This window comes from Pantherophis guttatus, chromosome 1, assembly GCF_059756535.1.
Source record: "Pantherophis guttatus breed Tessera chromosome 1, ASM5975653v1, whole genome shotgun sequence".
In the NCBI taxonomy this organism is placed as follows: Eukaryota; Metazoa; Chordata; class Lepidosauria; order Squamata; family Colubridae; genus Pantherophis; species Pantherophis guttatus.
The window spans coordinates 298674739-298913192 of NC_142063.1; the positions used below are offsets into that span (position 1 = coordinate 298674739).

At 38.8% G+C, this 238454-nt stretch overlaps 3 protein-coding genes and 1 long non-coding RNA gene across 9 annotated transcripts; 2 read left to right on the forward strand and 2 right to left on the reverse strand.

Annotated features, from left to right (window-relative positions):
* Nucleotides 1-17904: 17904 nt before the first annotated feature.
* Nucleotides 17905-62873, forward strand: LOC117671705 (spermatogenesis-associated protein 7-like). Of its 2 annotated transcripts, none has more exons than XM_034427815.3 (11): nucleotides 17905-18062; nucleotides 27741-27818; nucleotides 36248-36340; nucleotides 41539-41586; nucleotides 46369-46490; nucleotides 47817-48244; nucleotides 48383-48443; nucleotides 52180-52226; nucleotides 54304-54381; nucleotides 56576-56630; nucleotides 60947-62873. In XM_034427815.3, exons 2-11 carry the CDS (start codon nucleotides 27755-27757, stop codon nucleotides 61046-61048), a joined length of 1098 nt encoding a protein of 365 aa, XP_034283706.3. In that variant the 5' UTR covers nucleotides 17905-18062; nucleotides 27741-27754; the 3' UTR covers nucleotides 61049-62873. The 2 variants fall into 2 exon arrangements, with proteins under 2 accessions (XP_034283706.3, XP_087739312.1); XM_087883186.1 differs by having other exon boundaries at nucleotides 17935-18062; nucleotides 47820-48244.
* A 2820-nt stretch (nucleotides 62874-65693) lies between these two features.
* On the reverse strand, nucleotides 65694-99003 carry CENPF (centromere protein F). Its single transcript, XM_034427814.3, has 16 exons — nucleotides 98845-99003; nucleotides 97002-97182; nucleotides 95387-95583; nucleotides 93275-93384; nucleotides 93036-93127; nucleotides 92054-92351; nucleotides 89952-90154; nucleotides 88033-88149; nucleotides 85158-85280; nucleotides 82110-82245; nucleotides 77863-80897; nucleotides 73848-75965; nucleotides 72572-72734; nucleotides 71859-72188; nucleotides 70184-70353; nucleotides 65694-68515 (listed from the first exon to the last, which is right to left on the reverse strand). The coding sequence occupies exons 2-16, from the start codon at nucleotides 97161-97163 to the stop codon at nucleotides 68342-68344; spliced, it is 7428 nt and encodes a 2475-aa protein (XP_034283705.2). The 5' UTR covers nucleotides 97164-97182; nucleotides 98845-99003; the 3' UTR covers nucleotides 65694-68341.
* A 156-nt stretch (nucleotides 99004-99159) lies between these two features.
* PTPN14 (protein tyrosine phosphatase non-receptor type 14) lies at nucleotides 99160-230999 on the forward strand. Of its 5 annotated transcripts, none has more exons than XM_034427811.3 (19): nucleotides 99160-99731; nucleotides 163796-164120; nucleotides 170617-170786; nucleotides 189742-189857; nucleotides 191915-191979; nucleotides 195390-195460; nucleotides 196324-196411; nucleotides 199178-199266; nucleotides 201737-201824; nucleotides 203682-203764; nucleotides 210957-211014; nucleotides 211988-212066; nucleotides 213759-215242; nucleotides 217589-217732; nucleotides 218549-218767; nucleotides 222004-222132; nucleotides 226431-226662; nucleotides 228251-228414; nucleotides 230012-230999. In XM_034427811.3, exons 2-19 carry the CDS (start codon nucleotides 163947-163949, stop codon nucleotides 230138-230140), a joined length of 3582 nt encoding a protein of 1193 aa, XP_034283702.2. In that variant the 5' UTR covers nucleotides 99160-99731; nucleotides 163796-163946; the 3' UTR covers nucleotides 230141-230999. The 5 variants fall into 5 exon arrangements, with proteins under 5 accessions (XP_034283702.2, XP_087739313.1, XP_034283701.2 ...); XM_087883187.1 differs by having other exon boundaries at nucleotides 99165-99731; nucleotides 196327-196411; XM_034427810.3 differs by lacking the exon at nucleotides 99160-99731 and adding an exon at nucleotides 114962-115923.
* On the reverse strand, nucleotides 219382-223745 carry LOC132712070 (uncharacterized). Its single transcript, XR_009622781.2, has 3 exons — nucleotides 223558-223745; nucleotides 221380-221531; nucleotides 219382-219950 (listed from the first exon to the last, which is right to left on the reverse strand). It is a non-coding gene; the product is annotated as an uncharacterized LOC132712070 (long non-coding RNA).
* Nucleotides 231000-238454: the final 7455 nt, after the last annotated feature.

The window sequence follows — 238454 nt, forward strand, 5'->3', positions numbered from 1 at the left end:
TAGCTCCATTTGAGCGAGCAGCGGGCACATGCACATGCACTCAGCTACTGCTCATGCAAGAAGGAATGCAAGTGCATGCTCCCCTGCTACTTCAGCAGCTAGGTTCCAATTGGCTCAAGGCCAGGAGTGAAATGCTCCTGGTTCAGACCGGATGGCCCGATCCCGTAGCGATGGTGGCGGGTGGTTTGGAGAACTGGTAGCAAAAATCCCTCCCCACTCTCATGCCCAGCTGAGCCGTGCAATCATCAGAGACTTTTTATTTTATTTTTAAAAGCATTTTTTCTACAACCTCTTCAGCTGAAAAAATGCTTTTAAAAGTAGAAACAAAGCCTCTGCTGATCAGGCAAGTCAGCTGGGATCGTCAGAGGCTTAAAAAAAAAGCCTCTGCCGATCAGGCAAGTCAGCTGGGATCGTCAGAGGCTTTTAAAAGCATTTTTTACAACCTCTTCAGCCGAAAATGGTTAAAATTTTAAAATGGTTTTAAAAATAAAAAAAAAAAGTTGGCCACGCCCACTCAGTCATAATACCCCCACCACCACCACCAAGCCATGCCCACAGAACCGGTAGTAACAAATTTTACATTTCACCTCTGCTCAAGGCCCACTAGTGGGCCATGGCCCAGGAGTTGGGGACTTCTGCTATAAACAATGTCACCCAAACATTTCGAGTGAACAAGGTTGTCTATTCCTATACTTGGAAATTAAAACTTAGAATGAACATTGTTGGTAGCCTTTAAACCTTTAATTTTTCTCAATTTTGATGGATGAGCTCTGAAAAACATGCCTTAGATTAACATGGATGCTACCTGTATGCACAGCATTTTCCACCCCAGTCAAATCCAAAGGAATATAGACTGCCTACCTGCAGGAACCTTTTCTTACAAACTATTGAAACATGCATGAGAAAATACTTATGTAACAGAACAATATCTAGATGGTGAAAAACTTCCCTCCATTCAGAGGGCACCTGGCATTTGCCACAGTTTCAGAACTGATTCCTTCATCTTCTTCTTCTTCTTTTATTTATGTAACACAGTGTATAGAGAAAATGGACTATTATAAGGACTATGAGTAAGAGAAGAACCTCAAATCTAGAAGCGAAATAGGGGAACTTCCCCTCTGGGCCAGGTTGCTTGTGAGGCTGCTTATTCCAATTGAATCTGCCTACCACCAGAGACTACATAAGATTAGCACATTCTAGATCCTTAGAGTGTCTTCACAAGAGGCATGTTTTCTCTGTCATAAGATCTAACTGGAAGATAAGCCCTAATCTGTCTTTTGGACCAAAACTTAATATTTATTTATTTAATTTATTTATTTTATTCAATTTGTATACCGCCCTTCTCCTAGTGGACTCAGGGCGGAGAACAGCCAAAACTAAAACACATAACAATACAAAATTTAAAATTATTAAAAGAATTATATACTTTGGCCCAATTATAAAACAATTCGAATTAAAACCCATTGACAGATTAAAAGCTAAACAACTAAAAAACTAAAAAAGGGGGGGGTTCACGCCAGCCCTGCTTGATGGAAAAGAAAAGTTTTCAGGGCACGGCGAAAGACCCGGAGATCCGATATCCTTCTTATCTCCGGGAGCAAATCGTTCCAGAGGGCGGGAGCTGCCACAGAGAAGGCCCTCCCCCGGGGGTCGCCAGCCGACATTGCCTGGCTGACGGCACCCTGAGGAGTCCCTCTCTGTGGGAGCGTACTGGTCGGTGGGAGGCTATTGGTGGCAGAAGGCGGTCCAAAAAATACCCAGGTCCTATGCCATGGAGCGCTTTAAAGGTGGTAACCAACACCTTGAAGCGCACCCGGAAGACCACTGGAAGCCAATGCAGCTCACACAGGAGAGGTGTCACATGGGAGCGACCCCTCGCTCCCATAATCCCCCACGCAGCCTCATTCTGCACCAGTTGGAGCCTCCGGTTACTCCTCAAGGGGAGCCCCATGTAGAGAGCATATAATATAATATAAGCTTATATTATAATATAATATAATATAAGACCTGGTCTTATTTTTGGGGAAGCACAGATAATTTACCCCTTCTTTCACCCTACCGAAGTTACAAACATTGGCTCTGGGGCCATTTCCCAAAATGTACCCTTTTAGTTAGATGGACCAAAAGTCTGAACAAAAAGAAATTACTGATAGTGTGTGTATGTGGGTGCGCGCGCACTTGTGTGCGTGCACACATGCTTATGTGTGTATTTAATTAGAGGATGAATGGACAAAATCAAAGATGTCAGAGTTTTCACAATAAAAACTATGTGTAAATAAATAGATCTTTGATTTGGGCAATCTTTTCCTAGTTCCATATGTATTTATGGATTTGCTAGCTGTGGGATTTTATTTACATGTCATCACTATTCTCCCTGCTGGATTTTCTTTGCGGCTTGAAGAACAAATAAACTAATAAAGACTGATGTTGAACTTAGATCCACCTTTTGATAAGCCATTCTTAAAGTGGCTTCTCAAGATGAATTTGCTGAGAGTCCAATTTGACAGAGGCTGGGTACAAAATGACTCTTTCATTTCCATTGTCATGTTGCAGCTTTGAAGATGTGGAACATTCAAAAACTGCATCTAAACCAAGACTAAGAATCAAGCTTCGTTTATTATTGCCCCATACTTTTTTTCCCCAAATCTCTTAATTTCTATATAATTACATACTTTGCTCATACAGTGCTGACAATTTTACCTTCTATAGGTGTGGATATACAGTATCTCTAAAAATATAAAGCACCAGGTTAAAAACAGGGCTTTTGTGTTGTTGCCAATGGTGATAGTAGGGGTGGAAAAAATAAATATTTACAGAAGGCCCAGTCATTGCAATTTGCTGTTTCAGTTGCAATCTGCTACCTCTTCCTATTTAAACATTTTTTGCAGTCAGCTTCCCTATCCACTAATGCAGAGGTGTCAAATTGGCGGCTGGTGGGCCAGATGTGTAACACGCAGCCCATGCCTACCCCAGCTCCGCAAAGAGAAAAAAACCATCGGGATACGTCATGTGACGGCAACGCACTGAGTTTGACACCCAGGTTCTAATGGAAGCATTCTCTGTCATTCCTTCAATGTGTGCCTCAGCTATTAGTCGTCACAATGCTCCTGAGGAAGGGAGGGAGGGAGGGAGGGAGGGAGGGAGGAAGGAAGGAAGGAAGGAAGGAAGGAAGGAAGGAAGGAAGGAAGGAAGGAAGGAAGGAAGGAAGGAGAGAAACTGTAAGGACATGACTTTGATATTGTTAGAGCAAAATCAGATGAGGCATTAACTGTGTGAGTGAAATTGGCTGCATTCTTTTCATGATAAAAATATCAAGAGGTATGTCATTAGAATTAGGGCTATGTAAACATTCAGTTTAGAGAGTCATTTTGTTGGTGATTTGATTGAACCTCCTAATTAAATTTCAGAATTAAATTGGGATTTCAATTCAATTTGTTGAACCACATGTGATGACTCACTTTCATGTGCATGAATATGTTTTTTTCCAAGTTGATTCAGAAATCTGAACTCAATCTGTTTCAATAATTCAGTCCAAGTAACTGTGCTTAATTGGATACTTTTCTGAATGGGTTTCAAACTGGATTTTGAACACATGACTAGAGATCAAGCTAGGGAGGATACATTATTTTATCTTCTTGCTTTAGTCCTGATAAGAAGTATTTTGTTGCATTCATGATTAGATACTAGTAGTGCCTGGAAGTAAAATTATACAAAGGGAGTTGTACAAAGGTTTACTACCCAACATCCTGAGGCTGCTCAGAATCCCCTTTATCTACTATTTACAACATACAAATATAGTTTATGTATTAGCTAGTTATGATCCCCTGTCTATTTAGTTCAGTGGATATTTGAATTTAAGTTCATGTTATAGAAATATAGACAGTATTGGAAAATTGATTCCAGGCACAGAGGGGCTTGCTTACTCTCTCTCTCTCTTTCTCTCTCTCTCTCTCTGTGTGTCAGTGGTGGGTTTCAATTTTTTTTACTACCGGTTCTGTGGGTGTGGCTTGGTGGGCGTGGCATGGCTTGGTGGGCATGGCAGGGGAAGGATACTGTAAAATCTCCATTCCCACCCCACTCCAGGGGAAGGTTACTGCAAAGTCCCCATTTCCTCCTGATCAGCTGGGACTTGGGAGGCAGAGAATAGATGGGGCGGGGCCAGTCAGAATTTTTACTACCGGTTCTCCGAATTATTCAAAATTTCCACTAACGGTTCTCCAGAACTGGTCAGAACCTGCTGAAACCCATCTCTGGTGTGTGTGTGTGTGTGTGTGTGTTAAAGTGGAGCAGAAACCATATTGATATTCAGCACCATACTGGAACATTGGCTGGACCAAATTTCACCTAAGCTTGTTCGTGTCCAATAGCAACTGCTTGCAACCAAGAAATATAACAGTCAGAATAACAGAATGACAGAGTTGGAAGGGATCTTGGAGATCTTCTAGTCCAACCCCCTGCTCAAGCAGGAAAATCTATAAAATTTCAGACAAATGGTTATCCGACCTGTTCTTTAAAATCTCCAGTGTTGGAGATTTTCTGGAAGCAAGTCATTCCACTAATTGTTCTAACTGTCCTTGCATTCAGATATTCTAATAGCAGCAAAGCACTACATCTACATGTTCCACTTCATAAAGTCTTCCTTGGCCTACAAAATAATTGGATGGCCAAGTCTCTTGTTCATTTTTAAGAATCTTATACTGCACTGACAGCAACTGCGTGTGAACAATGAATAATTCCACGTACAAGTGGAGGCATGACCTTAACGGTGTGGCCTGTTCACATTACTCCAGATATTAATTTGAAAAATATCGTTATTTGCTTTATTGGTTGGTATTAAAAAGTCAGATGGCTGACATTCTACCTTTTCAATATCCCTGGCATTTAATCCGCAGCTATGCACTTGATTAAGGAGCTATGGCATTAAATAAGAAAGGGTAATTAGCCCATTTACTATTGCAAATTGCCATTGGTATAGTTAGATTATCAGGACTATTTTGCTCCATGTCTTCCCTTCCATTTGAGGACATTGTTGAATGTGAAGGCCAACTTCTTCAGGAGAGATATCTCGGTGCCTAGATTGGACCGTTTTCATTTAGACTATAGGTAGGAATTCTTAATGATTTTGTTTAAAGTTCCATTAAGAGATAAACTTTTCTGAAGCTTGGAACTGAACTTGGTTTCAGGCATACAATTATCATTGGAATACAATTATCATTCCACTTCTGAACTTCTCTGAGTTTCGCAGTGTATTTTTTTTGCTCCTTCACATTCTTTCTGTTATGAGTGAAAAATGTCTAAAAAGCACATGTGGATCTATCTGATACAAACACAGTTCACACCTATATCGTTTTAGAATGCATCAATTTTAGTTAGAGTGCAGCTGTCATGTAAAAATTCAGACTCTAGATTACAAAGGAGATACAGGCAGTCCTTGACTTACAAGCTTTCATTTAACACCGGTTTTTCATTTTACAATGGATTCACTTAATGAATGCTGTAGCAGGAACGGTCACATGATGACTCGCTTTAAGACTGCACTGACTTATTATAGTAATTCGAGTCCCAAAGTCCCAAATATAGTCGTAAAGTTAAGGATTACACGTATTGCTAGTTGTTGCAATTATTCTGTCTTTGAATTCTAGTTAAATGTTGAAAGGATAATATCTTTTCTGTAAAAGGATAGTGAAGAATGTGGTCCAATTCTTGCAAAAGCTCAAAGGGAAAAAAAGACGCATTAATTGTACAACACTTACTTTTCTTTTGGTTAATAATGTACCTCACTAATTCCCATTTTCTAAAATATTTATATCTCTACATTCTATTATATGAACTGCACTTGAGGTACAAAACAGAATTATAATTCACTAATATGTACAATGTAACCCACAGTATAGAAATAATTACTACTGCTAAATTCAGTACTAACTGTATTTTGAATGTATGCAGGCAGTAAATTGGTTAGTTCTTGATTTCTTCAATTTGATGTCCTCCAGAGATTTTGGATTATAATTTCCATAATTCTCAGACAGTGTGGTCAATGCTGATTCCTTTAAAAAATATTGCCTAGGAGAAGATGGAAGGAATCAGAAATGCATTTAGTTCAAACCTTACAGCCTTGCGTAGATGTTGGATTTAGAAGAAGAAGAAAAAAGCCATGTAATCCAAATAATTGGTAAAGTAGAGCAGGTGGACCCAACCCTTGGTCCATGGTCCACTGCCAGGCCGCAATCTGTTCGGAACCAGGCTGCAGAAGTGGTGAGTGAGTGTAGTGAAAGCGGCGCGTTCACACGTGAAACCATCCCCTCTCCACCCCACGCCCCCTCCTGCCCTCTTCTCCACTGGTCCACCAGAGCTGGAAAGGTTGGGGAACTCTCAAGTAGAGTACTGAAGATTTCTACTGTTTGCATGGTTATTAACCTTCTTTAATATAATATTACAAAATATTTTATTGGCATACTGTGCAGTTAATTAACTAGGATAATTAAACACCTCCATGTACAGTTTTCCCTGTTTGGAATTCCACAAGCCAGATAAGGAGGTCATTGACACTTAATGCAGTGATCCTGACCTGATTGGAATAAAAGTGATCTAAGAAGATAATCACCCATATTGCTATATAAGCTCTAGATCAGTGATTCTTAATGTTCCCTTCACCATGGACCCTTCTAAATACCTTTTGTGGCCACTGACTATGGCCACGGACCCCCAAGACTTATCTCAATAACATTTCTTCAAGCCTTTGTGGACCTGCCGTGAGGACATTGCACTCCCCACCCAGTGGTGAAATGTAAAATTTGTTACTACCAGTTCTGTGGATGTGGTTTGGTGGGGGGGGTGGTAATGTGACTGGGTGGGCGTGGCCAACTTTTTTTTTTTACTTTTAAAAGCATTTTTTCTACAACCTCTTCGGCCAAAGAGGTTGTAGAAAAAATGCTTTTAAAAGGCTCTGACGATCCCAGCTGAGCTGCACAATCATCAGAGGCTTTTTTTTTTAATCTTTAAAAGCATTTGTAGAAAAAATGCTTTTAAAAGTTTTTAAAAAGCCTCTGATGATCACGCAGCTCAACTGGGCATGGGTGGGGACAGGGATTTCTGCTACCAGTTCTCTGAACCACCCACCGCCATCGCTACCGGATCGCGCAATCTGGTCCAAACTGGGAGCATTTCACCCCTGCCCCCACCCCACCTTGAGCTCTGTGGCTCACAGGTTGAGAACCACTGGCATAGATCATTCATTCTCAGTCTTGGATTTCCAGATGCCATTTGACTAAAATCCTAATATCTTGGTAGAGATGATGCAGTTGTACTCCTGTTTTGGATATTCAGTATTAGAAAAAGTTTTTTCTAGAGGAAATAATCATATAATAATAAATAATAATAAGTAATTCTCTGATCCTAGAGTAAATCTATTTTGATTTACAGTCACCCATGGCAACACTAGGGGCTAGAAAAATCCAATTCTATAAGTATTAGTTTGTAAAACTTTGGTATTTTGATTAAAAATATTCATATCTGCAGGCTATTGCCCTTTGTCCCAGTATATTAACCCTTTTATATGAGAGGGGTGGGGATGATGAGGAAAGTGATTCAAGATTGAGAAAAGATTGACAGAATGAGGGAGGACCCTGGAATAGCCTTTACAGACGGAGAGTAGACATATGGAATTTGCAGTTTAACACATATGTCAAATACCCTCACAGGAAAGACTAGCACGAACCACAACATTAGAGTTGATAAGCTTGATATATACACAGCTGAGCTTATAAACCACAATACTGCTTGTCTGTGTGCCTCTAATTCTTTTGATCATTTGTCTCTTTATTTGCCTGGCTAGGTTTTCTGAGAAGGAAATTATTTCCGATAATTATTTTATCTGGAATCTCAGGATATAATAATTGAATCAAATTATATCATCTTATTTAAGCATTTGTCATTTGCTCTCTGGGACTATCAAATTCAATATCCTTAGTCTATTAATAACTTAAAATAATAAGTTTAAATCAGACTGCTGGTTTGAGGGAGGGAGAGAAGGAGAAAGGAAGGAATCCATAAGTACCCATTATTTGTTTGTTTGTCAATCATTTATATATTTACTTATTTAAACATTTTTATACTATTTTCCATTAAAATATATCTCGAAACGTAGAGAGAGGGGGTGGGGTGGGGAGAGATCTTAAGCATACAGTAACCAAACAGAAAACTGAATGCAATTCTATTTGAGGCATTAAAAGGGGGGATTTAGCTTTTCTATGTTTCTTCAGGACAAGCTACTTCAGTTCTCTCTTGTACATGTTTGATTGGGTAACAGCATTTGGTATTGCATCTGGTATTCTCCACGTGACTATGATGAAAACACATGGGTGGAACAAGCTCTTATTTTTATAAGGTTTAGAACTTAGACTTAGGTTTATTGTCACTTTAAATGTACACTAATCGGCATACATTAAAATGAAATTTCATTGCATACAACTCTCAAAAGTTCACCACCTCCAATATCAACTTCAAAACATGACAAAAAAATATGCTTATACCCACATATATTATATGACACAGAAAAACAACACAGTCTAATTCAGATATATACATGTACACGGCAAGAAAAATAAATCTTGCGAGTTTACCAGATGGATGGCATAGGGAACAAAGCTGTTACAGAATCTTGTAGTCCTGCAAAAAGTACTTTGAAACCTCCTTCCAGAGGGGAGCAACAGAAACAGAGCATTAAATGGGTGTGTGGGGTATCTAACAATGCTTCCAGCTCTAAGCACATAGCGCTTATAAGCAGTATCCCGAATAATGGGAAGCGAGTTTCCCACAATCTTCTCAGCTGTTCTTACCACTCTCTGAATGGACCTTCTATCTGAGGCACTGCTATCACCAAATCTAACAGTAATACAGTTTTATAGAGATAGGGAGATAGAAGAAAGATAGAGAAGAAACCTACTCACATAACTTTGAACGCTGTCTTTCCTACTAGAACAAATTGACATGTACAACCAATGCCATTTCACTGTTCTGCTCTAGATTGAAGCCAGACTGTAAAAGGTCCAACTAATCCACTTCTTCCAGGGTTCTTTGTAGCTATATACTAGCCACACTCTCAATAACCTTCCCTGAAAAGGAAGATTGGAGACTGGACATAAGTTGTCTAATACTGTTGGGTACAAGGATAGTGTCAGGCATGAAAAACCAGGTCCAGATATAAAGATTCAACTTAACCGATTTATTGCTTAAAGTTTATGCACAGGAATCTTCTCAACTAATGGTCAGCATCTGATTAGAACCAGATTAGGGTCAATGGCATTCAAGGGGGGTTGAACTTGGTTTGAATTTGTGGCTACATAGGGATTCTAAGATGATCTCTGTTTTAACTCCTTCCCTGACTCTGCCAGCCTTCCTCCTACAAATGGCCTCTTGATAAGGGGGCTCACCACTTTCTCTCAGGACTGTCTTAACAGCATTACGGACCCCGGGCAAAGCAGTATACTGGGGCCCCTATGACACCTACTCACAGGAATAAAAATGTAAATAGTCGATAAAATTAAACATATATTTGCATGTTAGTATTAATTTTAAAAATGCAGTAAAATGTAATAATTATATTGCTGTATTTATATGATACAAGGTGCACTGAAGGGTTAACATACACAGATTAGTATGGGGCCCCTATGCTCATAGAGCCATCAGACCTATGCATTAAGACAGCCCTGCTATTTCCTTCAGAGCATGCTTTTCTGCACAGAAGCATTAATTAACACTTGGGCCTAACCACATACCGCATCCCAGGATGCTTTAAGCAATCACGAGGAGCAATGGTCCAGAACACAAGTAGCCAAACTCACAGCCCCAAAGACCTTATCCACTTCCAAAGGTATTGCCGAGCCAGACTTCAGCTCCTAGCAACCCAAGTGACTTTATGTGATGAAATTATTTTTTACAGTAACCCTGCAAGGACTGCCCCAGCTCCTCCTTACTCAGGAAGGACTGTGTACCTGAAACAGAGTTATTTGATTATTCACAGATACCATGAAGGTAGAGAAATAATTTCACCACAAAGTAAATCCTGATATAGACTATAAGTGTGCTTGGTAAACCTCACTCTTTGACTTCCCCCAGGTTGGAGATACCTTATCCTGAACATCAGATGGCCTTATCCAGCTGCTTTATGAACTTGTTAAACAGGAGAGGAAAGAGAGCATGGAGCCTTGAGACAAACCACCAGGCAGAGACTGTGGCATAGACCTCTCTTTCACCCACAACAAAACTGGCCCTGGAGGAAGGAGAAATATCAGCAGAACATAATACCACCCACCCTCAAACTCCAGGCCAGAGAGAAAAAATATTTTCAATTAATCTGACCTTGGAGTAGCTTTTGCTCAGAGCTCTTTGTGCAAACACTGTCCTACTTTACAAATGTAAGGTCATTATATCCTCACTAAATATCTAAATGTGCTGATCTCTTAGTTTTCACAGGGACACAATTTCAAAGCCTGACTCTCTATTTTGAGTCTTTGTTCCTAGATAGTTGATCCTCAGAAATATAAGAAGCATGTCATTTAAAAATAAATCAAGAACATGAGTCTCTGTCCAGAATACAGTTAGTCTATTGAAATTCCATATAGGTAAAATGTGCTGCAAATCCTTTCCATGACTTCAAAGGGCCAAACAGCCCTTATTACATGCCTATATTCCAAAATGGTACTTTCAATGACGGAAATATTAATTTGTGTAACTTATATGGAATCCGAAGTCATGGAAGCTGAAAGTGAGATTTCAAAGTTCTTACTGGTTGTCTCTGTGCTTCTTCTTTAGGGATGATAATGTTATTCAATAAGGCTCAAAATTACAGACTGACACAGAAACAAAAAATAAATTGGGACTGCTATTAAGTTTTGAATACAAATACAGTGATACTAGCTGCATTTGCTTATTGACCGTGATGGCAAACCTGTGGCACACAGAGCCCTCTCTACTGGCGTGCACGCTGTTGCCGCAGGTCAGATCTCTGTGGCGTTTCTTTCATGAGCTTCTGTTTCCCTGCAAACGACAAAACAGAAGCTCACGAAAGAAAAAGATCTTACCTCTTGCCGCACTGCTGGTGCCGCACCAGCTGGCCAGCACCTCCTGCTGGCCAGCTGGTCTTCGGGTCTCTGCTGTGCATGCACGTATGCATGCCTGTGCATGTGCTATATGTCTGCGCATGCATACATGCATATGTCTGTGAATGCATATCTGCGCATGTGCATGTTTGCACATGTGCATGTTTGCACATGCGCACATTCGCACTTTTCAGTTTGGGCATGCGCGTGCATGCAGTTTGGGCACTCAGTGTCTAAAAGGTTCACCATCACTGGTCTATGACATTAATGACCAAGCCAAAAGGACTTTCATAACAATACAATAGCAATAGCAATAACACTACTTCACAGTGCTTTATAGCCCTTTCTAAGCTGTTTACAGAGTCAAGCATATTGTCCCCAACAATCTGGGTCCTCATTTACCTACTTCAGAAAGGATAGAAGATTGAGTCAACCTTGAGCCAGTGAGGAGTTAACTCTTGGCAGTGAGCTGAATTAGCCTGCAATACTGCATTCTAACCACTGTGCCACCACAGTTGCTGCTCCACAATAATGAATTAGGGGCCTTCACATCAAAGCAGTAAAAACACTTGCAATTTTCTCTACTGTGGTATAATTATTTTACTATTTAAATGATAGTAATTGCTTGATGTACAGTACATGCATATAAACAAATGAGCATGTGAAACTTTAATGCAAATTGGTGCTTTGTTTCCTTTTTTCAAGACCCCTTTCCTTGTTTTTGGCAGTTTGTAAATCACCAGATTTTGGGAGGCAGGGATGCCTACAGAAAATGAAAGCAGGTGAACAATTGATGACAAATGATGATCATTTTCTTCATTTTTCTTCACATTCTGTCATGTTGATGGAGCATTAACCCAGAGTAGTTCTAGTGAGGAAATGGTAGATGCATCTGATCTCACATCTTTCAATTTTATTCATGTGGATGAAGTATTCAACATGTGGATGGACTTCTTCCTCTATTGCTAAAGACAGAAAAATGATAGGCTGTGGTTTCCCTGATATTCTCCTGAAGCAGAATTTATAGTTCACGGGTTAACACATAGTTTCCTGTAGAAGAGAGGATAGCAACCAGAGTTGTGAAAATTGAGCCAGTATGTATCCCTCAGGGATACAGCATCACGCAGTACAGGACGAGTTGTACAAAACGCTGATGGATATTGTTTTTGAAATGTGTATTAGATTTGTCAACAAGCTATTTAAAGGCCTCTCTTCATTCACATCCTTCCTGTTGGTCCAAGCTTCTGGATCATTACTTTTAAATTGATGATGAAGAAAAAAACCACATACAATAATTTAGACTTCCTGGCAAATTCTATTTTGAAAGCATGCTTTAAGAATTTGTTGCATGAAGAAATTAAGGGATTCCAAGAATCATGTGAAGTGTTTATGTCTGCTATATTTGAAGAAGGCTATTTCTGATCAAATGTCTATCATACTGGTAGCTTATACTGGTTGCTTAATCCTTTTCTTTGTTCCATACTGCATTCCTCATAAATTTCTCTTTCCTTATGTCTTAAGCAACTATTAGTTCGGTAGCAAAAATACAAAAACAAAAAAATCCATATACTAAATAGTATTTGCATTGTAAGGCATAGAAGGCAGGACTAGAAGTCAGAATCTCCCAATTTGTAGCTCGATGCCTTAACCACTACAGCAAAGTAGCTGTTTACATACTTTACAGCTGTCCTGAACATTTCTCTACTTCTTTTAACACCATTTATATTTTTAAAAAATCACTCAAACAATTTTCCATCTTTGCTCTTTCAGTCAAATCCTGGATTTAAAAAGCAAAAGGAGAGTTGGTAGATACCAATTCCAATAGTTAATACACATACATACATATGGTACATACATACACATATAGAATGTCATGCCTTCAACTGTCATATAAATAATGTGCAAAATAAAATAAAGCTGTTTGAACCAGGAGCAGTCAACTTTAGGGGGATTGTAGATATATATGAAATTTGAGATCATGTTGTAGATTATCCAAAATTGATGCTTGCCAATTCACAAAATGGCTGCTACAGCGAGTACACCCATTGACACTATACACATACACAATACACAGAGGACAAAATGCCAATTTTGCTGGGCCCTCAGGCTGATCATAATTTACATCTGTTTGCTTTCTGGACAGGCATCACACTTATAAACATTTCATGAGCTAATAAAGGTAACACATCCCACTGTAAAACACTGGACAATGTCTAGGAGACAGTGAAGAATTAGAGTTGTGGTCATCTGGATTTCTGCAATTCATCCACAATAGCTCAATTTTTACTCTCCCAACTACGATGCCTCTCTGCCTATCATTTAATTATTTTAAATAAATTTTGAACCACACCAAATTTCCTATTAAATTCAGATGAGACAGGAAGTCTGGCAACAACAAGAGGTTATGCCTTTTATCACCTTACTGCTTCTTCTGCTAACTAAAGGGAACTACTAATTGCAATTCTTATTTTAAAACTTTTGTCTCCTGAGGAGGGAAGAAATTATCTGATTATTGACTCTCATGAATGTGCTATGTCATCAAAGCACAGGTCAACAAGCACAGAAACCAAAACTAATAAATATAAGCTGTGTTCAAAGTTATGGCTTGCTATTCTTGTTCAAAAGCATTCTTTAGTGTTGATCATATTTGTGCTTTTTTAAGCACAAATGGGGGGAGGGAACAATACACTTATTAATTTGCTTTTATTTATGAGTCATTCCATGGAGAATTTGCATTAGCTTGTGTCCCACAGTTTGGTTATGTTTATACAATCAGAACACTTCGCAGGACATTCCCTAAAGCCACATTTTACTGTGCTTTGCTAAACCTCTCATTTTTGGCAGCCGACTAAAAAAATCCTTCTGTCATCCATATACCACTCTGAAACTACACAGAAAGTTAATAGTTAAGTCTGTATTTTTTGCCTAATAAATAGGATGGTTGCCTAGGAATCAAATCTATCGGGAATATAAAATAAGACCCTTGGTGTCTCCTTCCGCAGCAGCTCCAAGTTTTTCCGTTATTACCAGGTGAGAACAAGATATGTTCTCATAGCTCACAAATCAATGAGAATGACTAGGATTCAGTAAACAATATGGACCTAAACTTCTCTAAGTAGTCCAATTTCCTAAAATATGTTCTTATTCATGGTTATAAATCAATATTTTAAGTCTAAGGTTTTTCTCCTGGGCTCATCAGTATTAAAATTAAGCTTACCAGATCCACACTGTCAAAGTTTCAATGTTGTTTTTACTTTTGATTAGGAGCTACCCAGGGGTGCTATTCAGCAGGTTCTGGAGAACCGGTAGCGGAAATTTTGAGTAGTTTGGTGAACCGGCAAATACCACCTCTGGCTGGCCCCAGAGTGGGATGGGAATGGAGATTTTGCACTATCCTTACCCTGCCATGCCCACCAAGCCACTCCCACAAAACCGGTATTTAAAAAAATGAATTCCACCACTGGAGCTACCCATGTTGGTTATAAAATGGGCAACTATCTAAACGTTTTAAATAAATAACATGATAAAATCAGTAGATGGCAACAAATAGCTGGGCATCCTATGTTTCCTTCCTGCCCTCTAGTGGCTTTCTGGATTTCTGCTGACCAGAATATGGTAATTCTAACTTAAAAGTAACTAGATTTTTGCAATAATTTTATTAAGGTTTTTAAAAAGAACAATTAAAAATAGTACAAGATGGAAAGTGGGGGGAGAGAAAAGAAGAAAGAGAAGAATGTCCCTGTAAGAAACTGATTCCCCACCCCCTTGTCACAAGAAACATAAATCCCCATAGTTAAAAAATATAAAATTCTTGATCTCATAACCCATCTGTTAATATGTATGAAATAAGTAACTTCTTCTTATCCAATTTACAGCAAAGTTCGAATCTGAGTAAGGGTATGACTAGCTAATGAGAGCTAAATAGCTTGAAATAGATCTATACTCCCTTTATTTCTTTATCAACAAATATAAATTATATATCTGCCCCAGAAAGGAAGGTATCCTATTGTAATAAAATTCCATATCTCAACTCTAAAAATGAAGAAAGGGTTGTAAGCTCCATTCAATAAATTCACACCAATTCTGAAACTTTCATGCTCTTTTGTTATGTTGAAACCCAAATATCTTCTCTTCTCTTCTCTCTTCTCTTCTTCTCTTTTCTCTTCTCTTCTTTCCTCTTCTCTCTCCTCTTTTCTTCTCTTCTCTCTTCTCTTCTCTTGTGTATACACACAGAGAGAGATGTGTGTATTTGTGTACACACACACACTTCTTGTACAGGGTTTCTAGTGAGGTGGGGAGATAACTTATTAAATATGGCAACCCTAAATTAATGGTTGCATACACTTTGCTACAACCTTCCCTCCCCAGAGTGGAAGTTGGATAGTGGCATCCAAAGCATATCAGAACTCCAACAGCAACCTGCCCAGGAGACCGCTGAAAGACAGACTTCCACTCCAGAATGAAGATGAGTAGAAGGCTGAAACAAACTAAGTTTGGAATCACAATTTACCCTCCTCCTGCATCACTATTTAGGAGCACGGCATGAGTTCTCACATATATTCTCTATTAGTACTTGAGCGACTGTGATGTTATGGATTTCAAATCAAGTAGAGAGATGGTGATACACTACTAGCAGGTGTGCACGTTTCATCTCTCAAGGCGCATTAATAGCATATTCAGAAGGCTTTGTGCTTTCTCCAAGATTTGAAAAGCAGTACAAAGGATGATTGATTTCTTTGCAACTTGCTGCAGTGAGGCATACTTTTCTAACCTTTATTGTGTGGAGCTGAGAACTCGGGGACTAATTTTTTTTATTTAAAAAAAGCATTTCTCTAAATAGAGATAATTAGGGAAGCTTTTAAAACTCTCCAATAAACATGACTACTTTGAAATAAAAATGCATTATTTATGAAGAGCTCAGTGGGATTACTAAAATCACTTAGTTGGAAGAAAATGTTCCCTAAATCAGAGCAGATAGTGCAGAAGTGCAGCAGAAGCTAGACAGGGGCACCAATTCCATCTTCTCGCCTCCAACCTGTGTTTCTATTAGCACATAAACTAAAGGGGGGAGGAATTATCTTACATTTTGCTTCAGGTTCCAAAATCGCTACAGCCAGCATTGTTTCCCAGCATAAAAGCAGAAGAAAAAATAGAGGGCAGGTATTGAAAGCCAAGGTGGAGAAAGAGACTATCACAAGTACCAAAAGGTAATGTTTCTGTTTGGGCTTCTATACAGCAAATTATTTCCTACCGAAACTTGGAACAGCATACAAACCAACCATAGGATCTTGTCTACTTTCCATCTACTCAATCCTTTTCACTTAAAATCAAGGGGAGGGGGAAGGGGGACACGATGAAATTGAAAGCCAACCCCACAATCTCCCCAAAGTTAAACCCTTGCTAGAACCATATTTCCTTCCTCAGGGTTCATTCATTTGCCCATTACAGGTAGTCCTTGACTTACAACAGTTCACGTATCGACCACTGAAAAAAGTGACATATGACCATTTTTCAAACTTATGACCGTTGCTCCATCCCTATGTTCACATGATTTACATTTGGATCCTTGACAATTGACTCCCATTTATGATTGTTGCAGCATCCCAGGGTCACATGACCCCCTTTTGCAACCTTCTGAAAACCAAAGTCAATGGGTAGCGGGGGCGGGGGGGAGAGAGATTCCCTTAACAACCGTGTTGCTAATTTAACAACTACAGTGATTCACTTAACAAATGTGTCAAGAAAAGTGGTAAAGTGAGGCAAAGCTCACTTACCTACCAACATAAATTTCTCACCTAGCAACATAAATTTTGGGCTAGATTGTGGTCATAGGTTGAGGACCATCTGTAAATACCCTTGTGCTAAGGAGGCCTCCTTCTAAAACAAAGGTAAGGCTGTAAGCCTGCTCAGAGGCAGGTAGCCCAGGACCCTCGCTCTCTAATTGATATGAGCATCTGCCCCAGAGCTGGTCTCTTTTTTTAGAATAGAACAGAATTCTTTATTGGCCAAGTGTGATTGGACACACAAGGAATTTGTCTCAGGTCAGGGGTGGGCAACTATGGCCCTTTTATGACTTGTGGACTTCAACTCCCAGAATTCCTGAGCCAGCCATGTTAATAAAAGCCAGCCAAGTCATAAAAGGGCCATAGTTGCCCACCTCTGTCTTAGATGTATATGCTCTCAATGTACGTAAGAAGAATAAAATACATTCATCAAGAATAAAATGATACAACACTTAAGTGATAGTCAAGGTTGATAATAAGCTATCAAATGGTACTAAGAAACAAGTAAAAACAATATAAATTGAAAGATACAAGCACATGGTTATAGTAATAATTGGGAAGAGATAGATACTAGTAGTGGTGAAGTGGTGTAGGGTTTCCTGCCTGGGTAGGGGGTTGGATTAGATGACCTCCAAGATCCCTTCCAACTCTGTTATTCTATTTCTATTTCTAGTAAGGAAGAAAGGAATAATAGTAATACAGTCTTAGTAAATTATTTGACAGTGTTGTGGAAATTAGTTGTTAAGAAGAGCGGATGGCATTCGGGTGGGGTGGGGTGGAGGGGACTGTCCTTGTGTCTAGTTGTTCTTGCCTTCCTGCTATCTTATAATAGTCTCCTCTTCGATTCCCCCCCCCGTTTTTTTTAAAAAAATGCCCCCTCCCGTGCTCGAGAGATACCCACAACATCTCCAACTCGCCTCTCTTTCATGGGAGACTACAGTCTTGCCACCGAAGCCAACCTGCCCCCGGGGTGACCCCACGACAGGCGGTTTCCAAGCAATTTGTTTGCCCTGCCCGGTTTATGGTTGCTGTTGTTATGGGAATAATCGCACCACAGCGCGGACCAAGGCCTTTCCTTATAGCCTTTGCAGACTTCCTGAGAAAACACCGCGCGTCCCTCGCCTTCGCCGGCGCGGCCTGAGAACTCCCCCCAGCCCCGCCCGGTCAGGAGCCGCCGAAGGTAAAAGCTTCCTCTGTCTCTTCTCCCTTCCTCTCTTGGTTGTTCGTTCAGCAAAAAACAAAACAAACAAAAAAGAAAAACCTCTCCTCTCCGTTGTAGTCCCTGCGGTGGGTCACGGAGAAGGCAGGATGGTTGAGAAAGAACCGAGAAAAACTTCCTTCCTTCATAAATACTAACATTCCCGCGACCCCACCCCCTTCCCCTTCCTCTCTCAATTCAACACTGTCCTAGAATAACTTCGCATTATTCCGTCTGGCGCTAACTAGGTGTGCCGGTTTTTGCTTCCCTGCAAACTGCCCGAATTGTCATTCAATGTTCCTCTGGAAAACACAATCAGACTCAGGTAGCTCTCCAACAGCTGCCTGAGTTTTGCAAACCTTGTGGCTGCTTTATCAGCTCCTATACTTGGTGCTCTCTGAGCTTGCTTGTTTTCCTGCAGGTGTTTTTTGACCCTAACTAGGTGACATCACTAGCACTGATGATGATGTTATCGAGTTTGGGTAATGAAACACCTGCAAGAAAACAAGCAAGATCAGAGAGCACCAAGGACCCCTCATTTCAACTACAGCTACAAATATTCTCCTTCCGTAGATCCTACTGTCCTGTAGTTTGCCAAATACGGTAGCTCCTTGGAAATCTTTGCATAAACCTCCTTAGACATCTTCGTCTGTGAAATATTGACACTAAGGAGCTTGTAACATCTCACCTGATAGTGCATTTAAAAATCCCAAGAGGAATCAAGTAACAAAAATGCCCAAAGGGCTTCTGTGTGATTATATAAACGTCTTAACTTAAGGATATAATTTGTCATTTGAATAGAGACTTTCTTACTCCCAAGGCTGACTTTCTGTTTAACCTAGCTGGTTGACTGTATCAGTTTAGATTTCCTGAATCAAGCCCAGAGGTCGAATATATTTTACTCCAATATATTTTGGAATAATATATATTCTTTTCTGTTTTTGTTATCAGATCCTCTGTAATACCAGGAAAATGATTCCAGGCACCACAATCTTATTTTAAACAATTGAAGAGTGTAATCCAATGAACTAATAATTAACTAATTCAACAATCTTTTCATAGCCCAAATACCCATGCATCACAGAGTGTAATATTTTATTGTGGGCACCATATATAATATTTAATAGCTAAAAGAGAAAATTTTGCTTGCTGTTAGCGGATGGCATATTAAACTCTGGCTAATGTAGAACAGAATAAGCCAACCAGTTCATATGCTTATGTTAATGCACAATAGATCCAGAGAGATCATGTACATGCCGTATATCCATTGGTTATTTTTTAATTAAACTATGTGCTTTCAACAATTTGTAGCTTTTAGAGTTCATACAGTACATAATGTTAGAGGAATGTATAGTTTTGCTGTTTTTTTGCAAATTAAAGAACGGTATGTTTCTCCAGCAATAGAAAATCTAATTTCTTCCTTGATTCCCCTCAAATCAGCTACACGAAAACAGGTTTACTTTTCTCAATGATTGCTGGTGTTTAACGGGATAATGACTGTCAGTCAGAATAGCATAATAGCTTATGAAATTATTATACTATATCGCTAGTCCCAGCTCATAATGCTAATTGGCATGTTGAAGAGCAAAAAGTCCATCTGTTTGGAGGCAGTGACATCATCTGGGCCACCTTTTATACCCCATTTCATCACATTAAACCATAAACATTAAGACCTGGTCCCAGAGTTACTTTCTCTTTCCCATCTCTTTCGATGCTTTCATTTTTTTTAATTGTGTTTTGCTTCTTAAAACCTAAACCTAAGGATAGGGACAGTGTTACTTTTATTATTCTGCAATTTCTTCTTGAAATCTTTAAGACTGAAGACCAGACATTGCAAATGCTTTAAAGAAGCAATCTAATTAGTTGGCTACTGTTGAAATATCTGACTGATTAATATTCCTTTGAACTGAAACATTTGCAAGAGAGAATGGCTTGAAATGTCACACATCATAATAATAAGCGTGAAGCCAGCCCTTCTGGTTTGTGCATTGTGCTTCATATGTCTTAGAATTACATGTGAATTGGTTGCAATGGCTTGTTCAACGAACAGTAATTAAACTATACCAGATATGTTATCTCAATCTGAATCTGAATTAACAATTTATGGAACCCCTAGCAGTAAATCATTGCGATAGAACATTTCTGATTCCTCTGAACTGACATCAGAATAAAATTTTCTGTAACTATTTCTTTTATCATTTTCATCTATACTTGAAGCAAGGAAACATAGCCATACCATTTTTGACTTATATTTTTAAAGAACTTTTCTTATGGCAATCTTGAGGAAACAGCAGATCACAATTTATACTTCAGCTCTTGTTTTTTTTTTTTGCACAGCTTCTGCAAATTTATCTGCTTCCAAGAAAAGCCTTTTTTGGATATAAGACTTTATCACTAGTGGTGGCTAATAAGGAATAGGAGCTTTAATACTTCTTTTATTTCAGATCGGAGCTTTGCACAGCCAGGAATTAAGATGAGGGGTTATATCAGGAGTTTCCGATTTTTTTTTCAGGCTACATAACCTGTTAGTTAAAAATAACAAAGCCTTAGAATTCCTTATCAAGAGGCAAAGCTCTAATGACAATAAATTGGCATGCATGTATGTATGTCCTTTGTCTCTCACAGAACCTTAGGGTTTCTGAAAACATGGTTTGAAAACTCTGGTTTAGATGAACCAGACTTCATCCAATGCATACATACACAAAACTATTCATAAAAATGTTAACTATATTTCTGGCCTGTGGGCACAGAGAAGATTAGTAACAGTAATACAGTTGGAAGGGACCTTGGAGGTCATCTAGTCCAACCCCCTGCTTACACAGGAGACCCATACTAGGGATTCAAACAGCTGAACTGCTGACCTTTCTGATCGACAAGCTCAGTGTCTTAGCCACTGAGCCACCTAGTCGGATTAAAGGCTCCAGGTTAAAAAAACTACAAAATTAAGCTGCTGTAGCTGCACCATTCCCTCCCCCACCTTTTTTAAATTAACTTCCTTGCAGTTGTATGGATATCTTGAATGGACAGAAAGATCAGAGAGGTTAAACACTGAACCTCTGTTCATGGTGACTTTGATCTTGATCAGGCCATTTTAGCTTTTATTCTTACACACACACACACACACACACACACACACACACATGGAGTGGGGGGGGGAGTTGTCCACTAATGTCCTGGAAATAATAACCTCATAAATGGCTTGGGAGTAGAATATAAGCATTCTCTTCTTTCAGAGTATGCGGAACTATTTTCAGTTTCTTAATTTGTATCACCTGGTAGATAACTATGAAGTTAGGTCATACCCACAATTACTATCTAAGAGAATAATCTTTATTGAAATAATCTAACTCCTTGAATTCTGATTTAGATAAAACAAAATATATGACTTGTTCCAGGTAATGATCATGTGATAAATTTATTCAATATGGCTTTTAATAATCATGAAATTAAAAAAAATGATGAGATGGATAGAAAATAGATAGCAAAGAGTGAAGTTCAGATTCTTTTTTTTTTCCTTGTCACAGCAATATGGACTTTCTCAGCACATGGAACTGCAATCAGAATAAACATTTTTAAGATCTAAATCATCCTATCCATTTGTTTAACTGTACAATTTAATCGAGGGGGTAGTGAAGCCACGGCAGTTGCTATTGATTTTCTATGCTATAGTGGTAGCACAATAGCTACCTGCCTATGATTAACTCCTGTTCTATTTTTAAACTACAATAAATCCATTAATTGCATTTGGTTTAATCAATTCAACTCAGTTGACCAATAAATGTTTAGAACTTTTTAAAAAGCAATACATTCATTAAGGAGTCGTGCTTGAGTCACAAATGAGGTTTGATTTAGAATAAATGGAGATCTTTTCAGAAATGGAACAGATAATTGAAGGGAAGCCATTGTTTGCAGCAGCAGTAATTTCATTGTTAGATTCCAGAAAGGTCAAGAAACAGCAATAATACTCGGCATGTGAAATCTAGATGTACCGGATGCTTTCATAAAACTAATTCTGCTGGCAGATTAATACCTTAAGCAATATCTAAAAAGCAAAGAAGGATTTGTTTTAATTAGAGCTGGAATAAAGGTTCTTTTGGAGAGATTCATAGACAATGCAGAGTTGAAGTGTATTCCCTTAACTTAAATTTCAAGAAACTGGTGATCAAATTTGAGGAGGAAGGACAAAACTCATCCATCTTTCCCTTTATTTTGCTGTCTTGTATTTTGCTGAGTTCTGCTTGAGGAAGTCTCTGGGGGTTCTTTTTGTGATACCTTCAACTATGGTATCCTATGGTATCTGCATAGGTTGGAGACTGGAGGCACTGATTTGCAATGGTTAAGCAACTAAATTTTGGGATGCCATGGGAATCATTTTTTTTCTTTTAGACTTTTACATGAAATTGCAGGGAGAAGTTATCTATCAGTTAAGAGTGTGGCATCTCCAGCATGTTGATGATATTTAAATGTATATTACTAAATTAAGCCTGCCAAAGTCTTGTCCTGATGCCTGAAGGTTCTTTGGCTTCACAATTATTGCTGCATGCATGGGTGAAAGTCATAGCCAGGAGGGCCCCATCTGGAGCAGAAGAATCTTGCTACAGTGATTCACACCGTTGTTACTGCTGGATAGAATACTGTGTTACATAGGGCTGCCCTTGAAATTTACTGAGAAACTGCAATAGGTTCAAAATCCAGTGACCTACTTCTCCAGTGACTTCTTTTCTAGTGCTCAATGCCTTGACTATATTATATCTGCATTATCTTCTTTGCATTGCTTATTAGTAAGCTTTCTAGTACAATTCCGAGTGCTGCTTCTAGCCTATGTTGGAAGAAATGTCCATCTGGGTTCAGTTCCAAGTGGAGAGAAAGACACTGGAAATATGGAGGCTGCTTGGAAAGTTGGGTTAATGGAGAAGAACCATTAAGCACATGGTGCAGTTGAACACATGGAGTGGAGAGTGAGTGTTATTTATACCCTCTCTTGGGCTTTGAACTTGAGCTTCCTGTACCTGTGGCAAGGGTAGGTATTCTATTGGTTGCTGTAGGGGTCATGTGCAAATCCTAGGAGTTTGTCTGAAATAAGTCTGGTTGAACTGTGCTGGGTGATGTAACATCCCCAGGTGTCATATGGTGAGCTCTGCTGCTAGATGGGTAGAGGGTTAATCCTATTATGTCCTGAGGGTGAAGGTCTTTTGTCTTGTAGATAAGATGGCCCAGTCTTTTGTTTTGTAGATAAACTGGCATCAAAATATCTGCTGGGGGCAGGGAGCTGGGGCTGAGTTTCTGTCTCCAAGAGCATGTTTCTCAATTTCTCATCCAGGGAAATATAATATTCTGCCTTTTTAATATATCCTAAAATATTGCATTCTTCTAAGAGGGATGGGTGCTAATTTTCTTCACCTATAAGGCCCTTTCTGGCTTGGCACCTAGATACTTCAGGACAACCAGAATCTTAATGAATGAAGCAAGCACAACATTAAGATGAGCATCCACTCTAAAACTTTATTCCCTTGAACTTTTATTTTTAAATACGCAAACATGCTGTTTGCTGTGGGCTTAGATTATCTGCTCTTGCATTCTTTTTTAATTTAAAAAGTAGTCCAGTAATAACTCTGTCTTCATTGTTGACATTTTGAAAATGTAACTCAGAAACAGAAATTAACATTTAGGCTGTAGAGTAAGAATATTCAGTTTGGGAGAGAAGTGGCTAGTTGAAACACTGACCAGTAATCCTCCACTAGTAGGGAAGATAAGTAGCAGCATTCTTGGTGGGAGATATATGATCGAACTTCAGAAGAGGAATCTTGCAAGTAAGAGTAACGTGAAAGTCACTTGGATTAAGGTAAATGCTACCTTAACTTTTGTGGCTTTTGTGATTATGAAAATAAAATACTGAAATCTGATCGTCTGCATTGTCTTCAATGAGACCCACAGCACAGCATAATATTTGAGAGGCACTTTGGCTATGACAGAAGCAATCATTTCATCTGGTTCTGTCTTTAGGGGGAAGCTAAATGACAATGAATAGACTACCTGCTGTCTATCAGCCTACCTATGTTTGGATGTTACAGGAGGGAATGACAAGTGTTTATATTTTACTACTGTATATAAAAAAAGTTATAAAATTTAGATCACTATTTAGAGATAAGGGAAAGACCCAAGATGGAGTTAGAAGTGGCATGCACAACCCCATTTTACTGCAAAGACAAAGAAGCACAAGGTAATGACTAAACCATATACCTTATATTCAGAACATCAAAGTTCCGTTTCTTTATCTTTATATAAAGGATTTATGGCAAACAGACATAGGAAAGGCAAAACAGTCAGGAGGACAAAATGTTTTGGGCTACAGATTCTATTACTTCTTGGCATTGATAGTCCTGGCTAGGAATTATAGGGATTGAAGTTCAAAATAATTAGCTGATAGATTGCTTACTTTTAAGTGAAACAACATGGGATTGGATGGACAATTAGAAGCAGCATCACTTCTTAATATAGTCATTCAAGCATAGAAATTATAAGCTTTTGGATTCATGTGTTTGTATGCCTGTAATGTGTTATATGTCTATATATAACACATGTAGCATATGAATCCACCATCCAGTTGTAGGTTGTCAGTGAGAAACAAAAAAAAAACCTTAAAACCTAAAATATTTCTGTCCTTCTAAATTAATCTTTGCCAACTAATGTAGCAATCTTCCACTGAAATTAAACAAGCTTGGCTAAATATTGTCTTACACAATTGACTGCCATGCAAAATTTAGCCATAAATTTTAGCCTTTCTTCCTTCCTTCCTTCCTTCCTTCCTTCCTTCCTTCCTTCCTTCCTTCCTTCCTTCCTTCCTTCCTTCCTCTCAGTGTGACTTTTTTCCTTCATTTCAGTGTTGGTGACTGACTGGACAAGTGCCTACACTTTTTTGGGGTAAGATTTCAAAAATAGTTTGAATTGATTGAGAGAAATGATTGAGAGAAAGTTACTGGCTCAAGATAGCCCAGATGGATTTGTGCCTAACACAGGACTGGAACTCATAGTCCCCAGGTTTATAGTCTGATGCCTGAACTACTACATCGAACTGTCTCTCTATAAATAATTCATATTGCCCTATAAAGGGAGAAATATACTTTCTAGTGAGTTCTACATTTTTTCAAAAACTGAAGAAAAACAGCACTTGCATGACACAAGCCTCAGTGGCATATCCTAGTCATATCAATTATCATAATTCGTGTTAGAGGATAGCCCAATGCTGGACAAAAAGGCCTTTCTCACTTCCTTGCTAATGACTTCTTAACTATAATGTTTGTTTAGATCAGAAGTTAGCTATCCATATCTCATGTGGAATTGAACATTTACTTAAATCAGGGGGGTCAAACTCACATCGTCATGGCAGCGTCACATGACATTTCGGGACTTTTTTCCCTTTTGCTAAACCGGGCATGCATGTGACGCATCTGGCCTGCGGGCTGGAAGTTTGACAGCCCTGACTTAAATTGAAACCAGAGTGGCTATAATATTTCTATTTATGGTAGAAATGTTAGAAATTTGACATTTGGGATCCAAGATCTGTCCCATGATTCTTTTTATTTTTTTAAATCATTTGCTTTGCTATTGTTTAGAACGGGGGTACCCCATCTTGACAACTTTAAGACTTGTGGACTTCAACTTCAGAATTCCCAAGCCAGCATGGTTGCCTGAGGAATTCTGGGGATTAAAGTCTACAAGTCTTAAAGTTGCCAAGGATGGGTACCCCTGGTTTAGAACAAAGCAATACTTTATATGGATGCTTATGTTAATTTGATATCATAGTTATGCCTCATCAATCTCACATCTAAGCACAAACTATACTGTGTATTCTATCATTTTCCATTAGTGCTGCTGTCTTTTTTCATTTGAAGTGTTGCATTATTTATGGCTATTAGACTCCCATTCCAAGATAGCATTTTCCCATTTCAGTGCAAGAAGGATGGATTTCCAGCCCCAAACTGAATTGCTTCATTTAAACAAATCTAAAAAAAAGGAAGATGGTTTGTTTACCAAGTCTACTTATACTGAGAAGCAAAATACTGTAGGCAGGTTGCTATTCATCACTTTTTCTCTGAACAGGTAGACAAACGTACAAAGAAAACGCTGAATAAGTCACCCACAGTTCTTGTTTTCTAAGAATGCCTCTTGAGGATAAGTCAGGTTTAGAAATATTTTTGTGAATAAATATAGGACAGTAGTTTGCAGCATGCAAGTTTCTGTATTTTTAAAAAAAATTCAAAAAATCTAATTGAGTCAGGTGTGGCAGAGAGGTGTTCATGAGATTAAATCAATTATCGAGTGAAACAGTTTTTGTGACCCTAATTTGGAGCAATGACTACAGGAGACTAAGGATCAAGGAGCTCTGGTTTCTAATTTGTCTTCAGTCATGGAAGAGAGTAATCACTCTTTCTTAATTCATTCTAATTTACAGGATGTGGATGAAGGGAAAAGCATGGATGAGGAAGTGATTCCTAGAGAAAAGGCAGGATATAAATCTAATAAATAAATCAGTCCTTTGAGGTAGTCCAAACAAGATGTATTGTGAGTACTTTTAATGCTACCTGCATTGTAAGGTTACAGTAATAATAATAACTTTATTGTCATTGTATGTGTATGCACAGTATACCCATACAACGAAATTCACCAAAGATCAGGTCCAACACATATAACAATCCCCAAACGCACTCCCACCCCATAGAACAGAACCGTCCAAGTCAGAAAGTATCTCTACACACACACACACACACACCTTTATTCTCCTGAAAACTAGGGAGGGTCTCTTCTGTAGCATTTTTTATCCCCATTCCTCCTTCAGACTGTGTTTATCAGACTGTTACCTAGGCTGCAATTTTCCCTTCTGTCTTCTAACATCATATACTATTGCAGTCATATAGAATAGAATAGAATAGAATAGAATAGAATAGAATAGAATAGAATAGAATAGAATAGAATAGAATAGAATAGAATAGAATAGAATAGAATAGAAAACAGTTTGAAGGGACCTGGGAGGTCTTCTAGTCCAACCACCTGCTTAGGCTTGAAATCAGTGGTGGGTTTCAGAAATTTTTACTATCGGTTCTGTGGGTGTGGCTTGGTGGGCGTGGCAGGGGAAGGATATTGTAAAAACTCCATTCCCATCCCACTCCAGGGGAAGGTTACTGCAAAATCCCCATTTCCTCCATTTCCTCCATCCCATTTCAGCTGGAACTCGGGAGGCAGAGAATAGATGGGGGCGGGGCCAGTCAGAATTTTTACTACTGGTTCTCCAAATTACTCAAAATTTCCGCTACTGATTCTCCAGAACTGGTCAGAACCTGCTGAAACCCACCTCTGCTTGAAACCCTATACCATTTCAGAAAAATGGTTAGCCAATGTCTTCTTAAAAACTTCCAGTGTTGGAGCATTAACAACTTCTGGAGGCAAATTGTTCCACTGATTAATTGTTCTAACTGTCAGGAAATTTCTCCTTAGTTCTAGGTTGCCTCTCTCCTTGATTAGCTACCATATCTTATCTATAGTAAGTACATGCTTTATTAGCTATTAACACTGGCTAGTTGTTTCTGAGTGTCAACAAGGTTTACCTCACAGAAAATCAAAATTAATATTTTGATATATCCTATTTGCTTTTTTTCCATACAGTATCCTGGCTAGCTATGAGGATTCCAAACCATTCCTTGATGGGCCCTTTCAGAGGACATATGAGTATTAAAAGCAGTCGTAAGTATTTAACATTTTCAGCAAGAGAAATGTTATGTATTCCAATCTAATATTCTTAATAATGCAAATTGTCTTCAGAAATGACAAATATACTCCTATTTACTTCATGTATTTATGCTGTCCTTCAAAATGAAAGTAGGTAAAAATTCAAATATGTAAATATGGTACCATTTGATTAACATATTGGGATGGTTAAGGTGATTCAGAATAAATAATTTGTTACAGCGTTTCTCAACCTTGACAGCTTGAAGAGGTGCGGACTTCAACTTCCAGTTGAAGTCCACACCTCTCCAAGCTGCCAAGGTTGAGAAACACTGGTTTATTACAAGAAGATTACTTGAATGCCAATGGTTTTCATTCAGTGATTTTAAAAACAATTTCAAATAATTTCTTTAAAAACGTAGGACGTGATTTGTAACTGTTTAGCTTTTCAGGATCATTATTTCATCCATATTTGAAAGCCAGGTAAATAATTATAGTAAATAGAGTTTGGGGAAGTCAGTAAACTAAGTTTGGATTAAAATATCTGCAAGGCACTTGGAAATAGCAAATGTAGACCAATTGCTTCATTGCACAAAAGCATAATCAGTGCTGTCATCTGTAAGAATAATGCATAATGGATATAATGGAAAATTTTTGGTTTTGCAAATTTGATTGGGTTTCACAGCTTTGAACTGATACCTTGCTTTTGGCAAAATACTCATCATTTCAATGTTTATAAAACCAAAAGATTCTTGAATATGTAGCTGGAGAAAGTTCTAAAGGAATGAAATATTTCTACTCTACCTTTTTTTTCCTTAATTTACATCAACATTTTTAACAAATAATCTTTATCAGATCTACATATTTCATCCTGTATGGATTCCAAGGATTCCAAATGGATTCCAAATGGATTCCAAGGATAGCTCATAAGAAAATGTAAGATAATCATTAAATCAGAGCCAAAATGAAAACAATCAACTAAATCACAATTGAGTGATTTATCTAAAAAAAGAATATCTTAAAATCAGAATGCTAGCACTACAATGATTTTATCCACGTGTTCACTAAATTTGGAGAGTGGAAGCATTCAAAGAGCCTCAGATGAAGATGGTAGCAAACCGATATGAGGTGAAGGCAGGGCAGCAAATGTCTGGATGCTAGTTTATTGCACATTAAAAATTCAGAAACAAAATGAAGTGGCATGATTTCTCTGCATAGCCTTAGGGTTGGGAACCAATTTAGAACTTGTATTGTGTCTTAACTGAAATGTCTACCCTGTCTTTAGTAGCAGCCCCACATACAATACATTGAAATATGTAAGTCTTGGAATTACCAGAGCATAGATATGCAAAACGTTAAATGTTCTTGGTGCAGTTCATGAGCACTAGTAACTTTATGCATTTGCTTGAGGAGGATGACATTCAGGATGATTGATTCTCTTTTTCTAAGAAAAAAGAAAACCCAGGCCTGGATCTTTCCCAAATGTTGATGTTCTTATTTCTGCTTGTTTTCTTTTAATTCAGGAAGATAGGATTGGAATGATAAGTACATTGTCATTCAGTCTAAGTCCTTGCAAAGAGCTGCCAATAACTCAAATTAGTTAACTTAATTAAGTCATCTCTATCTTTTAAATGCAAAGGTTGTAATCTTGATACCAAAAACATAATCACACCCAGGATATTCATTTTCCATTCAACAGCATAATTTTTATGCCCATTTAGGAATGAATTTAAATACCACTGCTGGTGCTTTGCACAGGTGGTTATTTTATGACATTCCCATTAAATCTAGGCTAAGGCATATGACCAACCTTAAACTGACTGATACTTTTGTATGGATCCCACCCCTTATCCAAAAACTTTAACTGAACACTGGAGAGAAGAGCAGTTTTAATTGTGGTTGCAAGCATGACAGCAGACAAAATAGCCAATCCAATACATTTCAGTTCATACATTTTGGCTCATCAGCCAAATGGTAGAGGCATGTTTTATTGCCATTTGTGTTGCATCAATCAAGCCTGATTATTGCTGCTTTCAGATTTACAACAGGAAATTTATAACTTCAGATATGATTTATTCAAAATGTAATATGCCAAAGGAATCTATTTCAGTTTAGTCTGCAGATACAGAGTAAATTAGTAACTATAAAACGGCAGTTGTAATGTCATAGTGGGTTTGGAATAAGGAAAATATTCTTGCTGAGAAAACTATTGATACTTTTTTTTCCTGCTAATTTATCACTGTTTATTTATTTATTTTTGATTTGATTTGATTTGTATACCGCCCTTCTCCAACAGGACTCAGGGCGGTGAACAGCCAAGATAAAACAGAGCATACAAAATTTAAAAAACAGTTTAAAAGGTAATTAAATAATTTCGGGCCAGAATTTAAAACAACCCAATTAAAACCAATTTCAAATTAAAACTGAAACGGATGGGATCAAACCAGCCGGCTAGATGAAATAAATGAGTTTTCAGGGTCCAACGAAAAGTCCGGAGGTCTGGTATCGTGCATATCTCTAGGGGGAGGTCGTTCCAGAGGGCGGGTGCTGCCACAAAGAAGGCTCTCCCCCTGGGGGTCGCCAGCCGACATTGTCTGGTGGATGGCACTCTGAGGAGGCCCTCTCTGTGCGAGCGTACTGGCCGGTGGGAGGCTATTTGCGGCAGAAGGCGGTCTCGTAGATACCCCAGCCCTAAGCCATGGAGCGCTTTAAAGGTGGTCACCAACACCTTGAAGCACACTCAGAAGACCACTGGGAGCCAGTGCAGCTCGTGCAGGAGAGGTGTCACATGGGAGCACCCCATCGCTCCCATAATCCCCCATGCGGCCGCATTCTGGACCAGCTGGAGCCTCCGGGTGCACCCCAAGGGGAGCCCCATGTAGAGAGCATTGCAGTAGTCCAGGCGGGAAGTGATGAGTGCCTGGGTGACCGTGCGTAGGGAGTCCCGATCCAGAAAGGGACGCAACTGGCGTATCAATCGGACCTGATAAAAAGCTCCCCTGGCCACGGCCGTCATATGCTCTTCTAAAGACAGCCGTGCATCCAGGAGGATGCCCAAGTTGCGAGCCCTCTCGTGGGGGCCAGTGATTCGCCCCCAATAACCAGCGATGGCACCAACTGGCTATCTCGGGACACCGGAAGCCACAGCCACTCAGTCTTGGAAGGGTTGAGTCAGAGCCTGTTTCTCCCCATCCAGGCCCGCACGGCCTCCAGGCACTGGGACATCACTTCAAGGGCATCATTGGGGTGGCCTGGGGTGGAAATGTACAGCTGGGTGTCATCAGCGTACTGATGGAACTCCACCCCAAAGCCACGGATGATCTCACCCAGCGGCTTTACATAAATGTTGAACAGAAGGGGCGAGAGGACGGACCCTTGCAGTACCCCACAAACAAGGTGCCTCAGGGTCGACCGCTGCCCCCGTCAACACAGATTGTGACCGGTCAGAGAGGTAGGAGGAGAACCACCGCAAAACGGTGCCTTCCACCCCCAACCCCTCCAATCGGCACAACATGATACCATGGTCGATGGTATCAAAAGCCGTTGGGGATCTAATAGGACCAGGATAGAGGAGCATCCCCTATCCCGAGCCCTCCAGAGGTCATCCACCAACGCAACCAATGCCGTTTCCGTGCTGTGCCCAGGCATGAAGCCGAACTGGAGCGGATCTAGATAGACAGCTTCATACAGGTACTGTGGCAGCTGCCGCGCCACCACACTCTCAACAACCTTCGCAATAAAACGAAGGTTGGAGACTGTTCTCCCTAAAGGTAATTTTATAGATGTGGTTGATTTTAAAATGAAAGAGTTTTGTTTTTTTTTTAAAGCACATTTCAAATAATTTCTATTACAAATAAGGAAGGCACAGAAGGATCTCAAGGCTACATAAAGCATTACATGCATCTAAATCACAAAATGCAATTCTCAGTTTCAAGGTTTTCAGGAGCATGAGTATAGACAGACTTATTTCTGGAAACCTGGAAACTACTGCAGCATACAGAACATTGACTGATAATCATGAATTAGATTATCATCTATTTTCTTTGCTCTTAATATTCTGATAGTTTTCAGAGTAGTTGACATCCTACCTTTAACAGCAATCTATAAATGTAAAAGCCTTCTGCTAACATGGTGTTATTTATGCATGAACAATTATAGTGCCCCAGTCACATGACTTGGATGATTAACATAAAATCAGTATATAAACCGCCTCCCAAGTACACATTTTGACTTGCATTTAAAGTAGACAGAGACTGAGTGAAACTCATGGTGGAGATGTATGGCCAAAATAAATAAGTTCCCATCTTTGGCAGAGTTGATCTAAAATAGAGCACTAATTAAAACCGAAGCAATATATTCTGGTGGTCTCAGTTAGCATTCTGACAGATGTACAGTATATCACAGAAGTGAGCACATCCCCTCATATTTTGTGAATTTTTAAGTATATCTTTTCATGTGACAATACTGAAGAAATGATACTTGGCTACAATGTTAAGTAGTGTGTATACAGCTTGTATAACAGTGTAAATGTGCTGTCCCCTCAAAATAATGCAACACACAGCCATTAATGTCTAAACTGCTGGCAACAAAAGTGAATACATCGCTAGGTGATAATGTCCAAATGGGGCCCAAATCTGGTACCAATTTACAGCAGGTAAAAAAGAACCCTTGAATATAGCCAATACATGGAAATTTTAGGAGCAAAATTAGATCCTATTAAACGATGCACTGGAGTAATAAATTCATGCAGGGCAAGCTGAGTTCATTTACATGTTGATGGGTGTAGGTTAATTTTATCTACCATTTCTAACTCAATATTATCCTAAGACATCAATACAGCACTTCAAAAACCTTGGTGTGCAATGAAAAAGGGTAAAAGTTAGTTATCGTTATGTATGAGGGTGGCACTGTACTCCGAATATACAACTAGTTTCCAACAATGTTCTGAATATATATTAAAGACAGTAGAACTATCTGGACAACATGAGTCAGCAATGGGAAATTTATGAATCACATACAGCTCTCAGGCTCTCTTTGGGTAGCCTGGTGAAGATCTCAGCTTCTTGACATTCACCCATTATTTATCAGTTGTGCACTGGAAAAGCCTGCTGTGTCCTCAGCTGTGTTCTTAATCAAAATCAGTTATGGGAATGGGGAAAATTTCTGAGTTGGGAATATTGCATGTTGGACGGAGGCTTTCAGGCAAGCATTACCGTGTAATAATAGCAATAGCACTTAGACTTATACACCACTTCACAGTGCTTTACAGCCTGCTCTAAGTGGTTTACAGAGTCAGCATATTTCCCCCAACGATCTGGGTCCTCATTTTACCCACCTTGAAAGGATGAAAGGCTGAGTCAACCTCAAGCCTGTCAGGATCGAATTCCTGGAGTGAGCAGTGAGTTAGCCCTGCAGCACTGCATTCTAGTAGGGATGCCGTGGCTCAGTGGCTAAGACACTGAGCTTGTCAATGAAAAAGGTTGGCAATTCAGCGGTTCGAATCCCTAGTGTCACATAATGGGGTGAGCTCCTGTTACTTTTCCCAGCTTCGGCAAACCTAGCAGTTCGAAAGCACATAAAAAATGCAAGTAGAAAAATAGGAACCATCTTTGGTGGGAAGGTAACAGCGTTCCATGCGCCTTTGGTGTTTAGTCATGCCGTCCACATGACCACAGAGACATCTTCGGACAGCGCTGGCTCTTTGGCTTTGAAACATAGATGAGCACTGCCCCCTAGAGTCGGGAATGACTAGCACATATGTGCATGGGGAACCTTTACCTTCACTGCATTCTAATCACTGCATCCCCCTGGCTCAATAATGACTGCATCAAGAGAAACAAAATCTAAAACTTAATCTATCTGGATAATTTAGACAAAGCTCCCTTAGGTAGCTTATATACATGCCTGGAGTCAGGGATAAACCTTGGATTTCTGCCCTTACATAAAACATTTTATAACAGCTTATAAAACTGTTATTCTAGTACTAGATTTAATGAGGATCCAAGAGTTCCAGGATTCCAGATATGACATCTATTTCTGGTGTCCTGCGTTGGCTAATAGTATATTTTTCCTAGCAAGGACGTTTGCACACTTAAAATCCTTGTGTCACTGGCATGCACATGCATAGAAACTGCCTTCATAATATGATTAATATTTTGTCTTTAAGTTGCAAAACAGGCCAGCTTGACCCTGAATGCCTATCATTTATTAAACTTTCATTAAGATTGCTTTATCTTTCTCTATTGATGTTAATAAAATATAGAGATTAACATGATAATTAAAATTGCCTCTCATAGGATGCAATGGATTTACCAATCAATCACTTCTCTAGCTTTCAACTGCAAATCCAAGCTTCAATTGATATAAACAATGTAAATCAGGGAAGAGGAAAAACAACTTCAGATTTCTAACCTAATTTTTGTTTGAAATCAGTGTTATCTACCTGCAGAAAATCAGCCACGAAACCTCTGTGTCACAGCTGGAAAACAAACCTCAGTGGAAAATTGTTCTGCTTATAGAAAAGCTGTGAAGTAAACAGAGAGATATTTTACCAGATGTATTTTATAGAGTGTAAAAGAGGGGGTGGGAACCAATTTCATTGTTATTCTTGATAACAATTAGGCTCTCGTCTATTTGAAATAATTAAAATCGCTTATCTAGATTCTTAGCATGCTGTATAAGCATTGGGTAGATTTGGGAGAACAAAATGTTACTTGCTTCAGAGCTAAGTGCTTTCTAGGGAAGATTACAAATACATTTTTCAATGTATATTTTATTTGAAATAAATCTGTTATTAATATTGAAAACTGCCTCTTATGTTCAATTTCCCACATAGGAATTATTTTCTGAATATACCTATACATTTCAAGTGTGCATCTAACCTAAAAAGATTGCTGCAGTTGCTAAAAAAAAATCCAATACAGTTTACATTTTATCTGGAAAAAAATGCCTTCCTAAATATGATTGATTTCATCACTGGAAAAATCCAAAAGAAAATGTGCAAACTTAGTTTCCTGAGCAAATGTTCAATAGCTTAGGTGTAGCTATTGGAAAGCTTAGTCTTGCAAATAATTAAACAAACAAAAATGGCATGGACATAATTATTGGTATCCTAATCTAATTGGGGTTTTGTAACATATTCTTTTGAGGTAATAACAGCAATCAAGGACTTTCTGTAGCTCTAAATATAATTTTTATACTTTCCAACAGCAATTTGTCCCACTCTATAGCAGTTGACTTCTGGAGGCAATTTGTCACACTGATTAATTGTTCTAACGATCAGGAAATTTCGTTCCCGAATACCTTGATATTCTGATTTTATTGTGCCCTGCCTAGATTCAATGCATCTAGTATCGGAGACAACAAAACAGCATCATAACATTATGGAATCTTCTCAATTTTTCACAATAGGGCTGGTGTTTTTTTCTTTAAAATGATTTTTTTTTCTTCTGTGAACATTGCTGTGACTTACCAAAAAGCTGTACTTTTGTTTCATCTGCTCCAAGGACATTCTCCTAGAAGGACTTGTCAACATGCAGTTTAGCAAACTCCAGTCTAGCTTTTTTTTGTATCTGTCTTTCAGAAATGAGGTCTTCCATGCTCTACTATGGAAGCCACTTTCAGAGGGTCAGAGCTGGATGTTGAGACTTCATATTGTTGTACTTTGATCTTGGAGCTCAGCTGGAACAGATTTGAAAATCAAACTTCTCCATGCATGTAAAGTGGGAAGAAAATGAAACATTTCACCTTTCTCCTTGCTTTTCAGCAACTGGCCTTAAATTTTTTAATAAGTTTTGCAGCTTTCTTTTCTCTTGTTTTCAGTCATTTTGAGACTTAGTTTCCACCAGAATAATTTTTTATCAAATGATGATAGTTCATAAGATGAATATTTCACCAAGTGTTAAGTTTGGAAAGCAAGAACAGAAATATAAACAGTCATTTCAAATTCCTGAATGTTTTGCATTCATGTACTCTCCTTTATACCAACTAAAGTAACAGTTTGGAGGAGAGAGAGGAGAGACTAATACAAAAAATCCAGCTTGGCGTTTGTATACCTAGAAAAATGGACATCCCTAATTTTTTTCTATTTCTTAGCTCCTGAGGTTAAAAAATCATCAGCTTTTAAATCTTTTCAAATGGAGATTGTATTGGAAGATTAAACCTATAATATTCTTTAAGAGCTATATATATATAAGAGGTACCATACCAAGAAATGTAGATTTAATAAGTATACATACAAAGATTTCATTTATTATTTATTTCTATTCATTTATTTATTACTTCATGATAAAGTAGTACAAAAAGAAACCACATTGAAATACCACTTCCTTTACTTCAAGTATCACAATCAGAAAATGTATTTCTCTAGAAGTGTAAAAATTCCTCAGAAATCTATGTGCCAGATACTTAAACCCTTTAACTAGAGCCATTTTTTAAAATTTCCTCAGCCTTTTCTCCAAGTTCTTCCTGCAAGCTCTCAAGCCAGTACATTGTTCAAGATCACATGGCTATGCATTACAGAAAACTGCTCACCGCCAAAGGTATTTGCTACATAAAATATATTTTCTCCTCAATCATCTGACAATTGTAGTTAAGTGTGGATTCAGTTTAACTAAAAGTGTGCATCATAGATCTTTCTCAAACCCAAATGTCTTAATATTATTTTTTTAAAGATCACTTCCAAATGTTATATTATATAATTGTCAGTTTTGTCTAAAAAAATTTAAAACAAGTTCCATGTTATCTTGGATAAAATCTGTAATCTGTTCAATGCCCGCTTCCTAGGGAGTTCGTGAAAGGTTTAGCCTAAGATAATTTAAACGTTCTGTTCTTGTCCTTTAAGATACAAGTAGGCCTTGACTTATGACCACAATTGAGCCCAAGATTTCTGTTGCTAAGTGAGAGATTTGTTAAGTGAATTTTGACCTATTTTACAACCTTTCTTGCCACAGCTGCTAAGTAAATCATTGCCATTGTTATGTTAGTAACATGGTTGTTAAGTGAGTTTGACTTCTGCATTGACTTTGACAGAAAGTTACCGAAGGTGATCATGTGACCCTGGGACACTGCAACTGTTGGTTGCAAGTGTGAAAAACAATTGTAAGTCACATTTTTCAGTGCCTGTCAGCCCAACAACCCTTTCATTGGGGGTGTTACTTGGAACCCTGACTTGCCGTTATAACTTTGAACAGTCACTAAATGAACTGTTGTAAATTGAGGATTAAAAGGAGCATGATAGCCTTATATTTTTCCATTATTCTTCTGACATTTTTGTTCTTCAAATTCCCAGATCAGAATCCCAATGCTATGCTAGTCTGAAATCTTGGAGTTGTGTTTTTTTTTTTTTTTTGCTTTTTTTAAAATAAGTCTCAGATTTTATAAGTCTCCTGAATGCTATTAAAGCACCAGAAGGGATATGGAGCTTTTCCACTGCTTCAGCTTGGCAATAGCAAATCAAACAATTCCCCTTAAAGAAGAACCATACAGAAAGCTAAAATGCATTTTTTTATATTTTGGACCACTATTCTTTTTTTAAAAAAGTGCTGTCAGCCAATGACTTCCCTAATTTTGCTTTCTGTTTGAAGTAACCTTTAAAATTCATAGCAAAGAAACTTCCCCTCAGGTGGATTCATTAATGTATAAACAGATCTGAACTACCAGAAAGTATTTTAAAGTTGAATTTGTAATTCATACTTGTTACATTCTCTGCTACGTTGAGTAGCTTGCTCTCAGTATACCTGCATGAAGTAGAATAAAAGACGACAAGAAAATGGGGAAATTAATTCAAGAGTACTTTATAACCTTCAGCATGTCAGCATTATTATATTTATTTAAGTAGTTTATCTCCTGCCTCAATTGTACTTTTCTCTAGAAGGTAGGTATTAATAACATACAAAATAAATTCTAATTAATGGTACAACTGGTACAGAGAGCCAGTTTGGTCTAGTGGTTAAGGCACCAAGCTAAAAAGTAAGAGATGGTGAGTTCAAGTCCCTCCTTAGCCATGGAAGCCAGATGAATGACTTTGGGCCAGTCACTATCTCTAAGCCCAATCTACTCCCAGGGTTGTTGTAAGAAAACTAGGAAGAAGGTGTGTTGGATATGTTCTCATATTTATTCATGAGTTATTCATGAAAATAATAAAGGCAACATACATACATGATTTTAGTAGTCTATTAGTCTAGTTCTATATGTTCCTATGCCTCTGTAGTGATTCTCAAGGCATTCTACAAAAACCATTTCCCCCCCTCTAGAGGCCATAAGAATGGATGCTTCCCTTGCTTATGGGTGGGAGCAGGCTGTTCTATGGGAAAGGATTTGCCCCAGACAATGCATGTGGTCCCATTGCACTTACAGGGGCTTCTAGTAGATATTCCCTGGCAATCTGGATCAGTTAGAGAGAATCTAGCTGGTAAAGGTAGTCTCTTAGATAGCTAGACACCAAACCATATAGAGCAAGGTTGTCAAACTCTCATTGTCACGTGACGTATCACATTTCCCCCCCCTTCACTAAACTGGGCATGGGCATGGCCAGTGCATGACGCATCCGGCCCGCTGGTCACAAGTTTGACAGCCCTGTTATAAAGTTTAAAAGATAGCAAACAGAAACAGAAACACAGTGCCATCTATTATAGATCATGCAGAAGCAGTATAACGGGACAGGCCTGGTGGACATGGGCTGCTGCATTCTGTATGAGCTAAAGCCTTTGGGGTGGTTTCCATGGGCAGTCCCAAGTCCTTGCATTATTGCACTAGTCTAATCCAGAGATGACAAGGATCCCAGTATCTGTCCTCATACTTCCCATTGCAGATAAGAGATTCCAGGAGGTAAAATGTTTAGGGATTATTTCCTGACCCAGTGAGATTTCAAAGCTCATTTCTTCATCGCTCGTCTAATGAAACTGCTTTCAACTTAATTTTCAAACATTGCAATCCAGTTCTGAGTTCTACTGGAGAATCTAACATTGCATTCAAATATGTGAGGAGGGTCACTAAGCAAAATCTCTACAAGAAAAAGTTTAGGTAGCATGCGGAAACATGCTTTCTTTTTGATAATCCTGTAGGAAGAAATATCCTTCTGGGTTCAGCTCCAAGTGGGGAAAAAGACACTGGAAACATGGAGACTGCTTGGAAAGATGGTTTAATGGTGGACAGGATCACATAGTTTGAGTTCCTGAACAGAAGAGGGACGAGATACAGCGAGTCCCGGGTTTTATGCTTTCTCTGGCTTTGAACTTCCTGGGGCCCCGAAAGAGTATCCTGATTGGTTGCAGGCTCCCAGGGGGTGGGGGTCTTAGCTAGCCTTGCTGGCTGATGTAATCTTCCCAGGTGCCATGTGGTGAGTTTCTGTCCTAAATGGGTCCCATTGTGTTAGTTTCTGTTGCTATTGTGTTGCAGATGGGTCCTATTGTCAAAGATTGAGTTTCTGCCTCTGGCCCATTAACAAATGGGGGGGGCAGGAAGGTGGGAGTTGCTTTGTCTTTAAAACATGTTTCTCCATTTCTCAACCAGGGGAACATAATATTCTGCCTTTTTAATATTTCCTAAAATATTTCATTCTTCCAGGAAATGGGGGGTGCTAACTTCCTACAATCCTATGCAGATCTCTGAGGGATATGAATGCAACAGCATATTAATAATACATTATCTCCATGGGTGTTCTGTTTGTTTCATGCACTACAATCATACAGAAAAATATATATTTGCTGATGTATATATAGGCTTTTGTATTACGAAGACATTTTTCTTCTAGCTTGGTTGGGTTGATCATGATTTTAGAAACTATACACGTTCTTCTCCTGATCTGTATGAACTGCCCTATATTATAAGAGAGAAGAAATTATAGTGGTGTTATGTCCAAGAGAAGAAGAACACCCTGCAGTATAGGATTCTCTAAAACAAAGAGCCATAGAAGTTGCTTAGGGTTGGATGCCAACTCTGGGTGGAAGGGGGAAACTAATCTGGCTTCAGCAGTGATCGGGAGTTGTGATTCTTATGACCTGTATTTGACACCACTTCTGTTTTTCCTCTCCTATCAAAATTAAGCCTTGCCCTGTCAGGAGAATCCTGATTCTTATTTATTTATGTAATCAAGGTTCAAGGCCATCCAACACCTTGACAACTTCTGGCAGCTTACAAATAAAAGAAAACCATTTGCAAATAATTGAAAAGAATGCTCTCCACCCCCTTCCCCTCAGGGAACCTTCCAGGCTGTATAAAAGATGTGTGTTTAATAAAAGAAAGAAAAGGGGATTCTATACATTGCTGGCTTAAACCCTGCATACACTGATGACCATTTCTTTCTGAAGAAATGTAGATCTCATCAAAACTAAAAGAAGAAATTCCTAATATTATATGGAAGATGTTGACAGTCTGCTCTGGCATTCCCCTGCTCTATGATCCTGTGGTACAAAAGCAGGAAATGGACATCATCAGTAATTTATGGTAGCAGCTTTGGAGGGGACTCCAAGGACCCACTTTCTGGGAGGCTGCACATAACCTTGTTTTAATTAACTAATTAGAAGAAAGTATTCCCTCTGAGCCGCAAAGGCTTTCATCTCTTCACCTTCATACATCTTTCTGCATCTGCTAGCTAAATTGACACTAAAGATGATAGTTTGAAGTCTTCTCCTGAATGAACATGTTTATACATTTTAAATTTATTTTTTATATTTGATCAAATCTATTTTAATTTTTAGGTGAATTGAAAAATCACTATTTTCACTTTTTTTACTTAATGGTCTTATTATTGTTAGCCAGTATAGATATATATAGAAAAGAAAGGATAGAATAATCTTTAATATACTAAAGGAATGAATGAAAATATATTAACAGGGCAATAGCTTTGAATTAGTATTGTACAGACCTGCAGAATATGCATCTTGCCTAAAAAGAGGAGTGTCTCTATTCTATATCCATTATTACTAGACTAAAATTTGCTGAACTGTGGAAATTCCTCTTATTATTCAAGCTGCCTGCCTCCATTTTTAATTCCCATCAGGCTTTTTGTAAAGCCTTATTTTTTTTTTTTTACTAACAACCAAGATTCAAGCAGTAGTAAGCTCACCATGTGCAAAAGGATATGCATAATGTTTGTAGCAAGGTCAATTTGGAAGCGTATGCAACCACAGTTTAGAAACATTTGTTCCCACTCTGTATTGAGCTAAAACAGAAGCTCTTGCTTTTCAGCAGAAATCCAAACTATTTATACTATTTGTTTATAGGCCTGCATAATTTCTTCCCTTTCTGAAACAGTTTTAATGTGTATCATTTTTTTTAAAGTATACAAAGTGCCAAAGAAATAAGGGGAAAGTTGTGGAGGATACTTTGAAAACAAAAATGTATGCCGATAACGTCCCTGAAACATTGCAGCTAGATTGCTTGGCTTGGATAAGTTGAGAAACAGGGTTCGCTTCAAACAGAAAAGCAAAATCAAATCACACAGCTATTCCTTGATATGAATTATGATATGAGATATGAATTATATCTCACTATTACACTTTTTTTTTACAGTTGCACTAGTAGAAGTTTTCACTTCATATTGAATAAAGAAGCTATCATCAGTTAATTTATAAGCAAAACATCTAAATAAGACTCCTTACGATGTTAACTGAATCCAGGCTTCGATAACCTCTGTTTCCTATCGGTTGTAAGCAAGCTATTTATTTCTCTTTTCTGCATTTGAAAATGGAATACTGCATTGAGAAAATAAACATTTTTCTTGTTGTTGTTAATTCAGCTGCTGTTGATTCATCTGCTCCAAAGAGTTTGAACACAAGCATTAAATGTAGGTACAACTTGCTTTGTTTTCCAAATAATGTCTGGTTTCATTTTGTTTGGACTGGAAATGTTTGTTTTGGACTCTTTCTCTCTCTGTCCCCTAGCCCCAGCTCTCAAACTTAAGTGAGGGACGTGTGTACTTCATAGGCGGCTGATTGTATCATTAACAGAAGAAAAGGTTTAGTTACATGAACTCCCAAGTTTCTTACAGGATATCCCTGAGTAGCAATAAACTGATCACAGAGGAACAATTGCCACCTAAGGAGGCTTTTCAAACATGACTGTCGGGGAAGAATTTGGATAGGGATGTCAAACTCATGTCCATCACAGCGTCATCATGTGACGTATCGCGACTCCTCCCCTTTGCTAAATTGTGTATGGGCATTGTCAGTGCATGATGCATCCAGCCCGCAGTCCACAAGTTTGACAACCCTGAATTTGGAGGTATTAAGAGATGACATGAAACCAGTGGTGGGATTCAGTCAGTTCGCACCTCTTCGGGAGAACCGGTTGTTAACTTTCTGAGCAGTTTGGCAAACTGGTTGTTGGAAGAAATCATTAGGGCAGAGAACTGGTTGTTAAATTACTTGAATCCCAACACTGCATGAAACTCTGCTTCAAAATCAATAAATTCTCAAAATCTTCTAACAATTACACTTAACAGTCATGAAATATTCCAGTGGAGATTTCAGATGGTGGCTATGTTCTCCCTAACACTCAAAAGAGAATAAGAGCCAATAGCACTGCAGGGAGAGGAGAATGTAGAACAATTGGTAGGATGCACTATAAACTTTTCTCTGTTCCTTTGCTCTGATATCTTAATACTTAATACTGCATTATGATTTTTACTCATCCAGCTCCAATATCCTTAACTAAACCTTAGATGGCTTGTTTTCCAGTCCCTCTTTTCTCATTCTTACCCATCCCCATAGAATATATAGACCCGTGATGGCGAACCTATGGCACACGTGCCAGAAGTGGCATGCAGAGCCATCTCTCTGGACACTCCAGCTGTCTCCCATTGCTCTTCCAGGTTCTGGCCAGCTAGTCTTCATGCATGCGGGAGTGCTGGAAACCAGAACACCTCCCTGGCGTACATGCATGCACCAGGAAGCTGAGCTTCTGGTTTCTGGCATGCACATGCACATGCACGCTGGCCAGCTGCTCTTCATGCTGCATGCACGCCAGAAACCAAAAGACCAGGTGACTGGCATGCATCTGCATGCCGGAAACTGGAACTTCAGTTTCCCAGCACACATACGCACCGGGAAATTGCTCTTCCGGTTTCTGGTGCTCCACGTGTGTGCGCAGGGAGCTGCTCATCCGGTTTCTGGTGCTTCCCTGCAAGTGCACGTGTGCTCCTGTTTCAGCACTCGGTGCCGAAAAGGTTCGCCAACACTGATATAGACTAATAAGGTTTGTTTTTGTTTTTAACAAGTAACTATGCCTAAGAGGTTATAATTAAAATAACTTCAGAACGATAACCTCTTTCTTTTTTGTTTCTTTCTCTTTGTCTATTTTTAGATTGTAAATCCTTTGGGGGGCAATGTCCTATCAATTCTATTCTGAGTAAAATGCCTTGTACATGAATGGCATCAAATCTACACAAATTGTTTTTGCTGTTGCTATTAATAGATAATAAGCAATAAATGAAAAAAGGCTCAAAAGAATGTATGAAAAGATTCTCTGGAATCACTATCCTATTTTAAGGTAAAAGAATTATCTTAATAAGCCCTAATGGCTTTCTCTGCCAAATAACCTTGAAATGGTTTCTGAACAACAGATCTAAGAAACTGATTACTGTATATCAGACGTTTCTTCCAGTTCTCAGCTCCTCCGTTAATTCTTAGCTTAGTTTTTATTACAGAACAAAATATTTGCTGAGCATGCATTCTGCCTCTTCCTTAAAAACATCTTAAAATGATTCAAGAAATGCAGCTATGTTAACATGGGAGAAATAGCAGAATCTGCATAGCTTAGCATAAATGGCTGAGGAAGTGAAAAATGATAGCAAGAGTGATTCATGTTATAGGAACATCACTGCTTTGAAATATTAAGTAGATGTTTTCAGATGTAATTATTACTGACTTAACTGGGTACTGTACTTTCAGTAGAGCAATTTTTGGAAATAAAAAGTTAACAATTTCTGATTTTGCCACTAAACATTAGTTTTAATTTAAAGCAGAATCACTTTTGGATTATTTTTAAAATATGTGATGTCATTGATAAGCGGTTGAACTTGAAGTGAATTGTGAAAGGATGACTATTACATATGAATGTAAAGTGCAATGGGTATTCTCTGGATGAACTTGTATAGAAATGCACTGTAAATTGTGATATATTTAACGGGCCTTATGTACAAGGGGTTGTGGGGGTTGAAATTTTATTTATTTATTTATTTATTTTGGATATCAGAAATGTTCATAGCTCTCAAAATTGGTTCCTACTTAATCTTTGCTTAGCAACAGAAAAAATATATTTTATTAGGTAATTAGAGTGATTTTATGGTATTAGCAGCTTTCTGTCTGATGGGATTTTCAGTAACCTGTGTTCATTCAAGTAATGGATGAAATGTTTTCTTATTCATAACATGATTACTGCTGAGAAATACTCATCCATTAAAATGCTTTACAGGTTATTGCGTAAAACAGAAAGCATTATGATAAATACTGAGCCTTAATTTAATAATCCATTGTTCTTAATTTGTTAACATTTAATTTAATAATTCACTGTTCCTAACTTGTTAAAATTTAAATTCAATAATTCACTTCCTTAATTTATTAATATTTAGTCCATTGTAATTCAGAACTTGCAGCTCGGAAGCAGCCTTATGGAAGGTGGGAAAATGTAATTTAATTAATAGCAAAGCATAAATATAGAGGACTTTTTATGATAGTTGATGGCCTTCAGAAATTGAAACCAGTTAGAGAAAAAAATGGTGCAGGAGGAAATTGGCATTATATAATTAAAAGTATAGGCTTCTGCAGCATGATTGTTTAGATACACAGCCAGTGTGATTTAGCATGGCCTTTCATGGTGTATATTATTATCTGCTTGGAAGAAGTATCATATTACAGGGTAAATTAAGACCTTAAGGATACACTATCCATTACTTCTGAGCTGTTATAATTTACACATACATAGAATTTTTGTTAGAACAAGATAGGAGAGAAATGTTTACTATCTTCCAACCTCTTTTATCTTCATAGTTGTATGTTCCCAGATTATTTCACCTCCATTGGAATACGATCATTGAATCCATCTCTTATAATTTACTCATTTGCCCATTTAGCAATCCCACATTCTGGGTTTCAGACCATGTTATAAGACAGAATGCAGCAGTGAGGTCTATACAGTCAGGAATGAATGCCTTGCCTTCAGAAGTTGTGGTTGCTCCATCACTGAAAACTTTTAAGAAGAGACTGGGCAGCCACTTGTCTGGAATGGCATAGGGTCTTCTGCTTGAGTAGCGGGTTGGACTAGAAGACTTTCAAGGTCTATTATTCTGAATTGAGATGTTACAGGCAATATCTTTATGTTGTCCCCAACAATTCAAAGCAGTTAAGGAGGCAGAAATTGAATGGCCCAGTTTCTGAATTTCTGCAGTCATGTTACCCAATTTATTAGCTATCCCGTCTATACTTGCAGTATTTGGAACTACATTTCCTATACCAATTCCTTCTTACCGTGTTCCTGTTGTATCCCTTTTTTCCTGCAGGTAAATGCAGTACCAACACTGCTCCATAATGTTTACTCTGTACAAATTCTTTACATGATGGAATAAATTTGAACATATGAATCTAATGTTTCTACTTTTCAAGGAAAAAAAATAGATTCCCTCAAATAACTTTTCTCCTTGCTATCAGATTATTTAATCAAAGTCATCACCCTTAGATTCTTTTGCTTTCTTCAGTTCTAATAATTTAATAATATTGTTAGATTACCTAATAATCTTATATTATACAAACTTCAAGTACTTTCGGTATAGCGATAGCCATATAAGAAAGCCATATTAATTTATATTCCACCTTCATCAAGTCAAAAGCAACAAAGGTATGCCCCATAATTTTAATTCCACTTAACAACCTCTGAAATGTTTGGCCTAATTTTAACTATTTTCAATTGTTTATGTTTCTTTTTCTTCCCTTTCCTGGAAATTTTAAATCTCTTTTCTGTATTTTCTTCTCTGTCCCTGTCTTTATCTCTTTTATATATATTTTACTTTTTAAAATGGTAATGTTTGTAGGTCAACACATTAAATATCAATGAAAAAGAAAGGTTAGAGGGGAAAAATTATTTGGCCCAATATTGTTAATAATAACAACATCTTATCTATTACTAAAATTTGCTGAGAGATTGATTTTTTTTTTTTTGGAGGAAAAAACAAGACATCTTAATTTAGCTTTTTCTCCCAAACCTTTTAAATCAGGCATGTGGCCCTCAACGACTAGTAATGCAACCCGCAAGATCATAATGAATATATATGAAGTTTGTTATTTATTATATTATATATTTTATACATGGCCCAAGACAATTCCTCTTCACTCGGTGTGGCTCAGGCAAGCCAAGTGGTTGGACTAGCTTGGTTTAAAAATGTATAGTTAAACCATGCTAAAGAAAATGCTGAGGTGTAGGTAATCTTGCTAGGTAAAGAAGGATCTGCAAGTTGGCACCCAAGCTTAGTGAGCATCAAGAACTCTACAGTTCAACCTTGAGCCAGCTAGTCTCTTTTATTGGAAGATGATAAGGAAAGACGATAACTCTTTGTGTCAAAACTTTCATATTACAGACAGAGACCAACAGAAAAGAGAGAAGCTCATCAAAGCTGTTGAAAAATTCAAGAAAGAAGTAGCATTGATCCATTCTATGCCATCAGGTCATTCTAGAGGTGTTTCCACTAAGAATCATAACGTAAGATGATATACTATGTAGCCCAGTAATGGGTTCCACTTACCGTCGCTACCGGTTCGGAACTGTGAGCACATGCTCACACACACTCATTTTGCTCATGCACGGTGCTTCTGTACATGTGCAGAACCTGCGCATGCGCAGAGCATCCATGATGACATCCGGGTGGGTGGGTGGGGCGTCCTGCCGCCCCACTACCGGTTCGACCTAACCGGGGCGAACCGGTAGAAATGCACCACTGATGTAGCCTGTTTTGGAGGCAATGGATAGGAAGTGAATGTCTCTTCCAAGAGACTGTATTCCAGTGTCTGATGAGTGCATGAAAACCATTAGGGTTTTCATTAAGTTAGGGAAAGCTTAAAGCTATAATTGTCTACTATTTAAAAAAAAAACTTATTTTCCTAAGGTACTGAACACTTTTATTAGATGCTAGTTCAGCATCAGTAAGAATAATCTATTTTCAAACTAATAGAATAATCTATTTTCAAACTATTGTGTAGTTTTATCTTATTTCATTTGATTTGATTTTGCTCAGATTATATTACAATATTATTGCATTAATTAATCAGAATAATTAATTAATTAGGGATTGTGGTCAATGTTAAATTTCATTTGTCTTTTCCAACTCTATTTTATGACCCCTTCAGCAAAATGAGCCATGTGATTTGATCTGATCCTGTGAGTTAAAACTATTATGTATATCAGTAGGATGATGAATCAATGAAAGTGTTTCTTCCTACTCATATTTTCATAATTCGATCCACCATCCTCATTAGGTGTGAAATGATACAATTTGATTTCCCATCTACCTGTCCGTGGAAGACGAAAGCCTCTTTTATAATGTCAGTTCTAAAGATAAATTTCCACTGATTCCAAATCATATCCTGTTATCATTATTTTATAAAGTATGATTTACCTGTCACCAATTTTTGGCCCATAATTGAATGAAGTAGGAATGAGGATTCCAAGGAGCATTTTACACAAATTTTTATATGCTTGATTTTTTTCTCTCACAAGTAGAATGTATCTTTGCTTTTTTAAAAAATAAAATAAAATAAAATCTGCAGTGATAAAGTAGCCCAGCTAAACTTTTACTCTGCTATGTTGCAATTTTTATTGGAGATGTTTGATTTTAAACATGGGAAAGCTTCTAAACAGCAATTTCTTCCTGGAATGTGGAATGGTAGAATTTGATTTCCCACCTATGTTTTTTAACAACCAAATCCACTATATTTGTTCTCCTTTCTAAGATTTGAGGCATAAAACTCTAGGGTGCAGATGGACAATTACATTTTAAAAATGTTCTATCCATTTTTCCTAAATTCTCAGCAGTTACCAAATCACCTGAATTTGGCTCCAAGAGCAAGATCGTCTCCTTTAAGAAAAGAGGAGCAGAAACCTTCCAAACCGTCCAAGAAAACATATGCAAGTCTCCAGCCCTCGATTTTGAAGGAAGAAGATATTCAAGGTCCAGTCTTATCTCGTACATACAGAAATGCACTCCAGCCATGTGCATTATCTCTTTCCCTGTTTCCTGGGAAATTGTGTCAGAGCCCTAAGAAGAAATCTACTAGTGGAGATCTACTGGACACACATGCTGATTGGTTTACAGAAACAAAGCAGCCTTTTACCCCAAAGCTCTTAAAAACAGCAAGTAAATCATTTCTTTCAAAATATAGATATTATAACCATCCGTGCAGGAAGAAAAGCTTTTCTCCTCATACACAATCACACAAAAGATCAAGAAATGTTTACAGGTAAAGGGTTTGCCAGCTTATTATCAAAAGTTTACAAATAGTTGGTGAAGCTGAACCAATCTCAGCTTCAGACAAGTAAATTTTAAACTGCTGTCACTGTTGCTGATATGTTTTATTTTATTTTTTTTCATCTTCCAGGTCTATGGATAAGGAGCGGCTAAGAGCTTATACGGAAGACCCTCCATGCCATCCACTCAAGGTTTCTTATTGTTCAGTAATGGATTAAATTACGCAGGCAGTAACATTCATAAATATCGACAGTAGTATTAAAATGTATTGAGCATTGCTCAGTTTTTTATTTATCCATAATGAAGTTTGAATTCTCTACTCATATGCACTTGGCAAAGAAGTCTCATTAGATTCAGGGAGTCTAATTTCTGAGAACACACGAATTAGATTGTGTTGTGAATAATGTTATTTGATTCTTCGAAGTAAAACTACTTATGAAAGCAATTTAAAACTGTACTTCTATGGGAAATCTGGTATTTCAGAATGGATAATGACAGTGGTGTTTCGTGACGGTAGACCTAAAATTACCGAGCTGCTTTGAAAACACAATGTTTAAAAACATATAAAAGCCATAACTCAATCCAATGCAGACTTCTCCCTTCCTAAAAGAAAATGTAAAAACATAAATCAGGTGTTCACTAATGTAGTCAGAAATTATGTGGAAGAAACACACTATTATTTTGCTTTTCAGAAAAAAAGCTGCTTTCCTTTGAAAGCAGATTTTCCCAAAGACATCCAGAATTAAACTTCCATAATTTGCAGACAGTATCTGTGATTGTAGTCTAATAGCAGATGTGCAGAGTTGCTTTAAAAGAACAAGAGAGCACAAGTCTCAAATTAAAGTTTCCCTTTTTCAATTGCTTTTTGGTCATTGCAGCATATAAACATCAGAAAAAGAGAACAGTTTGAAAAGTGATAATACAAGTACTTCATTGGACTATTTCGTGTCAAATGTGTATTCATGTAACATTTAGCACAATAATTATTCTGTCTCTTTCCACTATATATTATCATTGCTTGTATCGTGTCTTTGGAAAACATCAGCCAAGTACCAAATGCCGGTTAGGAGGTTCATTTAGCAGAAGCCACAGCAAAAGAGATAGTTTATACCTACTACTTCTTTTAGGAGCCAGAGAGTTTTGCAATGTCACTGGGAAAAAATGATTAGGGATCTTCAGATTTTAAATCTTAAAATAAATACTTCATACCAAAGGTTTTTATAGGTATAAAAGACCATGCACATCCTGAATTAGAAACAGCTACCAGGGATCTACCCCAATTACTGGCATTTTTCATAATTTATTTATTTATTTATTATTGCGATTTATATGCCGCCATTCTCCTGAGGGACTCAGGGCGGCTTACAAAAACAATATCAATACAAATCACAATAAAATTAAAATCAACAACCCAATTAAAACAATTTAAAATTATAATAATGTACACCCATAACGGATCAGTTAAATTGACGAAAGAGCCATGTCTTCAACTCACAATGGAAGGAAAGGAGGTCAGGGGCTGTCCTGAGCTCGGTGGGCAAATCATTCCAGAGGGTTGGGGCTCCCACAGAGAACGCTCTCCTCCTGAGGGCCGTCAGCTGACATTGTTTGGCTGAAGGCACCCTGAGGAGGCCCACTCTGTGAGAGCGCACGGAACGGTGGGAGAGCAGCTGGAGATGGTCCTGCAAGTACCCCGGGCCTAAGCTATGAAGGGCTTTATAGGTAAGCACCAGCACCTTGAAACGAATCTGGAATGCCACCGGCAGCCAGTGCAGCTCTCGCAGGAGAGGTGTTACACGGGAGTATCGAGAAGCCCCCGTAATTACCCATGCAGCTACATTCTGGACTAGCTGGAGCCTCTGGATGCATCCCAAGGGCAGCCCCATGTAGAGGGTGTTACAGTAGTCCAATAATAATTGTTTTTTTTTAAAAGCAAAAGGTATTGATTATACAACATATACCGTACTTCATTCTGATATTGCAAAATATTTTGTTCTATCAACTTTTCAGTAAGTACAACTGGATTAGTTGGGTTTGTGGCCTAACCCGATAGCTTAAAACAAAGCAGAATATGGTCAGAATCTCTCTCTCTCTCTGTGTGTGTGTGTGTGTGCGTGTGTGTGTGTATGCTTTGTAGTGTTAAGCAACTCAAGGCAGCACACAGAACAAGCGAGGAACACAATATACCAGTTAAAAAAACAACAACAACCGAAAATTACAATCCAGGAAATAAAGAATGCAGCATATGAGTGGGTTCTTTTCAACCAGGGGCCTCCTGAAAGAACCATGCTTTTATGATGTTTGTGTTGGACAGCAGATTTTCCATGTGATCACAAGAAATCTTTATTTGTCTTCAATTTGAGATGGCATTCACATCTGAGAGTGTGAAGCCTTTGGACCAATCTGGTAAATAATCAGCTATTTGTGACATACAGTAGGATGTATTCAAAAGAAATATTTCCTTCAGTGCAGTAGCCAACATCCAGATAAGCAGGGATTAACGCTAGGCAAACAATCAAGGAGAAAACAATTCTGTAATTAAGGAACCACCAAGGAACAATCCACACCCTCATCAAAATTGTCAGGGAAAGCTATTGGATATAAAAAGTAAACCCCATATTCGTTCTCACTGATGATGTTACCTAGTTGGGTAAATATGTTTGCAAGCAAAGAAGTTCAGAGAGCACCAAGCATGAGACAGTTTTTTATGTTCATCAGAGGAAGGAGGTGGGGTTTTTGACTCCATATGTATGTGACCAAGAACATCTGTCCCTTATGGGAATGTGGGCTCTGTGTCTGGCAGGCAGACTGCTGTATTGTGGAAGCTTGTTTCCCATTGTTAGTTTCCTGTTGGCAGAATTTTTTCATCATTGCACCTTCCAGCTTCCTGCAAAGATTCAAACGTGGTGGCATCTTGGGGAATCACTGTTTTTTCACCGGTATTTAAAGGGAAGAAAGGCGAGTGCCTCAGTCACTTTGCAGAGTCTTCTTCTAACACCAACCATTCAGTTTTTTAGAGAAACCCCCAAATCACCAGTTGAGGTGCTGATCGTGTGTGTGTGTGTGTGTGTGTGTGTGTGTGTGTGTGTGTGTGAATTTGAGGATCAGCAGCAATAAAATTGATTTCAGATCAATATTAAACTACTTTTGTCAGACAGAGGGATAAAAATGGTGGTGTGGAAGTGTCCCTAAGTATATCCTGTCAGACAAAGGGTGTGTAAAAATACAGTATGCATGATCTATGCAGAAATCCAAACTGGATTTGATTCATTGTGGGTATACAAAAGGGATACATGCAGATACAGATAAAGTATATGCAATGTATATTGTATATTCTATATTTTAAGAGCTGATTTTGTTGACCTGCATGAATGTATTTTCCTTTTATCAATTATTAAGGCCTTTTCAGAGAGACATTTTGTGCCTTATGATCTTGCCCATTCAAACTGGGGATTTTTTTCCCCAGAAAAGCAAATAATAGTCAGCGTAGCACACATGCTCAAAATGTAATTACTGTGAAGCTAACTATTGTGATGCTACCTATGATTTTGCATTGCCTTGAAGGATTTTGCATTGCCTTGAAGCTTATTGTTATTTCCTACTTGTACTTTGCCAAAGGCAGAAGAGCATTGATCCTGACACTGCATCTAGGCAGATGCCTCCTTGGGCTTTGACAAGGGCAGCTAGAGAAGACAAAGCTATGTATTCTCTCGCCCACTTTGTCAACACTTGGGGTGAATGAGGAGTGACCTGTCCTCTGCAGCATTCATTAAAACTTTGCATTGCAAAGTGAAGCAACATGACTATTTTGGAACAAATGTTTGCCAAAGCAAATACATATTCAGTAATTTGCACAGCCTCAATATAAAGCAATGAATGAAATAAAGCAATTGCTTATGTCTTTTTCTTTGTGTTTAAAAATTATAGAACCATTCTGGGAATTCGACTACTATTCAAACACTTCTTCGTGCAAAGTGAGTTCTGTATTTATTTTTAATAAGGACACTGTTCCCTGTGCAACAAAATATTAAAATTGTGGCTTTTTCAATAAACCTGAAATATGGAGACAACTCCTTTGTAAGAACCTAACTAGGGTTCTGAATGACCCAGGCAAAGGCTATGTAGTCTGGCTTCTTCTTTTCCATGGGCAACCTGATGCTTCTGAGTCTGGAAGTAGGATAAATGATCTGTCTATGATAATATTATCATCTCAATGATGAGAGCAGGTGATATGCAAAGCCCACATCAGGGATGCAAAAAATATCAGGAAGGCATTCCATGCAGATTACCTACCCCTCTTTTGCAGCCCTCGGAATAAATTTTGCCATGCTTATTCTGTAGGGTGGTGGTTAGAGAGCAGAGCACTCTTTGCTTACAGAAGGTGCCATTTTCTTCCCTAGTTCTAGTATGGTTGAGAAAGTTATTTTAAATTTCTGGAGAACTGGAGTCTGGATGTTGATCTTAAAAGTCTTTTTCTACCACATTTGGGATCAGTGCTGGTTCACTATCACACTATACCCTAATGAAAGTTGTTAGGTTTTGCCTTAATGGATTTCTGACAACGGCTTGGGTAACCTTTTGATGGCCAGATGTTGCACTTGGCTTTGGGGAGGACTGAAGGCATAATAACACCAGATTGGCTGATCCTTTATAAACTGTCTCGAGAGATAGTTTACTTATTCCCTTTCATTTTTAACAAAATATTAAGCTTATTTTAGGGCTTATTGAACAGGTTTTGTATGTTTACATCTCACAATGATGTGGAGCTCTTTTTTTTTTTTTTTTGTTCATTGTGATTTTAAAAATCACTGCAGGAGGTATAAGAAAGACTTTGCCAAAACCAGAAGAGCATTGATCCTGACACTGCATCTAGGCAAATGCCTCCTTGGGCTTTGACAAGGGCAGATGGAGAAGACAGAGCTGTGTATTCTCCCACAAACTTTGTCAACACTTTTTATTTATTTATTTTATTTTGTCGAGTACATATTAGATAATATATATAAGTATAAGCATGAACTGAATACATAAAATGAATACAATTAAAGGGAACTTTAGGACAGGGATGCTGGTGCTCTTATGCACACCCTTTACAGACCTCTTAGGAATGGGGTGAGGTCAACAGTAGACAGTTTTAGGTTAAAGTTTTGGGGGTTTGGGGATGAGACCACAGAGTCTGGTTGTGCGTTCCAGGCATTAACAACTCTGTTACTGAAGTCATATTTTCTGCAATCGAGTCTGGAGCGGTTCACTTTAAGTTTGTATCTATTGTGTGCTCGTGTATTGTTGTGGTTGAAGCTGAAGTAGTCATTGACAAGTAGGACATTGTAGCAGATGATTTTATGAGCTATGCTTAGGTTATACTGAAGGCGCCGTAGTTCTAAATTTTCTAAACCCAGAATTTCAAGTCTGGTGGCATAGGGTATTTTGTTACGAGCAGAGGAGTGGAGGACTTGGGGCGAATGAAGAGTCACCTGTCCTCTGCAGCATTCAGACTTCAGGGGCTATAGCTGCAAACCTATAGCTTAGAGATATTTATGATATGATGCAACTATGACTCAAAAAATCCTTCGTTTAACACAGTGTGAATGCAGCTATGAATTTATAGCATCTTTGACAATCTCCAGACATGTGAATAAGCCTCTTGAGTAAAATGACAGATGAGATGGCTCCATATGTTGATGTTGTGACCCAAAATTCATTCTTTTGTTCTTGCATCCTGCTGTCTGACACAGGAACATATGTTGCAGGGTTTGTATAATGACATCATGATATGAGTTTTGCTATTTCCCTCCCATGGATAGTGGATAGGTGGACTCCAATTCCCAGAATTCCTAACCAGCATGATTGTTAAAATTCTGGAAGCTGAAGTCATCTGGAGGGCAGTAAAGTTGAGGAAACTGACATCATGTCTATATGATTAGACTGACTTTTAGGTAATTCATTTCAATAATATTTGCCACTTTTATTGTAAGTAAGTTATAGGAAGAAAAGAATTATTAAAACACGAGAGCTGCTTTTCTACAGATATTTTTTTTTTGTTTCTTTTTTAAGAAATGAAGAGTTGAAGTACCTGCAGTTGGTTCAAGAAGTTACGAATTATATTTTGCTTAGAAGTTGTTACTGGAAGAAGTGAGTCAGATATTTTTTCCAATAATTTATTTCTGTAAATAATATTTAAACATGTCCTCCTAGGATGAAATATTTTCTTCATGTTGGCCTAACTTCCACCTGTGTTGGGTCTAAATTGGAATAAACTGTTAAATATTTCAATATATACCTTTCTTTAATTAAAATCACAATATGTAAAACGACCCAACAGTAAATATAGGACAATCTAAACAAATTCTAACTAAGCACTGTTGTATCTTTGTCCTAACAGCAATAATACAACTTTTCTGTCAGCAAATTCAAATGCTTGACTGATTCTTCAAGATGCTGAATGCTTTAATTGCTCCTTTGTAAAATGCCTGTGCTCTAACAAAAGAGCAATAGTGACAATTTGCAGTTTAAATTCATAGCTCTGCAATGTAAAATTCTGGTGCCCTTGCTCCTTACAATCCAACTAACTGTTCAATTTATCTTATTCAAGGAATAAGAACCCACTGTTATTACTTAGCTTTCCGGTAATCAGTACCGGCTTTTCCAGTAGGGAAAGCCAAATTTTTCACACCCCTCTTTCCTTGAATGATGATGATTCTTTACAAGGCTAAACCAAGATGCCATGAAAGTTATACACGTAAGGCTAGACAACTCCATACATGTTTGACACTTCTTGCATCATTTCCAGCATATGTACATGTGATTAAACATAAGATGGAAAATGCAAACAGTGGAATGTGTTTCAAAGTTTTAAGTTGTTTTATTACATACTTAAAGAACTCATTTGACTGAAGATATCTAAAGTAGCATTGTATTAGTATCAGGGTGGCCAATATTACTGTACTAACTTTAGTGCATTAAGCATGTGGCAAAGTAAAATCTATTCCATTAAAAATATAGCTGTTGATCATAAATTTACTTGTTTAGTACAGATCCCAACTTTCTGTATGGAGGTACTTACAGTATATCACATAAGCAAACATAAGCAAAACCCAGGAGCAATGTTACCTCTAATTCAATGGTCTTAAAAATAGATGGTGATATTCCATGATGTGGGTGACATTGGAAATGAACCTTGCTCGCCAATATAGTTTAAAGAAATTATTTTATTCCCTATCATCCTTTGTAGCATATGGTAGGACAGTAGCTTCATTAGGCTAAAGGTTGTTCTGCATAGTGAAAATGCTTTTGGTATAGACCCCTTTGATGGGGGGGGTCCTTACAATGCAGTACTTCATATTTTTTAAACCATCACAATCACATTTACTATTTTCTGGAACTTTTTCAACTGTGATACCAAAAGTTCAGGAAACAATACTGACAATAATCAGAAGAACACAATGTTGGGGAAGATTGTTCCAGTTATCACAAAAGTAGTTATTCCATGGTGCAAATTAAATACATTATCAACATTTGAATTCTTGTGCTTTGTTGAGCAGAACAAATAGGGCTGTTTCAGGAAAATTCCTTCCAATGCTACACATTTTTAATTTTATGGTCAAACGTATAGAGAAAATAATAGCTCAAACACAACATTGATAAGTGTTTGAATGCTGTTTCATGTTATGCATTCATGTATAGAATGCTTGAATTAAAATGTGATATCTTAAAACATGATTGTATATGGGCCATGCCCTTAAAACTTTATTGTTTCAACAGGCTGGGCTGGCTTAGAAAATGAATTTTAATTGGGTGTTTGTAGTTTTTTAATATAAGGGCCAAATTTTTAATATATTTTAAAATGTTTTTAATGTTATGTGTATATGTTGTTTTAGTTTGGCTGTACATCGCCCTGAGTCCTTCGGGAGAAGGGCGGTATAAAAATTTAAATAAATAAATAAATATGTACTTTATATAGATGATGTGTTGCTGGGTGATGTTTGGCAAATATTAGACAATATTGCATCAAAATACATGGCTTATTCAGTGAGGCTTATCAGTGAGGCAAATATGAGTGGGTTGTAAGTCTATGCACATTTATCTTGGTGTAAATCCCATTGAATTGAAATTAAATTATCTCCCTTTAGACATATCACTTTAAATGATCTTGGATCTTGTTTTTCATGGGGACAGTTTTATCTTTGGATAACAAAAATATGGAGATTCTTAGGTGATTCTGAAGATCCAGCAGTTTGTATTTTTTAAGTGCCTTGAAAATAAAGTAATATCTGTATTATTATTCTATTGATGTAGTTTGTTTTCTTTTTCATTCTTTCTTTTTAAGGTCATTAGGTGATATAATTCGGATGCATATTATCAACAGGTGTGACCTTGATGAGGTGAGTAATACTCATAAACACTGCAATATATTCCAGGAAGATGTCTAGAAAAATTTATATTATTTAGGCTACTACACTTTTTAATTAGGAGAAGAAAATCAAGTGCCAACATGAAATGACAGCTACAAAATGAATTATATGGGTAATAAGCTCAAAAGAAAAAAAGGGAAATTTTCTTATATTTCCAAAGTACAACTGAACAAAACGATGTTTGATTGAATCGGTAGCAATCTGCATTCTGGAACAGCCAAATGAGGATCCTTCTTGCAACAAATATTTGGATTTTTCATTTCTGCTATTTGACATAACAGATAAGGTCAGAGAGAATGTTTAACTCTCTACTTAGGATCTCACCTTAAGAGGTGGATCCTTTCATACATTGTTAAATTATAAAGCCATGGGGAAAATGCTCAACTTCTCCAAGTTTCAAAGCATCTTCTTTAGCATGAAGCCTGTACTAATAGTACAAAGCACATATTGAACACATGTGAGAAAAGAGGATGTGTTAAATACACATGGAATAATTTTGCCAGAAAGATTTATGTTATCTGAAATACATACTTTTTGGAAGATGGACTCCTGTGTGCCACTAAAGGTAAACAGTTGTCCTCATCCTAAAAAACTGAAATATCTCAGACCTTAATTTTTAGAAAATCTTAACCTAAATTGGCCCAATGTTTACCAGTTCCAGAGTTTGGTTTCCAACTGTGGTCACAGAGGATTGAGTTAATTCTCTGTGACCACAGAGAATTAATTAATGGAATTTCCTAACAGTGAGCACAATTAGCCAGTGGAATAGCTTGCCTTCAAAAGTTGTGGGTGCTTCATCACTGGAGGTTCTTAAAGAAGAGACTGGACAGCCACTTGTCTGAAATGGCATAGGGCAGTGATGGCTAACCTTTTTGCCATTGTGTGCCAGGAGCAGGGAGACTGCAGGTGGGGGTTCACATGTGTGCGTGCCCACACCCATAATTTTATGCACCCTACCCCTGCACATGTGCACGTGACCCCTCCGGTCCTGCCACACGATGGTCCAGTGGGCCCAGTAGGCCCGTTTTTCTCTCTCTCCAGGCTCCAGAGGCTTTCTAGGAGCCTGGGGAGGGTGAAAACAGCTTCCCCCTCACCCAGGAGGCCCTGTTTCCCTACTTCCGGTGGGCCCAGAAGGCCCAAAAATCAGCTGGCCAGCATGTGCATGTGTACTGGACCTGCGCTCACGTGCCCACCGATATGGCTATGCATGCCACCTGTGGCACGCATGCCATAGGTTTACAATCACAGGCATAGGGTCTCCTGTTTGAGCAGGGGGTTGGACTAGAAGACCTCCAAGGTCCCTTCCAGCTCTATTCTGATTGATTGAGATGTTTCTAGGAGACACATCTGTTTGATCATTTGTCCCACCACTCTTTTCTTTCCTGGCAAGGAAAAAAAAAAGACCCTACATTTTTATTAGCTTGCTGAAACGCTAGCCTTTAGAAAGCAGGTTTTCTCAGGTAAGCCTTGAAGACTTAAAACTCAAAAACTGATTGGGAAAAAGAAACAGCTATAAAACTGTACTGGCATTCTTCATCAGCATTCTCCAAAATCAGAGGTTATGTGAGACTTAACCAGATTCTCTATAAAGACAATGGTGTGATAATCTAGGTAATTGCAGAATAATTGGATGGTAGAGTGGCTTTCTATGGGATCATTGTAATAGAATGGGCAATTTTAGCAACGGTAAGGTTCAGACAGTAGTGTAAATAGCATTCAGTAGGCTGTACAAAATCTGTTAAAGAACAATTGATTTCTGTAGATTATGGTACTTGGCAAAAATTACACATTAAAGGCAATTGATTTGTAATATGCCTCAACCAGGCACTCTAGAATTCATCTTTTTTAAGGTGACATCCCACAACTATAGACAGGTTTTAGCTATAGGGAGCTTTTAATATTGTTGTATAAACAAATTGATAACTGATAATAGCCCTGTAAATTTGTTACAGTAAGCGTCTACTTCAGTGGTGAAATCTAAAATTTGTTACTACCGGTTCTGTGGGCGTGGCTTGGTGGGGTGGTGATGATAATGTGACTGGGTGGGCGTGGCCAATTTTTTTTTTAACTTTTAAAACCATTTTTTCTACAACCTCTTCAGCAAAGAGGTTGTAAAAGAATGCTTTCAAAAGGCTCTGACAATCCCAGCTGAGCCGCACAATCATCAGAGGCTTTTTTTTTTTACTTTTAAAAGCATTTTTTTCAGCCGAAGAGGTTGTAAAAAAAATGCTTTTAAAAGTAAAAAAAAAGTCTCTGATGATTGTGCGGCTCAGCTGGGCATGGGGGCAGGGTGGTAACAGGGATTTTTGCTACCGGTTCTCCAAACCACCTGCCTCCATTGCTACCGGATCAGGTGATTCGGTCCGAACCAGGAGCATTTCACCCCTGTTCTACTCTGTTATGGAATAATAAGTATGGATCTGAAAATTAATCTATCAAAACTAAGTTGTGATTGACAGGAATGAATATTTGCAAATGATACATAAATAATGAAAATTATAGCAAAGTAGATAATTTTATATATTGGTAGAATATTACTGAAGATGAGGAAATGATTTATGGAGAAACTTTTAAGATGTACAAATGCTTTCATAAAGATAGGGTACTGATTTTTTGGGAAGCAGCATGAATGTTTCTTGCAAATGTAGCAAAAGTTATGTATAGTAGTACATAGCCCCAGAAGGCAGGACAACAAGCAATGGGTGCAAACTAATCAAGGAGAGAACCAACCTAGAACTAAAGAGAAATTTCTTAACAATGAGACCAATTAACCATTGGAACAACTTACCTTCATAAATTGAGGGTGCATCAACACTGGAGATTTTAAAGAAGAGATTGGACAGCCATTTGTCCAGAATGGTATATTGTCTCCTGCTTATGCAAGGGATTGGACTAGGAGAGCTTCCAACGCTATTATTCTAAATACCTTCTGCCCTTAGGGAAGTGAAGGTTGGGTACATCAGGAGAAATATAAAAGTGCTAATACTGGTTTCCTCCTGCAATTTCAAAAAAGTGTAAGATATATTCTACAGTGTTCAACAAGCACCCCAACAGGTAAATAGACAGTCCCTATCATCCAGTTTTCTTTGAAATTCTGTTGGTTGATGATAAAGTTCTGAAGTAGAATGTTCAAGAAATATCGTATTTTTCGGAGTATAAGACGCACTGGACTATAAGATGCACTTACCTTTTTTGGTGAGGAAAACAAGAAAAAGAAATCTGCCTCTGCCTCCCAGCAATTTTGCCTCGTTGCAGCAAACAGCAAACAGTCTGCTTTACTTTTATTTTTGTTTTCAGCATGGCTTGATTAGCACAAGGAAAAAAAATCTGCTCCAGCAATTTACCTCCTTGCAGCAAACAGCAGAGGCACGGCAAAACAGCTGAGAGCAAAACAGCTGTGAGTCGGGAAGCCGATCCAATCAACGTGTGCTAATTAGGTTGTGCTGAAGCTGAAACGAGCTGTTTCTTCTTGCTGCTTGCTGCAAGGAGGTAAACTGCTGGGAGGCAGAGGCCAAAGGGTTGGGGCCAGTGGGTGGGCAGGCATCCTATTCAGTGTATAAGACGCACCTAAATTTTCACTTCCTTTTAGTGGGGAAAAAGGTGTGTCTTATACTCCGAAAAATATGGTAGTTTTTTTTACTACAAGGGTTCCCTACTTTTATGGAGGGTGAGAGCCAAATTTGGCCTTGAACAGCATGCTGGGAGCCACATTCCAAAAAGCAGACAGGACATAAATAAAATAAAAGTTGACTTAATTGAAAGCTGATAATAAAACCAGCTTTCTGTGTTTAATCGGTTAATTGGTTCACATTAAAAATTATAAATTTGTTGGCAGCTTTAATGGAGCACCAGATCTCAAAACTTCTGGGATCTACAATCAAAGCTTTCCAGCTTGTATGTGGTTCCAATTAGTCATTCCTGCTCTGAATTACAGAGGTCCTATACAGTTCATGTACTTGACACTCATCTTTATTCATGTTATTGGGGTATAAAAATAATAGAAGTAAACAAACTGCAGCTTCATTAGAGAGAAGAGAAGTAGAGAAGAAAGTTAGATCGCGCATTTCTGGTTCATTATGAGCTACCACATTGCATGAGATATAATGACATGTTTGGACACTGGAAGCTCTTTAGGTTGAAATTATGCCGGTGCAGGAGATATTTCTAGGAAATTAGCCTGACCTAAACCCTTGGATATAGCTATAGTAATAATAAAGAGTCCTAAGAGTCCAATTTTTAAAACTCTCTTTCTTTTCTTCCCCATTTCCCTTCCCCACTTTTTAAAGGTAAAAATACAAAGAATTTTTCAAGCCCTGGAGGAAGATTTGAACATTTACACTCATCTGCCTGATCCGTCTGAGTTACACTGCCTTGAAACATGGGAATAGTGGCTTTAATATAAATTATATATAGGCCCTATCTATAGCCTTCTAAAGTATCGTATTCAAACAAGAGTAAAGATTTCATAATAAATATAGGAAAAAAAATTACTATGCTGAAAGCAATTTAGATAGTACAATAAACCTTAATTAATCTGCTAATACAAAGTGGATTTCTAAATTCCTGTAGGCACAAGTATTTTTGTAGACTATATTAATGAGGTTCTCAATTCTTATGAACACCAATCCTTCTATGGGCAAGTGTGGCAAGGTGTAAGTACATAATTGTACTTAAATAGCTCACACTACGATACTTACAAACCTACTTCCCCTGAGTAGAGAATTAGCACATGTTGACTATAAATATCTAGACAACAATTTGGAGACTTAGAATTTTCTGTGTCTCTTCGCTGCCATCTATTGCTCCTCCACATTTTTGCAGTTCTGGAATTGTAACTCATGCAATTTATCTCAAAAGAACAGGAAAGCTTATTTGCTATCTAATGGTCTGTCCAGACTTTTGAAGCCTAGCAATGTTAGCTCTACCAGAACAACCATCTCAGATGTTAGATTGTGAGGTCAAGCAATAATTTTATAATTTGGATCATCTTTATCTGGCAGCATTCATACATTGATCTTTATTATTTCATTGTTGTAATTATCTGGCTGAAAAGTAAGCTTTTATTTTAACCGGCATGAAGACTTTTTAAGTACGGTAGCTTTTCATCATGTGATATTTATCAATTTATATAAACAATTTACACTGTTTCCATTTACAGTGGGGCAAAAAAGTATTTAGTCAGCTACCAATTGTGCAAGTTCTCCCACTTAAAAAGATGAGAGAGGCCTGTAATTGTCATCATAGGTAGACCTCAACTATGAGAGACAAAATGAGAAAACAAATCCAGACAATCACATTGTATGTATCACTGCATTGTTACAGAAAGATGATATCAGCAAAGGGTCAGCAATGTGAATCTACCAGAACCCAATTGCTGATTTCTTGAATCATCAATATCTTCTGATATTATCAACTAACAAGACTTGATTATCTTGAGGGACTTTGATCATTAAAAAATTATGGGTTTTTTTGTTTTTGGACAAACAGGGCATGTTTCAAAAAGCACCTTTGGGACAATTTTTTTTATTCCCATCCAACAGCCTGTAGGGTGACTCCTATATGCCAATTATTATAATTTATTTGACATGGTTACCTGTGCCTTATATTTTACAGTAGAAAGATGGGCACAGAGAGATTAAATGCATATTAAGTTCTATTTAATGTTTCAGCTTAATAGTGAAATTTTTTATTTAGAAATTCTTCTGAATTAAACATACTGTACATCTAGGAAGCTAGAGAACCTTCCAGAATTCATTTAGATATGTATATAGGAAAAAGTACCATTGTTCAAGTAGATATTCCTCTTATGGTGACCACACTAGTCTGCTACCTCCCTTATATTAATTCAGTTCCAAAGAGACAGTGTCGGTTTTTATCAGAATGAAAGCAAACTGGGAAAAAGAAATTCATATCAGAAAAATCAAACTGGTTGATTTCAAAATTCTTTAACATTTGCATCCATTGCAGGCATTTCATTTTCTGATGAAAAATGCCAAAAAAATAATGCAGATTGCAGTCATGTGATGGTGGGAACATTGCAGCTGGTCATAAATGCAAGTTGGTTGCCAGTGCCTAAAATGTGATCACATGACTGTGATGCGTATATATGTGTGTGGGAGTTGTAACTTTGAGAATGGGTTGCAAATAGCTTTTTAAAAAATCCATTGTTAACTTCAAAGAGTTGTTAAATGAAGGCTTTATGTACTATTGTAATGTCAGATCTGTGATAAATGTTCTTTATGCATATGCGTGAAAACATATCAAGAAATGTTTCTCCTTTGCTCTACATTTTAAAGGTTAAGATGTTTCTCTCTCTCCTGCATTTCCCTCAGGAGCCAAGACTTGATCAGACAAAATATGTAATCTTTATCAATAGGTCAGACTCTCTGTTGTATTTAACTGTGCTTTTCTTTATATACAAATACCCACAACAAATTTAAAATCAATATAATGACAGCATGATTTAAAATGAATGCACCATATAAATTCCCTGTAGCTTTCTAGGGGATTATTTAATTTATATTAGTTACCTACTCCTGTTCTAAGCAAATTTAGAAAAACCATCCATCTAATTATCGGAAGAGTCTGTAGAGGTGTTCAAGATTTAAATTGAAAAGGTAAGGCTTTTCCTTTTATCTCAAAAAACCTTTTGGTACAAAATGTGCAAAGGTACCAGAACATTTATACTCTCACTCCTCCAAGTTTCAAACAGGTCTAGAAAGGAACCACAGCAGTGTAGAACAGGGGTCTCCAACCGTGGCCACTTTAAGCCTGGTGGACGTCAACTCCCATCCTGGGAGTTGATGTTCTCCAGGCTTAAAGTAACCAAAGTTGGAGACCCCTGGTGTAGAAAGAAGATCCAACCCCCTCCAAATAAGACCTAAGCCAGTGTCATTGTTGACACTCCTTCTTTCTAGACTCTTCAGCACTTAGCAATGATTTAATTCAATATAAGGTCACTTGATTAATTTCTGCATCATGATTCAACCATTATATTGACTTGTCCTTTCAGTTCAGGGTCAAATACCTTCAAGGCAATTTTGCAGATCTGGGCTGCAAAAATGTGGGGGTTCTGCTAGAGAACAAAGGATATGGAATTTCCTGCTGTGTATACTTTTTAATTAAAGATTTTGATTACAGTAGTAAAACTGAACACAAACTAAAACTTAAAGAAACTAAACAGAAAGAAAAACAATACTAAGAATAAAAAGCGCAAGAACAAAGAAAAGACAAGAACATAAAGAGCTGATTTCCAGCCTTCATTACAGCAAGACTAGACAGATTTAGTAACTCCTCTAAAGTTGTTATAAGGTTACAAATGGGTATCTCTTCATCCCATATCACCGTGATGGCGAACCTATGGCATGTGCGCCAGAGGTTGCACGCAGAGCCCCCTCTACTGGCACGCGTGCTGTCACCCCAGGTCAGATCTATGTGGCGTTTCTTTCGTGAGCTTTTGTTTCCCTGCAAAAAATGAAACAGAAGCTCATGAAAGAAAAAGAACTTACCTCTTGCTGCGCTGCCAGTATTGGGATGTCCCGCCTCCCTCTGGCCAGCTGGATCTCTGCTGCGCATGTGCACATTCGTGCATGTGCATGCACGCGAATGTGTGCATGTATGTCCATGCACGCATGCATTTGCACATGCACACACCTTTCAGTTTGGGCATGCATGAGCACGGTGTCTAAAAGGTTCGCCATCACTGCCATATAACATTCTTTATCCATAAAATATCAAGTTTTCAGTCCTGGTGTCAGGTAGAATTTCCTGAAAGCTTTCTGTAGCCAAATACCCCACATGGAAAAAAATCTGGATTTGATGTATACAAATTCTGTAGTAGGCTTTGTTTCCAAAATACAAATAGCTTTACAGAGTTTATTTCTCTTCCAAAGAGCTTAACTTGCTTCCAGCTTATTAGAAATGATATTTGATATTGCATGGGAGGAAGCTGGCTTGCACACCAGTTCTTTCCCTTTTTCTTCTTATTAGTGTTTCATTAATGCAAACTGTCACAGAAACAATTGTATTTGGGCTTTATTAAGGAGTGTTTCCCAGCTCGTGCAGGAAAGGCAAAAGAAGAGCAAGCTAATCTTAGCTATTTTTAAAAGGACTATATTTAAAACCTCAGGGTGCTGGGATATAATTGGTCACATAAATCAGTGCAACTGTTAAAATAAATGAAACCACCCTGATTAAAACCAAACAAGTTCTAGTTCCAAGTTGTAGGCAATTCATGGCCTTTTGCAACAGCTTATTTTCTTGCTTTCTAACTGTTCAAGCAGCTTCTTTTCACTAATGATAGTCCTCTTGGAGAAAATTCTGAGATATATTTATATACTGTGTGTGTACATACATATACCCCTTTCCCATTGACATTGACTATCCATTTTACAGTACTTTAAAGCTTCTACTTAGGTTGCGATATTAGATTTGATATAACAGAGTAATAAATATCTTTCTTCATCCATATTTTTCTTCTTACCATGTCTGCAAATTTCTAGCCAAGGCTAATAGTTAATAAGAACAAATAGAGAGCTTGCACGGAGTAGTATTTACCTTAACTGAAAATAAACTACAGCAGGAACATAGTGTAACGGCTTTCATCAGATTGCATCTAATATGTACATCATACAGGACTGCAAAAATAAAATCAATAGCTGTTCAGTCTAAGCACACCTGGAGATGTCTCTTCTCTTGTATTGGCACAGTCTCCAAGGAAGTTTAGATGCAGAGTTACCCTCCATAGAGATTTGTAAACACAGACTGAGCAGGCTAGCCCAAGGTCATGTATTAATAGCCTTATTGTGCAGATGCAGTGGCATCTGCAGCAGAATCAATGCATGTACTACAGGGACAGGCTTTCAACTCTGCACTGCTGCAACTGGAATTGTGACTCCCCCCCACCCAATCCTCTGCTGTTATAGGGATTGGATAGTGTGAGCAATTTAGAGAAAACATACCCTCTTCAGCTCCGCTCAATTTGCTGAGAAAGAGTAAAGTGTTTCATTAAAATCAAGGGAAAAGTATCATGGCTTAATGTTAGAAAGTATTATTTATTTATTGCAATATTTATTCACTTGTATACCTGTTCAGTCTAAAAAGATATTAAGCATCATACACAAACTCCAGAAACAATGCCAGAGCAGCATAAACAGTAATACATTTTACAATTATAAACATTTAACACAGGTTAAGAAAATCTTAAGTTTGGTACCGTAACATAATCAGGTTTGTCTCCCTGTTATAAAATGAACATTTTTACAGATGTCTCGGGTCTGGCCAAATTTAATCTTACTCCACTTTTCATATTCTTTAAATAGCCTCCAATCAAGAGGCACTTTTATGCTTGTGGAGCACCACCCCGCCATAGATTTCCCCAAAAGATTTTGAAAGTGCATAAAAATGGAAGAATTTCTTTTTGAGACCTAAGAGATTATAGAATATAATTCCATATTCCAGGTTATTAATTTGTCCCAACATTCAAATATAGGTACATTCATGGGTATATACTTGCACTAGGGCAGGGGGTTCAAACTCAAGGCCTGCGGGCCAGATCTGGCCCATGGGGTGTTTAGATCTGGCCTGTGGGGCCACCCTGGAAACAGTGAAGGACCAGTCTGTGGTGCCTCTGCCAGTGAAAATGGAGCTCGGGAGGGTTGGATGCGGCCCTCCCAGGCTCCGTTTTCAGCCATGACAGCCTCCTGCAGCTCTCTGCCAGTGAAAATGGAGCTCAGGGGGGAGTTACATGCTCCGTTTTCGCTGGTAGAGGGCTGCAGGAGGCCATTGTGGCTGAAACAAAAGCCCAGGGGGGCAGCGTGTGCCCCTGCAGAGCTCTGTTTGCGCTGGCAGAGGGCTAGCAAAACAAACTAAAAGCAAAACTGCCCCACCCCCCTGAGGTCAAACATAACCCTGATGCAACCCTCAATGAAATCGAGTTTGACACCCCTACACTAGAATAAATTCTTATAAAAAATTCAATATGCATGACAGAAGTTTCAGCAAGTGTAGAGAGGATGGTTAAGATGATAGAATTGGTCAACAGTTAAAACATTTGTAACATCTTGCATAAACATTATAAGAACAGGACAACAAACAATTCTGAAGTTTCCTACAAGTTTCTTGCTTCTCCTTGTTCAAATATCATCTGATCTGTGATTTATAAAATCTGCCAGAAGATGTCACTCTTGTGACATTTCCCTTACAGTATTTTACTTCCTTTATGCAGAAATCTATGCATAACTGAAAGCAAAATATTCAGCAACGTGTATATTTATTAATGTAGAAACTCCACTGGAGTTTTAGCCATTGAATGCAATTGTACTGCAAGGTACAAGGAGAAGCAAACAAACTGTGGATCTGAATTCTCAGCATCTTGTTACTGACAAGCCAGAAATAAGCTTCAGAAGTTACACTTGGATTTTTTTAAAAAAATCCCCTAGCGATTCCTAGCATTTGCTCACTGAAGCAATTTATTATGTTTTCTAATGACTTCTGCTACCAGTAGCAAATGTACTAGTTCAATAATATCTGCATATCTGCAAAGATAGGACTAGTTAGATCCAGGCAGCAAACATCCAGATATCAGATAGCAACCAGGAGTCAAGTTTCTGTTTTCTGCCAGTTAATGGTTATCTGGGTTTCTCCATCCCAGATCTAGAATCACTGTAAATTAATCCAAATAACCAAGCTTTACATTTAGAGCAATTAAAGATAAGATTTTATTTGATGTTGGGTCTGTAATATGGCAACCCCATGTGGCAATATCCTGAACTGCATAGAGTATATCACAGCTTGGTTATTGCCATGTTTCTAACTGGCTCATCTGGAATGGGATAAGATTCAAAGAAGGTGTTTGCAACTTTCTCATAGGATTTGTGTTTATTTTTCTTAAATGTCTACATTTGAATACTGCTTTGACTGATGGTGATGTGCTATCATACTGGTATTGACTTGTACCTCTATTTGGATTTTGGTTGATCTGTCTCAACTTGGTTTTTCCGACAGGTCCACTTTAGATGATAATAAAAAGATACATAAACTCCTGTTTCAAATATGATTTACTACATAGGCTTGGAGAGTGAGAACTGCTTGGTTTTAAAGGTTGTTTGCCTGGTGGGGAGTAGTGGGATGACATTTATTCGGGCTCTATAAGCAGCAAGCTATTATTTGTTTGTTCTCTTATCTCCCTAGTTATTTATAACCTTCTGTTAACACTTTTATTTTCTTGAATACAAACAGAAAAAACTAATCCTGCAAATACCATTCAAATAAAATGCCCCAAACTAAATAGTAAAACAATGCAAAGCCTAAAATAAAGAAACGGAATGAGAAAAAAAAACCCTACAATAATTGACATGTCTTTCTAAAGTACAAGAATGTGAGCTACAGGTTAAACCAGTTTTTAAGTGAGTCTGTTTAAACAGGTTTGATAATTTATTAGGGTTTTTATCCCACTTTGTATTTTTGGTCAACTCAAGGTGACATAATGCTCCTCATCTTCTTTTTTTCCCCACAACCCTGTGAGTTTGGTTACCACGATGTAAAACACATGTTGAGACATCAGTCATATAGGATTCTCCCATTGCATAGGATATGGATTTAAGCTTATGAGGACAATTTTTAGCATTCTGAATCATTCTTTGCTGCTGGGATTTCAAGTCTAAAATCAACCCAGTCCTGATTCATTGTACATGGCAGGCTTTGTCCAAATCATTTTCTTCTGTACTTGGAAAGTATCTTATATCAAGATGGTTGGCAGATCGTTCAGCAATCACTTGAGATGACAGGTTGGAGATGGAAAGGGGGGATCTGGGAATAAAACCCTCACCCGAACTATCAACTTGATCATGGTTCATCTGAAACATACACGAGAAACAAGTTATTTCAGCTATTCAAGGAAGATGTATATGAATTTTATTTCAAATGAAAGTAGCAGGAAAATTAATCCTATTGGCCTGTTGATTTTTCTGTTTATGTGAATCCTGTTACCTCTTAGATATCTCTTATGGTTATTAAGGAACATAAGCTCCTTCAGTTCTTAAGCAGATGTTTAGCAGAAGTCTACTTCCAGAGGAGGTGAATCAATGAAGTTATTTTTCTTTGATGTTAATATATTTTTAAACAGAATAGGCTCTAACAGATATTCGTAAATTTGGAAAAATTGGGATGGCAAAATTAACTGGAAAATGCCACATGTTGCAGGAGTCTCGATTTAGAACATGATCTTGCCTCCTGAGACACTGTTGATCCATTAACATTACTCTCAAAGTATGTATACAAATCTGTCCAAGATCTGGGTTCCATACATGAGTCCAGAGAGATGTTTAGGATTCCATCCTTGAGAGAAATCAGGGGAATATGGGCCCAAAGACAATCCATCTCTCTTATAGTTTCAATGTTAGGGAATACCTTGCTTTCATTGATTTGTTTGGCATCTTCCTTATTGCCTTTTTTCTGTCAAGAAGTTTCCAATTTATTGGACTTTGGGGAAATGAATTGTTTAGACTGAGTGTTGATTTCTGGTTTGAAATTTGGTCTGATGATGAAGCTGGACTGTTGTTTTTATTTTTTGTATATGAATTGTTGGGCATCATGTTTTCATATACTGTTGTGTTTGTTTACCCTAGTGGGATTTTACTGAACTTATTTTTAGACATTGTAAACATCCTGAAGTCATGGAAAATGGAAGATACAGAAATATATGTTGGTATGAAACCAGTAAGTTAATCAAACCCACTCAAGAATCATGCATTCAAAAACTGTTTGCACAGGGAGTTTCAAAACTAGCAAATAAGATTTTGTATAATTAATAACCAATTTTGTTGTATACATGATGGACAATGACAATAAAAGCTATACTACTATGCTACTAAGATGTGCTGAAAAACTGCTTTTATACATATGTTGCCTAACATTACTAGCATTTTTACTCTTTTTTTTTTAGAACAGTTCCATTTTTCCAGTTTCATATAGGATTTTAGTTTTCCTACTTAGATTTAAAAATTTTCCAAACCAGCAAGTTTAGAATCTATTCAAAATATAGTGCATTCCAGACCCACCCACCCACGGCTTTTGAAGTCCTATATATCTGGTCGGCGTCGTATTGGAAGTTTACATTTATTGAGTAGGCAGCAATTTGATAAGCAGTTGTGAAACAGATACCTACTTCAGGCACTCAGTTCATTATTGTTTATCCTTTAATTTGATAAATGAATTATAATTTTTCTGGGCATTGTGCATTCAAGAAGAAAAAGCAATATGAGAACATCCCATGTATGGCTTAAAGATGTGCCATCACAGGCATACATAGAAAGAGTATTTTTTAAGATTTTATCATGGAGTGGGATCAAGAAAATACTATGAAAGATCTCTGCTGCTTTTATTCACTTTTTTTTACTTCATCCTAAATAAGTTTACAGCTCGTTGATAAGACACTCTTAGGAGCACTTGGAAATATTAACTAATATTAATGTTGAATTTCTTTTATTTGACACATTCAAGATGATGTTTAATATGCTGCTTACCTTTTGTAGTCTGCTGCCCTCTGCTGTTGTTTTAAGATTCTCTGTCTTCATCATCTCTGTTATTTGTGAGTTATCAATAGATGTTGGTGATTTCAAGCTAGGACTGAAAAGACAGGGATCCATTCTTGGCTCTATGGATGCTTGATGAGAAATGCAAGGACAACCGTATTCTGGAAGGATATCAAAAACACTTGAGAAAATTCCTTACACATTTACGTTTAGTAGGCTTAGTAATAAAAGGAAAACAGAAAATCAGTGTCAGTAGATTGTCATGCCAATTCTGAGAGACCACAACATCCAGTGACCATGCATAACAATACGAGGGATTTCTATTTCTAGAATTTGATTGTTGCTTGAAAAACAAATTTCATTTCATTTCATTCTATCTTAACTTCTGTGGGTGTGCATAAGTGCACTGGTGTGCCTATTGTCCCTGTTACATTTTGATTTTCTTATTTTCTTTGTTTGAATTTGTAACTTTTGTTTGATGAATATAAATAAATAAATAAATAAATAAATAAATAAATAAATAAATAAATACATACATACATACATACATACATACTTCCCACATGAGTACAAGATACTTGAAAAAATTATTTCCTTTGATCATCCCCAAGCTGGAAGCTTCTGGACCTACCTGGGTACTACTAGAATGTAGAAGACTGCCCTAGGTATATCAAGGGTGCAGTCTCTCCATATTCATCTGAGTACACTCCAGTGAGTTAGTGGGTCTCAACATTTCAAGCATGTTGTCTTTTGAATTGTGTTTAACTTACATTTCCCTTCCTTGCTGAAGAAAGGGGGAAACTGTATCATGCAACTGAAGTTGTGTTAAGTGATGTAAATTATTATTTCTCAATTCTCTTTTTGTCCCTGGCTGTGGCTAAATACACTAATAAATAAATAACCCACCCTCAGTTTGCTACTTTACTTCTCCCAGGTGCACATCAATCCAGCCACTGTATGATCATCATTATAAAACAGATGACAAAATGGTTTAGTTCAGTGCTCAGGGAAAGAGCCAGGTTTTTAAGGGTTTGTGGAAGGTCAGGGCCATCTAAAACTATGTTCCACAGAGCAAATGCGGTAACAGAAAAGATGGCATTTTCATAGAAGAAATCCAAAGCATTCTCACTCTCCTAGAGCTCACAGACGGAAGAAAAACAACTGACCTCATAAGTAACCTGGCTCTTTATAAAGAGTAAGGAAGATGATCCTGATGGAGATATGTAAGATTCATCACTTAAGTGACCAGGAGTGAAGCATATTTTAATTCCACAACAGAGAGAAAATGTGCAGAAGAAGCTCACGCACACACTTCCCTAATTTACATGGGCATATGAAGAGAAGAGGAGGTATAGTATTATAGTCACTTTCAATAAAAATGTAGCCTTCCTGTGGACTTGGGTTTCCTGGTTTGGTCTACCTGGTGAGCCTGACAGCCTGTTTCATGAAGAGCTTTATAATGATAAGCAGCACCTTCAATTGCTTGATGAAGTACTAAGTGCTCAGACAGTGCTGTAAAGCACTATGAAGTGCTATATAAGTCTAAGTGCTGCACTATTTACATTAATTAAAAAACAATGAGAAAAAATTAGTGACATTCTAAATCATTAATAATTATAGAAGATAACTATTAAAAATACTTAAGTTTTTCCAAGTTGATTCTCACCATTGATTCTGTTTTCTTCACACCTTTCTCCCTTCTTAATGATCTTAGGCACATCTGCTCTTTCTGCAAGAAGCCTTTTGATTTCCGCTGGGTTTTGAGAACTTTGGAGAGAGGAACTGGTGTCATTTAATAACTGCTTGAGACGAGTGTTTAAAAGGGAGACCTGTGTCTTTAGCATCTCATTTTCTTCTTCTAACTTATCATGCTTGATTACCAGTACACAATATTTTTCCAAGTTGTGATTTGCCTCTTTGGTTTTCTCCTCAACTGATTCTTTCAATTCTTCCAGCTCCAACCTGATTTCTTCTGCACCAACATCCCCCTGAAAATCTATGTAAAACAAGAGGGGTCATTATTAGAAATTACTACATTTACTAAAATAAACCTCACACTCTTACAGTATATATGTGTTTTTAGAATAGTTGTTCAAATAGGACATGGAGGACAGCAAAAATGTAACTATGCATTTACACATGCTATTTTCCTGTTTACTCCCAAAGAAGTGTGAGAAGCCTTCCCTTTTGTTACCACCATGTAGTTTAGCAGAGACAGGAATAAAAGATACTTTGAACAGATATGTATAGACAAAAACTGTGCTGGCTCAATATAATCCATTTAAATTCCAGCACAACAAACATTTTTTCTTCGCCTTCTATTGACATCTGTAACTACTGATGGAAAAAGTCTGTTTTCTTTCAAAACATGGTACATACGTGGAGCTATCCTCTTCATCTGAGATTCAAGTTCATGAATTTGCTTCTCCATTACCGCTTTTTCCTGCTTTAGCATTTTATAGGCGTCCAAATACAATTGAATTGAATGACAGAAAGAATCATACTCTTCTTGGAGTTGAAGCATTTGTTTTAGGCTGTTTGTCTGCATAATTAAAACATATATGTAATTATTACAACAGAAACTTTATATAACTAAAACAAAGTGCATCAGATATTTATTCAGTTCTGAATTTAGTTGTTTCTAATATGTCTTCTTCTGATTCAAAATATCAGAATAACAGAGTTGGAAGGGACCTTGGAGGTCTTCTAGTCCAACCCCCTGCCTAGACACGAAACCCTACACTTCAGACAAACCTGATTAAACCTTAGTGGTCTTTGAACTTAAATTATCTCAAGCATTACCTGTTTCTACCCCGGCCAGCTGATTTTCCATTTGATTTTACTGCCAGCCCCTTCATTTCATTTGCAATTTCATCTCAGATGTAAAGCTTTCTCTGTGATAGCAAGAGATTTTTGAAATGCCCTCCAAAAAATAAGCCAGATGCTTACTTTGTTTTCTTTTTTACGCTGAATGAAAATGTTTTTATTTTTGTCAAGGTTTTACTTTGTATATTCATCTTGTAACTATAATCTGTTACCTTTAATCACATAAGGTAAATATCATCATCATTATCTAGGTTTATAAGGCTGCCACTTTAAAACAACTTAAGGTAGTGTACAAAACTAAAAAAAAATCATAAGAACCAAAATACATACAAGAATGTATCTTTTCTTTTATGTATACTGAGACCGTATGCACTAAGACAAATTCCTTGTGTGTCCAATCACACTTGGCCAATTAAGAATTCTATTCTATTCTATTCTATTCTATTCTATTCTATTCTATTCTATTCTATTCTATCCTATCCTATCCTATCCTATCCTATCCTATCCTATTCAGCACAATATAATTATATCCTCTAGATGGGTTGAATTCTGTTTTGAGAATTTCAAGCCACTGTAGCTCATCCAATTCATGCTGAGAGCATCAGGGTGGGAAACATCGCTGTATAACAAGTGGACCATATATTGACAGGTGCTACAATTTTTGGCAGTTATCTAGAATCAAGCCCCAATGAACACAGCAAGAACTGCGTTTCTAAACTGTGTTTAGTAACTGTTACAAAATTTCCCTCAGTACAGAGATCCTGATTTTATACAGACATTTTTACCCTCCAGGACATTCTACCCATGTTGTATACAAATTGTACAATACCTTTTCAAAGAAGATATTTTTTTCACATGGTGTGACTTCTAGACTTGCTTTGATATGTTTGAAAGACATCTGTAGGTCATCTTGGATAGCTTGCAAAGATTCATTTTTGACTAACGGCTCAAAAACAGAAACATTTTCATTCAGTGTTTGCTTAAAGCTTTGTAATTCCTGAATGAAAGCTCCCATCGACTGCTGTATTTTAGAGCTACTGGACTGTGCTTCTTCCAGATAACCAACCAACTGCATATTGTCATGTTTGAGGGAAGTAATTTCACAAATGAGACCCTGTTCTTTTGACTTTAAAGTTTCTTTCTCACTATAAAGGAGTTTATTTTCTTCACAGAACTTTTTTAGCTGTGATTCCATTAAACTTAGTGCATTTTCACATTCACCTCTAATTTGAGCCTTCTCTTTTTCATTCTCTTTCAGTTGATTTACTAATGTAAAATTAGTAACTTCTAAACTAGTTACTTTGTCTTGTTCTTCTTTCAAGTTTTTCTCTAGAGTCTCTTTCTCTGACCTAAAGACTTTGGCTTCATCTTCTAAATGTTGTTGGCTCACACACATCCTTTCTATCTTAGCCTTCATTATTTCAGTCTCTGCTTTAGCTGTCTCCATTCTAAGAATTACATCTTCCAAATTCTCCTCTGACATATATAATTCTCTTTCCAGATAGTCAATTTTGTCTGCGAGAGTGTCAGCTTTTCGATTGCTTTCTTTCAACTTTTCAGCCAGATGATGCCTGCTCCTTTCATCAGATTCTATTTTTATTTTCAGTTTCTCAATGCCCTGTCGCAAATGATTTGCTTCTTCCTGTGCAGAATTTAGCCGTGCTGCAAGTTCCCGTTTTTCTGCTAGCGAACCTTCCAAGGACTTGGATATCTTGGCATTTTTGGCTTCAGATATGTTTAGCTTGCTGTGTAAGATTTCATATTTTCTAAGGCTCACTTCTCTTGCCTCAGTCACATATTTGATTTGAATTTCTGCTGCCTTTTTTTCCAATATGAGATCCCTCATAACTCTGTCCAGATTCTGGAACTGCACCATAGAGTAAACATTTTCAAATGATAATTGATCCTCTGCAGCCTTAACAGCTGGAAGCAATTTTGCTTGGGTTTTATCTTCAGCTTCCAATACTTTGATAAATTCAATAGAATCCATTTGATTTGAGTCAAGCTTTTTTATATTCTTCATTTTGTTGCACACCTGATCCAATGCTTCTTTATACCTTAACAAAGTAGTCAGATCCTGACGGGACTGGTTTCTCTCTGCAGGGATAATCTTTAGCTGCTCCTGAAGGCCAAAAATATTTTTTATGTTTTGTTTTTCTTGCTCCAACCGCTTGCTTTTTGATAGAAGCTTTTCAGTATCTGTCTCCATGGACAAAGTGTAAGCTTCACAATTTGTTTTCTCAGATTTTACCCTGCTCAGTTCAGTTTCAGCTTCAAAAAGCTTTTCATTATTGTCTGCTTTGATCATTTGCAATTCTTTTAAAGTATGTGTTGTATCAGGAAATCTGCTTTTGTACATTTCTCGTTCAGATTTAACCTTATTAAGTTCTAGCTCAAAAATCATAAGATTAAAATATAATTGCGGTGTATCAAAAGTTACAGTTTGGAGCACCTCACTCAAGTTTTTCTTTTCTTGTTCAAGAACCACAGCTCCACAAGCTTCCTCCTTTTCAGTCAACTCTATATTCTTTGAATTCAAATCTGAATGCAGATACTGAACTGCCATGTTAATTATTTTATTGCTTTCCTCACGCGAAAGCTTAGAATTGTTATCATCATCAGCTTTCTTTATTGATAACCAATGCATTTCAATGGCCTTCTGGTTTTCCGTGGAGTTTACCAACCTTGTGTGTGTGCTGAGATTTGAAGGAAAACATGATGATTCAAGAGGATATCTTGGAAAATGTATGAATCGGTAATTTGCTTGGAGATGTGGAAGGTATTTTTCTCTAGTTGTTATATCTGCTACATATGCAGAACTTTTTTGTCTTCTGTTTGCTTCATAGGTTTTTACTGCTTGATCATTTATAGCTTTAAGTCCAAGGCTTTCCCCAAGAAAGCTATCCATTTTCAAATAGCATAAGGTTGGTGGATTAGCAGAAATTGGCTAAAGGGAAATTTAAAAAAAAAAAAGTTATTTTCATCAAATGAAAGCTAGTTGATAAATAAATAACAAACTATTGAACTTATGTCGACCTTGGGAATGTCCTTCCCATATTTTCATCATCACCATCTGCCCATCAGTCACTCATACCCTAATCACCTTGTGACTGGCTACTACAACACCCTTTACATGGGGCTGCCCTTCAAGATCAGAAGTTTCAACAGTTCAGCCCGCAGAGATCAATCATTGATGGGCATGTTTTGGTATTTCCATGAGGCTCCTCAGCTTTGTCAGCTGCACTGGTTACCAGTTTGCTTCCAGGAACAATTCAATGTGCTGGTTATGACCTATAAAGCCCAATGTGGTATAGGGCCTGGTTACTTAAGGGATTTTCTATCTTCCATAATATTTTACCGACCTTGGAAAGATGGAAGGCTAAGTCAACCATGAGCCGGTGAGACTCGAACTGCTGGCCTGCAGTACTGCATTCTAATTATTGTGCCACCGTTAACTACTATTAATATGATCAGTCATACATACAACCAAATGTTTACACTGGATTTGGCACTTTTATCCACTTAACAAGTCTTTCTCAAGGACCTGAGATAGGTAAATGACAACATCTACCTAATCAAGCTCCTTGGGAAGGACTTGATAGATTGATAAAAATGCCAAATCCAGTCTGAACATCTGGTTGGCTGTGCAACGAACCATCCTAAAGCAGGAATGCGAAACCTTTTCTTTACCCTAAGAAATAATTTCTTGGGCCCGATGTTGGTGGCATCACTTTTTCATTTCTGACCCTCTTTCTAGCGGTTTTTCTAGCAGGATTACTTTTGCCTGCAATTTAAATAGAACTTTGGAGAGGAAGAGGGGAGATATTAAAATTAGTTTGAGATACATGAGCATTTTCCATGCAATTCCCATGTTCTTCAGTGCTATTAATCCCTATCAGTTTTGGTTTAATGGTTTTAGTGATATCTCTACTAACATGTCATTGTTTTATTTTGTTCAAATGCTTTGTTTTTAATTATTGTATATTTATATTACATTTTATTGAATTCTATTCATGAAGATAGAGTACAAAACTGTAGAAATAAATATAAATAAATATTTAAGCTGGAAGAAAAATATAATCAAAGAAGGAAGAGTTGGGGTTCCCTTAACAGAATTGTTATCACAGTGGCATGTTCCAAGATGTGAAGAAAACATTTGCTGTTCTAATACTGTTATTCCTATTAATTGCCTAGGCATATTGATTTTTCTCATTTTTCTCAATGAGTAAGCACTGTGGATCTGCTTCCAAAGTGTATGTTCTATCCTCTTGTAGCTCACATTAACTACTAAAGTAGGTTCATTTTGTGAGCATATGTGTAATTCCATAAAGCCAGAATTGGGACTAAAATTAAGCATTATGGCAGTTTTCTTCAATCCACTGTTCTACAAGTGTTGCTAGGACTATATGAACCTACACCACAAGAACTAATATTTATTATCTTGGAATAGGCAGAGTAAGAAAAATAGCTTTTTTTTATGGCTGGAACCAGAGAAGGATTTAATTTAACTGTTGCAAACTCAAATTAGTATTTTAGCTGCTCTTTTAGAATTCATATATAAAAACAAATCTGTACTTTAATTCCAACTACTTTTGATCACAAGGCATCAGTTTTTAATGCTGTTGAAAAGTCTGTCTCCAAAGCAAAACAAAGTGTAATTAATTCCATGTTTGTGTTTTGGGAAAGGCCTATGTTAAGGCTTTCTAAGTTCTTGATTAGCTACCTCTGCCATCAAGCAATCTAACCCCCATTGCTCCACAGGAGGAAAGTAAGGAGCGGGACACTTCCTTGAATATGTCTAAAGAGATTCAGTCAAATTAAGCAGTCAAATTAGGTAAACTTACTTGGCCAGCATCAGCACAAATTATTGGATGAGAACTTAAATCAAGGTTTTGTAGCTCTCCTTGTTTCTGAGGGAACAGCTCAGGAAGTTTCTTCTCAGCTGGAAGTTCAGATGCCACTTGCAGGATCACTTTATGAACTTTTTGTCGCCAGGACTCATTGCCAGATATACTGCGTTTTTGTAGACCATCTACTTCCTTCTTTGCAGAAAGGAGCAGCTCTTGAATCTTTTCTATTTCCTTACTTTCCAGAATCTTATGAGATCTAAATGATTCCTTAAGCATCTTAAAGGAATTTTCACAATATTCACATTGAAAATATTTAGAGATAGTTATCGGTTTAGTGGGGAAGGTCCAGGCATCATTGCTATATAACTCATCAGCAATATTAAACTGTTCAGGAATACCTTCAAAATCAATTTGTCTGTTTTGATGTGGTTGTCCCATTTCAGTTGATGACACACCGTTGTCCAAATCAGACTCCATAAACATTCGTTTTGTACAGGGGAAGACTTCGCTATCATACAGAGTCTCCATACAAGAATGTCCATATGCTTTAAATTCTTTATTGTCTGTCATCTGGGCTGGAGAAGAAACCAGCTTGGCTTTACTGAGATTTATTGGCAATGCAATATTTTTATCTTTAAGCATCCCATTGTAGGATTCCAACTCTGACAATTCAAAGGCCATATTCAGGTTTTGAATATCTAAAATTTCATACTTGTTTTTCAAAGAAAAGATCTTTTCCTTGATTTCAGTCAACTGTGTTCTGATTTCTTTGTTAATTAATTTCAAATATTTGTAATCAAATTCCTCATAACCTTCTGGAGTTATTAAGGGGATTTCCTTCATATCAGATTCCATTTTACTCTTCTCTCTTAATTTATCAGAAACAGAAATGGTCTCTACTTTCAGCCTATCAATTTTTTCTATTAATTCTTTTCTCATAATATCTGTGTTTATGATGCATTCCAACTGTGAGTCTTTCAGCTGTGATGCTAATGTTGAGTCTTCTTTCTGCAGGTGTTCACACATTTTCTCCAACTCATTTAGCTTGCTCATTGTCATGTGTAGGGAGGATACTAATTGGAGATAATCATTTTGGCTGGGCATCAGATCATGAGGAACTGATGAACACTTGGCATCTTTCTGTAGGTTAAAATTGTCCTTGATAACAGCACTGAAACACATTGGTGATTCGTCATCTTCACTTCTCTCTGTCATCTTTAAGGCTGAATTTTGCAAATCTTTAAGTGCTTGTAATTTATGCAGCAAGTTCTCTTTTTCCATTTCACTTTCTTCCATTTTTATCTCCATAGTTCTCAATATCATCTCCAAGTCCTTTATCTGAGCAGTATAATTTTCTAAAATAAATTCTCTGTCCTCAAGGTCCATTTGAAGCAGTTCAAGCTTCACTTGATACTTCTTAAGTTCATTCTCTCTTTCTTCTACAAATACCCTCAGCTGTTCCAATGCTGGTTCATTTAAAACAAAGTCAAGGACTGCATGGTCACTTACTTTCATTTCTGAGACCAGTGTTTGCAGCAAGATATTTACAGAAGAGTGCCTGTTATTTTCTCCTGTTTCCTCCTGTCTTAAACTATTAGTTTCTTCAGATACTGAGTGTCTATTTTCAAGTTGCCAAAGTAAAGTATTCTTTTTCTTCTCCAAGGACATTGGCTTATTCTGCAATTGCTCACATTTGTTCATAAGCTGTTTCTCTTGTGTATCAAATATGGCTTTTTGTACCTTCAAATTGCAAGTCTGATTCCTTGCAACACTTTCTAAATAATCTTCGTTTGTACTTTTCCTTTCTACTTTTTCATCAGCTTCTGGCAGCAACAAGCTCTCCTCTTGCTTTCCTCGTGACAACTTCAAAAGGCTTTCCTTCTTTTCTTTGAAACTTTTGGAGACTCCTTGCTTCATGTTTAAGTTTTTTTCTTCCAAAATATTGACAGTATTCTCAAGCATGGAACTTTCATTCTGAAGTCCTTCGGTTTCACCTTGTTCTGAGGATATTTTGATAGGTACATTTGGCTCCTTTGAGCCCATAACTTTTAGTTGCTGGACCAAATCCTTAAGCAGTACATTACTCTCTTTTAAATCCAGAATCTCTGTTTGTTGCCTATTTGATTCCTCAATCAACTTTTGTAGATTCTTGTTTTTTCCTTCAAGAGCTTCTAATGCTTTGGAAAGCAGGCCTTCCTTTTGGAAAACCGTTTGTTGTAATTCACTGATCTTCTGCTGCATTTTCTGAATGAGGATTTGTTGCTTTAGGTCTTCTCTTTCAGCAAATCTTTCCATTTCATGTCTGGTTTGGACCAGTTCTTCAACCTGTTTCTGAAGGAATGCATTTACTTGCATGTAAGAAGCTAAGGATGCTTCAAGGGAGACAATACATTCCCCCCTTTTTAAGACTTCATTTGCTTCAGAGTTGAGTCTTTTCTGCAAGGTGTCCACTTCTCTGGTGAACTCAAATAATTTCAGTGAATTATTTTCTCTCTCTTTCTGTAGTTTTTCCTCAGAAATTGCTGTTTTTTGTTGGAGGTCACTATAGGCTTTTCTTTGTGCTTCTAGTTCAGTTGTTTTTTCTTTTACCACCTGCTCAAAAATGTTTAGCTGTTTACTAAATTGTTCATGTTCATCTTTGAGAGCAATTTCCTCTACCTGATGTTTAAGTTGCTCAGCATTTAAAGTATTTTCCAAACTGCGTATTTTGCTCATTAATTCTTCTTTTTCTAAATCTAGTTCATTCAAGAGTTGTTTGCTTTTTCCTTTCCACTGAGAAAGAATCATAATCTCTTTCTTAAGGTCTTCACATTCTAAAGTAGTTTTCTGCAGAGTTTCCGTGTTTTCCAGTTTCTTATTGAGCTCTTCAATTACATTTTCTTTGTCCTTCAGAATTTGCTGGAGAGAATCTCGTTCATGTTCAACATTAGAAACAGCAAGTCTCATTTTTTCTAAACTGACAGAATTATCTTGCTTATTCAGTTTTTCTTCAAGCAATTTTAATTCTTTTTCCAGTGAGCAATTTTTATCTGCAACAAGAGTCATTAAAGAGACGTAATACAAAATACTTAGTATACATTAAAGATTAAAATATAAACTGACAAAATACAGGCTTCAATTCTGTCTATGAAGCCTTAACACTCCATAAATAAAATCTGTGCTCCTGTGATAACTACTCCTATCTTTATGCTCCCAGGAAATATTAGACTACAGTTTACCATTGCATCTAAATCAGGCAACTTGCATTAGAAAAATAAAGGTTTACAAGCTTCATCTGGATACAGCATTGAACTGTTGATTGATCAAAGAAAGGAGATACTTATTAAATCTTGCCAAGGAGAATGTGGATCAAGTGTTTAGAGTGGCTTCAGGTTTTTCACATTTGTTTGAAATATCAAAGGTATAACATGTAAACCAATTTATTGAATATTGCAGTTATCTTTACAATGAAGCCATGATAATGAACTAGATTCTGAGGTCAAAACAGTTTGTGTCAAGATATACAAGATACTTTCTCCTTATAAGGGTACCCTTCCCAATTCATCCAGTTTGACCTCCCATCAACATCATTTAATGTTCCCCTATATAGGGGAAATGAAGGGGGATACATTCTCAAATATTTTTTTCTATTGCAGCCCACATGATATGATATTTGTACCTTGATGACCTACTGGAGATTATTAAAGATGAAAATTATTCTAAGTCTTTGGGGAATTAATGGTAACATTACATTTATTACTTTATCTTTATGTTTTTATTGCTTTTAAGTTATAACTTGCTAGGAGCCATTTTTTGTAGAATCTGACAGTTCATAACACAATAAAAATAAATAAGTTATGTCTAGTAGTTATACAGAAATACGCAAATTATATAAGCAATCACACATTTATGAAATTTGGATAGAACTATAGTTTCTTTTGTGTAGAAGAAAGAGTTCAAATAGTTTTCTTTAGATAAGTTTTGGAGGTGCAAGACAAAATGACATGATTGATACATAATTAAAGAAGGGAGAATAATTATGTCATAAATCTGATATCAGTTGTGAACTCTTGGCTTTTTGACTAGTTGGTAAGTTTCCATTGCAGGACATAATGCAAATTCAATTTCTGCTTTTGTTTTAAAAAAAACCTACAATGGTGCACCATAGCATTCAAATGAGATTTTACCAACTGTACATCACACCGGAATGTTGCATTGAAATAAGGTCTATTATTAAGCACAACAGAAATCCCACGGCTTACTTTTCAGGTCTTCAGCAAAATGCTGACTCTGCTGTAGGGATAGTTTAGTGCTACAGAGTTCTTCTTTCAGTTGAGAAATTTCTTGCCGTTGTTCAGCAGTCTGGCAGTTGAGAAAGCTATTTTGCTTCTTAGTTTCCTATGAAATTGGAAAAAGGTAGTATAACTGATGAATAAAAAAGAAAGATTTTCTTGAAAAGGAAATTACCTGCAATCCCAACCCAAATATCTTTATCCTTATCAGGTGTCAAATTCCAGTAGCCAAGTGTCCTATACTTTCAGTCTATTGTCACATGGCAATCTACATTAAAAGTCAATGTACTCTCCCAGCAATATTGCCAAGTGCAGCTGCTAACGAAGGAAACCTCTAGCCTGTAATAAATTGTGCCATGGTGAGGTTTCTACAGGGTAAAAAAAAAAATACTGGAGAGTCACAATCCAACTGCATCCCTTTCAGAGCTTAAAAAGAAGAGATAAATTAGACTACAGCCAGAGGTCTTGGAGTAGAACCAGCATCTAAGACAAGGTTCGATATCAGGGATAGCTTAGAGGCCAGCCTTTTGATACTCAGTTATCTTGAGAATTTCTAAATCAAATGCCAGACATCCTTTCCATTACAGAGCCTGGAAAGCATGACTTTTCGGTTGGTTTGTTTTTGCATCCTTTTTTTAAAAAAAAATGCTAACAGAGAATGTGAAAGATTTGAGGTCACTTTGCTGTCAACTTCAAAGCATTTTTTTTTAAAAAGCCCATTGGTCTATTCTTTATAACCTTGTCCTCTTGGGAATAAAATAAAGAATCTTTCCAAAAGAAAATGGCACATACATTCGTGCACCACCCACTCCTGAGTTGCTAAGATAACAGATGGCATTGGCAGAGCTTTGTTGGTCTCGAGCCCTCAATTATCCATTGAGTTGCTACCAACAGATGGGCACCAAGGCACCCAAGCCAAGTGTAAGGGAAGGGGCCACCAGGATGGGAAGCATAAGCTGGAAATTTGCTGGCAAAGCAGGTTTGTATTTCCAGCAATTGAAGCAAATCAGCATCAGAGCAAGGCTGAACTTCTTGGTGATTCTGTTGATCAATCTCTGCCTCGGTTCTCTCTAACAAACAAAATAGTTAGAAAATCAGGAGATTGTGCCAATGTTCTCTCCAGAGGCCCACCTTTGAAAGTATTTGAGCAATTTTTGACATACAAATCCATTATGCAATTTCCACTTAGGGTAAACAATATTATACAGAGAGTAGAAAAATAATAAAGAAGCCAAAGAAAATCAAGGAGATAAGGGAGGGAGGAAAGATAAATAGCTAAAATTAGTTTAGACCATCCATCTTTTCTTTTCATACCTTTCTATCTTTACAAAATATACTTGTTGATATTACATATATACTTCACTTCATACATTTCCTCTTGGTGTTTAACAGTTTTGAGAGTAAGCAAGTTCTTGAGTTGATGGTTATTTTAAAAAACTCTCAAGTACAGTGGTACCTCTGATCTTAGCTCTTAGCTAGCATTTGGCACTTGACACATTTTGAAGTGAAAATGTTGTCCTGGTACTAGTTGTTTATTTGGTATTCGATGCGTTGTGATAGGAAAAGGGGAAGGGCCACAAAGACGGGAAATTGACCATGCTGGAAAAGTTGCTGCAAAAAAAGAGGAGAGGAGCCGCAGAAGACAGACAGGAAGTTGGCCATGCTGGGAAGGTCGCTAACATAGGAAAAGGAAGTCGTTCCCAGCTGAAACAAAGGGTCATGTGGTAAATTACGCGGCTTGTTTGGCACTCATCATTTTTAGTACTCCTCGTGCCTCCCAGACCAATTAATGATGAGTACCAAGGTACCACTGTATGATCAAGTTTAGGTAGATGGAACGTATAATGGGATTTGCAACTTGTAACGGTTACCATTCAATACTCCCAGAATATAAATATGGCTAATTAAGTTTGCAGGATTTTAAAAAAATCAATACAAGTCCTTTAGCACAGGACTTTATACCAAGAAGCAATAAGGCACTATACTCTCCCCAAACTATCCCATTTATCTTGCACGTGTCATCAGCAAGCGTATAATTCTATAAGGTACTGATCCAAATTGCTCTGGACCCTTGTTTTCCAGTCTAGTGGAATTCAGATGTACTAGACAGCAACACTTATTTCTTGTAATCACATGTAATCTAACACGTGGAGAGCATCAAGTCACACAGGCAGCTGCTTGAAACTCTGCCACTGGATGTATCTATACTGCAATGAGATCGCATCATTCCCCATTAGCTTAAAATAGAATTCCCCAACTTTCTTGGTTCATGGTGTTCTCAGTGTCTCAATAATACTTTTTCCATAGTGCCTTAGGCCAAAGATTGCCCAAAACTCAATTTCACAAATGGATGTCACAACAAACTAAACTATCTTGCAGTGTTCCTGTGAGTTTGCTGCAGAGCTCCAGGGGTGCCATGGTGCACATTTTAGGAACTGTGGGCTTAAGCAATTGAGATCTGGGAAATGTCAACCTGTCTGAAAGGCGATGCTGAATGTCCCAAAAGGTTCTCCTGCATTTTGGTAGAGCTTGAACAGTAGCTAGTCTCCAGGCCAGAAACAAACAAAAATATTGGCATATTTATCAACACTAAGAAAAGAGAAAAGATACAGAGAGATCACAATTAACAAAGATTTTGCTAATGTATTTAATGTCTAGTTCTCAAATATATATCATTCCTTGACATTTCATTATCCTTTCCGTCCAGGTTGATAGCTTTATTAATATCAACTTTTCTACAATCTATTAGTTTTAACAGTTTTAGGACCTGTCATCTTTGTTGTTTAAAATCATGCCAGGAGGCCCTTACTATCCTCGTAGGAAATTTTGTTTAAACAGAGCCTTTATCTCTGATTTCTTTATTTTAACTGATTTCTACTCTAGGTCAAAATGCTCAAGAATTGTTTTAAAAACATTAGGACAGGAAGCTTGGTATCTAAGGATACACTGATGCTTAGATGTTCCATCTTGTTTCATCTCTGCTCTAGGTGTATAATTACTATTATAGTTTTAATTTACCTCATAATTTTCTTTCAATTCTTTTTCCTTCAACTGCATCATTTGTGTAGCCTGTTCAAGTTGACTTAATTTCTGTGCACAATCCCTGGCATTTTTTTCAAACTGTTGTTTTGTTGTGAAAATCTATAAAATAAAAGATGTAAAACTTTAATTTGTGGTCATACTGAACAGTAAATAGTAGAGAAATATTCTTGCTAAAACAGAAACTCATAGAAAAAGTCCATTTTAAAAAATATTAGAAAAATCCAGCTTTCAAGAAACATGAATCTTTCACCATCAAGCATCTATATTGCCCAAGGTATTATATAGGTGGTCCTTGACTTACAAGCATAATTGGAATCAGAAACTTTGTCACTGACCAAAGCATCATTAAGCAAGACATCATGTGACTGCCCACAAATTTGCTTCACTCAGCAGATGCAATCCTCACACTCCAGATTGTGACTGTTAAGCGATCACACGTGTTTTAACTGGACAAAGTCCAGGGTGCCTCAAGGGGATGGTGGAGATTCTGGAAGGCTCCATCAGGAGCTGAAAATCTTCCTTGCTGAAATCCAGGCAGGATTTTTAGTCCCTGAGAAGAAAGATACTTGTGCGTGGCCTTTGCTAGACCTTCCAGGGCCTCCCCCCACATCCGCTCTTGAGGCACCCCACTCCTTACCTTACTGTACTGACTCTCTGTTCTCTGTATGAATTTCAACCCTCTCTTGTCTTTGGCAGTGGATGAAATAGCTGCCTGCCAAAAGAATTCAATTCCTCTCCAGGGATAGAAGGATGCAGGAATGGAGCTAAAAGCTTCAATCCACTTCTGAACCCCTCCAACGGACTTTAGCTCCCCTCTGTGCAGAGAAAGGAACTCCTTTGATGAAGTGCAACAGAGAGAAATTTCTGCAACCTGATGAAGGAATTCAGTTCCTATCAGAAGGCAGCTCTTTAGGAAAAGCAGGTAGCAGCAGCTTGCAACCTTCATTGTCGGCTTCCAATGAATATCTGGGGAAGTCGGCAGAGAAGATTGCAAATGGCAATCACATGATCGCGGGGCACTTGGCAACTGGTTGTAAGTGCAAAATAGTTGCCAAGCTAGTTGCCCAGATTGAACTCAAGTGAATACAGTAATAATGGTGGTGCTACATTTTGCAAGGTCATCATAATTCTAGTTTGTTGTTAAATGAACAGTCGTAAGTCAAGGACTACCTGTAATTATACCTAGATCACATCTGAAAATATAAATGATAGAGAAACTGCAGGAATAAGAATTTTAGGGCTGAGAGTCATATGTTTGTCAGCCCAGGTTGGGTGTTCACTACTGGTTCAAAATTTAGAAATCATGGAACAGCCAGAGTCACATGACATAAGCTATTTCTGTCCTGAAACAACAGATAGCTCTAGATTCTTCAAAAATTAATTTGTAGCTATATTTTAAATTAAAATATTGCTGAAGTCATGGATATGTTCCTATATGTTACACTTGTTACAAATCAGTAAGATCTTATATGCACTGAGTATAAAATCTAGTGCTGTGTATAAAGTCATTTGAGCAAGGTTTCAAAATATTTCAATGCTCACAATTAAGGAAAAAACACTGCAAAACAATTCTAGTACTAGAGGAAAGAAAATGAAAAATAATCGTTCTAGCAAAAAATATTTTTCATTAGCTTAAGTCAATATCTAACGACAGATTTAGACTAAACTATCCATCTTGTGCCTGATATTCACCAAACTGTCTCAATGTTTGACATCACGTTCCAGTAAAAATAAAATAGATGTTTTCCAACATCTATTGTTGATCACTGTCAACAAATATATGGAATGTGCACATGCACAGAAATGTATTTTTGCCTGTGAAATCTAATGCAAAGATAATAAATGGGCTTAAAAATTGCCTAATAGAAAAAGCTGTATGAGCATATATATAGCAGTAGCAATAGCAATAACACTTAGACTTATATACTGCTTCAGTGCTTTACAGCCCTCTCTAAGCGGTTTACAAATGTCAACGTATTGCCCCCAACAATCTGGATCCTCATTTTACCGAACCTGGAAGACTGAGTCAACCTTGAGCTGGTAAGAATCGAACTGCTGGCAGTCAGCAGAATTATCCTGCAACACTGCATTCTAACCACTGCGCCCCCACGGCTCTTATAAGGCCATAAACTGTTTAACTTCTGAAACTGAGTAAATATTCCTGCTAATGGTACAGACCAATATCTAGCGGGAAATTTTTCTACATATGATAGGCAGAGGCTGACACAAAACTGAACATACTTAAAATTGCTAGTTAGTCTGTTATACTACCTGCACCAATAGTAGTTCTATGGACACCTGGGTTTCCAAACCACATTCTTTGTTGGGACAATTCTGTCTACTCATGTAAATGCAACAACTAGGACTCTGACATCAGGAAGGGAAGGATGCTGAACATCAGGAAGGGAAGGTTGATGAACATGGAATATTTTCTTATAAACATGAAATTTTAAAACCAGAAATTCTCAAAAGGTTGGATTTCCCAGGTTTCCCCTGTTAACTATTCAAATATTATTTTTCAGTTAAGAAAGCACATGCTTCCTTCAATGTCTTCTCTACTAAAGCTGCAACTAGTTGCTGAGGAAATCTACCTTCCCCAGTGAACATTTTTTCTGGAAATTGACAAAATAAGACAACAAATCGCAATCATATTACCACAGGATGTTGCAACCAGTTGAAGAGGGGACCTAGTTGCCAAGGGCCTGAATTGTGATCACAGGCCCATGGTGGTGGTGCAATAGTCATAAATAGAGGTTGTGATTCACCTTTTCCAAGGTCATCATAACTTTGAACCATCGTTAAACAAAAGGTTGTAAGAAGCACTACCTGTAACTATAATGCAGCACCTCACCTCTTGGTCCTTGTCCTTAATCTTCTGTTGTAAAACACACTGCGCACTTTCAAAATTTTGCTTCTGACAGTTTAGCTCATTTGAGAGTCCTCTGAACTTTTTCTCCTTTGCTGTAAGCTATAAAGAGAGAATGTAAAGGTAACATGGATGGGAAATGTTTCTGGTACTCATCTGGTAGTTAAGAAAGAATAGCCAGAGTGATGTGATGGCTAATGCAGAGAACTAGGATCTAATCTACAATCCATAATGGAAGCTCACTGGATGCTTTTGGCTAATTATGATGTCTCAGAGCACTGTTGCTATGGGGCAAAATTATAGGTAGAAATGCTACACAGTATACTGTAGTTTGAACTCCTGAAACTAAGGCAGAAAGACGAACAGTTAATAGCAATAGCATTTAAACTTATATCCACTTCACAGTGCTTTACAGCCCTCTCTAAGCAGTATACAGAGTCAGCATATTGCCCCCAACAATCTGGGTTCTCATTTTACCGATCTCGGAAGAATGGAAGGCTGAGTCAACCTTGAACCCGTGAGAGTTGAACTGCCAAACTGCTGGCAGTCAGCACTCAGCAGAATTAGCCTGCAGTACTGCCAGAGGTGGGCGGCACATGAATTAACAACCGGTTTGCCCAGCACTGAAAATGTGAGCGCATGCGCTTTGCTCGCACAGATGGCTTGCATGCATGCATGCGGCTTAAAAAACGCAGCTAAATAAGACGGCTTAGTGCCAGGGTGGGTGCGCAGGCCCACCCGCAGGTCATAACTACCAGTATGCCCGAACTGTTCTGAACTAGCAGGAGCCCACCACTGAGTACTGCCTTCTAACCACTGCTTCACCACGGCTCTATTGACATAAAACATGAATATATACTGGTAGTTCTCAATTTATAACAATTGAGCCCAAAATTTAGGCTGCTAAGCAAGGCAGCTGTTAAGTGAATTTTGCCCCATTTTGCAACCCTTCTGGCCACAGTTGTTAAATGAATCACTGCAGTTAAGTGAATCCTGTTTCCCCATTGACTTTGCTTGTCTGAAGGTTGCAAAAGGCGATCACATGACCCTGGGACACTGCAACCATCATAAATATGAGCTAGTTGCCAAGTGTCAGAATTTTGATTATGTGACCATGTAGATGCTGCAACAGTCGTGAGTGTGAAAAATGGTCATGGGTCACTTTTTCAGTGCCATTGTAATTCTGTCACTAAATGTTTTAAGTCGAGCATTGCCTGTATGTATGGCTGGAAAGGGAAAGGAAGGAAGCCAATACAATAAAAACTGAAGTTTACTTTTCCTGTCAATGTAAGAACACCTTGCGAAACAGCTGAGATTTGCACGTATTATTCAAAACAGCAATCTTCAATCATTCAGTGTAAGTGCAGTATAAAAATTGGTCCTCCCCCCACAAGCAATTAGGGTTAGGAAACCAAGGGGTGTAAACTCCATGGGTACAGTTTATGCAAATCCTTTCTAAGAGACACAGCTCATGCAGACAAATAATTATCATGTTATATTTAACTCAATTTTATTTATTTATTTATTGGTTCGATTTATATGCCGCCCTTCTCCGGAGACTCAGGGCGGCTTACCATGTGTTAAGCAATTAGCCTTCATACTTTTGTATATACCTGCTTAGTAGGGCTTTCGGCCCTCCCCAAGCAGTGTTCTTTTTTATACAAAGTCAGCTTATTGCCCCCACAAACCGGGTCCTCATTTTACCTACCTCGAAAGGATGGAAGGCTGAGTCAACCTTGAGCCTGGTGAGATTTGAATTTGCAGTAATTGCAGGCAGCTGGTGTTACTTAACAGCACTTTAGTCTGCTGCGTCACCAAGGCTCTTAGGCCAATTAGCGTTGGTCTGCCATACATACCAGTTTTTAGAATTTTAAAAGGTTCCAAGATTTTAAAAGGCACATTACCTGATCAGTCGTTTGATCCAGTTGTGTACTAATTTTAATTATTTCATTTCTAGCCTTGTTCAGAGTTTTCTCTTTTTCAGTTAATTCCATCTGCATCTTTTCCATTTGCAGCTGAGTATCCTGAAGCTTCATTACCTTGGCTTTCATGTCTTGTGTCTGAATTTGTATTTTATTTTCTAGTTCCTGAATTCTGCATCTTAGCTCTACGTATAAAAAATTATATATAAAATATATATACAGTATACCATGATACATGTTGGATTTGGATTTCTTCAGAGGCAGAATCTATACTGTTCCTGAGCAGTGGTACCCAATTTAAGGCCCTCAGAATATAGAAGACCTCTTAATATCCTTACCAAATTATATCATGATTTGACCACAATACATCAAAAAGGTGAAATCATTGAATCCCCAATTGGAAAGTGATCCTATTAACTATATTTAGTTCTAATTAAATGAAAATGCAAACAAAAATATTTTTTGTCCTAGCTTGTGCCAAGGGTTAGTGACATGTTATTTCAAAAGCCAAGTATAATCTCAGCCAAGAAGAACCACCCCGACTAAGGAAAACTCTGGATGTTATTTCTGTGAAAATGATACATCGGTTATTACATTTTCCATGACGAATTCTGGTTTGAAACCTTTCCTTTCCCCTAGACCCGTGATGGCGAACCTATGACACGCGTGCCAGAAGGGGCACATAGAGCCATCCATCGCCCTGGGCACGCCATCCATCGCCCGTTGCTTTTCCAGGTTCTGGCGCACACATGCCAGCTGGTCTTTGCACATACGCGCATCAGGAAGTTGAGCTTCTGGTTTCCGGCATGCACATGTGCGCAAAGACCAGCTGGTCTTCGCATACACATGCATGCCAGAAACTGGAAGACCAGGTGACGGTGTGCATGCGTGCACCAGAAACCGGAAGCTCAGTTTACCAATGCACACATGCACGCCAGGGAACTGCTTTTCCAGTTTCTGGCATTCCTGGCATGTACACCGGGGAGCTGCTCTTCTGGTTTCTGGTGCTCCACTGCGTGCATGCACGTGCTCCCGTTTCGGCACTTGGTGCCGAAAAGGTTCACCAACACTGCCCTAGACCAAGACTATTATTCTGATACTCAGTATAAATCATAACACTTTTTTGTAATGTTCATATCTTCTAGCAGCAAATTAGGCATGGATAATCAATTTCAGCTTGGAAGCCACATTTCTTCTTTCCATTGTGCAGCAACGGGTGATATTAGGACTTTACTGTGCTGACACTTTTGGATCCATTTATTTTGGTGCTGGGGAATTAAGGGACACAGGATTAAGGCCCCCATTCTGCCCCTTAGTCCCACTCAAAATGACAAAAAAAAAAATATTGTTTTGGGAAAAGATGGTTTTGAAAGAGGGTATTACAGGTCTCAGCAGCCCCTAAAATTCTGAAGCTTTATTTTCTACCATTTTAAATGTTCATACTCTCCCTTCAAAAAGTATGGTATTTAAGTCCTGCCCACTCTATGGAGCTCAAGAGATCGTGTACACTCTTCTGTTGTCTTATGAATGTGCAAAAGGAAGGGTTAGTTGGATAATATTATGGTGCCATTGCAGGAAATTTTTTCTTTCTTTCTAGCATTTTATTTCCACAAATATAGGGTCCTCTTATTTTTTCAGGTCAACCAAGTGTTCATCCATTAATTCAGTGGTGAAATCCTCCGCGGATTGTCACCAGTTCACTGCCTGTGCATGTGTGGTGCATGCCAAAAGCACGCTGCACGCACGCATAGTGCGCACCAAAATCACACTTTGCGTGGAAAAAGGAGGCTTAACAAGGTAAGTAGAACAGCGAGGAGAGGGAACAGCTGTGCCGCGCAATTTAGATTCGCTAGAAAGTAGGATTTCCTGCTTTCTAGCAAATTTAAATTGCGCGGCACAGCTGATCGTCGGAAATACCGGTTGGGACAGCCAGCTTTCATGATTAATGTACGATTACAAATCACAGTCTCCTAGTTCCAAGCCTAGTGCCTTAACTGCTAGCCAAAGTGGCTGTCTATTGCAGAAAAATGATTGCATTGTCAAATATATGTAGAATAAGTTGCTTATAATATTTTTAAAAATACCTTGGTTCTGAGTTTTCAGTTGCTCAGCGATTGAAGAGTCTTGGCTGCTGTTGGTGACATTGCAATTGATGAAATCTTTCTTGCTTAATTTTATAATATTAGGACTAGGAGTTCCTGCAGATTCCAAACAAAATTTTAATTCGGTTGACCCACCGCTATGGGGAGTTTCTCTATGGCTGGACAAAGGGTGGCTTGGAGTTTGCTCCTGTTGCCATGAGAATACAGATGAGGAAGCTTGGTGCCGAGCAATTTCTCTGCGAGTTATATTACCTTCTGAATGCAAGGCATTAGTTTTCTTCTAAAAGTAAGAGAGAAAGTGGACTTAATAGAGAAGATGCTTCAGCAAAGGATAATTAAACAGCCAACTGTAGACTTGATTTTAGTTTTTCACATATGAACGACCTGAAGTCACCTGCAGTCCCCCACTATCCTATTCCATTCCCCTTAGTAGGGTCAACATTTTCACCCAGACTTTGGATATGAGAGAGCAGTTAATATACAAAAGAGAGGTTTTGAATCATGCAGAAATCCTCAACCTTCCTTCACAAATTGAATTTATTTTCTGTTTAGGTAAGGATGTAATTGATGCGTGATAAAATTAGTATTTAGACCATTAAATTCTTCTCATAAATTTACAATTTATCAATTTAAGATTCTATTACTATAAATTACAAAAGTGTATAATTAGCCATGCATAGTCTCCTATGATTGATCACTAGCAAAGCAAAGATACATTATTCAATTATTACCTCTAATCTTGACTTTAAAATTATTTATTAATCATATGATTCTTATTTCAAATCAGTTACCCTGTTTCCCCCAAAATAAGACATCCCCTGATAATAAGCCCAATTGGGCTTTTGAGCACATGGCAATACGGCCAAGCGCTTATTTCAGGGTTCAAAAAAATATAAGACAGGGTCTTATTTTCGAGGAAACAAAGTAGTATGTATGGATACCATACAGGGTTTTAAAGTCTTACTTGACTTGTCACGCTCTTTGGTTCTGCCTTCAGGTCTTTTCTTTCTTCCATTTCATTGCAGGATTTTCTTTGACGTTCTTGGATTTTTGAATCTATTAATGTTGAACAAAAATGTCACAATAAACCTTTTACGGCAAAAAGGGCAAAGATATTGAATTGAGATGCTTTCAGTAAAGAAAGAATTATATTCGTAAGATCCCCAGGGGAAAAATATACAGATATACATGTATCTCTTATACCATTGTAGATTGTTGCTGGAGAACCAGTGTTGCTTCTCTGTGGTGTATTTTCAAAAGATGTATCTCCACTGCCAAACGTCTTTGGTTGTTTTTCCAGTTCAGATTTGTATCTATTTTTGTTAATGAAAGGGATAGAAATTCAGGATAGCAACAAAACAATTTAAGACTAAATTTAAGCTGACTGAATTTCAAGGAACACATTAGGAAATTACTTGTACCAATGAATTCAGTGTAAATTAATTTAAACTTAACTTACTGAGCAATTCTATGTATGGTTACTCAGAAATCAATCCTATTTCAAGGGAAGACTGTGGATACATTTCTTTAAAACATAAACAATGTAACCTTTTTATCAGAAAGTATTTAAAATCAAGGAAATGGTTAGATAATAATCTTGGTGGGAGCACTGGAAAATGACAATATTATTTTACCTCAAATATAGAATATTACAGGCTTGCAATTTAATACTGCCTTCCTTCATTGCATTATAATATGGATCCAAACCACTTTATCCTACTCTGCTAGAACAAAAAGTTATACACACACACACACACACACACACACACACACACACACAGATTATTAAAACTATTTTATCTATTAAAATGCTCAGTTTGGGATGCTAAGCTCCAATTTTCCAGTGCCAATTTTAGATAGACTGGATACTATAATTTCACAGGGAAATGTTCCTATTTGCAAAAATAAAACAAAGCTGAAAAAAGGGTATTGTTTTATGTAATTCATTAGTAACTAAAAAAACATCAAAAGAGTTTTTCTACATTAGAACAAAGGCCAATTTAATCAGTATTCCATTCAAAGTGGTAAACTACAAGCTTATGAAATGCCCATAAGTTGGACAGAATACCCTCCAGCTTTGGTTTCCCCAAAAATGATCTTGAGAGGCACATTGTCACTGCTACTAGAAGGAAAACACAGCCAACATAATCAGGATCCATTAATAGTTTTGTCTTCCATCAATTTATCCAACCACTTCTTAAAGCAGTAGAAATTGGTGGCCATCATTCCAACTTATTATAGCAATTTGAATAGATTAATGATGGACTCGGTGTCTCCTTTTGTCTTGATTCATTCTACAAGCAGTTATTATCAGAAAGACAGAAGTCTCTCTTCACTTTCCTCTTACCATGTATACTTTTAAATACTGCTATAATGTTCCTTTTTTGTATACCATATTTTTCAGACTATAAGATGCTCCGAAGTATAAGACGCATCTAGTTTTTGGGGAGGAAAACAAGAAAAAAAATCTGCCTCTGTCTCCCAGCAATTTGCCCCCTTGCTGCAAACAGCAAGGTCAGCTTCAACACAGCCTGATTTAGCACGAGCAGCTGATTAGCGGTTGGATCAGCCTCCCGGAATACCTCCTATCAGCTGTTCCAGGCTGCGGGGATCGCCGCTGCCCACCAGTGCTGTCACCTATCGCCGCCTCCGTGCGTCCCATTTTCAGCCTCCGTGCGTCCCATTTTCAGCCCATTCCAAGTGGTGGGGATCACCACCGCTTATCCCTGCTGCCTGGAACGGGCTGAAAATGGGGTGCATGGAGGCGGCGATAGGTGACAGTGGCAATGGGCGGTGATGGCGCTGATGGACGGCAGCAATCCCCGCAGCATGGAACAGCTGTTAGGTGGTATTCCAGGAGGCTGATCCAACCGCCAATCAGCTGCTCGTGCTAAATCATGCTGTGCGGAAGCTGACCAGGCTGTTTGCTGCAAGGAAGTAAATTGCTAGGAGGCAGAGGCCGAAGGTTGGGAGCCGGCAGGTGGGGCTTCGGCAACATTTGCTGTATAAGACGCACGGACATTTCCACCCACTTTTTTTGGGCGGGGAAAGTGCATCTTATACTCTGAAAGGTATGGTAGGTTCTAAATTAAAAGCTTCCAAGTATTTTAACTTTTTATGATGCATGAGTAGCTTTGCCCTCTAAATGAATACAATTCCAATCAAACTTAGTGCCCTTAATGGAATATGATTGGATTTGGAATTTCTTTTGTCACTATTGCTAAAGATACAATGACAATGGTTTCGGTGCTGGCTAGCTAATGCAACTGTACAACCCATTCCTACTTACTATCTTGCTTTAAAAAAGATGTTCACCTTTTAAGGTCTTGTTCTAGATTTTCAACCTGTTTCTTGCTTGAAATGAGCTGTCCTTCTTGAAAGTTAATTTGTGATTCTTTCATCTGAAGTTCATGAAAAAGTTTCTGCCTGTTTTTCTCTAGGTTATCACAAAGTTCCATCAAATTCTGATTTTCTCTCTTCAAGGTTGTACCTTCATTTTTTTCCTTATCAACCTTAATAAAAGAATAATAAAGAATCCATAAACATGTAACCACAGGGTCTGGCTTTAAGATCCTATTTCATAGGGCTACCAATCTCAGCTGCAGCAATGTGGCTATTGGAGACCTGGAGTTGCCTACATCTCTTTGTTGCCAACTAGTAGCTGTCCAGTTTTGGTAGACTTATATTTTATGGAAATGTAACAGTAGGCTTCAGTTTTTTTAATAATATGTGATTCACATGGTTACAGAGAATAGATAGCTATCTAATTTTCCTATTTCATGGCATAGATAACCATCTTTGGGCACAAAAACAGCCTACTGGAGTCCCCAAGAGCTAAACCAGGTATGAAACAGCTCTATTTCTCTTTCTGAAAATTAAAATAAGAAAAAGAGAAAGAAATCTTAACCTAACAGTTTAGAGAAAAAGAGACATTCCTTCACATCCCTCCAGGTACCAAGCTGCCTTTCCCATCACATAAAACCCCTGTATTTCTCCCCCCCCCCAAGATAAAACAGTATAGGGGCAAGCAATAGGATTGAATAATGCTGAAAGGAAATTTAAGCAGGTCTACTACCCTTCCATAATATTCGAGTCTGACTCAGTCTTCTTAGGCATTTTGGTTTTAAAAATCAGATGAAAGTAGAAAACTATGTTATTCTTATCTCAGCTCCTAGATATTTAGCCATAGTCTCAAGCTCCATAAACCTTTTGCTCTGGCCCTTAAGCCTTCCAAATGTTGCATATAATTTTTAATGCATGTGAATTCATTTCCATTGCTATATCCAAGGAAATTGAACAAATAAGTTTTCATCCTTGTCTCGCCCATATGACTTATGAGCCAAGGGTTGTCTTTGACCAGTTTAAACATTGTGTGTTCATTTTTTTCAACACCTAGTTAACTTTTAACTGGAGCTACACAAAACATGATCAAAAAGGAACATCCCTTTTAATGTAAAACAGGGCTGTCAAACTCTCAGCCCACAGGCCAGATGCGTCATGTCCGTTTTAGCGAAGGAGGGAAAAGTCCTGATATGTCACGTGACGCTGCCGAGACAATGCGAGTTTGACACCCCTGATGTAAATACCAATAGAAAGTATTTTTTTTCCAAACAGAAATACTGGAAAACATGGTTGAGGAATTGTAATTATGTTCTGTTGTTTCCCTACATGAAGACACCAACAGTTTGTGGCCTATGAATACCCAATTAAATTTTACCCTTTTATTTAATCTCCAAGAATAAAGGGCAACATTTTGGATGAACGTTTTTTCCCCTCAGGTAACAGCTAGTTATGAAATAAGCACCTGCTAAAAACAACAGCAACCTCTCTGCTTTTAGTATGCAAGCTTTTAATCAACACAGGAGTTATGAGAAATGTGATAATGGTATTTTTTTTCAAAAAGCGATGTGCTATACAGTAATTATGCTACCTTCTGCTTCTGTTTTTCCAAAGCTGCCTCCAGAGATTCCAGCTGAAATTGCCTTTGCTGACGTTCCTTTTTAAATTTCTCAACTTGACTTTCAAGGTCATGAATTTTCTGAAGGACTCTGGTGGAAAGACCCTCTTTCCACTCTTCCACAACCCAGCTCATGTCACCAGATTTCACTCTCCTAATACATAAGAGACATTATAAAATGGAGAAAGGAATTGTTTTTCAGTGTCTAAAATTATACTTACATGACTAAAATGAAGGATAGATGTGTTTCAAATCACACAGTAATTCATGCTTACATAGGAATTAGTCTCATTGAACCAAATGGTATATATAGTAGTTTTGAGTAAGATTCATGCAAAATCCATTCTGCTACCTAAGAGATCAACTAGGAAGGGAAATCAGGATTATGTAACAAGGATCATTGGAATGTTATTTGCACACAGGCAATTCCATTTGGTTTTATTCCAGTTTCTTCTTTTGCTAGAAATAGCTAAGTAAGCATTCTGATTGTTATCCTATTTCCTTTCCCATCATCGTGGGTCAGTTCTTTACATTTCTGCAACTGTTTTGCATTAGTTTAAGCAAAGAGTTTTCTTTTGGGGAAACAGTATTCCTAAGAGTTTTGTTAGCCGCTTCCCTGAACTGTTTAACATTGATTATGCTCTGCCTGCATATTTATAAATAGTAATATTTTAAAACATCAACAAACTTCCAGAGACCCCCTAAAACAATCTAACTCAGGGAAGCATTGCACTTCTACAATGCCTCAATACCTGTAGAAGTGATCTATATATGCTATATTTTTTAAATTAAGAACATTTACATGGCCACCCAAATAAAATGCAAAGGTCACCTTCCAAGTTCATGGAACTGTCTTTCCCTACTAGATAATCTTAGGTATGTTTCTCACAACATAATGCAATAATTAAAGCTTCTTGCCCTTTTTGAAACCAGATTTTATTCAGATCTCACCTTGTCAGTTGTGGATTCTTATAAACCAAGAAAAGGCAAGAAGCAGCAATACATATTTATTCAATAGTCAAGTGTGGTACAAGTTAAATATCAGAGTAGTGCTCCAACTACAGGGTACATGTTACTTCTGTGGCCATTATGACCATATTTCTCGGCTCCTAAAATCCTTTGCCAATTTCCAGTAAGATGTTCTACACTTTTCTAGCCCTTACTTTCAAATCTTTCAATAACTTTGTCTACCCTCTTCTAATAACTTTTCCACTCTAGGTTCCACCCTTATGTCCTGCTGACTGATAGAAATATCTGTGCGAGGGCCCCATGATGCTATTTCTCTTCTTCTTTGACCTGTGGCTCCCATCAAATTAATTTTGGATTGTGTAACATAAGATTACTGCAGAAGCCACAGGTCTCCTGCGTGAGCAGGGGGTTGGGCTAGATGACCTCCAAGGTCCCTTCCAACTCTGTTACTGTCTCCATCTATCATAATGTAAAGGAAGGAGTGAACCCTTAGTTGATGATTTGGAGGAAATTCGGTCCTGAAAAAGTGGAAACTGTGAAAAAGAAATTCAAAATAGCCCTTGCTTTTATTTAGTACAAGATGGGACAGAAAGAAATTTGGGCAGACTTTTAATAATGTATGATTCCATATTAACATTAATATAGTTCCTGGAATCCCTGCCTTGCCTGTTTCTTGAATTGGCTTATCTCAAATGACTGACACATACATATTCTATCTCCTTTATCAATTTTCAGTTCCTTATCATATCAGTGTTCACACCCGCTACTTTTCTCTTGACAATGCAGAGAAAACAGCAACCCTAACTTAAATGCACCTTTTTATGAGAAGTATGAGTTCACTGCTCACCTTTCCCACGAAGAATCCAGCAACGCTCCAAATTCTTTTTCACTTTATCTTCCTCGAGCGCCGCTACGCATTCAAATCTGCCACTTTCTCCCTCGAGTCCTCGGAAAGCCGAAGCCATCCGAAAACGATTGGTCAGCAATTGAAAATAATCTTGCCTCCGCGTTCTTCGGTTGAGCCAATAGGAACCCTCCGAACCGCACTGCCTGGATTGTTTTTCAAATCTCATTGGCTACGAATTCGAAAAGTGAGAGATGATTGGCTGAAGGCAAAAGAGTGCTGGGAGCGCGTGTCGTAGTCTTGCAACTTTTCCTCTGCAATAAGACTTTGACTGCACGCAGCTTGGGAGACTGGAGGAGTTGGTAGCCCCGTCATAGCCCAACTGAATTCTGATCGGATGTCTTTTGAGCACGGAGTGACTTGCATAGCAATGAGACAAAATTACTACCGTAGTATCAAGGAACCTGTTTTGGGGAAGCTCTAGCTCTCATTCCCATATTACCAAAAAATAATGATCGAAAAGAAGTGGGAAACGGGAGACAAAAGGCAAGCTTATTAAAAGCGCCCAAGTTTCTCTTTCTTCATTGTAGTCTAAGGCACAACTCAACAACGTGAAGGAAATAAAAGTTCACCATAATGTATTTATTTTAAGAGAGGCGGTGGGGGGAATCCAGCATTGTGCAGTCCACAAAAATAAATGAGAGCTGCCTTATCTGAACTGCCAAAATCCAGTTGATCGCTAGATAATAGAAATTACAGAAAATCCTAACTCACTGCTCCCATCTGGTGGTGGCCTTCCTTTTTGCAATCTAAAATGGAAGTAAATGGATTCCTTCTGGAGATGGTCTGTGCAATCCCCAGGATTTGACAACTTGATGCCATATAATCAGGTAAGGATCAGCATTGTTGACTTGTAATACTTGCCAATTCTCCCTGGGTAGGTTCATTGACGTCAGTGCTGGAAAGAGAAAGTGGAAAATGAAGGACTCAGAAAGATGGAGTCAAGCTGCCTAGAACTTTTTTATTTTGTGTATATTTTTAATTTCCTTTAAGAAATCTAAGAGGGCAAAATTGTTCCTTATTCACTACCCCCCTGATTTCCCCCTCACATTTATCCTATGACCTCAAGGAGATTCCTGTACTACACAGGAGTTGGGGATCTCCAAGTTCACTTTCACTCTCTATGAAATGGTGATACCCAGAGAACTGCATGACTAAGGAGGAATGTGAATATATATACAACTCTGGTATATCCATATCTTGCTTAGGGGGAGAATTCTGCAAGCACTTTGAGAGAGAAATATCTTAGTACCCTCAGTCAAAGAGGGGCTGTTTCCAACTGTCATGGCCAGGGATAAAGGTACAAAGACACATAGAAATTATGAATTTACAGCATAATTTGCTGTAAATTTGCCCTTAAGAGGCCTAGCTGCTTCAAGTCTGCTATCCAGATCCAATGGACACTTCCCAAGTTATATAAGGAGGATACATGATTCAACAATGGTGCAGATGCTTTACATGCAAAATCAGCATGGATGTCCATGCCTCATTATTTCTTCAATTACTTCAATTGAAGTAATTTCTTCAATTACTGCAATCTACTCTTTGAATGCTATTCTGAAGTTGCAATTATTAAATATGAGCAGCCTAGCTATAGCACCTGACTAGGTGGTTCAGACTATACTTGGCCTGACTAGTTGGCTCAGTGGCTAAGACACTGAGCTTGTCAATCAGAAAAGTTGGTGGTTCGAATCCCTAGTATAACTCTCTTGCGTGAGCAGGGGGTTGGACTAGATGACCTCCAAAGTCCCTTCCAACTCTGTTACTGTTACCAGTTTTGTGGACATTCCACTGGCTTCCAGTAGGCTTCCAAATGTAATTAAAAGTGCTGGTTGTAAATTATGAATCCCTTGGCATCTGGGTATTTGCAGGACTGACTGATTTAGATAGCGCCAATCTAATTCATTTAGCTCTCAGGAGCATGTTGATACTTCATCTCCAATGAGGTCAGAGGAGGGGGAACTAGACTACAGGTAGTCCTTGTGTTATGATAGCAATTGGCAGGCATAAAGCTTGACACAATATATTTGTGTTGCTTAGTCACAGTAATCCTGGCAATCCTGGTTGCTATCATAACCTCAAGGTATATGAGTTGTTAAGTATGAAGTGGCAGGAGTCCCAAATAAGAGAGCAGGATGCTACGGGGGAAGCCCTGGGAAGCCCAATGTGAGTCGGTGGAGACTGTTGGCAGATGGGTGTGCTACATGCAGAAGTGTCTTACTGGAACAACTAGCAATCTTCCTTGCTGGCTTCCACATTGACTTTGCTTGTGGGAAACCAGCAGGGAAGGTCACAAATGGTGATCAAGTGATCAGAGTTCCCTACAGCATCATAATTATTAGCTAGGTAGCCAAGTGTCTGGATTGTAGTCATGTGATGCTGCCTTGGCTAGATCTTAGAGGACTGGTCATACATCCATTTTTTCAATGCTGCAATAATTTTGAACAATCGCTGAACAAATTGACTATTGTTGATCATGAAAGACTATTTGTTGTTTATCAGGAGATCTGGATGCCAATTTGCTTTACAGTTTTCTGTAAGGTAGTGAAAAGTCTTCCCTAGAGCTTCTGGGAACTTGTTATAGTCAGTCTGATACCACTGTGTCCTTGAGGTGGGGTAGGGAGCTATTTTATGATGTTATAATTTTATGTGGCTATAAATGGCAGAGTATTACAAACTCAGCAAGTAGTTTTATATTGCATTTATTTTTATTGCATTTATTATAAACATTTATTTACTACTGCAAATAAATAAATACACAAATCACTGCAGACAATACCTGAGCAAGATTTGGCAACACTCAAACTTTTAATAGAATGAGAACCTTTCAGTATGAAAGGGAGATAAATTCCTAGTGATTGGATTTGTTATCGTTGCAATTTTATTGCTGGAAAGAACGCTAGTATTTGTTTTCCTTCCTTGGGTGCCAAGATAATTACATTGGCCTTAAGTACTCTGAATAGACAGGTATGGGGTCGCGGGGTTGTTGGTTCAAATTATAACTATATTGATTATTCTGTAACTGATTGTCAGAGTGGTAAATTTCATCTGAATTTTTGAAATCTCAGAGTATCTTTTCTATTCTTGCCACTAGGTGACCCCCTTTTACACAGGAAAATCCATACTGTTATATGTGCCTTTGGGAGAAAAAAAGCAAAAGCTTTCTAAATGGATTTGGATTTTTAAATCCTTGGCATTCTATATAGCCCCCACCTTGGTTATTACAATATTAGTTATCAGCAGAGTCTGATTTTAATATCTCTTAGAAATGCATGAGTTAAATATATGCTGGTACTCTTGATTCAGTGGAAAGTCTAATAATATTGCTTTATGATCAAAGTTTAAAGTTTTATTTAAAAAATAAAAACAGGCTGTGCTTTATTTTTACATGTAATATTTTTGTATTTCTTTCTCTCAGATGATATAATTAAATTTACCTGTAGGTGATATAATTAAATATACCGTAGGTAATCTCTGTCAAGAAAATTCAATGAATTTTCTTAATTCATTGGTTATTGTATTTCTAAGGAACAAAAAAATTGCATAAGAAATAATTGCATGTACAGTACATATTGTTATATTGTGCAGAGAAGAGGAGGTGATCTGTATCCTGCAAGCTGAATGTGTCCCTCTCTTTATGCCACCTGACACATGGGTGTTCTTTCCATTTTCTGCATTGCTTGGTTGACCATCTACTTTTGGTGAGGCCATTAGCAAGATGAGCAGTGATCTATTGTACAGTTGTGCTGAAGGAAGTGGTTTATACTCTTCCCTGATGCCTATGACATTGTGTGCTATCTACTGTTTGTATGCATGAGTAGCCATATTGACTGTGCCCCAGTTTAACCAGGGTCCACACTTAACTAGAGTCTAGTTTAAGTGGGATCTAGAGTCTAAAACTAGTTAACTAGTTTTAAAGCCTACTCTGGGATTCTTTATCAGTGAAAAGCAAGTTAAACATTTGTAAATAAGTAATTGATTTAGTTACCACAGCTGTGATTAATATTGCTGCTGATTTATGCCACAGCCACTATTAAAAGAATGAATCATGAAGAGGCCTGGGATTTTGCCAAAAGTTCTAGTGATTTAATCATAATATCTCAGCTCCTTTATTTGTGCACAGCTAATACTATTCTGACATGATGATAGCATGGACTCTCTGGGTGGGAATGTGGGTAAAAAAAGGGTATATAGTTCAGTAAAAAACAACAACTCAGTTTTACATACAGTGGGGTGCCGCAAGGCTCTGTCTTTGTCCCAGTACTCTTCAGTAGCTTCATAAACAATTTAGATGAGGGGATAGAAAGGGAACTCATCAAATTTGCAGACGACACCACACTGGCATGAATAGGGAATAGCCAACACTCTAGAACCATGATGGCGAACCTATGGCACGTGAAGCCATATCTGTGGGCACGCGAGCGTTGCCCTAGCTCAGCTCCATCGTGCATGCACGCACCGGCCAGCTGATTTTCAGGCCTTCCAGGCCCACCAGAAGTCGGGAAATGGGCTGTTTCTGGCCTCCGGAGGGCCTCCGGGGGGTGGTGGGAAAGGCCTTTTTCACCCTTCCCAGGCTCTTAGAAAGCCTCTGGAGCCTGGGGAGGGCAAAAAATGGACCTTCAGGGCCCATCAGAAGTCGGGAAATGGGCCATTTCCGGCCTCTGGATGGCCTCGGGGTGTGTGGTGGGGAAGGCTGTTTTTGCCCTCCCAGGCTCCAAGAAAGCATCTGGAGCCTGGGGAGGGCGAAAAAAGGCCTACTGGGCCCACCGTACAAAAGCGGGGGGAGCAGGGAGGGTCGCATGCACATGCGTGGGGCACATTGAATTATGGGTATGGGCATGCATGGGTGCGACCACCCCACATTCTCCCCGCTTTTGGCATGTGACGGCAAAAAGGTTAGCCATCACTGCTCTAGAAGATAGGCTCAAGATACAGAAGGATGTTGTCAGGCTTGAACATTGGGAGGTATCTAACAAAATGAAATTCAGTGGTGAGAAAAGAAAGATCCTATATTTTGGCAAGAAAAAACAAATGCATAGACAGAGAATAGGTGGTACCTGGTGAGAGAAATCTTGGAGTCCTAGTGGATGCTTAAATTGCTTAAATACGAGCCTGCAATATACTGCATCTGCCAAAAAAGCCAACACGGTCCTAGGCTGCATTAACAGAGGGACTTAATCAAGATCACATGAAGTGTTAATACCACTTCGTAATGTCTTGGGCAGACTACACTTGGAATATTGGATCCAGTTTTGGTTGCCATATAAAAAAAATGTTGAGACTAAAAAAGAGTGTAGAGAAGAGCAACAAAGATGCTGTAGTACAGTGGACTAAAGCACTGTTATTAACAGATTAACATCTGCTGCTTGCAATTACTGCAAGTTCAAATCTCAAGGCTCAAGGTTGACTCAGCCTTCCATCCTTTCAAAGGTAGGTGAAATGAGGACCCAGATTGTGCGGGTAATAAGCTGACTTTGTATAAATATACAAAAGTATGAAGGCTATTGCTTAACACATTGTAAGCCACCCTGAGTCTCTGGAGAAGGGCGGCATATAAATTAAAGCAAAAAAAAAAAAAAGATGATTAGGGGACTGGAGACTAAAACATATGAAGAATGGTTGCAGGAACTGTGTATGTTTAATTAAAAGAAGTAGTTTAATGAAAAGAAGGATTAGGGGTGACATGATAACAATGTTCCAATATTTGAGGGGCTGCCACAAAGAAGAAGGGGTCAATCTATTCTCCAAAACACCTGAAGGCAGAACAAGAAACAATGGATAGAAACTAATCAAGCAGAAAAGCAACCTGAAACTAAGGAGAAATTTCCTGACAGTTAGAACAATTAATCAGTGGAACAACTTGCCTCTGAAGTTGTGAATGCTTCAACACTGGACATTTTTAAGAAGAGATTGGAAAACCATTTGTCTGAAATAGTAGAGGGTCTCCTGTCTGAGCAAGGGGTTGGACTAGAAGACCTTCAAGGTCCCTTCCAACTCTTATTCTGTTATTCGTGGTTTCTTTAACCATGCTTTGCTAAATAATTAAAAGTTGGCTTACATGATTGGGTTGTATGAACTAGCCAATTATAAGTTATTCAAAGAACCATGCTTAAACAAAACAAAGCCTTCACAATACACGAGCCCTAGGAAGATGAAAATTTAAAACACACACATGTTCTTACTTCGTGATCATCATTGAGACCAGCAATTCCATCGCTAAGCACCATGGTCGTTCAATGGAAAATCATGTGAAGGTAAAGGACTAAAGCTGTTGCTTCCCATTCAGTCATTAAGCAAGTCACTGCAGTTGTGAAGCAAAACAGCATGTGACGTGATTTAATAATTTTACTTCTGTGTTCTCCATTAGTTTTGCTTGTCGCAAGCAGGCTGGGAAACATGCAAATGGCAATCACACGAGTGCAGGACACTACAACTGTCGTAAATGTGAGGATTGGTCATAAAGTTGGAGTTTTTTACATTATTGTAACTTTAAACAGTCACTATACAAGGCCGACAATAAATAAGGACAATTTGTATACAGCATGCCCTCTCAAAATCAGTGTCTCATTTTAGAGCAATGTTTTTCAAATTTGGCAACTTTGGGAGGTAAAGCAGGGGTGAAATCCAGCAGGTTCTGATAGGTTCTGGAGAACTGGTAGTGGAAATTTTGAGCAGTTCGGCTCAAAATTTTCTCAGTTTGCTCAGTTTTGAGCAATTACCACCTTTGGCTGGCCCCAGAGTGGGGTGGGAATGGAGACTTTGCAATATCCTTCCCCTGGAGGAGGGTGGGAATGGAGATTTTGCAGTGTCCTTCCCCTGCCATGCCCACCAAGCCACTCTCACCAAGCCAAACCACGCCCACCAAGCCATGCCCACAGAACCGGTAGTAAAAAAATTTGGATTTCACCACTGAGGTGAAGTCCATGTCCATGCAAGGTTGCCAAGTTTGAAAAACACAGCTTTCGATTCAAAAGATTGTCCAGGAAACTCCACTATGTAAGTGATAGTCTACTGTATTTTTGCTTTATTTTTGCTCCTCCAAGAATTGAACTGAATTGGGTTCAGTGGAAGTCTATTACTTGAGGAGGGAGAAAGTAAACCATAGCTATGAACTCTCCATCCCTCTGTAGCTCCTGGAAATGCTAGTATGTTTAATCAGTAGATATGCTTTAAATTTGAAGCCCCCTTTCCATAGCTCCCTTTCTATTGGAAGGTTATGTTAATTCTTTACCCCTGAATATAAGAAATCGCTTAAGTGAAGCATTGTACCATTACTGAATTATATAACTGCTTCATGCTTCAGATTTTTTATTTTTTTGAATATTTAATTTAGCATATCCCTAGATCATCATCTTCTCCTTCTCCTTCTCCTTCTCCTTCTCCTTCTCCTTCTCCTTCTCCTTCTTCTTCTTCTTCTGTCATATCCGTCATCAGACATTGACGATCATGTTGGCAATCCTATTTTTGTCAACAGCCGTATGAAAAAGTGCTGCTGAATTTTGTCCAAACCAGTCCCTAAGGTTTTGAAGCCATGATGTTCTACTTCTGCCTGGACCTCGTTTGCCTTCAATCTTTCCCTGGAGGATTAAGAGAAGGATGGCATATTTTTCTGGGTGTCGCATCACATGTCCAAAATATTCTAACTTTCGCTTTTCAATGGCTTTGATTATTTCCCTTTGCTTTCCCAGGCGGCTTGTCACCTCTTCATTTGTGATTTTGTTAACCCAGTTTATACGTAACAGTCATCTGTAAATTCATATTTCAAATGCTTCTAGTTTCTTCAAGTGGTTTTCTGACAGAGACCAACTCTCTACTCCATAGACCAGGATAGAAAAGATGTAACATCTGAGAAGCTTGATTTTCAGTCTTAGGCTTATGTTGTGACTGCAGAAGACCTTTTTCATTTTGAAGAATGCTGTTCGAGCTTTCTCTATCCTTGTCTTTACTTCACTGATCATGCCCCAGCTTTCATGTAAATTAAAACCGAGGTACGTGATCCTTTCAACTTTTTCTAATGGTATTCCTTCCAAATTTATCAGTGGTAAATTAATGGTAAATTAATATATCACTTGGATCAAACTTCCGCAAAGCCTTCTTGTGGGCTGCGATGGCTTGCAGTGATGGGCATTGTGTTACAGCATATATGGAGGAAAACTAGCTCAGAACTGATCCTTTTTCTGTTGCCCATATTGGAGCCATATTCAAATTATTAGTGGAACGTAACATGCTTCAGATCATGGGAATTCAAGCTTTCTATCATAGCTGAAAATTAGGCTGCTTTATTTTCCAAGCTCTTAAATGACAGTTTCTACAAATTATTGAAATACAGGGTTCTGTAGGCTTGCTCTGGCAAGAATAATAAGTGATGATGAGGCAGATAGTTAGACACACACACACAAAGGGAGAAAGAAAGTTATATTGATTCAAAAATAATATTAAAGTATAGAACTTTTGGAAAACAACAATAAAAAATGTGGTATTTCTATTTGAGCAGCTGCATTTCATTCTATTTTCTTTTCCAACATGTTATCTGAATGGATGATAACTTCCAAGAAAACTATTTGGCTGAGTATCCACCTTAGTAATTGCAAGCCATAAAGTATTATAACATGTTAGCTCATGCTTCAAGGCAACAGGTTTGTTTTCCAGGATTGCGTAATCCAAATTCCTTTTTCCAAAGAAGAGAGGAGGGAGATAAAGCTGGCAAGTGTAAGGATTAGCATGCACAGACACATTAGGCAAATAAACTTTTGACTTAATGATTGTAAGCACCACAAAATATGAAGCAGACTTTTAGAATGCATTGATGCCATGAGCTGATATACAGTACTTTCTTTCCATATGTATTGTTCAGCATCTATGAGTTTTTTTAGGTTGTGAAAGTATATTATAGTAAAGTATAACCTGTGTATTCTTTAAATTACATTTAATAACTAATAATTTAAATAGCTAGCTTTTAGTTAATTGATAAGGTGCATGTGCTCCCCCCTCATTTAGATTATTATCTGGGTTTTGCTAGTGTTCCATCAGAGCTAATCTAGCATACAGTATACAATAGGCAGAGTTTTCTTGCTCTTCTCTTCTCTTCTCTGCTGCTTGTCCCTTTGGGTAGATCTTTAAGACAAATATTTATTGAAATTGACCTTTCCCAGTTAGGTAGCTATTAAATAGAAATGCTCCACTTTTAATCATCATTGGCTTGATTTCCCTTGCTCCTGCTTAATAGCAATGTTTTTGTTATGTATGCTGCATTCTGTCTGTCTGTTGAATATACAGTAAACTATGTGGAGATGGCATGTAGGTATTATACAAATATGTATATTTGTAACATAAATATCAACCTAGTATTATTTATTTAGTGAATGCCATACAGAAAAGTCATGCAATCACTGATATACAAATTTAATTTAAATAAAGCATCAGCAAATATGTATGTATAAAAGATATGTGGACGATACAATATAGGACATAATATATTAAATTAAGATAAAAGCATAATAAAATCACCAGAATATGGAACCATAGAATTGCAATGGGATTGATATTATAATTCGATATCTAAGGAATCTATAATGTATTTACATTTACATACACTTATGTAAAAGTTTGAGATGTAATCTTTTGAGCAGAAGCACCTTCTTTCCAATATTGATTGCAAAAGGTAGTTGTGACAAACAGTAAACACAGAAAGCATTCATATTTTAAAACAATATACAGAGAAAAGTAGAAATGTGGTTTCGGTATGAAGTCCCCCCCCCTCCCTATTTTGCGAGGTATGTAATCTCACCAGGCACAAAGTTGACTCAGCCTTCTATCCTTCCTAGGTGGGTAAAATGACGACCCAGATTGTTGGGGGCAATATGCTGATTCTGTAAACTGTTTAGGGAGGGCTGTAAAGCACTGTGAAGTGGTATATAAATCTAAGTGCTATTGCTATTGTATTTCAGGCTCTGTATTGATGTCAGCACAGAAAAAACAAAGTGAGAACTGGCTCATTCAGATACCTATAGAATATTCTGGCTAGAAGGTAAATGTCAAAAAGCCTGCAATTATTCTGGTTGGAAACTTAGTGCTTTCTACCAGCCTAACATTTCTCAACCAAGATGACTGAAAAGTATGGGAGCTGAAATCTGTCACAGCAGGAGAACAACAGGTTAATGTTGGAAAGGCTATTATGATTATTCTCAAGCATTTAGAAAATGCCAATGAACAACAAACTAGCAAGATCAGAAGCCTTTTCAGTGAGCTACTACAATCTCAACAGTGGCCTATCAATGTGTTGTGGTTTGCAGCTTTAGTAGAAAAGTCAATCTCCCACTTTTCTTGCGATCAAGGAGTGGCAAACGAGATGGAAATCATAGCTCTTTGTAGAACATATGTTTTGTATTTGACCATGTCAAACAGGACTATGTTGAAATATGCTGTAACAGTTTTTCCAATCTCATGCCCCAAATGGGTTAGACTACAGTTCCCATCATCACCAGGGGTGAGAATCCTGTAAGATGATTAATACAATACACTTTAAGGGCAATAAGTTAAGAAACATTGCTGTAAATCATAGGCAAGTTATACTGTATTTTGGGAATGAGAAAGCGGGACTCTTTTTGGCTGATTTCTCTTTGTCTGAAAAAGAGTTCTATATTACTTCCCAGAATTCAAGTATTTTGAATCTTGGATGCCAAGCAGCTTGTCTCATAAGATGGTACATTTCTGAAAGAGTTCTTAATTTGAACATTTTATTCTGTACATATGCAGGGTTAATGCATAAATAGAACTGGAAATGTATTCTTGAATTTTGAATGTAGTAGAATTATCAAAAGGCAGTGTAATGCCTCATGTTATTCAATGTCTACCACAAGTCTTCAAGGATTGGCAGCAACTGTAACACTCCAGTTTTCCCCCCTAGGCTCAGCTTTTGCTACCCACTGATTCCTTACCTTTGCCTCAGGAACAAGATAAATATATAAATATGTAACGTTTATCTGACTACAGTTTGCAAAGAGAAGCATGCCATCATCTTACAAAAATATGGGCAGCCCTTAAAGATGCCAAAGAAATTTTAAAGATTGTGACTCTTCCTTGCTTTCTCAAGTTCCCCTCATCCTAATGTCTTTCTCTCAAGCTACATGAAAAATCATTTTTTATCAAGTAGATTAGCAGGATTAAAAGACCATATGAAGAAGGGTTGGCTTAATGAAGTAATTTTATGTGAACATGGGCAAGAATAGAATAGAATAGAATAGAATAGAATAGAATAGAATAGAATAGAATAGAATAGAATAGAATAGAATAGAATAGAATAGAATAGGACGAGTTGGAAGGCACCTTGGAGGTTTTCTAGTCCAACCCCTCGCTCAGGCAAGAAACTCTATACCATTTCAGACATAATAGTTGTCCAATCTCTTCTTTAAAACTTCCAGTGTTGGAGCATTCAGAACTTCTGGAGTCAAGTTGTTCCACTGATTATTTATTCTCACAGGAAATTACTTCTTTGTTCTAGGTTGCTTCTCTCAGTATAGACATTATGTATGCATATATGTGTATATATCCACACAACAATACTTTTAAAGGCATATATTGGTATAAATAACAAAAGCACAAATTATAGGGCACTATGAAGACTTTTTGTCTAAGACTTGATTTTTAAGTCATCTATTTTCTGCAACTGATTAAAACCAGAAGAATGTAGGTACGCACATTGTATTTTGAAAAATCACTGCATTATTACACAGATGCTCAGACCTGCTCATCCAGGTCTTATCTGAGCTCCTTGCAGGAGCTTCAGCCCACCTCTGGAATGTGTCTTTTCCTTCCTCTTTCCAACTCAAGGTGTGACATGCAATGCACCCTGGGGCAGTGTGTTGCACAGTATGCAAACAAGATAATCTGGTGAATGTTACTCTAGCAGCATTTTCAAATGCTTCAGCTCATTCCATGTGTGCTCAGATTTTCAATGTAATTCCTTTTTGTTAAGAATTGCTTTAAATGTATAATCTCCTAGGTTCATTGGAGAGTTTCCAGAACTGAATGTCCTAAAGCCAAGCACTATGGGCCAGTTTAAACATGAAGGTTCCTCCCTACCGGGAACTTACTGAAAAGTGCTTCCTTCTAGTGGCATATATTTACAGGAGAGTGCTTAACATTCAAAAACGATTTTGGGGTAGAATTTCACCTATAGACAATGTCCAGGTTAATGCTGTATATTCCAGGCATAATACCCATTGTTTGGGACGTGATCATCTCTGGGGGAGGTAATAATAGTTAATGCTTTTAAATATTCAAAGCTTTCTGCATTGGAGTCCTTTTGAATAATCCTGCAAGTCAGGCTTATTATTTCCTATTATAATGCAATGAACATAAAAAGACTGGCCAGTGGTCCTTCTTAGCATCCTCTATAGCAGTGATGGTTAATCTTTTCAGCACTGAGTGCTGAAAATGGAACACGTCGCAACGCCCAAACCCGTTAGAGAGCAGCTGGCTGGTGCGCATACATGTGGTGGCAGCTGTTCTTCCGGGTTCTATCGTGCGCATGCCTGGCCGGTGCGCATGCTGGACCTGGCTGGTGCGTATGCGTGTGCCAGAACCCAGAATAGAGCAGCTGGCCCGTGCGCAGGCGTGCTGGACCAGCTGTCAGGTGCGCATGTGCATGATGGAACCCAGAAGAGAGCTGGTGATGGTGCACATGCCCACAGAGGGCTCTACATGCCACCTCTGGCACACATGCCATAGGTTCGCCATCACAGCTCTATAGGGCTCAAGAGGCATAAGATATTCATGAGCTGCTCACCCAAGGATACTGATTGGGGATTAGTAAATTCTATCAGCCTACCTGCAGATTTGGGGTTGTTGGTCTTAAACTGGCTTTAGTTTATTGGCTATTTTGTCAAAGTTGTAGGTAATCTGTGTCCTGTATAAGCAGCTCCCCTTCCCCCCCACCCCCTCACTATTCTGAAATCCTGAAACTGGCCTGCTAATCCCCAAAAACACCTGAGTTCCTATTGTTGAAATTAAAACATTACAGCATTATTTTTATGCAAGTGGTATATTAAAATTCAGGTAAGCCTGACAGATCTGTTAACATTTTTAAATAGCCCCCCCCCCACCCCCCATGAAGGCCTTGCTCCATCAATGTCCTGTACTGCTACTTTTTTTTTTTCAAAAGAAAAATGTTATCTTTTTGCAGCTGAAAAGTTACAAAACTTCCTTTGTTGATCAGAGCAGGTAAAGACATGCATGATAAATATCCAAAGATTCGCATAGGTTCCATGTCTTTCAGGAACAATCTAGCCCTGGGTGGTCCTTGATTTTAATCACTTCTCTTATCCCTATTAGCTTGGTAGCTGTGCTTTCAATGCAGTTCAGTTGCATGTGATTTATGACCTTGATTCCATTGTGATGCTGCACTTTTGTCCTTCAGCTCCTTTTTCAGACTTCCTAAGGTACAAATGTACTCACCTAAAATTAGATAGTCCTAAATAGATTTACTGTAAATCTGTATGACTAGAAGATACAACTTATTAGATTTAACCTCTCAACTTACAATTGAGCCCAACATTTATGTTGCTAAGTGATAATTTTTTAAAGTGAGTTTTGACCCTTTTTACGACTTTTCTTCCTACATTTGTTAAATGAATCACTGCAGTTCTTAAATGAGTAACATGGTTGTTAAGTAAAGCTGGTTTCCCCATTGACTATGCTTGTCAGAAGGTTCCACACATGATTCCAGGACACTCCAACCATCATAAATGTGAGTTAGTTGTCAAGCATCAGAATGTAAATCACGTGACCATGGGGATGCTACAATGGTCATAAGTGTGAAAAAATTATTTATTGATTGATTGATTGGTTCGATTTATATGCCGCCCTTCTCCAGAGACTCAGGGCGGCTTACAATGCGTTAAGCAATAGCCTTCATACTTTTTTGTATATACCTGCTTAGTAGGGCTTTCGGCCTCCCCTAAGCAGTGTTCTTTTTATACAAAGTCAGCTTATTGCCCCCACAATCCGGGTCCTCATTTTACCTACCTCGGAAGGATGGAAGGCTGAGTCAACCTTGAGACTGGTGAGATTTGAACTTGCAGTAATTGCAGGCAGCTGGCAGCTAAGTGCTACTTAACAGCATTTTAGTCTGCTGCGCCACCAAAGCTCTTTGGTGTAAATTAAGAAGTTGAAAATGGTCATAAGTCACTTTTTTCAGTGCTGTTGTAACTTCAAATGGTCACTAAATGAACTGTCGTAAGTTGAGGACTACCTGTATTGCGTTTTCAGGAGTTCAAGGTGGTATAATCCCTCCCCCAACAATCTAGTGAAGCAGAATATGCAAAGTGAATGGCCCAAAATCACCCAGTGGGCTTCTACCATATTATGGCTGAAGATAGCTAGAACTTGATTCTTCCTGTTTACAGCATAACACCTTAATTACTACACTATACTGGCGTTAGTACAGGCACCTCTTCAGTGCAAATACAAACTAAGTGCATGCATGGATTCAGTATCAATATCCACAACTCTTTTTGAGTTTTGAGTAGTTTATTATACAGGTGGGTACCGTTAACAACCAATACCACTGGGTTTAGGATTTAAGTGACTAGAATAATTATTGTAAATACATATAGCAAACCAACCACAGCCTTGAATTAAATGAAGAATGGAAAACTTGAAAGCAGGCAGTCCAATAAATTAGGACTATTAAAATGGTTTTCAGTGGTAAAACCTGGGTAATCTTGTTAGGCAGTCGGTTAGGCCACAATCACTGTTTTATCCAGCTCCCCCTTGTTGGATATATAGACTCATTAAAATAAAAAAAAATTTATCCCACTTGTTTTTAGAAAGGCTTGTCCACAATTTAGGAATATTTTTGTGGGCAAGGACAGGAAAAGGCACTCATAAATTTGTTACTTATGACTTGTAAGCAGCCCAGTCATTGATTGAGATGGGTGGCTATAATATAGGTGTTGAATAAATAACCACTTGTGCTTTGAATGCAATTCAGTTGTAAACAGAAAACCAAGCATCAGTGTCAAGAGTTGATCATCAAGGCCAAAGAGAAGGTCTAAGTTTTTATGCATTGAAATGTGTATTTTTTAAATTGAAGATACAGGTCTGTGCTGTCTTAGCTAAGGGACGCTTATCAGGAAGGCAGAATATAAATATGTGGGTGGGCAGGGTTGCCCTGCTGGGAATACAAATGAAATCCATCCACTACTGCATTTCTTATATGATCCAAAACATGTTGCGTTTGTTTTTCGTTTTCCTGAACACCTGAGTAAACTTGGTGAAGTGGGAGAGGAAACCACATTTTCACAAAAAACAAAACGATGCTTTGCCAATACTGATAACCAGAGTACCCCTTAAATTCTTGCGCTACTTTTATTTACATCATACTTATCCCAGCTTTCCATCAAATTAAAGAAAACGTAAAAACAGGCAGTAACCTATTCCAGAAATTGGCCGTTACGGAAGCGTTAACATTTCAAGCAATTTCGGGGGAGGGAAAAAAAATCGTTTTGTGAGAGATTTGCTAGCATCTCCCTCCGAATCTCCAACTCCTATGATTTGAACCACGTAAAATACCCACATGTAACGTCTAGTTCCCCAATAGTAGTAGCCGAAATTCGAACCACAGCTACATCTGGCTACAAAATACGCACCCCAGATCTCCGGGGAGGGGTTGGGGGGGGGAAGTCTATATATCAGCGTTACTTCCCAGCGGGGCGGTAAGACGGCAACTCGCCAAGTCCAGCTTGGCCGCTGGGCTCGCAAGGCTTCCTTAAGCTCCTCCTTTCCCAAACTTTGCGAAGAGCCGCCTTCGGTCCGTTTCTTCGCCCGGCCTGCTTTTCCAACCTCACTTCCCTCCCAAACCGATTTTCGGGGTTCCTCGCTTTACGTCCCTCGGCGAGAGACCCAAAAAGGTCCCTTTTCACGCCGCTCCTCCTTCCCTTGGCTCGTTCAGCCCCCCCCACCCCACCCCGTCCCAAAAAGGAGGGGGGCTATGGGTTGGTGCCCCTTCCCCCGAGAACGACACGTGTTCAATTTGAAACGACCCGCAGACCCGCGAGCCGGGCTCAGAGCCAGCCCCTGCGGCTGGGAGGGGGAAGCAAAAGACGGTGCCGTCTAAGGAGTCTCTCCTTCGGCATCTGCTCTGTCCGTCTCCCGTTTGAAAGAACCCTCCTTAGCGGATCGGTGAAGTGAAGAGGCCGGGCTTCCGTCTGGTGGGGGGGTGGTCTTTCATTCCTGTACTCGGGGGAGGGAAACTCTTGTGTGTGTTTGTGTGTAAAAGCACGGGAGAGAGGGAGGAGAAGGGGAGGAAAGAAAAAAAAAAAAGAAGCGAGATCTCAACTCAAAGCCCCGACGTTTCCTGCCTTCCACTGCCGGCGGCCGCCCCGCATTCTTGGCATTCCTAGGCTGTGACTCCGAGGTCGTCGTCGTCGTCTCCGCTGCGCAGCAGCGCTTGGATGAGAAAGAGCAGCAGGGCAGGCGCGCTCGCCTCAGCGCAGTGGCCGCCTCCGAAGCGCCCGGCCCTCGTTTTAATAGCGAGACAGTAATCCCTGCCCCCCCCCCCGCCATTCTCCCGCTCTCGTCTTCTTCCTGAATTTTGCGCTTCCTTCCCCAACTCCAAACTTTTCTCTAGCGCCCCTGAGCCTTAGGAAGGGGGGGAACCAAAGGCGGAGCCGTTTCCCTCCCCCCCCCTTTTGCCGCTCCCCCCACCCAACCAATATCCCGCTTCTCCTTCCTTTCAGCCCGCCCCCTCCCCTCCCCCGATTAACTTTTGCAACGAACGGACCTCTCTCGCCTGAAACTTTCTTCCCCCTCCGGATTGGATTCTTGTGGTTAAGACAGACGCCTGGTCCATCCGTCGTGGCTAGATTTTCTTCGGGATTTCCCCCTCCCCCCCCCAAAAAAATTGTGTGTGTGTGTGTGTGATTTTCCCCTGGGGGTGGAAGCGAGAGAAGAAAAAAGAGGCTCGTGATCTGGCTTCTTCGGGCAAAACAGCATTTGGTTGATCCCGAGACATGTGAACAGGTAAGCGGGGGATGCAACAGTTTGGAGTGGGGGTGGCGGCCTGGGCGAAAAGTTTCTGAGCCTAGCGTGCGAGAACACACTTGCCTTTGTAAGCGGGTCTCCCGTCTATAATCTTTGGGTGCTTTTATCTGCTGTGCTTCGATTATTATTATTATTATTATTATTATTATTATTATTATTATTATTATTATTAGTTAATCTTTAGTGAGATTCACAACCTTTGAGGCTGGTTAATAGCTCAGCAGCTCGAGTCCTAACCAAGGACCTAGGAACTGTTAAGGTATATTATTGTTGTTGTTGTTGTTGTTATTATTATTATTAAACTCAGTTAACGAGCAGTTTCTGAGTCTTCTCTTTTCTGAAGAACGATTTTAAATAGAATTTAAGTTGTAAGCTTTGCATGTAAAAAGAAGGGAGAGTTGGAAATAAAAGTGAATGACTTCAAATAGAATTTAAGTTGTAAGCTTTGCATGCAAAAGGAAGGGAGTGTTGGAAATAAAGTGCATTTGGAAAGTAACTAGACCAAGTCCCTGTTCAATTCTCTAGGTTACTGTTTGTGGTGTTGGTAAAAAAACAACAACTGTAAACAGTTTAACTTTCCTGCTCCATGGCTGACTTCGCGAGGACTGCAGAGTGACTTCTGTCCTTCAACTTTCAGCCAGCCACTCTCCCACTCTCCACTGGTGTGCGGAGGGGGTATCTTCTGCTCTTTGTTCCCTGGCAGTCAAATCTCTGTTAGCCATCCATCTCGGGCAAATGCTGTGACAAGGTAGCATCTGTTACTGTTCCTTACATGGCAAAATCTTAACCTGGCCTTTTCCAGCCTGATGTCTTTTGGCTGGGTTTTGGACTAGACTTCTCAGCATCCCCAGCCAGCCTGGGCACAGGGATTTGAGGGTTAGGGACGAGTCGTTTGATTGATAACATCTGCAGAAGAAGTGTGGATATTTAAATGTGGTAAGTAGGGTGAGGATTTTGAACTTTCTGAGTTTCTTGTATGAAGGTTTTCTGAGAAAGTGCTGCAGGAATGAAGGGAAGGGGGAAAGTCGTGCCAAACGATGTTTTCTCTGCCCTCGTGATGTCTTTATTCCAGTGAAGTGTGCATTGTAAACTTGAAAGCTGCTTTTTTTTTTAAAAAAAAAATGCTTTGTAGATCCTCTTAGTGCATTAGATTTTACTAGTTTTAAGCTTTTCCTAAGAATTTAAGAGTCTAAAAAAGCCATACCGTAGCCCTACAAGTTCCCTTTAGTTATCGTGCATCCAAATGTGGCCTTAGGAGAGGCCCCTAGAGTTAAAAGGCAGCCCTACTCCTTTTTGTCTTTTCCAAAGGTATGTTTCACACATTTGCTTGCATAAGTATATACCACAATTATGCATATAATTATTTTAAGAATACAATTACTGTATTGTCACTTAGAATTCCTAAAACATAGTTTCATTTTTGTATGTGCTTAGGTGGGAGCAAAAGCATGAAAATGTGACTTTTTCCATTTGCGTCTCTGTGCTAGGTGTGGTAAGCCCTCCAGATGTTGCTAAGTATAATTTCCATCGGCCTCAGCCAGCATAGCAGTGGTGAGGGAGGTTGGCAGTGGGCAACATCTGGAAAAGAACAAATTCTTTATTGTTGCTGGACATTAAGAGGCCAAGGATTCTTACTGTATTTTATTATTCAACTTGTTCACCTACCCATAAATGTTGACGGATTCCTTTTTACAATATAACTATGTACAGCACAACTGAATGACTAGCTAATATATGAATCAATTCCAGTGGAATCAGCAGTATGTTTGAGGCTATGAGAAAACTTTTTCATGTTAAACCTTGTGACATCATTTGATATCAGAGAACTGTAGACCTTAAGCTGTGGAGCAAATGTGCTTGAGCTTATGTTAAGGCCAGGAAACAAAGTACCGTAGTTACACAAATGTGAAGTCAGCTAGAAAAAACCCAGTGTTCTGTCCATCATTGCATCATGCTGTATCAGTAAAGTGAATGATTATCTCGGTATGTTTTGTACGCCCCCATCTCATTTGTAGAAGGATTTTCTAGGGCTGTTTTAATTTTCCAATTCTTCTGGACTGTGATACAATGCATTAAAATAACAAGAATCATAAAAATATAATCATGACGATATTAGCATTCTGGATACAGATGTTTGGAGTTTTTCCAATGGCCTAGTAGACTGTTTGGTGGAATGTTTGTACTGGCTTCAAAAGATTGTCCCTGAGTGCCTGTCTCTGACTTCATCCATACTGGTTCATAGGTGAACTGAGGACCTTTGGGGAATGAAGTACAGTTGTACTTCAGTACTCATCATTAATTGGTTCTGGGAGGTGCGACGAATACTAAAAATGACAAGAATCAAACAAAACATGTGATCTACTATGTGACCCTTTGTTTGGGTCGGGAAGGATTTCCTGTCTGCTCTCCACTGCCATCCCCCTTTTCCTATTTCAGCAACCTTCCCAAAATGACCAACTCCTGTCTGCCCTCTGCAGCTGTCCTCTGCTTCCTTTTGCAGTGACCTTCCTGACATGGCCATCTTCTTATCTGTTCTCCACAGCCACCCCCCTCTTCCTATTACAGTGTGTTGAGTACCAAACAAACATTGAGTATCAGGACAAAATGTTCATATCAAAATACATTAAGTACCAAATTGGATGAGTTTTGAAGTAGTCGAGTACCGAGATACCAGTGTGGCTACAGAGATATCAGAAGGTGGAAGAATATGGAAAGTGAATCTGAGTGGTTTCTGTGGGATGTATAGTGAACTGAAGATGACTGCAACAAAGGCCAAGAAACTAATGAGTAGATTGGTTCCTTGGAAGTTCTGAGTAGTGAATGGATGGGAAGTTGTCCCCATGTAGTCAGGATGGCTGCTTCTCATGAGGAGACTGCAGGACAATAGGATTAGCCATCTTGCATGTAAGCAGACCGAAACTTTTAAAGGACGTTTGTAAGCAACACATTCTAGTAATTTTAGAAGTTGCTCATTAACTACTGTACTTCTAAGCTATTAGAGATGTTCAGAACAACAAGTTTGAAAACACCCGATGAGTCGGCTTTCAATCCTGGATGAAAGAAAATTTTAATTATAAGCCGAAGAATTCAAAGAATTGGAAATAGTAAAAATATTTTGATAGTAAGATTTTGATCTCAGAATTTTTTAATGAACTAAGGGTCCAGATAAAATTGGAATATTGAAACTTTTATAATAAAACTTAATTATGGAATTAATATGGAATTAATTATGAAGTACAAACAGCATCTCATGGGAAATAGTTTCTGTTTTGGTTTTTATAGGACAATAATATAAATAAGTAATTTTATGATTTCAAAAAGTGGACATTAGAGGGGACTAAATATTTTAGGTTGAGGAAACATACAGGCCTGTAGGATGGTGCAAAAGTTAATGTCAATAAAAATACTGAAGGAGATTTTTGAAGAATAGAATCAAGAAACAGTAGCCAGATTGGATACAAATCTGAGTGACCTGTAAGAAAGAAGTATTTTCTAGTGGCTTGATCATGCAAAGAATGAACAAGGTTGAAATCACAAAACAAAACAAAACAAAAAAACACCAATAGGTATACAAAGGATGAATGAAAAGTTTAAGAGGAAGGGGAAGACTAAGAAAGACTAAGAACTAAGAAAGTTCTTCTACTCTGAAAGAGAATACTATGGTGCATACTATATACATACATTATACATATATACATAATACATATATACATATACATAATACACTATATACATATATACATAATATACAAATCTATACTTGTCTTATACTTTTTGTACTAGAAGGGAAATATTAAGTGGTATTACAGATTGCATGAAGTACATGCTTTTACTGCTATTTGGAAGTTTTCAAAAATAAAAATAAAACATTTAAAAGTATTTCAAGTCTATATTAAAACTGAAAAAAACTAAATTGCTGCTGGAAAATATACTGCTATAATGTACTGTTATTTTATTTATTCTTAATGTAAGGTGTCATATTGTGGTGAAAGAGATATTCTGGAAAAAAAAATGTTTTCCCTAGAATTCTATTTGAGGCATAGTTTTAAAGCCAGGCAATTGATAAAGTTGTAATCCATTTTCCATTATAAAGTGAAGTTGCATGTTTGCTGCCATAAATATTCCAGAGATTTGAAGATATTTGCATCCATCTCATTTACCTCAATTGCTTCTGACTGTTCTAGGTCTGTTACTTCAGAATAGTAATATAAAGTAGATTCTGTATTATAAAACTGGACTTGGACATTTCAGTAGTGTAGCTTGGTTTTTATTTAGTGGGTGTGAATTCAGCCATTTATGTATCATAAACCATACCTTTTATGATTGAGTATGCTGTTTAACTCAAGCATTTTTGCTTATTCATTTAATAATGGTTAAAATGTTGCAACTTAGCATGTTTTAGCCTAAAACCAAATAAGAATCATAATTATTTTGAATGGGACTAGAAGAGTCAGAAAAAATGGATAGGTTGTACTAGGCCTGTGATGGTGAACCTATGGCACGCGTGACAGAAGTGGTACCAGAGCCATCTCTGGACACGCCATCCGTCGCCCGTTGCTCTTCTGGGTTCTGGTGCTCACATGCATGCCGGCCAGCTGGTCTTTGCGCATGCATGCGTGCCAGAAACCGGAAGACCAGGTGACCTGTGCACACTGGAAACCGGAAGCTCAACTGCTCTTCTGGTTTCTGGCGCTCCCCTGCACGCATGCTCCTGTTTTGGCACTCGGTGCCGAAAAGGTTCAGCAACACTATACTAGGCTATTCAGTTGGGTAGGTCAACTGTATTTATAGTTCTTTGAGTGAGGAAAAAACAGTGGAGTTTGCACACTTTGCAAAGCCATGTTTGTTTTAATTATTTATTTATTTATTTATTTATTTATTTATTTATTTATTTATTTATTTATTTATTTAATTTTTTATACCGCCCTTCTCCCGAAGGACTCAGGGCGGTGAACAGTCAAAATAAACATATATATAAAAATGTGAATAGAAGCAATAAATAATAATTAAGTCAATTTGGCTTATCAGTTAAATTAAGATCTTCAGAATAAAATTTACACAATTAGGAAAAGGAAAGAAAAAATTAATTATGCCAGCCCGGCTTGGTGAAAGAGGAAGTTCTTAAGTGCCCGACGGAAAGTACGAAGATCTTGATGTGTAAGTATAAAAGAGAATAGTTAGGTTCATACGTAAAGCTGAGCTTGGACCAAAGAAACCATACAGGAAACATGCAAATAAAAGATGGCATCTTATGGTGCCACCCCTAAAATGTTTCTGATTCCAGGGCTTAATCTCCTTTGCAAACAAAGGGTAGAGCTTCCTATTTATATATTTTCTTACAGGGTTAGATCCAAATCAGCTGTACCCCTGGGTGGGGTTGTATTCACAATTGGCAAAATAGCAGACAGAATATTCTGGCTCTCTGCCAATCTCTCTGGCTGCATGATGGTGCTTGGTTGAATATAGTACAAAACATGAATTCTTGAGAAAAGAAATAGGTTGGTTGGGAAGGAATGGAGAGATGGAATGAGAGTAAACCCTATAAGGTGGGCCCTCTTCCAGTCAAAAGTGGAGTAAATGATGATGATAGTGCAAATCATGTATTGCAAAGGATCACTGTTAAATTAGCACTAAACAATCACATACAGCCATCATCTGTCTTATTTGTGCCCCTGCTGTCAGAGTGGAGTTGATTAAATTAACTTGTCTATGTATTTTGTTAAACTGTAGTATGATTTAGGGGTTTTGTGTGGGTTCATGGGATTGTGAAAGATACTTGGCTCACATAAATATTGGCTAGCAAATTGTTTCCAATGTGACATCTGACACAATCTGATATCTCCAAAATTAAGTGTTATTTGGTAGACATTGTTAATGTTTTCCATTATGTTGTGTCTTTGTTATTTGATGGAAACTTAACTCTCTGGAGTTGGCTCCAGAGACCACTGAAACCCAGATTGTTTATTTATTGTGAACCTGTTTACATATAGTGACCATTTTCTTCCCTTGTTCTGCAATCAATAGAATAAGAGAGTGCTAGTCTATTACTACCCAAACCTGTATGTTCTTAGATGCATTGTCAATTTTTTTCATGCACTGACCACCTGAGCTGCAATAGATGTTCTGAAATTTGTTTCAGAACTGATTAGCTCACTATCTTGAGACCCAGAGAATTAAATCAGATTTGTTGTTGAACTGACAAAAGAAAATGCGTAATTGCCGAGAATTAAAATTTGGAACAAACTGCTTAAAATATACATCAGAGTTTTCCATAATGGAGCTATATATTCCAGTTTTGTTATAGACATTTTGTTGGATATTCTGTTTCTGAAGATCTTTGATTAGGAACAAAGAAAAATTACATACTGGTAGTCCTCAACTTAGAACCACAATTCAGCCCAAAATATATGTTGCTAAGTGAGAAATTTAAATTAATTTTGCCTCATTTTACAATTTTTCTTGCCAGATTTGTTAAGCGAATCACTGCTGTTCTTAAGTTAGTAACATGGTTGTTAAGTGAATCTGGCTTCTCCATTGACATTGCTTGTCAGAAGGTTGCAGAAGGGGATCACATGACCCCCCCCCAGGACACTGCAACTGTCATAAATGTGAACTATTTGTCAAGCATTCAAATGTAAATTATGTGACCATGGGGATGCTGCAAAGGTCATAACTATGAAAAATGGTCCTAAGTCACTTTTTTCAGTGCTGTTGTAACTTCAAACGGTCACTAAACAAATTGTTATAAGTCGAGGACTACCTGTATATCAAAATTAGGCCAGTCTACTTTAGTGTTCTATCTACATGACTGATTGTAGTCTTTCAGCTTAGAGCTGAAACATATTCTGTTTTCATAATAATGCCTTTGATTTTGCAGCTGAGCATGTTTACAACAAATAGTTCTTTACACAAAGGAAACGGATAACACTTTCGAAGCTTTTATTTGCAGTTTAAGACCATGTAAGATAACGTCCCTGAACCTTGTGTCATGTTTTAGAGTTCAACTCCCAGACTTTTCAAAAGCTATTGTGTTATGAATTGAAGGATGCCAAGTTGAGGACTACTAATCTTGTACATTTAATTGTATACCTTTCTGAAGATAAGAGAATTGTTGACTACTAAAGGGTTGCAAGATCTGGGACAATATGTTATGAATTAAAGCTTCCATCAGTGTTCTTGTTGGATGCCAAGAAAGTCTGATTAAATAAAAAGGTGGAATACAGGAAAGTTGTTTAACAACTGCCTCATTTAGTGTCAGGCATGAAGAATCAGGGTTACACCCAAGTTCCAGTTCAGAAGTTTTATTGCTCAAGCCTATACACAATAATCTGGTCAACTAATAGTCAACACTAAATGAGTGCTAGATAAGAGTCAACAAAATTCAAGGGTTGGACTTGGAGTGTTTGTGAACATGTAACAATTCTAGGTTGAGTCCTCTCTTGATTCCGCTGCCCGAGGTTCTACATGCTCTTCTACATTTAATGACTATTTGCAGTTACCTGGTGATAAAAAAATAATTTTATAACCAATCCTCGTATTTACGACTAGCAAAGGAAAGCTGAAGTAAGATCATAAGTTCAGATCTTGGTTTTGCTTAGTGACCATTCTTCTTATTGATCAGAATGGCAAACTGTGGTAGCTAAATGAGGGCTACCTGTATTTGTTCCTCATTGGGGCATCTTTTAAAAGTTGGACCAAATCTCTTGTTTTTCCCTTTCCACAGTCCTTTTTGGAGTATGCTGAGAAAAGCAAAGGATTGCCTTCCATCCACTCCTCTACTACTAAGGAATAATTTCATGTATAGGTTTCCCTGAGGCTATCCATTTCACTTCATGACCAAGGTTCCAAGGGTTAACATAGGCTTATTAGCCTGAGCAAATTATATTAATATGCTACTTATTTAGGGCAATTCACATTTGTTATGCAGAGCTAGCTGCCATGTTATGATCATTAATTCAGTATTAACGTTGGATAAATTTTGGGTCAAAGTGGGATTGCTTTAAGGGAAACTGTGAAAGTGTTATAAAACCAAGGTCTAATTTTAGATAGAGGTGATAAAGGCTTGGTAATTAAGCACACTTAAAAAAAAAAAGAAATCTAGCAAAATTTTCTATGACTTCTATTGGCTTGACCAGAAGAGAATGAATTAGTTTCCCACTGCTTGACCTGTCTGTTCTAAGCATTTGAAATCTGAGAAGCTGCATGTATCTTCTGCCCCAGCAGCCAAATAACCAGGGAAAAAAATGCCTGCTATCACAAAATTGCAGAAACAGCAAGTTCTTGCTTGTTATTTTGCGACATCATACTTTTCCAGTGTCCATCAACTCAATAGAAAAAGCCGCTGAGCCATTGAAAGGTTTTGTGGGGTCATGAATTCTCCTTTACCTGTTTCTGTAAACTTGATTATTTGTATAATTAACTTTACTATTTCAAGTGATAAAGCTGCAGTTCTTTTCAAACCCTGTTGATTTTACTGACACACATACTGTACACACAGCCCCAGAAATCCTGCAGAATGTTTCTCAACCTTGGCAGCTTGAAGATGTCTGGACTTGAGCTCCCAGAATTCCACAGCATGCCTGCTGGCTGGGGAATTATGGAACTTCATATCCACATACCTTAAGTATCCAAGCTTGAAAATAACTGCTACAGCATATTAAGAACTGTTTCTCATTTGATTTGCACAATAATTCCTCTTTGCTCACCTACAGCCAATTCCTAATTCTCATAGGTGAATAAGTGGTATTCATAAACTTGTTTTGACTATGTCCAGGTTCACAGATTCACAGTTTGGGACTTGCATGAAGAAAGATGGCTTGAAATTGTTAGGAAATGATAATTACCTAACTTGTTGGGTTGACAATATATAAACCTCAATATAGCTTTAAGACTGTATTGCTGTATTGCATCATACTGTGTCCTGATTGGTTAGCTCTGTCCTTAAGATGTCCTTTCCAAGGAAGGGAAGTTTGGAGCATTGTCTGCTTCAACTGTAATCAGTACAGCAGGTGTAAAAATTAGCCAGATATTAAAGTTTCTTGTTATACTGGCCAATAGAAATGGGAAGAGCAAGATCTGTGCAAGAAACTAGCAGTGAAAATACCTTAGGAGTAATTTTCATGTAATGAAAAATAGTTTTATAAAATGCAAGAAGGAAAAAGGTGAATCAGTTTTGCCTGCCCTTTATTGTTGTTGTTGTTGTTGTTGTTGTTATTGTGTTTTAAGAAGTGCAATTATGGGAACTTTTTCAAATCTATATTGAAAAGATTTGGGCATCTATTTTTATGTTTTTGCACTTTTTGATACCTGTGGGGAGAGAGGTTTTTTGTCCCCCCCCACAAAAAAAATTATAGGTTCGAAATTTTCATATGAGATATGGCAATGGAAATAAAAGAATTTGGATTTTGCATTTACCATTTTTAATGTATGCATTTGTTTAATATTTTCTGCTTCTTGGATGAGAAGCAAAACTTCTTCAAAGAAAACCAAGAAAAACCAGTTGCCTCTTGAAAAAGCACCTTTGGGACAAGTAGGGTTAATTGTTTTGCAATATTTGGAAGCCCCATCTTCAATAAATCAATGAAACTGAAGCTTAGCTTTTACTGACATATTTTTTTGGGGGGTGAGGGGGTGAGATGAGTTTTATTTAACCCCCATTATTTTTACAAATGTAGCCATAATTTTTATCTGTTGGAACTATATTAGTTCAGCAGCAGAAACTGTTTGGAAAAGATTTGAATACAATTTTTTCAACATTTTTACTAAGAGGTAGATATTGATGTTTGTTAACAATTATTAGTAACCAGAAGTCACACTCTTGGCATTTGAAACTACTGAGATTTAACACCATAATATGCAAAATTGTATTCAAGACTATCTGTACATATTGGAACATGCCTATAATTCTCATGGGCCTATGCTTCCCTTTTTATTTAACAGAGACTACTGGATATGTAGACAACTAATGTTCGTTTTTAAAGCAAATTATATACTTAATGTGGTACTGTAGATTTTCTCTGGAGGCTTTAATTGCATTGGATTCAGGTAATTCCTATAACAGCCTTCTCCAGTTTGATTCTCTGTTGCAAAATAGATTCCATCATCCCCTGCCAATCCCACTCATGCTTGTTGGCAAAGATAGTTGTTGTCCAATGAATTTGGAGAACAATAGCTTACAGAAGCTTGATGTCTTGATATTGGGTTGATAAAAAACATAAATATAGTCCTAAACTCACACCTAATCTTGAATATGTTTTCTGAAGTATTTTTAAATCTGGAAAAAGAAATAACATCTGCCCTGACCTTGGCATGGATATAATGTTCTTAATGCTTTATAATGCTTCTTTTTTTTGGTAACACATTACAGAGTTGTTCATACAGGAAGTTTAAGGATTTACTGCAGTGTCCAATTGGGAGGGGATACAGGTATTTGTAAAACTATGAAAGGCATTTTGTTTTCATTTCGCTTAGTCTCCTCTAAGGAATGCCAGCTTATCTGTTGAGTGGTGGGCTCTAACCTGTGATGATCCCCATGTCTCCCACAAAAAAGCAAGGTCAGCAGCAATCATTTTTATTCTCTGCTTGGGTCTATGTGTTTTGTAACAAGAGAAAATACTTAGCATTCTTTTTGGTATTTTAGATTAGCTCTTATCAAGTAACCCTTCGTTTTTTATGCAGATGCATGCATGTAATTGCAGAGAAAGAATTTGCCCAAACCTTCTAGTGATTGTGGTTATTAAGCTGAGGCTCTGGACAGGCCTAAACGGCATTACCTTAACATAGTTCTATCTAAGCTTGAAACTTTTTAGATGTGTTTCGATTACAATTTTCCAGATTCTCCAAAATTCCCAATCAATATTCCCAAAGTAGATTGGGTAACCTGCCCTAACTTATCAAGTCTGGTTACAGTAAAACTAATTGTGGTGTCTCTTATTATCAATTGTCTATTACAATTAAATTCATCAGTATTTGATCATTTTTATTATAAGGTAAATGTTCATACCTTTAGTCATTTCATATACAAAGAAAGAATAGATTATGAAATACACTGAATCTTCAGTGTTCCAAAGGTGCTGTTCAAAAGGCAAGTGGACTTTATTGGGGGTGTTATTCCCCTTGAAAAAGGCTTCTTCAATTCTGGTTGAATGGTGGTGAATGGAAGGATTTATATTTTTTACAGTCATCTGGTCATTGGCACTTTGAAGGTCATTGTTAGTTCTCTGAGAGTTGTTGAGACCAGTTGGAATGTTGAATCTTCACTATTGAATCTTCACTATTAACTAGAACAAGGGTTTGCAACCTGGGCAACTTTAAGACTTGTGGACTTCAACTCCCAGAATTCCTCAGACAGCAAAGCTTTGCTGGCTGAGGAATTCTGAGAGTTGAAGTCCACAAGTCTTAAAATTGCCCAGGTTGGAAACCCCTGAATTAGAACTCCTATGACCTTCAACCAGCATTATACTTAACATTTGTTTCAATTGTTTTGAGACATTTAAGTGCCAGATACGAAGTAATCAAATACAGCATACGGATATTAAAATATCACTTCAGCAATTACATGCCTTTATAACTTTATATATTTCTAATCTTTTATGTTCTGGTTGTAGAATTGGAGCAGTCTTGGCAGAGAATGGGAAAAACAGTGTTAAGAATTTTTATCTTCAAAGCATGACTACTGTATTTGCGAATGTAAACACAGAGACATAATCAACTTTCCCTGAACTCCTAAAAGAATAATAATGGTCACCTTTCTAATTAATCCTTTGGTTTTTCTTTCTCCTGGGATTCAATTTCTCTGCTTCTTGTTTTGTTCTTTATTTCTTAAGGCTGTTCAAAATATTGTTTTATACATACTAATAGAGCAAGTATGATTAATAATTTGATACCAAACAAAGTGTTGTGCTGCTTGCTAGCAATGTTGAACCACAGTGTTTATGATGTTGATTAGTATCTTCCTGTAAATATATTTCTGACAACATGGTCAAGAATTCCAAATAGCTTACCCATGTTTTGTTTTGGAAGATGCCTTGTCTTTTACATCAGAAATGATCTCAGGTTGTTAGCCAACGGGTAATTTACTCTGACAAGGGGTGGAGGCAGTTGAGGCTGCTTTGTTTCTTTGGCCATTAATGTCGACCTCTATTATTGTGAATATATAGGATTTTTTTTTTCCTGCCAGGCTTATAAATAGTAATTTTGGATTTTCACATTGTGATTCAAGAGAGTGAGCAACTAGCAGTGTCACTTGGTGTTCTCTGAGTGTTGAAGTCTTGACAGCTTGCATTAGCTCTCCAAATCTTTACTGCAAAACTGGACATTTCAGTTCCTCTCATGTGAGATTTGAAGAATAGGGATTGGTGCCTGAAAAATCCTCTGTAATTCCAACACCCATTTTCTTCTTTCAGGGAACTTATGAAAAATGGTTCTAACTGCATCTTTTTTTAATGTTGCTTGGGTTGTGTAATTCTTAAGCTGATCTTCAGTTGTGGGTTTAATTTCTGAAAACTCATTCATTTTCTTTTACTTCCTTGAAAAATTCATACCTGAGTAAGCTGGTTATCTCACTGAAATGTTATCTTACCCTCACTGAGGGTCTTATCTCATTGAAATGAAAGGGAAGTCAAAATCTGGTATTCTGCTAGTAAATATGCAGTAATACAGCAAGATTTTATCCTTTTCTCTTGCTTCCTACAATCCTTTTGGAATGTAATAAGAAAAGCTATATATTTTGGAGTCAATTTGCATCAGTAACCTTGTTATTTCCACGTATGGCTTTATGATGTACACTCTATTATAACTGCTCCATATTGTTTAAGCAAATACGCTGTCTTTCATATATTTCAGTTCATATATTATACTGAGCCAATGTTTGTTAACCATGATTTTTTTAATACACTATTTTTTAAATAAACCATGTTGGTTCCTATAAAATAGTAACCTATACTAACCTTTACTATGCCTGAGTTCGTGCATGATCCTGAGACAGAAACAAGCAAAATTTGTGCACCCAAAGTTTAAGTCACCTAAGGGTCAGATTTGTAGATACTTGGAGCTTTACATAACAATATTTGTTTATTCTCGTTGATTCTGGCTCCAGTGGTCAGGAATGGGTTAAACCTCTTCCGATATGAGGGATTGAATCTGCAAACTGAGAAGCTGCTCCTCCTTGTCTTGCTTCCCAGCTTTCTGACTCAATCCGATTGAGGAAGGCACGTTTGAGCTAAGCTCCTGGCAAAAATTTTATTTGCCATCGTTCCTACCTCACTTTCCAAATTTAGATAGTGGAACTTTACCAGCGAGAGGGGTTCGCTCCCAAAACCGCTGAGGGCCAAATTTGGCTTCGTGGGGGCTGCAGGTTCCCGGCTGGTTGATCCTGGTCCCCACAACAGCGAGAAGGGGTAACACCCGAATCCGCTGTTAGATACTTGCGGTAAGCTGTCGCTTTGTGAATCTTGCTGTACTGCCGCCGCTCTACGGATCGAAGCCCAGGCGTCGGAGGCTTCGTTTAACTGCTGCGTGGGCGCAGATTGCCCCATTTCGCTGCCGCCGCTTTTGGAAGGCTTCCCAGTGGTGCGGGACACCGGAGCGGCGTTTGGAGCGGCGTTCGGCTTCGTGGGTGGATCAGTCTATCTGATCATCTCCCTGCAAGTAGAATTTCATCAGGAGGCAAGTATTTCGGCGCAACGTGAATCGCCAGTCCTGGCCGCCATTGTTTTGGCTCGCGGTGGCCATTTTGGATCAGCCACATGGCCTTTTAGAGGCCTAGCTTAATTGGTCTTCTCATCCCTACTTACCCTGGGGTTTTTCCCAGCCAATTGGATTCTTATTTGTATTACTCTAATTATATTTTACTTGCCCCTTCATTCTTAGGGTCAAGATGGCTCCTTAGAAATCTAAGGCCTCCAAACAACGCCTTCATGGCGAAGAATCACAAGGCTCTGACCCTGTCCCTGCTAAAAAGAGCAGGAAGACTCGTCAGGCTGATACCTCAAAGGCTTCTCATTCAGTTGCAGCCTTGGCCAAGGAGGAATTAAAACTCCACATGGCCATTGAAAAAGCCATTCAAAGAGCCACGAAGGAGGCCTCATTACATGAGAAGGTTACACTTGCCCTTCAACCTGCTGATCCTCCCAGGACTACCCCACAACAGGCGGCTTCTCCATTGCCCCAGGCTCCTACCCCTGCTTTATCTTCGGATGGGGAACATCCATTGGCTGAAGGCCAACAGGAGGTTAATGTCACACTTTTTGGGGAACAATCAGTTGCCATCCCTGAGTCAGTTGTGCCTAAACCCACAGTCCAGTCTGGACAATCTAGTGCTCCTCAGGCCACGGATCGTTTGGCTCCTGAGGCCATTATAACTCCTGTCCTGGCCTCTTATATCCGGGAGGCCATCAGGGAAGGGGTTAGGCAAGAGATGCTCCAACGCACATCTTCCTGGATATCTGGTCAGTCTGTCTCAGGTTGATGTAGTGGGCTCCATAATTTCATCAGACCATGGCAATATTCCAGAGGGTATGACTACTTCTGGAAGGGCCAGGGCCCCTTCAGCCTGCTCATCCGGTCAGGAATCCCTAGCTGGAGCTGACCTCCTAGAACGTGAGATGTCAGATGATGAGGATTTAGCCCCTGACCAACCTGCTTTTGTTGGTCTTTTTAAACCTCACTTGTTTCGTTCCCTTCTCCACAAAGCCAAAGACACCACAGGTTTGGGTATCCCAAGACCTCCTCAATCTACTTCAGGGGAAGGTGTGTCTACAGCAGTTCCTCTCTTCGAGGAACCTGCTGTTGAAACGGAGGAAATTCCAGGCCCTAAGCTTTTTAGGGACGTCTTGCAACGTCAATGGTCATCCCCGGCTTCAGGCCCCAGTCCTAATGCAGTAGATAGGCGTCTATACAATCTGGCCCCTGAATTGGCTTCTGTTTTACAAATCCCAGCTGTTGACCAACCGGTGGCAGAATTGTCGGCTACCTCTAACTTGGCCGGCCCCCCGGAGGACAATCTCCGTCCTGAAGATAGACGATTAGAGCATTCCTTGGTTAGATCTCATCAGGCCACGGCCTGGTCGATCAAATCGGCCTTGGCTTCATCCTTTTTCAATCGGACTTCCATCTTGCGGCTTCGACAATTGCAAGCCAGACTCCCTGTTTCTGACTTGAGAGCACAACAGGATATAAGCAAAGTCATTGTTGCCTTGGAATTCTCAGCGGATGCAACTTTAAATTCTTCTCGCTTCGCTGCCAAGGCCATTGGTTCCTCTGTGACTGCCCGCCACCTGCTTTGGCTTCGCCAATGGCAGGCGGATGCTAAATCCAAATGGCGCCTAGCCAGCTCTCCCTTTGAGGGTCCCAAGCTTTTTGGAACTTCCTTAGATCCCCTCCTGGTGGAGTCCAAGGATAAGCGGCGTGTTCTACCCAATATGTCCCGTAGGTCGGATGTTCGATCCCAGTCTACGTTTCGGCCCTTTCGGAACCCGGAGGGGGGTTTTTCAGGTTCCCGTAGACAGAGATCCTATCCCCCCAGACAGTTCCGATCCCAGGACCGTCAAGAGTTTCTCTCCCCCTGCCCGGGGTCAGTCTAGGCGTCCCTTTCGCGGGGGCAGAGGGCGTGGGTTCCGAAGATCTCGCTGACGGCTTGGCTTGGCTTCCCATTGGAGGCCGCCTGGTGTACTTCACCAGCCAATGGGAGGCTACCTCGTCGGACGTGTGGGCCAGGGAAACAATCAGGCTTGGTCTCTCCCTAGAATTCCTCTCCATACCCCCGGACAGATTCCTTAGCTGTCCTCTCTCTCGGGACAAGACTTCTAGACTTCTGGTGGCTTCGGCCATTCATCACCTTCTCGAGATTCAGGCCATAGAACCGGTTCCCCAGGAGCAGCAAGGACAGGGCTTCTATTCTCGTCTCTTTGTTGTACAGAAGGCTTCAGGGGGGTGGAGGGCAATTTTCGACCTCAAATCCCTGAACCGTCGTATCGTTTATTGACGGTTTAAATGCAGTCCCTTCACTCCATCTTGGAGGGCATCAGGGTAGGGGATTACCTCATGTCCCTCGACCTGACGGAGGCGTATCTCCACGTTCCCATTCGCCCATCCGACCGTCGCTTCCTCAGGTTCTGCTTCGCGAACCATCACTACCAATACTGGGCCCTCCCATTTGGCCTCTCCTCAGATCCCCGAGTGTTCACGAAGTTGATGGTTGCCCTGGCGGGCCATCTCCGGTCTCTACCAATAAGGATGCAATTCTACTTAGACGATCTCCTCATCCAATCAGTCTCAGAACAACTAGCACTTCAAGACCTGGCCTCTACTCTCCGGGTCCTGAGGGACCACGGCTTCTCGATCAACCTGGCCAAGAGTTATCTAACTCCTACCACCCGCATTCAACACTTGGGGGCTGTCATAGACACAGTGGAGAGCAGGGTCTATCTGTCCCAGGAACGCCTGTCCAGCCTGCGGTCTCTGGTCAGGTCAGTGACGACGAGGAGGGCCTCTTCCTTGACGTCGCTGTCCCAACTCCTGGGAAAGATGGTTTCTTGCATCGGGATAGTTCCCTGGGCCCGTCTCCACTGCAGACAGCTGCAGTAGTTCCTCCTTCTCTTTCAGAAGCTACACCTGGGTTCTTCTCACCGGGTGGTCAACCTTCCTCCCAGAGTTCTCAGTTCCCTCAATTGGTGGGATTCGGAGGCCATTCTTCAGGGAAGGGAATTCAGGGAACCTCACTGTCTAATTCTGACCACGGACACCAGCCTTCATGGCTGGGAAGCACACCTCTCTTCGTCTCTCGCCCAGGGTCGCTGGACTCAGTCCGATCTGGCGCACAACATAAATTGGTTGGAACTCTGAGCCATTCACTTGGCTCTCCGGGTATTCGCAGACAAGGTAGAGGGCAGACATGTACTTGTCCGGACAGACAACGTAGCCGCCAAAGCTCATGTGAACCGCCTAGGGGTGACCCGATCTCGACACTTCATGGAGGAAGCCGAGAGACTGGGAGCCTGGACGAAGACACATCTGAGATCCTTACGGGCAGCTCACATTTCGGGGGTAGCGAACTCATAGGCGGACTGGCTCAGCCGGTCCACAGTAGATCCCGGGGAATGGTCCTTGAATCCCAGAATGTACAGAGAGATCTCTTCTCGGTTCGGGACTCCGACCGTGGACCTGTTTGCAACGCGACACAACCGTCAGACTCGACGCTTCTTCTCTCGGTTTCCGGATCCGGAGGCGGAAGCCGTAGATGCTCTACACAGCAACTGGCCCTCCGAACTCCTGTACGCCTTTCCTCCTCTACCCATCTTGGCCAAGGTCGTTCAGAAATTGATACTGGAGAGGGCGGAGCTTCTCCTGATCGCTCCTCACTGGCCTCGTCGACGGTGGTTCGCGGACCTGACAGCCCTCTCCGTCTGGCCTCTGTGGCGTCTTCCCCCGGACAGACTCGTTCTTCGGCAGGGCTCGATCCAACACCTGGACTCCGGCTGGCTTCAACTAACCACCTGGAGATTGAGCGGCGCATGCTAAGGGACCGGAGGCTCCCTCCCAAGGTCATCGCTACCATCCAAGCTGCTCGCTGCCCATCGACGATCAGAATCTACGATTTCACCTGGCGAACATACTCCCTATGGTGCCAATGAAATTCCATCGTGGCCACCAGGACTTCTACGGAATAAGTGCTGGTGTATCTCCAAGATCGGATGGACACAGGTTTGGCTCCCAACACACTCCGCAGGCAAGTAGCTGCTCTTTCCTCCATCCTTTGTTGTGGGACACGGGGATCCCTCTCCAGTCGTTCCCTCATTCACCAGTTCTTCAGGAGTGCATCTAACCTCCGCCCGGCCCCTATCCATAGATACCCTTCATGGGTCCAAGGGTATTGGATGCCCTCACCATAGCCCCCTTCGAACCTCTCAGGGAGGTTAGTTTAAGGTTCCTCTCCTACAAGGTGTCATTTCTTCTGGCCATCACCTCCGCCAGACGGGTGTCGGAACTGGCTGCCCTGTCTACGCGGGCGGACCTTTGCATCTTCCACCCTGATAGGGTCGTCCTCAGATTGGATCCTACCTTTCTCCCTAAGGTCAACTCTCCATTCCATCGTTCCACGGAATTGGTCCTACCGGACTTCTGTCCCAATCCTTCCCAACCCTCGGAACGTACCTGGCACACGTTAGATGTCAGACCAGCATTGCGCATTTACCTTAGGAGGACGTCTCTGTTGCGTCGAACTGAGTCGCTCCTGGTATCTTTCCAACCTTCTTTGCTGGGCAATAAGGTTTCCTCGGCCATCCTTGGTTGATGGATCAGGGCCACCATCGCTAAGTCATACAAGGTCCAGTTTCTTCCCGTTCCCCGACATATCACAGCCCATTCCACCCGCAGTGCGGCTATCTCGGTAGCCTGGGCCATGCAGGCTTCCTTAGAGGAGGTGTGTTGGGCCGCAGCCTGGTCCACACCCACCCCTTTCATACGACATTATCGGCTGGACAGATTTGCCTCGGCTGACGCGGTCTTTGGCCGCAGGGTCCTCCAACAGGTACACAGGGGTTCAGCCCCTCCGGCTCGGGCGGGTCCCTCCCAATAGGTCTCTGCTTGGGCATGTCCCATTCCTGACCACTGGAGCCAGAATCAACTAGAATGGGCATTGACTTACCCGAACACCTCTTCTGGTTGATCTGGATCCAGTGGTCAGCCCCATCCTGATGGGCCCTTGCCGTTCGGGGACTTCCGTCGGCCTATTTTCTTCTCTTTCAGCTCAATGTATCAGTCTGCTGTATCGTCTTTCATCAGAAAGCTGGGAAGCAAGACGAGGAGGAGCTTCTCAGTTTGCAGACTCAATCCTTCATATCGGAAGCGGTTTAACCCATTCCTGACCACTGGATCCACATCAACCAGAAGAGGCGTTCAGGTAAGTCAACGCCCATTTTAGTTCCCTGTTTGTTTTTAAAAAAGGAAGTATATGAAGGAAAACACACACACATGATAAGAGTATATGTATGTATGTTTTCTATACTTCAAAATACATGCAAAAAAGACATTTTTCAAGACAGCATTAACATTTGACCATGTTGAGTAGTTTTCTGTTTTTTTATGGTGATCAGTAGGATGGCTCTGAAAAGCTTAAAACCAGTTCATAAATACCACTAGTAATTAATACTTAGAGGTAGATTGCCTTCTTCTCCCAGAGTAACATACAGTCATCACAACTAGAAGTGATTAACAGTATTATCTCCACAAATTTGTCAAATCATCATATGAAGCATGAATGCTGAAGGTCAGGACTGAGCAATGCTAACATAAATGGTTGAAATTTTGTGACCTTTCACAGAACACGTTCCTGGTAAGAATTTGGGCTGAAAGTTTGAAGGAATTGAATATTCAGGCTTGAAATATGTTACTGATCCTCTCCTTAGCATTATTTAAATATTGGTTCTGATTTTATTTTTAAAATTCGGAAATGCACATTTTTCTATTTAGAGAAAACATAACATAAAGGGCTTAAGTTAAATGTCCCCATGGTTGTTTGGATACATGTACAAAGAATGCATGTGCTGTTAAAAGTAATTGGAAGCTCTGCAAGACAGAAAGATATGAAGAGTTATAGTGAGTGGCATTTCAATATATAGCAACATTAGAGTTAGAGTTATCACTAGAAGAACATTGAATGTTCCTTGATATTTTTTGATAGAAGAGTGGATCATATAGATAATTTCCTAGAGTTGAACAAGATTTAACCTATGCGATTGTATGAATGGAATTTATAGTTAGTTGGAGGAACTTGGCTTTGAAATGGTTCTTCTGAGTTTCTGTTTGTGTGAACATGGATGGTTTTTGAAAAATGCCAACAAAAAATAAGAAGGAAGAGGGAGAAAATGCTTCACTTCCTTGTTAAATGGTTTTCTGATTTGTAAATTATCACTCCAAAAAAACTAATTGACATATAAACAGACCATCTTGTTTTCTAATGGACTACTTGGTGAATCCTTGCCAATGTCTGTTGCACACCTGGGCACACTTACCTTGATTGTAGTCCTCCGAACATTTTCTTTTTCAACAAAAGAAACCCTTATGTGGTGCCCACAAGATCATCCAGAGCTGGCAAGCCATCAGAGAGAGCCAATTTTACAGACAAAAGGCCTATTTCAGAAAAACAACCTAATTGAATGTTCAAAGGCATTCATGGGATTTATTCTCATGTTTTCATTTGAAAACCTCAAGGGTGGGGTGTGCATTTCATTTATTGAGTCCGGAAATTTAGTATCTGGACAATGGACATTCAGCATATTCTGGTTTCAGCTTTTTTTTGGATGAAATAATCTATACCTTGTTGCTGTATTTATATTATAATATACAATTTGTTTTTCTGTCAAAGTATACCTTTTTAGGTATAGGTTTTATAATATCATACCTCTAGGAGGGAATATTGTACAACTCCCATAGTTGAAATGTAGAATGTATGAGATTTGGATCAATCTCTAGCTAAACTATTGCACTTAAGTAATCAGTGTGGCCATTTATCAAAGCCAAATCTGTGTTTCTATTCACTTTTTAAAAATACAAGTCTGATACACATTTTTTTCATTGAAACGTTCATGCTACGTATAAATGAGCAGCATGAACAAGAAACCTTAATTTCAGTGCCTGTAAAAAGTACTTAACTAAAAATACTGCCTGTATTTTTATCCAGGATAATTCAGGAAGGACATAGTACTTTCCTAGGAAAGACCTACTCATATTACATATGGGAAATTAGTTTGTAAATAAAAATCTTTATATTTTAATGTTCTCCGCCCCGGCACATTTTCTTGAAGTTCAGTAATCTTGTAATTCTTCCTCAGTGGCCAATGAATTGCTTAGTTTTTCCACTTAATTTTGAAATTTACTTTGGTTTTGAACTAGAGGTTCTGCCCAAGTATAAGCCAGAAGTGATGTGTGGCCTTCCATTTCATTGTGTCTGGAGGGGAATACAGTCCTTAATTATCAAATTAGATGCACATTCTGGCTCTCTGGCATGTCTTCCTGGCTGGCCATCTGTTACATTGGATCAAGGCCCACCGAGAAAGTAGACTACTCATTACCAACAGTGCCCTAGTGCCAACCAATGGTGGGTTAAGAGGGGTAGGCTGTACACAGTTCATATTCCTGCTCCTCTGCCAGGAGCATTTCTTATGAGCAGATCAATGCCAGCCTAAGCCCATATGCCCCATTTGCATAAATTCACATCTGTGGAGACAGATGTGGCCATTGCTGTACCAAGAGGAAATGTTAAGGAATGAGGATACTGACCATAGTTTATCAATCAAGTGTCCTTTGGAAAAAGAAGTTTATAATGGCACTACTTCATCACTATAAAGAGGTCCAATCAAGGTCAGTCCATTCAACTCGCTTTTCAAGTACTAATACTCAAAGCAGCTGGCCAAGAAAGACTTGTGAAAGCATCAAGTCAAGTTTTACTATTAGCTTGACCTAGCCTTTGGCATATTTTCCTTGATTAGCAACATTAAAAATCCACTATTTCCCATGGTGCCTACGTTATGTTGCTTATGTACGTATATGTGCTAGTCCACCTCTCCTTTATACTCTTAACTTTAGATGATATTCAAATAACCATATTGCATTATTATTATCATTATTAGGTGACTGTCAAAGAATATTCACCAGAACATCACTCATTCATGGAAGGGGACATAGTCTTATTCAGTGGCTATACACTGGAAGTAGTCCTGTTCACTGGCTATATACAATTTACACACTAAGGACTGGCCATGAATTTGGTGCATACACAATCCAAAAGCTAGTTAGCATTTTATATCCATTGAATTTGAATAGTGATCACTATTACAGTTTAATATAAGATGCTAACTACTGGGACATGTTGAGTGTGGATAGTCCCATTTTGGTACAAATGCATGGGAATTCAGAAAATGAATTCACTATTACCCTGTTTCCCCCAAAATAAAACATCCCCTGATAATAAGACCAATCAGGCTTTCGAGTGCATGGCAATAAGGCCAAGCACTTATTTCAGGGTTCAAAAAAATATAAGATGGATATATAAATATATAAATATAAAAATTATGTTCTTAGCATCATCTGGCTTTGTATTATGGGATATATAATTCTGGATTAATACAGGAAAAGGGAGTGCATGAATTTAATAATAATAATACTATAGTATTGCAGATGGCTTTGCAGCCAAATTGTTGGGCCGTGTCGGCCGTTTCCTTCTGCTTGTGAACTATGTGTTAATTTTTTTTAGGTTGCCAGGATCTGGTGGCATGAAGTAATGATGTTGTTAGATTGGATTTAACCTAATGTTTTGACCCTTGAGAAAAGCTAGCTTCATTTTTTTGAGGGATCAGATTTTTCAGAAGATGAAATGGGTGTGTCTATATGGTGTAAGCCAGTAGTGAAATCCTCCACGCATTGCCACCGGTTCGCTGCGCACGCATGCGTAGTGTGTGCCAAATGCATGCTGTGCGCACGCACATGCTCAGTGCGCACCAAACGCACGCTTCATGTGGAAAAAGACTTAAGGTAAGTAGAGCAGCAAGGGGAAGGACAGCTGTGCTGCATGGTTTAGATTCGCTAGAAAGCAGGATTCTGCTTTCTAGCGAATATAAATCGTGCGGCACAGTTGATCGTCGGAAATACTGGTTCGCCTGAACCGATAGCTTTTATCACTACCGGTTCGCCCGAACTGGTGCGAACCGGTAGCATTTCACCACTGGTGTAAGCCATCTAAGCCTCCAAACTCAAATCCATTCCAAACACCTCCACAAGACTAGGTTTCATGTGTTATAGAATCCCCAAGGTTAAGATTCCAGCTGATTGTTTGGATTTCATGCCTCACTGTGCATGTGTCTGCTCTAACTGGAGTCTTACTGAGTTTGAGTTTCTTTACTGATGTATATGCCATGATGAAATATTAGATTATTGCATTGGTTGAAAGCAAATAAACTGTTACTTTAGGAGATCAGATCAGATGGAAAACTTAGGGAATATGGAGAAGAGAAAGAGAGGGAGTTAAGAGGAAGCTAGTCCTTACAGGCAGACAGAATAAAAAGAGAGAGAGGAAAAAAAAGATATCCTGTATTTATAAAAGAAAGTAAAAGAGACATACTAGTAGCTTTCGTGACAGCCTTTCTGTAAATCATCCTGCTAATCATCAACCTAAGGGAGCAGTCAGTCTTTATTTCATCCAGGACTGATTGATTGGTTCTGCTTGCAGTCCGTGGAACTCTTAGTAACAGTCTCCAAATCCATAATTCAAAAGGCATCTCTCTTCTGTCTCCTGCTTTTCTTTATGTCCAGCATCACAAGCATATCACTAGGAAAAAAATACATTGGCTTGTCTGTTTTGATCTTTGTATCTTACAGATATCTTCTATGACAGTGATGGCTAAACTTTTTGCCATCGCGTGCCAAAAACGGGGGGAGCTCAGGGGTGTTGCACATGCATGTGTCCACACCCATAATTCAGTGCACCCTGCCCCACTGTGCATATGCGTGCTCTTTCCCACGCTCTCCCTGCTATTGGCACGCGATGGCACAGTGGAACCAGAAGGCCCGATTTTCGCCTCCCCAGGCTCCAGAGCCTTTTTAGGAGCCTGGGGAGGGCAAAAACAGCCTTCCCCAACCCCCCCAGAGGCCCTCCGGAGGCCAGAAATGTGCCCACAGATATGGCTCCATGTGCCACCTGTGGCACACATGCCATAGATTCGCCATCGCTAAGTTCCTTTCCTTTCCCCTTAGGATTAAGCTTGTCTTTCTCCTCCAGGAAACTTCACCTTTCTCTATTTTTGAAGCAAAACTAATAAGCATCTTCACTTCTTTGCATTGAATTCTCAACAAGCAGTTTAACATCAGTTTTGCCCTCTCAGGCTCAAGTAAACTCTCAAAAGAAACTCAGTTCTGTCTATTTTATAGAAATGGAGGACTGGACTAAGCAGATCGAGGGCTGGAGTTTCTTTGGGGGAGATGCCAGCAATTGCTTTGCTTCAAGGTTAACAAGGAAAGCAAAGAATCCATTAAACCATGGAAAGAGCAGGATGGCAGAATTAAGCTACAGTAGGTAATAAGAGATAGCAGTTTCATGTTGACAGAGGGCAATCAATTGTTTTAGTGGCTTTATTCTAGTATACAGTAAAGGCTTATCTAATGCTGTGCTGTGACTGAGATTTAGGCAAAGTTTGTGTCTTAACAGCTTAGTCACACCGTGTTGAATTGAATGTCTGGGACATTCAACATACTGTTGAGTTCTGGGAACTACCAATGAGCTTTAATAGTCTGATTGCCATCTCATTTTTCTTATCACAACTGGAAGAGAGAGATTGTGTACAGATCAAAAATTGATGCAATCACTACCAATTCTGTGGCAGCTCAGCTGATTATTTGATCTAGTAGCCAAACCTTGTTCCTGGAACACGTACATTTGCTTTTATTTATGAGAGACACATATTTATTTAACAACTTTTGGATGTCATAATGTGAGGATTGAATACATCTTAAAGCACTATGGATTGGCAGATGATTTTTCAATCTCTGAGAAATGTATAAATTGTATCTTCTGTGATTGGCTATTTACATAACTTGCTTATTTACTTTGAGGATCCTCTCCTCCAGATGCCCAAGTTTGTTAGTGTCTTAATGATAACATTTTGTGTGTTAACACTAAAAAATTTTCCGTTTTATATTCTTATATTAGGTTTTTTGGAGTACTGTATTCCATATTTCCTCTGAAAGGTCCACCTAAAGTACAATCCATTATAGTATGGGAACTTCTGCATTCCTTTTGTGTTATCAGAAAAGTATAGCATTTCATAGCATTTGGTGAATAAATATTCTTGACTTTGCAAGCGTGGCCACTTCACTGACTTGATTTCTCAAAAAGATGTTCCTTTCAAGTGGGATTTCAAAGCCTAGCAGTCTTTCCTCACTCTCAACCTTTCCTCCATCTTATGGTTCCTACTGCCCTTCTGTTATAGTGACTGAGATCTCTCATCTCACCTCGGAGCTATGCTTTTCCAGTGCATAGCTCCGAGTTTCCTGGCAACCTCCTTCCCTGTAACTTTTTTACTCAACAGCTGTTATAAGCCAAGTGAGGCTGATATCTTTATCAAAAGGTTTTATCCATCAAAGAGCACTTTCAGACCTGGAGCCCATTTCCTGGAAGTATGAGTTATCCTGTAGAAGTTAGAAGTTATTATAAGAGCCTGGAACATCTACGGACTCAGAGCAAACTTAACAAATACCAGGTCAGGAAGTTACAAATGTGTTCCTTGTTTTAACATTCAAATCCCTTACATTCCAAGCATGCAGAAAATGCAGGTTAATGCCTTAACAAAGCAAACCAGAACATTTCTTGCTTAAAACTCTTCCCAATCTCCATTCTGTGCGCAGGAAACTCAGGACCTCCACCCTGTATCTGGGAACTACTACTGAATTTTTGTCAGTGAGCATGACATCCTCTGCTTTCTGATATGCATGTCAGAAGAAAGGGTACTCTCATGCATATGCTTGTGATGATTACAGTCCATCTCAATGAGTTCTCTGGGGCAGTGTGTAGTAAAGTTCATGAAACGATGACATTCTGAGTTCTTGTCAAGTAAGAAATTGTGGGTGGTTTTTAAGAAGAGATTGGACCCTCATTTGTCTGAAATGGTATAGGGTTTCCTGCCTGAGCAGGAGGATTGGACTAGAATACCTCCAAGGTCCCTTCCAACTCTGTTATTCTGTTAAACATTGAAAAGGAGATGTATGTGATGTTAAAATATTTCCATAGTACCTGGCCAATTACTGTGTTCCTTTAATTCTGGTAATAAGGTATTTCATTGCTTACTGTTCTGATGGCTTTCTTTGATGGATTTTCCTCATTGCGAAGTCTTAATGGAATCAAGAATGTTTTAAGTGTTCTTGATTTTTTTTCTAAATGAGAGAAAGCAGGCAGAAGACAATTGACATAGTGTCAGAAACCACATATAGCTATCAAAAGCATAAGAACAGCAATAGACATACTCAAGGGAAATCCTGTGAGGTACCTATTTCATACTATATGTTTTTCTTGTTTTTAAAGTTTTTATTTGATTATTCAGAGTTGTTGAGAGAGAGGTAGCATATTTAATTTAATAAATAATAATATTGGGCAACATAAAGAGGAAATCATTCTTTCTCCAGCGCGCTGCCTGGAGAATCCAAATAACGGGTAGATTCCTCAGCTTCATTGCTGGACTGGGTGACTGTTTCTTTAAGAAACATCCTTGGCCACTCCTCCTTTGCCTGGCTAAACCCCAGTTCATTCACTCAGTCAAGTGAGAGACTGGGTTTTTCCTTGGCTCTAGCAATTTGGCTGATGAACTATCTCATTAATTGGATTTTCTATATTCTTCTTCTGAGAAATTATCAAGAGCGGTGTGGATTTCTTGTGACAGCTGAAGGCCTGTAGTTACTGCGGCGGGTGAGTTTGCCTGGGGTTCTATCCAGGGGACTCCTCTCCGCTCCCCCTTTTATGTAACGGATTCCTCGGAGCTCTACCTCTGGCAACTCCGAGTGATTGGCCTGCCGCCGGGGCGCTGCGTGGGGGCCTGAATAGCCGGATTCCCCCCCCTTGCCTCCCACACCACTCCAACTTTTTTTTTCTGTGGCGGCCGGGGGTCCCTACATCGCTTCTGCAAACCCCCATTAGATGAATCCTTAAGCAACAAATTCCGGTTGAATTTAGAAAAAGAGAACCGAATTTAATTGTCTGTGGGCAGCTTTCTACGGCTAAGCTGAGCCGAGCGCTCCAGTGCCGCTATGATTGACGGCCTCCCCCCTATGGATTCGGCTCCCGACCGTTAATGGCGTTGGCGGCGAAAATCAAGCCGCGCGTCGTTTTAAACTGCCTTATGAGCTCTTAGGCTCCTACCGAGTTCGGCTGTGGGTGCCCTGCAAGCCGCGGGCGCCGTTTTTTAGTAAGACTGCAACCTCCCTCGTTGCTTTCTTGGGCGCTTTGGGAGCTGAAGCGTTCTAATGCAATTTCACTTCAGCTCTTTCCTTCGGCGCTTAGGGAGCTGAGGCGTTCAAGGGCTGTTTGTCAGTCTAGCGCCCGTTCCTTTTTTTGCCGTTCCTGCAGTTTCCCGCCATTTGGATTGCTGGGCGGGGCCATTCTGCCACAGGGGGTTGTTGACTATGGCATAGCCCAATAATGGTTTGGTCCTCCTTTGCTGATCTCCTAGGCTTTAGGTGTTCTGACACCTTGTTTTGCCATTATTGATTGGTTCTCTGGATTTTGGTCTTCATTTACAACTTGCTTGGTATTCCTGGCTGTAAAAAAAAAGAGAGAGAGAGAAAGCAATATATTACTATTAGATATAAATCACTAAATAAATAAATGATAATGATAATAAAATGCAACAAAACAATTAAAATTTTCGCATCTGACTTGTTTTCAGCTACTTACCTGGTCTGCGTCTTCGTTATGGTGGATTCGGACATATCTTCCGAAATTGAACAGGCTTACAGCCCTCCTGAGGCCAGGAAGAGAGCTAAGACCTCCTCCAAAGGCCCTAAAACTTGTGAAGTCAGGGCTAGATCTGCTAGTCCTCACCCTACTAAACGGTCCTCTGCTGCTGACCGGGCTGAGGAAAGGAAACGTAAGGCCTTTGAAAGGCAATATCTTCTTGCCCAACAAAGGGCTCAACCGTCTCAATGACAACTCTCTCCAGACAGGCCACTTCCTTTATCTCAAGCTCCATCTGGGTCGGCGCAATGCTCTTCTGATGTTCAACATTTGAGAGTTGCGGCCTTCCCTTCTGCTGTCCCAGCACCCTGTGCACCTGCCACCCATCCTCCGGGAAAGGCACCTCCAGAGGCTACTTATACGCCAATTGCAGCTGGTCTTTGTCCGTCTGAAGGCCTCCAACCTGCTCTGTCGCGGGACATCCAGGATCTCGTGTCTCAGACTGTGTCTCGCATCCTGTCTTCTAATCCTCACCATGTGCCTCACGCTCCAGCCCTGGCACAGCCCTCCTTGGCTCATGTGTGTGATGATCCGCGACTTGCCTATTCTTATCGTCCGGATCCCCTCTTCATGGAGGACTCTCCTTGGGAGGAAGAGTAGCTCGAGGAGGGGGAATTATCTGAAGATGAGGACCTAGCTCCGAAAACGCCAGCCTTTACGGGACTTTTCCGACCTTCGATGTTCAAGTCCTTGCTCCACAAGGCCAAAGTTACAACTAACATGGGGATTTCTCCGTCTCAATCATCTCAGGCCTCGGATCCTAATCCCCATGGTGACTTATTTCTCCTGCAGAAACCGGACCAGGATTTTATTCCATGTCCGGAATTATTCACTGATGTGGTTCAAAGGCCCTGGTCTCAGCCGGCCTATGTCTCGGCTCCCTCTGGTCTTGACAAGCGCTTGTACTGCTCTGATCCTTCCTTCCAGGATCTGATCCAACTACCCGCTGTGGACCCCCCTGTGGCCCACTTTACGTCTTCCTCGGTGATATCAAACGACGTCCTTGATGGACTCAAGGCCGAGGACAGGAAGTCTGAGCTGTCTCTCCGCAAGACTCATCAAGCTGCCGCTTGGGCCATCAGGTCTTCTACTGCGACTTCCTTCTTTGCCCGCGCATCGCTAATCTGGATGCGCCAATTACAGGAGCGGCTTCCACCTGAGGACAACAGGCTGCACCACGATATAAATAAAATCATCGCAGCCACTGAGTACTGTGCGGACGCATCCTTGAATACAGCTAAATTTTCGTCCCGGGCCCTTGTTTCCAATGTCACCACCCGACGTCTTCTTTGGCTCCGCCACTGGAAAGCGGATCTCAAATCAAAATGGAAGCTGGCATCTGCTCCATACAAAGGTTCCCTCCTTTTCGGTGACGCTTTAGACCCGATACTTGTGGAGGACAAGGATAAGCGTAAAATCATGCCATCCTCCTTCAGACGCCACGATAGGCGGTTTGCCCCTTATGGCCAGCGCCAGCCATTTCGGACTGATTCCGGGCCCCGGGGGTCCTATTTTTCCAGACAACCTTACTCCTACGGAGGAGATCGGGCCTTTGATCGGCCTGCCTTCCGTGATCGAGGCAGAGGCCAACCCTCCTCCAGACGTCAATACCACGGAGCATCCAACCGACCTTTCCGGAGGGGAAAGTGACTATTCCGCAGAGTTACCTATCGGGGGTCGTCTTCTCCATTTTTTACCTCAATGGACCTCTTCCACAACAGATGCTTGGGTCCTTCAGACTGTACGCTTCGGTCTCACCTTGGACTTCCTCTCCAGCCCTCCGAGCCGCTTCCTGCGGTGCCCTCTTTCCAACAATCCGGCGAAGAGGACGTTAATGGACGCAGAGGTACAACACCTACTCGATATCTGCGCTATCGAACCAGTGCCGGTAGAACAACGGGGCTCCGGGTTCTACACGCGCCTGTTTCTCGTCCCCAAATCCTCCGGGGACTGGAGAGGGATCCTGGACGTAAAGGCATTGAACAAGTTCGTCAAATACCATCATTTCAAGATGCACTCGCTCAGATCGATCCTGCAGGGTGTCCGACGAGGCAACTTTATGACATCAATCGATCTCAAGGAGGCTTATTTGCATGTCCCGATCCATCCCTGTCATCGACGGTTTCTTCGATTTGCCTATGCCAACAGGCACTTCCAGTATCGGGCCATGCCATTCGGCCTCTCGTCCGCCCCTCGGACCTTCACGAAACTGCTGGCTACATTAGCAGCATCTCTGCGACAAGTCCCCATCAGGATTATGTGCTATCTGGGCGACATCATTATCCTTTCTGCCTCTCGTCATCAGGCTGTCATCGATCTGAAGGTCATTTCTCGTGTCCTGCGACAACACGGGTTCTCCCTGAACCTCAACAAAAGTCAAATCTCGCCTACCACTCGCATCCTCCATCTGGGTGCTCTCATTGACTCCATCAGCTGCCGGGTTTTCCGATCCCCCGACAGGATTCACAGCATTCAGTCATCAGTGACCAAGGTTCTTTCCCGCAGGTCCGTGTCCCTGATCACCTTGTCCCAATTACTCGGCAAGCTAATTTCGTGCATCTCCATCATCCCGTGAGCTCGTCTACACACTCTCCCCCTCCAATGGTTCCTCCTGCCCTATCAGAGATCCCACCGGGCCTGTTCGAACATCACCGTGGTCCTACCAGCTACGGTACGGCTGTCTCTGAGGTGGTGGATCTCCCCGTCCATACGGAGGGGCTCCTTCTTCCTGGAACCCTGTCGCTTAACCCTGACAACGGATGCGAGTCAATTCGGCTGGGGCGCCCATCTGCAGTCAGTTGTCCAGGGCCGCTGGTCCACTCGGGACTTACAGCACGACATAAATTGGCTGGAACTACGAGCGGTCCACCTCGCTCTCCGTCACTTCAAGATGTCTGTGAGAGGGCAGCATGTCCTAGTCCTAACGGACAATACGACAACGAAGGCTCACATCAACAGAGAGGGGGGAACTCGCTCCAGACAGCTGATGGAGGAAGCGACGAGAATGCTCCTTTGGGCAGAGAGGAACGTCCTCTCCCTAACAGCCGAACACATATCCGGGGTCGAGAACATCACGGCAGATTGGCTCAGCCAGACCCCAATAGATCAGGCGGAGTGGCGTCTAGCTCCGGCTCTGTTCGGGGAGCTATTGAAGAGGTTCGGCCTCCCAATGGTCGATTTGTTCGCAACCCAGCTGAACACCCATCTTCCCCGATTCTTCTCCCGGTTCCCCTGTCCAGGAGCAGAAGGATGCGACGCTCTGCGGAGCAGGTGGCCTCAAGGCCTTCTCTACGCCTTTCCTCCTTTGCCTCTCATTCCCCGTGTGATTCGCAAGTTGTTGGAGGAGAAAGCGGACCTCATCCTGGTCGACCCCAATTGGCCGCGTCAACCTTAGTACGCGGACCTTCGGAACCTCTCGGTGGAACGTCCTTGGCACATTCCCAACAACCGGATATCTCTCAGCCAGGGGGTCGTACTGCACCCAGATCCTCAATGGTTGCAGTTGACCGTCTGGCGTTTGAGAGGATCAGATTGAGGAAGGACAACATTCCGGCCTGTGTGATTCACACTATGCAGTCTGCCAGGCGTGCATCCACTAACCGTATATACGACGCCACCTGGCGTGCCTTTTGCACTTGGTGTTCCAAGTCTCATCAGGACCCTACTACTGCTTCTCCTTCTGACGTGCTTGTTTTTCTACAGGACGGCTTGGACCGTGGCCTTGCTCCTAACACCCTGAGGCGACAAGTGGCCGCCCTTAGCACGGTTCTATCATCTGGGAACGATCGACCTTTGACCCAGAATTCCAGTATACGGACATTTTTACGGGGCGCATCCAATCTCCGTCCTCCTACTATTCATAGATTCCCAACTTGGGACTTGCCACTGGTTCTATCAGCTCTCATGTCACCTCCTTTTGAGCCCTTGCTTCTATATCTCTACGATATCTAACTCTTAAGGTTGCTTTCTTAGTGGCGATTACTTCGGCAAGACGGGTGTCTGAGTTGGCGGCGCTTTCGGTATGGCCGGACCTTTGCGTGTTCCATCCCAACAAGGTGGTTCTTCGTACAGATCCTTCCTTCCTGCCGAAGATAAATTCTCTATACCACCGTGCCCAGGAGTTAATTCTGCCTGACTTTTGTCCGGCTCCTAGCCATCATCTTGAACAACAATGGCATACCCTGGACGTTAAACGGGCTCTCCGCCGCTATATCAAACGGACTGCGGCCTTCCGTAAATCCGAAGCCTTGTTCCTGTCCTTCAATCCTTCTACCTTGGGCATGAAGGTTTCCTCATCCACGATAGGCCGTTGGATCAGGGCCTGCATCGTCATGGCGTATCGCACCAGACGGACTCCTCTGCCAGGGAAGATACTTCCACACTCCACTAGGAGCGCAGCCACCTCAGCGGCTTGGGCTACCCAGGCTTCCATCCTTGATGTCTGTAGGGCTGCCACGTGGACTACCTTGACTCCTTTTGTTAGACATTACAAAATTGACTCCTTTGCCTCGGCTGAAGCTTCTTTTGGATGTCGAGTACTGCAGTCTGTCCTGGCTGTCCCTTCCCGGGGTGACGCAGCCTCCCTCCCTTCTTCTAACTAGCTTGGGTATATCCCATTATTTGGATTCTCCAGGCAGCGCGCTGGAGAACGAACGTTGTCTTACCTGAACGTTCCTTCTCTGCGCGCTGATGGAGAATCCAACCCGTCCCATGGCTGCTTTTGGCCAGGACTGCCTTGTTTCTGTCTCCTTTTGTTGTTTCAGGACAACAAAATTGACTTCGCGAATGAACTGGAGTTTAGCCAGGCAAAGGAGGAGTGGCCAAGGATGTTTCTTAAAGAAACAGTCACCCAGTCCAGCAATGAAGCTGAGGAATCTACCCGTTATTTGGATTCTCCATCAGCGTGCAGAGAAGGAACGTTCAGGTAAGACAACGTTCGTTTTGGTAACTAAACAATGTCGGAAGGTTTTATATACTCTGTATTTCTATGTTGGTATGTATTTGTCTTCTACTCCACCTTTCTACTGAACTCAATTCTCAAGATGGCTAACAAACTAAAAAAAAAAGTTCAGAAAATTTATAAAACTGTTTTCCCAGGCTTTTAATCTGTATTAGTTAAGGGTACTCGTTTTATGGTTTGGTATTCTAGTTTTGTTTTTTGTTTTTTTTACATTCAATAGTTGTTCATCAAAGACAACAATTGGATAATATAATATTTCTATAACCCATTAGTTGTCAGGATGATTGGATTGCCTGAACTCTCTTATCCTAATTAAAGAAATGTTAATTCCATAGAAGGGATTTTTCCATCAGAGAATCTTAGGGTTTTCTCTGTGCAGAAGTTGAAAGTTTCATAGTGTTTACCATTTCTGGGATCCAAGACAAATAAGTGGGTTCTTGTAAATTTTAGTGTCAGAAATCTGTGTTATCAAAATTTTAAACATTTAGTCATCTCTGGTTTAGAGAGAATATGATTCCAATTTGGGATGATTGTTAGGTACTGCCTTTTCTGAAGTCAAAACATTACCTTATGTTATCCATTATAGTATTCTGAAATATCTTCCTTCTGTCCATTGATTGGAATTTTGCTAAACACTTTTATAGTTATTTGGCATTAATAACCATGAAAACTATATTTTATAACATGCATCCATCCATTCATCTATTTATCCAGGCATCTATTCATCGATCTCCTAGAATTCAGAGCTACATCTGTTAAGTACCACAATTTGGCATTTTAATTTGATTACTGTTTGTGATTTTACCCCAATTTATTGCTACTGTATCACATTTCTCTAGGCCACATTCCATTGCTATGTTTTGTTTCTTGAACATGTGTTAAAAATTCATAGAGTATTTGTCAATGACTGGATTAGGAAAATGGCCTTCATAAATATCCTTATTTTTACATTGAAACTAATAATAATTGTGATGATGTTGATGTCTGCACTATATATTTGTTTTAGACTGGAGCCACAAAAACGATGGTGTACTGTAGAGGTCAAGGTATTAATCTAGAAACCAAGAAACGGTAAGTTCTAGGATTCCTTTAAACATGAAAGTTTAAAGATTGGGTGACTTTGGGCCCAACTGTACTCACAGGGAGGTTAGCTGTAGGGAAAATAGGAGGAAGGGGTATTAAGTATATTTGCCATCTTGAGTTGATCAGAATGAAAAATGGGATAAAATTATAATAAAATCAGAAATCAAAATCTAGTCATTGACAAATACTCCATGAATTTTTAGCACAAATATAGCAATGGAATGTGGCCTAGAGAGATGTGCTACAGTAGCAATAAATTGGGGTAAAATCACAAACAGTAATAAAGCTAAAATGCCAAAAGGCTAAACCATCAGGAGCCATCAGAGTGAGACCTGCACATATCTAGGTATTTTACCGATGGACAGCATCAAGCATGGACAAGTTAAAAACGTGATTAATAAAGAATATATCTAAAGAGTGAGAAAAGTGCTGAAGACAAATTGAATGGTGGAAACACCATCAAAGCCATCAATACCTCTACCATATATGTGATACAATTTATTGATTGAACTGGAATAACTGGAATTATTAACTAGACGCAAGGGGAATAAGATAGTTTGGACCAAAAAATTAAACAACTGGAATATTAAAAAAGAAAGAAACTGAAGGCTTGATTTTGGCTGCTCTAGAACAAGTTATTTGAAGTAATGCAATCAAGGCCTGAATTGAAAAATCATCAAATGATTCAAAATGAAGATTATGCAAAGAAGCAGTAGAAATAGTAGAGCTTTTTCTCAGCTCATCCAAGAAGATTGCACAAACTTATTATAAATAACAATATAACACAGTTACCAAAATGATTCATCGGAACAGTTGTAAAAATTATGTGCCAGTAATGAAAAACTGATGGGAACATAGAGTTGAAAAAATAGTTGCAAATGAGCAGGTTAATATGTTACGGGATTTCCAAATATAGGACTGATAAAGTCTTGCGCACCAGTCTGTTTGAAAAGAAGAAAGTGTGAATAATTGAAGTGGCAATACCAAGTAATACTAGAAGACCAAAAAAATGGAAAAGATCACAAAGTATCAACAACTAAAAATCAGAATTGAAAGATCATGGCATAAACCATCTGTGGTAGTCCCAGTGATTGTTGGCACATTGAGTACCATACTAAAAAATCGTTAGAAAATGTGTGCATTAACAAAATTTCCATCTCTCAATTACAAAAGGCCACACAACTTGGATCTGCACATATACTAACCAACGCATTAAGATATCATAGGTTCTTCTTGGGAAGAATTTGATGCATATGAAGGCCAAAACCAACTAAAGAACTGATCTCACATATAATATAATATATATAATAATAATTTGTCGCAAAAGAAAGCAACAATGGGTGCAATTCCAAAACATCTGGAGCATCACTTGAACATCATAGGCCTTGACTCCAGTCAGTTGCAAAAGTCAGCTTTATTTGGGACTGTTTAATCTTGTGATGATACCTTTAACACTATCAAACAATAACTGTCTATCTTGGATCCTTGGAGGAGACTTGATGAATGGATAAAACGCCAAATCCAGTCTAACATCTGGCTGACCAACCTAATAAAACAACATCTGCTTATCTCAGGTCCTTGGGAAGGATTCTTTGGTGGATAAAAATGCCAAATCCAGCCTAAACGTCTAAATCATAATCTCCATTTATTTAATTATCTTTTTCCTGTTCTGAATGATGCCACAAAATGACAGATAGTCCTCAACTTACAACCACAATTGGAACCAAAATTTTAGTTGCTAAGCAATGTGTTAAGTGAGTTATCACATGGACCTTGTTTTACAACCAACTTTTACCACAGTTGTTTAGTGAATCCCATGATTATTAAGCAAATGATATGGTCATAAATAACTTTTTGCGAGGCCATAGTAACTTTGAATGATTGTTAAATGAATGCCCATATATTGAGGATTAATTGTACCCAGATTTGTTACTTGGGCTCAGATCATGTACTGAAAGGGTATCAAACTCAATTTCATTGTGGGCCACATCAGGGTTGTGTTTGATCTCAGGGGCCGAGTGGGCATGGCTGGGTGGGTGTGGCCAGCTCGACATCCTCCAGCGAAAATGAAGCCTGGGAGGACTGGCAGAGGCACTGCAGGCTGGTCCTTCACTGTTTCTAGGGCAGCCCTGTGGGCCAGATCTAAGCACCCCACGGGCCAGATCCAGCCCACAAGCCTTGAGTTTGACGCCCCTGCTGTACTGCATTGCATATCAACAACCTAAACCAGGCTTGGAAAACTGTCAGCCAATTCACTCTTTCAACAAAAAAACCTTTTGAGGAAACAATCAAAAGGAACATAAAATGAAACATCCATTTTGTTGTCTTCTATGTACTGGAATTGAAATAACTGTATAATCCAGTACTATAAAAAGTCTTATCTGAATCCTTCTTACAGAGCTTTTAAAGATTATTTGTGAGCTAAAAGCTGAATATCAGTAAATTAATTTTTGTGACCATTTTACAGTAAGCATTATATAATATCCATTTTCCTATTTTTCAGTAAAAAAAGACAAAATTTAAACAAGGAGACAACTTTTATTTCTAAGCGTCCTTGTTTTTTGTGCCCTCAAATTAAAACCACTTGATGGCTGTGTGTGCCTTTTTAATCCCTATATTTAGCTCTAAAATATCTAGCACTCTTTCTACTTACATATTACCAATAAAACACAACATATGGTAGTTTTTAGCAAGGAAAATAAAAATGAAAAGTGCACTTATTAATTCCTTCCCAAATAAAAGAACTAAAAAAAAAATGTGGATTTCTTCTTCCTTGCAGAGAAATTTGGAACAGAGTGTGTGCATCACACTCGTTAACAAATTAAATGAAACAAGGATAATCCTCCCTCAAAACTGGGAATGTTGAACTACACATCAGGCATATTTATTCTGGGCCTCTTGATTGCCGAAAGATTTAAAAAGAGGTAATTTATTATTCAGAATGTGACATATAGATAATAATAGAAGAAAAGTTATACATAAGATTGAATACTCAGGTTCTTCAAAGTAGCCTTGTGATGAGGAAGCTTTCCAGGAAATACCATACTTGGATATCATCAGTTTCTACCCTGGGTGAAAAAGACTGTAATTTAGTTCCCTGCTTTCAGAGGACTAAGGATTCAGGAGCTAAGGCATTTGTAAAAGAAGGATTTAATAAAAGATCCTGGCTCCCCCATCCCCACCCCAGGAGCTTAAACTACAATGTAATCTCGTCCCATTTTTTTCCTTACAACAACCCTATGAGGCAGGTTGAATTAAGAATGAATGGTTGGCCAAAATAGTGAAGTTTAGCTAGGCATGTTGAGGAGGTTTTGAAAGAAACATGTCCCTTTTTATCTTTGTTAAAGGAATCTATATATATAAAAGCAAAAACCACTTACGCATTAATCACGAAATCTCCAAAACTGTAAAGCCTACAAACTTGCCACGTATGTTCCTCTTGGCTTTTGGTACTCACTAAGAAAGGATTTTTTGAAATGACCATCGGAGCATTAGTATTTCCTATATTATTATAACCCATTCTGATGCTAATTAGTTAGACGTTCTACTTCCCCTCCCAACTTAAAAATAACTCTGGAGAGAAAATGCTTTTAAAAGGCTCTGATGATCCCAGCTGAGTTGCCTGAGCGGTAGAGGCTTTTAAAAGCATTTTTTAACAACCTCTTTGGCCGAAGAGGTTGTAGAAAAAATGGTTTTAAAAATTAAAAAAAAAGAGAAAAGTTGGCCATGCCCACCCAGTCACATTACCGCCCCCCCAGCCACGCCCACGGAACCGGTAGTAACAAATTTTAGATTTCACCACTGGGCCAGCCTGAGAGAGAAGGGAAGAGGAAAGGACAGAAGAGGCTTCTGTGGGGCCAGCCTGAGGAAGAGAAGGGGAGAGGAGAGGCCGATCTTAACTACTCATTAATTTTCAAACTCTTAAGTGTCGATTTATCAAGCCCAATCACATAATTTTGTAGCGGAGCACGGGTATTCAGCTAGTACTTGTATAACTGGGAGTACATCTGCAGCAAATCTAAGCAATGTGTATTCGTTGTAAAACAGCCAGTGCATTTTCTTCATTTCTTTCTTGACTATTTCATGGTCTGTTGACTTGATGGTTAATTGTTCAATATGCATTATAGATCTATAATTGTGATTCCCCCCCTCCCTTCAGTTTTGCAATGGAGACAGAGTCACTAGGAGCATTCTTGGAATAAATGACTGAATAACATGGTCACTGAAATAAAATTTATTGTAACATAAGGATTTTTTTTTTAAAAAAAAAATAAGCTTTTAGTCTTGCGATTGACACTTCAAGCAAAAATATACTCAGATACTTAAATAAGTGGTCTTAAGGTCATATTGGTACTGCAGAGTCAGCCCGTCTTTTGTCTTTCTGTTGGAACGAAAAAGTTATTTAAGGTTAAAGTACCTTTACATGTAGATACTTTAATTAAAACTTTTAAATCAATTTTAAAAATGTTTAAATCAAATTTAAAAACAAGTAAATCTTTTTTCTCTTTCTAAGCCTAATTACAACTATTTTAAGATCTGAATTGGAATGGGATGACTTTACGTAGAGTGAAGAAATGTGGAAATCCCCTCCACAATGTTTGTAAAAACTGAAAAAGTAGTAGTTATACATAAAATTACTGTCCTGCCAAAGAATAATTCACGAAGTTTCTGACTTTTGAGTTAGAACAATATCAATAGCAATAATAATAGCACTTACACTTATACACTGCTCCATAGTGCTTTATAGCAGTGGTCACCAACTGGTGGTCCATGGACCACTGGTGGTCCGTGAGAATATTTTGGTGGTCCACAGAAAAATTATTTGCATTTTTTATATTGCACTAAATCAGGGGTCCTCAAACTATGGCCCCTGGGCTGGATACATGCAATGAACATTTGTGTTGCTGCAGAGAGTCTCCCCCTTCGGGGGTCTTCTTGTGTGGGTCAGAGGGGGAAAGAAATTCCGACTTGGGGTCTGCTTCAACCTCCTGGTGTGGGGTTTTGGGCGAAGGCTGGAGGGAAGTCCTGCTGGTGGAGAAGAGCTGGAGGGCCTTGTTCCAGTGGGACTGCATCATGGCCTGGAAATGATTGACCATGTCAGTCTGTTGAGCCTCCAGGTGCCGGTACCTGGCCTTGCACTCCTGCAGGTTTTCCCTCTGCTTGGAAAGCCTATGCTCATAGTCCTCAGTGAGGTGCTTCTGTTGAGCCTCCTTCTCGGTCAGATCCAATTTGAACTGAGCCAGCTGTTTTGCCAACTGTTTCTCATGGTGGCTGCTTAGCTCCAACAACTGCTTCCTGTTGGGGTCCTAAGGAGCTCGGGTGGGGAGGCGAGGAGTGGCTGGGAGGGGAGGGGCAAGTAGAAGCAGGCGAGGCATCCCTCAACATGAGTGACATTGAGTTGACCATGCCCACCGAGTCACATGCCCACCTAGCCACGCCCACCCAGTCGGTCAGTAGGCAGATCATATTAGTGGTCCGTGGGATTTAAAATTATGAATTTAGTGGTCCCTGTGGTCCAAAAGGTTGGTGACCCCTGCTTTATAGCACTCTCAGAGTGATTTACAATGTCAGATATTGCCCCCAACAATCTGAGTCTTCATTTTACTGAATTTGGAAGGATGGAAGGCTGAGTCAATCTGAAGCTCCCTCAGGATCGAACTCCAGATTGTGGTCTGCAATACTGCATTCTAACCACTGCACCATCAGGACTCCTATTAGAAAGGGTATTTGTTTTAGGGGGAAAAATGCTGGTGGGGATAATGGGCTTTCCTTATTTTAATAGTGTTTGAACTTCCTGAGGGTGCATATGTATTATATGTATATCTATTAACTTTCACATTTGTCAGTTCTCTAAAAGCAGTATGTTGCAGTCCTGTTAGGGACTTTTAGCAATACTCCTTGAAACACTTTTATGATTATAATGTCATAATGTCATTCTAAGAACTGCCGTGCAGACTCAATAAAGATAGTGTTGCCCATAGATCCTTTGAGAAAGAGTCAAATGTAAATGTCATTTATAACTTTGGAAGAAAAAGTCAGAAGTCATTCTTAATATATTTGTGTTCTCCTTTCTTTTCCTTTATACTTGTTCATACTGTACTTCTAGACCTATTCTCTTTTTATTCTTTATCATTTCTCTTGATTGTTAGTTTATATTGTTTTATGTGTATGTTGTGTAAAATGTAACTAAATTATTTGACACAAAGAAGCCAACTGCAAAGGTCACACAACATGATCATGTCACCACAAGATGCTGCCACTGTTATAAATGAATGCCAGTTGCTAAGCCCCTGAATCACGATCGCATAACTATGGGGCGATGGTCATAACTTCAGGATAGGTCATAAGTCACTTTTTTCAGCACCATCATAACATCGAACTGTTGTGAACTCAACCCTTATAAATCAAGGACTACCTGTAGAATCTAGAACACTATTTTCCTAGTTGTCAAATGAATGAAGGTAGCTCAGATTTTTTTTAATTCATGCAGATTTTTTCAATCTGCAAATTCAATAATTTCAAATTTTTCTATTGAAAGTATCATTTGATTTACTGATTTTATTCTAGCTGCCATTATATTTCGAAATGCAGATATCTGCTGTAGGCAATATTAGTTTAGCAGAACAGTACTTATCTCAGTTTTGATGCCAATTTAACTAAGGTGACATTTCATGACAATTTTTTGGATTGAGAACTCTTTAGAGCAAAATATAATAGTAGATGTTCCAATAAATTGTTAAACTTGAAATACATGCATATGTCTAAATACATACTTTGAAAACACTATGATATATTTCTCAGCTAAAAAACTCTGCAGAAAGAAGCTAAAAGGTAACAGTTCCCCCCCACACACATGCATGCTAGTCATTTCTGGCTCTAGGGGGTGGTGCTCATCTCTGTTTCAAAGCTGAAGGACCAGCGCTGTCTGAAGACATCTCAGTGATCATGTGGCCGGCATGACTAAACAGCACAGAACGCTGTTATCTTCCCACCAAGGTGGTCTCTATTTTTCTACTTGCATTTTTTACGTGTTTTCGAACTGCTAGATTGGCAGAAGCTGGGACAAGTAACGGGAAGCTACAGAATAGCAAAAAAGTATATCCTCATTTCATTTTCTCAGTGTGGGGATGGGGACTTGTTAAAAGTCTGCATATGATGTGTGGACTGTATTCATTTATAGAAAAGCATAGGGAATCTCTTACGTATTTTGGTGCAATGCATGCGTTAAATGATCTAATTGGTTTTAAGAAAATGAAAAGGACAGAATCTTCCATTTCTAATTAACATGAAACCCCTATGTTGTAAATACATTTTAATTAACTGACAAAACTAAAATAGTTTTCTTGTTTCTAACTAGTTTGTAGAAAAGTTGGCTTCCTTTTCAAAACCTGTTTTTGTACTCAGAGCAATAGTAGATACTACAGGAGGTAAATAGGTAAATCTTTCCAGACGAAACCTGTCTTTGGTATTTGGCATTCTTTAATGTCCTCTTCTAAAAGTGCAGGCTTGTACCTCATCAAGCAAGTTGGGCTAATTATCCCCTTATCCATGCCCAGCCCAGAATTGCATAGTTCTGATAGGTGTGCTGTAGTTCTATAATATATGGAATGCTGGAAGAATTCCAGAAGCTGTTAGCGAAATCTTCAACTATAAGAGACGAGGCATTTAATGTAAAGCTGGGTTTAATTTACCCATAAGGAAGCTGATAGTAGTTACCAGAGGATACTCTTAGGTCTTGCTTGTACCTGAACAATGGAAACAGGACATTCAAAGGACCTAATGAAAACTACAATCCTCCTGCAGGAAATTGTGTTAACTTTAGAGAAATGCACTGTGAGATGGTGATTAGAATACATGTGAAGTAGAAATGGTATAATTGGATTGAAGATAGAAAAAAGGTTAATAACAGATAGTAAATTTTGTAAAATTATATAGAGTATAGGAGAATATTCGTGTGATGATATGTAAATTGTCACAGTCATGCACAAGAGTTGAATAAGAATTGTTGAATTGTTAAAACCCAATAAAACTCAAATGGGAAAAAAAGAATACATGTGAAGTTATCATTGGGACAGTCACTATTTCTTAGGCTAAATCACAAATTTATTGAAACAAACCAGAGACCTAAAAATTAGCAGTTGGTTGCTGAAGTTTATTGCTACAAGTTCTAGTGGTATTTTTCTGCATGCACTATATTGTCTCAGGCATTGGCCTTCCATCTTCTTCTCTGATAAGGTTTAAAATGTCTGCTCTCAGTTATGAACTAATCAACTAACTTTCTTAATACATCATAGCTCTGGTTAGTTCATCATCTAGATCAAGAGTGAACAACTGGTTTATGTTGAAGAAATGCCAGCTGATCTGGCATTCTACATGGTGTCAGAAGTAATGTGTACCTGGTACTATTTTATTGTGTCAGGCATTGGCCTAAGTTTTGTCCTCTGACTTCAGCCATCCCTCCACAGAGAAATCTACTTTGCCTTGGCTTTTCCAGATAGGTAAGATGTGCTGGATGATTAGGTCACTCAGGAATATTTGTTCCAATCATCAAAGAACATATCAAATCACCAACAGTAACTGGGGTATATTCTCACAAATGCTATGACATGTGTTTGGGTAAACAGACCAGTCAGGATTGTAGAGAATTCAAAGAATTAAACTGAGTTATGATCTTGGCTTCTCCAAACATGTTAAGAGTTTTGAAATTTTTGAGTTTTGCTCTACCTGAAACTGGGAAGAGAATAATTCGGTAAACTTCCTTGAAAATTTGCTTCTAAGAATTCATAACAGCATATTACTAACTAACTAGAAAAAAAGTTTCATGGTCAACAGATATAGCATTCCATCCAAATTTTGGCCAGTTCCTCACATTAGTAAAATTCAGACTAGTAAAATATTATATAGGCCAAAAAGGCAGCAGCTATCAAGAGATCAGAGCAATTCCTTCCTGTTTGGTTTCTCTGTTGAATATGCAGAACATAAAACATATATATAAGGGATAGAATGATCTGTGCTTTGACCACCAATGTGGAATCTACCCATCTTCTATCAGTCCTAGCTAGGGCATTAATGAAGAATTGTGTTTGTTGTAGCTTTGTTTCTGGAAAACAAAGTTGTAGCTTTGTTTCTGCTACCAACTCTCATCAAAATAGTGCTATGACAATGACTCTACAGTCAAAAAACTTAAGTCCAATATTAGGAAAAAAACTAGAGGAATCAAGTAGCTTGCTTGAGGTGGGTAGGGGAACAAAGTGCCTTCTTTTTGTTTGAGCTAGCAAAGGAGAGATGGAGTATTCTGCCTTTCTTCTGGAAGCCCACTCACTCATAAACTATCGTGAACATTCTAGGCCAACCAAGCATATTTTTAAGAAAGAGGATTATGTAAGCCTACATAAGGAGTGGCTGTTCACATTCATGCAATGGGACATGGTAAAGAGAAAACATGCATTGGATTCTGCAACAAAGAATTCCATTCTTATAAACACAGCTTTTAATTATTTTTCTCATGCCATTTTTAATATTCCCTCTCATTGTGAACAGATGTATGAAGCTTTTGGGCAAAACTATTTGAAAGAGATCCGTATTCTGTTTGTTTCTTTTTTTAAAAAAAAAAAACCCTTTATGTTTTATATTACATTTATGCCTGTGAATGCAAAAAAATAATAATTTATGCATAGAAAAATCCTAATTTATTTCAATTTATTTGTACTGTTTAATTTTTGTTTTTCTGCCCAAATGGCAGTCAAGAAGCATCTCAGTAATCAGCAAAGTGCTTTGGACTCTATGGACTACTATAACTAGGCATGGCAATAGTGAAACTTTCACAATACCTAGTTATGATTCCACATTCATCCCCCCCCCTCCAAATTGTGCTTCTCTATAATGAAATCTGTTGATGATCTTGAGTGGTGAGGGGAAGTTAAGTTATTCAGTTATTCAGGTAGTTAAAAGTGGCAGTAGGAAATTTGTGCCTTCAGACTTGCAAGATTAATGTTAATGTAGCTTTTCAATAAAGTAGAATTGACTCATCTAGTCATGTTTTGTAGTCTGGCTTACCCAGAAAGACTGAAAAATGGTAAATTCAGACCCTTTCTCAAACTGGTTTTATAGGTTCTTCAGTTGCAAATGTGCTGTGTTTCCAAGAATTATAGATACATTCCAATATAGTTTTTATCCAATTCTGTCCTTTTGAAGATATGTGAGGTCAAGAGTTTTCCTGATTTTGGAATAAACCAGATATGGAGTCTGATTGGTGGACCAAAGGGCCTTATGAATACGAGCTCCCCATCAGAAATTGTAACCTTGCTTTCAGCTCCATTTCTGGCATCCTGAGTCTTGTGCTCTCTCAGAGAAAAAAGCTACATGAGTGTGATAATTATTATGTAATTTGTATACAGAACCTACTGACCTTGCATGGTTTTTTTTAAAAACAAAAACTAAGGTTAGTCATACTTGGTTGACACTTGTATGGGAGAGCATCAGATTATATAAAGGCTGTAGATTCAATTAGGAAGCAATCTCCATCCTCCAACAACATTGTCTCACACAGTATTTTTACCAAAAAATTTGCTCAACTTGAGAAAATCATTATTTTTTTATATAATCAGAGACTAGTTTGAATATTTATTCTCATAAATATGCATCTAGGGAAAGAGTCTAATTATGGTATTTATAAATATATAGAATATTTATAAATTATTTACATAATTTATCCAATCTTATGGCAGAAGGGAGAATAACCAGGTCTTTAATAGCTTCTTGAATGTCGTGGTGTGTGTGTGGGGGGGTATGTGTGTGAGTCATTTGAACCTTGAGGATAGGAACCGACATCATTATTAGAGGGCAGGCGCCACGATAGAGAAGACATGCTTTCTATGCACCGTAAGATGATAATGCTTAAGTGATGCTCACTCTGCCTGTTATTACTGGATGGGCAAAGGCAACTAGAGACAGGAGGGCCCTCAAATAGCCATGCCTCTGCCATAAAGGGTTTTGGAGGTGAATAACCAGCACCATGAATTGCAGCCAGAAGCCAGTGTAACTGATGAATAAGCGTGGTCATAAAGGTATTAATGAGGCATGGCCAACACTGCATGCACCACTGAATTCTGAACTAGCGGTAGCTTCTAAGTGGTCTTCAAAACAGTTCCATGAGAAGCATAGCACAGTAATCCTTGCATGAGGCAACTAGGGTGTAAGTGACTGTCTGAATGGCCTCTTAGTCTAGGAATGGTTTCAAGTGGTATACAGATAGGTGTATCTGTGCAAAGGTTTTTTTGGTTACAGCAGCCAGCTGCTCTTTGAACTGGAATTGTGACTCAAAGATGACTTCCAAGTTCTGCATCAGTCACACATGGAGAAGTGCAATCCTAATGTGTCTTGATTCCTCCTCTTTCTGGAGTCATAATACATGCATTTCGATACTATTATTGATGATGATTTGATTTAGACACCGCCACCTCTGTGTGGCTCCTGGAATAAAAACAAATGATAGTATACAACCCTAATTTTTTTAAAAAATCAACAATATGACAAATCTGGCCAACAGCAACTACTATATACCATTCAAAGGACTCCAACTACCTTTCTTAAAGCCTGAGAAAAGAGCCAGGTCTTTAAGGCTGTCTGGAATGGCTCCAGGATGGGAGCCACCCAGTTCTCGAGGGTAACTTTATCCCAGAGGTCAGTTACCAGACATGCTTCTGCAATCCGATAATGACACTATTAGATTGAAGGAATTTACCAACCCTGTTGGATCATAGTGGTTTGGCTGATACCACAAGAGATAGGCAGTCCTTCAAATAACTAAGCTATATGTCATGTAAGGCTTTTATAGATCATAACTAGCCCCTTGAATTATACTTAAATCACATTCATCCATAATTTGTCCCCATAATTTTTATATGCAAGTTTTTTCAGTTGTTGTCTTCTTGTTTCTGCAAGCCTTGAAATGCCGTATACAAGAATATGTACTTTTATTCATAGCACACTCTTCTGAAATTAAATGAGTCTAAGGGAGTGCCTGTTCCGATGAAAGGAAATCTATTTAAGTAAAACAATAAGGAAAATAAAATTGCCAAGTAGTTTTGATGTTCAATTTGCAAAAGAAAAACTTAGACAGGGCCCAATCCTGCCCTTAATAATCTTTGTCTAGTTTCCTTCCATTCTTCCTACTTTTTCATTTCTAAAAACAGAATGGATTGGGTTTCTTACAAGCTGATGCCTTTAGTTTTATGGAATTAAACTCCAGACCTTGTTGCTTGATTGGCTAGTTGTTACTAGGGTTCTAGCCAACTGTTTATGTGTGGGGTGTGTGTGTATGTAAAAAAGTTATTCTACAGACCTGTAGCTTTTCTTTCCTGATATCAGGGCTTTGACATTAGGAGAACAAGACAAAGGGGCAAGCATGATGAAGAAGGAACTGAAAACATGTTCAGAAAACTTGTTTTAGTTGAATGTTTGAGGGTTCAGACTGAGAAAAGAATGGGCAGTGCTCATGGCTCTGTCCTTCCATTCCACATAATCAGGTGGAGATCTGAAGGGTAGTTAAATTTCTAATATTGAATATTGTACCGTCCTCCATATAGAACTTGAGATATTTTTCATTAGGATCCTTGATCGCAAAAAGAGACATAGTCTCATTCAAAGTAATGTGAGTGCATGTCCCTTCAGACCTCCATGTGAATGTATGTGAGACTTCATTCTCAACCCAGTTGGATCTCACCATCTAAACAAAATTAGGTTCCTGTCTGCTGTAGCTCCAACTATGGGGGAAATTTAGAACACTCATTTCTTTCCCATAAGTTGGAAAAACAATAGCTCTGGCAATAAAAGAGGGAAAATATATTGGTCTTATTTTTTTAGTTGCTGGTCTGATGCTAGGGCTGTGATGGCAAACCTATGGCACACGTGCCAAAGGTGGCACACAGAACCCTCTCTGTGGGCACGCATGCCATTGCCAGCTGCTCTTCTGGGTTCCGTCATGCACATGCGCACGGTGGCCAGCTGCTCTCTTCTGGGGTCTGCGCTCCTGAATGCGTGCATATGCGCATACATACACATTCCAGTTTTGGCATTCAGTGCCGAAAAGGTTAACCATCACTGCTACGGCATTAGAAATATTGGAAGCTTTGAAAGCAATATACTCCAACTGGAGGGACAAGAGTGCCTACTACCATTGGGAACCTAAACATGGCTTATTTTTGTAATGGGGCGTGGGTAGAAACATGTTGGATTAGACCTAGTGGTTAGACTTACTGGTCTTAGAATTGTTTTTAATTTTGTTTAATTTTTGAGGGTGCAGATTTTTAACAAAAATAGCTTTCCAGACTTTTGTTTCTTACCAGCTACTTTGAAGGTATTATTTGGACTAGGAAATTTACAAGAGCAACTTCTTCTTATCTTCCCCATGATTTACCTAAATAGCAACATTAATTTCAATAAGCAAATGAGATTGCTTAGGGCTGACCTATGGTAACTCTGTGTTATTTGATTGATGGATTGATTTTAAAAGATTTACATTGCCACACATATTGTAACAACAACCCTGGACAGCACACAAAACAATCAAAACATCAACCACCCCCAAATAATCAGAATTTTAAAAAGATCTATAAAACCTGTATAAAAACTCATGACACTCCAAGGTAGCATTCCCTTACATCCACATACCATTTTAGTTGATTCCAGCCTCATCCTACCACAATTATTGTGTTACAACTCTAAATTATTTGTAAAAAATTGATTTATCATAATGTTTGATGAAACAATTTGGCTTTCCACAACTCAATGTTCCCAAGGAGACCTCCTGGGAAATATTTTACAGTTAATTCCTACTTTTAAAAGCATTAATAATAATTTAAAGCTATTATAGATGTGCACCTGGGCTAATTATGGTTAAGGCTACTTTTAGTATCATGTTTTCTACTTTACAGTGTATGAGTTAACTTCCAGTGAAAAAGGCCACAGAGCATTCAGTCTGGTTATGAAAATATTTGCATCCCCAAGATGGAATTCTGTTTGCAAATCAAAATTGATACAGATAGTCTGCTGGTCTTCCTAATCCTGTTTTCAGTTTCTGACTCTCTGCCTTAGTGGTATGCTTCTTTTCTCTAGTCCAGAACTGAAGAAGGAAATCATTAGTAGTAGACAGGGAGTTCAAAGAGAACATGTACTCATACAGTGTTTCTTCAAAGAAAATTTGTGGGTTTGGCCAGTGGTCTGAACTATCTTTGAGAGGCAACAGCTGTTACTGCCCCAAGGAAAAAATCCTTTCCCAGCCATGACAATTAACCACACATTGCATTGCTGTTTTTCAGGATATTGCTGTGGTATCCACCTTTGGCATGGGCAACCTTTTGCAAACCTGGAGGAGAATTTCTGGAAATAGAGGAACAGCATTCAAACCTTCCTTACTAAGAAGATCCAAGGTGTGAGAAGGAGAGGGCTAGCTGCTTTAGCCTAGCAGACATGCCTTTTGGGCTGAAATTACGAAGGACTCGACGCTATAATGTCCGGAGCAAGAACTGTTTCATGACCCGGATTAAACTGTTGGAGAACAACGTGATTGAGTGCACATTGTCTGTGGAGAGCACTGGGCAAGAATGCTTGGAGGCCGTAGCTCAGAGGCTGGAATTACCAGAGGTAAGGGTAACCCAGGAAAAGACCATCTGTAACTTGCCGCTTGGTGTGTTTTTAGCTCTGGCTGTTTGTCATTTGGAATCTGTTTATTACAATCATGTTATTCTTGGAATTGGTCTGATCTTATCATTGAATGGAACTTTGGCAAATGTACCTTGCTTACCCAAACATCAGGGCAGTCAATTACCTACAGTTTGGATTGTGATTCAGTGTTATTTCCTGTCAGGATGAAACTCTTAACTAATATGCAAGGGAACATCTTTTTCCTTGTCCATAAGCAAAAGTCTGCTTTTGCTTATATGTAGACAGTGGATAACAATACAACCACATTCACACATGACATCAGACCACTTTTATTAATGGGGGGTGGCTGTACGTATGAAATATATGTCAATTTTGCTGGAAGAAGTATATCTTAAAAGTCAATTTTTTCTTCTGTTTCATTAAACAGTCCATGAGATGTAAGATTGATTCTAGCAGTATGTTTCAAAAGTCAGCTAATTCTCACTGAAGTATACTGGAATTTCAACATGAATCTCAATTCAATGCTATTACAAGTCTGATTTTATTGCCACAAGAGTCTAAAGCACGATAACTGTTTCCTCTTAAGGGAAGAATGGTGCCTCTTTACTTCAGCCACAGATCCGTAAATCAGCATTTGAAATTTAGTGATAAACTGATGAATAATAGTGGTACAATTGCCCACCTAGGTTTTTTTTTAAACAAAGGGTACATGAATGTTATGAGTGACTTTATTTAAAAAATAAACAAAAAAGAAGGAGAGGAAAACAGTGTGAAAATCCTAGTGGATTTTCTGTCTGGTAATGTCATTGTGTCAGTACTATCCACCTCTGCAGCCATCAGCCATCTATTTTTTTATTTTAAGCCAGAGGTTGTTCCAATAGCATCTGTAGGGGGCAGCCCAGAGGTGGGCTTCACATAATTTAACAACCAGTTTGCCTAGTGCAGAACCGAAAATGTGAGTCTGCTTGCATTCTGCGCTTGTGCGCGGCTTCAAACTCATGGTGATTTCATGTGCGCGGCTTCCAGCACACCTTCTCGGGCAACCACGGTGAGTAAAGCGGCCGTGGTGCAGAAATCAGCTGGGCTGCATGGATGGGGCAAGCGAGCCAGAGAGTGAGATATATAGGATGGGATAGCATCGGGCAGTGGTGGTGGTGGGGCAGCCCGTGGTCAGAAGTACTGGTTCACCTGAACCGGTCCAAACCAGTACATGACTACCTGTACTCTTTATGGATTTGCCTCTACACTAAATGGCTGTTTGTAACTATTTCCCCCCACCCCCCACATGAAGTGTCATTGGGAATGTTATCTATAGAATTTGGATACATACTAAAAATAAATTCAGCAGACATGGATTAACATGGAGTACAATCTGTACATTGTAGGTATCTATTCTTTGAATTATGTATATTGTATTTATTAAAAATACAGTATTTTGTAACATCCAACTTTTCAAAGTAATGAGGAGCAAGGGTAAATAACCAGTTATTGCTATTGTAAAATACTAAAATACCATAACAGTGTAATGCTTCCGCTATAATTAGTAAATAGTAACGTAATCTAATAGTAATGTAATAGTAATCTTTTCAAAAGAAAATGCTTAAGAAAATGAAAATGACTAAAATTGCTGCCAGGCAAATTATTATATAGGTTCGAGTGCATCTTTTTAGGAAAGGTAGTGCATTTATCAAAGAGAGCACTAACATCAAAATACCTCCATTCATCTTTTGATAGAGTACAATAGTTCTTCTAATACCACAAGATGGTTTGGCATGGGGAGAGAGACACCTTCAAATTTCTGAACCCAAATTATTTAAGGCTTATACTTCTAACCCGAATTAGAAAATACGCAATACAGGAAGTACAGAGTTGACATGAATAAAGCTGATATTACCAGTTAATTCTGTAGTGGTTTGGTTCAGTGTTTTTGACGTCCAATAGCCCTATATTAGTACTACCAGACAGGTATGAGAAATGGATTTTCATGGCTAGGAATATTTACAAATGGTGAATGAATGAAAACTTACTTTAAAAATAGCTTTGGGGCATTGAGATTACCTGAGGTTCTAGTGCCCAGGCTAGATTTAGGCATGTCTTCAAGTTACAATCTTGCTATTTGAATGGATGTTCATCTCCACCCATAATGAAACACAAGATTGCTGGACAAAGGATAATCAGCCTCACGCAGCCTGCCTCTTTTCAAAATCCCCTTTCATTTTATTGCCCCTAATCCAGCTCACAATTGAATCCAAGCAGAGGTTCGTTGTTTAGTCTCCCCCACTTAATGATAAAGAGAAAGCGCAACATAAAGTTTCATCTCACTCCAAAATTTGGATCTTCAGGTACATATTGAGAAGACAAAAATCATGCAAAGGCAATTGCTGTAGACGCCAGCAAATACTGTTCCCATCTCAAGCCAACCTTGGAAAACCCAGCTCTGCAAGTGGGAGTGGCACTGAGCTTCATTCCACAGAGTTGGGCCAAAAGGTTTCAGTGGTATGAAAGAGCTAAGAATACTATAGAATGTTTTGATCTTGTGTTTTAACCAGAGAGGAGTGGCTGATCATAAGTTGCTTTGGAGGCTGTACACCATCAGCAGGGCTGCGATACTGAAGAAGTTTCTTCTTTGCTGGACAATAACTGCATGAGGCCCTGTTCTCTTTACAAATGATGCCAAAGTATAAGGAATGAGATTTCAGTTATTTAAATTCCTTCATTAGTAAGAATGGAAATAAACATTAATGTTCTTATGGAACAACTAAGACAAGGAGGGCCTTTTATTTCTCCGTCTTTCACCCTGAATACAGTATTCTTGTTGGGAGTGTAGATGGACATTTGATTGCTGCCTATACTGCTTTTGGAAGGATAGGATTTTGACGTCATTTAAGATCAAGTCATGGACTTGTTGCTAATCCAATTAATAGTTGGTCAACATTGTTTGTTGTGTATAAATCTTGTTTTTGGTTTTTTTTAAATTAGCAAGGCCAAAGGAAAAATCAGAATTACATATAATAAGCTAGCAATGATGACTAAAAGCATGATAAAATAGCTGCCATGCAACTCCTGGAACTCATTTTATCTCTATGCTCTTGCAGTTGCAATCTGATAGTTCAGTTATCCAGTTAAGATATGGGTTAAGGATATGGGTTAATATAGAATTGAACTACGCGGCATTCCATTCCAGGCCAAATTCTCTGCCACAGCTTAGTGTAGTCATCACAAAAATGTTTGAAGGTACACAAGGAGCAGCTTTCTTTACAATCACCATTGCTTGCCAGGCACCATGAATTTATACTGATTCATTTTTTCTTGGAATGCTGGACAAGCTTCAAATGATACATTTTGTTTTTGTTAGTTTGCTTCTGGAATCTCTTCTGATGACTTTTGTGTTACTACATTGTAGTACATTAAAAAAAAAAAGCTATCAAAACCTGCTGCTGTTTAAAAGCTGTTCCGAATTACTCTGCAGCTCTAGCTTTCTTCCAACGGATCTAAGTTTTAACCACATGTCATTTTGGATAATTGGCAGCCTTTTATCACAGCTGATACAGGAAACTTGGATTCTGGTTTATAGATGTAATAACATTTATTGCTATGCTTGTTTTCACTCCCCCCTCCCCACAAATAATTTTGGAACCATATTTTTACTGAGATCTGTGCCATTTGATGTTGAGAAAGAAATGCAACTCCAGAAGATTTAAATTAAAAAAGGTCTAAGACTATTTAGAATATATCAGATTTCTGTTATATTTCATATCTGGCAAAAAATTATGAGTTCCACCAATTATTTTATGATGAATTTTTCTTTATAACCTAAACTGAGATCTTTTCAGCCAAGGAATTGAAATTTTAATGATTTTCTCAGAGTCCTCAAAATCCTGTTTTTCTTTAACCTCTTTTAGTTAAGACATTGAATTTGTTACTTTAATTAGTTGAACTTTTTAATGTATATTACAGATAGTTTTATTCAATTTATTTTGCTGGCCTGTTTTAGTCTTGCTGTTATAAAGATACAGTTTTAGTTTCTTACTGTATTAAGAGAAGTTTCCTAGGGACTACTTGCTCTAAAGGCAGTAAATAAATATGGAAACCAGTGAGCAATTAGTATTAATAATGTGTTACCAACACTTTACAAATGGATAAAAATCATGCTCTAAAAGAACAGGAACACATTTTTTTTTACTCCTTGATCCTCTTGTAGCAGTATCTTTTCTTCCTTCCTTAGGATTTTAAATATTTCAGTTGCAGTTCTTACATGCCACTTAAAATTAAATTGTTGTCTGATGATAAATAAAAACTGTATTCATTGAAAAAAAGACTCATCTTCTAATTCCAATCCTGAATCCAGCTTTACATCCTGCTAATTTTGCTGATCAGATTTTTATACATGATTATTGTTATTGGTAAGACCTAAAAGCCACCTTAAGCCAGAAAGCGGCAATGTGAAAACAGACAACATGAAGACAGGAGAAGGGAAGGTGTGTTGAATATGTTAGCCACCTTGAGTCATTTGTAAAAATAAGAAAGGCAGGCTACAGATACAATAAATAAAAAATAAACAAAGTAAGCATGACCTCCAGACACCAGAATACTTCGAGATTTCTTCCCAAGAGCTGGTGGTTCTTTGAAAGAAAAATCTTTTTCCCGAATCAGAATAATCATATATTGTTGGAAGATTTCAGTAATTAAGGGATGGAGAGGGGAGCTGGCAAATATTGTCAACCTGTTTCTGAACCCAGTAACTGATAATGGCTGTCCAAGATTACAGCTACAGGTCTTCCCCATTATTTGCTGCCTAAACCTTTTAATTGGCAATGCCAAGGATTGAAGTTGATCATTCTGTATTTTACTGCTGAAGATTGGCATCTAAATGGCTATTTAGCAGCTGAAGTCTTTACATAAATGTTTATTTAAATATACAAAACTATGGTTTGAATATCTTAAAACAGTGATGCCGAACCTTTTCGGCACTGAATGCTGTAAAGGGACGTGCATGCGTCTGGGCTGCAACCCGGAAGAGGAGTGTTTTTGCTGCCCAAAAATGGCAACAAAAACACATGGTGCATGTGCGCGCCCAAAAATGAACTTCCGGTTTTAGCAACTGAACTTCCGATTTCAGCCAGCTACTCTTCCGGGTTTTTAGCGTGCATGCGCACGCAATGATCAGCTGGCTGGCATGCATGCTCACACAGGAAATTGGAAAACCAGCTAGAAGATTTTCTAGTTTCCAGTGCTGCCGCATGCAAAAAGGCCAGCTGATCGTCGCACGCGTATGCGCACCAGAAACCCAGAAGAAGAATGGGTGATACTGTGCGTGCCAGGCGACATGGCTCCGCATGCCACAGGTTTGCCATCACGGTCTTATAAAACAAATCTTTGGAATGCTTGGATGATGACATATTTCAAAATGTCAGACTGTCTTTGTCCTTTACGGTCTTGCGTGCTGCCTAGCCTTCAGCTACCAGGAAAACTGTCCTAAGTGAGGCAGGTGGTTTGGAGGTACACACCTCCAAAGGGATTACATGATCATATGTTTGGGATGGCTTCTGGATTAGGAGATTTCAGCTGTATCTCTTCTGTATCTCTTCAAGACCGCCTTCTACCACATAGCTCCCAGTGACTGGTAAGATCCCACAGAATTGATCTTCTCCGGGTCCCGTCAGCTAAACAATGTCGGCTGGCGGCCCCGCGGGGGAGGGCCTTCTCTGTGGCTGCCCCGGCTCTCTGGAACCAATTACCTCCTGAGGTCCGGACCGCCCCCACCCTATTGGCCTTCCGCAAAGTGGTGAAGACCTGGCTCTTCCGGCAGACCTGGGGCCGTTGATCTCGTTATAATGATCTTGCAAGACCCGGCCACCAATTGGAGTGCATGTGTTTTAATGTTTTTAAAGTTTTTAATGTTTTAATAGTTTTCTTTTTAACATTTTTTACGGGATTGTTCACTTTGTTTTATTCTTTGTTGTAAGCCGCCCAGAGTCCCTTGGGAGTTGGGCGGCATAGAAATGCGGCTAAATAAATAAATAAATAAATAATTTCTATATGACATAATTCCTATAATTACAATAATTCCTATATTCACACCTATGATGACATTTTTCCACGGCTGCTACATATTTATTGAATGTGTATTATATTGTAAGTGTTTTTTATTGTTTTATAGTTGTTCACAACCCAGAGTCACTTGCTTGAGATGGGTAGATATAAAGATTGAATAAATAAATCAAAAAAATAAATAAAATAATTTTGAAGAGCTTATTTTATGATCCCAGATGTATCGAATCCCTTGCAAAGGTCAGATGCCTTATGACACACCATCATTGAGGTACTCCAGAATGACCTGTGAATTCATTCTCCAATTTGCATAGTAACAGAAAGCATGTAATGGAAAAGGAAAAAAAAAAAACTTTTATTGTTTGTAAATGTGACCAAATAATAACTTTTTTGTTTGTTTTTAAACTTTTTTCTCTCTCTCTAGACACACTATTTTGGCCTTTGGTTTCACAACAAGAGCCAGCAAGTGCGATGGGTGGAACTGGAGAAACCATTGAAAAAGCAGCTGGACAAGTTTGCCAGCGAATCTTTGCTTTTCTTTGGGGTCATGTTTTATGTGCCCAGCGTTGCCCTCCTGCAGCACGAAGTCACAAGGTATCTGTTGCAAAGATTCTTCACTTTTCTTCCCTGCCACAGATACTTTCTTGTTGAAGAGATGTCTACCAGAGGTCATGAGTTGCAATTCAGAATTTTGCCTTAATAATGTATTTGCTCTCCTTTCCGTTACAGATTTCCCCTTTTCTTGTTAACTTTTAAACATAGGCTAGCACTTTAGAGGTCGACTTAATATCTTAGTTAGGTTACTGCCTAATCTTGATTTGCAGATTCTCTTCAAACTCAGGTTTGAAAACCATGGTTTGTAGCAAGCCAGCTTTTCATAGTACACGGCACTACAGATCCTACTGTGGTATTCCACTGTGACTGAAGACTCGCCATGTTTCTATCTGCTAGAAATTATGATAATCCACATTGATCTTGTACTATTGTATGCCATCCTGAACAGACACGCAAGATTGAACTATATGTTATTTATAAATAATGCTTTTATTTCCTTGGAATCAATTATACAATTGAATTGTATAATTAAGAAAGGTCCAAGAATAAGCCATGTCGGTGAATGCCTTTATATTTATGAATATAAATTAACAGAATAATTTAACAGTTAAGTGAGAATATCTGCTTGGGTTCCACTTATATTTGCCTATAACTGCCTTGTTTTTTCTGTCCTTATAATAGGACACACAACACAGTTTCTCCTTTCCCTATCTCTTAAGATCTCTAAATGAATAATTTTTCAGATGAATTATTCCATGTATTTTCTGTTCTCTTCATAGAAACCTGTTTTCTTCAGTGGAATCACCACTAAACATTGCAATTGAATGGAAACCCTGAAAATACAGTAGCAGCTTCCTTACCCTTGGGTTCTAGTAATGATAGCAGCGTAAGGCACGCAGTAGTGGTGTCAAGCTCACATCCCGTCTCTGGCAAGGAAGCAACTGCCTGATTCTGTTTTCCCTGCCAGGAAACCTGTCCTTGCAAGTTCTTGCTATTATCTCAGATTTGTGTTGTAGCATGCCAGCCACTCTGCTTTGGAGAGGTATTGCATCATATGTGCCTGCTCCTGCTAGAATAGTAAGAATGCTGTTACTTATATGTCATTATTGCACTTAAGGCAACTTTTGGTGGAACCCTTCTAATTGAAACTGTCTTGTGGTGGGAGACAGGACTTGGCTTTTTACTGTTACTTGCAATTTTATACAGGATTCCAATATGACTCAGGAGGAATCAGTAATCTATTCTGGTCCAGAACACAATAGAATGGGCTTGTGCAAAGTATCATGGGCCCTAATACTTCATGCAGATTCTGCAGAGTCTTGTGATGAGATGTTGGCAGTGCTTTTTTGAGGTCCAGTTGGATATACTGGTGCACTAATAACTGTATTGATAACTCATTGCAATCCTATACAATTTAGGACATCTTCATTAGAAACATTCAGATAAAAAGTCATTTTATCTTCTGGATGAAAGTGTTGGGTAAAGTAATTGGTAGATTTGGATTACAGGGGACGCTGACACTCTCCAGCTTGATCTCTTGTTTTTATCTGATTTTGGGAAAAGAATAAAAATATTAAACTGCAGGGCTGTGCACTTTTCAGTGATTCTGAGGAGGTGCTTTGGACCTAGCCCAAGCTTAGCACCTCTGCTATCATTAAAACATCTAGTCTTTTTCAGTCTTCTGTGCAAACATGAAAATAATCCTCTTTTTTTAAGCTTATGCCTGAAATCATTTTTGAAGCATGCACAGCCTTATCAAATTTCTCACTGAAAGCTATGACAGACTGTGTAGAGCAAAGGACAGTGAAAGGTAATCCTGGCAAGATGAAAATGCCTGTAGTAAATGGGTGAGATAACTTGGCTTTAGATGAGCCACCTCTGTTGGATGGAGTTTCATTCTTAAAATAGTGGATGTCTGACGTGAGGTAGCATTACTGCTGGACTTTGAGGAAATGGAGAAATGGTGTGAAGTGCACTATTCTCCAGTGTTCCAGTCATTCATTCTCTAGATATCTGGTTGGAGAGTCTTCATGTGGTTTACAGGGAGCTATCCCTGGAAGGCAGTAGATATAAAATGCAATACTTTGATTGCTGGCATAAGCTAGGCATTGTTGTCATATTAACAGTGAATTCCAGTTTTTACATGCTAAAACTTATTTCTTCCAATGGTGAGTTCAAAGTGTAGTTGTGAATCTTTTAGTTTGCATCTTAAAGGCTTTGCATCTTCCCCATATTATTTCCCATGTGCTCTGATAATTATTTGAAGTCGATTTGCATCCCTGACCTAATAAAGCTAGTCAGGCAGGCCTAAAGCTGAGGTGTCTCTATGCAGTGCCCCATATATGGAATGCTGTGCCCCAAGGCATAGAAATTTATTTCCATTGCCTCTGTAGTCTGTTGGCAATTAAGAATTTCTTTTTTAAAAAAGCATTGGATTCTGCTGTCAGCCCATATTGTAGTTATTGATTATCGATTTTGATGCTTCTTTGATATTGCTTTTGTACTGGTCCCAGGATTTTATCAGAGAAAGGGATGGGGGTAGGAACATTGCCATCTATTATAAGAGGTGGAAACTTCCACATTTGAGAGAAAAGAACAGCGTTAATAATCACTGTAAAATATTCTAAATTATATTTTTGGATTGTCAGAATTTTGCTTGAAAAAGATGGTATACTGAAATATGGTCTGAGAAGAAGAATCTTCTGAAGTTTTGTATATCTTTGCAAAAGAGCTTTACGTAGGTCCTATTAATATATATGGTAGGCAGTTAATAAATATCACTACAGTTTAGTGTTTGTTTTCTTTGTTACAAAGTAATCCAAAACATGATATAGCAATATGAAAAAGAAATCAGTTTTCTTGCTTCAGCCCTTTCAATTAAAAGGGCAGTAAAGCAAATTATATCAACACTTCATTAAACAACAAAGGTTGATTTGGCCACTCCTACCCTATGTAAATTTCTGCCTTCATTTGTCACACAGTAGTTCTCTCCATATAGTTATAAAGGTAGATCATGGCTTTCTTTTAAAAAATGTAAAGCTTGTACATATAATAATTGGTGCCCATCAGTCTGGGAGAAATATTTCAAAAGCTCTGGGACTGCATCAATCCAAAGTCAGAGATAAAGTCTTGGAAAGGAGATGATTTGAAAAAATAGTGAATCTTCCTAAGAATAGCTGTCATGTTACTGTCAGTCCAAGAACGTCATCTAAAATTATCCAAGAAGTCACAAAGACCACAGAATACTATCCAGGAATGGCCTCTCTCATCTTGGTATAATTTCACCACAAAAGAGCACAAGGGAAAAATGAAATTAATGGGAAAATAATAGTGCAGAAGTCATTGCTCACTAAGAACACTGACAGACGTGTCAAATTTGCCCAGAGATGCATGATTGATCCTCTTATTCTTTATGGTAAAAACTAAACACTGCATTCCACAATAAGAATATCATTTCACCTTTCAAAGATGTAGTAAGAGCTGTGGTGGCACAATGGTTAGAATGCAGCACTGCAGGGCTAACTCACTTGTCACTCCAGGAGTTCGATTTTGAGCAGCTCAAGGTTGACTCAGCCTTCCATCCTTCCGAGATAGATAAAAAGAGGACCTGTATTGTTTTGGGCAATATGCTGACTCTGTAAACCGCTTAAAGAGGACTGTATGTAAGTCTAAGTGCTATTGCTAGTTGTATGGTCATGATCTGGAGAGCCTTTGCATCTTCAGAATTTCAACAACTTGCCATCATTGAGAAAAGCATGAATTCTGTGTATCAACAATTGTACAGGAGAGTACCAGACTGAAGCTGACATGCAATAGCATTGTTTGGTGCTCCCAAATATTCAAATACATATGCAAGAAAATGGATAAAAAGAATAATTTTATATCACTCAGATTTGCTGTGCCTGGACTCTGACTGAGGAGGACACTCTGAAGTGCCCATGGTACCAGCTGGTGGCATGAGCTGGGATGACTTTGAGCCAGTGACTCCTGAAAAAGAGGGTTTCTGTGCTCTCGGTTCAGCTTATTTACTGAATTTAGGTCCTTCTGGGTTATGAAAGTGACCAGGGAGGTGACCCACTGTTGGGTCCATGCTGTTGTGGCAGCTTCTTTGATGGAGGGGCTGGTGCCCCAGCCTTGAAAGAGACAATAGTGCACCCCCTCCTCAAGAGTCCATCCTTCTACCCAACAATCTTCAATAATCTTTGACTAGTCTCTTACCTCCCCTTTATGGGAAGGATTTTAAGAAAATGGTTTATGAGCAGCTGAAGAGAACCCTGGAGGAAATGGAATATCTAGACCTATTTCAGTCAGGTTTCAGGCTGGGATTTAGTACTGAGACAACTCTGGTTATGGTTTTAGATGACCTGTGGCAGAGCTGGGAAGGTAGTGGGGCAGCCATTCTTCTGTTCCTTAATGTCTCATTGACTTTCTATATTATCAAACATGGCAAGCCAGCTGTGTGGGTTGGGGATTGGGAGCCCTGATTTACAATGGTTCTCTTCTTTTCTCTGGACCTAGCTCCAGTTGATTGGTTTAGATAGGATGCTGAAGGGTTCTGTTTGCCTCCCTCCCTTCATTTCATTTACATGAAACCACTGGGCAAGATCATCTTCCAGTTTGGGGTTTGATATCATTTCTACTAGAAAACCCCAAATATTGCTGAGGCAAATCAATTTGTCATAGAGGAGTAGACTAAGGTTCCTACATAGCAATGTGAGAGACTGATCACTAATTAGAAGGAAGCATCAGTTGCAATTATTGCAGCCAAAGTCGGTACAACCAGTTACTGATTAAAGACACACATTGACACATTATGTAATGAACGTAACAAAGATAAAAGTTTGGTATTATTTATTCCCTCAGATTCACTTTCTGTATCTGTAGTGTTTAAAGTAAGCTCTGATAACATTCATTTCGTTTTAATAATATTCATAGATACGCAAAAATTCAGAAAAGCTGAAAAAGGCTGTTTCACTGAATTACAATTTCAATTGGAAAGTTGCACAAACATGTTCGTCTCTTAGCATTTTGAAGTGGCTCTGAGTTGTACATTTCACTCATCTGTCTTGTGAATTCCATTTTGTTGGCATTTTCCTTGCCAGCCTCATTGTTCATGTCTCTAATCAGGAATGATTTTCCCAGAGTTATCATTTCCTCCCTGGACATGAAATGAGGAATTTGTAATGTGCTCCGTGTTCTGTCATTGTTTACATATCAGCACCCGGTTCTCATCCTGTGATTCTAACTTTCCTGAAAAGTGAGCAGGATGACGATCTGTTTTGCTGTGGTAACAGAATATAAATCAAAAAAGAAAAACAGCCACATTGCTCCCTACCCCCCTTTTCCTGCAAGGAAAAAGACACTCATAGTTTCCTCAGACATTTTTGCTTTGGTTTTTATACCTCTTACATGGTTTCAAAGAGCTGCAGTGGGAAATTATAATTGTTATGGTTTTTTAAAGAATGTATTCAAAATTATGTGGAAGAAGGAAGTGGCTCTTTTCTTTTCTTTCTTTCTTTTCTCCTTTTTATTACTTATTTACTACATGTGTAATTCTCTCTCTTCCTAATTTTTCTCATAACAGCTGTGGGATGAAATTTAGGCTGAGATAGTTGGCCCCAGATCTCCCTGGATCTATCTATCCATGGATGAGGATAGATTAGATCTTAAGTCTCCCTACTTCTTAGTTTGACATCTTAACCACTATATTACATTGTGGTCAAGTGGGGTTCTAGATGTCTTTTGTTCAGCAGTGTTTTGCTTCTAAACTAGTCTGTTGACTTCTTCCATGCTATGAATAGGACCACAAGAGAAAATGTGTTGACTGCAGAATTGGACCCATGACTATGACTATCAGATACATCACAATAAACATCTCCTTCATACTTAGTGATACCCTTAAAACATACAAGGGCTCCTTTCTTTCTTTCTTTCTTTCTTTCTTTCTTTCTTTCTTTCTTTCTTTCTTTCTTTCTTTCTTTCTTTCTTTCTTTCTTTCTTTTCCTTCCTTCCTTCCTTCCATTTCTCTCTCTCTCTCTCTCTCTCTCTCTCTCTCTCTCTCTCTCTTTCTCTCTCTCTCTCTCTCTCTCTCTCTCACACACACACACACACACACACACACACACACACACACACAACACACTCAGGGAGTACGTTTTGCAGCAGCAGTTGTCCAATGAAAAACTTTTCCTGATTTCACTCTTTAAGCAAAGTTAAACAGATGTCTAGGGAGTCATCCTCTCAAGGCCATTCTGCAGGGAAAATGGAGGAGATTGGAAGAGGAGAAACATCATCAATCTCGCCCCTTACTCTTTGACTGTGGTCCAAATAAATTGAAGCTTTCCCCATATCTAGAATCTAAAGCTCCCTTCATACCCTGTGAGTCTAACAACCGTTTTTAAATGAATATCTGATTAAATTAGGTAACCTACTTTTACAGTCTGCCTTTGTGAAAGCAACTATCGGTGGTGTTAAATTATGATGGCTGTTCCAAGTGTTTTCTTTTCAGACTTGCTCATAAATTTTCTGTTTTTGTCAGAGAACAATGAATCCTCCTGTATTTTTCAGAACAGAAAGTAGGGCTCATTTTACATTAAACATGTTAGTAGAAAAGGATCTTAATTGCATTATGAAACATGCCAAGAGAACAGTAGGATATTCTTATTAACAATCAAATTTGTGTAATACAACATTCATAATGATATGAGCAATATGGAAAAGACATTACTACGGGTAGTCCTCAACTTACAACAGTTCATTTAGGAACCATTTGAAGTTACAATGGCACTGAAAAAAGCGACTTTATGGCCGTTTTCACATTTATGACTGTTACAGCATCCCCATGATCACTTGATCAAAATTCAGCTGCTTGGCAACTGGTTCATATTTATGACGGTTGCAGTTTCCTAGGGTCATGTGATCATCTTTTTCAAAAACAACAAGCAAAGTCAATGGGGAGGCCAGATTCACTTAACAACTGTGTTACTAACTTAACAATGGCAGTAATTCACTGTAGCAAGAAAGGTCATAAAATGGGGCAAAATTCACTTAACAAATATCTCACTTAGCAACAGAAATTTTGAGTTCAATTGTGGTCATAAGTCGAGGACCACCATTTATTTATAATATTGTTGAAATTATAATCTATTTATTATGAATATTTACCAAGTTTCAGTGCAAATAAAAAAGCATAGCACTTACAAAATTTCATCCAAGAAAATTAGTTCACAGATTAACAGCCAATTATTAAAATGAAAACAAGCTAAACACAGCAAGCATGCATGTTTAAGAAGCATGTGTATTTAAAACATTGCCCTGCAATGCAGCCAAGCAGGTATCATCCATAGTTAATAAAATAAAATAATAAGATAAATAAAATAAAATAATAAAATAAAATAGCTAACTTATCAAAACAAGAGCTATTCCAACTGCTTGTAAAGGCCACCATACTTTCACAAAGTTGAAGAGAAGTGTGTGGGGGGGGCGCGGAATAGCTGATTTCAGAATATTTTTAAATCCTCGATAATATACCTGCTCAATATGAAATATACCTGGAGTCCTGCTCAAAAGAATGTAAGAGCAAATAAGATTGTAGGGAGAAATAAGAGCTGGCAGTTACCAGTGGGGTTGTGAGCAGAGCACTCCAAACATAAGCACCACTAGTTTAAACTGGGCTCTAGTTCAAATGAGAAGCCTATGGGAAGCACTAAACTGTAATATAACATACGAATAATATAGAAGGTCTAGAACAGCCCAGATGTCTCTGTCCTGAACTGTGTTCAGGGAATGGATATTAGAATTCAGAACACTTACTAGGTGAGGGGTCTAGATGTGAGATATCTATGGCAGTCTCCTCTGTCTGGTTCCTAGGAAGATTTGCTCAATAGAAATATTTGCTATAACATCACAAAGTCAACTATCACTAATCAAGCCTTGCAACTGTTGTGGTCTGCTGGCGGCCTGCAGAGGTGGCAGCAGAGTCAGACAGTGAGAAGGTTGTGGAGGAACATGGGCCAGTCCTGGAAGGCTCAGACGAGGGCTTTGCATCGGAGGCAGAGATGGAGCCAGGGCCATCTGGGAGTTAGGTGCTGCCTCCGGAGCCTCCAGAATCGGACATCAGCGAGGCAGAGGAACAGGGGGAGCCTGTTCCCATTGCGCGCATGTGCAGAGCTGCCAAAAGGCAAGAACAGTTAAGACAAAAGGGATGACTCGGGAGTAGGGCTTGGAAATGATTGCCCCCTCCCATAAGACATAAATGAGGAGCAAAGGCACGTGAATCTTTGCAGGAAGCAACTTTGTTCGTTCTGGTCGGTTTAAATTCTGAAGCTCCGTTTTGACTCTGTGCTCTCTGTGGCCTTGCAAAGCTAATTGCCAATTAGGTCAAGGTAGATAAAAGTGGGTGCTTATCAGCCTTATCCCGAAGGACTGTGGCAGACTTCTGTCGGACTCTTTATAAACTATTTGTGACTCATTACGGGCTGTGAATGAACAGAATTCACAGCCGTTGAAATAAAAAGAGTTTTTGGGACTAATCGTGTGCTTTTTACTGTCTCAGGAAGCCTGGGTCAGAACAGCAGCCAAGGCTGAAAGTGAAGGAAGCAGGTGTCATTTGTGAGTCCCAGGAATGGACATAGCACCATAGAAGATGGGAAGCTTGATCAGGCTGAGGCCTAGCAGTCTCCCTATCTTATGAGTAGACTTATGAGTGGCTGCTTTTTCCTTTAGGTGAGGTGAGATAGTTATAGCATGAAGGAGATGTGCACCTTCCTGGGGTAAAGAAGACAACATGATGTGCCACAGAGAGATACCTTACAACTTCAACCAGCTTTTGCAATAGATTGAAGAGATACCGGCATAGCACATGTGCAGAAAGCTCCTTCAAATACTGGAAGTGCCACTCAAATGTTAAGGTAGCCTTGGAGCAATGTGAAATCTAAACAGCATGGCTGCTTTGCTTTTAGAAGGGAACTATAATACAGTGTCAATGGGATGCTTGAAAGATTTTTCCACATGCGGGTGCAATGAAAGTCTATATAGGGCAGGTGGTTTATTTGTAGTGGGTGGTGTTTCGGGGAGTGCTGTTCATGTGCTGGAGTTAATTCCATGCTTTTAGCTTCTTTTCATTATTTTGAATTCTTTTACAGAGTCAGAAATTTATCTCGTGACCTTCAGAGTGACAACGCCTTCAAGGCCACAATTCTATGTTCATAAAATAAATCGCTGAGGATTGTAACTTTTTCTCCCTGCTGATTTCCTCCAGTGAATGGAGAGCTTGTTCTCATTGTTGATTATTGAAAAAAAGAGTTATTTATGCCAGAAACTTTAAAATGCCATTAATTCTTTATTAGGTTGTCAGACTTGGAGGAACATGCCTTTGTAATGAAAGTTGCAGAGGTATAGGCAGGATGTTGGAAACCTTTCAGCTGTACATCTACAAAAAGCAGGGAATTATTTTTCATATGTGTCTATAGAAAATTTATAATATTTAATATATGTTTATCTTGGAGTTTTGATTTTCTTATGAATCATCCAAGTCACTAGATACATAAGCCAGCCTAATTTCATTGTATTAACTGCATTTATAATGCATTTTACAATTGCATATGCCATTCATAGATTTGTGGGATTTGATTTATATCAGTCCTATATATCAGATGTGTAACTTAAACTCCCTGAATGTCAAAGCATACTAAAATGGGAGGGTCAGAAAGTGTGAGGTGTGCAGGCATTGAATTCAAAGTCCTGATCAATAGTTGCATATTCTGTGGTTTCATGTGAAAGTGTCACATAGAAGAAGCAGAAGGGGAAACAAATGATGATGGATAGAAAGATCTCATGGTTTTGGAGACAACAAATAACACAGAAAAGCCACAGCTTTTTGGACTTGGCAGATGAAGGAAGTTAGGTGGGAGTCTGGGATTGGGGATGGGTTGGGAGCAAGAAATATAGAAATGGTTGAAATTGTGACTCTTGGACACTAAAGTTTCATAGGCAAGAAATCTATGGAAGTAGCCAGAAACCATGGACTAAATAGCAGTGGATATGGTGGAAAGATAATAGGTATGAAGGACCAGAGAGTATTAAGATTATCTCAAGCAAGAGTCAGGTCAAGCAAGAGTTCCTTTAAATACATTCCTTCAATGAAGTATTCAGTAACCTGTTTAGATGGACCAAGGAGTCGATCTAGATCCCTGAATGGTTTACAGAAATTCCCAAGAATTTGTCATCTAAATTTCAGTGCTTTCCGTTTAGAGGGCCTGCATAAAGATGCAGTAGCTAGTGAGAGGACCAGGGCTTGGAAGTCTTTTTTTTCTATTCTAAGATTTTATCCTTTCATTCATGAAATATATATTCTGCTTCAAAATTTGCATAATATTCCATCTTCCAATTTGCTACCACAACTACGTACTTGTAAGGTAGATTAGTAGGTTCTGAGAGACATTGACAGTCCCAGGATCACCCAGTGAACTCCATGGCAAAGTATAGACTTGAACTTGTATCTGTCCTGTCCTAATTCAACAGTCTAATAACCAGAGACTACAAGTTTGGTTGCTTATTTATTCTGGCCTCAGATTTCTACTATATATTGCCAAAAGGACATTTCCAATTTTATTTTTTCTCTGTTTTCTGTTTGGCTAACTTTAAAGTTATATAAAGTTATATTTTGTATAAATATACAAAAGTATGAAGGCTATTGCTTAATGCATTGTAAGCCGCCCTGAGTCTCCGGAGAAGGGCGGCATATAAATCAAATTAAAAAAAAAAAAAAGTAAAAGTTTTGGACTGAATGGATGCAGCTTGGCTTGTTGTAGCTTAGCTAGCACATTCTCCTATTTAAGAGTCTGGCAAATAGACAGCAGACAAATGAGTATAAATACATGCATACAATTAATTAAATCAGTGCAGTTTCTTTATGACTTAATCAATAGCTCTTAACATTTGGTTTTAGAAGCATCCTAAATGAAATCAGTGCTTATCATCTGATTGAATTCCTTTGGGGGACTGCTTTATACTATTGATAGATCAAAATATATGCATATGTTTATATGTTAGTTTTAAGCATGAACTTGCTCAAAGGTAAACCTAACTTGCCATTTTTTAAAAGATTTGCTCTCGTATTCTTCTCCAAAATGTGTGCAGAATTTAACATTAATATTTTATTTTTCTGTCACAAATGAAACAAAAGACACATTTTCTGTTCAACTTAAGATGTCTGGAGAATAAAATGAACTGTAAACTAACAAACTCTAAAAATTACAGCTTAAGGGGATTTATGAAATGTTCATAGTTTCTACTGGAACTTAAAAGTAGTGATATAGCACTCTTGTGTAAAATAAAGGTAAGCAAAATACTTAGAGGCAAGCAAAATACTTTGTGGTGAAATTAAAATGTTTAAAGCAGGTTGGTTTATTTACAGTAGCATTTTTTCAAACTTGGCAACTTTAAGATGAATGAACTTCAACTCTCAGAATTCTGGAAATTGAAGTCAAGATATCTTAAAGTTGCCAAGTTTGAAAAAACACTGATTTAGAGTTTCTTCCTTGAAAGCTGTAATTTTACATATTTACTTCTGAGTAAATATGCATAAGATTGCAAAGTATGACCTCCTATGCTAGAAGGTTACGTACATTCCCAAGTCCCATGACTTCCAGTGCTTTGCCATTTATATGGCACTCATCTAAATTATATGAGTACCATATAATATGAATTATCAGTTTCATTCCATGACAGATATTTCCATGTTATCTGAGTTCTATAAAAGTGGAAGCCTCATTGTTTAATTTGTAACATCTATGTATTGAGTTACAAACTTATGGAATTGTGTTGTGCTATATACTCTATTTATATTTTTGATCTATGCCAAGGAATTAGAATAGATCCCAAGAGTTCAAGAAGCAATCATCCTATGTTTAAATTGCAAAGAAGGCTAAATATTAAAAAGTGTGCTATAATTTCCTTACATCTCATTCTCGTAGACTTCCCTGAACTTTTCAAAAATTACCTTTTTATTTGGTGATCAATTTATTATCTAATTGCACAAGACTTCTTTTGCCCATTCCCCTGTATAATTTATTTCTACCAATCCAATCAACGTATCTCTGAACATAAATATGACGTTCCATTTTCTAATTTGAAAACAATGCTGTAATGCAGGTGATTCGAAAATTGGGATTTGGTTAACAGCCTGTTGATGTGCAAGTCACAAAAGAATTCCACTCACTTGCCCAGACCTGTGCTATTTCTGTACAGGTTGGTGCTGTAATGAGCTATAAACACATACCTGAACTGGGCTGCTGGCATAAAGATATTAGTTTTAGGAACCCCCCTTTTGAGTGTTGACCAACATTTGCTAAAGGGCATCTGTATAAAATTCTGGAACATGAACACAGTGAAAGTAAGCATGCTTAGAAATTTTAATACTAACATGAGTACGGAAATGTTGCTCCACTTTCTTTTTGCTTAAAAAAAAGGCTTAGGACAGCTGATCAAGTATCCCTGCAGTTTCCTACAACACAGAATATTGTGATATTGTCTTAATCAGAATGTGAAGGTGTGGCCTTTTGGCAGAGTGAGGGTGAACCTCTGCCTTTCAGGCTCCTTTCCCCTTTCATGTTTCTTCTCCAAGTATGTATGGGGATTCCAGGTCGTCTTTGTTTGGTGTTTCCTTTGAACTATCAGTACTACCGTTCATGCTTACCTAGCAAACTAGGATTGTTTCTGCTTTTAAGAGAAAGTGAAAAAAATTACACCTTAGGATGAAATGACTATTTACAACTCACCTGTTCCTGGAGAGAAAGCTGGCAGGGGATGGAATGAAGGGAGCAAGGCAAGACTAAACCCCCTCAACACCTTGTTCTTATAGTGCCAAATCTTTTTACAGAAACTTTCTTGGTGAAAATACAAAACAAAAAACAAACATAAAAGAGGCAATGATGGAATTAACAGGAAAAAATGCTATGACTCCCTCCCTAAAAAGAATCTTTGGACATACTAAAAATGGAGAAGCATAATATGCTTCTTTATTTCCACTAAATAAGATTTATCTACTAAACAAGAGTCAGCATAGATAATATCAACCCTGTTATAGAGGTTAACCATATTATAGAAATCTGTTCTTTCTCACTATGGACTAACACAGAGGTCTTCAAACTTGGCAACTTTAAGACTTGTGGACTTCAACTTCCAGAATTCTCCAGCCAACTATGCTCGCTGGAGAATTCTGGGAGTTGAAGTCCACAAGTCTTAAAGTTGCCAAGTTTGGGGACCCCAGATCTAATATTTTGTTCTAGCTAACTCCCAAGATGCATTTAGAATGTCACGCAGGATCTAGCTTAACTGTTAACCTTGCTGAATATTAGAGAAATTTTCAAACTGGAGAAATTTTCAAACTGTTGATTCCCATTGGTTCCACGTGTAATTCAATCTTCTTTCCCCCTGTACTGTAATAGTTAGTTGTGTGCCCCTTTCTGGGCAAGCAGAGGCATATTTTCAGATGACTCAGTTGGTGTTGGTGGAACAATTAAACTCTATTATGGTGAGCTAAGTTTCAAATCATGTGAGAGATTCTTCCCCTTAATCTACTATGCCAAGCTGTAGGATAATAAGTACTTCGACTCATTTAATATAGCAATTACATCTAACCTGATCGAGCATAAACTGACCTGTCACCAACCTAAAAGTGTCAGCCGATATGGGGAGGATACTTTCTGAGCCTCTTGCTGCACCCACTATCTAGCAGCAGGCTCTGCTGTGCCTGACCTCTAGGCAGCATCTCTTTGCCCCAGCTTCCAAAGTCTTTCCCACATATCATTACAGTAGGGGAGAGATAACTGCTATAAAATACAGCAAAAGCAAAAACCAATGTAAGGAAACAAATCAGCAGATCAAGAGATGAATGGTTGAAGTTGCAGCAATAAAATATGAAGCCCTAAAAAAAACAATCGAGTAGCATACTTATGCTAGGAGTGAGATAGAATACGTATGTGCCGTGGATATTTTCATATCTGTACATTAAATATATGCCTGTACATTGATGTGAATATTTTGCATATCATGCTACATGACATAAATTAAAAGGGGAAAGGCAGACTGGCGATAATTTGAATAGCATGAGAAAACAAGACAATCCTATTCTGAGTGCAAATTTAGTCTGGAACAAACTGTTCATCCGCCCCCTTGTTCATTTATGTGAGATGGGACAAGCGTCTTACACAGTTTTTTTCTTTTGACTTATTTCATTTTCCCCATTTAATGGTATTTTTCTGGGTTTTGGGATTAATTTCCTGAGAGCCTCTTTTTTTTTTTAATGCTGCTACCTTGCCTCCAATTTCATTTTCAGTTGAGGTTTCTTTCACAATGCCTTTGAGAAACAGGACAGAAGTAAGGGTCAAACAAGCCCATTCCAGAAATATTTAGTAATGCTATTCTCATCAATAGTAGTAGAGTAATTGTAGTGTGAAATGTTATTTTAAAATAGACATTCCTGGTATTATCCTGAGTATTTCTCTGATATTTGAGTTAAATTATAAGTGGCTCAGAAAGGGAGCTTTGTGTGCTTCTAAATTGTTCATGGGCTCCCTTGTAATTTGCTATAATTAATTCAAGCATCCAAGGGCAGAAGGAAGGACTGGGTTGAAACTCATCTTTCTTTTAGCTGCAAAACTATTATGCTTTTCAAAAATTCTACATGTTACCTTTAGACTTTTTAATCAATGCCTTTTTTATTCCAGAGGAAGGTACAATTATACTGTATTCCAGAGGAAGGTACAATTCACACTGTTATACCAATGGGAATGAATACTTTTTTAAAAGAAGCCCTAACTTTATTAGCTAGAGCAGGGGTCTCCAACCTTGGCAACTTTAAGCCTGGTGAACTTCAACTCCCAGAATTCCCCAGCTAGAGTTGAAGTCCACCAGGTTTAAAGTTGCCAAGGTTGGAGGCCCCTGAGCTAGAGGACTAGGCTTTAGGGCAAATAGCCTCTGGATAACATTCTCTCCCTTGTGTCCCAGTCTGAATGGCTATTTTTGTTGGCAAAGTCTCCTGAAATAGAGGAGGTACTAGGACTCTTTTGAAAAGCAGCTTAAATTCAGCCCTTGAGTGGGCTGGTCTGATATTTTTAGGCATTTTTTTTTCTTTTAGTTTTAGAGATTTAAGAGGCAGCATGGAATCCTTAAACTTTGAAGAAGCTTTACAAAGCACTTTTTTCCCCAAATGTTTTCCTTGCTATGAAAGCAAGCAACTTAGACTTATATACTGCCCCATAGAATTCTAGGGCCTCACAGTCAAAGCAAGTGGAGAACAAGGCGAAGCTCTTGTGCGTAGGAGCAGTTCAGTGCAAGGGAGCCAGAAGAGATGAATAATAATAACGTGGTTGGGCAGTCAGAAGATTTTTATTCAGAACCAAAAAATCATAACTTACTATGCAACATCCATCTATTTAAAAGGGAAGATGCTGATGAGGGTAGGTTTGCATGACATGCTTGCCTGTGTTTAAGGGAAGCATAATATACTGAATTAACCTAATCATCTCAGTTCACAAAACAGATAGAACCAAAATGTAACCATGGTAAACTAGGCTTGCTCAAGATGATGGGCCAAAACAAGGTCAGCTACTTTGTGTTTCAGAGCATTGCGTGAAGCCAGCCTCTGACATGGAGTGCCAATAAGAAGCTGAATAAACTGGAGCTCAAAAGGAATGATCTTCTGGAATTATGAGAAATCTAATTCTCTTCTCTTCAGTGTCTAATGACAGTAGAAACTAGATGGATCAGGTAGGGAGATTACAGTTTTCAGGAGTTAAGTAAGCAGAGCAGTGCTCCTTTCCATAGGCATCCATGGTAAGAGTGAGAGGGAATTGATGGCATGATATTATTATGATTCAGAGATATTTTCTTACCTAAACAGAGAATGACAGCTGGCGGGCAAAAAAAATAGTGGGAGTAGTTACAACTTCCCCATTGAGTTTGATCAACAGTTCACAGGTTATATTTACTGTACAGTATGCAGATAACTGCGAGAAGCTGGATACACTTAATTATTTGCTTCAATAATTGCTGCCAAAAAGGTCATAAAATTGGGTGCAATACACTTAATGACTGCATCGCTTGGCAATGAAAGTTGTGATCACAAATTTGGTTGTAAATCGAAGATTATCCGAGTAGGAGTGAAAAATCTCACTGGAGTTCTGATCCTGGCTTGGTTCAGCTTGGAGGCACCAAATTACCTCAGATAAACGGTTTGCCACCTTCTGCCTCTCTTGTTACAGTCCTGTCATTTGACTGTAAATACAGTGATATGCATCTGATAATGCATAAGTTTACAACTTGTGTTGTCTGCTGAAGGAAAATAGCCATCTTGTAATTATGCCTTTGTTTAGACTTGTTTTCCACTCTTTCATGCTTCCCATGAAATGAGACTGGCAATCTGTGTTCGTATTATTGATAAGAAAACCATGTATATTCTACAAAAAAAAAAAAAAAAAAAAGGAATACAACCAAAGAAGCTCCATGTAACTTGTGAAATAGAGAAGATAGAGTTCTGGACTTGGGTTTGAATCGCCGCTGACTGCAAAGCTTTGCCTTGAATTGGTTCTTTTTTCTTATTCCATCTAGGATGCCGTGACCCTAAAAACACACGACCAACTCGTATAATTCAGCCAGTTAGGTTTGTAAGCCAGATTTTGTGGTTTGGCCTAGTACAGGGGTTGGCAACGTTAAACACTCAAAGAGACACAAAAGTCCTAACCAGAAGCCCCCCGTTCAATTTTGGAGCCGACCGGAAGTCCGGTTCCCCCATCATAGAGTCTCCTCCTAGCACGGCATCCTTTTTCTTCTACCTGTCCTAACCGAAAGCCCTATCAATTGTGGAGCCGACCAGCGGCAAGGAGCCACAGCAGAGGGATGAAAGAGCCACATGCGGCTCCAGAGCCGCGGGTTGCTGACCCCTGGCCTAGTACACACACTGGTGTTTGATAAACCACAGTAAAACAGTCTATAACTTAACATAATTTTTAAACCCAGCCCCATTCTCTCTCCCCCTCCCCCCCCCCCAAAAAAAAAAAAACCCAACAAGGGCTTGTGTCATTTGTCATACTGTCATTTGGATACTCTTCAACAGCCTTTAAAATATCTGGGAAATTCTCATTCTGTGAAAGCTCCCAGGATTTCTTTTTCAGTGAATGGTGATGGTTTGAAGCATTTCTTCGTGATAATGCCGTGACTGTTACAACCTGGAGAAGCCAGGCTTATTGGAGCTTTAGTGCTGTCTAGTGGCCGATGCTTGCCTGCCTCTGTTTCAGGGATTGTATAGCATGACTTTGGATTTTATAACAAGGAGAGCAAAGCTGTTTTTCAATAGTGTTTCTAGATACCAAATTATGCTCATCTTATAATAAGAAATTACTCTCTCAAAAAAGTGGTCAAACATTCCAGTGATCATTGCAATACATCTTTGTGTTTTATCTTGTTATGTCCACCTTAGTCATGTATATATCCAGGGCGAGGGTTTGTGGGATTGTGCTTTTGTTGTGGCAGAATACACACACACACACACACACACACACACACACACACACACACACACACACACAAGACCAAGACTAATTTGACTGGTATCTGAATGGTATCTTTTTCTAATGCAATATACTGTATAGTACCTAAAATTACAGTATTGAAAATATTTGACAGAGTAAAATTCTTAGAGAGGAATAACAGTTCTTTATTACTATTATTATTTTGTCCAGAGCAATATTGAGTTTGGTTTGTACTGTTTTTGTGTTTTTATTTGTGAACTGCCCAGAATTAATTGGAGTTGGGCAGTATCTAAATTGAATCAAGTAAAATTAATTGGAGAGTATTCTTTTTTTTAAAAAAACTGAGCCTTTGGATGATATGCAAGTAATAGCACCCTAGAAAGTGGCTTTGATTAGTACAAAAACAAAATTAAAGTTTGACTCTCACATTTCTAATAATACTCCTTTTTTATCACATTAAAAATTATTTAAAATTAAATTAAGTTTTAGGGGCTCTGGGGTCCCACTAAAGTTTTGAGAATCTTCAGTTGTGAACGTCAGGTTATATCGATTAAGCCAAAAGCTTGCAAAAAAAAACCTAAGTCCCTCAACCAATTGAAAAAGTGGGTTATTTTAAAAATTACCTGATTAATTGGCAACACTTTTCTTTAAAAAGTGAAACATTTTAATTGCACCAATTGAGTTACTGATGAGTGGTATAAATTATTCATGTCAACTCAAAAATAAATCCTATTAATTTTAATGGAAGTTTCTTCTAGGCAATTTAAGTTATTCTTAAGATTGAAGGTGATAGGAAAAGGACATTTAAAAAGACATTTATGAAAAGTAATACTTTTGGTTAGAAATTGAAATTGATTAGCATACTTTATGCATGTAGAGTTTACTTTTTATAGACATTTCCATTGTTTTTTGCATATGCAAAATAAAACCTCAGTTGTGGAAGATCACAGGATCACCTTACAATATTAACAGAAATTGCAAAATTCACAAACAGTGTTGTAAAGACTGATTCTTTTTATTTCAATTATGACCAAGGACATAAGCAAGTCAATCTTCCTAACCTCTTTATAGATATTACATCGCTCATCGCTTTAATGTTTAACGGATGCTTCTCAATTAATTTGGTATCAAAATGCCCAGTTTTGCTTTTCATTTCTGATGGCACTGTCTTGACAGTGACCTCAGTAGAGAGAAGACTAAGATGATATCAAGGTACATGTTCTCCAAAGTTAAGAGATGGTATTATTCAAACCCTTTCAATACTGCCATGCAGATATGCCATTAAAAAAATAATAAATATTTGGTACAAAATATAATGCCTACTTGGCTTAGTCATAAGTATCACCTTCCATATTCCTTTTACTTATACAGAACAGAACAGCCCTATCAATACTTAAAACTTATTGAGAACAAAAATTGTTCAGATACTCTCGGTTTCATTCTGTTCTGTCCCTTGTTTGCAGGTACCAGTATTATCTTCAAGTAAAGAAAGATGTTATTGATGGACGATTGCGATCTTCCTTTGAACAAGGGATAAGGTTGGCTGCATTGGCTGTTCAAGCTACATTGGCGGCTCAAGGTACAGTGAGTACATCTGCCCATTCTTTCCCGTCTTATCTACTTATTTAAGTAACAATACATTCCTGTTAAACTGGAGATGGCAACCCTCTAGGGAGAATATTGACACTGAACTGCCTATTCTTAAAAGCTTAATACTGTATAGTTTGGAAACATTAGTGGCATTAAGTGGCAATAATTCCTGAAATGAATGAGTCATTTGAATGAGCCATTTTCTCTTTACTGAAGTGGAAATTCTATTCTATTCTTGCAAGATACTAAGGATGAAGATCATAATTAAGATGCATTTTAGTTTGAGAACTTGTAATATCCTAACATAGCATGCAAATAATTATTTTTGTTCTAATGCCATAAGTCGGATACTCATCCAAGTTTATTAGTGAACTGCACTAGAAAAAGAATAGTGGATCAGGGTTAAAAATAAGTAGGATGTGGCTTGAATTCATGGTTCATGTCTTTTTCCTCTTTTAACTCCAGTGAGTTAAAAAGAAAGCTAGTTAGGTATCACTTTAGCTATGCTATCTTCCATTCTGCTTCTACCATTTCGTGTGTATTTTGCATGTATTCAATGAATTTCTGCAAATATAATGTGTTTAAGCAATGGATTTTACAAATGTAATATAACAAGTTTCCTACCACATTTATAAAGCTAAGGCTTGCAAGCTCCCTTCACACTTTTAGCACACTAGAGGAAGACTAATTAAAGTTACCCAAAAATATAACTTGGAAAGCTATAGATTGTTTAAACTATTATGGTTAAGGGAATAAATTAGGGAAAAGGTGATTTCTGCATCTGGTTTGTTCTCACTAACCAGAATTTAAACGAATTCATTGCTTTTAAACATTGTGGGTTATTTTCTCAAAGTCATAAATGAATATTTAGTATAAAATAGGAAAGGATGTTTGCATCTCTAAAATTAGCTACAGCTTTATCACAGATGAAATCATTGTTCCATGTATCAATTAAATGAAGTATATGTTTTCTCAAGTAGTATTTGCAAAACCTTGATTATGGATTGAAATGAAATATGTCTTTATTATCAGAATGATATGAGCATTCATAAATCCATATGCTCATATTTTTATTCTAAGCTATTTTTCTTGGCTGATACACAGAATTCCTAAAAGCTTTTCTTTAGTACTCTATCATTTTTACTGTTTGTATACATACCACCTTAGTGTATTCAACAAGTTTGTATTTATTGATTATTAAAAAATGTATATTTACAAAACAAAATAATAATGTTAAATTTTCCCTTATGGGTTTACAGGAATATTTTGTTTGGAATAATTAATAAGGGGAATTTCCAGTATTGAAAATGTTTTTGGCAGACTTTGATTCAAATAAAATAAAAAGAAAGTTCCTGGGCATTTTGCCCCTCTCTCTTAAGCATGAAAATGTTTAAAAAGAGATAAATAGTGGATCTTTCATAAAAAATGTGAAAGAATATTTTTTAGGAATATGTACTTTAAGAAATATTTTCACTCTTTTTCTCCAATTCCAAAACTTATATAAAGCAAAGGAAATATTTTATAGGAATGTCATTCTATGTTGAATGCAAGTGAAATCAATGGGAAGACTTCCACTAACATAGTGAAACCTTTATTTTTGTCCATTTTTCATCAAAAACTTCATTGGAACCATTGGAAACGTTCAAGCATGTATCCTTCCTCAAGTATACAGTGGAAATTATTTCTGTTATGGGATTACAACTGAATTTCAAACATGTCTCTACTGCTTCTGAAGAAGAATCCAGCACTGTTAAAGTATAAAATAGGGAAAGGAAGGAATTCAAATATAAATTTTTGCCTCCCCATCCATTTGAAAGATCTAAATCCCCTTCAAGAAAATGTGAATACAAGTCCCATGATCTCATGGCTGTACTTTTTAGATGAGACAAACAGTTTTGTGTCTTCATAGTCAGGGATTTCAGCCTAAATATTGAATAACCCTGCTTCCTCCAGGTTAAGCCATTGAAGAACCTTTTAGGAAAGAGTTCATATGCAATAAAAGCTGAAGCAATTTACTTCTCATTCCTCTTTCTTTTTCCCATCCAGTTGGCTTTGGAGATTACCCTCATTTTGAATCTCATGATCTCCGGCAGTATGTTTTGTTTCCTATGGTGAGTTAACTCCCCATCTTCCCACCATCCCCTCTTCATATATTTATTTATTGAATTTGTATTCCACTGCAGTCAAAAGAGATGATTCTTTACTGATAAATTGGCAATTCTCATGTATGGATTAAAAATACAATCAAGTATCCACAGCAAAAAAAATATTTATTTATTTATTTATTTATTTATTTATTTATTTATTTATTTTAATAAAATCACACCATTACTCAATCGGATGGTTTAACTAATGCCTCCAAGGCTGTCCGAGTATTTCCCCTTTTTAATAAATTATAGAAAACGGGGGCAGATCAGATTTCTGAAGGAAAGCTATTCTGGAATGTAGACACTCCCATAGAGAAGGCATGATTGTGACCGTCCACCCCACCTTATCGCTTGAAAGACGGGGATCAAGAACAGTTTTTTCTGAGGTACTTAAGCCAAGTGGGTCAAAAGTGGGTGGAAATGGTAAAAATTTTAGTCCCAAGTCATCCCTTTTGATTTCAAGGATAATTTCATAAGCATTTATCCTTCCACTTGTCCTGCTTTTATGATATGGTTTTAGTAATGCCTCCACCAAAAATTATTTGATATTTACTTTACATAGTTACTTTAATCTCTTTTGGAAAAAGTTATGCTATATAAAATGTTTTAAAAATAAAATATTATAATATTGGTACATTGTGTAACAGAGATTAGAAATGATATTAAACTTAAATGTGGTGCATATGAAGGCACCATATTTTAACATTGGGGAGCCAGTGTAGTCCAGTAATGAAGTTGTTGAAAACCAGCCATATCTGTGTCAACTTGTTGAGTGAGGTTTATAATCACCGGAAGGAGAAGGAGGAATTATGAATGCTTACTTGAGGTCCTGAAAGAAAGGTGGATTATAAACTGAGAGTTAATGTGATATAGTGGTTAAAGTGTTGGATTAATATTGGGGAGACTCAGATTATAATCTACCGTTATTCAGTTCACTTGGTGACTCTGAGCCTGCCTATTTTAAAAAGCATTTGTAATAGGCCTATTGAATGCCACTTTATGCTCTTAACATGTTTAATAGCTTCCCTGATTTGTGTCAAATCAGGAATGCTAAGTTTGCAATACTTGAAATTCTCCCTGCATGTCTACGGATGTTCATTTTTTAAAAACAAGCAATCATGGCAACAGGGAATTTTCTGTTGTGGTTTGTAGCTGTGTTTCCAAAATCATGGCTGGAAATGGAAAGGCAGTCCTCTTCGCTTTGAGTACTGATTTCTCTTTGCCAAAATTATTCCTATTTCCATGTAAACAATTTCAAAAGAAAAAAAATGCATAACTGTATACTTTGCTATAAGCAATAATGTGTATCTAGCGATCAAGACATAGTGAAAATGAGTATGTATAACCTGCCTGAAAAAAACTGCATGGAAATTACAATGTACATTTACATGGATATGGACTATATATCAATATCATCCATATCCAATATAGTTGCTTTATCAAAACTTGGCCCATTTTTCTCTACAGTAAAACAAAATGAAACAAAAAAAGGTACAAAAATATTTCCCATGCCCCAGGCTGACAAAGTTACCTACCTCTTAGCAGCTTTCAGTAATTTCAAGTCAATCATTTACACCAATGATAATAAACAGTCCTTCTTTGAAATGTAGAACTCCCCATACAAAGGATCGTAAGAAATGAAGAATAAGGGTGGGTAAACATTCTTTTGGAAGGAATGTACCATTTTCTTTAAGATACTAATTATATAATTTGTTGAAACCTCTATGTCCACCTCCAGAGAAGGTCAGGAGAATATGGAACATACTTTGTAGAATGATTGTGATTCTGTTAAAAAGAAAAAGTGATTTGCTTGTCATGCAGTGGATGGGTGCCCAGACTTGAATATTAACCTTTAATAGGTGTCTATACTCTGAAACAGATAGTGGATGTAATCACTCTATCATATCTAGTATTTGAAGTAAATCTCTCATTGTCAGCAAACTCCTGGATAACTCTTGGAAGTTAAGATGATGCTGTTTTTACATGCTGACAATTAATTAATCAAGTAGCTAATCCAGTCTGCTCTAAGAAGTAGCTTTAGCTAGCCTTGTTCTTTAGCAACAATTGCCCGCTGTAGTAAATTAAATATAAGGACTATTTTAGTTAATTAATAGCAAGCCTGTTGAGTGGGCACCGTGGGATTGAATACAACTTGCATTGTATTTTGCACTTCTGTTTTATTTTATCTTGTACTGCTTCAGAATGTGTGAAACAACATTTCTTCAGCAGTGAAAAGAACAAAGTTATGTACACAGAACAGCTCACAGGTGTGTAGCTATGTACAGGCACGTACAGTGCCATTTTTCATTCGCACTGTTTTACATTTTTCAGTGTCAGAAACAAATATTATGGGGAGGCCCCAGCGAACAAGAAGTTAGGCATTTTGATTTAAGTATAAACACCTGTGGAGCATTCCATCCACAATAATTAGAAAGGAAAGAGAGAAAGAGAGAGGAAAGAAAGAAAGAAAGAAAGAAAGAAAGAAAGAAAGAAAGAAAGAAAGAAAGAAAGAAAGAAAGAAAATAGATGTGTCTGTTTCATTTGTATTATTCATTGTACCCAGCGTTTTTACATATGGCACACAAAGACCATGTTTAAAGCTAAAGGTATGATTCTTGGTAATGGTTATTATAGGTATGACACCCTATGGTTAGTAAGTAATATAGGTATGACATCTTCCAAATAATATAGATTGCAGTACTTTTCGTCATATAATACATGGCCAGCAATTAAAAAAAGATCTTCCACGTTCTTTTTTTCCCCACGTTGGAAGTTCTAGTCAGTTCACTATTAATAAACTGTTATAATTTTTTGTGCTTTTTTACTGTAGGATATATTTAGTTTTAGAAATAAATTATCATGCTGAGGAGCATTTTTATAACCTAGCAAGTGAGAACAATTGCCAGGTTCTAGTCCTTCACCTCTCTAAGTACAGCTGAGAAAGACCAGATCGGGTAATCCGGTCCGAACCGAAAGGTCTGCTCTGCTCCCTTATGAGATCTATGGAGATTCTCAGTCATCCAGGTCATGGTTGTCCCAAAGGTGCTTTTTTTCAAGAGGCAACTGGACTTTCTGGTTTTTCTTTTAAGATGTTTCGCTTCTCATCCAAGAAGCTTCTTCAGCTCTGAAGAGCTGAATATAGTGTGTGTTGTTAACCTCCCCTTTGTACATCCTGTACTCTTTTAGTGATTCAGTTTGTTTCTGTTGGTAACTGTTATTTTCTTGATATTTTAACTCCATTTAGAATCGCTGTATGATTAAGGGGAGCATGCAAATTGTCTAAATACATAAATAAAAGCAAATTAAAGGCATTGATTCCTTGGATTCCTTTATTCATAATAAACCCAGTTCTTTGTTATCAATTTATTTTTCAGGATTTGATTCAAAATGAAGCCATTTTGGAAGAATTGATTCAGAAGGTAGTCCAGGAACACAAAAATCATAGGTTTGGTTCTCAAATTGTTAATATTGCATTGCTGTCAATATAAATTACTATTCAGCCAATAGGCTATTTCTTAAAATTAGCTATTTTCTAACTTATGCGGTAACTTTATGTGGAATGGAACTTCATGTCTCAGGAAAAGAATGTCTGTTCCCATGTCAGTCATGATAGTTAATTGAGACTTGTAAAAGATTAAGGGAAGAAACAATGAGGGCACAGAGTTTGTCTGATGCTCTTCTTGCAAGATTTCTCAAAGTTATTTGGCCACTATGGGGCAAACTATTAGTTTTGCTGTGATATGAGGCCACTGTTTTGCCTGAACATTTCTGATTTTTATTAATTTTCATGCAAATTACTGATTGTAAGAGAAGTATTGTATAATTGATAAGGTGTTAGAGTAAAGTGGTAGACTGCCTAAAGCTATTTGCTGAATGAGTGGCAGATAGTACACTGAAATACCCATTTAGCTTAATCAGATATAGAAGTTAACTCAATGACATCTAGAAACTAGGTGTATTATAAGGGTGCATTTGCGCCCTTATAATATTTCCTTTGATTTTGTTCAGATTTAGCGTGTGTTTACAATATTTGGATAAACTGATGGACAGAAGACATATGGATACTGTTATTATCCAGTACAATTTGATAAATGTTGTGTTGTCCCCAGTAGCTGCTATCTGTTTTTAATTCTTTCTTTTTATATTATAAGACGGCTTTTTTTACAAATGTTAGCCGTCCAGAATCACCCTTGTGAGATGAGCAGCAATGTAAATTGATTAAGAAAATTAATTCAAAGCAAAGAGGGTGTTAAAATCTTTGGCCTTTTCAATAATCCTGTGTGATATTTCTGTTAATTTTATTTGCAGCAGCCTTTCTGCAGCAGAAGCAGAATTGCTTTACATCAGGGAAGTGGAACGACTAGATGGATTTGGGCAGGAAAGTTTTCCTGTGAAGGTAAGGGTATAGTGCTTATACTATATTGGTGAAGTAAAAACATCTGAATAGATAAATGTTATTGGAGGAGGAAGAAGAGATAAAAAGCTTTTATCTGTTTAGGGCTTGGGACCAATCCTGCTGCATAGTAGACCTACATGGGGGAAGGTCTAAAATTTGTTTCACATTTAAAGCCAGATGCCAGAAAGTCTTCTATACTTTGACTTATTAAAGAAAAAAGGGAACTTGGCTATCCTAATCTTCACAAACAGAAAACCAGCAACATTTTAAACTTTTCTTCCTGTCTATTTTCAGCCTTGATTTTAGCTCATCATTTTGGCCCTTTTTGAAAAACAATCAAACAAAGGATTGTTCAAAATATTTACAGTTGCAGTACTTTCATTGCATTCTTCTGCAGTTGTAAACTGAGCCAGTCCGATGCTCTTGCCTGCTTTTTGTTACATTTCATATAATGCCATTTTATACTGAGTCAGTCGACTGATCTATCTGTATTAGAATGACCCTCTACAAGTGACCTTACCAGTCCAGATTTGTTTCCCCTGTTGTTCTTTTGATTTTTGCTGACTGGTCATGGTACATCATTCGTTTGAGGATATCAGGACACATGTGAAATCTCCAGCCCTCTTTTGCTTCTTGCTTTAGACCCCTCTCCCCCATGGATTGAGGCCTTGTGCCTGGAACCTCAAAATACAAAACTCTGCACTGACCTACAATCTCTCCATTACAACTGCACATTCCCAAACCTCTTTCAATTGCACAGAATAAAAGACCTGGTGTGTGTGTGTGTAAAATAAAATTAACATTCTTGCATGTTTTTTTTAAAATTCAATCAGTATTTTCCCTTTGTACTTTTTTCCTGTAATCTTCTTTTTAATATGATTTTCCCCCTTTGATAATTCACACATTTTTACCCGGTAGCAATAATAATTATTGCGTGCATGCAAAATAATTCAAATTATTGCCTTTTGTAGCTTTAGGAAACACATTTCCCCCTCCTTGTGTTGGCTATGGAACCATGCCATTGCTTTATGTGCTATGGGCAATTCCATTTCTACCCTAAGGCACATCCTAGCTCAAGATCAATCCTGCTTCTGCTGCAGCTGATAGGAAGAATCAGGACAATTCTCAAAATAGCTTGGAGGGATAGAAGTAAATAAACAGTTTGGCTAGCTCCTGTGGTTTGGATCTTGTGACAGTCTGCATCAAAGTTAATGACTTTTTGCAGCGAAGGGTAGAAATTAACACCTCCTTTCACATTCCATACTCAACTTTTAGCTGACTGACCAAAATGCAAGATGTATAGGAGGTTTAAATTCTGTTCTCTAGCAAGCAAATTCGGTAACAAAATTTGTATTCTGCTTCACATGAGTTACCTTTGGCAAGAACCCAGAAAAGAGAAGGGGGCAAGTGACAAAACTTTTATCACAACAAGAGCTTCATCCCTTTTGTGGCATAAGGGCAAAAGATTGGTGCTCGCCATTGTGTCCAGGGAAAGACGTTGTAAAAGAAAACCTTCTTGCAAGTTCGAGAAGTTTGATTGAACTTGCAAGAAAGTTTTCTTTTACAGTATGTTTCCCTGGACACAACAGTGAGGTAAGCGACGGATCTTGAAAGGTAAGACTTGTGTCCCCCTTCTCGCTCGCCATCCCCAAATTGCATCCCTAAAGGGGACAGGTCAGTAAGCAAGGGGCAGGAGCCCTGCCATGCCCAGCGAGTGGGGAGAGAAGAGACGGCAAGGGGAGCCACGTCTTGCTCCACGTGTCTCACTTCTCTCCTGCCCCACCTGCCACCCCTCTCGATAAAGAAACGGCGGGGAAGGGAAGCAGCTGTTGCCATTGGGGTGGGGTGGGACTTGTTAGGCAGCTCTGCCGGCATGAAGAACAGGGAGGGGAGGCGACGGCAGCGACGGGACATCCAGTCCCATGTTTGCTACCTCCTGCACCCCCAAAATAATAAGAGCCCCCTATAATAAGTCCAAGCCCTTATTTGGGGGGTCAAAAGAAAATAAGACTCTGTCTTATTTTAGGGGAAACACGGTAATGATTTGAGGTCATTCAAGCTTCACCGATACAGGTAGTTTTTGACTTACGAGCACAAGTTGGGACCAGAATTTTTGTTGCTAAGCGAGGCAATTTTATAACATTTGCTATGGTTGTTAAACGAGTCATTGCAGTGGTTAAGTAAATCCCATGGTTGTTAAGTGAATCCAGCCTCCTCCATTGGCTTTGTTTATTGGAAGCTGACTGGGAAAGTTGCAAGTGGCAGTCACATGACCCTGGGATGCTGCAACTATTGTAAATACATGCCAGTTGCCAAGTGCCTAAATTTTGATCACATGATCATGGGGATGTGCAACAATCATAAAAGTGAGGGCTAGTCTTTAGCCCCTTTTTCTTTTTTCTTTGTGCCTTTGTAACTTTGAACGGTCACTAAACAAATTGTTGTAAATCAAGGACTATTTATAATCCCATTCTGATGCACTATAGCTCCAGCAATGTTTCTCAGATGCTTTTAAAAGGGGGAAAAAAGGCAAGCCACTTCCAGATTTATTTTTAACATGTCATGCAAGGCCAAGACTTCTCCCGCTGATTTGTTTTATCAGCATTATATGACAATTCAAGCCAAGAAATATCTGATGCAAGTGACTTGTTAGTAAAAGCTGGAACCGCGTAGCAGTTTTAATCAAAAGATTGATATCTTTTACATTTTCAGAGATTAGAATTTGGGCTAAAGTTACTTTGATGTATATTTTAACTTTCTGTGCAGGACAATCAAGGAAATGACTTTCATCTTGGAATTTTCTGCATGGGGATTTTTCTAAAGAACCCAATGGGAAGATCCACAGTGAACTACAGGTAAAAGTAAGATTGAAGGGATTTTGCATTTGATCCGACCAAAACTAGATCAAAATGCATTTGAAACTTTGGATTGGTTTCAGTATAGGGTAACAATGTTGTTGTTGTTAGTTGCAAAGTCATGTCCGACCCATCGCGACCCCATGGACAACGTTCCTCCAGGCCTTCCTGTCCTCTACCATCCTCTGGAGTCCATTTAAATTCACACCTACTGCTTCAGTGACTCCATCCAGCCACCTCATTCTCTGTCGTCCCGTTCTTCTTTTGCCCTCAATCATTCCCAGCATTAGGCTCTTCTCCAGTGAGTCCTTCCTTCTCATTAGATGGCCAAAGTATTTGAGTTTTGGGTAACAATGCAGGGAAGATTAATTGCCCTTATACTCTGCTTAATAAGTATAAGTATAATTTTATTTCTATACCGCCCTTCTCCCGAAGGACTCAGGGCAGTGTACAGCCTATTTAAAAACACAAGACAAACATCAATTAAAAATTAAAAATTATTAAATAAATTCAGCTCAATTTAAAACCCCAGAAATTTAAAATACCCCAATATATAAAATTATTATATATTGATAGCCCGGCCTGGTGGAACAACAGGGTCTTCAGTGCACAGCGAAATACCCGGAGGTTGGAGATCTTACGTATTTCCAGGGGCAGTTCATTCCACAGGACTGTCAAGATGCACAGGGGAAGCAGCATACTAGACTTGACAAGCCATTGATCTGACCCAACAGCTTTTATTTATTTATTTATTTATTTATTCATTCATTCATTCATTCATTCATTCATTCATTCATTCATTCATTCATTCAATTTATATCCCGCCCTTCTCCAAGTGGACTCAGGGCGGTGCACAGCCAGAACTAAAACACATATCAATACAAAATTTAAAATTATTAAAAGAATTAAATAACTGTGGCCCAAAAATTTAAAACATTGAAAACTAAAACCCATTTGACAATTTAAAAAGCTAAAAAAGACTAAAAAAAGGGGGGGGTGTTCACACCAGCCCTGCTTGATGGAAAAGAAAAGTTTTTAGGGCACGGCAAAAAACCCGGAGATCTGATATCTTTCGTATCTCCGGGGGCAAATCATTACAGAGGGCAGGAGCTGCCACAGAGAAGGCCCTCCCCCTGGGGGTCGCCAGCCGACATTGCCTGGCTGACGGCACCCTGAGGAGTCCCTCTCTGTGAGAGCGTACTGGTCGGTGGGAGGCTATCGGCGGCAGAAGGCGGTCTCGCAAATACCCAGGTCCCATGCCATGGAGCGCTTTAAAGGTGGTGACCATTCAAGGTCACCTTGAAGTGCACCTGGAAGACCACTGGAAGCCAATGCAGCTCACGCAGAGAGGTGTCACATGGGAGCGCCCCCTCGCTCCCATAATCCCCCGCGCAGCCGCATTCTGCACCAGTTGGAGCCTCCGGGTGTTCCTCAAGGGGAGCCCCATGTAGAGAGCATTTCAGTAGTCCAATTTGTATATATTATGGTTTAGATTTTATCCACTGAAATCAATGAGAATCCAAAGTGCTTTGCTTATCATAATACTGTTGCTTATATTGTATTGGAGTTCTTTGGATATCATTAGCTTCTTATTAGTCATAGTTTATACAGAGAGAAAAACCATAACCTTTAAAAATGAATAAATCAGATCTTATTAATGTTCCTTTGTCATTCAGTTATATTTTTTTTCCCTTCAAGAAGCCTAATGACCATCAAAGCACACCTAGATTTATATTTGTTTATCTTTGCTTCTGAGAGGATCAGGATTTGTCATTACACTGTACATGCAATAAAATTACCTGGATTTATAATTATACTGCTCAAAAAAATAAAGGGAACACAAGCAGAAGACCTCCGAGATCTGAATGAATGAAATAGCCTTATTAAGTACTTTGTTCGTTACATACAATAGTTTTGTATTCCCTTTAGTTGTTTGAGCAGTGTATAAACTACTGTATGTAAAGAACAAAGTATTTAATGAGGCTATTTCATTCATTCAGATCTTGGATGTCTTCTGCTTGTGTTCCCTTTATTTTGTTGAGCAGTATATATGTAGAGCAATTTGACTTAAATGATTTATGAATATTTCTTTTTGTAATAAAACAAATATTCTGAACATGTAGCTTATGTCAACTTTCTTTACTTAAATAGTTATAGCACTAATGTCCCCCAAATCAATTCTTATAAGCAATGTTGTATGGGAATTCTGGAAAGTAATAGCTCTTGCATATTCAATAAGGTGAATATGCAAAAAAACAGTAAGTTTTTTTTCTTTACCAAAAGGAAAAAATTTTTTTAAAAAATGTTCAAACAAAAAAAAATCCCAAGGCAATTTGAGAAAGAGGAAGATCAAAATTCCATATTTGTGTGTGTGTGTGTGTGTGTGTCTGTGTGTGTGTCTAATGGATTTCCAAATTAAATATTTTTGCAATGAGATTTCCCTGTTTTAAACCATGTTGTTTTTCTATAGGTGGAACGATATTGGAAATATAACACACAACAAGTCTTCAATTGTTGTAGAATTGGTTAACAAAGAAGAAACTGTATTGTTTCATACGGTAGGCAAATGTTAAAAGATCAATCTCAGAATCATAAATAATGATGATATAAGTGACATCCTGAGCCCAGTGATAGATTGCAATAAAGCTTCTATAGCCAAAGACAACAAGAAAACGTGGCAATTCTTAGAACTTTTTCTTGAGTAGACTGATGGTTCCACAGAAGCAAAGCATTTGTTGGTTCCTTTTCAGAGAGACACATTCCACTCAAGTGGGAATTTCCAGTTTATTCTGATGAATGTTTAAATCACCTGGGTATTCTATATGATAGAGAGCAGTAGCTGCCTTCCAGGGATGTTAACCAGGTGTAGCAAAATTGAAAAAATCATGCTGTCTTGCTGTCTCCAATTTACCTTTGGAGAGAAGCTGTAATACAAATTGGCATTGGACTAACCCAGTGGTATCAAATTCAAGGCCCGGGCGCTGGATCCAGCCCACAGGGTGCTTAGATCTGGCCTGCAGGGCCATCCTGGAAACAGTGAAGGACTGGCCCACGGTACCTCTGCCACTCCCGAGCTCCGTTTTCGCTGGCAGAGGGTTGCAGGAGACCATTGCAGCCAAAAACAGAGCCTGCAAGGGCTGCATGTGGCCCTCCTGAGCTCTGTTTTCAGTGGTGGAGGGTTGGAGGAGTCACAGCCAAAAAAGGGAGCCTGTTTTCCCTGGCAGAGCGCTCGGGCTGCCACAGGCGCCCCCGACACAAGTGACATTGAGCTGGCCACACACACACACACACACACACACACACACACACACACACACACACACCCGAGGTCAAACACAACCCTGATGTGGCCTTTAATGAAATCTAGTTTGATACCCCTGGGCTAACCCTACCAAATAATAGCACTAGCACTTAGATTTATATACCACCCCATAGTGCTTTACAGCACTCTCTGAGCTGTCTACAATGGCAGCATATTGCCCCCAACAATCTGGGTCCTCATTTTACTGACCTCAGAAGGATGGAAGGCTGAATCAACCTCAAGCCCATCAGGATCAAACTCCAGGCTGTGGGCAGAGTTAGCCTGCAATGCTGCATTCTAACCATTGCGCCAGCAAGGCTCTTTTAAATAAAGTTTGAAAAATGGGGGGACCACTCAGTTAAATATGCATTCTCTCCCTTTATGTTTGGCTTTAACAGCTTGGACGTTCATGACTGTTTGAAGTGTAAAATTATAATAAAAGCATTTCTTCCCATCTTTTTGAACTTTAAAATTATAATAAAAGGTATCCCTATCCACTTTATTTCAGAAGGCTCTTTGAGCCTTCTGATTGAGGTGAGGGCTTTGTGTGGGCAGTTGGCTTTCAGTAAATGAATGGAGATGAGGGCTGAAGAGGACAGTGCCAGCTGACTGTCTCCCATTGAGCAGTGACCATCAGCTGGTCAGAAGTGGCCAGACTCAGCAGGCCAGTGGCTACATGCTGATTGAACCTGATCTCCCCAAAGTATAAATTTCCCAGTTTAGAGAAACTTGTTCTCTGCGTTTTCATACTGCTCTGCCTTTGGGAAACTTTGAGCCAATTATATTCACTTCTGAGCCACAAAACTGGCAAAGACCTGCTCAAGTTTAATAATGCAGCAGCCTTATTTATTCTTTAGCCCAGTCTTTGAGCCAGATGGTATGGCAAGATTGCACTAGTATCCCTGATCTACGATTACTTGAATGATGCTAAACTTGGGGATTTTTGTATATATTTTTGTATATATTTTTCTGCAAAGCATTCTTCCTACTGAATATTTCAGAGGAACATGGTCAGTGTTATATAACTCTTTGTTATGTTTGTCCCAGCGAAATTCAGTGTTATTCTTTCCTTCTTTTTCCCTGTTCTCTCCCTCCCACTTTTCTGCTTTAAAAGGATGACCTTGAAAACGCCAAGTACATTTCACGGCTCTTTGCTGCGAAGCACAAGTTTTACAAACAAAACAAAATCTGCACAGAGTAAGTACATATCTTTGGGAAATTCTGGCTGGCTGCAATAAATGTCAAGTGGTCGTGTTTTGGATTAGGTTATTTATGTATTTGTCACGTGTTCGTTTGTTTGTCTGTTTGAGGCCATTGTATTATTTATTCTCCATCTGTTCATTGCCCATACAGCAGAATCAAAGATTATAACTCTAGACGTAATGTGTTTTCTTCATGGGTACACCAGAGATACGGGAAAAAATGGAAACATTCTTTTTTGTAGATGTCTTGGAAATCTCTCATTGAAAGACAGTCAAAGAATGAGAAGGAACGGCATGAAAATCAGGTGTTTCCCATTGTAGTCTAAAATGTACAGTTTAGGTTTAGACATTTGTACAGGGCTTTATAAATTATTGGCAAGCCCCATAGGACTTTTCAGTTTCTAACTTGACTTTGGTTAACAAACCAGAATGAGAAAATTGGTTTCCAGAAACTTGTTTTTCCCTCCTGGTTCCACTTGGAGGAAGTGCTTTTTAGTGTTGCTGTCTATTATGGAATGAGCAACCAGCAGCTCATGCCAAAGACTATTATATTCAGGTTTTCTGTTGGTTGCTTTCTGATTTACAGCTATCCTTATCTATACTGCATATTCATCTCTCCTTGGTTTTAAGCTTTCTGTCCTCTGTCTTCCTTCATATTAACTTGCCGTGGCAAATATTCCTTTGCATTGGAATGGAGAAGAAAAACCTACTGCCACTTTATAGAGATTGTGGTCTGTGTTGAACTACCACTTTTTCTATGGGTACATCAGCTGCATTTTTTTGCAGGTAGTTATGTCACACTGGTCTCAGGAATACAAGTAGCCAGTACTAGTGTTGTCAGTATAATAATATGAAATCTGAAATGTGGGGCCATTTAAATACTCCGTTGTATTCAGATGTGTCATTAGGTCTGATAAGGGCTGCCTAAGTCTAAATAATCACTAGATTGCAATAATGAGGTATAGAAAGCTCTATTTTTTGTTTGTTTGATTTTGCAATAGACTTGGAAGTGGATTAATGTCATGTAAGATGTTTGAAAGAGGGATTCTTGAGATGCACATCCGTGTCCAAACTTGTATGTTTAGCTACTGTGAAATCACTGTTCTCCATAGAGCTGGATCGAGAGCATCCACGAATGGGTAGTAGCTCTATATCTTCTGCATGTAGACTGAGAATGTGATCTTTATTTACATATCTGGTCACTCCTTCCTGGTCTGGTGATTCCCCAGTTCGGCTCAGTCTTCATTCAGAAAAGAGGGCTTGGAGAGAGCTGCACCTTCAAGCTGGATTCTCTAATTGTGAGCTTAACAAAACTGCTTTATTTTTATGTAGATTGCCTCTGCAATCAGGCAGCCTTGTTGGTCTGCTGATTTGCTGCCTCAGTGCCGGCTTCAGTCAGCTGAGATCCCAGCCAGCTGCGGTAAGCGGTAAAGGCCTAAATAACTGATCCAGCTCCTTTTGGGGTGAGCAGAGATCAGAAGGGGACTAAGTCACTGCCCAGCAGCGTCTGGGCATACTGTGAAGTGGCAGAAGTGAGGAGAGCGCGATTAGAGCCGTGGCAACAATTATCCATTGAGGGTCCGCCTGCCTTACTATAAGAGAGAGATGGCATCTTGTGCGACCTCCTCTAGCCAGCAGTCCACATCGAGTGGCAAGAGAGCTGATCTTGGGGCTTCCCCAATTTCAAAGCTGGGCTCCTGGGCAGAGAATGGCAGCAAAGGGAGCTACAACCAGGAGCCAGGCTACTGCCTCTAAGAATAGCAGAGGCTCCAAAATGGCTGACAAGGATACAAAACGGCACCAAAAGGCTATAGAAAAAGAGCTGGCTAAGATCCAAAAGGCCAAGGAAATCCTGGATCAAGGAGTTTTGCCTGTGGGAGGGGCAGAAGTCTCCCGCCCTCAGGAAGAGGGGCCATTGGATCCTGGTAATTTTCCAGGTCCCCTGAAATCAGTTTCTCATCGCCAATTGTCACCAGATGGCACCAGAGAGGTGCTATCCAACCTTAGGAGAGATTTTGGATAGAGCTGAAGCCTTTTCCCTTGCAAGTGCTAACAGATCCAGCAGGAGCAACTCAAAGGACAGGGTAAGAGTTCCCCTACAGGTACTGCAGTTCCTTAGGTAGTGGAGATCACAGGCCCTCACCAGAGGATGCCTATTCAAGGAGCCAGACCGTCTGACCATCACGATGGACCCCAGCCTTTATGGTTGGAGGGCTCATTGTCAGTCATGGATCGCGCAGGACCGGTGGACCCAGGCAGACAAGTCTCACAAGATCAATTGGCTGGAGCTAAGGGCGGTTTATCTGACCCTCAAGAGCTTCAAGGAAGCCATAGTGGGACACCATGTTTTTAACAGACAACATGACAGCCAAAGCCCACATCAATCGCCAAGGGGGGACTCATTCCAGGTCCCTCATGGCAGTGGCAAATTGTCTGGGGTGCTGGGCGGAAAGACATCTCCTATCCATAAGGGCAGACCACATCTTCGGGGTCCTGAATGTGCAGGCAAATTTTCTCAGCAGGGCGACAGTGGACCATTCAGAGTGGCGTCTGCATCCCTTTCTGTTCCAGGAGCTGACAGTGCGTTACGGGAGGCCAGTCAGATCTGTTTGCCTCTCCAGAAAACACCCACCTGCCGAGGTTTTCAGCAGGTTCAGGGCATGGGGGGTCAGAAGGGACGGATGCCCTATGCAGTCCATGGCCTCAGGGACTGTAATATGCCTTTCCTCCCCCAGCCTTGATCCCAGAAGTCATCAGAAAGGTACTCACGGCAAAGGCAGAAGTAATCATGTTAGGCCCCTATTGGCCCAGGAGACCATGGTTGGCTGACCTGGTCTACCTGTCCGTGAACAACTCTGGAGAATACCTCAGGACAAAATTTTCCTCAGCCGGGGAGCTGGTACATTCGGAGCCTCAGTGGCTCCAACTGACTGCCTGGCACTTGAGTGGAGGTCCCTGAGGCAGGAGAATTTCTCTCCCAGAATCATCAAAACTATCCAGGCCTCCAGGCGAAGGTCGACAGACAGGATATATAATGCGTCCTGGAAGTCATTCTGTTCCTGGTGCTCTGGATCAGGGCTTGATCCTTCTGAGGTTTCAGTAGTGCAAGTTCCTCCAGGAGGGATTAGACAAAGGATTTAACACCCAACACTATACGGAGACATATAGCAGCATTGTCTTCTGTTTTATCTTGTGGAGGTTTAGAGTCTCTTTCTAAGCACCCCACAGTGCGAAGATTCCTCAGGGGCGCCTCCAACTTACGGCCCACCTGTGGTTCACAGGTATCCCACCTGGGATCTAACTAAGGTTTTACAGGCCCTCACAGAGAGTCCCTTTGAGATCAGCCAGTCTACTTTTCCTCTCATTCAAAGTGGCCTTCCTCGTAGCTATTACATTGGCCAGGAGGATTTCGGAGTTGGCGGCTCTTTCCGTGAGACAAGACCTCTGCATTTTCCATCCGGACAGGGTGGAAATATTTGAACCTTCTTTCATCCCCAAAGTCAATTCATGGTTTCATAGGGCCCAGGAGTTGGTTTTGCCCAACTTCTGCCTGGGCCCAAGACATGCCCTAGAACAGAGGTGGCATACGCTGGATGTGAGAAGGGCCTTCCATATTTACATATTTACATCAAATACACGTCTTCCTTCAGGAAGACTGAATCCTTGTTCATTTCCTTTCAACCTTCTACACTAGGATATAGAGTCACTCTTCTATGGTGGATCATTGGATTAGAGCTTGCTTTGCTAAGGCATACGAGGTTCAGAACCTGCCAACGCCTAGGCACATAACAGCACATTCTACCAGAAGCGCAACCCCGACAGCGGCATGGGCGACACAGGCCTCTACTGAGGAAGTGTGTCGTACAGCTACATGTTCCTCACCATCCCCATTTATTCGGCACTATAAGTTGGACTCCTTTGCGGAGGCAGCCTTTCGGAGGCGAGTCCTCCAGAGGGTTCATAGTGTTGGGGGGGGGACTTAGGATCGGACTGCACCCACCCGTAGGGGACAGGCCGGCTTTTGTATGTCCCATTCCTGGATGCTTGATCCAGCTCTATGGAGAATGGGTGTTGGTCCTACCTGAACGCTATTTCTCGTAGAGCTGGTAGAGAGCATCCAGCCTCACCCTTTCTAATGTCTGGTCCACAGTCCGAGAGGGGCTCCTATTTTAAGGTCACAAGTCTATTCATCGTTATGCCTTTGCCGAACTGGGGAATCACCAGACCAGGAAGGAGTGACCAGATATGCAAATAAAGATCACGTGCTCAGTCTACATGCAGAAGATATAGAGCTACTAGCCATTCCTGGATGCTCTCTTATAAAAGTATAAAAGTCCCTTAAAGGAGTTAGTGCTTTTTTGGTTGTAATGTCCCAGCAGCTTGTGCATTTGAGCCATGGTGGCGCAGTGGTTAGAATGCAGTATTACAGGCTAATTCGGCTTACTGTCAGCACTTGGCAGTTCGAGTCTCACCGACTCAAGGTTGACTCAGTTTTCCATCCTTCCGAGGTCAGTCAAATGAGGAGCCAGATCGTTGGGGTCAATATACTGACTCTGTAAACCACTTAGGGAGGGCTGTAAAAGCACTATGAAGCGGTATATAAGTCTAAGTGCTATTGCTATGTCAAGAGTGTTCTGCAAATGAAACTTTAGGGCAATGCTAGCTGGGGAATTCTTGAAGTTGAAGTCTTAAAATGGCTAAGATTGAGAAACAGTGTTCTAGGGTTTAATTAGTTAAAATATGACTAAGAGGAAATCATGGTTGACTTTACAACCTAGCTTGCAAATTGAACTGCCATATCTGTCCTACCAGTATATATCATCTGTGGAGCTTTCATAACTGGGTGTTTCCTACATGACAGTATTGGCATGCTAATTGAAATATTCATTAGATTTATATCTTGTCTTCTATACAGGATATACAGTAAATGTTCCCTTCTCCTATCTGCCCTGACAACTGTAAACCTGTAAAGTAGTTTTGCTTTGAGGGAGTGAGACTGGCCCGAAGTCCCCGTGTGAGCTTCCATGGTTGAGGATGAATTAGAACCTGGTTCTCCCTCATCCTAGTCTGAGAAGTCAGAGAAAGTAGGAAGTATAAAGCTTATCATTAAAATCTAAATCACATCAAAACATTGTACACGAGTGGAATTGGATGCTTTATTTGTAGCTTTTCATCCTTCGTTTTTATTGTCATTGCAGCAGCCATACAACTGTATACAACTGTCCTCTTATTACAAAGCACAACCACCTATAGCCAGTTTCAGAAAGAAAAAAATAAAACAAATGATGGTAGAAGAATACAGCATGATAAGAAATAGCAGGCCCCCTGAAGTGGCAAATATTTTCTAGAGATGAGATAGGGAGTGGTAGAGTAGGGGGAAAGAAGTAATGTTTGCATTGGTTTTGTGTTTGCTTTCCTGTACATTTAAGCTCTGGAAGATAAGGAAGGATGACTTAATGAGTTTCAGTCACGTAGAACAACACAGTGACCTCATTTTCATAAAAGTTGCCACCATGAAAGAAAAAACCTAATGCCTGAATGAAAGTAATGCCAGATACTGTATGCCAGTAACTGACAGATAAACAGAAGAGCAGGACCAGGTCATGGTTCATTCATAGAATTCAAACGAAAGTAGAAGCATGGGTATCTATACTCCAAAAGCAAGTTTTCTGAGTTTTCTTGGCTAAACTCTTGGCACTTTTTGTAGTGGATGAAAGGTCTTGGAGGTTTCTCTCGGTGCATCTTTAATAAAAAAAAAAGTAATATAAAATGTGTGGTCTCATGATCCAGATTTAAGTCATCACAAATGGGGCGGGAGTAAATTTTGCATGAGATGACGGGGGGAAGAACAAAAGGAAAAAGAGGCAGTGCTGATGGATCAACCCCATTTTCAGCACCTCTGCTCTCCAATTCATTTTATTCTAGGTGTCCCTGCCATCTGACTAGGGTTTTTATTCTTATATGTGAATTTTTTAGCATTTGGAATTTTCTTTAGCATTCAGAATTTTCTTCCTTTGGGTGGGAATATGATGATCTAGAGCAGGGGTGTCAAACTCACGTCGTCACAATGTCATCACATGACGTATCATGACTTTTTCCCCCTTCACTAAACTGGGCGTGGGCGTGGCCAGCGCATGACCCATCTGGGTTGCGGGCCGTGAATTTGGTAGCCCTGATCTAGAGAGTATTTGTGAAGCTGGAAGAATTGTGTCTCGTGTGAGATGTTGATATGCTTGTTTTATTAATGTTGATGTATTGTTTGATATCATCTTTTTTTTTTTTTTTTACTTTTTTAAAATTCTACTTTTGTTGTTAACTGCCTTTGGAGTCTTGTCTGGAAAGTGGTCAGTGTGTTTTCAGAATTTAGTAAAAGAATATGTTGGTTGGGTTAATAACATTAGTTCCCAAGATCTACGATGTCTAGCTGTGAAGTTTTCCATATCTTTATCTTTTGCGTCTGCTGTTTGCAATTTGTATGGAGGCAGGTATGAGTGGGTATTTTCTAATTGCACATCACGTCATTTACCAGATCAGAAAATGTAAGATGAGGAATTCCACCTTTCCTTTCTGCACGTAAGCACTTTATTTCTACCATACTTTGTGACTTTTTTTTATTTTGTGCCTCTTTGTTCTTTCTCCCACCTCCCACTTACTATTTTAACATGAAATTCCATTTATCTGCTTGTTTCTCTCTTAGCCTGCGAGTGCCTTTATCTTGTTGGGTGATTTGTTATGCTCTTACTGTTATCTTTTTTTCAAATCTCTTTCCAAAACTGGCGTTCTCCAACCTGGTGCCCTTCATATCTTGGACCTATAATGCTCATCATCTCAATAATGGAAGTGACAGAAGTTGTGGTTAAACAGGTCTGGAGAGCTCTAATTGGAGAAAAATTGGCCTAAATAATATCAAATTAACTCTTGATAGTTTGGTTTGGTTCTGTTCATTATATACATTTTCAGGTTTAAATAAATTAGTTCTTTTTTTAAGGGCATGTATGATAATAAATGTTAACGCCTTTATAAATAATACATTCTATTTCTTTAGTACATATATTTTCATATTTGTTTCAAAACAGATAATAACTGCTGTTATGTAACAGTATTTTCATTCCACTTGCATAAGAATACATGTTCTGTATTTTACAGAATGACAGTGATTAAGAATCATTTCTATCTTTTCCCCACAGACAATCAAATTCTCCTCCCCCTATCAGACGGCGGCCCACATGGAGCAGATCATCTTTGGTAAATATCTTGCTCAAGAGACACGGAATACTCTAATGCTCCTCCAACTAGTTGTAATTACAAACAGTTGTAATAAACTGTTTTGTAAAAAGAGCCGTGGTAGCGCAGTGTTTAGAATGGAGTACTGATGGCTAGTTCTGCTGACTACCAACTGCCAGCAGTTCAATTCTCACCAGGCTCAAGGTTGACTCAGCTTTCCATTCTTCCGAGGTTGGTAAAATGAGGACCCAGATTGTTGGGGGCAATATTGATTCTGTAACCTACTTAGAGAGGGCTGTAAAGGACTGTGAAGCGATATACAGTAGTGGCCAAAATTGTGGAAATCTTTTGGGAAAAGTATATTTTCTAAAACTAGCTAATAACACCACTTTTTTGGGAGTAATACCATAAAATTATATATCAATGGAAAGATAATTTAATCAAGAATGCAATGCAATAACTTATGAAAGATTTGCTATTAGAATAGCAGTTACAGTATAAAGAAGAAAAGTGAAACACGTAGAAAAAATGAGATAATACAAAAATTATCAGCATGTCAGTTAATAGTTGGGTAACCTTTATCATGAATTACGGCCTTACAGTGTCTTCCCATGGAATGAACCAAGTCTTTTAGTTCTGCAGCTGTTATAATGTGAAACCAAGATTGAATGATTGCTTCTATTAACTGGGTTTTATTGCTGGGTCGCTTCTGACTAACAAGTTTCTTTAGTCGGCTCCATAGATTTTCAATTGGGTTAAGGTCTGGGCTATTCCCAGGCCATTCCAGCAGTGGAATATGATTATCTTGAAACTCCAAAAAAAAAGTGGTGTTATTAGCCATCAAACCTCAAAAATACACTTTTCCCAAAAGGTTTCCATAATTTTGGCTATTACTGTATAAGAGTGCTGTTGCTATTGCTATTATAGACAGATTACAAAAAAATGCCATAAATAACTCTCCAATGCATATGTTTTATTTTACTTCACTTTTTAGCCAAGGCAGCACCCATTTATTATGCCTCCTGTGCATGTCCAATGTGGAGAACACTACACTGAAACTCACAATTCACAAGGTTAGTGATGGGAATGGGAATAATAACAACAACATCAGATATAAAGCCTACTTTTTAAAAAGGAATTTACAATATCGAGATTTTTTTTTTATTATTTTTTTTTTTGCAATATAAGGATAGGCATTTTTTTTCATGAAGTTTCTATAACTTAATCAATATTTGAGGAGGTCACATTCCTGCAGTCGGCTGAAGACAGGGCAGAATTAAATAACTTTCATCTTTGTTCAGTATATGCATCCTCTTTCTGAAATAGGTTTGCATCCAAGTTTTGCTTTTCCAAATCCAAAGATCTAGCTAGACTCGGCAGTGTTTGTATTTGGCTCCCTGGCCAGGTACATAATCGATAATAGTTGCCGGATTGAAATGGAGCCTTTCTGATTTACAGCTGTAGTTCTTACTTACTGTGCAGTCATATCTCCCTTTCTCATGGAAGGTTACTAATACTTGAACTGAACGGCAGAGAAAGTGAAGTAAGCAAGTAAATAATTCATTAATAAGAATTATTTAGCAATGCTATTTCTAGAGTGTTAAAATCTAAAATTGCAGAGATAAAATGTATGTCTTGAAATGGTAACAGGCTAGTGGAAATAATAAAATAGCTCTGATTCCATCCTAAAGTTTGGAAATAGATAGTCGCTTTATTTTTGCTACAGTTTAGAAAACGTACCTTCTTATGTTTGCCTTCATATCTCCCCTTAGAGAGTCCAAGGGAAAATTGGAGCATTTATTTATTTATTTTACAGTTTTTATATAGAAAACTCTGGACAAACTATAACACTTGAAATTATAAAATCAGCAGTTGAAATAAATCAAAATTATAACAAGCAATCAATTCTTTCTCCAAGATGGGCACCAATAAAACTTAGCTAGCCTTTGAAGATCTAAAAACTTCAAGAGAGCTTATTGACATCTGGTGGTCAAGAATGCCAGAATTTGGAAGCTATCACAGATAAGGCTTATCATTCATATTTGGTCTTCTGAGAACAAAAGTTCTTGCCAGTCTCCCCGCCCCCAAATTTCTTTGAATGAATAGAGAACATCTGAAATGAAATTATAAATATTCCCAGTTGAACATAAATACCATTATTCTTCTGAGCTTATTCCCATCGACATGTTGGCGAAGGTAAGTGAAGTGCAATACATACTTCTTATCATGTCTCCTTTTTTTTGGATGTCATACTTCTGAATAAAACTGCAGTCAGCAATACATGGTCACTATGATTCTAACTTTTAATCAAGAGCCCTGCATGTACTCGGATGAGAGTACAAAATGTTTGTGTGACTAAACTTCCTATTAAAAAGGAGGAAAAAGAAACAGTTTTTGAATGCGTGGGTGGATAGATGGATGGATGGACGGACATACAAAGCTTTCCCATGTTGTGTATTTTAGAATTCTGCACTGACAAGAATGTTATTGAATAGTGACAATAACAGTATTTGTTCAATTCAAAAGAAAATGATCCCGAATTTCTGTGCTTGTTGGCATTGCTATTCCTAAATGTGAGGAACTCCAAAACTGCATTAGATTTCTTTTTCTACAGCCATCAATGACGAGACTTTGTTTATGCAGGTGGGACTGCTATGGCCGAAACTGAGATGTAACTCTAATAATGTTTTTAAATCACATTTTCTATCTGTTATATAGCCTGTTCATTGTATTTCCCATTCATTTTCTACTTTTCCTACACACAGATAGCATTTTTCATGGAAATGAAGACATGTTTTACTATAGATCTCAGACGAGCTTGGACAGATGTGCAATGGACTTCAGCTATTTGAACGGCAGTGTCCCAAATGGCAGTGTGTGCAGTGCCCAAAGTATGAACTCTCTCAACCATTCGCAGAACTTCATTCAAGCTTCTCCGGTATCCTCCAACCTCAGTATCCCTGGAAGTGATATTATGAGAGCAGATTACATACCAAGCCATAGACACAGTGCAATAATTGTCCCTTCATATAGGCCAACTCCAGATTATGACACTGTAATGAGGCAAATGAAAAGAGGAGTGATTCACGCTGATAGCCAAAGCCAGTCTTTGAGGAACCTCAACATTGGGAACACTCATGTTTACAGCCAACCCACAGATCTTGTATACAGTCAACCAGAAATTCAGGAGCGACCTTCTTATACCATTGCATATGGGCCTCAAGGCACTTACAAAAAACATGTGACTCCTTCTGAGCAAGTGAATCCCATGAATGCTTTGCAGGCAAAACCGACATCTAGTGCCATTTCCCATACAGTTAGCACTCCAGAGCTGGCCAATATGCAGCTCCCCAACAATCAAAGATGTGGCCCTGCACACGTACTGAAGAACTATCTTTTCAGGCCTCCACCACCCTATCCGCGTCCACGTCCTGCTACCAGTACACCTGACCTAGCAAGTCACCGCCACAAGTATGTCACTGGCAGTAGCCCTGACCTGGTCCCTCGGAAAGTGCAGCTTTCAGTGAAGACTTTCCAAGAGGATAGTGCTCCTGTCATCCACCAGTCACTACAGGAAGTTAGTGAACCTCTTATGGCAGCCAAACATCATGCAGCCATCAATAAACGCCACAGTTTGGAAGTGATCAGTAATATGGTGCGTGGAATGGAAGCTATGGCTTTAAAAAGCCTGAATGCTCCTTTGCCACGCAGAAATACCCTACGCAATGAGATGCAGCCAGAGGAAGTGGTGCAAAGAGGGCATGAGGTTCAGCAGCTCCCTCATTACCATCACAAAAAGACTTTCTCTGATGCTACAATGCTGATCCACAGCAGTGAAAGTGAAGATGAGGAAGAAGCATCAGAATCTGTCCCTTCCATGGCAGCCCTACATGAAAACATGGAGTATAGCGTTCAGTTGCAAGCTGCCTTGGCTCGAATACCTAACAAACCTCCTCCTGAGTATCCTGGTCCCAGGAAAAGTGTTAGCAATGGAGCTCTGCGGAATGACCAGATGAATAATGTTCCACGGGCTGTGTCTCGAGCCAAGGTGGCGAGGCCGGGACCAGCCAGGACAATTAGCATATCTCGGACTGATCAGAGCATGATGAATGGATCTTCCCTTGGTCCATCAATCTCTGAGCCAGACCTCACAAGTGTCAAGGAACGGGTCAAGAAAGAACCGGTGAAGGAGAGGCCTGTGTCTGAAATGTTCTCCATTGAAGATAGTATCATAGAAAGGGAAATGAGGGTAAGTGTATTTTTCATGTACTTTAGGGATATCTCTGAATGGTAACCAGAAGTTACAGTTGAAAATAAATATCTGCTATGTCATTAAAAAGAAGCCTCTTTCAAAGCTAGTTTAAATTAAGGGCATATGCCTCTGTTTGAACACATGGGCGATTGGGGGGTGGGAATCAGGTCCAAGAATGTCTTTATTAATATGGAAGCCATATTAGGCCAGAAGGGGCTGGGTCGAAGTGGAACGGACGTTGATTGGAGCATGTGATCGAAAGGGGAGAAGGGGATGGTTTGGGGAGCTTTGAATTACTGAGGGAAAGCCCGGGCTTTTCAGATTCGGGATTTCCCAGGTGTGCCAGTTTACCTATTCTAGTAAAGAGAACTTTGGAAAATGCTGCTTCCGCGTCTTTACTGGGAGTTGGGGGTTTTCTGGAACGCTGACATTATCCCAAATCCCCCCTCCTACTTTCCCACACATGAGGAACTGGCAGCATTGAAGCTTCCGGCCTAATATGGCTTCCAAGGCTGACACTACAATTGTAATCATATTGGTTAGAAACTTGAAGTCTTTCACTGAAGTAAGTAGCAAAATTGAAAAAGTTGGAAAGTTCTTAACTGTAGTTTTTAAAAAGTTTACATAAAAATCATTGAAATAGATAAAATGTTGTCTTGGATCATGTTCAGAGTCAGCATAAATATTTCAGAATACTTAAAATAGAAGACACTAGATTTCATTGATGCATAAGCCGATGTGATGTTTGAACTGGTAAGAAGATAGTAAGAGATTTGCTGGATCACATTAAAAACACGTCTAGTCCAACATTCTGTTGCTGTGGTTACTCATCCAGATGTCATGGGGAAATCTACAAGCAGGACATGGGTGAACCACACCATCTTACTTCTATTCTCCAGCAACTGATATTCAGGGATATCTTGTTCTGATTGTTGAAATAGTGAATAATCGTCATAGCTACTGGCCAGTGATAGCTATCTGCCCCCATTTTGGAAGCTATTCAAGTTGCTTGTCATTGTTATAGTTAATTCCCTAGTTTAAATATAGTCTGTATGAATAAATCTGTTTATTTTCTTCACCTGAAAGCAGACTCACTGATAAGAACAGATATGTAGAATTGCTGATGTTCTCATATTTCCAGAGTGAACAAGAAATCCAACATCTAGATTACTCAGGCTGCTCAAGTTGACAGAACATTAATTTTATTTTCAAGTCAGGGTACATTTTTTTACCCAACCCCTCCCTAGTTCATCATTCCTTGGCTTTTGTTGTTTTCAGGTCATCCAGTAGTAACTAGGCATATTTTGGTTGTCTTTTGAAGATCTGGAAACTCCCCGGAAAGGTTTATGAAGTGTAAGGCTTAGGGGGGCAATCAGAAGAAGCTTTCAACATCAAGCCAGACCACCTAGATCTGAAATGCAGCCATTTATTACAGACTTGTAAGACAATTTTAATTTTAATAACTTTGTAAAGAGAGTAGTCGAACCCTGAAAAATAGTGGGGAATTCTTTCAGGGCTACATATAAATCTATGAATAATATATTTGAAAGGTAGAATATTACCAGGCTGAAAGAAGAGAAGATGGCCGACATTTCATAATACTCCCTTACCTCCCCCCTCCCCCCATGAAGAATGCTCTTTCTTTTGTTAGTTGGGAGCAATCGAAAAATGTGCAGGAGCTTTCATGAATTCTGAGAGATGGCCTCACAAATGGCAAGTTAATGGCATGTACAGTTTTTGAATCTAACAAATGGGCCATAGAGGGCAGGGGAGAAAGAGGGTTTTTTTTTTTTTTTACATTTCACAGCTTTGCACATTTATACAACGCTTGCCTACTATGAACCTTTTCCAGTTGATCTTTTTGGTGGGATTGGGGTAGATGGGTGAGGAGTGATGTATTTTTATTCAGTTTATATTTAATGGAGCTCATTGTTTTAATTTCAGCATGACAACATCATTTAAAGTATATTAGCAATCTGGGGGTTATATCTGATTTTTGTAGTTTTCTTGGCTAGCTTGTGTTGCTCATTCTGTGGCTAACATTTACATTTGACGGAGAGTATGAAAGAGAGAAAAGACTGCCTCGGATGACAAGTCCTCTGTATTGTGAGACAGTTTCTTTGAAATTAAAATTCTGCATTCATGTCAGAATATTATCTCCTTCCCCCAAGGAAATAATAGGAAGTTTAGGAGATGCATTTGGGTTTGTTCTGCTAATGACGATCATCTGCACTCCTCAGTTGGTGTTGTAGATTTTGTGGGAGATTAAAACGACATTCCAACATTCTGCTGGCATTGTTTCTAATCATCCTGAGATGAAAGCATGCCTTTTCTTGCCAAAAGTATCTAGAGAAACAGAAGATGGCAGGCCTGGAAGCCCAGAAGAGGCCCTTGATGTTGGCAGCACTCAATGGACTCTCAGTTGCTCGAGTTCCAGTGCCTGAGGATAGCCAAGATGAAGGAGCCAAGGTGCCAATGGATGAGCGGGTAAGAATAGGACTTGCAAAACAAAGCAGATTTTTTTTTCTTTTGCGGGGGTGGGTGGGTAGGGAGGTTGTCAGAAATGGTCATTCTTAAATATTTTATTTAAAAATACTTGGGCAGTAGTATACTATACCCTTGTTAATGGTAAAATTGGGATAATATGCACGGGATCACCAGTGCAACATGGGAAAAAATATTAGGACCATGCTAGGTCATGAAATTTAGGGACACGGTGGCTCAGTGGCTAAGACACTGAGCTTGTCTATCGAAAGGTCAGCAGTTCAGCGGTTTGAATCCCTAATGCCACGTAACAGGGTGAGCTCCCATTACTTGACACAGCTTCGGCCAACCTAGCAGTTCAAAACCACCTAAAAAATGCAAGTAGAAAAATAGGGACCACCTTTGGTGGGAAGGTAACAGCGTTCCGTGCGCCTTTGGCGTTTAGTCATACCGGCCACATGACCATGGAGACGTCTTCGGACAGCACTGGCTCTTCAGCTTTGAAACAGAGGTGAGCACCACCCCCTAGAGTTGGGAACGACTAGCACATATGTGCAAGGGGAACCTTTACCTTTACCTTAGGTCATGAAAGTCTTGCCCATGAATTAGTCCATGAATAGTTTTATTTGTCCCTAAACAACAGAATGCTTTTATCCTTCCTTACCTTTCAGTTGCTAGTGGTAGCATAGGTAGCTCCTTCCCCTTTGATAGTATATCCTCAAACAACTGTATGAGGATGAATTAAAGTAAAGAACAAGTTGGAACAGCCTTTTAGATAAACACTCTCTTTTCATTTATATCTTTAATGGAAAATGGTAGTGCAAAACCTTGAGGAGGAAACTGGAAGAGGGGATGGTGTTCACTGAGTATGAGCAGATTCCAAAGAAGAAGACAGACGGAATTTTTACCACTGCCACTCTCCCTGAAAACGTTGAGCGTAATCGTGTCAGAGAAGTCATTCCATACGAAGAGAATCGAGTGGAGCTGGTACCCACCAAAGAAAACAATACGGGCTATATCAATGCATCACACATAAAGGTAATGATAGGGAAAACGAGCTGTGTATCGTGAAAAGAATTGTGGCTAAAAGAAGTTGACATGAACTTGGGTGAGCAAAGTGCTCAGACCTTGCTGGTTGGTTACAAAGGCAACCTCTTGGCCTCAGTAGCTAACAAGTAACCCACCCCATTGTCACTAGGTTGCAATTGTCATCCAGGATTTATGACACCTGAAAATGAATATAGAAAAAAAATCAAAATTTAAACCTATCCCTTTGAAGAGTAATCACTTGGTTTCATTTGGGGCCCACACGTAGATACTCAAGATCATACTATAGAGTTGTTTAAAAAAGACTTGACCAAGTCAATATACTGTCCACAGTATTTTGTACATATTGTACAAAATATGTATGGTGTGGAATAAAACCTGCAAATAATACATGTTTTTTTTTTTAAAAAAAAGATTGTACTATTAAAATCAGCAAAATGTAATTTTAAGCAAATCAGGCAAATGATTTTGTTGCTATATCCCTACTTTATGTGGGGGAAGACAGTGATTGCTTCAGGGCAGTGAATGAGCCTGTGGCAGGGAAAATTCCAGAATCAGTGATGTTATCTGGATTGTATTTCATTGAATATCTAAGAGTACACTAGTACAGAGAGGTTTTTTAATGTAAATTCATATCATTAGTTGGAATAGGCCTAAAATGTATGCTATAGATTCAGGCTTTTTGAAGACTTCTGCCTTGTGCTCCTAAAAGTTTGAGGTTTAGTGGATGGTTGCTTCCAATCTGATTGACTCCATGATGGTCTTTTCCCAGAGTTTCTCTTCTGCAACCTATTCTGGTTGTTGTTGTTGTTGTTGTTGTTGTTGTTGTTGCCAAACAGAGAACCTTTTTATTTCTTCAAACTCCAATGCAGTGATGCTGCATTGGAGTCTGCAGTGATCCAATGCTTTGATTTTATTTCTGTTGTTTTCTTTTCTGCTATTAAAAAGCCTTATTTATTGCACTGGCAAACTCCGCTTTAAGACTATTTTCATGTTCTTATTTGATCTCAATTTTAACATTTTATGTGAGCTGCCAATGCACCTGTGTATAGAAACCCATGGATTGAGGAAATAACTGGCATCTTCAGTTGATTTTAGATTACAATCCAAATCATCCTTCGATCCTGACTTGGCTTTATTCTTGCTTTTGTTCTGCAATCTGAATCTGAAACAGCTGAACATATGCAAAAGAAGTTGATTTAAAGGCAGTGTTTATGGCTTTTCTTACCCTACTGTATTTTCAAAACAACCCTGCACGAAACCTAAGAGTATGGCTAGGGCAACATTTTCAAAGCGAACCTCTTGGCCTTATTGTATAACTGATAGTGACACTGAAAATCATTTCTAGAATAAAAGAGTTTAGAAGAAAATCATTCCATATTTCTATCTAGTGGTTTGTTGTCTTGCTATGTTTTTTTTAAAAAATGAATACATCTATTTATAATGATAACTTTTCATTTTGGTCCAAATAATTTTTAGTTCTAACTATACTTCCTGAAAGACATTTCTCTTGAGTTCCAAGAGCTGTTTGATCATAATTTGCAATACTAAAACCCCTTGTTGAGTTAAAAGCCTTCTAAATCAGAATCCTATCAGATTTCTGCCAAAAGACCTGGTGGCAAGAAGATATTGGGTACTTTTGGCACAATCTGCCTTAGCTTGGATGACTGATTACTGAATGGAACATTTTTCATCCATCTATGGGAGGAGAAATTGTTTGGGAAGGCATAATTTCACCCCATCAGGTGGCAAGGGCCAAGAAGAATTCTCCCTAGCCAGTTTTAAAACCTCATATTTCATCTGGTATATCAGTATTGGACATGCACACATTGTTCTGTAGCACATGTCGGGGCATGTGCTGATCTGTAGTCATATACAACTCTGTGTGTTGCCAGTACATTTCTTTCCTGCACTCCAAGTGGCTGAGGCAGAAGCCAAGCAGATGTTCTTTTACTCAGAAGGTGAAACTCCATCTGCAATTTTTTTTTTGCTTCATTTACACAGCAAGTGATTTTCTCCCAGTTACCAATATCTAATATAGCTGCAGTCAGGATAATATTATTCCTCTATCTTCCTATTCTTTCACTCTTGACTGTTTATGGATTTTTATTCCAGCCTTGTTCCAAGTAGTTGAAAATGGGCCTTTTAATTGTAACCAAAGCTGAATTCCCTTAATAGTCTGATAAGAGTTATTCTACTCCTCTGCCAGTCTTGGTTAGGTTGTCTGCCTTTTTTATACTTTAATATAAAGTCCAGGTTGCTGAAATTACAAACATTCTATCCATATGTTCTAAATCAGTGTTTCTCAACCTTGATAGCTTAAAGATGGGTAGCTTGAAGATGGGGATTCTGGGAGTTGAAGTCCACCCATCTTCAAGCTTCCAAGGTTGAGAAACACTGTTCTAAATAATCTCAGTTGTCAGCATGTTTACTTTTTTTTTTTTAAACCACCATCAATGTACCATCTTTGAGCTCTCCCTTTTTAAAGATTGACTAAGACATACAAGCGCTGAATTTTTCATCTCTGGGAAATAAACATACGTTATCAGATGGAACATAGGCCACTGGAAACTCCATGCAGATCAGGGGTGGTATTCACTTACCTTCGCTACCTGTTCGCAAATGGAAGTGTGCTCGCTTTGCTTGCGCGTATCACCTCTGCGCATGTGCAGGACCTTCTGCACATGCGCAAAGCATCAAAAACGGAATGTGATGATGTCCGGGCGGGTGGGCGGAGCCGCTGCTACCGGTTCGCCTGAACAAGACAGAAACGGCTGAATAGCACCACTGATAAAGATGCAATTATAGATGCAGAGTAGAGTCATAGAATGGCACTACAAGTGACATAAGCAGACCATTTTTTTTTAATCAGAATATTTATCTTGAAAAAATATTAGAATGGGGAGAGATGACAAGGAGACAATATTTCACAGGAGAATCAGAAATAAGAAGTGGCTTCATTTCTAGACAGACACTTTTCTTCTGGCCCTAGGTTATATTTTGTTGGTTTTGCTTTCAAATGTATATTTCCATCAAAGCTAGGCTAAGAGTATTCCAATTACTTAAATATTACTAATACATAGAACTTCTACTTTGAATTAATAGATAGAAATGTACACTTGATTTGGTGTCCAGCCTTAAGAAGAGCAAAGATGGGTCGATCAGTTCAGGATGTTATAAGTACCCATAGGAGAATTGAAAGTAATTCCTCTCTCTCTTTTCTCTAGGTGACAGTAGGTGGAGAAGAATGGCACTATATAGCTACACAAGGACCTTTGCCTCAAACATGCCATGATTTCTGGCAAATGGTGTGGGAGGAAGGAGTCAATGTGATAGCCATGGTGACAGCAGAAGAGGTATGTAACAGGACAGGAAACATCTGCAGTGGAACACAAACAAAAGCTTCCCAGCCAGGAAAAAAGTTTCCAAGGGAGGTGGACTCTACTGCATTTGAGATCAGGCTGAGCCGTGGCTTAAGTGAGGTGTTAAAAGCTCTGGCCATTTCCCAGGCTCATGTGCTCTCCTCTCTTCCTCTCATGAAGCCAAGAAGAAAAGTTAGGAAAAGGTGAACTGTGAGATCCATGCCTTAGGCATGTTTTCCTTCCTCCATCCAGAGATGTCCCAAGGAGTTACAAAAGTGTCATTTTGAATGTGACAGAAGGAAGACCATTTTAAATACATGCTGCAGAGAAACCACAATCATTACACAAAGAGCAGTTAAGGTATCAACAGTATGAAACAATAAGCCATTGAGCAACATGGCTAAATATGGAAATGAACCCAGGATATGTTATTTCTAAGTCAGCACTAATTATTACCCAATAGAGATTTCAAAAGAATCCTAGTAACGCTGGGGCTGAGCGAGAGCAATTTATGTCTTGTTCAGTATTATCATTATGTAGAATATTTTAGTATGGTGAACCTCTGCTTCTGGAGAGAAAGGGGGATATAAAATAAAAAGAAAAACTACAGTCTTGCGATTAGCTATGCTAGTGTAGACTAATCGGGGTTGCAAAAGAAACCAACTGGCTCACTGATAACTCAGAAGATGAACTTTAATTCATTCACTTGAGCTGACCACTGGCCACATTGATTTTAATACATACACACACACACACACACACACACACACACAGAGAGAGAGAGAGAGAGAGAGAGATGTCTGTCTCTCTGTCTATCTACACATATACACACAACACACAAATTATAGGCTTCCATTGACTTTGGGCAGCTTACAATTAAAAAATACAAAGGAAAAATACAAAGGACAAAAAGAAATCATGAACAGAAACTGCATAAAACCAAACCAACCAACCCCCCTAAAAACCAAAACTATTAATCAGGGTTCAACTTTTAATCAAGGCCAGATCTTTAGTAGCTTCCTGAACAACGTTGGGCTGGCAGATAACAGGAAAAAAGGCAGATTTCTGAATTCCACAAGATCACACTGCTTGATCAACGAAACAAACATTGACCAGAAGTGTGCCTACTGTACCCAATCTTAAAAAAAAATAATTAAGAATTTTAATTTCAATGCTAAAAACTAAATACAAATTAAACTTGGCAAAAGAGAAGATTCTGTCCAATCTCATAGGACAGGCAAAAACAACCCTAAAGCAAATAACTAGGCTCTATGCCATGAATTTAATTCCTTTTCTTCTTCTTTTTTCAAATCTTGGAACACGTCTTCCTCTGTGGATTTGTTCTCTCTCTTTTGATCAGCTTGCCCTCTGTTATAGAAAGAACTGTTCTGCGGCAGGCCCGGGTTTTATCCTGCATACCGTTGAGGGAGGGGTGCCTAAATGGTTATGCGTGTGTGGTTTTTGTGCTGTAGGAAGGTCTCTCTGAAATAACGTGCTTGTCTTTGCTGGCCCTTTACTCTTCGGTTTTGTTTTGTTTTAAATCCTTTGAACTTCTGCCTAGGATGACTCAACCATTACAACCTTGTTTGTAACATTCTAACTCCATTAGAAGATTGCAGCATGCCAAACAAAGCAAACAGAATTCCAGTGAATTCTGAGAATACAAAGCCGCTCTTATTTGAAAAGAATGACATTCTCAGCTCATCCAAGGCCACCTCTGCGTACTAGAATCCTTATCAGCTGCAAGGAGCCCAGAAGCTGTTGTTCCTGTATAAAAGTATCAAGTGGGGGTGGAAAAATAATCTGCTGTTCCATGCCAAGCAAAACAGATAATCCCCAAACTGTACGTTGCATTGTAAAACTGGCACGCACCAGCAACCAGCAGTCTGAATCCAGTTCAGATGCATGGATTTTACAGGCACAGAGGGTCAGCTGTTCTCTTCCCGATCATTCCCATTTTAAACATTTACAGCTATCAGCTGTTCAGAAGGGGGAGCAAGAGTCCATTAAATGCACCGTTACAGAATAATTGGGCCATGGAAAAAGTTGCTTTCTAAGCAGCCACAGAGAACAGGACAATCTTAGGAATCAGACTGTGATTATATGTATATACGCTGTTGCGACCTTTTTAATGAGGCAGGGAATCTTTGGAATCCCAAGATAGTAGAAATGTCTACATAATAATTGCAATGGGAATTCATACTATGCTGAAATTTGTTTTTTCTTTAAATGAACACAAGTTACAATGTAGACCTATGAATTCATGATAGAAAGTCTTTAACAACACACTTTGTTTGTGGCTACTGTATATTACAGAATCTAAACATATAGAAGTGTAATCTTAAGGGTACGGAGCAATCTCGGAGCATTTGATTCATTCTCTCAGTATCCTTATACCTGTCTCTTAATTTCCTGGGCTCCTCCTGCAAAACACTCCAGATATTTCTGACAGCCTTCTGAATGGACTTCTTCAGGACGTCTTTTAGGAACAAAAGGAAAGGTTGACCTTTCATACCTTATTTTATTCTTCTTTTAGCAGTAGGTGGAGGAGATGACACCCAAACAGGATCAGTTTGCATTGTGGTCTTTTCAGTTTTTGAATACCTTGTAGGTTCATGACATAAAGCATGCTTGATCTACAGTTCTTGATTTACCCTATAAAGCTATTTTATCTAGTTTTTTGTTGGATTTTTTTTTAGAGTTGTTTCTTAGTGTAATCTTTCTTCAATGTAAACTCTATTGGCAGTTGGAACAAACTTGTAAGGATTACTGTTCTGGAAATCGTTTTACTAATTTGTATTTTGGTAATATTTGCAGAGAGGCTTCTCTTCTCCAATGGTAGCATAGAAACACTGTGTGCGTGCGTGCGTGCATGTGCAGTGTGTACATAGTGTTTGTTTGTTTAAAACATTTATATAGCCATCTATCTTTCAGCCAACTCTGGGCGGCTCTCAATCAAAAATTTAAAGATATATCAAATTATTTTAAAAACGCTAAAACACAACCAGTTAAAACATAAAGCATCATGTCCCTTGTCTATCAGTTCATATCTGCATCTACCAATCTGATCCTTCTCTTCCAACCTACTGAAATTCTGTGACTTTGCTTCTTCTAATGCTAACGCAAACTGAATCCTGGAAAGGGAGGAATAATTGTAGTGATAATGCATTGGGTGAAATCTGTCCCTCCTCTCCTAGCCCACTCTGTTGTTTGCATAGAGTTCCATGGAACCCTAGTCACCTCTGACTGTTTATGTGCTATCAAGTCAGTATTAACTCTCAGCGACTACACAGATTGAGTTTTTCCATCCTTGTTGGTCTTTCAGGTTTTCCAATGGTGCACTCAGTGCCATTGTCCATCCAGGTTCCTGCTGGTTGTTCTCTTCTTCTCTTTCCTCCCACCTTTCCCTTTCCCAGTATTAGAGCCTTTTCTAGAGAGATGGTCTTAGCATAATGTGTTGGAAGTGGGATAATTTGAGTCTGTTCATTTGTGTCTTGAGTCAGATCTCTTGAGTTGAGTTGTCCATTCATTTATTTGTTTGTTAACTTGGCTATCTATATTATTATCGGGAGTCTTTTCCAATTCCTGAAGTTCAAAAGCATTCATACTTTTTCTGTCTTGCTTCTTCAAAGTTCACATTTCTGATTATCAGACAAGTTATTGAATACAGAGTCTATTGTGTATAGAGGGGCACATGTTAATAGTCTTGTGCCGGAGCACATGTGTTTTATAGATCTTGGATGCTGCAAAATTAGTTGTCAGGGGTTAGGGTTAATCATTCATTCATTCATTCAATTAATCAATCAATCAATTATTCAATTTCTATTTAATTCAGTTTCTATTTCAACCTGAATGTCTTCTCAGAGATCATGCCAAATATAAACACAAGATTTGTATTTTAGTAATTATATCCAATAAAGGTAGAATTTGTGACTGTGTATGCCAATTTAAAAATATTATAGGTTAATCAACAGTGAGACAAAAGTAATGGTGGTATATGCAGCATTGAACGGCTGTTTAACACATTGATTTATCCTATCCTTTCTCCAAAGAAGTCTGAACAGCAGATGGAGTTTTCCCCATAGCTCATGTTACTTGCATTACAAGGCTGTAAGCTAAAAAATAATAATAATCCACAACTATCCAGTGAATTGAATGGGGAGTTGAATCCAGGTGATTCTAATCTTATTCTGACATTGCAACACATATCATGCCAACCTAATACTTGATCGGTTCTTTCGTTTCAGGGATTGTTGCTAATTTTGTTTCTGTTTCCTTTGGGGATGGGGTAGGAAAGAGGAAGAACCAAAAGCCATCGTTATTGGCCCAAACTTGGCTCAAAACATAACTCAGCCACTTATGGGAAATTCAAAGTGACCACCAAATTCCGGACTGTTTCTGGTTGCTATGCTACAACGGGCCTGAAGGTCAAGCACCTATTGTTAGGACAGGAGAAGACTGTGTGGCATTTACAGTACACCAACTGGCCGGATCATGCTTGTCCAGGAGAGCAAGACTTCCTTTGTAAGCTTGTGAATGTAATGGCAACTGTGTTTATTGGAGCTAGGGGCAGGGGGAGGGGGGAGGGAGAGCAGAAAAAGAGGACTGTTAAGAAATGTTTATGAAGAAAGATAACAAATAGATGACCATTGCATTTTCTTGATGAAATGAATCCTATTATTTTACAAAAATAAATGCAATAACCTAACAGAATTCATTTTGTTGAGAAAACAATGATGAATGAATTCTGCATATGAATATTGAATATTCTACAATGACCGTAGAATACCTAAATAGTATTCTTATGTGCTTGTCATGATTTCCCAAGGTTTTGCCTGGATTCTCTTATGTCAATGTTTTGCAAACTCAGTAACTATAAGATATGTGGTTTTCAACTCTCAGAATTCCCCAGCCAGCATGCAACTCCATTTTTGGTTGTTGAAGTTCATACATCTTAAAGCTGTCAAGTCTGAAAAATACTGTCTTAGATTAACTTCAGGATCAGAGGGAAAACACACATAATAAGGCTCAGCAGCTGCTTTTCTAATCTGATTCTCCCAAAGAGAGGAACTCAGATTCTACACTTCAACATTTAGAATACATAGTTGAATTGATAATGTCACTTTAAAGAACTTATCTTACTCAGAAGTGCTGACCATACACAGAAGTGGTTAACTTCTCAGAATCTGTAGCAAAAGATTCCACACTGACTGTGTAATGTGCAGAGTTATTATGAAGTTGTTCTCTTGAGAGCAGTTGCCAGGGATTGCATACAGTGGCATTTGATGGGCTGATGATCAGATTGCTCTGAAATACTTTACTGTCTACACTATAACATTTTAAGAACCTATTTGGATACAGAAGACTCCCCACTAGAGAGCTTTGCCTCCAAAATCTGTAAAGTAGCTGAAACAATTACATGAAGGACATAACATCCTTCCTCTCTTCCCCTTCTGCATTCAGCAGCTCTTAAAGCTGAATCCTTGAGTAGGACTAAGCAGTCTTGTGCCTTGTTTAGCATCACAGATCATTGTCGTTAAAGATTCTGTCTTTAACAACTATGGTACAGCTAAGGGCAAACCTGCTGTTTGCTTGTTTTGCTATTCAGACTTTTCACTAGGCCTAAAAACGATACCTGGAAGACAAGAGTAGGGCAGAAATACTTGAAATTCAGTCACAATTTGCAAGGTAAGGAAAGGGCCAGATGGATGGCCCCTTCCCATTAGATAGTGCTCCAGCAGGCATGTTTCTGGGGAAACTTGCTGTTGTTCTGATCCCAGCCTGTTAATCGCAGGAATTGCTGTAAGTAATGTCTACAGTCATCTGCTTCAGGGACCTTGGGATTTGCAAAGGGTGGAAGAGTATATGTGTGGGTATTTTTTTAAATAGCTGATTAATTTAAAGTCCCAAGTAGTAATCGACACCCTGCTGGCACTTACTGCATTCAGTGCAGTTTGCTGTCTAGAGGCCAAATAATTAGTGTTTCCTAGGAACTGTAAATGATCATAATTTAAAAGGAAACTTGCTCCCCTCAACTTACTTGCTATAGTTTATGTAAAACTGCAATAGATTTGGGAAATGTACTTTTTTTTTGTTTATTCTTACCTTGCAGCCTATTTGGAAGAGATCCAGTCAGTGCGCCGTCATACCAACAGCATTCTGGACAGCACTAATAATTGCAACCCTCCAATTGTTGTGCACTGTAGTGCTGGAGTAGGGAGGACAGGTGTGGTTATTTTGGCAGAGCTTATGATTGGCTGCTTGGAACACAATGAGGTAAGTGAAAGGGTCTTCCTGAAGTTATACATTTCTTCCTGAGAAGAGGTGCAATCCAGGGAGTGCCACTGCAGGGTGAAGTATAAATGTATGCAGGAAAAGGTCCACCAATACTAAAGGAGTCATCGTATTACACTGTGCCACAAAAGCAACACTCTTGTAGGTCCTTAAAACTAACAAATGTGAATTATGTAAGCAGATAGGATAATTTGAATACATTTCTTATTGTGGCAGGAGCCTCAGTCAGCAATCAACATAGTTTATACACACTGGACTATGCATCTGCAAACTCACACAGAGACATGAAAAAGAAATGAAGCTTAATGCCAATGGAATGCAAAAAAAAGGGGGGGGGGAGATATTTGCAAAGCTCAAGATAAGTAAATTGACCGTTCAGAACAACAGCCATTGGTAATGATCCAGCCATCCCAGTAAAGTATGCTAATTAACATCTGTAGTGGAACAGAAAACAAATGTCTCCACTCAAATCTAAATGGAGGGAAACTTCTTAATTAGTTCTAGTTCAGCAATTTCATGGTGGAGTCTCCAAATCCCAGCTTGAGGAAAAGAGACAAATCTCCTTCTCTCCATGAATAATTTTGCATGTCCCATCCCCCACTTGCTTTTTTTCAAGATTAAAAAAAAAAAGATTTGAAAGCACACTGTCCAATATTTGTCCCTGTCTTCTCAAGTGGTTTTGAAGCTTGGCTTAGAAAACAAGGATATTGTCAAAGATTTGTTTTTGCAGCAAGTACAAAAATTAAGACTGAAAGTCAAACACTCAGCTATTAAGAGTTGGGTTGAGCCCTGCAAGTCCAAACTAGCCTGCATTTTTTTTCTTGCTTAGATTGAACTATGTTCTAACTAGCTTAGCAAAGGAATTTAGGCTGCTGTTGATCAAATTCCACACAGCAGCATTCTTTGGTAAGGTTTGAAAGTTAACAAAGTTGAGAAGAAGAAAACAGAGATCCTTATCTGTACTTGTTTAAAACAGAGAGAGCAATCTGATGGTTCAAATAAAATGTGTTTTATAGGACCTGGTAGAGGAAGGGTACTCAACTGAAAGTCCCAAGGCAACATTACCTCTAATAATTTTCTATATTTTCTAGAGTCCCTCTGAACTGTAATACTTAAATTATAGTGACAAAAAACTGAAATTTTAAACTTCATTGGGAGCAATAGTACTGAGTGGCACAGTGACCTAGTGGTGAAGACGCTCACATCCCATTCGGAAGGTTGAGCATTCAATCTGGGTAGCAGCAGATGTTTCTCTTCTAGGGTGCAAAAAAAAAATCTATTTAATCCTCTAATCTATAGAGAAGGAGAAGAATGTTGTCCAGTTTAATTTTAGGTTGATACTTCCCAAGTTGGTATGCAAACCTTAGTTGTTCTTCTGTATTTATATTTATCCTACTGTTGTGATTCCCAGAAAAAAAGAAAGCTACTAACTGATACAGCAATGGGATTTAATGGTGCAGAATAAGAATTAAAAAGAGAGATTTGAAGAAAGCAAATGCAACAGTTGTATGATTCCTACATTGCTTTGTTTAGCTCTACAATGATAATATTGCTATGAATTTTCTCTTCCTCTTTGCAGAAAGTAGACGTTCCAGTGATGCTTCAACACCTGAGGGAACAGAGAATGTTCATGATCCAAACTATCGCACAGTATAAATTTGTCTACCATGTCCTCATCTTATTTCTACAAAATTCCAGGCTTATTTAACATCTTCAAAAGAGACACTGCATCTTTTCATTCACTTATTTAGACAGCCTTTTTTGGTTTGGCTGAGAATCACCCTACTACAAAGCTGCTTGCTTTGCAGTATTTTGTGACGCCTGATCAAAATTGCTTCAATGATAAGGACACTTTGTTCTTCTTGCAGATGATTTTATATGAGATAATTTATTTTTTTTAATGATGTGTGAACTTTCTTAATTGGTGGAACATAGGGTAACTTTAAAATGACAGAACCACATTTGACACATCTCTTCATTGTAATCTGTCTTTAGGACAGGAAATAATCCTATCTGGAGATGTTCTCTTGACCATTGCATTTCTATATGACATGCAAGGCAGCTTTGCTATTTTATTGTATTCTATTTTATTTTTGTGAAAAGAGTATTTAGCAATCTGTTTTCAGGGCTGTGCATATAGAAGAAAAACCAGCTTAAAAAAGTATTTGACTTTTGTTCAAATTTAAAAGCAGATGTATGTCTATAATATTATTGAAAAGGAACAAGCTTTTGCCATCTATGATACATGCAGTGCCTTACAGAATAGCAGTGGGATTTCCAATAAGCTCAAGATTTCAAGGGTTCAGTACTATGATTATACTGGTAGTACCTTGATGATGGATAGGAGCAATATTTAAAGCTATAAAATAGCTGAAATACTGGAATGAGAAGTATTTCTAAGAAGTTTTTAAGGGTCCGAGCAAGATCTAATCAATCCTAAATCCTACAGTTGATGCTGTATCTTGAGTCTAGAAATTGCCCTGCAAGTGATGTGAAATATCCAGATCGGGCATTTTTCACGTCACATTATTCTTTGAATCATACAGAGTAAATCTGAAGATCTTTTCTATTGGTGGCCATATTTTGGTAGAACATTCTGTTGGTGCATGCTGATAGTGGCAGAGTCACCCTTTCTGTGACTTCTTCTCTGTTCTCGCTCCTTCTAAGGGAGAGGTATATATGGAGAATGGTTGTGTAGCTCTTTTTAGAAATCTTACTAGGTTAACATGCAAATAGCTCTTGAGGTTAATTTAGTGTCCGTTACCATAAACCAATAACTACTTGTAGTCTAGGACAGCAAGCATAAGGACATGACAGTTGAAAGTGTTTTAAAAACATCCATTTAAATGAATAGGAAATGCTAACTCTTACTGATTTAGTATTGTTTGCAAAAGAGAATCTTCTAGTGGTTTGATTATCTGCCCTTAGTGTCTTCAGGCTCTAAAACCCCCTGTAGGGTTTGTGTCTGCGGGCTCTGTTGTGTGGCTGCAATGCATTCCTTGGATTCGCAAATAATTTTTAATCATCTCCACATAATATAATAATTATGTTAAATTAGACTTTTTGTTTATTGCCCTTGAAAAATCAGGTGATGGACAGATTGTCATGGACAAAATCTATGTTGTCACTAGGAATTGACAGTGACTTGATGGTACATAATCATTGCTCCATTTATCTCAGCAGTGTCCACTCTGATTTGCCGTCGCTCTCCAAGGTCCTGATTCAAATTATTTCCCCCTCCCACTGAACAATATGATTTGCCCATCAAAACATCCATCTGACATTGAGTTATTATAACCAGTTTTAATATTGCTTTTATACATAATAATCCTGTGTTGCTTTTAAAAAATACTTATGATTCCTCCCCCCTAGCCCCCCAATTTCTAAATTAGACAATAGTATTAAAGCTGATATGCTTAGGACGGGTTACAGACTTTGTGGAAATGAGCCAGATTCAAGATTTTTAACCAACCCAAAGTGTAAGAAGGAATAGGGATTTTTTAAAAAGAGATGAAGATATTTTTGTGACTAAACTATAGATGAAAATTGAATATACATAAAAAGAATGATATCAAAGCAACAGTCACACTTTCTACAGCATGCTTTCTTTTAGATGAACACCCAAAGTGGCATGGCAGTCAGTTTCTTGAACAGAAGAGGTATTCCCATTGTATATCCGATGGGGTAAATACCTCTTAACATAATGTTTGCCCCCAGTGTTTTATCTATATTTATATTATACAGGTAATCCTTGATTTACAACCACAATTGGGTCCAACATTTCCATTGCTAAGCAAGGCAGTTGTTCAGTGAGTTGTGTCTTATTTTAAACCTTTTTTGCGATAATTGCTTAGTGAATCATTGTTATTGTTAAGCAAATCATGTAGTTATTAAATTAATCTGGCTTTCCCCCATTGCTTGTTGGAAGCCAGCTGGGAAGTTTAAAAATAGTGATCATATGACCCAAAGAACAGTGCAACTGTCATAAATATCTGCCAGTTGCCAAGCGCCCAGATTTTGATCACATGACTATGGGGATGCTACAGCAGTTGTAAGTGTGAAAAACAGTCATAAGTCATTTTTTTCAGTGCCATTGTAACTTGAGATGGTCACTAAATGAAGGTTGAGGGAAGAGGGAGTTTCCTTCGTACCCACAAGAAATCTTAAGTCCAGCCCTCCTTGAATTCTGTTGACTCTTATCTACTTCCAATTTGCTTTGCCCATTAGTAGTTCAGATTCTTGTAAAGAGCATTAGCATGCAGTCATTTGAACCACCTTGACTCCTGATTTCTTGCACCTGACATGAATGGCTATAAGTCGAGGATTACTTGTACTATATTTTACATAGTATAATATATACTTCTATTTTTTAAAAAAAAATCTGCAAGGTTTCTTTGTAGGGATTAAACCTGCAGTCTTGTCTATATGTTCCAGGGAGCAAGTCCCATTGAACTCAGAAGGATTTACTTCTAAGTATATATGGATAGGCTTAACTTATTTCACTGCCTTCACATGTTAAATCTAAATCACTGATCAATTCACTCCAATCTTACCAAGAAAAAAAAAAGAATTCAAGCCACCTTAAATATTTAGGAAAAGAATATATAGAGAATATCTTCTGTTGATGCTCCTTTAGAGACTCTTATTTCTTTAGTGTGCAGTTTTCAGTCCAGCATATCTTTGCCAATGCCAACATATCTCTTGTTAAATTAGCTGAAACCATTTAAAGTCTTTTAGTGGCATCTGCATGATAATTGAACAGAGACGCTTTGTATCTGGGATGCTGGCCAAGGAATAAACCTTGAAGCAAAGTGTATTAAATTAGTTATCTCATTATAGTTTTTTGAATAATTTCCTAATGATGAATTAAGTTTGAAACCAGAGCTGTCAAGTCCCATTGCTCTATTTGGCCTGACAGGTAGGGAGTTAGAAAGAGAAAATAATCCCCTCCAAGGTCTGATTGCTCTGAGATTTAGGATGTGATCAGTATAGTCTTGGCTGTTCTAGAAGTATGTAAACCAAAAGAAGTTATTTAATAAGCAGACATAATGGATACTAAAAAAGGAAGTGTTGATGAGACATTGCCAAGGCGTTTTGTCACAATGTATACCTATCTTGCACACATAATTGCAAGGGAAAACTTCCTGCAGTTAAACACCAATGCCCAAGACCAAGCCACTAATACTGATATAATAAAGAACCATTACTAATATAATAAGGAACCATTTTCACACTATGACTAAGGAGGATGGTGTTCAAAGAAACATTTTAAGACTATTAAGGCACATATTATTTTAGTGTGATTTTCATACTAATGTTTGACCTTAATAAGCTTAATTTTAAAAAGTTTTGCTCAAATTTTAATGACCCTCAGCATCAGAACTTTATTTTGTTAATATTTGAAGAATCTAATGTTAATTATCATGCTGTAAAGACAAAACTTAACTGATTGTATTAATGATCTTAATGATTTCAAGAAAAGTTCAAGAATGAATTTACTTCAAGGAATATATCAAAGGATAATTTGAAAAAAAAAAGCAACTGTTAATCTCAGAATATCATAATGTTTCAGGGGATGATGTGATCGCCTCTATTCTTGTAATGCACAGATGTCAAACTCATGGCGTCACATTGCTGTCATTATATTTCATGACGTTTTCCCCATTCACAGAGCTGGGGTGGACGTGGCCTGCGCTTGACACATCTGGCCTGCGGGCCGCCACTTTAACACCCCTGCTGTATTGGATAGTATAGAGAGATGAATGGAACTTCAATTGCAAGCGGCCTTTAGAGTAAGAGACTTGTACTCAAATGTATTAGTGAACATCAAGTTGAAGTATCGTCTTATATTCCCTTTCCTAGAATTTACATAGATCTATTACGCACCCCAGTTCTAAAATTTCACATCAGCAGATGTATGGCCTGTGGAACCAAAATTCTGGTTTAAATTAAGTTAGTTAATTTCAGAAAAAGCTAAGTAAAATTATAATGTTCCTCTTGTGGGTTAATCTAAACAATAATGAACTAGAGAATTGTATAAAAAAATCAAGTCAATATTGATATATCATCGCAAGCAAATTAATGTTGTGCAGAATGACAGTATCTGACAATGTATCATGAAAGGTGTGTTGAATGGAAGCAATTGGTTTGGTAGTGCTAACTCCTTAGATAGTTTCGCTCTAACCTAGCATGATTCACCTTTTAAATCATTCTTGTTAAAATTATTACAATATATTCTATACATGGCAGAATTCTTACGGATAGGTAACTTGTGTCAGGAAGTGTATTACTGTGTAATGCAGGTTGAAGCCTCCTTGATTTCCAGATAGTTATAAAGGATCTGGACCAGTATATCTAGAATGTCTTTTCTTTAGAGTAGAGGTTTCAACCCTGCTTTATAGAAATTGCCCTGAACTTTTAAGCTTTTTGCATATCTGCATACTGCTGCATAATCCTGCACAGTGGAACAGTAAATAATTGTCGAATTCTTGTGAGATTTCAGGGAGGAATTGTTTGAGTAGTTAATGAGACCTTGTGTCAGATTAGTTAGATCTTATGCTAAATTAATTACATCTTGCAAGATTTCAATGAATCCCCAATATTCATGCCAAATATTTCTTTACTATATCTTTAGTAAGCCTGCCTGCTGCATTGCCTACTCATGTTTAAAAGCCTTATTTCTGAAAAAGTCTACCAAATGTCATACTGTGGAGAATTTCCTGAGAAGGAACATTTTCTATTGAAGTGCCAAGATTTCACAACTCCAGGATAGAAGTAGCTTACTCTTTTCAATTTATACTAGGGGTATTCCTTAAAGTAACAAACAATAAATCAACCTTGCAGTCATTTGTTACTTATACATTTTTATTTGCTAACTCGTGACCTTTTTTGATGTGTAAAATTGGAAATGTATTTCAGGATGCTAGTGTTCCCCATACTTCATTGCTTCCTTCCCCCACCTCCACCCCCCTTCAAGTAGTTTTTTACTCCTGGTGATCTGGACAAATCCCTGCCATTTCCTTGGCAAGATTTTCAGAAGGTGTTTGCCCTTGCCTGCTTCCTAGGGCTGAAAGAAAGTGGGACTAGAACTTAATGTCTCCCAGTTTTAAGCCCGATGCCTTAACCACTACACCAAATGGCTTTCTCTTAAGTTTGTTGTATTTAATAAAGCAATTTAGTACATTTTGAATTATCTTTGCAGATCTCTTGATCAAAAGATAAAATTCTTCCCATGAACACCCGTTGCCTTGTCACAGATCGCTTCTGCCATTAGCATTACTACTCAAAGTTGCCACCAAACGGGCATTACTAACTTGTAAATCCAAAACACTAAAATAAGGACAGTAGTTACTGAAGATACACACCTTTTAATCTGATTGTACTCCTAAAATCACTCATGAGGGATATACGTATAAAACCATGCTATTTAGTTTTTAGTTTGTAGATAAAATTTCTTGTATCCTTTCTAGATTCTGATGACTAGTTATTGATAGTGACATTGGTTGCTTTAATATAATTCCTTCTGGGCTTTCACATTTTGGCAGCAAATTTCTACATTCATATTGTTTTTCCAAATCTAACTTAAATATTACCTATACCCATAAAGCCTATCCTACAACAGTTCAATTCTTAAATAATACCAGAAATCATTAACTAAAAAGCCACTTAAAACTTCCCATTACCTTGAAACCTGAGGTTCCTCCATATACTATAAGCACAGTAAACAGTGATTGAATACATGACTTCAAATCAAGTGGTGAATCTGTTTTTAAATCAATACTATATTTACACTGTCCAATATGTTTCAGACGTTCATGGAATAGAGCCTATATTTTAGAAAAAGGGCTACACATATGTACAATTATGTATCTACATATATTTAATGGTTGGAGTTACAATGCATTTTGCTTGGACAATACTGGATGGGGCTTCCTCATCTGAACTCCATTGGGCATCATATTTTCAGATCATTTAACCCATTCATATGTTGATGTAGATACTTTTTAGAATGCCTTCTCATGATATATTCCATTGTAGCACCGAAGTGTAAAAAGAAACATATATCCAAACTTTGTCTTCAGATCATTGCTTATACATTTGTAGATGCTCTGACCTTGCACTGAATTCTTTCAGCTTTTTTTTAGTGTTGGCTGTGTACAATACAATGAAATTGATATTGATTGTTAAGTAATTAGGATATAATATTCCATAGTAAGGGAAATATTTTAACTCACATTACAGCTTTGCACCTTTGTTAGGCTTATACACCATATGTGAATTTGTGATTAGTCTCTAATTCAGTTATTCTATTTGTTTTTATAACATCATTCTCTGTTTCTTTAGCAAAACAAGACAAAGGTCTCCTGTAATCCAAAGCATGGTTTCAGCTAGGAAAGATTTCATCCACAAGTTAATTTAATGTAGGAAGTTCTGTCAAAGAATTATTGACAATGGTTCCCGCTTATGTACATTTGTAAAGAATGACCCTATAATCATTGATATATTTGAAGTCATTTTTATTTAGTGAAATGCCCCCCAAAATTGAAATTATAAGTCTAGACTATTACTTTAGCCATACTTAGATATATCACCATTAAGTATTTGAAACATAATTCACTTTATGGATTAACACCTTACAGTTAATAAACCACATTGAGTTACAGCTTTAGACTTCATATCACAGGACAAAGAGGGACCACATGCAGTTCCAGGGTTGCCAACAATTTCTTGCTTTATCTCCTGTCCCCCCCTTTTGAGCAGTACTGCTAAAATTGGCATAAATCTCATATTTGGGAAAGTGTAAAGCAAATTGTATGAATGACTTTTTTAAAAAAAAGACCCTTCTAAAAGATGAGAAAGACACTCTAAACCTCTGAAACATGTTGAGAGGTATTCCTAGCTGCTAAAAGATAACAGTCCTCTGTCCTAGAAGCCCTATGCCTGATAGATAGATGTCATGTCTCTTTGGCCATTGCTTTGTAAGAAGATGGCAGAGAGCTGTTGAATATTGGACAATCATGCAGCTGTTGGAAAATGCCCTGTGCGCTAGAGATAGCTCTACAAAGTTAATTGTTTATTACCTTTAAAAATGCATTTCTGTGCTGTATTAGACTTCTCTATATCCATATATTTCAAATAGTTTGTATTTGTCTTGATTTTTTTTTATGAGCCTGCCACAGAAGTTTGCAAGCTGCCTTGAATGCCATTCTGTAATATTTTCTTTTAGAAACAAATAGAATGGAGTGTAAACTTCCATTCCAACAGTAGATTTGAACTCTCTTCATTGTCAGCATAGGGTCTAGAAATGAGTTCATCACTGATGTTTTTCTGAAATCTTGTGTGTGTATATCTTGTGTGTGTGCTGCTATTCAGTTCTAAAAGGCATTAGTAACACTAGAAGATGCAAAGTAACAATAATTGTCTGCCGAGATCACCTCCAGTATCAAATTAGAACCTTAAGACAAGTATCTTAAATTGGGTATTTCACAAACAGGCTCTGTATGGATGCCCCTAAATTATACCAAATATAATACCAGGTTTGTGTTCCAGAAATTAACACACTAAATATATTTTGCATCATTGGTTTGTTCTTGTTCTGGTTTACTGCAGTATTTTTATTCCTCACTTGAGAATTGCATTATAAATTTAAATCCAGAGCCATCATTGAAAAAAACCTTATTTCTTAAATATACATTTTGTAAACAAGTAAGTTCAGTCATTTTATGAATTCATTATGGTTGCCATAATCCATCTCATTGTTTTCTACCATTGAAAGCCTTAAAAAAAACCTATGCATGCTATGTTATATTTGTATCAGTACATAAGCTTATGCTTGTTGGTTTCTTTTGTATAAAAGCAATTGACTTTTGACAGTATTTTGCACTTTCTCCGCTTTTCTTTGGTTTTTATAATTTTTTCTTCAGCATATAATTGCAATATGTTTTTTACATCTTACACTGCTTTTTTGTAAATATTTGCAATGTAAGAAAATTTTGATTCAAGCTTTGTTTTGTAAAAGATTA

Bases quoted from the DNA above. Each gene is read 5' to 3' on its own strand.
- LOC117671705 (XM_034427815.3), top strand. From the start codon at position 27,755: ATGAGGATTCCAAACCATTCCTTGATGGGCCCTTTCAGAGGACATATG. The intron at 46,491-47,816 runs GTAAGATGATAT...CTAAATTCTCAG, and splicing joins TTTCCACTAAGAATCATAAC to CAGTTACCAAATCACCTGAA. The intron at 48,444-52,179 runs GTTTCTTATTGT...TAAAAATTATAG, and splicing joins CTCCATGCCATCCACTCAAG to AACCATTCTGGGAATTCGAC.
- CENPF (XM_034427814.3), bottom strand. From the start codon at position 97,163: ATGAGCTGGGTTGTGGAAGAGTGGAAAGAGGGTCTTTCCACCAGAGTC. The intron at 95,584-97,001 runs GTAGCATAATTA...TCTTTTATTAAG, and splicing joins TGGAAAAACAGAAGCAGAAG to GTTGATAAGGAAAAAAATGA. The intron at 90,155-92,053 runs GTATTTTTAAAA...TTTTATACGTAG, and splicing joins ACTGAAAACTCAGAACCAAG to AGCTAAGATGCAGAATTCAG.
- PTPN14 (XM_034427811.3), top strand. From the start codon at position 163,947: ATGCCTTTTGGGCTGAAATTACGAAGGACTCGACGCTATAATGTCCGG. The intron at 201,825-203,681 runs GTAGGCAAATGT...CTGCTTTAAAAG, and splicing joins AAACTGTATTGTTTCATACG to GATGACCTTGAAAACGCCAA. The intron at 211,015-211,987 runs GTAAATATCTTG...TTCACTTTTTAG, and splicing joins CATGGAGCAGATCATCTTTG to CCAAGGCAGCACCCATTTAT.